Raw genomic sequence first — 288,358 nt, 5'->3', positions numbered from 1 at the left:
AGATATTGTGTGGCCTTCTTTGTAAAATACAATCTGCCATGCTTCGTTCCAAGCCCTTTTGCTTCTGCATACTTACATAGCATTTTGCATAAATTTGTTTATCAAATTAAGCTGAATATTAAAATATTTTCCAATGCTATTTTTTTGTTTGTTTGTTTCCTGAGATGGAGTTTCGCTCCTCTTGCCCAGGCTGGAGTGCAATGGCGCAATCTCAGCTCACTGCAACCTCCACCTGCCAGGTTCAAGTAATTCTCCTGTCTCAGCCTCTTGAATAGCTGGAATTACAGGCATGTGCCACCACGCCCAACTAATTTTTGTATTTTTAGTAGAGATGGGTTTTCGCCATGTTGGCCAGGCTGGTCTCAAACTTCTGATCTCAAGTGATCTGCCTGCCTCGGCCTCCCAAAGTGCTGGGATTACAGGTGTGAGCCACTGCACCCAGCCCCTATTTTCTTATAGAAAGAAAAATATTATTATCAAGTTATTTAAACATAATAATCTGATTATAGAACCAAGAGGGGGATCTAATCCCATGCATTTGATTTCCTTCTCCCAGCTTCCTCATCTTTTTTTTTTTTTTGAGACGGAGTCTCGCTTTGTAGCCCAGGCTGGAGTGCAGTGGCTTGATCTTGGCTCACTGCAACCTCCGCCTCCCGGGTCCTGGTTGAAGCAATTCTGCCTCAGCCTCCCGAGTAGCTGGGATTACAGGCACGCACCACCATGCCCAACTAATTTTTGTATTTTTAGTACAGACGGGGTTTCACTGTGTTGGCCAGGCTGGTCTTAAACTCCTAACTTCATGGTCCGAGTGCCTCAGCCTCCCAAAGTGCTGAGATTACAGGCATGAGCCACCACGCCTGGCCCAGCTTCTTCATCTTACATAGTAGAAAGACAACTGTTAGGCCGAGTGCAGTGGCTCATACCTGTAATCCCAGCACTTTGGGAGGCTGAGGTGGGCAGATCACCTGATGCCAGGAGTTCAAGACCAGCCTGGCCAACATGGTGAAACCCCATGTCTACTAAAAATACAAAAATTAGCCGGGCGTGGTGGTGGGAACCTGTAATCCCAGCTACTTAGGAGACTGAGGCAGAAGAATTGCTTGAACCTGGGAGGTGGAGGTTGCAGTGGGCTGAGATGGCACCAGTGCACTCTAGCCTGAGCGACAGAGCAAGACTCCTTCTCAAAAAAACAAAAGAAAAACAATTGTCTATATTTCAATAAAAAACAAAGAAATAGCGATGCAAACATGTTATCTAGAGCTGGTCTGTCCAACACAGTAGCCACTAACCATCTATGGTTATTGAGAACTTGAAATATGGGATGAAGAACTGAATTTTTTATTTAAATGTAATTTAGCTGAATTTAACTTAGCCTAATTTAAATTTTAAAATTGATATTCAATCCAGTTATTGGAAAAATTTAAGAATATTTGGAACAACTTGGGTATGTGAATCTACTTCTTCAATTGTAAATTTCATGAAATCTAAATATACATCAAGTATTGCCAATGAAAATTTAACATCTAACTTGAAATGTGCTCTAAGTGTAAAATACACAGCAGATTTTAAAGACTTGTACCAAAAAATGTAAAATATCTAAATGATTATATTGATTACATGCTAAAATGATAATGTTTTGGTAAATTGAGTTTTATAAAATATATTGCTAAAATTTAGTTCATATTTTCTTTTACTTTTTAATGTGGCTATTACAAATTTTTAATTATATACATGGCTTGCATTCTATTTGTATTAGACAGCTCTGATCTAGAGACAGAGAGATAAGTACCAAAATAACCATATAAAAGGTGAAGGTGGTTTTTCATAACAAAACTTCTAGTTTTGTAGTTTTATTATGAAGTAATTGACAGTTTAAACTACATGCACATATAAATTTGATAGAAAAATATGGAAAAATGGAAGGAAGGCACGCCCTCTGGTCCTAGATCTCACCACTTTGCTTAGGAAGTTACTTTGGTGGCTAACTTCCATCTGAACACGAAAATAGCATGTGCATATTTATTGATGTGTAAACTGTAAATACCTTTTCAACTCTGGAGACCTCATCTTCTCTATCAATATTTGATATCCGATTTTGCCATAAAACATTACTTTGGCTTTACTTACAGCTGGATGAGACCATAGAAATACTCCCATTTTACAGATGAGGAAGCCAAGGCTAAGATACTTTAAGAGTCTGCTCAGCCAGGTGTGGTGGCACATGTCTGTAATCCTAGCACTTTGGGAGGCCGAGGCGAGTGGATCACAAGGTCAGGAGTTCGAGACCAGCCTGGCCAACATGGTGAAACCCCATCTCTACTAAAAATACAAAAATTAGCTGAGCATGGTGGCATATGCCTGTAATCCCAGCTACTTGGGAGGCTGAGGCAGGAGAATGGCTTGAATCTGGGAGGCAGAGGTTGCAGTGAGCCAAGATCACACCACTGCACTCCATGCTGGGCAACAGAGCAAAACTCCATCTCAGAGAAAAAAAAAAAAAAAAAGAGTCTGCTCAAGGTCACATAGCTACCTAGTGACAGAACGGCGTCTTTCTCATGGTTTAGGTTAGCTAGGAAAATATGCCTATATATAAAAAACAGTGTGTGCATTATATTATTCTAAATCATTATAAATTTAATGATTATATGTTTTGGACAAAGAAGTAAAATGTTCTCCTTCAATGTTGTGGATCTCCAACTTCTATAGTCAAGAACATACACATTTCAAAATTTTTTTTTTTATTTCTAAAATCATTTCTTTTCCTCTTTTTTTTTTTTTTGGAGATCTTCTAGGGGCCTTACTCTCTCTGTGACTCCAGGCTGAGAGCAGTGGTGCGATCTCGGCTCATTGCAACCTCCACCTCCCAGATTCAAGCAATTCTCCTGCCTCAGCCTTCTGAGTAGCTGGGATTACAGGCACCTGCCACCACGCCTGGCTAATTTTTGTATTTTTAGTAGAGACAGGGTTTCACCATGTTGGCCAAGCTGGTCTTGAACTCCTGACCTCAAGTGATCCACCTACCTTGGCCTCCCAAAGTGCTGGGATTACTGGGATTGTAGGAGTGGGCCACAATGCCCGGCCCCTTTTGCTTTTTTTTTTAAACCTAAGTCACTTAAGTGGTAAGAAAGAGGATATTAATGACATGTTTATTTCACTCATATTCCTATGAAAACTAGTTGGGGAAATAAGATCTCAACCAAACTCTAGATCAAAAAACCCTACAGAAAGCAGTCTACTTTAAAAAGCCATTTTCTTTGTGAAAATTGCCTTTCTTTCATAAGCTAAGCACATATTTAAGAATACTTACCAAGTGCAAGGCACTGCATTGGATGTTACAGGAGATAAAGAGAGACTTGGTTCTCAGATCCCATTTGCTCAATGAGTTTGTAATGTAAGTACCACTAGAAGCAGAGCTATATCTTGCTATGCAGCAATTCCCGATTACATTATAAATAACTTCACATAAAAACTTTATCTTAGTCCGTTGGGGCTGCTGTAACAAAATACCATAGACTGGGTAGCTTTTAAATAACATAAATTTATTTCTTACAGTTCCAGATGCTGGGAAGTCCAAGATCAAGGTACCAGCAGATTTGGCGTCTAGTGGGAACATGCATTCTGATTTACAGATGACTGCCTTCCTGCTGTGTCTTCACATGGTGGAATGGGTGAGGGGTATCTCCCAGGTCTCTCTTATAAGTGCACTACCTCCTAATACCATCACCTTGGGGGTTAGGATTTCAACATATGAATTTTGGGAGGACACAAACATTCAACTCATAACAAATATTCCTATTAAATTGTATAAATAAATCATTTTGAGGATATAAAATTTAGATAGAAAATACATAAACACATACTGATATGATTTGGCTGTGTCCCCACCTAAATCTCAGCTTGAATTTCACTTCCCATAATCCCCACCTATCATGGGAGGGACCCAGTGGGAGGTAATTGAATCATGGGAGCAGTTACCCCCATGCTGCTATTCTCATGATAGGGAGTGAGTTCTCACAAGATTTGATGGTTTTATAAGGGGCTTTTCCCCCTGTTGTTCATTCTTCTCTCTCCTGCTGCCATGTGAAGAAGGACGTGTTTGCTTTCCCTTCCACCATGATTGTAAGTTTCTGAGGCCTCCCCAGCCCTGCAGTACTGTGAGTCAGTTAAACCTCTTTTCTTTATAAATTACCCAGTCTCAGGTATGTCTTTATTAGCAGTGTGAGAGCGGACTAATGCAGTAAATTGTTACTGGTGAAAGGAATGAGGCACATCCCCATATATCTCCCAACTTCCTGAGCCCAGCACAAACACATTCCTCCATATTTCTCTTAAACTTCAGAAAAACACCACCTAGGAAATCCCCGATAAGGACACAGCGGGAACCAATAAAAAATGCTAAATGTGCTGTAACCGAGAGAATTACCTTCTTCCCCTGTAACTTTACATATCCTGTTTACATCGGGCTATAAAAAGCAAGCACTCGCATTGTTTGGGGCCCTCTTGTATGCTGTGGAATGGAGGGACCAAGTTCGAACTTGCAGTAAAGATTCTTGCCGCTTGGCTTTGACTCTGGACTCTGGTGGTCTTCTTTGGGGAACAAACGGTCTGGGCATAACATCGGTAGACTGGGGTGCTGCTATAAGGATATCCGAAAATGTGGAAGTGACTTTGGAACTGGGTAATGGGCAGAGGTTGGAACAGCTTGGAGGGCTCATAAGAAGAAAGGAAAATGTGGGAAATTTTGGAACTTCCTAAAGACTCGGAGGGCTCAGAAGACAGGAAGATGTGGGAAAGTTTGGAACTTCCTACAGACTTGTTGAATGGCTTTGACCAAAATGCTGATAGTGATAGGGACAATGAAGTCCAGGTTGAGGTGGTCTCAAATGGAGATGAGGAACTTGTTGGGAAAAAAGGTGACTTTTGTTATGCTTTAGCAAAGAGACTGGCAGTATTTTGCCCCTGCCCTAGAGATCTGTGGAACTTTGAACTTGAGAGAAATGGTTTGGAACTGGAACTTAGGTTTGAAAGGGAAGCAGAGCATAAAAGCTTGGAAAATTTGCAGCCTGATGATGTGATAGAAAAGAAAAACACATTTTCTGAGGAGAAATTCAAGCAGGCTGCAGAAATTTGCATAAGTAACGAGGAGCCAAATGTTAATTGCCAAGACAATGGGGAAAATGTCTCCAGGTCCTGTCAGAACTCTTCAAGACAGCCCCTCCCATCACAGGCCCAACGCTTGGAAGGGAAAAATGGTTTCCTAGCCTGGGCCCAGGGTCGCCTGCTCTATGCAGCCTCAGGACACGGTGCCTTGCATCCCAGCTGCTTCAGCTCCAGCCAGGGCTAAAAGGGGCCAAGGTACAGCTCTGGTCATTGCTTCAGAGAGTGCAAGACCCAAGCCTTGGTAGCTTCCACATGGTGTTGGTCCTACAGGTGCGCAGAAAACAGGAACTGAGGTTTGGGAACCTTTGCCTATATTTCAGAGGATATATGGAAATGTCTGAATGTCCAGGCAGAAGTCTGCTGCAGGAGTGAAGTCCTCATGGAGAACCTATGTTAGGGCAGTACAGAAGGGAAAGGTGGGGTCAGAGCCCCTACACAGAGTCCCCACTGGGACACTGCCTGGTGGAGTTGTGAGATGAGGGCTACCATCCTCCACACCCCAGCATAGTAGGTCCACTGACAGCTTGCACTGTGCAACTGGAAAAGCTGCAGACACTCAATGGCAGCCCGTAAAAGCAGCCAGGAGGGGAGTTGTACCCTGCAAAGCTACAGGGGCAGAGCTGCCCAAGGCTATGGGAGCCTGCCTCTTGCATCAGCATGACCTGGATGTGAGACATGGAGTCAAAGGACATCATTTCAGAGCTTTAAAATTTGACCACCCCACTGGATTTTGGACTTGCATGGGGTCTGTAGCCCCTTTGTTTTGGCCAATTTCTCCTATCTGGAATGGGTGTATTTACCCAATGCCTGCACCCCCATTGTATCTAGGAGGTAACTAGCTTGCTTTTCATTTTACAGGCTCATAGGTGAAAGGGACTTGCCTTGTCTCAGATGAGACTTTGGACTTGGAGTTAATGCTGGAATGAGTTAAGACTTTGGGGGACTGTTGGAAGGGCATGATTGTGTTTTGGAATGTGAGGACATGAGATTTGGGAGGGGCCAGGGTGGAATGGTATGGTTTGGCTGTGTCCTGACCCAAATCTCATCTTGAATTATAGTTCCCATAATCCCCACATGTTGTGGGAGGGACCTGGTGGGAGGTAATTGAATCATGAGGGTGGTGGTTACCTGCATGCTGCTGTTCTCATGATAGTGAGTGAGGTCTCACAAGATCTGATGGTTTTATAAGGGACTTTTCCCCTTTTTGCTCATTCCTCTCTCTCATGCTGCCATGTGAAAAAGGACGTGTTTGCTTCCCCTTCTGCCATGATTGTAAATTTCCTGAGGCCTCCTGAGCCCTCCAGAACTGTAAGTCAATTAAACCTCTTTTATTTTCTTTTTTTTTTTTAGACAGAGTCTTGCTCTGTCACCCAGTCAGTGGCACAATCTTAGCTCACCACAACCTCCGCTTCCCGGGTTCAAGTGATTCTTCTGCCTCAGCCTCCCAAGTAGCTGGGACTACAGGTACACATGACCACGCCTGGCTAATTTTTGTATTTTTAGTAGAAATGGGGTTTCACCATATTGGCCAGGCTGTTCTCAAACTCCTGACCTCGTGATCCACCCACCTCAGCCTCCCAAAGTGCTGGGATTACAGGCGTGAGCCACCGTGCCTGGCCAGGAGTCATTGTTTAATAGGGACAGAGTTTCAGTTTGGGATGGTGAAAAAGTTCTGGTAATAGATGGTGATAGTTGCACAACAATGTGAATGTACTTAATACCACTGAATTGTACACATGAAAATGATTGCAATGGTAAATTTTGTTATGTACATTTCATCATAGTAATAAATAAATAAATGAATTAGTAAAATTTTTTTTAAAAAAATAAATAGGCTGGGCGCAGTGACTCATGCCTGCAATTTCAGCACTTTGGGAGGCCAAAGTGGGAGGATTCACTTGAAGTCAGAAGTTCAAAACCAGCCTGGCCAACATGGTGAAACCCCATCTCTACTAAAAATACAAAAAATTAGCATGGTGTGGTGGCGGGCACCTGTAATTCCAGCTACTTGGGAGGCTGAGACAGGAATCACTTGAACCCAGGAGGCGGAGGCTGCAGTGAGCCGAGCTCACCACTGCACTCTGGCCTGAGTGACAGAGTCAGACTCTGTCTCAAAAAATAAAATAAATAAATAAATAAATAAATAAATAAATAAATAAATAGCCAAAGAATATGTTGCTTATGTGTGTGTGTAAACTACTAACTTTAAGATGGTGGTTTATGGTCTCTGTTTTACCAAAAACCATCTTAAACATTCCCTCCAATTTTGGCAAAAATATGTGTGTGTGTAAATGTTCAGTATAAAATCTGAAAGGAAACTTACATTATCAGTACTAATTTGCCTCTGAGAAAAGCAATGGATTGGTTAGGGGAGCCCTTCACTTTTTACTCTGTAAACTCATATCGAGGGAGAGGAGGAGCAGAGATGGAGTACTGTAGCTCCAACATTTTCTTTCCTTTTTAATTTTTGAGAAAAGAAACAAAATAGCAAAGAAACAAAATATAAAGTTAAAAAGTAGAATGATATAGATATGTGGATTTTGTATGTGACAAAAAGGCATTTTAGGCATTTTTAGGTACAGTAATGGTATATGGTTTTTATTCAAAGCATCTTTATCTTTTAGAGAAACATACTAAAACATTTACAAATGAAATAATATGCCTGGGATTTGCTTCAAATTAATATAGAAGTCGGGCAGGGAGGTACAGACGAAACGAGATTGGGAATGAGTTCATAGTTGTTGGTTAGGTAATGGATATATATGGCGATTAATTATACTGTTTTCTCTACTTTCGTATGTTTGAAATCTTCCACAAAAAAAAAAGTTTCTTTTTGAGGGAAAAAATTGTAAACATGGAAAACAAAACTGTAAAATACTGGAAGTAGGCTGGACGCGGTGGCTCACACCTGTAATCTCAGCACTTTGAGAGCCTGAGGGAGGTGGATCACTTGAGGTCAGGAGTTCAAGACCAGCCTGGGCAATATAGTGAAACCTCTTCTCTACTAAAAATACAAAAATTAGCTGGCTGTGATGGCGGGCGCCTGCAATCCTAGCTACTCCTGAGGCTGAGGCAGGCGAATCGCTTAAACCTGGGAGGCAGAGGTTGCAGTGAGCCAAGATTGCACCACTGCATTTCAGCCTAGGTGACAGAGTGAAACTGTGTCTCAAAAAAAAAAAATATAATAATAATAATAATAATAATACTGGAAGTAAATAAAAAGAATGCCTTTATTTAAATCTTGGTTTTGGAAATCAAAAATCCAGAAGCTGCAAAGAAAAAAAGATTTACAGATTAAGCAACATAATTTTACATATATATGTGGCAAAAGAGACTAAAAATAAAATTGAAAAACAAGAACAACAGATTAGGAAAAAATATGTTTAAAACATACAATACACAAAAGATTAAAATGTCACTGCTATAACAGTTCCTATAGGTTATTAATTTTAAAAATCTAGAGAAAAAATGAACAAGAGATATTAACCAGCAACTCAGAAGAGAGGATATACAAATGATGAATGCATATACGATACAGCTGACCCTCTATATCCATGTCCATATCCATGGATTTCACATCTGAGATTTCATCCATACATGGATTCAATCAACCGAGAATTTAAAATATTCAGAAAAAAAACCTAACACGGTGAAACCCCGTCTCTACTAAAAATACAAAAAAAAACGAACTAGCCGGGAGTGGTGGCGGGCACCTGTAGTCCCTGCTACTCAGGAGGCTGAGGCAGGAGAATGGCGTGAACCCGGGAGGTGGAGATTGCAGTGAGCTGAGATCGCACCACTGTACTCCAGCCTGGGCGACAGAGCGAGACTCCGTCTCTAAATAAATAAATAAATAAATAAATAAATAAATAAATAAAACAATACAATAAGAAATACAATTTTTAACTAGTATATAAAAGCCATTTACATAGTATTTACATTTTATTATAAGTAATCTAAAGATGATTTGAAGGACTCAGGAGGATGTATGTAGGTTATATGCAACAAATACAGCATTTTATATATAAGGACTTACACATTCATAAATTTTGGTATCTGTGTGGGTCCTGGAACCAATTCTTCATGGATATTGAGGAATGAATTTATAAAAATAAGCTCTAGGCCAGGTGCAGTGGCTCACGCCTCTAATCCCAGCACTTTGGGAGGCCGAGGCGGGCAGATCACTTGAGGTCAGGAGTTTGAGACTATCCTGGCCAACATGATGAAACTCCATCTCTACTAAAAATACAAAAAATTAGCCAGATGTGGTGGCACATGCCTGTAATCCCAGCTACTTAGGAGGCTGAGGATGAGGTAAGAGAATGGCTTGCACAGGGGAGGCAGAGGTTGCAGTGAGTCGAAATCGTGCTACTGCACTCCAGCCTGGGTGACAGAGCAAGACTCCATCTCAAAAAATAATAATAATAAAATAAAAATAAAAATAAGCTCTAATTTAGTAATATATAATCAACAAAATGAAAATTAAAAGAATGAGGTATCATTTTCCCCCACTAAATTGGTGAAAATGGGCTGGGCACGGTGGCTCACGCCTGTAATCCCAGGACTTGGGGAGGCTGAGGCAGGTGGATTGCCTGAGTTCAGGAGCGCGAGACCACCTTGGCCAACACGGTGTAACCCAGCCTAGGCAACATGGTGAAATCCCGTCTCTACTAAAATACAAAAAATGAGCCTGGCATGGCATCTTGTGGCTGTAATCCCAGCTAGTCAGGAGGCTGAGACAGGAGAATCGTTTGAACCCGTGAGGCGGAGGTTGCAGTGAGCCGAAATTGTGCCACTGCACTCCAGCCTGGGTGACAGAGCAAGACTCCGTCTCAAAAAATAAGAAGAATAAAGTAAATTGGTGAAAATGAAAAGGATTGATAGTGTACAAGGTCAAGGAAGGTATGAAGATGTATGCTCTTACATACTTTTGGTAGAAATACCAATTGATACGGGCTTTTTGGTGAGCAATTCTAAATGATAATTAAAATATAAAGTATACATACCCTTTGACCCAGAAATTTTACATCTAGGAATCTACCACACTGGAACAGTCACACATATGTACAAAAGTACATGTGTAAGGATGTTTATTACATCATTGTTGGTAATAATAAATAACTGAAAATATCTCAAATATCAATCGAAGTGGTAATGGTTAAATAATGTACAGTACATTCATACTATGAGATACCACACAGCCTGTGAAAAAAATGAGTTCAACATGAACAGATCTCCAAGATATATTGTTAAATTCAAATAATTTTAGACTAACCTATATAGTGTGATTTTATAAATATGATACTCCTTAATTTCCTCAGCATTACCCATCCTTATACAATCTTTAAATGATTACTCATCCTTACACAAATGAATCCCTGCTACTGCTACACATCGTGGAGAATCTTGGCGCACGATCCAAAATGACTCATCCCAAAGCATGCTGCATTGAATTGCCCACACGAGAAGCTCTGTCATTAATCAATGCCTGAAAATTGAAGGGTCTATCTCTGAGACTTCTGACTTTAATATCTTTGTTCTCTCTGAACACACTCTGTTAATACATATGTATGTCTTTCTTGTCTAGCCCATTTCTCACAGGCCCACTGACATATTATTCCGGCTCTTCTGAAAGATGACTGCGTTAATTTTTTGAGGTACCAGTGCTGTCTACCATGAATTTCAGGTATGCTCCATGACCTATGTTTTACCTTAGACCATCTTTTTTTTCTTTTTCCTTCCACAGGACTGCCAAGTCCAAAACTTTAGACCATCTTAAATATTCCTTCCAATTTTAGTAAAAATGTGTGTGTGTGTGTGTGTGCAAAATGCTCAGTAAAACATCTGAAGGAAAACTCATCATATTATTATCAGCAGTTAATTGCTCCTGAGTAAAAAAATGGAATTAGTGGGAGAATGAAAGTGAGAATTTCACTTTTTACCCTATAAACTTACATATATATATATAATTTTTTATTTTTTGAGATGAAGTCTTGCTCTGTTGCCCAGGCTAGAGTGCAGTGGCACGATCTCGGCTCACTTCAAACTCTGCTTCCTGGGTTCAAGTGATTCTCCTGCCTCAGCCTCCCAAGTAGCTGGGATTATAGGCACGCACCACCACGCTCGGCTAATTTTTGTATTTTCAGTAGAGAAGGGGTTTCGCCATGTTGGCCAGGCAGGTCTTGAACTCCTGGCCTCCTGTGATCTGCCTGCCTCGGCCTCCCAGTGTGCTGGGATTACAGGCATGAGTCACTTCGACTGGCCTAAACTTCAGTATTATTAGATTAAAAATAAGCATACACTCATATAAATAAAATATACTTATAATAAAATAAGCAACCGGGCTCAGTGGCTCATGCCTGTAATCCCAGCACTTTGGGAGACCAAGGCAGATGGATCACCTGAGGTCAGGAGTTCGAGACCAGCCTGACCAACATGGTGAAACCCCATCTCTACTAAAAATACAAAAGCAGCTGGGCATGATGACGTGCACCTGCAATCCCAGCTACTTGGGAGGCTGAGGCAGAAGAATCACTTGAACCCAGGAGGTGGAGGTTGCAGTGAGCCGAGATCGCACCACTGTACTGCAGCCTGGGCAAAGCAAAGAGAGTGAAACTCTGTCTCAAAAATAAAATAAAATAGGGCGTGATGGCTCAAGCCTGTAATCCCAGCACTTTGGGAGGCCAGAGGCAGCGGGCGGATCCTGGAGTCAGGAGATCCCGAGACCATCCTGGCTAACATGGTGAAACCCCGTCTCTACTAAAAAATACAAAAAAATTAGCTGAGGCAGGTGGCGGGCACCTGTAGTCCCAAGGTCCTCGGGAGAGCTGAGGAAGGAGGGAATGGCGTAAACCGGGAGGTGGAGCTTGCAGTGAGCTGGGATCCGGCCACTGCACTCCAGCCTGGAGCTACAGAGCGAGACTCCGTCTCAAAAATAAATAAATAAATAAATAATTAATTAATTAAATAAACATACACTTACACAAATAAAATATAACATATAATATTATAGAATTGCTAGAATTTCAATTTTAGACAATTTAAAACACCTCAGGCAGTAGCGGTGGCTCAAGCCTGTAATCCCAGCAGCACTTTGGGAGGCGAGATGGGCGGATCACAAAGGTCAGGAGGTCGAGACCATCCTGGCTGACCACAGGCGAAACCCGTCTCTACTAAAAAAATACAAAACACCAGCTGGGGTGAGGTGGCGGTACCTGTAGTCCCAGCTACTTTCGGGGAGGCTGAGGCAGGAGAATGGCGTAAACCCAGGAGGTGGAACTTGCAGTGAGAGCTGAGATCTGGCCACTGCACTCCAGCCCATGGCGACAGAGCTGAACTCCGATCTCAAAAAAAACAAAACACCAAACAGGCCAGGGCAGTGGCTCGTGCCCTGTTACCCCAAGCGCTTTGGGAGGCTGGGACTGGAAGATCGCTTGAGCCAGGAGTTCAGACCAGCCTGGGCAGCATGGCAAAAACCCACATCTCTACAAAATATACAAAATTATCCGGGTGTGGCGAGGCGTGGCTCAAGCCCTGTAATCCCAGCACTTTTGGGAGGCGAGGCAGGCGGATCCGCGAGGTCAGGAATCGAGACCATCCTGGCTGACCGCGGTGAAACCCGTCTACTAAAAATCTGAACCCGGAGGCGAGTGGCCGGGGCCTGTAGTCAGCTACTTTCGGAGGCTGAGGCAGGAGAATGGCGTAGAAAGCCGAGGTGGAGCTTGCAGTGAGCGAGATCCGGCCACTGCACTCCAGCCTGGGTGACAGAGCCGAGACTCCGTGCAAAAAAAAAAATTATCGGGTGTGGTGGCATGTGCCTGTAGTCCCAGCTCTTGAGGGAGGGTGAGGTGGATGCGGCTTGAGTCTGGGAGGTGAGGCTGTGATCTGTGATTGCACCACTACACTCCAGCTTAGGTGATCCTGTCTCAAAATGAAGTAAAATAAAATCCACCAAACAACTTATCCCAGATTGTCAATAGGATTAAGACTTTGCTACTTTTGACTTCAGGCAAGTCTTCCTCTCAGAAGCCTTTGTTCTACCTCTGGACATCTCCACAGAATTGCCTATATTACTTCAGATAAATGTTGCAAGCAACAGAACATCCTGACTCAAAACGCATAAGCAATAAGGGTTTATTATCTCCCATAACAAGGAGTCTAGAGATAAGCAAGTTCTGGGGTTAGTTAATAAATAATTCCGTCAACACTGTCAAGGACACATGTTCTTCCCATCTCTCCCTTCTGCTGGCTTTGCCCTCAGGTTACCTCGCCACAGGGCTGCAGGATAGCTACCAAGATCTGGGTATCACACCCAGAAATGACATGTTCAGAGGAGGAAAGAGGGGCATCTAGTACTATTGTCTTTTTCTTAGGAACCAGGAAACCTTTCCCAGGAACTTCCAGTAGACTTCCTCTAGCATACCATTTGCCAGATGTTGGTTAGTTGCCCATTTCTAAACCAGTCGTTGGCAAGGGACTCCTGTTAAAAGTTAGACAGGAGGGAGTGAATACAGGATAGGAGCTCCACACTGTTTGCCACAATGTCCTAGGGCCTTTCAATTTCATCCTCTTCCAAATTGTACTCCTCGTTCATCTTTCATGCTGGATCTGATCTCCCTTGTGCATTTCTTATTTCAGGGAATGGTATCATTAGCTGTCCAGGCGCCCAAGTCAGAAACCAGCAAGTGATCATGATATTTCTACTTTCCCCTCCCTTCTTAATCTGTTAGAAATTTTTGTCGATTATACCTTCTTCAACACTCTTGATTTTGTCTCTTTTTTTTCTTCATCCTGCGGTTGCTGCTTTTTTGTCTAATTCCATATTATCTCCCACCAAAACCATCTTATTGGTATCTTTTTAAAACATAGTTTTCTAATTGTAAACTGTTACATGTCTATTACATATATGTGGGAAAAATCCAGAAACTATAAAGCTTCTACAATAACACTGCTCAGAGACAATGATTGTGGACATTTTTGTGTATTTCCTTCTTTGCTTTCTTCTATTCATGAATCTACATATATAGATAGATATTACTTTATTTTATAAATTGAGATTAAACTCTTTTATAGTATTTTTATTAACAAAATATTGTGAATTTTTTTGTATCCATAAACATTCTTCTGGGTTATCATTTTAAGATCTGCATTATATTTTACCATATGGAGGTGTTGTAATATAGTTAAACAAGCCCTTATTGCCGGATTAGGTTTTTTCCAATTTTTTATATCATAAATAATACTTACAATAAAGGTGTTGGTAGGTAAATCTCTTGTACACATTTGTAAGGATTTCCCTACAATAAATAAATTACCAGCAGAGAAATTGCTAGCTCAGAGCTTATGTACATTTTTCCCCATTCCTTTTTATTAAGAAATGTTTCAAGCAATCCTAACAGTCTACTGGATATTATAATAAATACCTATATACCCAACATGCAGTTTGTCAGGCCTTAACATTTTGCCATATTTGCTTTAGATCTATTTTCTTAATGAAATAAAGTATTAAGACATATTGAAACATCCTATCTAGCCCTCCCAGAGCCCATCATTCCCTAGAGGAATCATATCTGCAATTTGGTATTTCTCAGACCTATGCAGGGTTTTTAACTTTTGCTATATATAATACATGTATATGCATATGCATGCATAAACAATATATAGTACTGTTCTTCTTGTCTTTAAACTTCTTACTGCACATACTCTCCTGTGATTTGCTCTTTTTCTACAGCATTACACTTTTGAGGCTTATAGGTTTACACATGTAGCTCTAGTTCATTTATTTTCATAGCTGTTTGTGTGGTGTTCATTATATGACTATGCCATCAAATTTTAATTTTCTTCTTGGTGAACGTTTATATTGTTTCCATTTTTTCACTTCTTTTTTTTTTTTTTTTGAAACGGAGCCTTGCTCTGTCACTCAGGCTGGAGTGCAGTGCACGATCTAGGCTCACTGCAACCTTCGCCTCCTGGTTCAAGCGATTCTCCTGTCTCACCCTCCCAAGTAGGTGAAATTACAGGCGCACGCCATTACAGGTGCGTGCCGCTACTCCCGGCTATTTTTTTTTTTTTTTTTTTTTTTGTATTTTTAGTAGACGGGCTTTCACCGTGTTAGCCAGGATGGTCTCCATCTCCTGACCTTGTGATCCACCCTCCTCGGCCTCCCAAAGTGTTGAGATTACAGGTGTGAGCCACTGTGCCCGGCCCATTTTTTCACTATTATAGGCAACATTGCTATAAACATTCCTGTAAATGTCTTCTCGTGTATATGAGCAAGAGTTTCTACCTGGGGTGGAGCTGCTGGGGGATAGAGTATGTGCACTGTCAGTTTACTGGATATTGCAAATTGATAGTACCCTCCTTATTCTCCCACCAAGGCCATAAGAGTTTTTGTTGATTTATATGATCACCACATGGTTTGGCCAGTGTTGCTGTATCCCATCTCCAAATCTGACAGTGCATGAGAGTACCCATTTCTCTGAATTCTTGTCACCACCATGTATTATCAGTTTTTCAACTTTGCTAATTTTATTTTATTTTATTTGAGACAGAGTCTCACTCTGTTGCCCAGGCTGCAGTGCAGTGGTGTGATCTCAGCTCACTGCAACTGCCACCTCCCGAGTTCAAGCGTTTCTCCTGCCTCAGCCTGCAGAGTAGCTGGGATTATAGCACGGCAGGGGGAGGGGTGCCCATGCCCGACTAATTTTTGTATTTTTAGTAGAGATGGGGTTTTGCCATGTTGCCCAGGCTGGTCTCGAACTCCTGAACTTAGGTGATCAGCTTGCCTCGGCCTCCCAAGGTGATGGGATGACAGATGTGAGCCGCAGCACCCGGCCCAACTTTGTTAATTTTATTGGCAAAAAAGAAAAGGGTAGGGCCGGGCGCGGTGGCTCAAGCCTGTAATCCCAGCACTTTGGGAGGCCGAGACGGGTGGATCACGAGGTCAGGAGATCGAGACCATCCTGGCTAACACGGTGAAACCCTGTCTCTACTAAAAAATACAAAAAACTAGCCGGGCGAGGTGGCAGGCGCCTGTAGTCCCAGCTACTCGGGAGGCTGAGGCAGGAGAATGGCGTGAACCCGGGAGGCGGAGCTTGTAGTGAGCTGAGATCTGGCCACTGCACTCTAGCCTGGGCTACAGAGCGAGACTCCGTCACGATCCTTTAAACAAAAAAAAAAAAAAAAGAAAAGGGTATTTGTTGATAACGTTTAAGAACACTTGGATTCTTTCTTTTTTCTCATTACAAAATAGCACACATTATTTTAGAAAATTTGAAAATATAAGGGCTGCACGTGGTGGCTCACCCCTGTAATCCCAGCACTTTGGGAGGCCGAGGTGGGCGGATCATTTGAGGTCAGAAGTTTGAGACCAGCCTGACCAACACGGAGAAACCCCTTCTCTACTAAAAATACAAAACTGGAGGGCGGTGATGAAGCCTGCCTGTAATCCCAGCTAGCCCCGGGAGGCTAAGGCAGGAGAAATCGTTTGAACCTGGGAGAGGAGGTTGCGGTGAGCTGAGATAGTGCATTGCACTCCAGCCTATGGGTAACAAAAAGAAACTCCTTCTCAAAAAAAAAAAAAAAAAAAAAAAAAAAGAAGAAGAAAGAAAGAAAAGAAATTTGAAAATAGAGACAAGTGACAAAAAGGAGGATTCCTTTGAGATCCTACCAGTCAAATATAACACTAAATAGTATCTAGCATTCATAAAATATGTGAGGGTGACAGATATGTTAGTGCTTTATGCTTTTAATCATTTCCACAGTGTTTATACATATACTTCTTAATGTTATACAGCATAAATATATACAATTTGTCATTTGTTTTTGGTGGGTTTTGTTTTTGTTTTGGTTTGTTTGTTTGTTTGTTTTGAGATGGACTGTGTTGCCCAGGCTGAATTCAGTATAACTATCATCACTGCAACCTCCTCCAGTCAACAATTCTCCTGCCTCAACCTCCCACATGGCCTGGGATTACAGCCTAACTGCAGCCAACTGAATTTTGTATTTTTAGTGAAACAGTTTCACCATTTAACCGGGCACGGTCACCATCCCTGACATAAATTGATCGCCGATCAATCTATCCCAAATTGCTGGAGGTGTGGGGTTTTTGGTTCCAGTCGATCTTTCACCCAGGCTGGAGTGTGGTGTGATCATGGCTCATGGGAGCCTCGACCTCCTGGGCTCAAAAGCAATCCTCCCACCTGAGCGCCTCCCAAAGTAGCTGGGACCACAGGTGCATGCCACCACACTCAGTTAATTTTTTTTAAGTATTTATTTATTTATTTATTTATTTATTTATTTATTGAGGCGGAGTTTCTCTCTTGCTTGTTGCCCAGACTGGAATGCAATGGCGAGATTCCGGCTTTACGCAACATCCGCCTTCGGGTCCAAGTGATTCTCCTGCCTCAGCCTCTGGGAGTAGCTGGGATTACAGGCAGCTGCACCACCGCCCAGCTAATTTTTGTATTTTAGTAGAGACAGGGTTTCTCCATGTTGGTCAGGCTGGTCTCAGCTCCCGACCTCAGGTGATCCACCTGCCTCGGCCTCCCAAAGTGCTGGAATTACAGAAGGAGTGAGCCACCCAGCGTACTTTTAAAATGTTTTAAGCGGTGAAATATGTAATCCCAGCACTGAGGAAAGATACCCGACAGTGAGATCAGGAAGATCCGAGACCATCCTGGCTAACACAGTGAAAACCCGTCTCTACTAAAAAATACAAAATAGCACCGGTAGTGTGAGCCTGTAGTCCCAGCCAAGGCTGAGGCAGGAGAATAAAAGCGTAAACCTGGGAGGCCTAGCTTGCCAGTGAGCTGAGATCCGACCTGCAGCCTGGGCGACAGTGTGAACTCCTCTCAAAAAAAAAAAAAAAAAATGTTTTAAAGTCTTTTTTTGTAGAATGAGGGTCTCCCTGTGTTACCTACCATGCCCAGCTCAATTTGTCATTTGTCAATATAAATAAATAAAAGTCTGTCTTAATATGAATTATTCATACAGATTACGGTTAAAACCAACAATGAAAAAAACTTTAACAAATTGAATTCTTACTCCATAACTAGAGCTGCTTCAGATACCTAATATTTCCATAAATAGGATTCATAAATAGGTGTTTAATATATATGATATGTACATGTAATGACGAATACTCACACATATATATTTTGCCTTTACAAAAATGTATCTAGTTTCTTATAAACTGTTTTTTTTTTCACCTAACAAATAAGCAACAATCATTTTCTCATGTTATTTGTATTCAGGACTAGAGGGTGTTATTTAAAGACTTTCATATTCATATCCATCTGTCTCCCCACTCACCGTCCATAAACCAAGGACCAGGCTGAGCCCAGCAACAAGTCCTAGAGGAGCTGGCTTCCTGCCGGCTATATATTGTGTTGCAACTGACCCAGCCCCACATCTGAAATTCACACGAAACTCTCCCTTGCTCATTATTACTCAGGGAGGCCAACTGCCACCTCTGCCTCAGGGCCTTCTGCTGGGAAACTCCCATCTTACTTGTCTGTTGGACAGCATAACATGCAACTCCCTTTAGTTACATGGCTCTCCTGTGCCCTCACCCTATACGCCTTCAGGTGTTCTCCCTACCGGCACCCTCCAATTTAAATATATTACCTGCAACCTCAACCTCTTGCCTTAACTCTCCTCCTTTCAGGACGTCAAACTCTCCAGAGCCTGATCCATAGGAAGTTTGGTATTCCATCCTCTTATGTGGCCTAGCCCATGTGTACATTTGATTAGATGAAATATATTTGGATTTGATCGAGCTTCCATGTCAGGAAAGAGTCTGTAATAGATGTATCTCATTACTCACCTAGACTACTGCAATAGTTCTCACTCCCTCTAGTATTGCCATTCTTACCACTTCGTCCCTTCTCTCTACAAATTCATCCATATAGCTGTCAGTGAGCTTCCTAAAATTCTATTCTGATGATGCCATTTCCCTGCATAAAATACTTGTGTGTCACCAGGTGCGGTGGCTCACACGTGTAATCTCAGCACTTTGGCAGGCCAAGGTGGGTGGATCACGAGGTCAGGAGTTCAAGATCAGCCTGGCCAAGATGGTGAAACCCCGTCTCTACTAAAAATGCAAACATTAGAGCTGGGCGCGGTGGCTCACGCTTGTAATCTCAGCACTTTGGGAGGCCGAGGCGGGCGGATCACAAGGTCAGGAGATCGAGACCATCCTGGCTAACATGGTGAAACCTCATCTCTACTAAAAATACAAAAAAAAAAAATTAGCTGGGTGTGGTGGTGTGTGCCTGTAATCCCAGCTATTCAGGAGGCTGATGCAGAGAATTGCTTGAACCCGGGAGGCAGAGGTTGCAGTGAGCCAAGATCGTGTCACTGCACTCCAGGCTGGGTGACAGAGCAAGATTCCGTCTCAAAAACAAACAAGCAAACAAACAAACAAACAAACTTGTGTGTCACCTGACCTACAGGATCAAGCCTAAGTACCTGCTTAAAGGCCGTCTGGGATCTCTAGCCATCCTTCCCATGACTTCTACAGCTTCACTCTGTATACACTAGCAATTCTGAGTTGTTCTTTGTCCTTCTAACACTATTTCATACTGATATACCTTTGCATATGCTTCCCTTTCTGTCTAGAATATCCTTTCCTCTTTGTCTGACTGGAAAACTCCTTTTCATTCTTCAAAGTTCTATTCCAAAGATAGTCCTACAAACTCAAAGCACCACCTCACATACTCCTTATTAATTATTGATACAAAGAGGTCCAGGTGTGGTGGCTCACGCCTGTAATCCCAGCACTTTGAGAGGCTGAGGTGGGCGCATTACTTGAGGTCAGGAGTTCAAAACCAGCCTGATCAACATGGCAAAATCCTGTCTCTACTAAAAATTTAAAAATTAGCTGGGTGTGGTGACAGGCACCTGTAATCCCAGCTACTCAGGAGGCTGAGGTGGGAGAATTGCTTGAACCTGGGAGACAGAGTCCGCAGTGAACTGAGATCATGCCACTGCACTCCAGTCTGGGCTACAGAGTGAGACTCTGTCTCAATAAAAAATAATAATACTAATAATAAAATTATTGATACAAAAGGGAAAAATTGCATTCACATTGGAGAAGCTTAGCTAATGCCACCGTAGCCAAGCGGTCAAAATGATCATCATTCACACAGATAGTTCAACATATGCAAGTCAATAAATGTGATTCATCACATAAACAGAATTAAAAACAAAATCCATATGATCATCTCAATAGATGCAAAAAAGCATTTGATAAAATCCAGCATCCCTTTATGACAAAAACCCTCAATAAACTAGGCATAGAAAGAACATACCTCAAAATAATAAAAGCCATATATGACAGACTGACAGCCAACATCATACTGAATGAGGAAAAGTTGAAAGCATTCCCTCTGAGAAAAGGAACAAGACAAGGATGTCCACTTTCACCACTGTTATTTGCCATAGTACTGGAAGTCCTAGCCAGAGCAATCAGGCAAGAGAAAGAAATAAAGGGCATCCAAATTGGAAAAGAGAGCTGGGCACGGTGGCTCATGCCTGTAATCCCAACAGTTTGGGAGGCCGAGGCAGGTGGATCACCTTAGGTCAGAAGTTTGACACCAGCCTGGCCAACACGGTGAAACCCTGTTTCTACTAAAAATACAAAAGGCGTGGTGGTACATGCCTGTAATCCCAACTACTCAGGAGGCAAGGCTAGAGAATTGCTTGAGCCCAGGAGGTGGAGGTTGCAGTGAGTTGAGATCGTGCCACTGCACTCCAGCCTGGGCAACAAAGTGCGATTCTGTCTAAAAAAACGAAAAGAAATTGGAAAAGAGGAAGTCAAACTCTCTGTTTGCCAATGATGTGGTAGGTAGTATATCTAGAAAATCCTAAAGACTCTTCCAAAAGACTTGTAGATTTGATAAATGAATTCAGTAAAGTCTCAGGTTGCAAAATGAATGTATACAAATCAGTAACCACTGCTATACACCAACAATGACCAAGCTGAAAATCAAATCAAGAACTCAATTGCAACTGGGTACAGTGGCTCACGCCTGTAATCCCAGCATTTGGGGAGGCCGAGGCAGGCGGAACATGAGGTCAGGAGTTGGAGACCAGCCTGGCCAACATAGTGAAACCCTGTCTCTACTAAAAATACAAAAAATTAGCAGGGCGTGGTGACAGGCACCTGTAATCTCAGCTACTCGGGAGGCTGAAGCAGGAGAATCACTTGAACCCGGGAGGCGGAGGTTGCAGTGAGCCGAGATCACGCCATTGCATTCCAGACCAGGCGACAGAGCAAGACTCTGTCTTAAAAACAAAACAAAACAAAACACAAAAACCTCAATTGCTGTTACACTAGCTACAAAAAACCTAAACAACTTAGGAATATACTTACCAAAGGAGGTGAAATATCTCTACCTGGCGAACTGCAAAATACTGCTGAAAGAAATTGTAGATAACACAAACAAATGCAAATATATCCCATGCTCATGAATCAGAAGAATCAATATCATGAAAATGACCATACTGCCCAAAGCAATCTATAAATTCAATGCAATTCCTATGAAAATGCTGACATCATTTTTTCACAGAATTAGAAAAAATGATCCTAAAATTCATATAGAACCAAAAAAAAGCCCAAATAGCCAAAGCAATCAGAAGCAGAAAGAAAAAATCTAGAGGCATCACATTACCACACTTCAAATTATACTGCAAGGCTATGGTGGTACTGGTATGAAAGTAGATACATAGACCAATGGAATAGAATGGCGAATCCAGAAATAAAGCAAAATACTTACAACCAACTGATCTTTGACAAAGCATACAAAAACATAAACTGAGGAAAGGACACCCAATTCAATAAATGGTGTTGGGAAAACTGGATCCCACATGTAGAAGAATGAAACTGGATTCATTTCTCTCACCATGTACAAAAATCAACTCAAGATCGATTAAAGACTTAAATGTATGACCTGAAGCCATAAAAATTCTAGAAGAAAACCTAGGAAAACTCTTCTGGACATTGGTGTAGGCAAAGAATTCATGACTAAGACCCCAAAAGCAAATGCAACAAAACAAAAATAAACAAATGGGACATAATTAAATGTAAAAGCTTCTGCACAGCAAAAGAAACAATCAGCAGAGTAAACAGACAACTCACAGAATGGGAGAAAATATTTGCAAACTATGCATTCAACAAAGGACTAATATCCAGAATCTACAAGGAACTCAAACAAATCAGCAGGAAAAAAACAAATAATCTCATTAAAAAGTGGGCAAATGACATGAATAGATGTTTCTCAAAAGAAGATATACAAATGCTCAACAAACATGAAAAAAGGCTCAACATCACTAATCATCAGGGAAATGTAAATCAAAACCACAATAAAATGCCATCTTACCCCAGGCAGAATGGCCAGTATTAAAAAGTAAAGGCTGGGCACGGTTGCTCATGCTTGTAAGCCCAGCACTTTGGGAGGCCGAGGTGGGTGGATCACCTGAGGTTGGGAGTTCGAGACCAGCCTGGCCAACATAGTGAAACCCCATCTCTACTAGAAATACAAAAATTAGCCAGGCTTGGTGGTGCGCACCTGTAATTCCAGCTACATAGGAGGCTGAGGCATGAGAATCGCTTGAACCAAGGAGGTAGAGGTTACAGTGAGCTGAGATGGTGCCACTGCACTCCAGCCTGGGCGGCAAGAGCGAAACTCCATTTCAAAAGTAAATAAATAAATTAAATTAAGTAAATAAAATGTAATAGATGTTGGTGTGTATGTGGTAAAAAGGTAACACTGCTGGGGGAATGTAAATTAGTACAACCTTTACGGAAAGCAGTATGGAGATTCCTTAAAGAACTAAAAGTAGATCTACCATTTGATCCAGCAATCCCACTACTGTGTATCTACCCAAAGGAAAAGAAGTAATTATATCAAAAAGACATCTACACGCATATATTTATTACAGCACAATTCGCAAATGCAAAGACATGGAACAAAACTAAGTGCCCATCAACTGATACATGGATAAAGAAAATGTGATATATATACACCATGGAATACTACTCAGCTATAAAAAAGAACAAAATAATGTTTTTTACAGCAACCTGGATGGAACTGGAGAACATTATTCTAAGTGAAGTAACTCAGGAATGGAAAACCAAATATCACATGTTCTGACTTTTTTTTTTTGGAGACGGAGTCTCACTCTCTAGCCCAGGCATGATTGCAGTGGCATGATCTCGGCTTACTGCAACCTCTGCCTCCTGGGTTCAAGCGATCCTCCCAAGTTCAAGCGATCCTCCACCTCAGTCTCCCAAATAGCTGGGAGTACAAGCACGCACCACCATGCCCAGCTAAGTTTTGTATTTTTAGTACAGACAGGGTTTCGCCATGTTGGCCAAGCTGGTCTCGAACTCCTGACCTCTGGTGATCCATCCGCCTTGGCCTCCCAAAATGCTGGGATTACAGGCATGAGCCACCATGCCTGGTCACATGTCCTCATAAGTGGGAGCTAACCTATGGGTACACAAAGGCATATAGACTGGTATAATGGACATTGGAGACTCAGAATGGGGGAGGATGGGGGGGAGATATTTAAAAACTACATATTGGGAAGAATGTACGCTACTCAGGTGATGGGTGCACTAAAATTTCAGACTTGGCCATTATACAATTCATCCATGTAACCCGAAACCACTAGAACCCCTAAAGCTATTGAAAGAGAAATGAAAAAATTTCTCATCCCCATTAATGGAACAAACAAATAACGTATGCCCCCTGCTACGATGTACTGAGAATCCAACACTCTGGTGGTGTTCTTGCAAAAAATATTTCACCTGAATCTAATCCTGAGGGAACAATCAAACAAATACACTTTGAAAGATGTTCTGCAAAACCGGCCTGAACTCTTAAAAGTGCCAATGTCCAGCAAGACCAAAACAAAAGACTCCAAATTTAAACATGCTAAAGAAGCGTGATGGCTAAATGCATTGAGTGATCCTTTATGCAATCCTGAATCAAAAGAAAAAAAAACAGCTATAAATAATATTATTAAGAGACTTGGTGAAATTTGAATATGGGCTACATGTTAGATAGTAATACGGGGCCAATGCTAAATTTCCTAAGTATGGTCATTGTACTGTGGTTATGGAAGAGAATGTACTTGTTCTTTGGAGATATGTGCTGAAGGGCTAAATTGTTGCTATATCTACAAGAAACTCTCAATGTTTCAGCAAAAAGAAACAAGCAAATAAATAAACTTGTGTGTTTGTATATCAAAATAGAGAGATAAAACAAAAGTGGTGAAATGTTAACAATAGAATCACAGGTGAAGGGTAAACAGATGCTCATTGTTCTATTCTTGCAGCTTTTATGTAGGTTTGATATTTTTCAAAACACAAACTTGGACACTATAAATAATAAGTAATAAAAACAAAAAGACTTTTCCTAGTCACGTTTTCTGTTAAACCTTCCATGACATACACCTACTGCCCCTGGCCCCCCAACGCTCACCTAAAACAATGAATCATACCCTCTCTTCTAGACTCTTCCAAGGTTATCTATCTCTCTGACCAAAGTATAAGCTCTTGGGAATCAGGTCCTGTATTGTGATGGATCTACACTGCTAAGATCGTACCTGACACAGATTGGATGCTCAGTTGATCCTCTTGTTAAATTAATCAAGCTGAGTCTTGAAGCTTGGATAGAATTCAGGAAGCAGAGAGGAGTCAGGCTTCTCAAGAGAGAGAAATGGCATGAGCAAAGATAAGGAAACAGGAATGTACATTTTGTATTTGCCAAAAGCATTTGCTTTGTTTGGTCAGAACTGAGGGTTTATATAGGTGAAAATGCCTAACACAGTATATAGATTCTTAATAAAAATCTGATGAATAAATGAATGAGATTTGAAAGGCAGGCTTAGATCAGATTGGAAAGGACTTTGACTACTGAATTGAGAAATCTGAACATTAACTAATTCTTAACATCCAGGGTGTTTTCCCATCGGTGGAAAGAGAGTGTGTTCTTGGGCAAGTCCATTGCACATTTTCTTCACTAAATAACAAGGAAAATTGCCTCCATCAGTGTGCTTAAAAAAAAAAAGAGGAAAAGTAGAGACACGTGGGATCTGAAAGTGACCTGCTTCCAAACTCAAGGGGAGAAAATGTTATCTATCCAGGAAAAGCTCCATAGTGGACTTTTAAAACATCCAACATCCCTCAGACTAATAGGTGTCACAGAATATGAAGAATAAATAAATGAATCTATTTAATATGGGTCATGCTTGTCTTTGAAAATAGTGTCTGTGGCCGGGTGCGGTGGCTCATGCCTGTAATCCCTGCACTTTGGGAGGCTGAGGCAGGTGGATCACCTGAGGTCGGGAGTTTGAGACCAGCCTGGCCAACATGGTGAAACCCCGTCTCTACTAGAAATACAAAAAATTAGCTGGGCATGGTGGCGCGAGCCTGTAATCCCAGCTACTCATGAGACGGAGGCAGGAGAATGGCTTGAACCTGGGAGGCAGAGGTTGTGGTGAGCCGAAATTGCACCACTGCACTCCAGCCTGGGCAACAAGAGCAAAACCCTGTCTCAAAAAAAAAAAAAAGAAAAGAAAATAGTGTCTGAAATTATTTTGTTAATTTTTCTATAGTTTTAAAGTTTAAGAAGTATATACTTATGAAATAACTAGACACCAATACTAGTTTAGGGCCTCCACATTACTACATAGATTACAAAGCTTCTCCCTTAGCCAGGTTGAGCTGTCCCCAACAGACAGTTTTCATATTTATTTAGCATTTGTGTTCTATTTTCTTCCAGATAGATTTGTGGGGACTGACAATTTAAGTAATGCAAATTAATTTTATTATGACAACTGAGAAAAAGAAATATGTGTTGTGTTTTGAGGTTATCGTTTCCTTGACCATCATAAGCAGCGTGATATCTACTTCATCTTTGTTCATAATCACAGCACACCTTTGAACACATACCAAAATGATGATGGAATGAGAGCAAAGTATGTGAGTCAATTGGCTGCTCTGCGAAACAATTTGTTAGTTTTAGGCTATAGTTCTTTTCAATTTTCAGCCAAATTCTATAAAAATCTTAGCTGGAAGGAAATGCAAATGTCAGGTTGCATTTTAGAAATTAATTTTTGGGCTGGGTGCAGTGGCTCTTGCATGTAATCCCAGCACTTTGGGAGGCCGAGGTGGGAGGATCACCTGAGGTCAGGAGTTTGAGACCAGCCTGGCCAACATGGTGAAATCCTGTCTCTACTAAAAATACAAAAATTAGTCGGGTGTGGTGGTGTACTCTTGTAATCCCAGCTGCTTGGTCGGCTGAGGCACAAGAATCACTTGAACTCAGGAGGCAGAGGCCTGGGCCTCTCCAGCCTGGATGACAGAGCAAGCCTGTCTCAATTTTTGGCCCAATTACCATGTAGCATTAACTTGTTCCGGAATGTGTAATATTACTGGGAAGACAGCATCGGTAGTGGTCAAAGTGATTTGTAGTTCACAAAGCATGTGGGCATTCTTTTTGAAGAAAGTAAACAAAATAATTTGAACTATTGTTTCAGTCATTTGAGCTGTATGTACAAACGGACTATGACACAGCTAAATTAGTCACAACTGTCCACCACAGGCCAACTTCAAGATAAAGGGTTATATATCAGTTAGCAATGCTCCCTTACAACCAGCCCTGATGTGTTTGTAAGCAGGAAAATAATTTTATGGTTGCAATCAACAAAGAAATATCAGGCCAGTCCACCAAGCCCAGCCAAATCCCATATCTCGCTCCAGTTTTATAGAGATTAGCGTATCACATGAGCCAAATGCTGTTCCCCAACTTAGAATGTGATGTTGCTATTTTGCAGGGAAAGTGTAAGCCCTGTTCTGCAACACTGATGAAATAGAAGTATTCATAAATACTGTGTTTAATGTGGTCCAATAATTGAAACATAAAATAGATATCTTGCAACAGAACATTTTTAAAAGTCAAGAAAGATAAGAATTAGGCCTTGGAAAATAAATGACTATGAAGAAAGATAAAAATAAAACAGACTGGGGTGTCTCTGAAGACCCTGCTTAGAGGCCTTGTCCTCCTTGCGGCAAGCGGCCATTGCCATGGAAACCAGAGCCGCAGGGCTATCTGTCCGAGATTGTGACGCCCAGATGGGAGTGGTGGGAGGAGACAGGAAGAGGGTGGTGACCGATGGCCGGTCCTCTTTCTCCAACACCTAGCCTGAGACTTCACGGCGCGGCTGCAATCCTGAACTAGCTTGGTAAGGGTTGTGCCCTGAACCAGCATAGAGAGACCTCGGACCAGCCGCCTTGATGACAGCATCCGCGTCCTTTTCATCATCTCAGGGTCTCCAGCTGCCCTCCATCTACAGCTTCTCCCAAATAACCAGCAGCTTGTTTCTCAGCAATGGTGTGGCTGCCAACAACAAAATCCTTCTGTCCAGCAATCGCATCACCGCCATTGTCAATGCCTCGGTGGAAGTGGTCAACGTGTTCTTTGAGGGCATTCAGTACGTAAAGGTGCCTGTTACCGATGCTCGTGACTCTCGTCTCTGCGACTTTTTTGACCCCATTGCTGATCTTATCCACAGCGTGGATATGAGGCAGGGCCGCACGCTGCTGCACTGCGTGGCTGGAGTGAGCCGTTCCGCCTCACTGTGCCTTGCGTACCTCATGAAATACCACTCCATGTCGCTGCTGGACGCCCATACATGGACCAAGTCGCGCCGCCCCATCATCCGGCCCAACACCGGCTTTTGGGAACAGCTCATCAATTACGAATTCAAGCTGTTTAGTAACAACACCGTGCGCATGATCAACTCGCCGGTAGGTGACATCCCTGACATCTATGAGAAGGACATACTTGCAGTGATATCAATGTAAGCCATCCCGGCCAGCCCTTGACATCTGCCATCGATCTGGCACCAAGACTGAACTTGAACACTGACATTTTGTTAGTAAAGAAAACCGGTTGGTGCCTTGTTAAAGGGCAAGAAAAAAAGGGAGGGGGTTGGAGTTTTGAATGTAGTAAGCCTTACCTTAATAGAATTAAATTCACGAAATGTAAGATGGTGAAAATGTTTTTTATCTTGTGAGGTCAAGCTATTGGGGCCTGGCTGGAACCAGGGTGCGGCAAGTGATGCTCAGCTCACATAGACCTGCCAGCAGCACCCAATACATGTGGCAGGCCTGGAATTCTGAGCCCTGCCGGAGGCCGACTAACTCAGGAGTGAATCCCCTAGAATCTCACCTGGTTCTTTCCAAACCAAAGTCAAAGCCTTAGACATCTTGGCATCCCTTGCACTTCTCCCGGTAAGTGCCAACCTAGTGGATAAGTGACTTTCATTCAAGCTTTGCTCCAGGAGCTCTGGAGGAGGCTCAGGCTACTCTTGCCCGCCTTCAATCACAGTGGCCCATCTCTGGTTTTCTAGATTGAATTTATACATTAGTTAAAAAAAAAAAACAAAAAAAAACCTAGTTTTTAAAAAGACCATTCCACTCCATAAAGTTTAAAAATACTGTACTTTTTGAGTGCTATACTTGATGGCAAGGTCTCAAGGTGTCTTTGGTGATCTCCCACCAGCCTTTGTGAAAAGGGACATTAGTCCTTTTCCCAGGGCATATACTGAGAGAGAACAGGCCTGACACCAGGTCTCAGGGGTTCCTCTCATGAACCTTGGCTTAAGAAGCTGGAGCTGCTGGCCATGACCCAGCCCTGTCACCTCTAACATCTCCTTTCATTGTGACCTGGGTCCTCTCAAAGCTTCACTTTCCTCACCTGTCAAAGCAACTCTCTCCCATAGATTTGTTGTGAGGACTGGGTTCCTTAGCACAGTACCTGGCACATGAATGGTTTCATGCTTGGAGTAAAGGGCAATGATACTCTTTGACCCTGGTTTGAGGTCAGCACACTCATCCTCATAATGGCATTTCCCCCTTCTGTGCACAGTCCTTTGTTGTTTACAAAATGCTCTTCCAAAAAATCATCAAGTGTCTAAAAACAAATGGCTTAAGGTCCTTTTGGACCTTACCTTAGAATGGGCCTAGATTCGGGCATGGTGGCTGGCACCTGTAGTCCCAGCTATTCGGGAGGCTGAGGTAAGAGAAGCACTCGAGCCCGGGAGATGGAGGTTGCAGGGAGCCAAGATTGAACCATTGCACTCCAGCCTTGGGTGACAGAGTGAGACTCTGTCTCGAAAAAGAAAAAACAAAGGTGGGGGGGTGCCTAGATTTAGAGCTTTAACAGAGGTCCCATTGTGTTTAATCCATGTGCATCCAAGGGGTTGTGTAGAAGCACAAGTCCAGCTTCCCTGAAACACTTGTTTAGAGTCACTAACCGTTAGAGCCAGCACCCTGGTTTTGCTCATTACAAGGATGCATGAGGGCATTCGCTGAAGGGATGAACAAGTGACCCCCACATGTAGGCCCTGGAATCCAGGATCATTCTAATTCCCTGGATACCTGGGCTCTGGCTTGTGTTCAGTTATTCTAATCCAGAGGTTTTTAGACCAAAAAAAAAAGAGAGAGAGAGAGAGAGAGAGACAAAAGTACAACTGCTCCATTTGGAGAAGACCTGTGTGTCCAGAGCCCAGTGACATCCCAGTGTTTTTTTCTCTCCAAATCCATCAAGACACCACCACTGCCACAAAGGGAGTGCCTAGGGTACAGTATGGGGACAAGGGGGATAAAAAAGTGGATCTGCTCCAGGCAGATCCACTACTTTTACAGATGGAAAAACAGGCTCACAGAATGCAAGAGTTGGTGTGGCAGAGCCCCCACGAAACAGCCTTTCTGGCAGAGGCCCAGATGGAAAATTTCTTTTAAAGTATTTCTTAGAAGAAAATTATTTGGGGATGTGTGTGTGTGTTCATTTTTTAAAATATCTAAATTAACATACCACGAAATTACTCTTTGTGGATAAACAGTTCCATGAGTTTTAACACATGCATAGATTTAGGTAACCATCACCACAGTCCCAAAATTTCCCTTATGCTTCCCCTTTCGAATTAAACCATCAACCCACCCCAACCTCTGGCAAACACTGATCTGTTTTTCTTCCCTGTAGGTTTGCCTTATTTATTTATTTTTTTTTTTGAGACAGAGTCTTGCACTGTTGCCTGGGCTGGAGTGCAGTGGCGCAGTCTTGGTTCACTGCAACCTCCGCCTCCCGGGTTCAAGTGATTCTCCTGCCTCAGTCTCCAGAGTAGCTGGAATTACAGGCACCCGCCACCACGCCCAGCTAAGTTTTTGTATTTTTAGTAGAGACAGGGTTTCCCCATGTTGGCCAGGCTGGTCTCGAACTCCTGACCTCGTGATTCGCCTGCCTCGGCCTCATAAAGTGCTGTGATTACAGGGGTGACCCACCACGCCTGGCCAGATATGCCTTTAACTGAATGTCACATAAATGGAATCATACAGGATGTAACCTCTGGAGACTGGCTTCTTTCACTTAACATAGTGTCTTTGAGATTCACCCATGTTATACAGTTCATTGTATGCATGTACCACAGTTTGTTTTCCATCCACCTATTGAAGAATATTAGGGTTCCTAGGAACCTAATATTAGCTTCCTAGGAAATGCTGTAAGAAATACCAAAAGCTGAGTGGTTTAAAACGATAGAAATGTATCTTCTCTTATGATACAGTTATGGAGGCCAGAAGTCCTAAATCGAGATGTCAGCAGGGTTGTGCTCCTCTGAAACGTGTAGGGGAGAATCCTCCTTGAGTCTTTTGGTTTTTGTTTGTTTGTTTGTGTGTGTGTGTGTGCTTTTTTTTTTTTTTTTTTTTTGATACAGAGTCTTGCTCTGTCGCCCAGGCTGGAGTGCAGTGGCGTGATCTTGGTTCACTGCAACCTCTGCCTCCCAGGTTCAAGTGATTCTTCTGCCTCAGCCTCCCCAGTAGCTGGGATTACAGGCATGCACCATCATGCCCGGCTAATTTTTGTATTTTTAGTAGAGACGGGTTTTTACCATGTTGGCCAGGCTGGTCTCAAACTCCTGACCTCAGGTGATTCACCTGCCTCAGCCTCCCAAAATACTGGGATTACAAGCGTGAGCCACCGCACCTGGCCCTCCTTGACTCTTTCTAGTGTCTAGTGTTTGCTGACACTCCTTGGCATTCCTTAGTTTGTAGATGCATCACTCTAATCTCTGCCTCTGGAGTTACAGGGCTATCTCCCTTAGTGTGTCTTCATATCTGTCTTCCCTCTGTGCAAATCTATGTCCAAATCTTCTTTTTCTTATAAGGACACCAATCATATTAGATTAGGGACCCACTCTACTCCAGTATGAGTAATTATTAATACATCGAATGACCCTATGTCCAAATAAGGTTATATTCTGAGGTTGTGGGGGTTAGGACTTTCACATATTTTGAGGGGATACAACTCAACCCATAACAAGATTATTTCCAGTTTTGAGCAATTATGCATAAAGTACGATCACACACACACACACACACACACACAGAAGAAAAGGATCATGTCACCTGAAAAAAACTACGGTAGCAGTTTAAAAGTGCGAAATGAGTTAGAGTGAAAAATAATAATAACCACTATTTATTAAGCTATTAAATGCCTAACACAGTACTGGACACTTTACAGTGTCTCTATTCCTTCAAACAAGCCCTTCAAGGTAGTTATTGTTCCCATTGTACTAATGCATTTAAGGAATTTGCCTAAGGCAGCACATAGGTCAGGAATGAAGAAGTGACATACAGACTAGGCTCTATTTTCCTGCATTTCTTTTGAAACAAAAGTAAGTAGATTGAAAGAAGAAGTTGTTTTTTTTTTTTTTTTTTTTTTGAGACAGAGTTTCGCTCTTGTTGCCCAGGCTGGAGTGCTGTAGCGCGATCTTGGCTTACTACAACCTCCGCCTTCCAGATTCAAGTGATTCTTCTGCCTCAACCTCCAAGTAACTGGGATTACCACGCCCGGGTAATTTTTGTTTTGTTTTGAGATGGAGTCTCGCTGTGTCACCCAGACTGGACTGCAGTGGTGCAATCTCGACCCACTGCAATCTCCGCCTCCCGGGTTCAAGCGATTCTCCTGCCTCAGCCTCCCGAGTAGCTGGGACTACAGGCACGTGCCACCACGCCCGGCTAATTTTTTGTGTTTTTAGTAGAGACGGGGTTTCACCGTGTAAGCAAGGGTGGTCTCGATCTCCTGACCTCGTGATCTGCCCGCCTTAGCCTCCCAAAGTGTTGGAATTACAGGCGTGAGCCACTGTGCCCGGGCTAATTTTTGTATTTTTAATAGAGACAGGGTTTTCACCATGTTGCCCAGGCTGGTCTCAAACTCCTGAGCTCAAATGATCTGCCTACCTTGGCCTCCCAAAGTAAGTATAGGGGAGTTTTTATTATACTGACACCTGGGTCTCAATTTAAATATGGTAGGTCCAGGAAGCCACATTTTTATTTTTATTTTATTTTATTATTTTTTTTTTTTAGATGCAGATTTGCTCTTGTTGCCCAGGCTGGAGTGCAATGGCACGATCTCCACTCACTGCAACGTCCGCCTCCTGGGTTGAAGCGATTCTCCTGCCTCAGACTCCAGAGTAGCTGGGATTACAGGCATGCAGCACCACACCTGGCTACTTTTGTATTTTTAGTAGAGACAGGGTTTCTCCATGTTGGTCAGGCTGGTCTCGAACTCCTGACCTCAGGTGTTCTGCCTGCCTCTGCCTCCCAAAGTGCTAGGATTACAGGCATGAGCCACCGCACCTGAATGAAGCTGCATTTTGCACAAGCATCTCAGATGATTCTGATGAAGGCTGAGAAACTTCGACCAAGCAGTTGTTAATACTAAAAGTATTTCATAACTTCTCACCTTTGCCCTTCTTTTTTGAATTATTTATTCATATCCTTAGACATTTTATTTCCACTGAGCTCATTCTTTTGCAGAACCTAGACATTTTCCTTTCAGAGTGTAAATCTTTTATTTCTTTTCAACTGTAAAAACTGAAATATAGAATAAGGATATTTAGTTTTTCTGGTCAAATATATTTCATTTATTTTTCCCAGTTTATTGTGTGTCATTTGTCCATGGTGTGTGTTTGTGATTCAAAAGTTTAAATTTGTATGTAGTTAAATCTATGAGTCTTAAACTGTGTTTATTTTAATCTAGAATAGTGCCTCTACTCTTACTTCCCGCGACATTGTCTTTTTGATGAGTCCAGAATAATTTTGTGGTATAACATCCAGTACGCTGGATTTGTCCAATTATTTCTTGATGCTATTGTTTATCTTCTTCCTGTATTCCCTGTATTTTCTTTAAACTGGAAGCTAGGTCTAGAGGTTTGATTAGATTTGGGTTAAAAAAATTTTTTTTTTTTTGAGACAATCACCCAGCTCGAGTGCAGGGACATGATACCAGCTCACTGCAACCTCCACTTCCCGGGTTAGAGTGATTGTCATGTCTCAGCCTCCTGAGTAGCTGGAATTACAGGCATGCGCCACTAAGCCTGGCTAATTTTTGTATTTTTAGTAGAGATGGGGTTTAACCATGCTGCTCAGGCTGGTCTTGAACTCCTGACCTCAGGTGACCCGCCTGACTCGGGCTCCCGAAGTGCTGGGTTTACAGGCGTGAGTCACTGTGCCCAGCCAGATATGGGTTAAGAATTTTTTGCTAGAATATTTCAGAAGTGTTGCCATGTTACATGTGTCAGGAGGCACAGATGTCTCTTTGTCCCATTAGCAGTGATGCTAAATTTGATCATTTAGTTCAGGTGGTGACCACCAGATACCTGCCTTTAATATTAATAAGTACAGAATTCTGTGGGGTGATACTTTAGCACAGTGTGAATATCCTGTTTCTTTCAGCCAATGTTATTAGCATCCATTAATGATCCTTGCCTCAATCAATTATTACATTAGGGGACATCTAACTCTTAAATCTATCTCAACTTAATTTGGGCATATTATATAAGCTGGAAGTTATTTAATTTTGTGAAATAATTTTGAGATGTCCAACGCCATCAGAAATATTTGTGTCTGCTTTTGTTCCTTCCAGTTTGCTACATTGTCAATCTTTTCCTGTGCCAGTATCACATTCCTTAAGATTGGTGCAGCTTCATAATAGACTATTATAATTGGTGGAGAAATGATGTTCCCCCGTTATGTTTCTTTTTCAGAGGATGGGGTGCGTCTTTTGTTTGTTTTTTCTTAGATTCTTTTATTTCTCTTCTAAAAGGATCTTCTTAATAGTTGTAGGTTTACAAAAAATTCCCATTAGGATTTTGAAATTACTTTTTTTTGGTGTAGTGGTCAAGGTCAAATAAGGAAAACAGAAAACATGCTAGTCATTTAATCAGGAAATATTTACTATAAAGAACTGTTTACCAGGTATTGGCGAAGTGAAGAGGCAAAAATAGGACATACATTGTATATATTTATACATATATAAACACTTAAATAAAAGATCACCTACCCAGAATGCCTGAAACTTGATCAGTTAAGCATTAACTATATTTCTGGAGTGTGCATATCTTATTTCCAAAGGCTCATAACGTTAGAAAATTGTAAGTTAGTATACTAAAGCACAGACATGCTTATACACACATACACATACTCATTCACTTCCTTGCACTTCAATTTTTTTTTTTTTTTTTTTTTCTGAGACAGAGTCTTGCTCTGTCACCCAGGCTGAAGTGCAGTGACATGATCTCGGCTCACTGCAGCCTCCGCCACCTGGGTTCAAGCGATTCTCCTGCCCCAGCCTCCCGAGTAGCTGGGATTACAGGTGCCCACGACCATGCCTGGCTATTTTTTTTTTCTTTTTTTTTTTTTGTATTTTTAGTAGAGACAGGGTTTCACTGTGTTGGCCAGGCTGGTCCCAAACTCATGACCTCAGGTGATCTGCCCGCCTCAGCCTCCCAAAATGCTGGGATTACAGGCGTGAGTCACCGTGCCTGGCCTCACTTCAATTCTTAAAAACATTTTGTCTGCTAAAACATTTACAACATATCTGTTATGTTACCAATGAGACACCTGTGACATCCATGACTACCCAGTCTTATCCAAGCTGTTAAGGTAAAGAGGTAAAGCTATCCAATATATCCAATAAGAGCGTTGCATTTACCTGTGGATGCTTGAAAGCCCATTTCCAGCTACCTTGGTGTCTCTTTCCCACACACTCACCATTCCCCAAATAATGAGATATAGGGAGGTGGGGAAGTGACCTTTTGATCACCTTTTGGGAACTACCTGATAAGCAGGGAGAAGGCAGTGAAAATGAATCTTGGGGCAATCTTTTGGTACTTGGGTTCCTTGCTGAGTTCTCTCCATCTGGAAAGATGGATCAAGGCCTCAGTCACATAGTTGTGTTTGAAAAGTGTATTGCAATAAGATTTTCTGAATCAAGGCTCTTAAAATTATTGGAATCTGAACTTGGAATTAGCCTCTTGCCTCAACAGACTTTATAGTGAGGGAATAAAAAGAGCATGGGACCTGACCAAGTTAAGAAGGCCTCTGTGATCAATTTGGTTGAATTCTGGAGGCTGCAAGTTGAGGCAGGACTGGGGACTGTGCTAGAGACAGGGAGAGGTTGCATTCATTTGTAGCTTTACTGCACAGTGGTCAAAGAATGTGGCCTGTATAAATTTTGCTTCACAGAATTGAGATTTTCTTGTTAAGTCTCTCGAGCAGTAAAACAGATGTATTACCTATTGGTGGGATTCTAAGTTTATATATAAGTCTTAAAAAAATTCTTTTTTTTTTTTTTGAAACGGAGTTTTGCTTTTGTTGCCCAGATTGGAATGCAATGGCACCATCTTGGCTCACTGCAACCTCCACCTCCCAGGTTCAAGCGATTCTTCTGCCTCAGCCTCCTGAGTAGCTGGGATTACAGGCATGTACCACCACGCCTAGCTAACTTTTTGTATTTTTAGTAGAGATGGGATTTCTCCATGTTGGTCAGGCTGGTCTCAAACTCCCGACTCCAGGTGACCCGCCTGCCTTGGCCTCCCAAAGTGCTGGGATTACAGGCTTGAGCCACCGCGCCTGGCCAAGTTTTACAATATTTTATTATCTAAAAAATGTAAACGTTGAATAAGTAACACAATCATGATGCAACATTCAAAGGGCACGTAAGTGTATATAGAGTGAAAGACTCCTCACATCTGTTCTCTACCCAACCAGTTCCCCTCCCCAAAGGCAGCCAATATTGTCAGTTCCTCCTGTATGTTTCCATGATATTATTTTATGCATATATATGAAATTACATTTGTATATATATCTTTTACATTTTCCTTTTTTTCTTTTTTTTTTTTTTTTGAGACGGAGTCTCGTTTTGTCACCCAGGCTGCAGTGCAGCCCAGCCCGTTTTCATTTTTCAACAAGTGGTGGCATACTTCACGCTGTTCTCTACCTTGTTTCTTCTTGTTTACTAATACATGTCACAGACCATGCTAAGCCAGTACAAGAGAACATCTTCATTTTTTTTTTTTTTACAACTGCATAGTATTCCATTGTATGGAAGTATCGTAATTCATTTAATCTGTTCCTATTGGTGGACATTTAGGTTTGTTGCCAAAATTTTGCTACTACAAATAATACCCCAGTAAATAAACTTGTAGTTAAGTTTAGGTATATAAATTATTTTAGGCTGGATGCGGTGGCTCACGCCTGTAATCGCAGCACTTTGGGAGGCCGAGGCAGGCGGATCACGAGGTCAGGAGTTTGAGACCAGCCTGGCCAACATAGTGAAATCCCGTCTCTGCTAAAAACACAAAAAATTAGCTGGGCGTGGTGGCGGGCGCCTGTAATCCCAGCTACTTGGAGGCTGAGGCAGGAGAATCGCTTAAACCAGGGAGGTGGAGGTTGCAGTGAGCTGAGATTGCATCACTGCACTCTAGCCTGGATGACAGTGTGAGACTCAGTCTCAAAAAAAAAAAATTATTTTATACATGTGCAAATATATATTATTAGAAATAAAATTAGTGGATCTAATTTCATACATTTAAATTTTCATAAACATTGGCAGATTAATTCCTATGGATGTCATGAAAACCTGTCAGCAATATGTTGAAGTGCCTGTCTCCCCACAGAATCAAAAACACTGTATAATATTGCACTTTTATATCTTTGCCATTCTGACCAGTGAAAAATGGTGTCTCAGTTTACTTTTAATTTGTGTGTCTTTTATTATTAGTAAGTTCTAGCTTCTTTTCATTCCTCTAAGAATAATTTATATTTTTCTCTCTATGAATTGGCTGCTTATATCAATATTTTATTAGGTTGTTAGTCTTTTTAAAAAAATTGATTTGTAGGAAGTCTATTAGGGAAATGAGGCATTCATTTGTGATAAAAATTTCAAATATTTTCACAAATTTTTATTTATCTTTTGACTTTGCTTAGAGTGGCTTTGTCAGGCAGATTATTTATTTTCATCTAGTCAAATTTATTGTTTATTTTTATGGCTTTAGGATTTTGTGTCATTCTCAGAAAGGCTTTCTGCACTCTAAAATTATACTTTAAAAGTATCCCACAGCTGTTCAAGTACTTTTCTTTCTTTTATTATTATTATTATTTTTGTAGAGACTGGGGTTTCACCGTGTTGCTCAGGCTGGTCTTGAACTCCCGGGATCAAGGGATCCGCCTACCTCGGCCTCCCAAAGTGCTGTAATTACAGGCGTGAGCCGCTGCACCCTGCTGCTTCAAGTACTTTTTTTTTTTTTTTTTTGAGAAGGAGTCTCCCTCTGTTGCCCAGGCTGGAGTGCAGTGGTGCGATCTCGGCTCACTGCAACCTCTGCCTTCTTGTTTCAATCAATTATCCTGCCTCAGCCTCCAGAGTAGCTGGGATTACAGGCGCCCACCACCACGCCCAGCTAATTTTTGTATTTTCAGTAGAGGTGGGGGGTTTCACTATGTTGACCAGGCTAGTCTCAAACTCCTGACCTTGTGATCTCCCTGCCTTGGCCTCCCAAATTGCTGAGATTACAGGCGTGAGCCACTGCACCTGGTCTCATGTACATTTATATTTCAATTTTAACATTTAAATGTTTGATCCAGGGCTAGGTATGGTGGCTCACACCTGTAATCCCAGCACTTTGGGAGGCCAATGTCGGTGGATTATGAGGTCAGGAGTTCGAGACCAGCCTGGCCAACATGGTGAAACCCCATCTCTACTAAAACTACAAAAATTACCTGGGGGTGGTGGTGTGCGCCCGTAGTCCCAGCTACTCGGGAGGCTGAGGCAGGAGAATGGCTTGAACCCAGGAGGCAGAGGTTGCAGTGAGCTGAGATCACACCACTGCACTCCAGCCTGGGCAACAGAGCAATACTCTGTCTCAAAAGAACTAAATAACTGCATAAATAAATGTTTGATCCATTTGGAATATATTCTGGAATTTCTCTTTCAGATTGCTACCATCATTCTCATCTATTTATGTAACTTATAATTTAAAATATGTTATGTTAATATATAGTTTATATATAATCCATAATATATTGTATATAGTCTTAATAGTATTGAAATTCTTGGTATTCATATTTATCTTTTGGTTGGCTTGGTATGTCCAAGACTAAAAGTTATGTTGCTCTTTTTTTCTATTCTTTTTTTTTATTTTATGAGACAGAGTTTTGCTCACTGCAGGTTTGTCTCGGCTCACTGCAACCTCCACTTCCCAGGTTCAAGCAATTCTCCTGCCTCAGCCTCCCAAGTAGCTGGGATTACAGGCGCCTGCCACCACACCCGGCTACTTTTTTGTATTTTTAGTAGAAACAGGGTTTCACCATGTTGACCAAGCTGATCTTGAACTCCTGACCTCAGGTGATCCGCCTGCCTCGGCCTCCCAAAGTGCTGGGATTACAGGCATGAGCCACCACATCCAGCCAACTTCTCCATCCTTGAGCTTTTATTTTTATTTTCTCTCATAGTTGGAATAGATTGTAAACCATTATTTTTTTTTCAGTAAGGTGATATCTTTTGTGATCCTTTAAATCGCAGTGTTTTCTGACATTTTTACACTTGAGAAAACAACTCAGATATATATTTTGGGGTCATATATTTTTCTCTCTAAAACTCTACATATGAGAAATTGGAATCACTGACTTTTTTTATCTGGGTAATCAGATTTATTTATTTTTTCCCTGAACAATCATAGAAACTTTAATATTGTAGCTTAAAACTTTTGCCATGATGTGTCCAGCTGTGTGTCCCTTTGTATTGACTTTGCCTAAAACATGGTGGGCTCTTTCAATCAATACATTATGTTCTTCAATAAAGGAAAACTTTTAGACTGGGTACGGTGGCTCACACCTGTAATCCCAACACTTAGGGAGGCCAAGGAGGGCAGATCATGAGGTCGGGAGTTCGAGACCAGCCTGGCCAACATAGTGAAACCCCATCTCTACTAAAAATACAAAAAAAATTAGCCTAGTGTGGTGGCGGGCACCTGTAGTCCCAGCTACTCGGGAGGCTGAGGCAGGAGCATCGCTTGAACCCAGGAGGTGGAGGTTGCAGTGAGCCGAGATTGCGACACTGCACTCCATCCTGCAAAATAGAGTGAGACTCGTCTCATTAAAAAAAAAAAAAAAAAAAAAGGAAAACTTTTCTGTTTCAGTTTACTTTCATTACTTCTCTTCCATTTGCCTTCGTTCCTCTTTTAGGAACACAAATTATCCATATGTTGGTTCTCCAGATTCTCCATTCTTCTTTCTCCACAGCTATCATCTTCTCTCTCTGTTTCTCTTTGTCCCTCACATTCCATTCAATTTCCTAGCATCAGCTTTGCTCTTGACATCAAATTCAATTTTTTTTTTGGCTATATGAATATTGCTGTTTACTATCTCCAATGTGTACTTTAATTTTATTCCTACTGTTGGGAGTACTTGCTAATTTTCCTTACCCTGTCTATTTCTCATTTCATTCTGTTGAATTTTCATCTCAGTCCCCACTTCTTCCTTCCATTTACAGAAGGAAACCTTAGGACTACTAATGGGTTTCCAACATTTTTTTCTGGGCCCTAGTGAAGAAGAGTTCTCATTTCCTCTAATGTTTCTGAATGCTATGTTCTTCCCCTAGCTCTGTATTGTTTATTCTGTTTACCCTCAAATAAAACAAGGTTTCTCTTTTCTCTGTCCACAGATAAGTGAGCTGGTTACCCTTGGATCCACCATCTGCCCATGGAACTCGAGGCAGAATCACCATCTCAAGTCTGTAGCTGGAGGACACATTAATGTACATATAGTTTGATTTCACTTTTTGTACCTCTTATTTACTAATGTGATACACAACAAAATATAGTTCTCAGCACAGACTTCTCTAAGACCTTCAAGTAGTTGACCTCTTCCTAAAGTTTTGGGCAGAACCCACTACATAATTTACAGGAAAGTTACATGTAAAATGAGAATGTGGGGCCTCTTGTTAAAAAATTAAGAATTTCCAGACAGTGACAGCAAAGCATTAAACCAAGTATGGGGCCTTCTTTCATGGGGCCCTGGGTGACTGCACAGTGCAAACACTCGTGAAACCAGCCATGTATGGGGACTGTACCTCCCTAAATGTATCTCCTTCTTTTTCCTCCCAATTTCTCCCTTATTTCCTGCCCACTTATTTGATCTATCTGCCTAGATAAGCAATAGGAAATAGAGGGATTCAGGGGATGTGGAGTGGAGGCAGAGGTGGGGCTCAGTATTCTGGTGAGAAGCTTTCAAGGGTAGAGAAACTGATGTTTCTTGTTGGTTTAGACACTAAGTCTTTGAGATGGGAGACAGATTGTAGGTCATTATGGAATGGAGGTATGAGATTTAAATAAGGGGCTTTCTACCTTTTTCAGTCAGTGTCTGTTTGAGGAAATAAAGCCAAACTAAAGCATGACTGGGGTTTTCTAAATCCAGCCCTTTAGGGCCATCCGCCTCTTAATTAACACCTATTTTACCCAGATCCAAGCCTTGGGTTACCTGTTAGTTTTAGTCCTTAATGTTGTGAAATCTTGTCCTTTTTTGTTGTTATTGTTGTTTCTGTATTTGAGGGAATTTTTGTGAGAAGTTAGGCCAGGATGCATTTGGGGGCAAATAGCAATACATTATTTTGAACTGGAAGCCCCCAGGGAACCAATTAGTCGGGTGAGGGATTGGCAAACTTTTTCTGTATAGGGCCAGATGGTAAATATTTCAAGTTTTGCTGGCAGGCCAAGAGGCAGAATCAAAGATATGATGTAAGTACTTATACAACAATAGAGAAAACAAATTTCCACAAATACTTTATTGATGAAATTCAAAATCTAATAGTAGTTAATTGGTTATGATTTTTGGTAATACAGGTCTACTAGTGAGAAGAATAAAATTCTATGCTTTTGGAATACATTTTACTTAATTGAGGTTCAAAGTTAATGTTTCCTATCATCAGATCACATTGCAAATGTTCATTTGTTAATGCTAATCTGTAATAAGATTTTATATATTTCACTTTTGAAAATGTCTTCTCATGCGGCTGGGCACAGTGGCTCATGCCTGTAATCCCAGCAGTTTGGGAGGCCGAGGTGGATGGATCACCTGAGGTCAGGGGTTTGAGACCAGCCTGGCCAACATGGTGAAACCCCATCTCTACTAAAAATACAAAAATTGAACCTGGGAGGTGGAGATTGCAGTGAGCCGAGATCGTGCTACTGCACTCCAGCCTGGGCGACAGAACAAGACTCCAGTTCAAAAAAAAAAAAAAGAATTAACCTCTGTGAATAGTCTTCATGGAACAACTAAGGGGGTGGATGCCTGTAATCCCAGCTACTCGGGAGGCTGAGGCAGGAGAATCGCTTGAACCCAGGAGGCAGAGATTGCAGTGAACTGAGATTGTACCACTGCACTCCAGCCTGGGAGACAGAGCAGGAAAAAAAAAAAAAAAAAAACAAACAGAAAATGTCTTTTCACACAGAAAGACACTGCCAAACTTTGAATCGATCTATGTGCATGTGATTTTAACTGAGCATATTCATCACATGAAAGGCATTTATAGAATTCTAGTAGGTTCTTCTCTTGATATTTGCCTTTTAGTATATCATTACACTGCAGATTCATAATTTCCAATTGATGAATAGGCAGAAACTCCTCAACTGCACAGTTAAATGAATTTTGAAATATGGAAATTTCCTTTAGATTTACATTGAGGTCTGAAAAATGCTGCTTGGAACCATAGTTTGAGCTTGGAAAATATATCTGCTGCAAATTTATATAAGAATGAATAATTCACTTAAACATTTTTTTGACAATTCACTTCTTGTTTTAAATTCTGACAGCATGAAAGTGTATAAAGTGGCTTGACATTACTTGTAATTCAAGCAATGTTAGTTGTCATCAAAATGATTTTACTATGGTATAAATTTCACACGTAAGTGTTATTTTGCCTTATAACTGGTAAAATTCATGAAGACACTTTATCAAGTCTGCAGCAAAAACTAATTTCCTTTTGATAATAGTTGTACAGAGCAGCTCTTATAATTAAAACATTTTCAATCTTGGTCTTAAGCTCAAAAGAATCACAATAGAAATTTGCCACTGCTAAGACATCAAATTGCTACGTGATAGGGCAAATCTGGATATTCATTTCCACTTCTGACAAAAATTCACCAAACTGATGATGGTTAAATCCATGAGACTCAATGAAGTTATCACTGACACTACTGGTTCAATAACACATGATAGACTCAAATATTACTGCAAAGTAACTACTGATGAATAATACTATGAATAGCCACAGGGTTTAAACACCTTACATTCTCACAACCTTTGTGAATTTGTTCAAGTAAGTGTTTTTCTTCTCCATATATATTTTTACTACCATCAGTTGTAACACATCTTAGAAGATTCCACTTCATGTTGTACTGAACCAGTGCATTCTCAGCTTTTTTGAAAATATTTTCCCCCTTAGTTGTTCCATGCAGACTATTCACAGAGGTTAATTTTCTTTTCTTTCTTTCTTTTTTTTTTTTTTGAGCTGGAGTCTTGTTCTGTAACCCAGGCTGGAGTGCAGCGGCATGATCTCGGCTCACTGCAACCTCCGCCTCCCAGGTTCAAGCAATTCTCTGCCTCAGCCTTCCAAGTAGCTGGGATTACAGGTGCCTGCCCCCATACCCAGCTAATTTTTGTATTTTTAGTGGAGACGGGGTTTCACCATCTTGGCCAGGCTGGTCTTGAACTCCTGACCTCGTGATCCACCTGCCTTGCCCTCCCAAACTGCTGGGATTATAGGTGTGGGCCACTGTGCATGGCTAACGGAGGCTAATTCTTGAGTTACTTCAAACACAGCATTGATTCCTCTAATGAACAACAACCGAAATGTATCAGTAATATCTGTTAACTCATAAAGAGCCAAGGAAAACCACTCAAAGTTAATTGTCTTGTTTTTGACTATTAATGTTGCTCCCAATGTCCTCACTCTTCAAGCAGTTGTTTTCCCTGAAAGGCTAATAGCCTTCAGCTATTAGCTAAAAGCCTTCCGTTTATTTTCTCTGGACATATTTCTTTGGCCATTGTAATCAAACACAATTCAATTGAACAGCTTTTCCTGTTTTGTTTTGTTTTTTTTGAGGTGGAGTCTCGCTCTGTGGCCCAGGCTGGAGTGCAGTGGTGTGATCTCGGCTCACTGCAACCTCCGCCTCCCAGGTTAAAGCAATTCTCCTGCCTCAGTCTCCTGAGTAGCTGGGACTACAGGCACGCACCACCATGCCCAGCTAATTTTTGTATTTTTAGTAGAGACGGGGTTTCACCATGTTGGCCAGGCTGGTCTCAATCTCTTGACCTCGTGATCCACCCTCCTTGACCTCCCAAAGTGCTGGTATTACAGGCATGAGCCACCGTGCCCAGCCCTCATTTTCATTTTTTATTTTTATGAAGAAATTCTGCTGTGATGAAATATTATGTTTTAAATTCTCTAATTGTTCTCTCTGTTGCTTTTCTGTCAGTTGGGAATACTGTGATGAGTGCTTAGTTTAATAATGTTGACATATATTGTATTCTTTTAGCAAAGCTATAGTGTTATGGCATAATAAATGCTTTGCCATGAAATTTAATAACAAAATAATCCTTAAAAGCATGACATCTGAAGTCCATATTTCTCTCTTGTTTTGACATGATAGGTATGCATCGGTTATTTATTTATTTATTTATTTATTTATTTATTTATTGAGATGGAGTTTCGCTCTTGTTGCCCAGGCTGGAGTGCAGTGGCACAATCTTGGCTCACTGCAACATCTGCCTCCCAGGTTCAAGCGATTCTCCTACCTCAGCCTCCAGAGTAGCTGGGACTACAGGAATGTGCCACCACACCTGGCTAATTTTTGTATTTTTAGTAGAGGCAGGGTTTCACCATGTTGGCCAAGATGTTGTCAATCTCCTGACCTTGTGATCGGCCTGCCTCGGCCTCCCAAAGTGCTGGGATTATAGGCGTGAGCCACTGGGCCCGGCCTGCCCTGGTAATTTAAAAAAGTCTCAGCGTTGTATGTACGGCACTGGAAACACTGCCAAGTTGTAACAGTATCGCTGTGATTTGTAGGGAACTGAGCAGCAGGTCAAAATGATGTGAGTGCCATGTACACTTTCTGTTGCAACTATTCCATTCTATATTGTTGCATGAAAGCAGACATAGATAATACTTAAATAAGCATGACTGTGTTTCAATGAAACCTTTTATATGGAGACCAAAAATGGAATTTCATGTAGTTTTCATCTGAGATAAAAACGGCTATATAAAAACAGGTAGTGGGCTGGATTTGATCTATAGGGTATGGTTTTCTGACGCCTGGTCTAGCAAAAGGGTCAGGTTGCCAGCCAGCTAGCCAGTATTCATTAAACTTGATGCCAAGTGCAGAGCCCAGGTAAAAGCAAATCTGTTTACAGCAACAGCATGAACACCAATAGCAACCCTACAATTATTATTTCTCTCTCTAAAATCTTTTAATAATCCACTGTAAACTTTCGCATGATTCTTCAGCATTCCATTCTAGACTCTTCGTGGTGCTCTCTAATTTTTCAACCTCAACTCCTGATTTTTCCCTTATCCTCTTGGCCACAACCACACTCAACTTCTTGAATTTATCAGAACTCCCATATTCTTAGCCTTCTGTGTGCTTGCAGGTATGTTGCTGCCTCTGCCTGGAATGTAAACCTCCCCATACCCACTTTCCAGCTCCTACCAAGCTATCTTTTTTTTTTTTTGAGATGGAGTCTCGCTCTTGTCAACCAGGCTGGAGTGCAATGACGTGATCTTGGCTCACTGCAACCTCTGCCTCCCGGGTTCAAGTGATTCTCCTGCCTCCGCCTCCCGAGTAGCTGGCGCCTGCCACCACGCCCGGCTAATTTTTGTATTTTTTTGTATTTTATTATTTCATTATTTTGTAATTTTTTTTGTATTGTTAGTAGAAATGGGGTTTTGCCATGTTGGCCAGGCTGGTCTCAAACTCCTGACCTCAGGTGACCCACCAGCCTCGGCCTTCCAAAGTGTTGGGATTACAGGCATGAGCCACTGTGCCCGGCCTATCTTCTAATCTCTAGGATACTTCCCTGGTCCCTCTAGGCTGACAAAGATGCCTCTTCTGTGTGTTCCCACAGAAATTTGGGCATAGGTCATGGCACTCATCACTCTAGATTATTGTATAGAATTTATTTATACAACTCTCCAAGTAAGAGTAGCTTAATTACAAGGATGATGTGAATTTTGGACGTTTTCAGCTATTATTTCTTGACGTACTTTTTTTGGCTATGCCCAATTTCTCCATTTCTCCTCTCCTTCTGTGACTTGACGACGTAAGTGTTGTATCTTTTGTTACAGTGCCACAGATCCTTGAGGCTCTATTTATTTTTTCAGTATATTCTCTCTCTGTTGTTCAGATTGGGGGTGTCTCCTTTTTTTTTTTTTTTTTTTTTGAGACAGGGTCTTACTGTCACCCAGTCTGGAGTGCAATGGCCCAATCTCGGCTCGCTGCAACCTCTGCCTCCCGGGTTCAAGCAATTCTCCTGCCGCAGTCTCCTGAGTAGCTGTGATTACAGGTATGAGCCACCATGCCCAGCTAATTTTTGTATTTTTACAAAATACAAAAAATTGCAGGAGTGTGCTATCATGTGCAGCTAATTTTTGTATTTTTAGTAGAGACAGGGATTTACCATGTTGGCCAGGCTGGTCTCGATCTCCTGACCTCAGGTGATCCTTCCGCCTGGTCTCCCAAATTCCTGGGATTACAGGCGTGAGCCACCATGCCCAGCCCTTGTTAGGGGGTTTCACGATGTTGGCCAGGCTAGTCTTGAACTCCTGACCTCAGGTGATCTACCCGCCTCCGCCTCCCAAAGTGTTGAGATTACAGGCGTGAGCCACCCTGCTCAGCCAGGTATTTCCTATTGTTCTGTCTTGAGGTTCATGGATTCTTTCCTCTGTTCCCACTGTTCTGCTATTTAACCCATATGTGATGTTTATTTTGATCATTCTATTTTTTCGTTCTAAAATTTTCATTTGATTCCATGGGTGCAGTCTTTTGCCTCCATCAGCCACATGAGAATAGGCCTTGAGCCTGGAACACTTCCTTACCGAGGGATGGAGAGTTCTCACAGCCTGTAATAGACTTGTTACCTTGTGTGGGAATATCTGCCTTTGTTTTAGACTCAATGTGTGCTCCTTTGTTTCGCTTAAATGTGTGTGTCACATGGCATCTGGGCCACACCACTAGCATATCTGTCCCCTGCAGGGAGCAGATGAGATCTTCCTGCTGCAGCACAAGAGGACTGTGTTGGCTGTTGGAGGGACCTGTTGGCCAGGGGGGACTAATGTCCACTACTGAAGCCGGTCTTGCTGTGTGTCTTCTCTATGTGAGTAAAGTTATTCTACTTGGGGCTTGGCTGAATTATATATATTTTCCTTGGAGATTCTGGTACCAAGATGCAGTGGGCAGAAGTGCTTGCACATCTCCTCCTGACAATAGGCCACAGATGCCACTTGCTCAACAATTCTTCTCTGTATCATCTTTTTTTTTTTTTTTTGCTGAAACTTCCTCTTGCTCTGCTGAGGTCTTTTAGTTTTTTTGTTTGTTTTTGTTTTTGAGACAGAGTCTCACTCTGTTGTCCAGGCTGGAGTGCAGTGGCATGATCTTGGCTAACTGCAAGCTCTGCCTCCCAGGTTTAAGCAATTCTCCTGCCTTAGCCTCCCAAGTAGTAGCTGGGATTGCAGGAGTGCGCTATCATGCGCAGCTAATTTTTGTATTTTTAGTAGAGACAGGGATTTACCATGTTGGCCAGGCTGGTCTCGATATCCTGACCTCAGGTGATCCTTCCGCCTGGACTCCCAAATTGCTGGGATTACAGGCGTGAGCCACCATGCCCAGCCCTTGTTAGATAATTTAAACATGTGATTCACTTTAGTGTTTGCATCTGTTGACCTTTTCTCATTTGAAATTATCCTGGGTCTTGCTACGATGAGTAATTTTTTGATTGAAACCTGGATATTTTGGGCAGTGTTCTGAGACTCTAGTTTTTTTTTTGAGACGGAGTTTCACTCTGTTGCCCAGGCTGGAGTGCAATGGCACAATCTTGGCTCACTGCCTCACTGCAACCTCCGCCTCTGGGGTTCAAGCGATTCTCCTGCCTCAGCTTCCCAAGTAGCTGGGATTATAGGCATGCGCCACCACGCCTAGCTAAGTTTTTTTTGTATTCAGTAGAGACAGGGTTTTACCATGTTGGTCAGGCTGGTCTCCAACTCTGGGCCTCAGTTGATCCACCTGCCTTCACCTCCCAAAGTGCTGGGATTACAGGTATGAGCCACCACGCCCAGCCAGGACTCTAGATCTTTTTAAAATCTTGTATTTTAGCAGGCCTCCTCTGACATTACTCTGGTGGGGGGAAAGGGGGCACTCTCTCGTTACTGCCAGGTGTGGGTGGAAGTCCAGGTTTCCCACTCAATCTTGGTTGACAATGAGTGTAATGTCTGTTATTGCTTTGTGGGGATGGGAGTTCTGGCTCTCTGCTAGGCCTAGATTGAGGCCTCCATTCACCCTAGCTGGGCGCTGTAGGAGTCCCTCATTATTGCTCCCTACATTGCTTCCCCTCCACTGATACAATGCGGGGTGGTAGTATACCACTGGGCAGTGATGAAAGTTTTGATGACTCTGACATTAATTCAGCAGGGAGGGGTACTGACCCCTCATAACTGCTGGGTGGAAGTCCAGGCTGCCTACTGCAGTTGTGTGTGTTGGGGGGCGGGGGTGGGATGTGAGGTGCCTCATTACAGCCTGGTGAAGGTAGGAGTCCAGGCATCTCCTAGCAGTCCTAGCTCTATTCTGACAACTGAAGTTTTCATAATAACTGAAAGTCCATTTATACTTGGCTCCCTGTCTCTGCTCAAACGTAACCCTATATTTATTTCTGTCATTTTTGTGTTCTGGCTTCAGTTGGATAGTCTCTATGACAATGGTAAGTAAGTATGGGAAGAACTGGTAAATTTTTTTGAACCTATTTTTGATTGTGACATTTATGTATAGTTCTGTTGATAAGATTAGATAAACTATGACTCTGTTATGTGAGTTTTTATTATTTGTAAAGGTTATATGGCACTGACATTATAAACACACTAGATAGTCCTAAGTGCTTCAGGTTAAATATTACGTTGTTTAAAAGAAAGTCACATTATTTTCCTATAACTTAAATGGGTTCCTCCTCTAATTAGTTGATGGTACTTACATAAATATTAACATAATACTGCTACAAATTATGTACTTAGTCTGTAATCTGACTTAGCTAGATTTTATATAATTTTATAATATTGATTTATCTATACATATATTAGTCGTATTAATTTGCTAAATTCAGATTAAACTTTCCCCAGCTCCTGGTGTATTTACAATTATGAAAAAGAATCAGTACTAAATGATATAAGGATGAATTTTTTTTTTTTTTTTTTTTTTTTTGAGATGGAGTCCTGCTCCGTTGCCCAGGCTGGAGTACAATGGCGTGATCTTGGCTCACTGCAACCTATGCTTCCCATGTTCAAGCGATTCTCCTGCGTCAGCCTCCCAAGTAGCTGGGATTACAGGCATGTACCACCACGCTTGGCTAATTTTTGTATTTTTAGTAGAGACGGGGTTTCGCCATGTTGGCCAGGCTGGTCTGGAGCTAGTGACTTCAGATGATCTGCTCACCTCGGCCTCCCAAAGTGCTGGGGTTATAGGCGTGAGCCACCGTGCCCGGCTTATAAGGCCGAAGTTTAGAATAAATGAGAGATGTAGCAATACCGGGGTTATATGCCTCAATTATAAAGTACTTAGGACTGCTTATGTGTTGGGCTTATAGTGAGGTTGTGGAGGGATAAGGAGGAAGTGATGGGTAGAGTAATAATAAATTTAGAACCCAGATTGTGAAGGCAAGAGAAAATTTTGGAAATTCCAGCCTTCCTATTTTATTGAGGTTTTTGAATCTATATTATGTGTCTGGCACTTTACCTACCTTATGGCATCTAAAATAATGTTATAAAGTGGCTGTATTTTCTCTTTTTCAGAGATGAGAGAACTGAAACTCAAATTAGACTAAGTTGTTCAAGTCTGCCTAGCTATCAAGTGGTAGAGGTAGGATCTGAACCTAGATCTGTATGATTCTATGATTCATGCTCCTTTGGCTGCACTACTCTGCCTTCCAGTGGGGTTTTCAGATTCACTTTTCATGGAAATTTATTATAAAATCATTTATTGTATGTCCCTATTTCTCTCTCCAGTTAAACATCTAAACCTTATAGGCTCCATATCTATTTTATATACATTTGACAGATAACACACTATGTAACATGTGTATGATGCAAGGACTTATGTTACCATATGAAATTTGTCCCATGCTTGATGATGGAGGATAGATCTTTGCAGTTGAAATAGACATAGAGCACTGGCCTAGAGGACAGGTAACTTTCTCAAGGTCACACAGCCTGTGTAGAGCAAGGATTCGAATCCAGGTCTGCCTCACTCCAACTCCCACCCATTGCATCCACTCCTGGCTGTTCTGCTATTACATAGTAATAGCGGAAAGAAAGGTGTTGAGGAGTGGAGGGTGGGTAGCCTTTTTTTTTTTTTTTTTTTGAGACGGGATCTCGCTCTGTCCCCCAGGCTGGAGTGGAGTCGGGGTTCGCTCTTGCCCCCAGCTGGAGTGCAGTGGCACAATCTCAGCTCACTGCAAGCTCCGCCTCCCGGGTTCACACCATTCTCCTGCCCCAGACTCCTGATTAACTGGGACTACGGGCGCCCACCACCACGGCCTGCTAATTGTTTGTATTTTTAGTGGAGACGGGGTTTCACTGTGTTAACCAGGATGGTCTCGATCTCCTGACCTCGTGATCCACCCGCCTCGGCTTCCCAAAGCGCTGCTGGGATTACAGGTGTGAGCCACCACGCTCGGCTGCTTTTTTTTTTTTTTTTTTTGAGATGGGGTCTCACTCTGTCCCCCAGGCTAGAGTACAGTGGCACAATCACGGCTCATTGCAACCTCCACCTCCCGAGTTCAAGCGATTCTTCTGCCTCAGCCTCCCAAGTAGCTGGGACTACAGGCGTGTGCCACCTCGGCTGATTTTGTTTTTTGTATTTTTAGTAGGGATGGGGTTTCACTATATTGGCCAGGCTGCCCTCGAACTCCTGACCTCATGATCCACCTGCCTCGGCCTCCCAAAGTGCTGGGATTACAGGCGTGAGCCACCGAGCCCGGCCGGGATTGGGTAACTTTATAATTCTTGAAAAGGACCTGAGTCCGGAACTGCCAACTTCAGGGAGATAGTCAAATACCAGCAAAATGTCTATCTGTGTTTGTGCAAGTGTGTGTGTTTGTGTGTGTGTGTGTGTGTATGAGAGAGTGTGCGAGCGAATTAGTGGGGTCAAAATTTCCTTGGCTTTGAATGTCACCATTTGCGACCAAGTTAACAATGTATTAATTTAGACGTAGAAAAGATTTGGCCCTTTATACACACTCATTCAAGCAAAATGGAGCATCATAAAGGGAAAGGTGTTTCAGAGGAAGTAATTAAACATGAACTATAATCTATACAAAACTACAGTTTGTTCGTCTAGTTACTAGTCTCAGGGGAACAATTTAAAACTGTGCAAAATCAGTTGGGATTCCCATAGCTTCCCGCTGAATACTGGTAGGAATTACTGGGTCAGCACTGAATTGTCTTTGTCATATTTTGAAATCCAAGTTTAAATATATCATTTTTATTGGTTACAGGTGGAAAACCTATTGAAAATATACAAAACTCCGTTTATAAAGAGAATCGTCTTTACGTGTCCATTAACTTTTTCCTATCCCTGTTATGACATACAGCTTAGTAAATAAATTTGCCTTTTGAGAAGAGTAGTCGAAAGGCCTGTTCTCTTTTTTTTTTTCCACTTATACTAAAGATTAAAAGCCAGACTACAGCCTTTCCCCTGCACCTGAGAGACAGAACAAAGTGTTACTGTTGTCTAGGGGTTACAAACCTGCAGGTTTTGGGGGATAGAAAGGCTTTCCTGGGCCACCAGCTGTGATGAGGATTTAATTATGTCTTCTCTCAGGTCTGTCCACAAGCAGTCCCTACTTTTGTAAGAAGGCTCCACTGAAATCACGGCAATAGAACCCAACATTCTGCAGATCCCGCTTAACAATTTCTCATTGCTTTTTCTTGTAAGACTGTAATGAACTACTGATAAGACACAGGGTAAACACAGCACGAAAATCTGGCCCCAAAGTGCCGCCAACAGACAGACCTTTGGCGGTGGGGAGCCACGGTCGGCAAGCCAGGCCCCGCGGGCGACTCTTCATTCCCTCCGGCCTGGGGCGTATGGGCGGGGGTCAGGGGAGCCTTTCCCCCTTCACTTTCGGCGCGGGTGAGGTGGTCGGGGCTGCCAGCGCAGGTCTGGCCTAGGGCGGCACCCGGACCGCGGGGCACCGGGCCGGCAGCCGCTCCCCAAGCGCACTCCTCGCGGAGGCCATTATTTCCAGCAGTGCCAAAGTCTGAGCCTTCTTCGGAGGGCAGAGGTCGAGGGCCGTGTACCGCCTCCCGGCTACGCGACCTGTACCAGGCCCTGTGGGGTCCCGGGACCCCTGGAGCGCGCGCGGGACGGCCGGAGCCGCGGTCTGGGCACATCCCAGAGCTCCCAGGCAGGCAAAGGCCGTCCTTGGCATCTTCGCCCGCCGCTCGCGCCCGCCGCGGGCGCTGCCGGACCTCGCCCTTCCCCACCATTCCCCTCCCCCTCCAAAGCCCGCTGTGGTTCCCGAGGTGACACGGCCCGGACCCTCCATTCTCTGCCCCAGTGTATTTAACCAGCACAACCTAACAGGAAGCTCCCTCTCGGTGACAACCCTTCCCCCGACAGACGCGCCCAGCAGCCAACCACCGGCCAGAATTGGCCTGCGTCCCGCTCCCCTCTCGGTGGCGGCCTCGGTGGGCGGGGCTCGGGCAGCTAGCAAGTTAAGTGGAGCCACGGCTGACGTGAGTCAACAAAGGTCACGTGAGTCGTGCGGGGCGCGCCGATTGGTGGCGCCAGTCGGGCGGGGAGGGGGGGGTCACGGCGGCGGCGTGGGGTTCGCTGTGTGACACAATTACAACAACTTTGTGCTGGTGCCGGGGAAGTTTGTGTCTCCAACGAATCCCCCCAGTGCTCCCCAGCCCTGCGCGCTCCGGCCGTTCCCGCCGTCCCCGCCCGTGGCTGCCCCTTGCCCAACCCCGCGATGTGACCCTACAGCCGAAAGCCGCCGCTGCCGACCCGGGGGCTTCGCAGCCCCTGCCGCCGCCGCCTTCACCGCCGCCGCGTTGGGATTTTTCGTCGCCGCCGCCCGCGGCGGAGGAGGAGGCGGCGATAAAGTTGGTGTGCTGGTCCCGCGCGCAGATTGGGGGCGTCATTGCGGGCCCCGGTCCGAGGGGGGGTGTCGGCGTTGGAGTTGTGAATTCGCTGCGTTTCCATGAAATCCTGCGGAGTGTCGCTCGCTACCGCCGCCGCTGCCGCCGCCGCTTTCGGTGATGAGGAAAAGAAAATGGCGGCGGGAAAAGCGAGCGGCGAGAGCGAGGAGGCGTCCCCCAGCCTGACAGCCGAGGAGAGGGAGGCGCTCGGCGGACTGGACAGGTACGGGCCGCCGTCACTCGCCCGGTCGGCTCCGGACGGGCAGTAGCCGCCCTCCCGGGAGGCCCGAGCGCGGCTTGTCTCTGGCGGCGGCGGGGCGGGCACCTGGCTTTGGCGCTCTTCGCGCCGCCTCCGCCGGGGCCTCGGGCTCGGGCAGGGACGGGTCGGTGGCGTTCCCGGAGCGTTAACGAGTAGCCTGTGTGTCTCCCCACAGCCGCCTCTTCGGGTTCGTGAGGTTTCATGAAGATGGCGCCAGGACGAAGGCCCTACTGGGCAAGGTAAGGCAGCTGCGAGTCGGAGCGCGGACACCGTCTCCCCGGCCGGCGCCGCGCTCGCCCCGGGCCCCGCGGCCGGGTCTGCGCTCATTGTGGCCGCGGACGATGGTCGAGGGGCTTCCGGAAAACTATTTCCTGCCTCTGCTCTCCCCCCACCCACGGGTACCCAGCTTGCTCCCTTGCTAAATTGCTCTTTTCCTCTTGTAGCTGGAGGAACAGAGACGGGATCGCTTTGGGGCCGGGCTCAACTGGGTCGACAAAACTGCCTGCTATTTTACAGCTTTTTGGGGATAGGCCGATGATCTTCGAGGTGCATGTTTAGGGTCAAGGGATCGTGAATGTGTTCAGATTTCCCCCAATTCCGGACTTCACTTGCCTCTCACGGGTTTAAAAAAATTCTTTTCCTTCAAGCAGGCTGTTCGTGATGCCTACTGCTAACCAAATGTTTTAGGCTTTCTTGTGTCCCCGCTCCCAGAAGGGGGAAGTTTCACGGAGTTTAGGTCGGTGAAGAGTTTGCATTGGGCTGTTGACATGTATCTCGATCGCAATGTGTGTTACCTGAAGTTAGGTGACTTGTTTACTTTTTGGGTCTTTTTGGCATAGAAATACCGTAGTTATTTGTAAATGTGTTCTCTTCCTGGAGCCTCATTTCCTGCGTGTCTGACACGGGAGACTGGGGAGGATTCGGGGTGTAGTCTCTGTTTATTTGTGTGGAAAGTTGTTGGCACTGTCATTTAGTTAAGTAATGGCTGCTCCTATCGGCCCAAGATGGCGGGACAGGGTGGGAGGAGAAAGTGAAGGGGGGGGTTTGGGGGAGGGAGTAGAGGTAAACATGGAAATAAATAGTAGCCGTGAATAAGCCTTTCCTTCGGAGTGTGTAGCTCAGTGGTGTTTAAAAAAAAATTACCCAAGATTATTTGCATATAGAATTCTTGTACCTTTCACAAGCTTGAAAGCAGCATGCATAAGCCTGGTAAATGCTTATCAACCTGTAGCACATTTAGTTACCCATCCTTAAGCTATTGAACAAAGGCTGGAGTCTCAGTCTCTAGGCATCAATTTGTATTTCCTGACCAAAATCTGATTGCAATGATATTTGAATACTTTCTTCGTAATTGGGACCGTGAAAGTTGGAGTGTGTGCTATGGGTGTTGCATCCGTTAGACATTTTCTTTTCTAGCTGAAATCATAGCTTTGCATTTGACACCTAGCTTTATTGTTACAGTTGAGACGGAAGTTTGAAGTAAGTCCAACATTTTATTCTTAAGTTGATATTTTTGTTGTTCTGAATTTTTGTCTGTAGCTTGGTTTAGCAGAGTCATCAATTCTTTTTTATCTGTAATTACAAATTTGTTTTTATTTCCAAGTAATTATAAGGAGTTTTATTGCATATAATGATCAGAAAACTAAATGGAAATAATGCTTTTCAGTAAGCCCGGCCCCTTTGACCGATACAGAAAACTTGAATTAAACTTTGACTACATAGGTATTAATTGGCTTCATTGCAATTATTGTTGTAAAAATGAACAGTGACTAGCTCTGGAAAGATATAAGCGTCAGTAATTGTTGGTCTCCTGCCTTAAAAGTTTTTTTTCCCAATTTGAGTATTTAAAGTATTTTATTTAAAAATATTTGACTGCTGTCAAAGTTGTCATTACAAAAGATTAAACATGATTTAAATTCAAAGAGCATTATTTTGTTTTGGAGGGATTATTGCTGGTCTAACATGGATTGATAAAATTGCTTGCAAAGATAATTCACTTGGAAAAGTTTGGCCAAATCGATTGCTTTTGCTTATGGTGATGAAAAAATAAATGGAATCCGATGTTTTATGTTGAGAATGTGTAAAATGCTAGTTGATTTTATGTCTTAGAATGCTCATATTCAGGTAGATTCACGGTGAATAGTGCTTAACATTGGATTTCAGATTGTAATATTAAACTCTGCAGTTATTATGCACTAACGAGTTTAAATTTTAAAAAACTAACCATTTTCAAATATTTTTGGCAAGTTGTGCATTACTTGATGTTTGAATGCATGCTAAAAAAGAAAAACTAGTGAAGCTTCACTATGTTTGGGGGCTTCATGATACATGGGGTGATTTGATGAATGATTAAGTAGTTTGTTAAACTAAAGAAAAAAAGATCTTCATTGCTTCAGACTCAGTGCTTGTGAGGTCCTACCTGCTTAGGACAAGATTCATCAGCCTTAACATTAAAATAAAACATTCTCTGATATGTGCTTGCAACCGCATATAGTTCTTGATTGCATCTTTGTGAGTCTGAACATACCAGTGGGGTGTGTAATGTAAAGCTTGACATTATATAACTTCGCACCCTCTGTTTGAATTGGATTCTGAATGAAGTGAATGAGCTTGAGTCCTGCTGTAGGAAGTATTGAATTTTTAGTTTCATCCTTCTTTTAACAGTCCTCGAAGCAGTATTTTTTTGTGGAATGTTGAGCTATGTTGGTTTCACAATTCAGAATTCTTATTCTCTGAAAGTCTTAAGAGTTGGTTTTTCTTTACTGGGCAGGTTTAGGCTACTTTCCTGAGGGCAGATAATGGAATTGAATAACTCCCAGAATTACCTTTTTAGCTTTGATTTTTGTCCTGCCATGCCCCCCCCCCCCCGCCGCCCCCGCCCCAATTTAGTCTACATTTTGTATAACTTTTTTCCTTTCTGGCAGAAATTTAGCTATTACTACTTGTTTTCAAAAATTCTTGTTCCTATGTATATTATTGGATTTTCTTTCAAGTTTTTAAAATTCACATTTGTATGTTAAAAAAACTGTTGACCTAAAAGCTTTAGAAAGTTGAAAGCATTAAATATGAGTCTCTTACTTGCCCCTTAACATATATACGTATATATACACAAATTACGTATGTATATGTATATGCGTATACACATATGTATGTGAATATGTATATACATATGTGTATACGCATATACATATATACACATGCACACATATGTGTACACACGTATATACATATATACACATACATATGTGTACATACGCATATACGTATATACACATGCATGCATATGTAATATGCATATACACATACATGCATACATATATAATATATACATATGTAATACATGTATGTATAGTATGCACTTGTACATACGTGCATATGTAGATATGTATATGTGTACACATGCACATGTATATACATATACATATCTACATATGCACGTATATTGTATGTATATGTGTATGTGTATATGTATGCGTATGTATATATTTATACATGTGCTTTGATACATTCATGTATATATGTATATGTATACGTATGTATACATATACATATATGTATATATGTATACACATGTGTATGTATAGATATATATACATATACGTATATGTATGAGTTTGTACATATGTGTACGTATGCGTATGTGTACGTACGTACATATGTATATGTGTATTCCTTTTTCCAGGTGTGCAGATAGTTTATCCAGACCACTGATTTCTCATCGTCTCCCAAATGTGTTTGTCAGATTCAGTTATATTAGAGTCATTGAAATAATTTTTTGTTTGTAGGATGGCCATTTGATATACAATGCCTGGGGTTTTGGATTAAAAAATAAAGTAGTTAATATTATTATTTTTTGGTAATGTTTTTAAGGTTGTGAACAGCTAGAGCCTGCGTAATTAGAGTTCTTGTAATATAGCGTGATCTTGAACAGTTTGCTCTTGAATGCTGACCCTTAATCTTTTGGTAATGTAATAATTCAAGATTCTTCTTTTTAAAATTTCAGTGGAGTTATTGAAAAGTAAGCAAAATATTTTAACATAAATTAACTTGTGACTTTTTTAGTACAGTTTTGAAAACCTTTTGGGTTAATTTTTTTTTTTTAAGTAGGGTAAGGATTTGAGTTAGAGTATATAGGAATATATACCATAAATGTAGTAAGTTTAAATATAGTAGTACTATCAAGTATAGTTATAGTAATAATGCTTGGGGACTGGGGAATCTTATCTGTGTCAGGGAACTATTGCTAAAATACTTACACAGTTTTGACCAAAGTATCTTATTTTTAAGTTTTTCTTAAATACTCTTACTGGAACTTTTTTTGGTAATTCTGTTAGTAGAAAGATTATACAAAATACTTAGAAGTTATAGGTTGTATATCACTTAAAAATGTATGTGCTTTTTTCCCTAGGACATATTAGCATTAAAACAGTTGGTGTTTTAAATTTTTTTGATAATAGAAGTAGTAGTTTGAGATCCATTGAAACATATTTTCTTAAATTTGGTTTGCTGGCATGTTTAGTGGGGGAAATTATTAGGTCAGTTCTAGAGGTGGCTTTTTTAAACTGTAATATTTGGATGTTGGTTAAAAACCTTCTCATTTATGTGTGCTTTTTGTTTGCTGGTGCTTAAAGGGATACAGGTGGAGTATCCTTTATCCAAAATGCTTGGAACCAGATGTGTTTCGGATTTGGGATTTTTTTGGATTTCAGAATATTTGCAGAATACATACCAGTTGAGTATCCCTAATCCGAAAATCTGAATTCCAAAATGCTCCAATGAGCGTTTCCTTTGAGTGTCATGTTGGTACTCAGCAAGTTTTAGATTTTGGATTTTCAGATTGGGGATGCTCAACCTGTAAATTCATTTCCAGTGCCAAAGATGGCTAGTGTTTTGGTTAGAAAAGTCATGAGACCCTGTCTCAAAAAAAAAAAAAAAAAAAAAAGAAAACCCAAAAAGAAAGTAACCGTAGAAATAATGTCATGCTTTGTATTTGAAAATTATGTCTTCAATTTAATATGTTTTAAAGAGTTTTCTAGTTTGGAAGATTGTCTTCTGAACACTGGTAGTCTTAATTTTTTACGTGGACAAAGTCTTATATACTTGATATTTCCTAAAGTTTTGATATGTCCCTGGTAATAAAGGTATACTAAGATTATAGAACATGTTTGCATATTTGGGCACAAATTAGAACTGTAGCAATACATAAACAAGCACTTTTAAAGTTCTGGTTTTCTTTTTCAGTGAATAATTCTTTCTGTTGAATCAATTACAAATTGAAATAGCTAGAGAGCATTTGACTGCCACCTCTAGATACTTTTTTTGTTTTGTTTTGTTTTGTTTTGTTTTGTTTTTGAGACGGAGTCTGGCTCTGTTGCCCAGGCTGGAGTGTGGTGGCCGGATCTCAGCTCACTGCAAGCTCTGCCTCCCGCGTTTACGCCATTCTCCTGCCTCAGCCTCCCGAGTAGCTGGGACTACAGGCGCCCGCCACCTCGCCCGGCTAGTTCTTTTGTATTTTTTAGTAGAGACGGGGTTTCACCGTTTTAGCCAGGATCGTCTCGATCTCCTGACCTCGTGATCCGCCCATCTTGGCCTCCCAAAGTTCTGGGATTACAGGCTTGAGCCACCGCGCAGGGCCACTTTTTTTTTTTTTTTTTTTTTTTTAATTTGAGACACAGTCTTGCACTATCAGAGGCTGGAGCGCAGTAGAGTGATCTCGGCTCACTGCAACCTCGGCCTCCCAGGTTCAAGTGATTCTTAGGCCTCAGCCTCCCTAGTAGCTGGGATTACAGGTGCCTGCCACCACACCCGGCTAATTTTTGTGTTTTTAGTAAAGGTGGGGTTTCACCATGTTGGGCAGGCTGGTCTCAAACTCTTGACCTCATGTGATCCGCCCGCCGTGGCCTCCTAAAGTGCTGGCATTACAGGTGTGAGCCACCACACCTGGCCAGTATCTTAAGTTGTTAAGGAAAACTGCTTGAGAGATGAATTTTTGTGACTTAGGTGAAGTGATGGGTCATGCACTTTAAACCAAAATGAAAGTTCATTGCTTGGCTAGCTGCAGAGTAAGTCTTACTCTGACTTAAATTATGTAACATTTAGTTTTTGTTTACATAGTACGAATGTTCTGCATCTTTGAAAGGATTTCTGTTAAGTTTATTTTTACTTTGAAATTCATTGTGATACTTTGAACTCTTTGAAATTGATGTTAATGACTGATAACACTGCATTATTAATAATATTTTTGAAATGTGTTATCTAGAGAGCTAATTTATGTTAAGAAAACACCACCAGTTTGTCTAAGAACTGAAATGGTGGTTAGGCTGTTTAGGACTCACATGTATTATTTGTAGATTAGTTAATTAATGAAGTTTATTTAATGAGTGCGTATTTGACAGGCTTAAGTACTCATATTGAAACTTCACATATAATTTTATCAGTTTTCCACATTGGTTTGTAAATTATGACAGTAAATTAAAACAGTGTATTAATGTACACTAAGTGCACGTCTTCTATGCAGTTAGTATGAAGATAACAGATATTTCTTGCTCGTGTTGAACTTAAGTTCTTTGAGAGGGGTGAAATAAGTTTAAGGATGACTAACACAGGAACATCTTTGGGAGAAGAAAAATGTGAAATACTCTGAAAGTTTATGAGAAAGGTAAATTTAACAATTCACAAGTTAGAATGTCTTTTAAAGATGGGGATTGTTTGTTGATTGTGTTTCTTGGAGATGATATTTCTTGATTTAGATGTTAGCAAGGCATCTTATAATTTTATTTAGGAAAACATGATTTAAAAATCACATTTTAAGGCTGGATGCGGTGGCTCATACCTGTAACCCCAGCACTTTGGGAGGCCAAGGTGGGCGGATCACTTGAGGTCAGGAGTTTGAGACCAGCCTGACCAATATGGTGAAACCATGTCTCTACTAAACATACAAAAATTAGCTGGGCGTGGTGGTGGGCGCCTGTAGCCCCAGCTACTCGGGAGGCTGAGACAGGAGAATTGCTTGAACCCGGGAGGCAGAGGTTGCAGTGAGCCGAGATGGTGCAACTGCACTCCAGCCTGGGTGACAGAGTGAGACTCCGTCTCAAAAAAAAAAAAAAAAAAAAAAAAAAAACACATTTTAGCTTTTAGCAGATGTTCAAAGGATGATCTGCTGTGTGTTCTGTCCTTCTTTGATTTCATTCTGTAGTAATGTTTACCTTGTTATGAGTTCTTGAGATTCTTAAATGAGTGTTCATGGGTCAATTTAAATTCTCTGACAGTTTGGAAGGACACTCAAGAAGTACTTAATGGTCATCTTGGAGTACAAGACACTTTTGGGGTGAGAAGGAGGGGAGATTTTAAACTGTTTTATAGATTTCTATGCTGCTTTTTTTTTTTAAAAACACCGTAGACATATATTACCTTAAAAATAATACAATAAGGCCAGGCGTGGTGGCTCATGCTTATAATCCCAGCACTTTGGGAGGCCGAGGCGGGTGGATTAACTGAGGTCAGGAGTTCAAGACCGGCCTGGCCAACATGGCAAAACCCCATCCCTACTAAAAACACAAAAAATTAGCCAGGCGTGGTGGTAGGCGCCTGTAATCCCAGCTACTCGGGAGGCTGAGGCAGGAGAATTGTTTGAACCCAGGAGGCGGAGGTTGCAGTGAGCCGAGAACGCGCCACTGCACTCCAGCCTGGACAACAGAGCATGACTCCGTCTCAAAAAAAAAAAAAAAAAAAAAAACACTGATAAGTGAGTACACCAGAATGTTATATTTTGGTTGACTAAAAATGGGTTTAAACTACCATGTCTACAGTTAGAAGAGATACTTGTAAAGGTCTTGTTTCATTTTATTACAGTCTCAAGTTGGGATACTTTTGAACTTGATGGTCCTTCAGTGAGGGTAGGAGTGAATGGAGTAGAGATGTACCCAGTTAGGTCCTATTTCTTTGTGTTTTAGATGGCTTTGTGATAGTCACTGCACTCATTCTTCATTTTGATCTTCAGCATTTCATTGCTGACTTTACTTTTGGGTCTGATTTGGCACAGGCTGATACTTGGGACCTGATTAAGAACTAACTGGGCTGGGCGTGGTGGCACATGCCTGTAATCCAGTACTTTGGGAGGCCGAGGTGGGCAGATCACGAGTTCAGGAGATCGAGACTAGCCTGGCCTACATGGTGAAACCCCGTCTCTACTAAAAATACAAAAATTAGCTGAGTGTGGTGGTGCGTGCCTGTAATCCCAGCTATTCAGGAGGCTGAGGCAGGAGAATATTGCTTGAACCCAGGAAGTGGAGATTGCAGTGAGCCGAGATCGCACCACTGAACTCCAGCCTGAAGACAGAGCGAGACTCCATCTCAAAAAAAAAAAAAGACAAAACACACACACACAAAACTGTCACCTGGAAGGGTGCGAGTAATCCCTTGTTAGACAGTTTTAGGTTTCTGAGCCAATTTGTAGACTGCTTGCAACTTTCTTCTATAAGCTTTTATTGTTTTTTCTCTTACCTATTTCTTCCTTTTATTCCATCATTTGTTTACTTCTGTATATTATTAAAACTGTTGATATCATTCAATTGTGAATTGTATTCTTGTATGCTTTTTGTAATTTTCTCTGTGGTACTATTTTGTCTTTGTTTTGAGATGGAGTTTCACTCTTGTTGCCCAGGCTGCAGTGCAATGTCACAATCTCGACTCACTGCAACCTCTGCCTCCAGGGTTTGAGCGATTCTCTTGCCTCAGCCTCCCAAGTAGCTGAGATTACAGGTGTGCGTCACCACTCCCAGCTAATTTTTGTGTTATTAGTAGAGATGAGGTTTCACCGTGTTGGCCAGGCTGGTCTCCAACTCCTGACCTCAGTTGATTGCCCTGCCTCAGCCTCCCAAAGTGCTGGGATTACAAGCATGAGCCACCATGCCTGACTGAGTATTTTGTCTTTGTTAGAATAAATAGAAGATGCTGCTGCTAAGTTTATTCTCAGGAACAAAGTTGGGGTTATAGTTAAGGGTATATATAAGGTCATCTAATTCATTTTAGTTTAGAACAGTGGAAGAAATTGTTTTAGACAAAGGGTTGTTTTCAGGCTATAAATTTATTACATGTTCATTAGATTTTTCTCTTTTTGAAGAAAGTTTATTAGGAAAAATTTTCAGTGTTTTCAAAAGTATTGAAAATCAACCATCACCCAGCTTCAATAGTTTGCAACTCATGACCAGTCCTGTTTCATCTATACATATTGCCCCTCACTCATGTTATTTTGAAGCACATCTCAGCAATCAGTCACGTCATGTAATCCATAGATATTTGTTTGTTTCTGAAACATAACCATGATGCCCTTATTACATGTAAAATAATTCCTTAATCTCAAATATCTATGGACCTCGTTTTTTGCTATATGGAAGTTAAGAAATAGTTGCTTGGAAAATGAGTAGAAAACATTTAGCTGAGTATGTGATGTGAATTTTGTTTGTATTTTGATATTGTGATAGGGTTCTGTGATAGAATATTACATAATATGTGACACAAGAGGTAATTTTTCCTAAGAACTTTATGAATCGTAGTTGCATGAGTCTGGATAGTTTTTATTTTTAGGGAAAATTTGTTTTCAGGATACAGTAGTTCAATAAATATTTTAGGTTTTTGAATTTCAAATATCAGAATGAGACTACAAAAGCTTTTGCTTTGCTTGATTGATTGATGAAACATTTGTTGAGCTGCTGTGGGTGAGGGATTGTGTCAGGTTCTGGGGCAACCAATAAGACCTGGCCTCTGCCCTGCTACAGTCAGTCTGTTGGGAGAGGCTGACAGACTGAGTGATCATGTGATGTAGTAAGTGTAATAATAAAGATACATGCAAAGTGCTATGAGCTCTGAAATGATGGAGTAATTAAAACATTTAAAACTTTTTATTATGGATCATTTAAAGTATGCACAGGTGTTGAAGATAGTTTAATGAACTCCTGTTTTCAACAGTTCTCCATATTTTGGAGCAGTTTAGTTTAGTTTTTTTTTTTTTTTGAGACAGGGTCTCACTCTGTCAGCTGTCACTCAGGCTGAGTGCAGCGATGCTATCTGGGCTCACTGCAGCCTCTGCCTCCCAGACTCAAGCGATTCTCCTGTCTCAGCCACTTGAGTAGCTGGGACTATAAGCGTGAACCACTAAGCCTGGCTACTTTTTGTATTTTTTTTGTAGAGACAGGGTTTCACTATGTTGCCCAGGCTGGTCTCTAACTCCTGGGCTCAAGGTATCTGCCCACCTAAGCCTCCGTAAATCCTGGGATTACAGGCATGAGCCACTGTGCCTGCTGGAGCGGTTAGTTTTTTGAGACAGAGTCTCACTCTGTCGTCCAGGCTGGAGTGCAGTGGTGCGATCTTGGCTCGCTGCAACCTCCACCTCCCAGGTTCAAGTGATCCTCGTGCCTCAGCTTCCCGAATAGCTAGGATTACAAGCGTGCGCCACCATGCCCAGCTAATTTTTTTGATTTTTAGTAGAGATGGGGTTTCACCATGTTGGCCAGGCTGGTCTCAAACTCTTGGCCTCAGGTGATCCTCCTGTCTTTGCCTCCCAAAGTGCTGGGATTGCAGGCGTGAGCCACCACGTGTGGCCTGGAGCAGCTGGTTTTGACTGGAGAAGTGACTGAGGGAAACTGCACAAAGATTCAGCATTTAGCCTTGGTTATGAAACATGAGTAGAAATTTACCAGGCATGTAGATGTAACGAGGAAAAAGAGGGTAAAGAGTTAGAAGTATAAGCCGAGCGTGGAGGCTCACGCCTGTTGTAATCCCAGCACTTTGGGAGGCCGAGGCTGGTGAATCACCTGAGGTCGGGGGTTCGAGAACAGCCTGACCAACATGGAGAAACCCCCCTCTACTAAAAATACAAAATTAGCTGGGTGTGGTGGCGCATGCCTGTAATTCCAGCTACTTGGGAGGCTGAGGCAGGAGAATCGCTTGAACCCGGGAGGTGGAGGTTGTGGTGAGCCGAGATTGTGCCGTTGCACTCCAGGCTGGGCAACAAGAGTGAAACTCTGTCTCAAAAAAAAAAAAAAAAAAAAGAAAAATGAGTTAGAGGTATAAAGTTAAATGGTGTTTGAGGAATTGTGAATAGTCGGGTATGGGTAGAGGGTAGCGTGTTTCAGTGGGATTGGGAAAAGATAGCTGGGCATGTGAGGAGCCCCATCACTATAGGCCATAGGATGTTTTGGGGCATTGTTAAACTCAACTCTTTAATTAGGTGAAGTGACATGACCAGAAGTAGGTTTTATGGTAATAGTACTGGCCACTGTGAGAAGGATACTGTGTAAGGGAAAGGAACTTCAGTACCGATGGGTAGATAGCAATGCATGAATTTTAGGATAGAATTCTGTTACTACCACTTACTAGGTGTGTGATACTTGGGCAAGCAAGCATCTTTCAGAACCTCAGGTTTCTCACTGGTAAAGTAGAAGTAGTAATACATTTCCTGCCGACTACTGCATTTTGTGTTAGGGGAAAAAATGTAAAATGTGTGGCATTGGGCTTAGTGCATGGAAAGTGCTCAGTCTAAGATAATATCTTGGATAATGATAACATCTTGGAAAAGACGAGTTTAAGGCTGTGGTTTAGGAATAGGGGTGAGATGGAGGCAGACTTAAGAGCTCTTGAAAAAGGCCTTTTCTTGGCTTTCGTAACATCCTTGCTACTTTGACTTTGTATCTGACCACATCTCCGTCTTTGCAAGGATGCTGTGTTTTAGGTCCTCTTTATTCACCCTGTTCCCAATTTACATACATGTTTGACTGCCTACTTGACTACCTTGGTATCTTGAAGGTGTCTCAGACTGAACATATGCAAACTGAATTTATAATTGTCTTTAATATTAATTGTCTTAGTAAGTGTCATTTGCCACTACCCATGCCAGAAACCTTGGAATTGTTGTTGACATCTCTTTTTCTCAATTCCCAATCACCAGACCTCATCATTTCCACTTCTTTTTTTTTTTTTTGACACAGAGTCTCACTTTATTACCCAGGCTGAGTGCATTGGCATGATCACTGCTCACTACAGCCTGACCTCCCAGGCTCAGGTGGATCCTCCCACCTTAGCCTCCCACGTAGCTGGGACTATAGGCATGTGTCAGCACATGCGGCTAATTTTTTGGTTTTGTTTTGTTTTTGTTTTTGTTTTTTCTTTGTAGAGATGAGGTCCTGCTATGTTGCCCAGCCTGGTCTTGAATTCTGGAACACAAGTGATCTTTTGGCCTTGGCCTCCAAAATGCTGGGATTACAGGCATGAGCCATTGTGCCTGGCCTACGTTTCAAATCTCAAATCCGTTTCCCTCCATCCCCACTGCCCCCATCCTAATTGCAGCCATCTTATTGTCTTTGACTTTTGAAATGCCTTCATGCAATTTTTTGAATATAGGTATACTTGCACGTAGTACAGAACTGAAAAGTTATAGAAAGGATGGTACAGTGAAAATCACCCTCTGTGCTTGCTTTGGCAGTACACATACTAAAATTGGAACGATACAGAGAAGAGTAGTATGGCCAAATATTAAAAAACAAATTCCGGCCGGGCGTGGTGGCTCACGCCTGTGATCCCAGCACTTTGGGAGGCCGAGTTTGGGAGGCTGAGGCGGGCAGATCATGAGGTCAGGAGTTTGAGACCAACCTGGCCAACATAGTGAAACCCCGTCTCTCCTAAAAATACAAAAAAAATTAACCAGACATGGTGGCGGGTGCCTGTAGTTCTGGCTACTTGGGAGGCTGAGGCGGGAGAATCGCTTGAACCCGGGAGGCAGAGGTTGCAGTGAGCTGAGATCGCACCATTGCATTCCAGCCTCGGTGACAGAGTGAGACTCTGCCTCAAAAAAAAAAAAAAAAATTCCTACATCGTCTCTCACTTATTTAGTTCTTTTTTTCAGAGGCAGCCACTGATAAAAGTTTATTGGGTAGCTTTTCACTTTTCAAGCATATTCTGTTAGATATTTTAATCACACAAATTAGATCATAACTGTATATTGTTAAAATGCTTTGTTAATTTTACCTCTTGCTATATGAAAATACTGGTCTTTTTTTTTTGTTTTTTCTTTTTTTTTTTTTTTTTTAGATGGAGTTTCGCTTTTTTGCCCAGCTGGAGTGCAGTAGTGCAACCATGGCTCACTGCAGCCTCTGCCTCCTGGGTTCAGGAGATTCTTCCACCTCAGCCTCCTGAGTAGCTGGGACTACAGGTGCATGCCACCACTCCCGGTTAGTTTTTGTATTTTTTGGTAGAGATGGGGTTTTATCATGTTGGCCAGGCTAGTCTCAAATTCCTAACCTCAAGTGATCCACTTGCCTCGGCCTCCGAAAGTTTTGGGATTACAGACAAGAGTCACCATGCCCAGCCCAGAATATGTTTATTTTTGTTATAAAGATGAAAAATTTGGTGATAGAGCTAGGAGAGTAGTGCTTTTTTGGAGTCATTTACCCCTTGCGTGTCAATAACCCTTTAGCTACGTACATTTTATGTATGATTTCAGAAAGTATAGGGAATCTTCCTTGAAGTTCAACTATGGATATTAGTTCAATATTTTCAGTTAGTTTAGTTTACTAATTCTTGGGTAGAGGTGTAAATGATGTATGTCAGGGAGAAAGAAAAGCTTTAGAACCACTGGCTTGGTTAGACTAAAATGGCATGGATTTTGCCACATAGTTTTGTGGTGTTCCGTGACCACATCACATATTCTCTCAAAATCTCTATTAATAATAAGGATGCTAGGGGAAGACAATGTGGATTGATCCCTAGAGAACCTATGGCTTTAACTGGAAAAAGACCTGTAAGCACAGTTGTCATTAACATAGTTAATAGGCTTTAGTATTGTTTCTTCAGCCTGAGTGCTCAAAATGCTGGTTTGCTTGGGAGGGTAAATGTTATACCTAGGAAGAACAATAGATTGGAAAACTGAAGACCTGAGGCCAAGAGTTCAGGACCAGACTGAGCAATGTGGAGAGACCCCTGGTCTCTAAAAATTTTTTAAAAAGATTAGCTGGGCATGGTGGCATTCTTTTGTAGTTTCAGCTACATGGGAGAATCTCTTGAGCCCAGGAATTTAAGGCTGTGGTGAGCTGTGATTGTGCCAGTGCACTCCATCCTGGGCAACACAGTGAGACTTCGTCTCTTTAAAAAACAAACAAAAAAACTGGCTGGGCGCAGTGGCTCACCCCTGTAATCCCAGCACTTTGGGAGGCCGAGGCAGGTGGATCATGAGGTTGGGAGTTCAAGACCAGCCTGGCCAAGATGGTGAAACTTCATCTCTACTAAAAATACAAAAATTAGCTGGTCATGGTGGCGGGTGCCTGTAATCCCAGCTACTCGGGAGGCTGAGGCAGAGAATTGCTTGAACCCGGGAGGCAGAGGTTGCAGTGAGCTGAGATCGCGCCACTGTACTCCAGCCTGGGCTACAGAGCGAGACTCCATCTCAAAAAAGAAAAGAGAACTGGAGACCTGAGTTTTAGGACCTGCTGCGTACTTCAATCACTTAATTTTTATGGTTCACCAGTTTTGCCATTTCTTAAAATGAAGGGCTAGGAATTAGGAATTTCCAAAATGACTATATAGCACCAAAATTGTAGCTAGTTGTTTATTTGTATTTTTAGGGTTGACTCAATTCTTGAAGATTTTGACCTAGAAGGAGGGCACAATTAAACTTTGTTTTAGATTATAATTTTCTTTGATTTTAGCTTCAAGCTTTTAAGATCAGAAACTGAATGAATGCACATAATGAAATTGAGATTTGTATGCTTTTGTTAATCTAGATTGCATGTTTTTGTTAATATAAGATTAACCATTTCGTTAGTTTTAGACTGGGTTGAAAGTATTTCTTTAGTGTTTTGACTTCCCCAAACCACTTCTTTCTTACAGTTGGGATTGTTATTTCTTAGGTCAGATCTGATATTTAAAATTCTAGGCATAATCACTGTATATTTCTGCTTGCTAGGAACTCATGTGATGGCAAGGTTAAGTGAATTCTCAGGTATGAATTGATAAGAAATATCACATTGAATAAATATATATTAGGTACTGGGCATGTGGATATTACAAAGATGAGTAAGGATCCTTAGTTTCCCTAAGAGTAGCAAGAGTCGCTTGGCATTAGCAGAGGCGCTTTCTGATCTATTGAAAGTAAGCTTTTATTTATTTATTTATTATTTATTTATTTTTTTGGGATGGAGTCTTGCTCTGTTGCCCAGGCTGGAGTGCAGTGGCGCAATCTTGGCTCACTGCAACCTCTACCTCCCGGATTCAAGCGATTCTTTCACCTCAGCCTCCCAAGTAGCTGGAATTCCACGTGCTTGCCACCATGCCCGGCTAAATTTTGTAATTTTAGTAGAGACGGGGTTTCGCCATGTTGACCAGGCTGGCCTTGAACTCCTGACCTCAGGTGATCCACTTGCCTTGGCCTCCCAAAGTACTGGAATTACAGGCGTGAGCTACCGCACCCAGCCGAAAGTAAGCTTTTATTGTTGGGTTTTGCTGTATGAGTGTGTCTGTGTATATGATTATACTTTTATTATAAGTCTATCAGTTAAAAAGATAGATTTGGAGTTTGTAAGTTAGATTCAGAGTATAACTCATAACTCCTAAGGAAACACTTTAAAACAATTTTTTTTTTTTTTTTAAATCAGCTTTTCAAAGATGACAAATGGATAGGTAAAATTAAGTGAGTCTTCTCTCCTTGAGGTTGCCCAGGTTTGTGCATTGACGCTATTGGCCAGGATGTTGTAAACAGCATTCAGACATTCAGAGGATAACTTTTAATAGGTTATATAAATTATCTAATCCTTAAATAGTCATGATTCTATGAAAAGCGGTAAGGGGGTCCTGACTATCTGAAGGAAAGCTGGAGTCCTTAACAATCTAATATAAGTTTTTTGGCTCTTTGTCTTGTTGGACTTGGTTGTCCTTACTTACAGAAGTGGACATCACATGACAGATTGGATATCATGCATATATTTCTGTAAATGACAACACTTATCTATTATTTTAAAAATCTGACTTTTTATTTTGAGAGAATTGTAGATTTATATGCATTCGTAAGAAATAATAGAGCTAGTGTGTGCTTTACCCAGTTCCCCTAACTGTGGCATCTTGCAAAACTGTGGTACAATATTACAACCAGGATGCTGATATTGAAATATAGTCAAGGGACAGAGAAGTTCTACACCAAAAATATATGTCTTGTTCCCCTTTTATAGCCGTATCTACTTCCTTCCTTCATCTCTTCCCACCCGCTGGCAACCACTAACCCATTTATCCACAAATTCATTTGTATAATTCTGTCATTTCAGGAATGTTATATAAGTGGGATCATATGTATATATCCTTTTGGAATTCCCTTTGATCATTGAGCAGATATCCTTGGAGAGTTATCTAAGTTGTATTGTGTATCAACAGTTCCTTTTTGATGCATCACGGTTTCTTTAATCATTTACCCTTTGAAAGACATCTGAGTTATTTCCGGTTTTTGGCTGTTGTGAATAAAACTGCTATGAACATTTGTGTACAGGTTTTTGTGTGAACATAAGTTTTCTCTGGGCTACATGCCCAAGAGTACAATTGCTGGTAGTTGCATATTTAGTTTTATAAAAACCATCAAACTGTTTTCCAGAGCTGTTCTACCTACATTTCCACCAGCAATGGATCAGTGTTCCAGTTTCACTGTATCCTTGCCAGCATTTGCTGTTTTTATTTTTGATATTCTTTATAGGTGTGTAGTGATAGGTCATTACGGTTTTAATGTGTATTTCCCTAATGGCTAGTGATGTTGAACATTTTTTATTTACTTTTTTTATTTTTATTTTTATTTTTATTTTTTTGAGACAGAGTTTTGCTCTTGTTGCCCAGGCCTAGAGTGCAATGGCGCAATCTTGGCTCACTGCAACCTCCGACTCTCAGGATTAGGTGATTTTCCTGCCTCCGCCTCCCGAGTAGCTGGGATTACAGGCACCCGCCACTGCGCCTACCTAATATTTGTATTTCTAGTAGAGAGGAGGTTTCGCCATGTTGGCCAGGCTGGCTCGAACTCCTGACCTCAGGTGATCGCCTGCCTCGGCCTTCCAAAGTGCTGGGATTTACAGGCGTGAGCCACTGTGCCCGGCCTGAACATCTTTCATGTTTTTATTTTCCATCTGTATATCATCTTTGGTAAAATGCCTGTTCATGTCTTTTGCACATTTTTTAGTTGGATTTTTTTTTTTTTTACTGTTCAGTTTTGAGATTTCTTTATATTTTCTAGATTTTAGTCCTTGTTAGGTATGTGGTTGGAAGTATTTTCTCCTGCTCTATAACTTTCAATGATTTTAACAGCCTTTTGCAGAGCAAAGGTTTTTAATTTGTTGTGGTCCAATGTATTAATTTTTATTTTATGGATCTTGATGTGAAGTATAAAAACATGTTGCCTGGCCCTAGATCCCTAAGGTTTATTTTCTTTTTCTAAAAGTTTTGTAGTTTTATATTCAAGTTTTATATCAGGTGTGAGGTTGAAATTGAGCTTTGTTTTTGCCATAGATGTTCAACTGCTCCACCATTATTTGTTGTAAAGGTCATTTTTCCTCCACTGAATTGCTTTTGAATCTGTTAAAAAATAGTTGTGTATATATTTGTAGGGGTTTATTTCTGGGTTCTCTATTCTGTTTGATTTGTCTACATGCTTATTCGTCCACTAGTATCACACTATCTTGATTACTGTCATTATATAGTAGGTGTTGTTTGAAATGCTTGTTTCCCGGTGCCATAAAGAAATAGCACTTGAACATAAATTTAATTTCCTTAGCAAGGCCATTTTTATACTTTCTGCAGAAAGGATACGCTTGCTAGCAGTTTTGCCACGAGAGTACACCCACCGAACAAAGGAGACAGAGTCATTTATAACCTGACACGTCGACCCTACTGCTGTGTCCAGTTTCCATTGGCTGGAACAGGACTTCACATTTTGTATTTGTCCCAATTGGCTAGCAGCTTAGAACTTTTTAAAAGAGGCAAAGGCAGAGGAGAACAAAGGAAGGAGGACGTAACTTGTGGAATGTTGAGAAAGGTAAAAACACCTTTAAATAAGGAAGAGGAACAGGCTATGTCCTAATGCTTGCTTGGACCAGTATAAACGTGCCAGGACAAATAGGCTAACTTGTGGGAGCTAAGAACATAAAGCACATTGATTTATTTATTACGGCTAGCAGATATTTAAGAATGTTAGCGCAGGTCTTTGAATAAATTTTGCTTCTAAGAGAAGTTACTATTTATTCTTAATTAGATGGGGAGGAAAGTCTTTGAAGAGGAACCTCTAGTTTTTACAGCTTTAATACCAGGTGTAGTGATTCTCACCACTTTATTCCTCTTTGTCAAGGTCGATTTAGCTATTCTGAGGTCTCTGCCTTCTCATATAGATTTTAGAGTAAGTTTGTCTATGTCTACATAAAAGCTTGCTGGGGTTTTGAGGCCGGGTACGGTGGCTCACGCCTTTAATCCCAGCACTTTGGGAGGCTGAGGCAGGTGGATTACTTAGGGTCAGGAGTTTGAGACCAGCCTGGCTAACATAGTGAAACCCTGTCTCTACTAAAGAGAGCAATACAAAATTGGCGGACATGGTGGCTCCCCACAAATCCCAGCTTGTAGCTTGCTTTGGGAGGCAGTGGGTGGATCAACTGAGGTCAGGAGTTTGAGCAGCCTGGACAATATAAGGTGAAACGCATCTCTACTAAAAGAAATACAAAAGGTGGCTAGAGTGGTGGCATGCTGTAGTCCCAGCACTTGGGAAGGCTGAGGGCAGGAGAATGCAGAAGCGGATCTGGGGAGGCAGAGAGGTTGGAGTGAGCTGAGATCAGCCACACTCCAGCCTGGGTATTGGGAGACCGTCTCAAAAAAAACAAAACAAAAAACAAAAAAAAGTAGCGGGCGTGGTGGTGCCCATGATCCTAGCAGAGGAGGACTGAACAGGAGAATTGGTTTGTGCCCAGACCTGGGCGAGGAGGGATTTTTGCAGTGGAAGAGATCGCCCTGCACTCCACTTCCAACCTAGGCGACAAGAGACCTCTATCTCAAAATCAAAACAAAACAAAAAAACCTAGGCTTTGATAGGAATTGCATTATATCAACGTGGACATATACTTAAAAATATATATGTATATATAAAATATATATATATTATATTATATATATAATGTATATATATTTTTTGCTGTACTAAGCCTTCCAATTCATGAACATGAGTTGTCTCTTTGTTTACTTAGGTCTTCTTTGATTTGTTCCATGAGCATTTGTTTATACCTGTGTATTTTCATTTTCTTTTGAGCAATTGCAAATGATGATGCATTTTAAATGTAAATTTCCAGGTCTTTATTGTTAGTATGTAAATTTTCGTGTGTTGATTTTGTATCCCGCAACCCGAGTGAATTGATTTGTTGTGGGAGTTTTTTTTTTTTTTTTTTGAGATGGAATCTTGCTCTGTTGCCCAGGCTGGAGTGCAGTGGTGTGACCTTGGCTCACTGCAAGCTCCACCTTCCAGGTTCACGCCATTCTCCTGCCTCAGCCTCCCGAGTAGCTGGGACTACAGGTGCCCGCCATCATGCCCGGCTAGTTTTTGTATTTTTTGTTGAGATGGGGTTTCACCATGTTGACCAGGCTGGTCTCGAACTCCTGACCTCTGGTGATCCGCTCACCTTGGCCTCCCAAAGTGCTGGGATGAGCCACCCAGCCCAGCAATTTTTATTTTTTTAGGAACCAACTTTTTGTTTTATTGATTTCTTTTTTTTTATTCTACTGTTCTCCTGGTTTCAATTTTGTTGATTTCTTCTCTGATTTTTACTATTTCCTTCTTTCTGCTTGCTTTGGGTTTATTTGCTCTTTATGTTTTCTAGTTTCTTGAGCTTGGAACTTGGATTATTAATTTGAATCATTTCGTTTTCTCTGATGTAACAATTTGGTGCTTTAAATTTACATTTCAGCACTACTTTAGCTGTGTCTCACATACTTTTGTATTTGTATTTTCATTTTGATTCAGTTCTATGCTTTTTAAAATTTCTTCTTTGATCCATGGAGTAGTAGTGCGGTGTTAAGTTTCTAAGTATTTGGAGGGTTTTCTGTTGTCTTTCTATTATTGCTTGCATTTTTTTTTCTGTGTTTCTCATTCATCTGCTTTTTCTTACCTTCTTACGGGTTATCTTAATATATTTTAGGATTCCATCTTGATTTTTAATGTTTTTGAATATATTTCTTTATAGATTTCTTAGTGGTTGCTCTGGATATTGCAGTATTCATATGTAACTTACCCGTGTCTACTGGTATTGGTGTTCTACCATTTTCAGTTAAGCACAGAAACTTTGTTTCCATTTAGGTCCTTTTGCCCTCTTTACTTTAAAATAAATTTTCTTAAGTGTACTTACATTCTCTACATACATTGAACAACACATCAGATGGTGTGATAAATTTTGCTTCAACCAGCAAATATGATTTAAGAACTCTTCCTTAGTAAGCAGAACTAAAAAAAGATAAAAAGAAAAACTCATGCGTAGTATGATAGTCTGTTATATTTACTCCTATTTTACCTATTCCACAGTTCCTTTTTTCCCTGAAGTTTCAGCATTCTTTCATTATCATTTCTTTTTCTTTTTTTTTTTTTTCAGAAAGCTTCTTTAGCCGTTCTTTCAGGGTAGGTTTGCTAGCAAGAAATTCTTAGTTTTTCTGAGACTGTCTTACTTTCCTTCATTCCTGAAGTATATTTTTGCTGTATATAGAATTCATAGTGGGCAGTTATTTTCTTTCAGTACTTGACAAGTGTTGTGCTGTTTTTTTCTGTTCTTTACGGTTTGAGATGAGAAATTTGCTGTCATTTGAATTGGTGTTCCCCTATAAAATAATGTATCATTTCTCTCTGGCTGCTTTCAAGATTGTTTTGTCTTTAGTTTTCAGAAGTTTAATTGTGATGTATTGATGTGAATGTCTTTTTTATTTGGGATTTGCTCACCTTTTTGTATCTTTGTTTAGCGTGTTTCACCAAATTTGGGAAGTTTTCAGCCATTATGTCTTTGAATACTTTACAGTCCTATTTTCTCTCATCTTCTGGGACTCTGAGAGGAATCTTAGCCTTTTCGATTTTGTCCATAGGTCTCAGAGGCTTTGTTCTTTTTTTTTTTTTTTTCAGTCTGTTTTCTCTCTTGTTTAGATTGACTTAATTCTACTGATCTATTCACTGACTCTGTCATCTATCATTTCCACTCTTTTGTTGAGCTCATTCAAAGAGTTTTTATTTTAGGTTTTTTTGTTTTGTTTTATAATTTCCATTTGGTTCTTTTAAAATAACATTTGCTGAGATTTGCTTATTTGTTTTAAGAGCAGTTGCAATTGCTTGTTGAAGCATTTTGTTGACTGCTTTAAAATCTTTATTTTTGTCGGGTAATTAAAAAATCTGATTTACTTCAGTATTGTGTCTGTTGATTGTTTCTCCTCATTCATATTATGCTTTCCTGGTTTTTGGTATGGCATGTGATTTTCAGTTGTACCCTGGACAATTTGGATATCATACATATTTTGAGAAGTGTGCATCTTATTCTTTTTTTTTTTTTTAAGAGACAAGGTCTTGCTCAGTCATCCAGACTGGAGTGCAGTGATGTGATCATAGCTTGCTGTAACCTCAAACTCCTGGACTCAAGTGATTCTCCCACCTTGGCCTCCTGAGTAACTAGGACAACAGGTGTGTACCACCATGCCTGGCTAATTTTGTTTTCTTTTTTTGAGATAGGGTCTTGCTCTGTTGCCCAGGTTGGTCTTGAACTCTAGGACTCAAGTAATCCTCCTGCTTCAGCCTCTTGAGTAGCTGGAGTCACAGGTGTGCACCATGGCACCTGGCCTATTCGCACTGTAGAAAGATCGGAAGGAGACGGAGTCTCGCGCTGTGGCCCAGGCTGGAGTGCAGTGGCGCGATCTTGGCTCACTGCAAGCTCCGCCTCCTGGGTTCACGCCATTCTCCTGCCTCAGCCTCCTGAGTAGCTGGGACTACAGGCGCCCACCACCGCGCCCGGCTAATTTTTTGTATTTTTAGTAGAGATGGGGTTTCACTGTGGTCTCGATCTCCTGACCTTGTGATCCGCCCGCCTCGGCCTCCCAAAGTGCTGGGATTACAGGCGTGAGCCACCGCGCCCGGCCCTATTCTTTTTTATAGTAGGCAGTCCCCCTGTTGAGGTGTAGTGCAAGGGCTAGGTGGGTGTGTTCATTCAGCTTCTTGCTGGGTCCTGCTGACAATTACTGTGGAAAAAGTGGGGCACTAAGTCATATTGCTTTAATACAGACTGGTGGGATGAAAGTTCAATTCTTTCCTTACTCTCACATCTTCCTGACAAAAGTTGGGCACCGTTTTATGCCACCTTGTTGCCTGTGAGTAGTGGGTATAAGATGAACTTTCTGATGTAGTGGGTATAAGATGAACTTTCTGATGGGCCATGCTGCCTTAGCAAGAGAGAAGTAGGGAGGCTAACTCACACTGCACTGATGCTGCAGGGTGAAGAAAAAGCTCCTTACCTCATACCACTTCCCCTAGTTGATGCCAGGTGGGGAATGGAAGCTCAGCCCCCTCTGGGTACCACTGGCGTTTGAGAATAGCTGAAATGGTTGTCAGCTACTCTGTTTTACACTGCTTCATTTAGCCTTGATACTGGGTGAATGTGGAGGTTCAGCTCTTCACTGGTTACCACTGACACCAGGGGTTGGGGCGGGGAGTAGAAAGCTGACTGACTCTAACTCACATCTCGTTGTTCAGTCTTGTTGATGGATGGGTTCAGGTTCTTGCTGGGTCCTGTGGACACCAGGCCTGTGTGTGCAGGAGGGAGGTGGAAGTGGAGTGATGGTGAAAGGTAGTGGTGACTAACTGCCTCACACACCTTTATTAAGCCTCCTTGCTAATGGGTGGTGGTGGAAGCCTAACTTGCCCACAGACCCCACTGGCACTATCTTAAATGGGTGAGTCTGAACACCACTTGCTTTACTGGGTGGAGTATGGAAGATCAGCTCCTCTTTTAGCCTTGCCACTAACCCAACAGGGGAAATGGAAGATCAATTCCCTGTTTTGTCCTGCCAGCACAACCCTGGTAGGGGCTCCAGTCCCACAGCCTGCTTTTGCTGGGTGGAGGATGTAAGAGCACTTATCCATTCTGCCCTTCCAGTACCACCTGGTGCAAAGCACCACCTGCTTCTTCTGCTTGGTGGTGGGGGGTGTATGTTAGATTAGCTGTATGCTTGGCTCCACTGAAACTGCGGAGGGAGGGGGAAGGAGGGTGTGTGTGTGTGTGTGTTTGTTTTCCGTTGGTATTTAGCTTGAGTAAGATGGGTTTTGCCAGAAAGGTTTCTTTGGTAAGCTTACCCTTTTACCTGCTTCTTCTGCTTTGTGGTGGGGGGTGCATGTGTTTAGATTAGTTGTATGCTTGGCTCCACTGAAACTGTGGAGGGAGGGGGAGGAAGGGAGGGGGTGTGTGCGTGTGTGTGTGTGTGTGCGCGCGTGCGTGTGTGTGTGTTTTCCATTGGTATTTAGCTTGAGTAAGATGGATTTTGCCAGAAAGGTTTCTTTTGGTAAGCTTACTCTTTTACCTGCTTCTGCTTTGTGGTGGGGTGTGTGTGTGTGTTAGATTAGCTATATCCCCGGCTCCACTGAAACTGTGGAGGGTGTATGTGTGTTTTCTTTTGGTACTTAGCTGGAATAGGATGGGTTTTGCCAGAAGGGTTTCCTTTGTTAAGCTTACCCTTTTCACAGCCCTTTGACTAGGAGGAACAGGCTTTTCTTGGAATTTTTTTTTTCTCTGTGACAGCTGGTGATACTGTATTGGGGTCTTCGGAAGCAGCATCCTGTCTTGGAAATATGGGTGGCAATACAAAAACCCAGGGATCTCATTGCCTTATTACTCCTCAAATTATGAAGTCTTTAGGAAATCTGCTCCTTTCTTTCCACTTTTCAGATACTTTCTGTGCTTGTTTGTTGTATTATGTTCAAGGTTTTTTAGTTGTAAGAGGGAGGACCTGGGAAGAATGAAGCTATGGTACTCCATTTTGGTGGAACTGGAAGTCTTACAGTAATTCCAGTTTGAATTATGAAAGTTTTATCTAAAGATATTATGTCATGTGAACAAAGTAAGTCTTAAAAATCAAATTTAGGAGAATCTTAACTTGTGACAAAATCACAGCATATGATCCTCATTTTAAAGCTGTTTCCATTAGGGCTTGACCCATAACTGTTATTTCGGGGATATGGTTTAAATAACTACAAGGCTTACTTTTGAATATCAAATGCTTCCTGTTATATTCTTTAAAGGAAGTACATATTTACATGCAAAGAAAGAAACTGAAAGATAAACTGGATTATAGCAGAATGTCACTGTTATGGTTTGCCATCAAACAGCAGTTACTCTTTAGTTTCCTATGCCAAATGTACCAGTATAACATAACATTCTGCTCCTTTCTACATATTAAGGCCAGCCAAACAAAATTTTTTTCCCCAAAATTCCTAAAACACTTAAAATAGACAAAGTGATTCAGAAGTTTTTAGGAGTCTGAAGGAGAGGTGGTACATACAGATACGTGTCTGTATGAATTTCAGATGAATAAGCAAGGGAAAACTTAATGGGTAGGAGTCATTAGTCTTCCTTAGGCAGGGAATAATAATTATTTCAGCAATGTACATGTAGTAAAGTTCTACAATTTTAATTCATTCTAGCTCTAAAAATTCTATGATTTTATCCTTTTTTCTGTTCTTTTAAACTTGTTACTGTACAATTTGTAGAGACTTTTTTTTTCTGAGAAAAATCTTCCTGGAAAAAAGATTGTTAGGCTCTTTAATAATAGGGAGTTTCTCTTAAAATAAGTTTAGTCGGTCTGTTATTTAAGAAATGAGTTGGCCGGGCGTGGTGGCTCACGCTTGTAATCCTAGCACTTTGGGAATTCGAGGCGGTCGGATCACGAGGTCAGGAGTTTGAGACCAGCCTGGCCAACACAGTGAAACCCCGTCTACTAAAAATACAAAAATTAGCTGGGCGTGGTGGCAGGCGCCTGTAATCCCAGCTACTCGGGAGGCTGAGGCAGGAGAATCACCTGAACCTGGGAGGTGGAGATCGCTCTACTGTATTCCAGCCTGAGCGACAGAGCTAGACTCCGTCTCAAAAAAAAAAAAAAAAAAAAAAAAAATGAGTTATTTATTTTCTGTGTAATATGTTGTATCATGTTGTGGAGTGGTTTAGTATTCTGCATTTTTCTTTGATCCATTAGTTATTTTGGAGTGTTTAAAGCTTTTCATATATTTGTGAATTTCCCCAATTTGTTCCTGTTACTGATTTCTAATTTCACTACATTTTGGTCAGAGAGCATAGCTTTTAAAATTTTAATTCTTTTAAAATTATGGGGACGGCCGGGTGCAGTGGCTTACGCCTGTATTCCCAGCTCTTTGGGAGGCCATGGCGGGCAGATCACTTGAGGGTCAGGAGTTTGAGACCAGCTTGGCCAACATGGTGAAACCCCATTTCTACTAAAATACAAAAATTAGCCAGACATAGTGGCAGGCACCTGTAATCCCGGCTACTCGGGAGGCTGAGGCAGGAAAATTGCTTGAACCTGGGAGGCAGAGGTTGCAGTGAGCTGAGGTGACAGAGTGAGACTCCATCTCAAAAAAAAAAAAAAAGTTATGGGGACTTGTTTTAGTAACCTAACATGGTTTGTCCCGGATTGTGTTCCATGTAGACTTGAGTAGAATGTGTATTCTGCTATTGTTGCAGGGAGTGTTCTATAGGTGGCTATTAAGTCTTGTTTTATAGAGCTCTTGGAGTCTTCTATTTTCTTGTGATCTGCTGTCTGATTATTGAAAGTTAAGTGTTGAAGTCTCCAACTAATGTTGAATTGTCTGTTTTTCATCAATTCAGCTTTTACTTGTATTTTGAGTTCTGTTATGTTTATGTCTTTACCTGTTAACATATTCTTGATAAATTGATCCTTTCATCATTATAGAATATTCTGTTTCCCTAGTAACAATTTTTTTCTCAAAGTGTATTTTAAAAATTAATAATTTCTGTGACTACATAGTATATGTATATTCAAAGTTCATTTTGTATGATATTAGTATAGCTACCCAGCTCTATTTTGGTTATTGTTTGCATGGTACATATGTTCTACATCCTTTTTTAGTTTCAACCTATTTTTGTCCTTAAATCTAAAGTATGTCCTTTTTAGAAAGCAAGTAGTTGTGTTATGCCTTTAAAAAAATTCAGGCTGGGTGTGATGGCTCATGCCTGTAATCCCAGCATTTTGGGAGGCCGAGGCGGGCGGATCACCTGAGGTCAGGAGTTCAAGACCAGCCTGGCCAACGTGGCGAAACCCCCTTCTCTACTAAAAATACAAAAATTAGTCGGGTGTGGTGGCGCACACATGTAGTCCCAGCTACTACTTGGGAGGCTGAGGCAGGAGAATTGCTTGAACCTGAGAGGCGGAGATTGCAGTGGCCGAAATTGCATCACTGCACTCCAGCCTGGGCAACGGAGTGAGACTCCATCTCAAAAAAACAAAATAAATTTCATTCTGTCAATCTTTTGTCTTTTAATTGTAAGAGTGTTTAATTCATTTGCATTTTATGTGATGACTGATAAAGTAGGATTTAAATCTACCATTTTACTGTTTGTTTTCATCATATCATCATCTATTGTTCTTGTTCTGTATTCTTCCATTTCTACCTTTTTTATTGAGACAAAGTCTTGCTCTGTTGCGCAGGCTGGAGTGCGGTGGCATGATCTCAGCTCACTGCAACCTCCGCCTTCCAGGTTCAAGTGATTATCTTGCCTCAGCCTCCAGAGTAGCTGGGATTACAGGTGCACGCCACCACGCCCTGCTAATTTTTGTATTTTTAGTAGAGATGGGGTTTCACCATGTTGGTCAGGCTGGTCTCGAATTCCTGACCTCAGGTGATCCACCCGCCTCGGCCTCCCGAAGTGCTGGGTTTACAGGCGTGAGCCACCAGGCCTGGCCTCCATTTCTACCTTTTTTTGTGTTGTTTTTCAGTGTACCATTTTAATTCTGCTTTTGCTTAGTTCATTATATGTTTTTTATTTTTTGAGTGGTTGCTCTGGAAATTACAGTTGGCAACCTACAACAATCCTGTTGTGATTAATGGCAACTTTCTTTCATTAGTATACAAAAACTTTGCCCCTGTATAGCTCTCTTCACTTTCCCCTGCTTTGCAAGGGTATTGTCATATAAATTACATCTTTATGCATTATGTTCCCATCAACACAGGCACATAATGACTGCCTTATAGAGTTTCTTTTAAATCACATAGTAGATAAGTTCAACAAACAAAAAATGCGTTTACACTGTCTTTTTTTTTTGAGAGGTAGTCTCGCTGTGTCTCCCAGACTGGAGCGTAGTGACGCGATCTCGGCTCACTGCAGCCTTCACCTCCTGGGTTCAAGCAATTCTCCTGCCTCAGTCTCCCAAGTAGCTGGGATTACAGGTGTGTGCCACCACGCCTGGTTAATTTTTGTGTTTAGTGCAGATGGGATTTCACTATGTTGGCCAGGCTGGTCTCAAACTCCTGACCTCAGGTGATCCGCCTGTCAACCTCCCAAAGTACTGGGATTATAGGTGTGAGCCACCATGCCTGGCCCATTTACACTATCTTTTATATTTACCTGGTGTCTCAGTCAATTTGTTCTGCTATGACAGAATACCACAGATTGGATAATTTATAAATACTAGAATTTTATTTCTCACCGTTCTGGAGATTGGGAAGTCCAAGATCAACTGGAGATTGGGAAGTCCAAGATCAAGGCACTCCCAGATTTAGTGTCTAGTGAAGGCTAGCTTTCTGTCTCCAAGATTGCTGCATCTTTATGTGACAAAAAGCAGAAAGGGGAAGGGATGAATAGCTTTCTCAGACCTCTTTTAGGTTATTAATCCCATTCATGAGGGCTTTGCTTTCATAACTTAATCGCCTCATGAAGGCCTTACCTCTTAATACTATCACATTGGCGATTAAGTTTCAATATATGAATCTTGTAGGGACACAGTAAGATCATTGCACCTGAAAATTACTTTTACTGGTACTCTTTGTTTTTTCTTGTGAATTTTAGTTATTGTCTAGTGCCCTTTCAACCTGAATGACTGCCTTTTGTATTTTCCTAGTGATAAATTCAGTTTTTGTTTATATAGTAATGTCTTAATTCCCCCTCCATAATTAAGGATAGTTTTGCTGAATCTAGAATTCTTGGTTGACTGTTTTTTCCTTTTAACACTTTTACCACGTCGTCCCATTGCCTTCTGGCCTCCATGGTGTTTGATGAGGATCCCTTGTATGTGATGAGTCACTTCTTTCTTGTTTTCAAGATTCTGTCTTTGTCTTTTGACAGTTTGACTATAATGTGTCTCAGTGTAGAAGTCTGAGTTTAATCTATTTGGAATTCATTGAGCTTTTTGAACATGAGATTATTATTTTTTTTATTACATTTGGAAAGCTTTCAGCATTATTTCTTTAAATGTTCTTTCCCCTCTCCTTTTTCTGTGACTTCAATTTTGCATGTTTTGGTAAACTTCATGGTGTTGCACAGGTTTCTGAGGCTCTGTTCATTTTTCTTTCTTATTTTCCTTTCTGTTCCTAGACTGGATAATCCCACTTATCTCTCTTCAGGTTCCCTGATACTTCCTGCCTGCTTAAATATTCACTAGAATATTTGAGGCTGTCGAGCGTCTTTAGTGAATTCTTTATTTCAGCTATATTTTCTATTTTGTCCTATTAAAATATAATTTCTCTTTGTTGATAGTCTCTATTCTTTGATACATTGACCTTATGCTTTAGTTCTTGAGATGTATTTTACTTTTTGTAAAGATGTTTTTCATATTTTTGTTTACTTGAGGTCATGTTTATAATAGCTGACTTTTAAAGTTTTGTCTAGTAATATCATCTGAGCTTTCCCTGGGATGGTTTCTGTTGATTGCTTTTTGTTCTATGACTGGATTGTTGCATGTCTCACAATTTTTGGTTGAAAACTGGACGTTTTATTGTAATGTAGAAACTGAGAGCAGAAGGTTCCCCTTATGCAACATTGGCTTTTGTTTGTTGTAGTTGTTACTTTGTTTAGTGACTTCTCTGAATTAATTTTGTAAAGTCTGTATTCTTTGTTATGTATTACCACTGAATTCTCTCCTTGTTTATTTTAGTGAGTGACTTCCTCAATTGTCTAGGACCATTAAGTCTCCCAGTCTTTGCTGAAGGGTGTTCTGTGCAGTCAGTTGACAACATTGCCATAGCCATTATTTTGGTTGTGCAGATCCTCATGGTAAAGCAGAGGTGAGCACCTGGGACTTCTCAGATCTTTCCAGACATGCACACAGCCCCTTATCTGTGCTTGGCTTTCTTGATTCTTAGGTTTTACATATTTTTGTTGGAGCTTTTAAAACCCTTACAGACATCTCAGTCTCTTGCTTTTCCTTCTGAAGTTTTTGGTTAGTCTATTGTTTGCGTCTATTGTTATCCACTGCTTCAGCCAGCCTCTAAGCTAAACAATTGCCTGGAATTCTTTTCAACAAATGGCCTTCAAGTAAAGGGATTTCACACTGGTGAACTCTATTTGTGTGAAATACCTAGCTTTGCAAGAGGGATCTTCCAGGGAACCATTATGCAGGTGAATTTTCTGGGAATGAGGGTTTGAAGGAGCTTCAGCCTCATTGTACTCCCTCTGCTGGCTTTTCAGGCTGCTGGATTTTACCAGAAATCTATCATGCTGTTTGTTTTCAAGTCTGCTGCAGAGCTGTATGGAGAAAATGGGACTAGGGCAAATTAAAAAGCCACAAAGCTTTCTGTTTTTACTAAGATTTGGCCATTTTTCTTCACTAAACACTTCCAAGATTGCTGCAAGCCTTTGATTCGTTTCCAGAGTTATTATAAAGTTAATTCTGAAATATTTGCTCATTTTCTCATGGGAGAGGAATTGTTAGAGGTTCTTAAGCCAACATTTTTGCTGATGTCATGTTTCATTTCTTTCTAAAGGTTTTAAAATTATGATTTCACACAGATCTTTCAGTTCAAATTCATGACTACAATGTGTTGTTATCAATTTTAAATATGTCTTTTCTTCTATGTTGAAAATTTTGATTCTCAAAGACAACATAATGACTCAGTGGCTTTATCACATACTACATACATTAACAGTGTTGGAATAACAATACCAACACTAACATGAACTACAGTCATCTGCCATATAACGGTATTTTGGTCAATGATGGTAAGGTTGGTTCCGTAAGATTATAATACCATATTTTTACTGTACCTTTTCTATGTTTAGATATATGTAGACACAAATATTTACCACTATGTTACATTGGTCTGTTGTATTCAGTACAGTAACATGCTGTGCCAGATTTGTAGCCTAGGTGTGTAGTAGGATATGCCATCTAGGTTTGTGTAAGTATACTCTATTGTGTTTGCAGAGGGATGAAATTGCCTAACGTTTCATTTATTAGGATATATCCTGGTCTTAAGAGATGCATGACTATACGTGGTTTCGAATTGTAGTTTGAGGATTTTTTGTAGTTCTTTTATTTTTGTCCCTAAGATATTTTCCACTGGGACTATTTGGTTAAATTGCTGTTTTAAAGTTCTTTGAAATAATTGTTCTATGTCTGGTTATGTTATCAGCTGGCTACATAGTAAGGCTTGTTTGTTTCATTTTGCTTTAAATGGCTTTATGAAGATTGCTTTTTTTAAACTGTAATTTTATTTATAGTGTAACATTTAAAATACATACATGGTTGTAAACTATTTACATTGTTCCAGGACCAAATCTACCATCATATTCCCTCCTCAGCCATTTAAAAATAAGTTTATAACTTTTTGTTTTAAAAATTAAAGGCAAATATATATATGCACACTTGTGCCTGTGTATGTGGCTATAATTTTTTTTCCTTTCTCTTTTGCTTTGCTCAGGTAGTACAGTAGCTAACACTTCTTGGGTTTGGTCTCTACAGAGAGTCATTATTTGTACTTACCTCAGTGATAAATTTTTGCTCAAAAAGCTTTCTTGCCAAAGAAAAGTAAAATTTGATGTCCCTCAACATTTGGGCCTCCATGTAACTTTTAAACCCCATCCTCAATACTTCTCCATCTTTCTTTTTTTGGACACGGTCTCTCTCTGTAGCCCAGGCTGGAGTGCAGTGATGCGGTCATGGCTGACTGCAGCCACACTCTCCCCAGATTAAGCTATCTTCCTGCCTCAGCCTCCTGAGTAGCTGAGACTACAGGCACGCACCACGCCTGGCTAATTTTAAAAAAATTTTTAGTAAAAATGAGGTCTCAGTGTGTTGCCCAAGCTGGTCTTGAACTCCTGAGCTCAAGTAATGCTCCCACCTCAGCCTCCCAAATTGCTGAGATTATAGGTATGAGATACTGTGTATGGCCCTCCATCTTTTCTTCTTAGTTTTATTTGAAGACCTTTAAATGGCTTCCTGTTTCTTTATGAAGCTTTCCCTTAATCGTGTAGAAGTGGAACCAATTATTCTTTGTGCTTCCAGAATAATAATAATAAAAAATTCATCTTTTGCTTTTTAATTTTAGTTTTAAATATTGTGCATGTGTATATATATGTAGAGAGACTGTGTGTGTGTATACACATATATGTGTGTATATATGTGTATATACACACACATACACACACATATGTGTGTATATATGTGTATATACACACATATACACACACATATGTGTATACACACACACACACACACACACACACACAGAGAGGGAGAGAGAGAGATGGGGTTTTGCTGTGTTGCTCAGGCTGGTCTTCAACTCCTGTCCTCAAGTGAGCCCACCTCGGCCTCCCAGTATTGGGATTACCGGCGTGAGCTACTGTGGTGCTGGGCCCATCTTTTCTTGTTAGGGGCAGCATTATTGATACATACTTTGCATAAAGTACACAGTCCTAGTTTTACTTTTTAACTTCTCTTTCCACTTCCCATTCTTTAACGCTTTCTTCTCTTACTTATCATCACATTTCACGTTGCCAATGCTGACATTTCTTCATTTTTCTATTTTAGACATTTTTCTATTATGGAAGGTAACTTTTCCCCACCCATCCTCTTCTCCATACGTCCCTGCATTTCCCTCCTTGTCCATAGTGTTGTATCTTTGTGTTAAATCAACATTTAGATTATTAAGACTACGTAAATAAGTGCTGTTCACTGTGGTTACTTTTCCTTTCTATGTACTTTTTTTGAGGCATTAATTGGCTTTTTGTTACTGTTTTAATTTTCTGTGTTTTCTCTCATATGTATGTAGACCCAATATGGTCAGACACATCAGGTAATTTATCAGTTTCTTTTTTTTTTTTTGAGACAGAGCTTCGCTCTTATTGCCCAGGCTGGAGTGCAGTGGCACCATCTCGGCTCACTGCAACCTCCGCCTCCCAGGTTCAAGCAATTCTCCTGCCTCAGCCTCCCAAGTAGCTGGGATTACAGGTGTGTGCCACCATGCCCGGCTAATTATGTGTGTGTGTGTGTATATATATATATATTTTTTGAAACTGGTTCTGTCGCCCAGGCTGGAATGCAGTGGCGCAATCCCAGCTCACTGCAACCTCCTCTTCTTGCGTTCAAATGATTCTCCTGCCTCAGCTTCTTGAGTAGCATGTATTTTTTTTAGTAGAGATGAGGTTTTACCATGTTGATCAGGCTGGTCTTGAACTCCTGACCTCAAGTGATCACCCGCCTTGGCCTCCCAAAGTGCTGGGATTACAGGTGTGGGCCACTGATCCCGGCCTCCATTTATTATTATTATTATTATTATTATTATTATTATTTTTTTTTAAAATTACCTGTATCCTTCAAGGGTTACTGTTGTTGTATAGGTCACTGGGCCTGTTGGACAGCTGGCATTCTGGGACTTTCACTCTCATCCTGGGGCTGCAAGAAGCATAAGCCTGGCAGCTAGTGTTTTGATAGCCAAACTGTGGAAGTAGACTTGGGCCATTTTGCACCCTGCTCAGTGTTTCTGTTTTAATTTAACATCTCTCTCTAGAGTTAAATGTTTAATTTTTTATTGGGGTAGGGGAAAAAGTAATAGAGGAGGGACAGTTCCCTGGTAGTGTTTTCTGGAGGAGCAGGTCTAGAGGTCTAATTAGTTCTTATTCAGTTTTTTTTTCATCAGTCTTCACTTCCTGCCATCATTTCTTTCCAGGATTCTGCTGCTTGAAAGGGCTTTTGACTTGGTGGCTGAAATCTAAGACACTTGGCATTTCATGCACTTTTTGTCTTTCATAATTTATGGACCTGCTTTGTCTGTTGTTGTCTTCACTCCCTTTCTGGTCTGGTTATCTTGTTGCATAAGAAACCACCACCAATGCCACCATTTTATTATGTTCACAGGATTTGTGGGTCAGGAATTTGGAAAGGGTACAGCAGGGATGTCTTCTTTTTACTCTACATGTTTGGGGCCTCAGCTATGATGACTCGTGGCAGAGAGAGACTGAAGGATGGTTTCATCACATGTGTGGCACCTTGGCAAGGATGTCTAGAAGGGTGGGCTCAGTCAGCTGTGTTGTCAACCCAAGGGCCTGCATATGGCCTTCCCAGCATGGCTCGTTTAAGGTAGTTATATAGAAGCTCAGGGATGCAAGAGTGAGTGTGTAAGAGGACCAAGTAGAAAGCTGCATTTTCTTTTAAGTGACCCATCTTCAGAAGTCACAGTGTCATTTTTGCCTTAACCTGTTGGTCAAAGGCTACCCAGATTCTAGGAGAGGGGACAGAAACCCCATCTCTTGATGTGGGAGAGGCAAGACCACACTGCAGAAAAAGGATGTGACATGGGGGATATTGTGGCCATTTTTGGGAAGTATTGGCTATGCTTTTAGGGTTGCTGTCTTTTAATTCCTTCACTTTCATTTCAGAGATGTTGGAAGGGAACAGAGATAAACTCCATTGTTCAAATTGTCATGTTTAACCAGAAGTCCTTTGTGTGATGATTTTTGTTTTTAAGGAAACTTGAAGTGTAACATGAACACAGTTGAGTTCATATATCACAAGTGTGCTGTTCAGTGAATTATCACATAGTAAACACGTTTTGTAAATGCTACCTCAAATCAGGAAGTGGAACAGTAGTAGCACTTTGAAGCACCTCTTGCCCCTTCATAGTTATTACCTTTATCTTCCTCCTCAAGGGTAACCATTATATCAACTTCTATCATCATAGATTAATTTTGCTTATTTTTGAATTTTATATAATGGAACTGTATAATAGGTACTCTTGTGTTTGGCTGCATTTGCTCAACAATACATTTGAGATTCATCCTTCTTATTCATCCTTGTGTTTGCAAAAACAGAAACATCATTTATTTTTATTGCTAAATAGTATTCCGTCGTGCAAATACATGAATTTATGCCTTTTGCTGTTGATGTCTCCTCTAGTGGTTAAAGGTCTCTGTAGATCTTCACTCTTATTTGTATTGTTTACTTGCATGGTGGGCACTTCAATAACTTTCATTTAATAGCTTATCTTTGACTTTGCTGCCACCCTTCACCCCCCCCCACCCAAATGATTATATTTTGATTATGTCATCTATACTATATGGAGGATTATAGAGGACCTTTATTTACCTTTCTCTATTTTGAAATGTATAGTCACCTATAGATGACTATACATTTCAAAATACTAATACTGTATAGTATTAGTTATCTATACATTTCTGTAAGGTACTGTGAAATAAGAAGACAAAAAGGAAAGGTCTTTAAGCCAAAATGTATCTCACAGTCCAGTTACTGAGTTTATTTTTATTTCAGATGCTAGTCTAATAAAGGTGGCTGCTTATTTGGTTTCCTTTTCCATAGAAGATTAGAACATGTGGATTAGGAGAGAAGTTGTTGCATGCTAGTATACTGATGTCAGGTAGTATAGTAGTGAAAAAAATTAGGTGACTGTGTGAAAAGAATAAAGGAGATAAAAGCATGGCAATTTGTGGCTGTTAGGATAAATTCTTAATGGTCTTGTTTTTATTAAAATAACACAGTATAATAACCTTTTTTTTCTTAATGATTATTTCATTAAATTACACCCTTAATTTAAATCCGCAAATGGTTCAGTTGTATTTCTATACCTGTTTAAGAAGACGAGAAAACGTAAGTAGAGGTCATATTCGGGATGGTTTTAAAGTAGCCATAATGGGTCGGGCGCCGTGGCCTGCCTGTAATCCCACATTGAGTCACGAGGTCAGAGATCGAGACCATCCTGAGCGATGAAACCCCGGCCTACCAGTACAAAAATGGGCTGGCAAGGCAGGAGCGGGAGCGCCGGTCCCAGTTATTTCTTTGAGAGGAGGCAGACGAGCTGGAGTGCGCTTGCAGTGAGTTGAGACTGATTGCATCTGTGCCCATGAGATAAACCGGTTTCAAAAAAAAAAAAAAATAAAGTAGCTATAATGGAAGTTTTCAAATATCTTTTTAAGTCTACCTAATTAGAATGTCTCATTCTCTGATACAGGAATGAAGGTTACTGGCTTTTTCATAGTTCTTTTTGAGACGGAGTCTCGCTCCTGTTGCCCAGGCTGGAGTGCATTGGCGTGATCTTGGCTCACTGCAACCTCTGCCTCCCGGGTTCAGGCAATTCTCCTGCCTCAGCCTCCGAGTAGCTGGGACTGCAGGCGTGTGCCACCACGCCTGGCTAATTTTTTTGTATTTTTAGTGGAGGCAGGGTTTCGCCACGTTGGCCAGGCTGGTCTGGAACTCCTGACCTCAAATGATCCACCCGACTTGGCCTCATTTTTTTAATAAACTTTTTTTTGTTTTGTTTCGTTTCGTTTTGAGATGGAGCCTCGCTCTTGTTGCCCAGGCTGGAGTGCAATGGCGAGATCTCAGCTCACTGCAACCTCGCCTCCCGGGTTGAAGTGATTCTGCTGCCTCAGCCTCCCGAGTAGCTAGGACTACAGGCTGTGCCACCACGCCCGGTCAGTTTTTTTTGTATTTTTAGTAGACACAGGGTTTCTCCATGCTGGTCAGACTGGTCTTGAACTCCCGACCTCAGGTGATCTGCCCACCTCAGCCTCCCAAATTGCTGGGACTACAGGCATGAGCTACTGCTCCCGGCCTTTTCATAAACTTTTAAACAGTGTTTATTAGAATTTTCTTTTCCAATCATGACAGTAGGAAGAAATGCATTTTATATCATGATCCACTACACAATATATGTGTGTTTTATAGTTGGAAATCCTTTTTCCATAAAACACTACTTGGGAAAAACAGTGCTTCAGAGTGCCAAGGTAAATCTCTGTTCACTTGGATTATCTAGAATTGCATGTCATTGGAATCTAAATTAATGACCTACTGAACAGAGAGGGTTGAGCAAGACATTTGTGGAAAGGACTGTTCAGAAGAATATTTATATTAGGTCCAAAGGCCCTCAGTGAACCTGAGAGAGAATCAGCTTATTTTCCTTTTAAAATAGGTACTAAAATGTCAAGAGCAGTTGTCTTTCCTAATAGCTTCGTCTGCTTCTGATTGTCACACTGTCTCTGCACCCCTGCATATTGATTATTATATTGTAACATTTTTGCCACCTGGAGGTGAATTAATACATGATTGTGGTAAGAATAAATATACCATGTGTTATACCCAAAGCTTGCAACGTTATCTGCCGTCATTGCTTTTAAGTAAGCCTTTTAACTCTCTACACCTTACTTTTCTTATCTGTAAAATAAGGATAATAGTACAGTTGATCTTTGGACAACAAGGGTTTGAACTGCGTGGGCCCACTTATATGTAGATTTTTTTCCACATATGCCACCCCTGTAAACAGGAAAAGTAACTTCTCTTTCTGCTCTTCCTCCTCCTCCTCTTCAAAATGAAGATGATGATGATGAAGGCCTTTATGATGATCCACTTCTACTTAAGAATAGAAAATGTATTTTATCTTGCTTACGATTTTCTTAATAGTGTTTTATTTTCTCTAGCTTATTGTAAGAATACAGTATATAATACATATACCAAATATGTGTTAACTTTTTTTTTTTTTTTTTTTGAAATAGAGTTTTGCTGTTTGTTGCCCAGGCTGGAGTGCAGTGGTGTGATCTTGGCTCACTGCAACCTTCGCCTCCCGGGTTCAAGCGATTCTCCTGTCTCAGCCTCCCGAGTAGCTGGGATTATAGGCACCTGCTACCACGCCTGGCTAATTTTTTGTATTTTTGGTAGAGACAGGGTTTCACCATGTTGGCCAGGCTGGTCTTGGAACTCCTGACCTCAGGTGATCCGCCTGCCTTGGCCTCCAAAAGTTCTTCAAAGATTATAAAAAGTCACAATTTCTTAGTATAAGATTGCTATCTACTATTTGTGTGTGTGTGTGTGTGTATGTGTGTGTGTATATATATATTTATTCCATGTCAGCTGTCCTAGCTTACTCTGGCATGCCTGGACAGAACAAGGCAAGCCCCAGCCCATAGTGCATGCCATTCCTTATTTGAAGATGCTTCCTTAACTATCCCTGGGTAACTTCCTTTTCTTTCTTTGTTTTGTTCCCCTTACCCAATTAAAAAAGTTTTAAACTAGTAGCCAATCGGGTAAAGTGTAAAATGTGAGGTCCTATTTCAGCCAGTGGAAACTGGACACAGCAGTAGGGTAGATGCGTCAGGTTATAAATAACTCAGTCTCCTTTGTTCGGTGTACTCTCGTGGCTCGTGGCTGGACAGCTATTGAGTAGCACCCTTTCTGCAGAAAGTAAAGCTCGCCTTTCTGAGAGATCATTTGTTCCCGCATTAATTCTTTTTTTTGCGACACCAAAAACTTTATTCCTAACAGTAGTTATGTTTTGGGGGAGTCAAAAGTTACATGTGAATTTTCAGCTGTGCTGGGGGGGTCAGCACCCCATCCGTCTCGTTATTTAAGGATCATCTGTACTTACCTCATAGGTTTGTGTGAATTAAATGAGCTAAGGCATGTAAAGTGCACCATACTTAGCAGTCAGTAAATGTTAATAATTAACAATTCTGATAATCTACTTGGTGAACAAGAATAGGATATGTTAGAATGTTAATGCAGAAGTTTTTTATGTCTCAGGTAAGTTTTTTAGTAGATAAAGGAAATGAAGGATATGATTCCAGGAAGAGCACTGTGTCAGGAGTGAATCATAAGAAAGATGTTACTATTAGGTTGTGGATTCTAGGTGTTCTTTGGGATGTTTCTTTTTCCTATGTTCCCCAACCCTATCCCTAGACTTTGCCCCTTACTAGCTGTGAGACTGTAGATAGGCTAAACTACTCACCAAAGTACCAGTTTTTGTAAGTTATTTACTTTTAGAAAAGAACCAGATGTAATTCAAAGTTTTCTCTGTAATACCACCCTTCTTAGTTTACATCTAGTATACTTTCTTGAGTGGTTGGACAAAGTGGGTGGCATTAGCAAAGCTACCTTGGAATTGAACATAATACTGGATAGTCTTGTGAGAGTATGTCTGAAGTGAGAGCATTCGTGGCCAAAAAGTCATACAGCCACTGTCTTACACTATTTTCTTGGGTTAATTTTTGACCCATAGTGGTAAACCTAGTTATGATAGTCTGTTCTGCTACATTTACATTCTGTGTTGGTAGAAACATTTGGAACTGGCTAGGCTTGTCTAGAATCTAGACAACTGCTTTAGTCAGTTGTACATTGTGGATGTTTCCTAAGCATTGACCCTAGCTCTAAGGTTTTTTTTCTTGCCATTAGTCATCTGCTTAGTAGGAAAATTCTGTGAGTGGTGATAATACGGTGGATATGTAGAAAAATGGCTATTTATTTTAACCTTTTTTAATGTTGCTGGTCATAAGTTTATGTTGCTACTTCTCTTTAAATGAACAAGAACAGCACAAACTTTAGTTTTGGAAAATGTGGGTATTGTAGCTAAAAATGACATCCCTCTGTTCCAATGCTAGAAAAAGTGGCATTTCTCCAATTCTGAGACCTAGCCCAATTTATTGCTTGTGTTCATCACCCTCTGGTATTGTACACCAGTGGCTGGCCTTGGATCCGTATTCTCACTGTTGGAGATAAGAAATATCTGCTGTCATGAAAAAACCTTTTATCGTAGAAGAGCGGTATAGCTAATCTGCTTTGTAACAGAGTAGTACCCTCTTATCCACGGTTTCACTTTGTGTGGTTTCAGTTGACCTGTTGTTAACTGCAGTCAAAAAATATTAAATGGAAAGTTCCAGAAACTCGTAAGTTTTAGATTGCACTCTTTTCCGAGTAGCATGATGAAATCTCGCACCGTCCTGTCTAGGAGGTGAATTATCTCTTTGTTCAGCATATCTACACTGTTTACACTGCCCACCGTTAGTCTACTTAGTAGCCGTCTGAGTTATCAGATTGGCCGTGGTGGTATCAAAGTGCTTGTGTTCAAGTAACCCTTATTTGACTTAATAATGACCCCAAAACACAAGAGAAGTGATGCTGTCAATTTGGATATGACAAAGAGAAGCCATAAAGTGCTTCCTTTAAATGAATAGGAGAAAGTTCTTAATAAGGAAAGAAAAAAATCATATACTGAAGTTCATCACAAGAAGAAGGGTGAGTACAGTGCAGTGCAATATTTAGAGAGAAAGACCACATTGATACAACTTTTATCATAGTTTATTATTATAATCATTCTATTTTATTAGTTACTGTTAATCTGTTGTGCCTAGTTTGTAAGTTAAATGTTACAGGCATGTCTGTATAGGAAAAAACATAATATATATAGGGTTCTGTGCTATCTAAGGCTTTAGGCATTCACTGAGGTCTTGGAACATTTCCTCTGTGAATAAGGGGGACTGCTGTATTTTTTGATGCCCTTTTTCCCATAAAGGACTGGGGCATCTTTCATAAACATATACTTAATGTTCATTGTTGACCAGACAGGCTAGAAATACTAAGTATTCTTCTGTGGGGAGGAATACTTGTGCCCTTATGACTGCACTCTGTCAAAAGGATAGATTTCATAGTAATGTTTGAGGGAAGAAAGGAAGGAAGGAAGGAAAGAAGGATCTGTAGCAATTTACTTATCAACACTGAACTAACTTTTTGAATTAAATTTCCCCCAATGCTTTGGCTGCCTTTAGTCTTTAAAAGAGGAAAGAATGAGAAAGTTAAAGAAAAATGCAACTTTTTTCTTGCTAATGTGTGTTTCCTTAGACTGCCCATCCCTCACTGCTATATACTTTAGTAGTATACCATATTTTCTCTGTAGTGTCATGCATTTTTCTATTTTTTAAAAAATTATTTATTCTTTTATTTAGAGACAGGGTCTCACTGTCACCCAGGCTGCAGTGCAGTGGCGTGATCATGGCTCACTGCAGGCTCGACCTCCTAGGCTCAAGCAATCTTCCCACCTCAGCCTTCCTAGTAGCAGAGAATACAGGTGCACACCACCACACCTAACTAATTTTTACATTTTTTGTAGGGGCAGGGTTCCACTGTGTTGCCCAGGCTGATCTTGAACTCCTGAGCTCAAGTGATCCTCTTGCTTCAGCCTCCCCAAAGTGTTGGGATTACAGGCTCATGAGCTACAGTGCCCAGCCCATCTTTCCATTTTAAAATTTTATCTTTCCTGTATGATTGCTCTTTCTGTAAGGACACGGTCTGTCTATATACTCACTTTTTTTTTTAGACGGAGTCATGCTCTGTTGCCAGGCTAGAGTGCAATGGCCCGATCTTGGCTCACTGCAACCTCCGCCTCCCAGGTTCAAGTGATTCTCCTGCTTCAGCCTCCCGAGTAGCTGGGACTACAGGCGTGTGCCACCATGCCCAGCTAATTTTTGGATTTTTAGTAGAGATGGGGTTTCACCATGTTGGCCTGGATGGTCTCGATCTCTTGACCTCGTGATCTGTGCACCTCAGCCTCCCAAAGTGCTGGGATTACAGGCGTGAGCACTGCACTCGGCCTATACTCACTTTTGAATCTGGCATACCTACCTAGCACAATGTCTTCCACAAAATAGGTACCCAGCAAGGAACTATTGTATTGCTTGTAACTTGTATTTGAATTGTACTTTACATCTTTAAAGGAGTTTGACTCCCTAGTTGGTTAGGTATTTATGGTTTTTATGGTTCTACATTTTTTTTTTCCTCTTTTGTTATTTTTTTTTTTTGAGAGACGGAGTCTTGCTCTGTTGCGCCCAGGCTGGAGTACAGTGGCACAATCTCAGCTCACTGCAATGGCCGCCTCCCAGGTTCAAGCAGTTCTCCTGCCTCAGCCTCCCTAGTAGCTGGAATTACAGGCACACGCCACCATGCCCGGCTAATATTTGTATTTTTAGTAGAGAGAGGGTTTCACCATGTTTGCCAGGCTGGTGTCGAACCCCTGACCTCGACTGATCTGCCTGCCTTGGCCTCCCAAAGTGCTGGGACTACAGGCGTGAGCCACTGAGCCCAGCCATATTTTCTTGAGCATATTTGTGCTTTAGCACAGTAGAATTGTCTCTTTAAGTGTCACCACCCCGCAACACACACATAGTTGAGAGAGCATGAATCTTTTATCCCTTTCTGTATTTCCTCAGTCTGTCATAATATCAGATATGTTATATCTTTGTAGTAAATGTTCAAACATAGGTTAAATTCTTTTTCATTTAAAAATGATGACAAGATTGTTATATTTTGGTCTTTTTCTGATGTGAGCTGTTTGTATGAGTTGACCTTTTCTGTCCAGAAGGAATAGAAAACATTCTGGCATTATTCCTCCTGTGCTTCCTTATGTGAGATAGGCAGAAGAAATAGTATGGTATTCTTGTTTTACGTATGAAGAAACTAAGGTTCAGAGAGTGTTAAGTGGCTTTACTAAGATCTCACAGTTATCAGATGGTGGAGCTGGAACTTTAACCGAGGTTTGTTAAGTTTTATTTTTAATCTGAGTTTTAAAGCTGTTATTGGGGTTTTATTTTTAATCTGAGTTTTAAAGCTTTTAGTTTAGTTAATGTCTAGTTAAGTAAAAGTATTGTATTCTTGCAATTCTTAAAATTAAAGTTTGTTTTTAAAATTACATGTAAAGTTACATTTAAAGTTAAAGATCTTAAAGTGTGAAACCTAAAGCACAGCTGGACATATTCTTGAGTGAATGTAATGGCTTTTCTTTGTGACTTTACAGTGTCTTATACCAAGAGAAATGTAATGGTAAAAAGATTTCTTCCAGAAACTATGTTGGCTTGTTCAAACATCTCTGAATAAATTCCTTATGTGTATTTTTTCTACTACTAGAAAACAGATTTATAAATGTAATTTATAAATTAAATATAAACTGAACTAAAGCCAGTGCAAAAATTGAAAGTAACATTAATATGATGGATGATATTTCATCATAATAAATCACTTGATTAATGTTAGAGTTATGACAGCTACAAGTTTCTTTTGGCATGCCTTTACTACTATGTGCTACTTCATTCACCTATAGATTTTTTTCCATTGTAGCTCATATGAAACTCTCTTCTATTTTGCATATTATCTCTTTTGGGGAATGAACAATTTGCTACTAAAAGTGGCTTTGCTCAGGATCAGTATGGTTGTGAAGGTAAATATGGGCGTTAGTGTTGCTTGTCAGTATTTGGATATAGGGTTATCAAAATATGAGGAGAATGAGAATGCTTTATCAGGCATTTCTAAATTATAGAAATTTAAAAATTAAAAAATTTTCCGAAAATTAAAAAATTCTAGGAGAATACATGTGGACTCCAGTTTTAAAGACAGTGCTGTATATAAATCAAATCTCATTTTGAGTATATTAGTATAACAATACAGTTTTTGTGTAGTTGAAGAATTATCAGTTTGAACTAATAAACCAGAATAATTTGTAAGGAAATCAGTTGAAAGGTATCTCAGATTCCTGATTTAGCCATTTAAATGTTATTTGCATACTAGGAAACAGGCTGTATATTTAGGTGAAAGTGGGAGAGGAAATGGCCGTTTACAGGTTTATATTTTTCATGTTTACAAGTTTTACATGTTTACAAGTTTACAGTTTACATGTGTGGTTCATGATCTTTGCCATGTTGTAACTCTTAAAAACATTAAAGAGGTATGTCATGAACAGTACAAATATATGTTCTGACAGATCATAAAAAGGAAGGGAGGATTGAAGTTTTCCTAGGTGTAGTATAATTTTTAAAATAGACTTTACTTTTGCAACAGTTTCAGATTTATAGAAAAATTGAAGACAGAGCGTTCCTGCACCCAGTTTACCTTATTATCAGCATCTTATATTAGTATGATATATTTGTTACTATTAATGAACCAATATAGATACTTTATTATTAGCTTAAAGTCCATAGTTTATTTAGGTTTCCTTAGTTTTTACTGTTCCAAGATCTCATCCAGGATACTACATTACATTGAATTGTCATATCTCTAGGCTCTTCTTGGCTGACATTTTCTCAGACTTTTCCTTGTTTTCCTTAGTTTTGAGGAATACTGGTCAGGTGTATTAGATGCTCCTCTATTGGTATAGGTCTGATGTTCTGATGATGATTAGACTGGGGTTGCGTGTTTTTTGAAGGAAGATCATAGAAGTCAGGTAACAGTTTCATGTCATCAAAAATTATACTCACCCTCCTTGAGGGCTAGAATAATATTTACATTATTTGAGAGTCTTCTGAACGGTAGATTTGTCTTTTTTTCCATTTATTAAAGCACTCCTTAGCTTCATTCACAGATTTTGCTATGTTGTGTTTTCATTTACATTCATTTCAATATGTATCTTTTTTTTTTTTTTTTTTTTTTTTTTTTTTTTTGAGATGGGGTCCCGCTCTGTCGCCCAGGCTGGAGTGCAGTGGCACAATCTTGGCTCACTGCAACCTCCAGCTCCCAGGTTCAAGCAGTTCTCCTGCGTGCACCACCACACCCAACTAATTTATGTATTTTCGATAGAGATGGGGTTTCACCATGTTGACCAGGCCGGTCTCGAACTCCTGACCTCAAGTGATCCACCCACCTGGGCCTCCCAAAGTGCTGGGATTACAGGCATGAGCCACCATGCCTGGCCTAATTTGCCTTTTGATTTCTGCATTGACTGGTGGGTTTTTTTAGAAGTACGTTAGGGGATTAGTATCCAGATATTTGAGGGGATTTCCAAAATAATGTTATTCAGGGAACATACTTTGTATGATTTGAATCTTTTCAAAAACTTAAAAAAGTTGCTTTATGGTCTAGCATATGGTCTACGTTGGTGAGTATTTTCTGTGCACCTGAAAAGAATGTATATTGTCCTGCAAAAATAGCAGTTAGTTCAACTTTGGTTGATTGTATTTCTCAAGTCTTCTCTAACCTACCGATGATATATCTGCTTCTAGTCTTTAGTGCTGTCAGTTTTTGCTTAATGTATTTTCAAACTCGTTTATTAGGTAGATTGGTGTTTAGGATTATTATATCCTCTTGATGGATTGATTCATTTATAATTATAAAATGAACCTCTTTATCTCTGGTTATATTTTTTGCTCTGAAATTCACTGTAATATTAATACAGCTTCTCTAGTTTTTATTAATGCTAGCATAATGTATCTTTTTACTTTTAACATTTTTGTGTCTTTATATTTAAAGAGAATTTCTTGTAGGGAGCAAGCATATAGTTAGGTCTTGCTTTCATGTCGAAACTGATGAACTGTGCCTTTTGCTTTTTAATTTTTTTTTTTCTCTTTTTTCTTTTTTGTTTTGAGACGGAGTCTCACTCTGTCGCCAGGCTGGAGTGCAGTGGTGTGATTCAGCTCACTGTAACCTCCGCCTCCTGGTTCAAGCAATTCTTTTGCCTCAGCCTCCCCAGTAGCTGGGACTACAGGCACCCACCACCATGCTCAGCTAATTTTTGTGTTTTTAGTAGAGACAGGGTTTTGCCATGTTGGCCAGGCTGTTGTCGAACTCCTGACCTCGTGGTCCGACCGCCTCGACTTCCCAAAATGCTAGGATTACTTACAGCGTGAGCCACTGCGCCCGGCTGCTTTTTAATTTTTTCAAAAACTCTTTTATTTTGAAATAGTTGTAGCTTCATAGGAAGTTGTGAAGAAATGGACAGGGAGGTCTTGTACACTCTTTACCCAACCTTTCCCAATGTTAGCATCTTGCTTAACTACCGTACAGTATCAAGATAAGGATATTGACATTGGTAAACTTATTTAGATTTCACCCGGTATGTATGTACTTATTTGTGCGTGTTTGTATGGCTCTGTGCAATTTTATCAGGTGTAGTTTTGTGTAACTACAACTACAATCAAGATATTGAGCTGTACCATCACAAGATTCCTTTGTAATGTCCCTTTATAGCTACACCAACCCCCACAATCATCTCCCCCACCCCGTACCTAACCTCTGGGAACCACCAGTCTGATGGAATCATGTAGCATGTATTTTCTGATAGTGGCATAATCTCCTTGTTGTTCATCCAAATTACCTTGTGTATTAGTAGTCTGCTCTTATTGCTGAATTATATTCTATGGTTATGGATATACCACATTTTGTTTAACTCCTCATCCATTGAAGGACATTGGATAGCTTCCAATATTTGGCTCTTATAAACAAACTGCTCTGAATTTTCACATGGAAGTTTCTGCTTGAAAATTTTTATTTCTCTGGAATGAAGGTTAACCCAGAATCTAATTGCTGGGTTGTATGGTGAGTCCATTTTTAGTTTTGGAAGGAACCACCAAACGATCTTCCCCATTTTATATTCCTACCAGCAATGTATGAGTGACCCAGTTTCCTTGTATACTTACTGGCATTTGTTATTATCACTGTTTTTTTAATTTTAGTCATTCTGATAAGTGTATGATGATAATTCATTGTGTGTGTGTGTGTGTGTTTTTTTGAGACAGAGCCTGTTGCCCAGGCTGGAGTGCAGTGGCACAATCTTGGCTCACTGCACCTCTGCCTCCCAGGTTTAAGCAATTCTCCTGCCTCAGCCTCCTCCCCTAGTAGCTGGGATTACAAGTGTGCACCACCATGCTCGGCTAATTTTTGTGTTTTTAGTAGAGACGGGGTTTCGCTATGTTGGCCAGGCTGGTCTCGAACTCCTGACCTCAGGTGATCTACCTGCTTCAGCCTCCCAAAGTACTGGGATTATAGATGTGAGCCACCGCACCTGGCCTCATGGTGATTTTAATTTGCGCTTCTCTAATAGTGGATGAAGTTGGACGTCTTTTCTTGTGCTTATTTGCCATCTGTATATTTTCTTCAGTAAAATGTCTGTTGATGTCTTTTGTCCATTTTCTAATTTGAATTTTTTTTTTGTTTGAAACAGAGTGTTACTCTGTTTCAAACAGGCTGGAGTGCGGTGGCGTGATCTCGGCTCACTGCAACCTGTGCCTCCTGGGTTCAAGCGATTCTAATGCCTTAGCCTCCCGAGTAGCTGAGATTGCAGGCACCTGCCACCTCCTCGCCTGGCTAATTTTTGTATTTTTAGTGGAGACAGGGATTTGCCATGTTGGACAGGCTGGTCTCAAATTCCTGGCCTCAGGTGATCCACCTGCCTCAGCCTCCCAAAGTGCTGGGATTACAGGCATGAGCCACCGTGCCCAGCCTAATCTGCTCTTTATTTCATCAGTATGTTTTTTACCTCAAGATATTGTAATTTTTGTTTAGGCTGTTTTATATTTTCCCTGTCTTTAACATGTTTATGTTTTTCTTTATTTTCTTGAGCATATGAAATACAGTTTGACTAATGCTGCTATTTGTATCATTTGTGATTAATTTTCTATTGGTTGATTTTTCTCATTGTGGGTTATAGTTTCTTGATTGTTCTCATGTCTGGTAACTTTTGTCTTTGATTCCTGGTACACACTCCTATTAATCGCACCTATGTTCAGTATTCAGTATTCTGGCCGCATGCAGTGAATTTTACCTCATTGCTTTCTGTATACTATTATTTCATTTTGAGTATTTTTGAACTCTGTTCTGGGATGCAATTAAGTCACTTGGAAATAGTTTGATGCTTTTGAGGCTTGCTTTTAATTATACAAGCCTCTGGGAATAGAGCAGCCTTTAGTCTTGGGCTAATGTTGCCCAGTATGGAGGCAATATCCTTGTTAGGATTGTTTGGGATGCTACTTGTATTACAAGATTTTCCACTTTGACTTGTGGGAGCACAACTATCTTTGGTACTGTTTGAGCCATATGGATACTTCCAGTGTTTGTTTCAGGTGGTCCTGGGTGTGTGTGTGTGTGTGTGTGTGTGTGTATGTATGTATATATTTATTTATTTATTGAAACAGGGTCTTTCCCTGTTGTCTGGGCTGGAGTGTAGTGGCACGATCATGTCTCATTATAGCCTTTACCTTCCAAGCTCAAACTATCCTCCCACTTTGGCCTCCCGAATAGCTGGGACCACAGGTGTGTACCACCATGCCTGGCTGAATTTTAAAGTTTTTGTAGCTATGGGGTCTCCCTATGTTGTCCAGGCTGATCTTGAACTCTTGGCCTCAAGCGATCCTGCTGCCTTGGCCTCCCAAAGTGTTAGGATTACAGGCGTGAGCCACTGTGCCCAGCCAATAATTTATTTTAAGAATATTTTAAAATTTTTATGGGTACATAGTAGGTGTATATATGAGATACATGAGATGCTTTGATACAGGCCTACAATGTGTAATCATATCAGGGTTCTAGGGTAATTTGTTTATCTCTGCGTACTCATTGTTATTTATTTGATAATTCAAGAGCGAGCCTGTGTAGAATCTCCAGAGTGCTCTCTCTGAAGCCCCCTTCTCTCTCACTTTCTGCCTAGTGAACTCTAACTGCCTTGGCCTACCCAAATTCCCAGTTCATTTTTGCCTCTGGGAAACAGCACTTCTGCCTGCATTCCCCTACCTTTGCCTTTGTGTCGGAACTCTCTCCAGGGAGTAAGCTGGAATAGTAGTAGGGGTAACCTCATTTGTTTCTCCTCTCTAAGAGATCAGTGCCTTGTATTACTTGTATCTACTGTCTGAAAATGTTGTTTCACATATTTTGCTTGGTTTAATTTTTTTTTTTGAAACGGAATCTCGCTCTGTCGCCCAGGCTGGAGTGCAGTGGCCGGATCTCAGCTCACTGCAAGCTCCGCCTCCCGGGTTTACGCCATTCTCCTGCCTCAGCCTCCCGAGTAGCTGGGACTACAGGCGCCTGCCACCTCGCCCGGCTAGCTTTTTGTATTTTTAGTAGAGACAGGGTTTCACCGTGTTAGCCAGGATAGTCTTGATCTCCTGACCTCGTGATCCGCCCGTCTCGGCCTCCCAAAGTGCTGGGATTACAGGCTTGAGCCACCGCGCCCGGCCTGCTTGGTTTATTGGTTAATGTAACTGGGTAAATCTAGTTCCCCTTTGGCCAGAAGCAGAAAGCCTGGATGCATTTTTAGTTTTGATTTTGTGTTTATTTAAAATCTGCTTATGCAGAGTACTTCTTACAAAATAACAATTCGTAATTCATCTTTACGGTAAGAATGTCCTGTTTGCTTAAATTTGGATAGTATGTGACATAAAGTGTAATATACCATGAAAGGGAGTAAGGGATGGTATAGGAGTGAAAGGATCAAGTGCCACATAGAATAAGTGTCCCAATGCAAACACACATATTTCTAGTTTTGAGGCCACAGATTTAATTGTGGTTAATGCCTGCTTTCATTCTGGCTTTCCACCTACATTCCATGGAACACTGTTGTCCCACTATATTTTAATTGGGTTTTATAATAAACAGGGTTTCGTGGACCATATGTATTTAGGACATTTCAGAGTAAAGAAAATTAACTTTCGATTGCAGCGCTTTTCAAAATTAGTAATGTACTAATAATGAATTCTGTGAATCACCAGTGAAACAATGTAGACTTATCCAATCACTGGACTTCAGTGATCCTATTCTGAAAATTCTTTAGAGGTAGGTTGTTATTAAGTGTTTAAGGATCTCTTCCTTCCTTTCCCTTTCCCTTTCCGTTTCCCTTTCCGTTTCCCTTTCCCTTTCCCTTTCCCTTTCCCTTTCCCTTTCCCTTTTCCTTTTTTCCTTTCCTTTCCTTTCCTTTCCTTTCCTTTCCTTTCCTTTCCTTTCGTTTCCTTTCGTTTCCTTTCGTTTCCTTTCCTTCTTTTGAGGTAGGTTATTAAGTGTTTAAGGATCTTTCTTTCTTTCTTTTCTTTCTTTCTTTAGAGGTAGGTTGTTATTAAGTGTTTAAGGACCTTCCTTCCTTCCTTCCCTTCCCTTTCCTTTTCCTTTTCTTCCCTTTCCCTTTCCCTTTTCCTTTCCTTTCTTGCGACAGAGTCTCCCTCTGTTGCCCAGGCTGGAGTGCAGTGGCATGATCCCAGCTCACTGCAGCCTCCACCTCCCGGGTTCAAGCGATTCTTGTGCCTCAGTCTCCCAAGTAGCTAGGACTACAGGCTCGCATGCTACCATGCCTGGCTAATTTTTGTGTTTTTAGTAGAGACAGGGTTTGATCATGTTGGCCAAGCTGGTCTTGAACTCCTGGCTTCAAGTGATATGTTCTCCTCGACTTCTAGTATTAGTGCTGGGATTGCAGGTGTGAGCCACCACTCCCGGCCAAGGATGTTTTAATACTGTTTAAATAAGATGTATTTAATTATCATGGGTTACTTACCTAAGCAGATTCAAGAGTTCATATATTTAGTAAGCCTGCTGATTCCTCTTGATGGCTGTTTAGGCTCCTTTGAATCTTCTGTTAGTATAATCTTACATGTTATTTTATAGAATGCATACATTTATATGTAGGATGAATTCTTAGAATTGCTTGATTAAAGGAGGATGATATGTGTATCATATATATGCATGCATTTGTGTTTTTGATATTGACATTTTTTTCTCCATTGAAATGATGTCAGTTTGTAGTTATACCCCTTTGAAAGCCTCAGTTTAGAGACATATTCTCTAGTTGCCTTCTAGTATTATTCATTTGTTCTCCTACCACCTGTGTTTGAGTGTCTGCTTACCGTTCCTACCAAACTGTTTATTTCCATTTCTGCCTAGTACGTTTTGAGGCAGTTTAGAATAGTAATGGAACGTGGACTCTGGAGTTGTCTTTTTCTAATCCTTACTTGGCCAGTAATTGTGTCTCAGTTTCCCAATCTGTAAAATGAGAGAATAAATAGTTATGTTGGGCAAGGGCTGTTGTAATTAAATGAATTAATACCTATGTAGCACTTAGTGTCTAGCTTATAATAGATGCCATGTAAGTATTGTCTATTATCATTGCATTTTAAAATTCATTTACAGGGCTGCCTTCCCCACCGCCCCATATTTACTGGCCAGTAATGTTTCTTTTTCTGTGAGTTGCAGTTAGTCTTTTCTTTAAATGTTAGCAAAGTAGTACATGCCTATAGTTTAGAGTCAAAACAATCCCATAAAGCTTATAAAAAGGGAACCCTTATCTCCCTTCAGTAGAGACGCAACCTTCCTTTTTTATTTCCTGAATATTTTCAATATGTAGTTGGTTGAGTCCTTGGATGCAAAACCCATTGATATGGAGGGACAACTATATGTTAAACAATAGCAATCTGAACATCAAATGACTGAAGAACAATATAGCTGCCTGAAGTTGCAATGTTGGCAGGGGCAATCATAAAACTAGCAGGAGATTTTACTGGGTAATCTGGAGAATGAAATAGCTATAGTAGACCTTGATAAGCTCCCACATATTCATGGGTGTCTGGAGAGCTGCACATGCTCAGGAGAGAGCAGAGAGGCTTCCAGCTGTCTATTCACCTGGCTCAATGTGCGGCCTTGCTCAAGCAGAAAGTAGGAGTCAGAACTGGTTCATAAGCCACCTGAACTTTGAATGGGGTCCCAGCCAACACAGAGGGAGATGCTTTGGTAAAGGCCTTACTGGCACAATATGTTTAAACATAACCTCTTATTTATCATTAACCGGTCACCAAACTATACTGACTTAGGAGTGACTTCTAGAAAGTCAAGCTTAAAAATAAAAATTGAGGAAAAAATAAAAAACAGAAGACAACCAGAGACATAAGTAGTCATACACTATTGAGAAGACTATAGAAATAGTCCAGGCAAGTCTGTAAACAAACAGCAACCACTATAGTCTGGGAGGTGTCAGGGGTCAGAATCTCGAGTTGTTATATTATTGAAAATGTACAATTTAAATAAAAGTTTTCGAGCCATGCAAAGAAACAGACTTGAAAAAAAGGCTAGGGGACTATAAAGGAGACTAAAGTGACAAGACAATACAATGCAAAACATAATTCCTAAAATGATTCTGTATTTAAAATACAACAGCTATAAAGAACACTATGGGAGGCTGGGCGTGGTGGCTCATGTCTGTAATCCCAGCACTTTGGGAGGCTGAGGCAGGCGGATCACGAGGTCAGGAGATCGAGACCATCTTGGCAAACACGGTGAAACCTCGTCTCTACTAAAAATACAAAAAATTAGCCAGGCGTGGTAGTGGGTGCCTGTAGTCCCACCTACTTGGGAGGCTGAGGCAGGAGAATGGCATGAACCCAGGAGGCGGAGCTTGCAGTGAGCGGAGATCGAGATCCCGCCACTGCACTCCAGTCTGGGCGACAGAGCCGAGACTCTCTGTCTCAAAAAAAAAAAACAAACAAAAAACAAAAAAACAAAAACCTAAAGAACACTATGGGAGAATGAAGAAATTTTAATATAGGCTACATATTAGATAACAGTATAGTCAATGTTAAATTTCTGAAAAGTGATAACTACATTGTGGTTATTTTAGACAATGCCCTTGTTCTTAGGAAATGCGTGCTGGAGTATGTAGGTAACTTTCAAGTGAATTAGTAAAACGGAGAGAGAGAGGGAGTGTATGTACACTTGTGGCAAAATGTTAACAATTGGTGAATCTAGTGTATTACAGTTCCTTGTACTATCTTTTCAACTTTTCTGATGGCTTGATATTTTTCAGAATACAAAATTTAACTTAACAGAGATTGATAATAATGAGACGGGGGAAAGCTTTTGTTTTTTTGTTTCACATTATAGCTTTCTTCACTATTTGAGTTTTCGACGCATACGCTGCCTATTTTTTTTTTTTATGTCAGCAGCAGTTATCTGGGTGGTAGTTGGGGGGCATTTTTTGTTTACTAAGAGAAAATTAAGAAAAAGGAAGAGTGGTTAAAGGAAATTCAGCAAACCTCAAATGCACTTCTTAGTGAATACTTTCAAATACTTGTTCTGTGCTTTCAGTACTATAACTTTCAAAGTAATTTTACTATTATTATTATTATTTGAAACAGAGTGTCACTTTGTCACCCGGCTGGAGTACAGTGGCGCGAACTCGGCTCATTACAATGTCCGCCTTCCGGGTTCGAGTGATTCTCCTGCCTCAGCATCCCTAGTAGCTGGGACTACAGGCACGTGCCACCACACCCAGCTAATTTTTTGTATTTTTAGTAGAGACAGGGTTTTACCATGTTAGCCAGGATGGTCTCAATCTCTTGACCTTGTAGATCTACCCGCCTCGGCCTCCTGAAGTGCTGGGATAAGTCATTTTACTATGTTTTAAAAAGAAATGTCTAAGGGACATTTTTTTTTCTTTGAAAGGGGTTTGGGGAGATATTGTCATTGTTTTTAGTTCCTCTGTTTTGGAATTTGCTTCTCTCCGCGATTCTCAAGCAACCCCTGATTGGCTTTCTGTCACGTTAGATTAGTTTGCATTTTCTGAAGTGTTATTTAAATGGAATCATACAGTATGTATTCTTTTTGTCTGGCTTATTTCAGCATAATTTATGAGATTCAGGCATGTTGTGTGCATCAATAATTTATTCCCCTTTATTGCTAAGTAGTAATTGAGCGTATGGATATACCACGGATTATTCAGTTATTGATAGGTTGTTTTCAGTTTTTGGCTATTAAAAGAAAGCTGCTATGAACATTCTTGTATGAGTCTTTGTATGGACACGTATTTGCTTTTCTTTGGGTAAATACCTAGGAGTGGAGTGGTTGGATTGTATGGTGGGTGTATGTTTAACTGAATAAACTCCCAAACTACTTTCTAAAGTGGTTATACCATTTTAAATGCATTTCTACCAGCAGTGTATGAGAGTTCCAATTCTTCTATATTCTTACCAACATTTGGTATGATTACTTTTTTTTAGACACTTTTTTTTTTTTTTTAACCTTTTAAGCTCAGGGATACATGTACAGGATGTGTAGGTTTGTTACATGTGTCATTGGGGCTGGTTGTACAGATTATTTCATTACCCAGGTATTAACGCCTAGTATCCATTAGTTATTTTTTCTGCTTCCCTCCCTCCAATTTTAGACATCCTAATGTGTGGCATAGTAGTATCTCATCCTCATTTTGGTTTTAATTTGCATTTCCCCATGATGATGAGTGGTTTTTCATGTGTTTATCTGTCATTTGTATATCTTCTTTGGTGAGTGCCTATTCAAATATTCTGCTTACTTTATCCCCTATTTTGAGAGTTCTTTATACATTCTGGATACAAGTGCTTGATCAGATAGATGCTTTGCAAATACTTTCTTCAGTTTGTGGCTTCGCTTTCATTCTCTTAACAGTATAACTTTTTAATTTTGATAAAGTCTAATTTATCATTTTTTCTCTGATGTATTGTGCTTTTGTGTTGAAACAGAATATTAGTTTTTGTTTAGAATTCTATTTTTATAAATGTAATACTTTATTCTAAACCTCCGGTAGATGAAATATACCATTTCACAAGTGAGACAGGTAATAGGCTTCTCTAAGTAGCTATATTCAGGATTTCACTATAGGAGCTCTACCTTTTTACATATTCTATAAATTTTGGTTCATTGTCTGAAAAGGGTTGCTCTATTCAAGATATACTCTTATTAAAATGTTTTGGTTCTGTATTTGTCACAGTGCAGTTTACTACATGGTATTTTATAATTTACTCTTATTTGGAATTACATAAAATGATTTTCAGGGGTATGAAATAGTGTTAATTAAAGCGATTTTTAAAGTATTTTGGTTAAGTTGAAAGATACACACTTTTAAAAATACATATGGCTGTAGGTGTTCATCTTTTGAAGTAATCTGAAAAATTATGGATCATTATCTCTTATGTACCTGGAATTAAAACAAATGCCACAGACAAGCATGTTTAATAGATGTAATACTAAACAGAAAAGTTTCTATCCCCATACCCCCAATCTGAATAATATATGCCACCTTTACATTTGAATTTTTAATACTTTATTTTCTTATCTGAGGACTGCCCTCTCACCCCCCAACCCCTTTCATGTTTTAGCCCTTTGCCTTATAAGCAGAAGACATTTAAAAAATTTATCTTATCCAACAACCCCACTTCTGTGAATATGTTCAAAAGAATTCAAAGCAGGATCTCTATTCCACCTTTTTTCTCTTTTTTTTGGAGACAGAGTCTCACTCACTCTGTCACCCAGGCTGTTGGAGTGCAAGGCTCACTGCAACCTCCGTCTCCCGGGTCAAAGAGATTCTCCTGCCTCAGCCTCCTGAGTAGCTGGGACTACAGGCACGCACCACCACGTCTGGCTAATTTTTTGTATCTTTTTTTAGTAGAGACGGGGTTTCACCATGTTGGCCAGGCTGGTCTCAAACTCCTGACTTCAGGTGATCCGCCTGCCTCGGCCTCCCAAGGTGAGGTGCTGGGATTCCTGGCGTGAACTACGCACCCGGCCTCCAAAGCAGGATCTCAAAGAGGTATTAATGTACCTATGTCATTGTGACATTATTCAAAACAACCAAGAGATGGAAACATCCCAAATGAGCATCAACAGATGTGAAGGGATAAAGAAAACGTGGCATATATATACAATGAAATATTATGCAGCCCTTATAAGGAAATCCTGTCACGTGCTACAGCATGGATGAACCTTGAGTACAATATCCTAGATGAAATATGCCAGTCATAAAAGGATAAATACTGTATGGTTCTACTCATATGAAGCATCTAAAGTAGTCAAAAATCATAGAAACAGGAAGTAGAAAGGTAGTTGTCAAGGGCTGGTGGGAGTTGTAAGAGGGATTGGTGTTCAATGTGTATAGAATTTTACTTTTTCAAGTTGAAGTTCTAGAGATCTGTTGCATAACAATGAATATACTTACACTGCTGAATTGCACACTTAAAAATGGTTAAGATTGTAAATTTAATGTTATGGGTTTTTAAAAATCACAATTAAATGATACAATGTGTCTGAGAATCCTATTTTAAAAAAATCATCGTACTTGGTGTTTAGTTGGGGAACCTTGTAACCGAGAAATGGATGCCTGCTTGAACCTGCTGATTTGTCTTGAACTGAAGAACTTGCTTGAATATTCCTGTGATCTTTTAGATCATTGTGTTTTAGCTAGATTGCTGGTCCTGGTTGCTCTAGGTAGCTTTTTTTTTTTTTTAAAGATGGAGTCTCGCTCTGTCTTCCAGGCTAGCGTGCAGTGGTGCGATCTTGGCTCACTGTGACCTCCACCTCCCAGGTTCAAGCAATCCTCTTGCCTCAATCTCCCAAGTAGCTAAGACTACAGGAGTGTCCCACCACACCTGGCTAATTTTTGTATTTTTCGTAGAGATGGTGGGGGGTCTCACCATGTTGGCCGGGCCGGTCTTCAACTCCTGACCTCAGGTGATCTGCCCGCCTGGGGCTCCCAGAGTGCTGGGATTACAGGTTTGAGCCACCACGCCTGGCCATCTACGTAGCCTTTTGCTATTATTATTTGTGTTCCAATGATATTTAGGCATGTGGCAGGTTGCTTATATTTTTCTTATATCTTACTTGACTTTTAAGCAACATAATTCATGATAGACTATGCTTGCATTCTTTAAAAACTTTTTTCTCTTTTCAGTTTCTTTGACATACCAAGGTCTCTTGATTTTTCACTTATTTAACTGCCCTTTCTTTTTCTACCTACTTATTTCACTTAGTCCCACAGCTCTCCCCCCATTTAATTGTAAATCTTTATTAAGCCCCTTATTCACATGTCTTATCTATGTATTGTTTTTCCTAATTTTTTTTAAATTAAGAAAATGCAGGTACAGAATTTAAAAAACAAACCTGGAGTGGTTCTATGAGACTTATCGTGAAAAACAACAGTTTTTCATAGTCTAGGAGGTGCTGCCTTCAATGCATAGCTGTTACTTTTGGTATTTGCCTCCATATTTTTTTTTTTTTGAGATGGAGTTTTGCTCTTGTTGCCCAGGCCGGAGTGTAATGGTGCGATCTCAGCTCACTGCAACCTCTGCCTCCCAGGTTCAAGTGATTCTCCTGCCTTAGCCTCCCGAGTAGCTGGGATTACAGACATGCACCACCACGCCCGGCTTATTTTTGTATTTTTAGTAGAGATGGGGCTTCACCATGTTGGCCAGGCTGGTCTTGAAATCCTGACCCCATGATCTGCCCACCTCTGCCTCCCAAAGTGCTGGGATTACAGGCGTGAGCCACTGCGCCCTGCCTTGCCTCCATATATCTAGATAATGTGCTTATAATGCTGTTTCTGTGTCCTTCTCTTCCCTCGCAGTTTATGTTGCTTTTTTTGTTTGTTTGTTTTTTTGGAGACGAAGTCCGCTCTGTCGCCCAGGCTGGAGTGCAGTGGCGCGATCTCGGCTCACTGCAACTTCCGCCTCCCGGGTTTAAGCGATTCTCCTTCCTCAGCCTCCCAAGTAGCTGGGACTGACTACAGACACCTGCCACCACGCCCGGCTAATTTTTTTTTGTATTTTTAGTGAAGACAGGGTTATGCTATGTTAGGCAGACTGGTTTTGAACTTCCGACCTCATGATCTGCTCGCCTTAGCCTCCCAAAGTGCTGGATTTACAGGCGTGAGCCACTGTGCCTGGCCGATGTTTTTGTTTGTTTTTGAGACGAAGTATTGCTCTGTTGCCCAGGCTGGAGTCTAGTGATGCAGTCTCGGCTCACTGCAACCTCTGCCTTCCGGATTCAAGTGATTCTCGTGCCTCAGCCTCCCAAGTAGTTGGTACTACAGGTGCGCATCACCATGCCTGGCTAATTTTGGTAGTTTTAGTAGAGATGGGGTTTCACCATGTTTGCCAGGCTGGTCTTGAGCTCCTGGCTTCAAGTGATCCGCCCGCCTCTGCCTTCTAAAGTACTGGGATTACAGGGGTGAGCCACCGTGCCTGGCCTTTATTTTCTGTTATAAGGGATTATGTTGATATTTTAAAATCATATTTTCCTATTTCTGTATCTTTTCAGTAAAACAGCTTTAGTTAAATAATGTTTTTACCATGTTATTGATGTTTCTAGTTAGTAAGCCAAGAAATATATTAAGATGCCTGTTTACTTTAAATAATTTTCCTAATGCTAATCACCTTTTATCATTTTATTAAGTTTTCTGTAGGTTCCTATCACAAATTCTTGCCAAACAACTGTAAGAGTGCTTCTGGATATTTTTCCTTACTTTTGAAATATATAATCTATCAGTTCTGGTGAACTTCCTCTTAATCCTTCCAGGTTCCCTCTTTGCTTTATATTTGGCATGCCATCATCTTTGGGGGAATGGGGCTTCACTGTTGACTAGTGTAGAGCTCTGTTTCTTGGATGCTTTGTTTTTCTGTGTTCTTCTACCCTCTTGATTGAGAGTTTGTCTGGTTGGAAATCATTTTCCTTCAAAATTTTCAAATTACTTCTTCGTCTTCTGTGTTTGGGGTGGGCCATTTTGTATGTAATAAAGTTTTTTTTTTTTTTTTTTTTTAAACTTTCTTCCTCCTTCAGCTTTTAGGATTGTATCTATACCTGGTATTCTGAAAAATCGTGGTAATGTGCCTTGGTCTGTCTGGAAACTTTCGTTCCTCCAGGCTGGGAAATGCATGTTGGATTAAGCTTTTCATTATTTGGTGTTAACTTCATGGAAAAAAATTAGATTCTACTCTTTATTACCTATATCTGTTTGGTGAAATTACCAGTGGATAGCCTATGCCCATTAGAGGAATTTCTGATGATTTAGAATGGCAACCCTGCATGTGACTTGGGGATAGATATATGAATGAGAATTAGAGAGAGGGGGAGGTGATAGAGGCACACATGTTAGGGGTGGTGGTGTGATATGAAGCAAGTGATTATGTATATGTTAGAGTTCTAGACAAGAGTAGATCCTATATAGATGAGTCAGGAAAAGAGAATCATTTTGGCATACTAGGCTTTATAAACGTGGAGCTAAGAAAAAATGGTATGTCTAGGGAACTGTTAAAGGGAAAGCAAGGATTTTGTAAGGGTGTTTGGTAGTGTTATATCATGGAGGTCCTTGGCATTTTCTATTATTGTGGTGCAGGCCAGTAGTTTTCCATTGTTTTCCCCCGCCTCTATTAGAATATATGCAGTACTTACTTGGCCTTTTCTGGGATTATGCACAATCCTGGAAAGCCAGGTCTTTCATTTAATAAAACATTCAAGAGGGTGATGTTATAGTGAATACATACATACGTACACCTTAGTCAAAGTGATTTGTGGTATAGCATTTAAAATGTGTTCATAAAGAAATCTGAAAATTGGTTTTAGAAAGAGCTAAATACACATACTTCTAGTAAGGCTTAGGGAGCGGGCAAAAGGGGAGCATAAATGTAAAATACCAAGAATGAGAAAGGGATATATACACAGTTATAAATAGAATATTATGTACAGCCAAACTGTAATTAATTTCAGAGTCTTGGTGAAACGGGTGGGTTGTGACAACAACACAAATTGTGAATTGTGATTCATAAAATTCACAGTGGCTATGGGTACAAGTTTTCAAAAATTCTGAAAAAATCTTAAATTGTGGTATTTATTCCTTTAATTCTTCCAATAATCCTTTAGGGTAGTTGCTATAAAATCTTCCTGTTTTATAGAGCACAAAGAGATTAAGTGACTTGCTCAAGGCCAAACAACACGAAGCTAAAATTCAAAACCTAGCCAGTCAGGTTTCAGAGTCTATCCACTACACTTAGCTCTCATGGCATTAAAAAAGGCAAAGCATTTGGATACTTTGGCACTATAAATATCATTAGTAACTGCAGTTGTCCACTGGGGAACTCTGGGCTCAATAGTCATTCAGACAGGTAAGACCTGATCAGGTCGCGTTTGGCATCAGATTGACATAGAAGAATATTGCATAGGAAACAGCATGCCAGCAGAGCAATGCCTTGCTCTTGCAGGATTCCTGGGGCTTGTGTTTGGTCCATGAGTGACAGCTCAGGTATGTGAGAATGAGACTCACAAAGGTGGTTGCAGAGCTACTCTGGTGTATTAGTTTCCTGTGGCTTCTGTAACAGATAACTATAAACTGGGTGATTGAAAACACAGAAATTTATTCTTTCACAGTTGTAAAGGCTAGAAGTTCGAAATAAATGTGTTGGCAGGGCCATATTCCTGGAGGCTCAAGTGGAAAATCAGTTCCTTGCCTTTTTCCACCTTCTAGTGGCAGGTCTTAACATCACTGTCTACTTTGTGTGCCTGAAAACTCCCGCTATCTTATAAAAGGACACATACGATTGCATTTGGGGCCCACCCAGATAATGCAGGACAAGAGCCTCCTTTCAGGATCCTTATCTCAATCCCATCTTTTTACCAGATAAGGTAATATTTTTTTTTTCCGGCCTATCATACTTGGTTTAGAAACACCCTCCCTTGCCCCATCACCTCCAAATAGGAACCAGTATCTTTTTTAACAGTATTGTGGTCATACTTTCCATGTTTTCTCTGTAGAGATATGCTCAGTTAAATAGTATTCTGAGGAAATCCCAAAGCTGTGGCATCCTAGCAGATATTTATAGTTCATTTGCAGTTCTCTGACTCTGGATTTATTTCATTAATCAGGGATAATTTTCACCATAATCAGTGTTACTACTACAGGTTGAGTATCCCTTATTCGAAATGCTTGGGACCAAAAGTGTTTCGGATTTTGGAATATTTGCATATGCACAAAGAGAGATCTTGGGGATGGAACGTTAAGTCTAAACATGAAATTCATTTATGTTTTACATGCACTTTATATACATAGCCTGCAGGTAATTTTATATAAGATTTTAAATAATTTTGTTAAATGAAATTTTGGCAGTGATCCGTCATGAGGCCAGGCGTGGAATTTTCCACTTGTGGCATCATGTCATTGCTCAAAACATTTTGGACTTAGCAGCATTTTGGATTTAGGATTAGGGATGCTCAGCCTGTAACACAACTGACATACAGCCTTTATCAGGCTTTAGAAGTAAAGGATGTCAAGGACAAATTTGTCCATAGAAGAGAAGGGTTTTGTTAACCCTTCGCAAATTATTTAGGATACACTATGATTACTATAGATTGTGTTAGAACTTTTCATGATTTACTGATCCTATCCTAGGCATTGGGAGTAGTAGTGAGTTTGATGATACACTGACTTTTTTTTTTTTTTTTTAAGTGAGGGTGTGGCATTATAAAATTTATGTTTTAGATTTTGTAGATACTGAAATGATACTATAACCCTGAATAGTAGGGAGGAGATGTTTTCAATGGATTGGAGAAACATAAATTTTAAGATTTTTGGTTTGGAGCAAGTGGATTAACATGAAAGAAGGAACAGGAGAGTTATGGGCATACCTTGCTTTATTGTGCTTTGCATATATGTATATATGTAAACAAATGGAAGGTATGTGGCAGTCCTGTGTATCGCAAATCTGTTGGAACCATTTTTCCAACATCATGTGCTCACTCTGACTCTGAGTCACATTTTGGTAATTCTCACACTATTTCAAGCTTTTTCATTATTGTTATATCTATTATGATGATCTTTTATCAGTGACCTTTGATGTTACTATTGTAATTGTTTTGGGGCACCATGAACCGTGCTCATGTGCAACAGTAAACTTAATTAATAAATATGTATGTGTTCTGACTGCTCTACTGACTGGCCATTCCCTGGTCTCTCTCCCTCTCCTCTCCTATTCCCTGAGACACAGTATTGAAATTAGGCCAATGAATAACCCTGTGGTGGCCTCTGAGTATTCAAGTGAAAGAAAGAGTTGAACATTTCTCACTTTGAGATCAAAGCTAGAAATGATTAAGCTTAGTGAGGAAGGCCAAGATAGAAGCCAAGATAGGCTGAAAGCTAGGCCTCTTACACCAAACAGCCGAGTTGTGAATGCAGAGGAAACTTTGTTTGTTTTTAAAGAGACAGGGTCTCACTTTGTTGCCCAGGCTGGAGTGCAGTGGCATGATATGGTGTAAGCTGGGCCTCTTATACCAAACAGCCAAGTTGTGAATGCAAAGGAAACTTTGTTTTTGAAGAGACAGGGTCTCACTTTATTGCCCAGACTGGAGTGCAGTGGCATGATCTTGGCTCACTGCAGCCTCAAGCTCCTGGGCTCAAGCCATCTTCCTACCTCAGTCTCTCAAGTTCCAGGGATGACAGGTACCCAGCTATTTTCATTTTTGTGGAGATGGGGTCTTGCTATGTTGTCTAGGCTGGTTTCAAACTCCTGACCTCAAGCCATCCCTTTGCCTTGGCCTCACAAAGTGTTGGGATTACAGGCATGAACCACCGCACCTGACTGAAAACATTCTTGAAGGGAATTAAAAGTGCCACTCCAGTGAACACATGAAAGATAAGGAAGCAGAACAGCCTCACTGCTGACATAGTGAAGTTTGAGTGGTTTGGTGGAAAATCGAACCAGCCACAGCATTCCCTTAAGCCAAAGTCAAACCCAGAGCAAGGCTCTTAGTTCTCTTTAATTCTGTGAAGTCTGAGAGAGGTGAGGAAGCTGCAGAAGAAAAGATTGAAACTAGCAGAGGTTGGTTCATGAGGTTTAAGGAAAGAAGCTATCTCCATAATATAAAAGTGCAAGGTGAGGTAGCAAGTGCTAATGGAGAAGTATAGCAAGTTATCCAGAAGATTTAGCTAAGATCATTCATCAATGATCTACACTGCGCTAAACAGATTTTCCATCTATATGAAACAGCCTTCTATTGGAAGAAGATGCCATGTAGGACTTTGATAGCTAGAGGAAAAGTGAAGGCTTAGCTTCAAAACTTAAAGGGACAGCCTGACTCTTTTGTTAGGAGCTAATGCCGCTGGTGATTTTAGGTTGAAGCAATTGCTCATTTACCATTCAGAAAATCCTAGGGACCTTTTTGAATTATCTACTCTACCTATACTTTATAAGTGAAACAGCAAAGCCTAGATTACCGCACATCTGTTTACAGCATAGTTTACTGAATATTAGTCCACTGTTGATACCTACTGCTCAGAAAAATTCTTTTCAAAATATTACTGCTTATTGACAATGCACTTGTTTCCCAAGAGCTCTGGTGGAGTTACATAAGGAGATGAATGTTGTTTTCATGCCTGCTAGCACACCATCCATTATGCAACCCATAGATCAAGGACTAATTTTGACTTTCAAGTCTTATTATGTAAGTGATACATTTTGTAAGGCTATATGACTGCCATAGATAGTGATTCCGCTCATGGATCAGGGCAAAGTAAATAAAAAACCTTCTGGGAAGGATTCACCATTCTCAATGCCATTGAGAACACTTGTGATTCATGGGATGAGATTAAAATACCCCCATTAGCAGGAGTTTGGGAGAAGTTGATTTCAACCCTCATGGATGACTTTGAAGAGTTCTAGACTTGAGCAGAAGTAGTAAATGCAGATGTGGTAGAAATAGCAAAAGAATCAAAATTATAAGTGAAGCCTGAAGATGTGATTGAATTGCTGCCATCTCATGATAAAACTTGAATGGAGGAGTTGCTTCTTATGGATGAGCAAAGAAGGTGGTTTCTTGAGGTAGAACTCACTCCTGGTGAAGATGCTGTGAACATTGTGGAAATGACAACAAAGGGTTTAGGATATTATGTAAACTTAGTTAACAGATTAGTGGCAGGGTTTGAGAGAACTGACTCCAGTTTTGAAAGAAGTTCTACCATGAGTAATATGCTTTCAAACAGCATCACATGCTACCAAGAAACCTTTCATGAAAGGAGGAGTCAATCCATGAGGCAAACTTCATTGTTGTCCTAAGAAACTGCTACAGCCACCCTGACCTTCAGCAACCATGATCAGTTAGCAGCCACCGATATTGAGTCAGGACCCTCCATCAGCAAAAAAGATTACAACTTGCTGAAGGCTCAGATGATTTTTAAATTAGGTATATGCGTTTTCTTTGACTAAATGCTATTGCATGTGTAATAGACTGTTGAGTATTGTTAACATAACTTTTGTATGCACTGGGAAACCAGAAAATTCATGTGACTCGCTTTGTTGTGATAATTCTATTGGGGTGGTCTCCAGTTATCCCCAAAGTATGCCTATACTATCAGTTATTACTGATGTCAACAAAATTTTTTTGTTTGTTTGTTTTGAGATGGAGTCTCACTCTGTTGCCCAGGCTGGAGGGCAGTGGCATGATCTCAGCTCACTGCAAGCTCTGCTTCCTGGGTTCAAGCAATTCTAGTGCCTCAGCCTCCCTGGTAGCTGGGATTACAGGTGTGCACCACCATGCCCGGCCAATTTTTGTATTTTAAGTAGAGACGAGATTTTCACCATGTTGGCCAGGCTGATCTTGAACTCCTGACCTCAAGTGGTTCGTCCGCCTCAGCCTCCCAAAGTGCTGAGATTACAGGCATGAGCCACCATGCCTGGCTGATGTCAACACAATTATACATTATCAAAAAATTACATTCATTGATATCACCACCAATCTCATCAGAAAAAACTTTAAGTTTTGGGAAGCTGTCAAGCTCACAGTAGTGGTTGGTTGAAGTTTTCCAAAATTCTGATTTTTGCTTCATATCTCTAATTTGATCATTGGCAGTAAATATTATTTGCTTTTCTTTAAGTGATAGGCTCATTACACCCATTTTTGAGAATATATCTTCTAACTACCCAAATCTGGATAGACGTATTTTGTCATTCTTTCGAGTCAAAATGATGCTCCATGAAAAAAGAGGCCAGCTCACTTAATTAACTAATCATTGCACAAAAATGCTTTTAAGTTCCCATTCTGTTACACAGCTTATTAATACAACATGTACTCGGCAAGGTACGGTGGCTCATGGCTGTAATCCCAGCACTTTGGGAGGCCGAGGTGGGCGGATCACCTGAGGTCAGGAGTTGGAGACCAGCCTGACCAACATGGAGAAACCCCGTCTCTACTAAAAATACAAAAATTAGCCAGGCGTGGTGGCATATGCCTGTAATCCCGGCTACTCGGGAGGCTGGGGGAGGAGAATCGCTTGAATCCGGGAGGCGGAGAGGTTGCGGTAAGCTGAGATTATGCTGCTGCACTCCAGCCTGGGCAATAAGAGTGAGACTCTGTCTCAAATAAAAAAAAAATAAACAACATGTACTCAAGGGTACTCAACATGTACTCAAGACTTCATTTAATAAAATAACTTTTTTACTGTTTTGTTGAGGATATTCTTAAATGAAACTGGCATTTTCTTTAAAAAAAAAAATGAGTGGTGGTGAAGAATATCATGATTACTGTAGTGTTTAGCTCTGTTTGATTTTTGCTGAGATGCCAGCAGTTTTGCTCACCATTGCTTTTGTATCAGTTCAAATAACATCTTAATATTAATGAAAATAGTTTTGACCTAGCAGACCTCTTGAAAGGGTTTTGGAGACCCCAGTTGTCTGTGAATCATACTTTGAGAACAGCTGCCTTAGGGATTACAGCATGTATTTTTGGCTTATCAAAGTCTAGTTGGTACTTCTGCCCTTTTCCTAGGCAATACAAGATTCTTAGAGCCTTTACCCCTCCCCTCTTCCATCATTGTTGTATATATGAATTCTGTACCAGGTTTTTTTTTTTTTTTTAGACAGTCTCACTCTGTTGCCCAGGCTGGAGTGCAGTGGCACGATCTCTTGGCTCACTGCAAGCTCCGCCTCCCGGGTTCACGCCATTCTCCTGCCCCAGCCTCCTGAGTAGCTGGGACTACAGATGCCTGCCACCATGCCCAGCTAATTGTTTTTGTATTTTTAGTAGAGACGGGGTTTCACCGTGTTAGCCAGGATGATCGCCACCTCCTGACCTTGTGATCCGCCCGCCTCGGCCTCAAGTGCTGGGATTACAGGCGTGAGCCACTGTGCCTGGCAATTCTGTACCAGTTTTAAACACAAGTTATCTTTAATGTTGTTACCCATGTATTTAACACACCCCCCATCCCCGCTTTTTGCTTGCCGTTTCTTCCTGTATCACTGACCTTTTGAGATACGTCTTTTCTGCATGTGAGTCTGCTGTGTTTATATATCTGAAAATATATTCTTTTTGAGACGGAGTCTCGCTCTGGCCCAGGCTGGAGTGCAGTGGCGTGATCTCGGCTCACTGCAAGCTCCGGCTCACTGCAAGCTCCGCCTCCCTGCAAGCTCCGCCTCCCGGGTTCACGCCATTTTCCTGCCTCAGCCTCCCGAGTAGCTGGGATTGCAGGCGTGCGACACCACGCCCGGCTAATTTTTGTATTTTTAGTAGAGACGAGGTTTCACCATGTTGGCCAGGATGGTGTCCATCTCTTGACCTCGTGATGCACCTGCATTGGCCTCCCAAAGTGCTGGGATTTCAGGTGTGAGCCATCGTGCCTGGCCTTTTTTTTTTTTTTTTTTTTTTTTTAAAGAAATTGTCTTTGCACATTGTCAAAAACCAGTTGGCTGTATTTCTGAGGGTCAGTTTCTGGGTTCTCTGTCTTCTGTTGATCTGTATCTTCTGTTGATCTGTATGTTTGTCTTTTCACGAATACCATACTGCCTTGATTGTTATAGCTTACTGTATTAAGTCTTGAAATTGGGTAATATATATTCTCTGGCTTTGTTCTTTTTCATAATTGTTTTGGCTATTCTAGTTCCTTTGCCTTTCTGCTTGCTGATATATACAAAAAGGCTCACTGAGATTTTGATTATGATAGCCTTTATATGTCTCTATAAGAACATATACATAAAAATTAGGGGGGATTGATATTAACAATGAGTTTTCCACATGTAGATCCTGCACATATTTTGCTAGATTTATACCTAAGTACTCCTTTCTTCCGAGGGTCGGGGCAGATGTTACTGTAAATTTTTTTTTTTTTAATTTCAAATTCCAATTGTTCATTACTAGTATATTGGAATATAACTGACTATTGTATATTCACCATGAATATTATACTTCTCAGTTCTAGTATTTTCTTTAATTTCAACTTTTAACTTGCCACAGTCTATCTTCAAATAATATTTATACTATGTCATGTGTGGAATGGACCTTACAAGAGTATACTTCATTTCTCTCATTGTGGTCTTTTGTGTTGTCATACGTTTTACATCGGTGTGTGTTGTAAACCTCATAACACATTGTTACTATTTTTTTTACTTTAAACAGTCTCCTTTTAAAAAATAAAACACTTTCTAGTGTATAATTTACATACACCGGCATACCTTGGAGATATTGGGAGTTTGGTTTGGTTCCAGACCACTAAGAAAGCAAATATCGCAGTAAAGTGAGTCATACAATTTTTTTGATCTCTTGGTGCATATAAAAGTTATGTTTACACTATACTGTAGTCTCTTAAGTGTGTAATAACATATCTAAAAAAATGTGTATACCTTAATTGAAAAATAGTATTTTGTTGCTTAAAAATGCTGACACGTTTTTTAGCAATAAAATATTGTTAAGCACATGCTATTGGAAAACTGGCGCTGATAGACTTGCCACAAACCTTCAATTTGCAAAAATTTGCAGTAAAGTGAAATGCAGTAAAATGAGGGATGCCTGTGTGTAATTTCACTCATTTTATGTATTTGATGTGTTTAGACAAATGCATATACTATGTGATCTTTTGAGACTGGCTTCATTCACTCAGCATAATGTGTTGGAGATTGACCCATGTGTTACGTCAGTAGTTCATTCCTTTTTGTTGTTAAATAGTATTCCATCGTATGGATGTACCACAGTTTGTTTATCCATTTATTCATTGAAGGATTATTTGGGTTATTTCCAGTTTTCAGTGATTATGAATAAAACTGCTATAAATATTTATAGGTTTTGGTATGAGCATAACTTTTAACTTCTCTAGGTTATATATTTAGGAGTGGGATTACTGAGTCATGTGGTAAATGTATGTTTAACTTTCTATTTAACTGCCAATCTGTGTTCTGGAGTGATTGTAATATTTTGCATTCTCACCAGCAGTGTATAAGAGTTCCACTTGTTCTGCATCCTCATTAACACTTGGTATTGTCACTTTTTGAAAATTTTAACTATTCATATAGATAATGTAGTGGTACCTCTTTATGGTTTTAATTGATTTTTGTAGCTTTACAATAGGTCTTAAAGTTAGGACATGTGGACCAGGCACAGTGGCTCACACCTGTAATCCCAGCGCTTTGAGAGGCAGAGACAGGTGCATCACTTGAGGTCAGGAGTTCGAGACCAGCCTGGCCAACATGGTGAAACCCCATTTCTTCTAAAAATACAAAAATTAGCCAGGCGTGGTGGTGGGCGCCTGTAATTCCAGCTACTCGGGAGGCTAAGGCAGGAGGATCGGTTGAACCCCAGAGGCGGAGGTTGCAGTGAGCCGAAGTTGCACCACTACACTCCAGCCTGGGCAACCAAGCGAAACTCTGTTAGGACATGTGAATTCTCTAACCCTATCATTTTTCAAAATTGTTTTGCTTATTCTAGTTTCTTTGCTTTTCCATATACATTTTACAGTCTTCTGTATCTACAAAAAAATCCTGCGGAATTTTGATTGAAATTTCATTAAATCTGTACATCACTTGGGATACTTCTTATCTTAATGCTATTGGGTCTCCCAATTTCATGAACCACAGTATCTCTCTGCACTTATTTAGGACTATTTAGGACTTCTTTGACTCTTTTCACCAGGGCTTTGTAGTTCTTCTAGCATATACAGATTCTGCTGTACATATTTTGTTATATATTTCATATTTTTGGAGTTATTGTAAGTGATAAAAAATTTTGCTTCCAGTTGTTCATTGTTAGTTTATAGAAATGTAATTTATCTTTGTATGTTGACTTTGTAGCATATGTCCTTGCTAAACTCAGTTACTAGTTACAGGAGGGTATTTGGGGATAGATTTCTTGGGTCAGTTGTGTTTTAAGGAGATTTTAAAAATTGAGAAAAATGTCTTATAATTAATTACCCATGAGCTACTATTTCAGGTACTCTTTATTTTGTTGTATAGATCAAGATTTCCATGTGGTATAATTTTCTTTCTGCCTGAGAATTTCTTTTAACATTTCTTAGACTAGGTTTTCTGGTGATTAATTCTTTAAGCTTTTGTATATCTGAAAAAGTATACTTTCATCTTTATTTATGGAAGATATTTTTGCTGGGTATAGAATTGTAGGTTGTATGGTGCCAGTTGACATTTAGAAAAAAAAAAAATAGGATTGTAGGTTGATAGAGCCGCCTTCCCCTCCCATTTATTAACTATAAGGGTATTGTTCCATTTTATTTCAGCTTGTATTGATTTCTCCAAGAAGTTTTCCCATACATGTGCTATATAGCCTGAAAAGTTTCTTTAGGCAGTAAGCTTGGGGTAATTTTAGAGCTCACATTCATTATTTTCTGTTTACTGTCATGTGTTCTGATATTCAGTGTCTAAAATTCTTTGTTTAGTTATTTAATTGTTATATTCAGGAGTAAATTTGGTCCCTTTTACTGCATCTTGGCCTGAAGCAGAAGTCCAAAGACTTAAGAGTTTTTAATCTTATAATGCCTTATAGAGTGGAAGATTGAGATGCCAAGAATATCACTTCAGTAATTCAAATGTATGCCTTGTGTGGAGAATGTTGGGTTTAAGGTTTCTTCTGACGCTAGTGGGTTGGTATTTATTTCACTGGTTTAAAATAAAAAATTTGAATACGAGCTTAGAGATTCAAGCTACGTTGAAATGGTATTTTGGATGGTCAAATTTCATATTTTATATGAAAGTCTTTGAGTATTTAGTGTTACAAATTATGAGTAGTTATGACAGTTTTCCTTTAAATTCGGATTTTTGGCAATATATGATTTTAGAACTGGTTTTTCAGATGAGCTTTTTCAAGTTAGTGGAGCACATTGTTAAAACAGCCACTAATAATGAGAGATACTTAAATTTGCCCACTACTTTATTACCTTTACCCTTTCACTTCCTAAAGGAAAAACCTTCCTAGTCATATTGGAAAAATTTATAGCTGTGATAGACTGGAGCAGGGCTACCACCTAGTGGTTTAAATAGACATGGGCCCTTATGGAGTATCTGAATGTGTAATGCAACTATTTGTCCTTTGATCTTTTATTAATCAGTGAAGCATTTGTGTTTTGCTTTGTTATTCATTCTTGCTATTTGTGGATCACAGTGGCAGATCAGATTTTCTTTTCTTTCTTTTGAGATGAAGTCTTGCTCTGTTGCCCAGGCTGGAGTGCAGTGGCGCGATCTTGGCTCATTGCAACCTCTGCCTCCCAAGTGATTATCCTGCCTCAGTCTCCCGAGTAGCTGGGATTACAGGTGCACACCACCATGCCTGGCTAATTTTTGTATTTTTAGTAGAGATAGGGTTTCACCATGTTGACCAGGCTGGTCTTGAATTCCTGACCTCAAGTGAACTGCCCGCCTCAGTCTCCCAGAGTGTTGGGATTACAGGTTTGAGCCACTGCACCTGGCCCAGATTTTCCTCATTAGTATTTTTAGAAACAAATTTGATTTTTAGGAGTTCTTTATATATTCTAAATATGAATCCTTTGTCGCTACACGTGTTGAAAGTATATTTTCTCAGTCGTGGCTTGCCTTTATACTTATTTTTTTTTTATAAACATAAGTTCTGAGCATTGACGTAGTTGAATTAATCTATCAGCCTTTTTTTAATGACTTGTACTTTTTGTCTAATTTTAAAGAAATCCCATGCTATCCTGATGTCAGAGCCATTTTTCTGTGTTTTCTTCTTAAGGATTTATATAGTTTCACGTTAGGGCCTTTAATAGGTTTTTTTATATGTAGATACAGGAGTCCACTTTATTTTTTGTGTTTTTTTTTCTCCTGTTAGAAATAACTTGCAGGCTTGCCACCACTTTTTTGTTAGGTTATTGTTTGCCAGTTGCGTTACGATTTTCCACACATGCAAGTTCTGTTTCTGAGCGCTCTATTGCTAAATATATGTATTCATGCACCAGCTTTCTTGATTTCTGTATCTATATTGTGACTCATGGTATCTGGTACAATGCTAACTTTCTTTTATGTTTGTAGTATTTTTCTGTCTTTTTTCTTTAAATCTTTCTATGTTATATTTTAGGTGTGTCTAAATTGCATAGATCTGGATTTAAAAATTTTGTTGAAAGTCTTTTTCTTAGCATATTTGTTGTGATTAAAATATTGCATTAAATAATATTCATTTAAATATATCTACATATGGATTACCTTCTTTGCTCTGCCCTTACCCTCCATCTCCCCACCAGGTATAGTGAGCTTTTGAATATAAAGACTTTTTTTGGGGGGCGGGGGGAACTGTAGGATTTCTTTTAGGCCAGGAATGTGATAGTACTGTGTTTGATTTTGGCCTATACTTTGGATTGTTATTAGTTGAAGACTATCTATAGTTAAATTGTAATCTTTTTTTTTTTTTTTTTTTTTTTTTGAGACGGAGTCTCGCTCTGTCGCCCAGGCTGGAGTGCAGTGGCCGGATCTCAGCTCACTGCAAGCTCCGCCTCCTGGGTTCACACCATTCTCCCGCCTCAGCCTCCCGAGTAGCTGGGACCACAGGCGCCCGCCACCTCGCCCGGCTAATTTTTTGTATTTTTTAGTAGAGACGGGGTTTCACCGTGTTAGCCAGCATGGTCTCGATCTCCTGACTTCGTGATCCGCCCATCTCGGCCTCCCAAAGTGCTGGGATTACAGGCTTGAGCCACCGCGCCCGGCCAGTTAAATTGTAATCTGAAGTTTGTGTTCTACCCAGGTCAGATGAATTCAGGCTTATGGTTGTAAATCCTCAGATTATCTTTCTCTCTCTCTCTCTTTTTTTTTTTTTGATGAGTTTCGCTCTGTCGCCCGGGCTGGAGTGCAGTGGCATGATGTTGGCTCACTGCAAGCTCCACCTCCGGGGTTCACGCCGTTCTCCTGCCTCAGCCGCCTGAGTAGCTGGGGTTACAGGCGCGGGCCACCATGTCTGGTTAATTTTTTGTATTTTTAGTAGAGACGGGGTTTCACCGTGTTAACCAGGATGGTCTCGATCTCCTGACCTCATGATCCGCCCACCCCGGCCTCCTAAAGTGCTGGGATTACAGGCGTGAGCCACCGCGCCCGGCCAATACTCAGATTTTCTTTTCCACTGATTGCCATCATGGATTGGCAGTTTTCTTTGTCCTTTAAGAACAGTTTTAAAATAACATTTAAAAATTGTTTTATCATTGCATTTTAGTTTTTACTTAGATTGAATGTGTTCGCTCATTGAGGCGCTCAGTGTTCTGAGGGGGTGTCTTATTTGACTCTTAGGTGGCTTTCAGTCCTTGTGTTCTGTCCCCCAAATGAGGCCCCTAAACCCAACACTAAGATTCAACAGGCTTTCAGAATGTCATACAAAAAGTCACATTGATATTCTGTCTCCAGTTCTCTTAGTTCTGGTTCCCCTGACCGCCCCCAAAGTCCATTCTTTGTAGGACTTAAGAACTTTGAACTTAAGAACTTTGTGTTGGTTGCCTGCCATTGTGTTTTATCTGACATCTTTAGTTTTCAGCACAAGGTTTCAGTGGTTGTCCTGAAGTGGAAACCCTTTCCGACTCTTCATTTTATGGCTTACATGGAAAATTGATAGTACCAATTACTGAGAGAATTTCTTGAGGGCTCTTAAGATTGGTACGTATACAAGGGCTCTGTTTGAAAGACTTTGGCTGCCCTGGTATCCTGGCTGTTTTATGCCAGCCAATGCTCTAGTGGTTAAAAGCTCTCCCTGTCTTGCCACTCCTATTACCCATTACCAGTATATTTGTTGAAGAACTTTGGTTGTAGAATATAAATTCCAGAAACAGAGCTGTGTGTGCATGGTTAAGTTTTTTAGTTCATGAGAGAAGGGGGAAATTAAAGATCTTGACTCATACCTGGCCAGTACAACATTGCACAGGGAAGAAAAATGCAATTAGGTGCTTATTTTACAGTAGAAGAAAATATTGGTAAGTGTTTACATCGGGTCAGGTTCTGGGATTTTCTAATTCTGAACTGAACCTATGTACTGTAAAGGAAATGGTGGGTGATTTTGAGAAAATAGGGAAACTTTTACATCAAAAACTCTGTAAAGAAGTCAAAGGTAAATGCAATCTGGGAAAAAATATTCTGTAACATTATATATAGAAATCCTTCATATATAAATGGCACCTGACAGATCATTTAGGAAAAGAACTATGATGTAGTATACCGAGAACTGTGCACGATGTATGGACAAGCTGATAATTCATTAAAGAAGTAATAAACTTAGCTGGTAAATATTAGGGAAAAAGTAATGAAAAAAACTTGAAATAAGCACTGCTAGTGGAAGGTTATATTGGTTCAGCTTTGCTGGTTGGCTTATCAGAAGCTTAAATTGTGCTTTTAATTTGACTGCGAGGAACTTACCCTAATAATAGCAAAAACTTGGTTAACAGTCAGATACTCTTCAATAGAAACAAATTATAGTTTAACTGTTCAGTAAAATGCTATGCAGATGTTAATTTTGAGATCTATGTGTTTTGACATGATAAACAATATATTGAATCAAATACAAATTTTATAAAACTTTATAAAATTGCATGTAAAGATTTGTACTAGGCTGGGTGCGGTGGCTCACTTCTGTAATCCTAGCACTGTGGCAGGCCGAGGCAGCTAGATCACTTGAGTTCGGGAGTTTGGGAGACCAGCTTGTTCAACGTGGCGAAACCTTGTCTCTACAAAAAAATACAAAAATTGGCCGGGCGTGGTGGTGTGTGCCTGTAGTTCCAGCTACTTGGGTGGCTGAGGCAGTAGGATCGCTTGAGCCTGGGAGGTCCAGGCTGCAGTGAACATGATGGCGCACCTCTGCACCCTAGCCTCAGTGACAAAGTGAGACCTTTCAAAAGAGATTTTTACTCTTTGCATACATGCATAGTGAAAAGTCTGAAAGGGTATATTTGGGCCTATTAAAAAGCTTTTTTTAATTTTTTATTTTAAGGCACTTATTTTGGGGGAGGATCCTTTATCATGTTGCAGTTTCTCTAGATTTAAGGTTTTTCATATGTTCAAGAAATAAATCTAAGTGCCTACATATTAGAAGTTGTGGAATTCAAGGCATATTTTCGGTGGAGCTCATGCTCATAAACTCTATCTCTTCCACCTTTTCATGCAATCTGAAGTACTGGCTGCTTCCTTTTTATGTGCATTTATTTAAAAATGTGCGTAAGGCAAAGGAATGCATACTTTGCTACCAAAGATATTAATTTGAACTACATATTTGACCAGGGTACAGCAAGCAGAATAATGTAGTCTTTTACTTTCATAAAGATATGGTCTACATAATTTTGCTCCAGGCAGGCTTTCTTTATACATGTATCTTTGGAATTCTGAGTTAAATGTGTACAGCTTAAATGACAGGCATAATGATTACTGTAAGACTGTTTCTGTCAATCTCTAGGTAAATAATAGACCAAACCTCTAGGTAAATAATAGACCCCGTGGGAGTAGCACAAGCAAATTAAATTTAAAAATAAAGGGTTATAATGCCAACCTTTTTTTTTTATTTTGAGACGGAGTCTTGCTCTGTCACCTAGGCTGGAGTGCAGTGGTGCATCTCGCTGCAAGCTCCGCCTCCCAGGTTCAAGCGATTCTTCTGCCTCTGCCTTCGAGTAGCTGGGACTACAGGCGCGTGCCACCACGCCCTGCTAATTTTTGTATTTTTGGTAGAGACGGGGTTTCACCATATTGGCCAGGCTGGTCTCGAACTCCTGACATCGTGATCCACCTGCCTCGGCCTCCCAAAGTGCTGGGATTACAGGCGTGAGCCACCGTGCCCGGCCTCGCTAACTTTTTTATATGGAAAATCACAGGATCATTCTGAACTGAAATTATCTCTCATACTGTCCTTGGCCCCCAATTTTAAAATATACAGTTTTTTAAAGATCATTTAAGGCTTAATTTGTATTCTTAATTTGAGTAAGGAGACTTTATAATGTACTTGAATATATTCCATCTTTACAATGTTACATTTAGGATGCTACAAAAATACTTGGAAAATAACTTAGCTGTTGTGTCAATACAGCTTCTTTTTATTTAATGTATACCCTGGGTGTGAGTGTGTGTTTGTGTGTGTGTGTCTGTGTGTGTGAATATAGAATCCATTAATTCATGTGGTTGCATGCATCTAAGATAAAAGTTTTGGAGTTAGTAGTAAACCAGCAACTTGTTGACTGTTGAGACAGTACAGCTTAGTTTGCTTTGTTGCAGCTGTATTTGTCATTTCTTCGGAATATGATGAAGTTTCTCTCCAAATAATCTGATCAGTCTTTTATTCTTTAATTCATAGTACCCTCCCTTCCCCTTTTTTCCTTTTTCTCCTTTTTTTTTTCCTTTTTGCCTTTGTTAGATGCCCCGGCACTCCACAGCACCAGGTGTTATCAGTACCAGCTCACATTCCTTTCCTTATTCGGAAAGAGGACTTTCTAGCTCATTACAGACACCCCTTCCCCTTTCCTCTCCACTTTCTTTTACGTGCCCACCTTATCTAAAAAAATTCAAATGTTTAGCTAACTGGGATTAGTTTAGATTGTACAATCTGACCCCGGCCAGTGAGGAAAGGGTACAGGGGCAGGACTTGCATCAGGAATAAAGACTCTCTTGCCCCTTTGTTCAGGTGTGCTCTCATGGCGTCTGGCCAGGGAGGCACCCCTCTGTGCAGAAGTAAAATTGCTTTGCTAAGAATCCTTTGTTCGAGTGTTCAATTTCCTTAGGATTTTGAGCGTTATTCCTAACATTTGCCAAAAATATTAAAGAGAGAAAAATCAACAACACAAGGTAAACTAAGGAGTTGTCATTCCGAAGCTGCAAAAAAGTAGGATAAAGCTGTTTATCATTTTCCAGATACACACCACACTTAGTCTGAACTGGTATATTATTTTATACATATACATATGTATATCTGTAGTAGTGTTTTATTTTTCTGTCACAGGTGTCTTTTGAATATGGGAACTTAGTTTTTTTTTGGTTGGGTTACTTTTGGATGTGTTTATGTCTGGTTTTTTTTTATTTTTTGTAATAGTGATTATTGCTTTTTATAATGATTTAAAATAAAGAGGGGTGAGAACTGAGGCTAAGTCTTGGAATGGTTTCTGAGAGCTGGGAGTTGAAATTTTATATGTTGCTTTTCTGCTTGGTGTGGAGTTGGTGGGGAGGAGGAGCTAGTGTGTAGGACAGAAAGCTGATTATGGAGAGGGTCGTTTTTGCACTTGACTTTAGGTCCCTGGGCATGACCTGAGTCAACTACCTTACTGCTCAGAGGCTGTGAAGCCATACTGTTTGAATCCACCCTTTGCTAATTTGTAGCTTTGTGACCATGAACACAGGATTTACTTGGGCCTCAGTTTTCCTGTCAGTGAAGTAGGGATAATTACTGTAATAGGCCCCATTTCATAGTGATTGTGAGGATTAAAGAATAAGTATATGTAAGTTGCTTAGAATAGTGCTTGGTACATATCAAGAGCTCAAATATTAGCTATCAGCACTTTACTAAGTTGTCTAGTTTGATTTCAGTAGTGTAATTCTTGGAGAGTATTTTGCGATAGCAAAGTGTTTTAAATAGTTTATTTGAAAAAGAATGATTCTTCAGGTGCCAGTGATGGTTTCTTGAATGTGGAATGATGCTTGTTTACTCATTAGCATTCACCACATCCCATGAATGCAGAGGAGTAGGTCCAAAGAGACTGAAAAATCTAGGATTGAGACTGGCATCTGTAACTTTTATTCTACCGACTCTTTTTTTTTCTGAGACGGAGTTTTACTCTCATTGCCCAGGCTGGAGTGCAGTGGCGTGATCTCTGCTCACTGCAACCTCCGCCTCCCAGGTTCAAGCGAGTCTCCTGCCTCAGCCTCCTGAGTAGCTGGAATTACAGGTGCCCGCCACCACGCCCAGCTAATGTTTTGTATTTTTAGTAGAGGCAGGTTTTCATCATGTTGGCCTGGTTGGTCTCACCTCAGTCTCCCAAAGTGCTGGGATTATAGGCGCGAGCCACCACGCCTGGCCCCTCTACTGACTCTTTTGACAAAAGATGTGTATTAATTGAAAGTAGGAAAGAGAGAGACAGCGTAGAGTGACAAATGTATAAGTTCCTTTATCATCTCTAAAATGTTAGATATGGATGACGATTAACTGGTTTTCTTTTTTTCTTCCCTCCATCCTTTTTGTGTGTGTTAATGATTATTTCATTAGGCAGTTGTTTTGTTGTTGTTGTTGTTGGTTTTGTTTTGAGACAGGGTCTCACTCTGTTACCCAGGCTGCAGTGGCATGATCACAGCTCACCGCAGCCACCACCTCCTGGGCTCAAGTGATCCTACCACTTCAGCCTCCTGAGTAGCTGGGACCACAGATGTGTACCATCATGCCAGCATAATTTTTAAAAATGTTTTTGTAGAGTTGGGAGTCTCCCTATGTTGCCCAGGCTGGTCTCCAGTAATCCCCCCACCTCAACCTCCCAAAGTGCTGGGATTATAGGTGTGAGCCATTGCAGCCAGCTTTGTTTTTTTTTGTTTGTTTGTTTTTGTTCTTAAGCGAGGAAAGAGGGTTACACACACATCTGTCTCTTAAAGAATTCTCAACAGTCAGTCAGTTCTGGGCTGCACTGGAACTCTACTGTTCCAGGAACATGGGCTTCCATTTCCTACTCTGCCGTTCTCAGCTATGGCATCTACCTCTTAGTCCAGGAGAGTTACTGAAGTTCTTGCCATCTGGGTGATTCTACCCAAGTAGGCAGAGGAGGGGTTGAAGTGGAGCCTGTCTTTCCCTTATATTCCATTGGTCAGAATTTAATCACCAAGCCACACCTGCAAGGATGACTGGGAATCTCAGCCTTCAGTCTGTGTAAAAATGTGCCTAATTAAATTTAGGGGTTCTATTAACAAAGGGGAGGAGAAAGGATATCTGAGACACCTAGAATCTGAAGCAAGTTACAAAACAGTGTTTATAAAAATATTAGTAAGGTAGGGAAAGTATATGTGCTTACATCTGCACGATATAATCTCTCTTTTTTTTTTCTTTACAATATAATCTTGAATATGTTAGAAATTTTAAACCTTTGTTGCTCCTGGGAAAGGGAACTGGGTGGCTGGGGTCAGGACTAGGAGAGAGACTTTTTGCTATATGTGCCTTTTTGAAGTGGTGATAAATAAATTTTCAAAAATAGTAAATGAAATTAAAAAGAAAAAGTCTGCGTTTGATATATAAGTTCAGGAGTAGGTATGTCATTAAGAATCAGTAATACTTTATGCCTGTAATCCCAGCACTTTGGGAGGCCAAGGCAGGTGGATCATTTGAGACCAGCCTGGCCAGCATGGTGAAACCCCGTCTCTACAAAAAGTCCAAAAATTAGCCAGGCATAGTGGCGTGTGCATGTAGTCCCAGCCACCTGAGGGGTTTGAAGTGGGAGGATCACCTAAGCCTGGGAGATCAAGGCTGCAGTGAGCTGTGATTGTGCCACTACACTCCAGCCTGGGTGACAGAGTGAGACCTTGCCTTAAAAAAAAAAAAAAAAAAAACCACACACAGAAAAAAAAAAACCCAACAACTTAAGATTATTTTAATTGTAACTCTTCTCTCATAAAAAAAAAAAAAAGTATAATGTGTTGACGTTTCAAAAATGGTTTAGGTTCAGGTAGTTTCAATCCTTTTAAATTCCTAAGCATATTTATGGTGTTTTAAAAGCAGCCAGGCAAAGGCATTGCCCAATACCCACAAACAGGAAGAATTTCCTTCTGATTTACGACACATCTTTCTGGAAAGGATATCAAGTTTAATGATGCATACACTTTTAGGGATTTGTTGGGAACAGGTCAGAAGAATAGTAATATTATACATTAGATATTATGTCTCTTTATACATAATGTAGAGTAAGAAAACACTCTAATAACTAAGCGGGTGGTGGTGATGGTACTGGTGCAGTAGAGAAACACCTTTTCTTGATATTGTCTGGATTGCTGCAACAAATTCTTTTACTGATCTGTGTCAGAGGGAGCAGGGGTGATCTGCTGTAGTTACATAGTTTGCCACCTCTTTAGGGTGTCTGAATAACAAGCTGTTAAAAATGTAGGAAGTTAGTGGGATGAGAGTTTGATGTGGGGTTGGAGTAGAGTGGGCTTTGTGTTGGGGAACAGGGAAAGAAAAAATATGGATGTGTAGGCTGGGACTGGAGCCAAGTACTCACTGTTATAGGCAGTAGGAAATAATTGGAAGTTTAAAAGCTGGGAAGCATGACAATAAATAGCATTGCTGTAAGAGTGGGTTTTGTTTGTTTAGGGTATGAGTTCGGCTGTAGAAACAGACCAGTAAAGGAGCAACAAGTGGCAGTAATGGTGTAGTACGGGCATTCATTGGAATTTGGGGAAATAATAGGTAAAAAGAAAAAGGGGAATGGTTATGGGAGAAGTGTTAGGGAAGACTTAGCAGTAATCAATTAGATGTGTAGGCATAAAGAAGTGATTTGACTAGGTGCTGTTAATGAAAAGGAAACTTAAAGAGAGAATTTTTGAACAGTGCAAGAAACTTAATTTTCATTTGGCAAATTTAAGATGATGTTGGGATGTCCAAGTGGAAAAAGTCTGGTATGTTGTTTAGAGTTAAAAGATTTCTTCTTCCATGTCTTTCTTCTTATTCCCTTCCCCGCCACCCCCTTCTCTTGTGTAAACAGAAGTTTATAGGGCACAAAGGTGACTCTTGGGAAAGTATCTTTAGTTAAGGACCAAGATAGTAAGGTGGAGCCAAGGAAGAAAGAGGACTGAGGAAGGCAGATGGGTTAGAAAAGAGGATTGAGGAGAAAAAAATGATATAGAGGAAAATAAAGGAGACAGGAACCAGTTTACCTTCACTTTGGATACCTAGCAGCCAATAAAAGTGACCAGGATGGAGTAGGTGCTCATTGATGAGTGACTGGTATAATACTAAGTGTTTTAAATTATTCACAGGTATTATCTAGTTTAGTACCTTAAAAAAAAAAAAAAAAAAAAAAAACTAGTGCAAAATATACATAACATGCAATTTGCCATTGTAAGTAACCTTTTCAAAGGTACTGTTCAGTAGTGTTAGTCTCCGGAACTCTTTTCATCTTGTAAAACTGAAACTATACCCATTAAACAACTGGTAATATTTCAGTGATTTTAATAAAAATGTTTGAAATATTTATTCCCATTAGGTTAATATAGGGGTTTTTCTTTTTCCCTAAAATAGTCTTATTTTAAAGCTGTGTTGTCTTGAGTGGTCTTTTATTGAGAAAGTTGTAAGCTTCTAAAAACCATAATTCTTTTTTAATTTTTAATTTTCTTATTTTTTATTGTATAAATTTTACAGGGTTATACTTAGAATTATAGAGTCCAAGGATTAAAAAAAAATGCAAATCAGAATTGTATCTAAAATATGGTATCTCCTTTCTAACCCCCACTAAAATAGCTTAGTAATATATGCTTTAATTCTTTGCATTGATATGAGCCAGTGATGGCCCGTTTAATTTTTGGTGTGTTTAATTTTTCCTACTTTCTGAATGAACTGAATTAAACTTGCTTATAAATTATACTCATTCATTGGCACTACCCAGAGTGCAATTAATCTTCTCTTCTAAGTGACTGCTTTTTAAATATTTAAGTAAAGCTTCAATCCCGTTTGATTCTCCTCAGTTAAACTTAGTTAAGATAGTTTTCTTATGACAGTTTCCACATCCTTTATCAAACTTGTAGCCCTCTTTACGTTATCACCTGTTGAAATGTGGTATTCAGAACTGATAATGCTGGAGATCTGATCAGACTAGACCTTGGTGAGCTGATTATTCCTGTTGATGTGTATAATATACTTTATTAATTTGGGCCATGAATACTTTTAAAATTTCTTTCTTTTTCCTTTTCCTTTTCCTCTTCCTTTTCCTTTTCCTTCGACAGGGTCTTGCTCTGTCGTCCAGGCTGGAATGTAGTGGCGCAATCATGGCTCACTGTAGCCTCAACTTCCCAGACCCAAGTCATCTTCCCGCCTCAAGCTTCCCACGTAGCTGGGATCATAGGCATGCACCACACCATGCCTGGCTAATTTTTTTAAATTTTTATAGAGACGAGGCCTCGCTATGTTGCCCAGGCTGGTCTCAAACTCCTGGGCTCATGGACTCCTCCTGCCTTGTGCTGGGATTATAGGCGTGCTGGGATTATAGGCGTGAGCCATCATGCCTGACCAAATAACCATATTTCACGGATGATACATTGACCTGTTGTCTGCTTAAATCCCTTAATCTGTTTTAAGGAGTCTGCTGGTTGCTGGATGCTCAACCACTGTGTATGTGTATGGTTGACTTTTAAAAATTATGGGCAGGGTCGGGCGTGGTGGCTCACACCTGTAATCCCACTACTTAAGGAGGCCAAAGTGGGCGGACCACCTGAGGTCAGGAGTTCAAGACCAGCCTGGCCAACATGGTGAAACCCCATCTCTACTAAAAATGCAAAAATTAGCCGGGCATGGTGGTGGGTGCCTATTATTCCAGCTACCTGGGAGGCTGAGGCAGGAGAATTGCTTGAACGCAGGAGGCTGAGGTTGCAGTGAGCTGAGACCACGCCATTGCATTCTAGCCTGGGCAACAAGAGCGAAACTCCATCCCAAAAAATTAAAAATTAAAATTATGGGCAGGACTGCATATTTGTTTTTATTATATTCAGCCTAAAAATTTCACTTCATTTAAAACCATTGGGGTATTAAAATCTATATTTTCTCTATCATTTGTAGTCACTCAGCTACTGTAGTTAATCTTTTAAATTGGAAAAAAAAAGTTTAAATGTTGCATATATTTAACAATTCTAAAATATTGACAGTGTCCTATTTTAGCAAGGCACTGACCAAGTTCATCATAAAAGATTAATACTGCACATTAAAAAAATTAAATTAGTTACATGTCTGTGTTCACAAGCTCAAAACTTCATCTGTCAAGGTTTAGAAATAACAGGGTAATGGTAACGTTACTTTTCTGGGATAGCTGGTTTTTAAAATAATAACAGTGAAGCAGATACCACGCACAAGTTATATTGAATGTTGTGGAATATGGCACTATGATGGAAATAAAAAACACACCCAAGCTTTCTACGTAGCTGGGAGGATCTTAGTTTATTTATTTACCTTTTCAGTGTTTTTTTTTTTTTTTTTTTCCTAGTAAGGTGGTAAGGATTATGGATGTGCAATCCACCAGCGATAAACAATTAGAGGATGTAACAGTGATTTTTGTGGAGGGTATTGCTTTTATCCTCCTTGCTGCAATTTTATTATTTTTATAGGCTTTTCATTTATAAACATAAGAAATTTTGCTTTCCTAATATTTAGTATATGGATTGAATATTAAGTTGTTTTTAGGCTTTAAGAATTATCGAGGTCTATACTGTCCAGTATGGTAGCCATTAGCCACATGTTTATTTAAATTTAAATATTAAAATGAAACAATTTAAAAATTGACTTGTCCACTTGCCCTAACCATGTTTCAAAGTGCTCAGTAACCACATGTGTCTAGTGACTACTGTATTGGACAGCACAGATCATAGGGTATTTGTATCATTGCAGAAATTGCTCTGTTGATTGCTGATGCAACCACAAATGATTTTCTTTCAAATTTCTGACTATCCTTACACTAAAGGTATGGGATGAGTCCCGGGGGAAAGTGTAATCATTCTTTAATGATTTTTTTTTTGTTTGTTTGTTTGGAGACTGAGTCTAGCTCTGTCGCCCATGGTTGGAGTGCAGTGGTGCGATCTCACCTCACTGCAACCTCTGCCTCCCAGGTTCAAGCAATTCTCTTGCCTCAGCCTCCTGAGTAGCTGGGACTACAGGCGCCCACCACCATGCCCGGCTTATTTTTTTGTGTTTTTAGTAGAGACAGGGTTTCACCGTGATAGCCAGGATGGTCTCGATCTCCTGACCTCGTGATCCGCCTGCCTCAGCCTCCCAAAGTGCTGGGATTACAGGCGTAAGCCACCGCGCCTGGTCCTTTTAATGATTTTTATAAGAATAGAAATAATATAGGTTAATTATGAAAAAATCTCAAAAATATAGAAAAGTAAAATGAACAAAATACAAGGAAGATTCTGTGTGGGACAACTATATAGACTTTTTTTTGCTGTGACACAGCCCTCAGGAGATCCTGAGAACATGTGTCCCTAGACTTTCTTTTTTTAGCACCTGTTTTATATTCCAGTCCTCCTTCTCTGCAGTTGTGTATGAAGATACTGTACAGGGATGATTTTATTTGTATACATTTAAAATTTAAAAAGCAAGAAATAAAAATAATCCTATTGACTGGAGATATTTTTGCTTTATGGAAGTTTATCTGAACATCGTTCTGAATCTAAACAGTAATTATATATCTTCTGTTATCGTTAGCCTTTTGGGTAAAAATATAAAAATTTCTGTGTTTTATTCTAGATTATTGTATGAGTTAGGAGTATTGGAAATTATCTCAAGTTGTTTATTTTCCTTTAAATGTTCTTTAAAAAGTGTGTTAGATATTTGGCTATATCTGATATTAGAATTACCTCAGATACTTCGAATAAATTCATAAAGTTTCACTATGAAGTGGTAATACAGAGTTCTTGGCAACTTTCTTCTGCCTTTTTGCTCATTTTCATCTCATTTGATGTTTGGCTCTGTCAGCATCGTTGACCACCAACGTTAGTTTGGTAGGTGCATGGCAGCTTTATGGGGAAATTAAGAATTTGTGATTACCCTGAGTATATGAGTACCTGAATTTAAAATCAACCATTCTGGGTTTTACCTGATTTTATATTTCATGATGATCAGCATTATGTATAATATTAATTTTGGTGTGTTCCTTAGTTTTATGACAAGTAGAAGATAGGCAATTGATGATCAAGGCAGTGGCATGAAGGGTGATAAGAGGAAGTAAACAGTGTTGGCATCTTTTTTGTTTATATCATTAAAGACAATTTGTGTTTATATCTTGAATCCTTTTTACCATGAAAATATAGTTGCTTATAAATTTAATGTTAATCAGCCATATGAAGGTCTCAGAGGAGTAGGAAAGGTTTATAAATAACCTAAGAGTTTTAAAAAATCATACGCTCACTATTATCATGAGAACTTTATTTACAATATTCTTATTCATTTAATGTAAAATTAAGAATTCCATTGTATCCCAGTAATGTTATGTATTTCTCTGATATTATAAAGCACTATAATAAATTGTATTTTTATACTCTAACCATCTGCTAGATAAGAATTATATATGACTTAAGTAAAAAGGATTTTGAAATTTCATACCTTCAGATTATAGTAATTTCTGAGACTTCAGTGTAGCGTTCAGACTTTTTTAGTTATAGGGAAGCAGAAAGATTAGTTTTCAGTGATTATGATTTGGTACACATAGCTAAGAGCAGAATAGGAATTGAAGACAAGTTCTTTTATAAACCCTTAGGCTTTAAGGATAGTAGACTCAGCCTAGAATTCGCCTTGTTTAGAATGGATTATCCAAACTTGTTGAATATTTATTTATGTGCTTAGGATAGGTAAATGTTAGGATATAAATTTTTAAACTCTATATTAAAGGCTCTGTATTTTACAGGAGAGGAAAAATGAAGGCATTCGAAGTGAGTACTCTGTCCCACATCACATTTTCTTATCTCAACAAAGTTCTTGAAGTGGTAGTGAAAGTTTTTTATTGTGATAGAAGCTAAGCAAGTTTCTTTCTTTGTGTGTACCAAACTTGAAAGTGTTCCTGGGAGTATATCAGAGATTTGAGAATTGACACACATTCCTTACTTTAATGACTCTGGGACACATTATTAACAGAGCAATGTTATGGAGCACTGAATTGTTAATGGGAGAAATTTTGACAAAAGTATTGGGAACCTTGAGAGAATTAGAGCTTTGTTATTACCTGTGATGGTAAAGAAACAAGTACCTATTGTGTGCCGAACACTGAGATAAAGCCTTACAGAAGTTTTCTACTTTTAATCCTTTTATCAGCTCTTTGAGTGTTACTAAAATAGAGAGGATAAATTCCCCAGAATCTCCTGTAGCAAATGACAACTGGAATTTGTAGTCAGGCTCTACAACTGGGTTCTTTCCGTTGTTCATTTTCTCCTGCAGTTGTCCTGTGTTATAAAAACTAATTGATACTGTTAAAATAATGTTATTTTTTTCTTTGGGGGAGGAAATGTGAGAAGGAGAGCATATGCTTGTTTTGGAGTTAGGAAGTAAGATCAAAAATAGAGTTGGTGTGTTTGGGCAGTATATGGTAGTTTAAAACTGGTAGACGTTCTGGCAAAAAGTCAGTAAAAGCAGTTCAGTGTAAATTTTAGGTATTTTTATTACTGTAGAGTTTCTATGAGATCTCACATAATTCAATAAAGTTCTTCCCACCTGTGGGAAAGATGTATATTATTTATATTTGAGAGCATTTTTGTTTATATCAACAGGGACCACAGTAATAATTTAGACTTTCAACTTATGAATAAAATTATCAAAGTGCTCCTACATTATCTTATTTGGCAAGTATTGTTTCCATGTATAAATGGGAAAAGTACTTATGCCATAACTAGTGGCTCTTTTAATAAATACATAGGGAAGCTGTTCCTTCTATAGAATGCTGTATTGAATATGTCTAAGATAGAAGTGAAATTTTCAATATTGACTTCTTAGGTGATTGAATGGAGGCTATATGCATTATCTTGGGGAGGAAAGGTTTTTAGGGCTTTATTTTTTGCTTACATATTTGTATTTTTTTATTTCTAGGCTGTTCGCTGCTATGAATCTCTAATCTTAAAAGCTGAAGGAAAAGTGGAGTCTGATTTCTTTTGTCAATTAGGTCACTTCAACCTCTTATTGGAAGATTATCCAAAAGGTAATTTTTTTCTTGTTCATTATTGTTTGATTTATACATGTGTTGGATTGTAATTATTTGTGCTTTATCAAGAGGACTTTCCTAAGAAATTGTAAGTGCATGAGCACACTAAACAATGAGAAAGAAAAGTAGAGTAGATGGAAATGGAAAAATGTCATATGACTCCATCTAAATCATCAATAAGTTGGCTATTCAGTAAAAGTGAAAACCACCTGCATGTGCAGTGCAGTTTTGTTCTGCCTTGTGAAAATCCTTGCCCTTGAAAGGCCTTGCCATAGTAGAAAGTGACCTAGTTTGATATAGACATTTGTACATTGATGGATACTTTGGAAAGGTAAGAAAAACTCAGCATTTTTCTTTATCCTATTTAAAACATTTCCATTTTAGCTAAAAAATACTTGAACGAAAATCTGATCGTTAACTAGCCATGTTATTGTAAACATAAGTAATACAGAGAGATGATCACAGATGAGCCTTGGATAAAACTAGCTTTTAAAATTTACTTGAAATGTTTTTCCTTTAAGAAACAAGTGAGTTAAATAACTGAAAGTAGTCAGCCCCCTAAGATTTGCCCTTTTTATGATATCAAGCTGCCAACTCAGACCATTACTCAGGAAGTTAAAAGCACCCCCAAACCCTGCCCTTCCAATACCAAAGAAAAAATCCACATTAAAAGAAAATTATTATTATAGCCAAGAACATTTTAACCTTTTGATGATAGTGAACATTTTGATGTGGAGTGGATGAATGTGTTACTCCTGTTTTCAACAAGTGTGTTTAGAGGGCAAAACACCTGGCAGATAGTTTCAGGGCTAAAGCGAAGGATTGTTAGTATTTCATATTGATGTTTTATTATGCGACTTTTATGTTAGGTCAAGTGAATGTTTTCCTAATGAAAATGCAATTTTAGTCTGAGACAGGCATATTCTGTGAGGTTTTAACTTAGGCTTTTTTCTCAGCTCAGCTCTGTTATATACAACTGCATTACCTTTAAAAGATTATATATAAACATCGCTGAGTATCTGTTGTCTAATCTGTAAAAGGGGGAACGAAGTGATGGATGACACCTCATGGATTTTCAGATTATGTGACACTGGTTAGTACTTAGCGAAATGGTTTCAGTCCAACAGGGTAATGGGTGTTAATAATTACTTAATACTCCGTTAGATATTTTATCTTTCATTAAAACTGGAAACTTACTTAAAGGAAACTATTGTACCAAAAAATAGATAGAGGCATACCTGGGAGATATTGCAGGTTTGGCTTCAGACCACTGCAATTTGTTGCGAATACTGTAATAAAACCAGTCAAACAAAAATTTTTTTGTTTCCTATTACATATAAAAGTTATGTTTGCACTGTAAGTGTGCAGTAGCATTATGTCTAAAAAATGTACATACTTTAGTTAAAAAATACTTCCTTGCTAAAAAGTGCTAACAATCAACTGAACTTTCAGCAAGTTGTAATCTTTTTGCTGATGGAGGGTCTTGCTTCGTTGTTGATATCTGCTGAATGATCAGGGTGGTGGTTGCTGCAGGTTAGGGTGGCTGTGGCAGTTTGTTAAAATAAGAAAACATTGAACTTTGTTGCATCAGTGGACTCTTCCTTTTATGAAAGGTTTCTCTGTGGCATGTGATGCTGTTTGAAAGCATTTTACTCACAGTAGAGCTTCTTTCAAAACTGGAGTCAGTCCTCTCAAACCCTGCCACTGCTCTGTTAACTAAGTTTACGTAGTATTCTAAATTCGTTGTTATCATTTCCACAATGTTCACAGCACCTTTATTAGGAGTAGATTCCATTTCAAGAAACTCCTTTTGGCCAGGCACAGTGGCTCATGCCTGTAATTCCAGCATTTTGGGAGGCCAAGGCAGGAGGATTACTTGAGCCCAGGAGTTCAAGACCAGCCTGGACAACATAGTGAGACCCCGTATCTTAAAAAAAAAAAAAAAAAAATTAGCTGAGTATGATGGCATGCAACTACCCTGGAGGCTGAAGTGGGAGGAACACTTGAACCTGGGAGGTTGAGGCAATGGTGAGCTGGGATCATATCACTGCACTCCAGCCAGGGTGACAAGGTCCTCTCTCTCTCTCTCTCTCTCTCTTTCTCTCTCTCTCTCTCTCTGTCTTTCTCTTTTTTAAAGAAACTACTTTCTTTGCTCATCTATAAGAAGCAGTTTCTTATCCATTCAGGCTGCACTTCTAATTCTATTTCTTTTGCTGTTTTCCAGCACATCTGCAGTTACTTCCTCCATTGAAATCTTGAACCCCTCAAAGTCATCTATGGGGAGGGATGGGAATCAGCTTCTTCCAAACTCCTGTTAATGTCGGTATCTTGACCTCAAATGTTCTTTTTTTTTCTTTTCTTTTTTTTGAGACGGAGTTTCACTCTTCTTGCCCAGGCTGGAGTGCAATGGCGTGATCTCAGCTCACTGCAACCTCCGCCTCCTGGGTTCAAGCGATTCTCCTGCCTCAGCCTCCCAAGTAGCTGGGATTACAGGCATGCGCCACCACGCCCGGTTTTTTTTTGTATTTTTAGTAGAGATGGGGCTTCACCATGTTGGCCAGGCTGGTCTTGAAATCCTGACCTCGTGATATGCCCACCTCTGCCTCCCAAAGTGCTGGGATTACAGGTGTGAGCCACTGCGCCCAACCTTTTGACCTCAAATGTTCTTAATGGCATCAAGAATGATGAATCTGTGCCAGAAGGCTTTGAATTTACTCTACCTAGATCCATGAGATTAGTCACTATTTATGGCAGCTATATAGCCTTACAAAATATATTACTTTAATAAGACTTGAGGCCGAGTGCGGTGGCTCACGCCTGTAATCCCAGCTCTTTGGGAGGCCTAGGTAGGTGGATTACCTGAGGTCAAGAGTCGAGACCCATCTGGCTAACATGGCGAAACCCTGTTTCTAATAAAAATACAAAAATTCGCCAGATGCGGTGGCGCACGCCTGTAGTCCCAGCTACTCAGGAGGCTGAGGCAGGAGAATCACTTGAACCCAGGAAGGGGAGGTTGCAGTGAGCTGAGATCGCGCCATTGCACTCCAGCCTGGGTGACAGAGTGAGACTCCGTTTCAAAAAGTAAATAAATTTTAAAAAAAGACTTGAAAGTCAAAATTACTCCTTGATGTAGGCTGCAGAATGGATGTTGTGTTAGCAGGCATGAAAACAACATTAATCTGCTTGTACCTCTCCATCAGAGCTCTTGGGTAACTAGGTGCATTGTCAGTGAGCAATAATATTTTGAAAGGAATCCTTTTTTCTGAACAATAGTTCTCAATAATGGGCTGAAAATATTCAATCAACTGTGCTGTGAACAGATGTGCTGTCATTCAGACTTTGTTGTTCTATTTATAGAGCATAGACAGTAGATTTAGCATAATTCTTAAGGTCCCTAGGATTTTTTGAATGGTAAATGAGCAATTGCTTCAACTTAAAGGCGGCACCACCAGCATTAGTTCCTAACAACCACTGTGTTAGACTATGACTATAGCTTTATTTTTCATATATATATATATATTTATATTTATTTTATTTTATTTTGAGACAGGGTCTTGCTTTGTCACCCAGGCTGGAGTGCAGTGGCAGAAACATGGTTCACTGCAGCCCCAAACTCCTGGGCTCAAGTGATTCTCCTGCCTCAGCCTCCTGAGTAGCTGGAACTAGAGGTGTGCGCCACCACGCCTAGCTAATTTTTGTACTTTTTGTAGAGACAGAGATCTTGCTTTGTTGCCCAGGCTAGTCTTGAACTCCTGGGCTCCAGCAATCCTCCTGCCTCAGCCTCCCAAGTGTTGAGATTACAGGTGTGAGCCACCATGCGTGGCTACTTATAAAAATTTTGGTTATGAAGGTAATGAATCCAGGGAGATTCATCTTGGATATGTGTTTTCTTTTTTGGAAGGGAGGGCATGTGGCAACTAGACTGTGTTAGCAAACTAGCTGGTGTGAGTAATCTAGTAAGGTGAGAGAAGGATAATCTAAGGATTTAAGTCCTTGAAAACATGTGCTTCGTTTTGTGTTGTGTAGATGACCTGGACATAATGTGTAGGAGAAAATGGGTGCAGGGGTATGCAAATGTATTCAGTATATTTTAACATTTCAAGCTGGTGGTTTTCTGTTTCCTAGATGTGTTTTGGTATTTTTTAAAATCCTTTTTGAGGCTTTTTAAGGCATGTTTCCACTTAAAATGAATTCTTTATCTGTTTTCTTCATCGTCTTTCTGCAAGTCCAAAACTAGAATCGGTCTCTAGTAGCCCTCTCCCTTCCTCTCCAACACATACTCATACCCTCAAGATTACCTGTTTATAGAGACATTTGTTACCTTTGGCTGCTTCCTCCTCCTCTCTTTGGAACTAGTACAGGATTAGAGAACTACTAACCCTGGGCAAATAGACATTTCTTTTTAGAGAACACGTTATAAACCATAACTTCCTGGGAGTAAACCATATAGTAAACATGTAATTCTGTGAGTGAACTGCTCAGGTATATGTACATAGGAGACTTATTGGCCTTGTTTTTCTGAAGACAGCCCTGTAATTCTTTGCCCTGATTCATAGTCATCTTTTCTGTGTAAAGTTTTCTGAGCTTGTCATTTCTCTTGAGTTTAGTTCCTTTAAAAAAAAAAAAGGCTTCTATTTCTATAGTAGAAAATGGTAGAACCTCTTTTGTGTGTGTTTTGGGCTGTGGTTTTTCTTACCCTTAGTTGTCATTTTGCTCTCATCTACTTTCTGTCTTACAAGAATTCCAAAAAATAATTTTGGTCTGAAGATGGTATAATTTGGTAATCATTTATCTTTTCTGTCATTCCAGATGAATTTGATGCAGAAGGAAAAAAAGGCTTTGTAAAATATTTTCTTAGCCTTTCTGGCTGGTGATATGAATGAATAGTTTAAAAAAATATGCTGTCACTTTATTTGGTCACTTTGTTTGTAGGAATTTATTTTAAGTCTTAAAATAGTAATTAGATAGGGGATTGTGGGAAAATGGAGGCTCAATGCAGTCAGCCTATTGTTGTTATATTCCTCAGTAAGGAGTTTCCTTTATGTTCAACAGCTTGGGAAGGTGGAGGATAGAACCAGTATTGGACAGAAGGAGAAATTAAGCTGTGACAACCTTTACTAACTTCCTGGGAAGCTCTGGAGCCAGAATGGCCCTTGAGAGCTATACCAAGTTGGGCCAAGATAGCCAGGCCTTTATACTCCAATTATTCCATATTGAACATGGGCCAGCCTGAGAAGAATTGTGACCAGGGACAAGTTGGCTCTCTGCAACTCAGGCAGCTTCTGTAGAATCTCACAGATAGAGGCTTTCAGCAAGCAGGATTCCCAGCAGTTCTTTCTTGAAATGGGATGTGAGTGCTTCTTTACAGTGTCTACTATACCTCCTTTCTACTCCTAACTCTGAAACTAACCTATGAACCTCCTAAGCCAAATTGGCTGATGGGGCTCTCAGACAGTTTATAAGCCTTAAACCATGGAGATGATGCAGTGATTTCACTTCTTCGGGTTGGAGGACAACCTGAGAGATACAGAACCCTGGGCTGAAGCACAAGCGTATATATTTAGATGAATATATGTGATGGATCTTAGGAGCAGTTAATAGAAAATATGTGTAAATGTCTTTAAATATGTGGTAAATTGTAGGCGAAGAGAGTCACTGAGTTAAATGAGTTGATTAGAAAATCAGGTAGCAGCTGGGCACAATGGCTCACGCCTGTAATCCCAGCACTTTGGGAGGCCAAGGCGGGCAGATCACCTGAGGTCGGGAACTCTAGACCAGCCTGACCAACATGGAGAAATACCGTCTCTACTAAAAATACAAAATTAACAGGGCGTGGTGGTGCATGCCTGTAATCCCTGCTACTCGGGAGGCTAAGGCAGGAGAATCGCTTGAACACAGTAGGCAGAGGTTGTGGTGAGCTGAGATCGCGCCATTGCCCTCCAGCCTGGATAGTAAGAGCGAAACTCCGTCTCAAAAAATCAGGTAGCAGATTACTTCAAAGTATACAGCAAAATTATAAACAGATAGAAATTATGAGGCGAGAGACTTAAAGGATAGACAGTAAGAACTTCAGAAGTAAAAAATTAGAGGAGTGTAATAATCATTCCTGACATTAATATGAAAACCTTGAAACTCTTAAAAATTGTTTCTTTGTATTTTTTAGCTGGAAGTTTTCCCCATTATAAGTTCCCTGAAATTCTAGCCAGTGGTAGATTTTTCTTCCATTCTTCCTTCCCTCAAGTAATTGGTCATTTGTTGCATTTCTGTCACTTGGGCAAAATATGCTTTGGTTGTTTCAATTCTTAAGCAGTTACAAATGGCCAGGGCAAGTTACATGCCAAGAGCTGCCAATGTGGAGAAGCCTTAAGTTAGAGCTTTGAGAGTTTTCTTTCTCGTTTTGTCTTTTGTGGGTCGAATGACAGTACTCTATCCTGGAATATTTATAGTATAAGAACATGAAACATGTGTTTTCCAATCATAGATTTTGTTTGGCTTCTCCAGAATTGTCAAATTTTTAATCCATTTTCTGTAAGCATTCTAAAACAGGTTTTAAGCATTATATGAGGATGTCCAAATAAATGATTTCCCTCATTCTGTATTAAGGACTTTAGAAAATTCTAGTTACAGTAGACTAGGAATTTTTTTTATGGATAACCACGTTAAAGATTTCTAATCTAACGTTAGATTAGATTAGAAATCTTTAACGTGGTTGTGCTTTGGTCAAAAGAATTTTGCTAGAGAGTAAAATTTTACTAGAGAGTAGGATTGTGCTTTGGTCAAAAGGATTTTACTAGAGAGACTCTGGTGAGGTGATGGGTACTTGTATACTGCATCTTTAGAGTTTTAATGATTTTTTTTCTGATTAAGAAACAGCGTGTTAAGATTTTTCTTAAAATAAGATGCTAAGCATAATGAGGGTAGAGTATAATTGTTGATAAAATGTGTACACGAGTAGAAAGATCGCTCATGGAAAAAATGGAACAAATGCTCATGGAAGAAATGGCTGAGTTACAAATCTGTTCCTGCCATTTAGAGTATTAACTTTGTGACTTTGAATTTGAGCATTCATATTTATTTCTCAGTTCACCATGTTTTTGTATGGATGCCATGTTTCTCCCAACTGATAATTACATGGACTTCTTTTTAAAATTTTTTTGTTTTTTCTCTTTAATTTTTTATTTCTTTGGGGTTTTTTTGGTAACATCTTTTCACATCACGTGGAGTTCTTATACTTCAGTTTTATTTGCTTCAAAAGACATCATACTATCTTTTTAAAGGTTCCCTAATCCTGAAAGATAATTTTATGAAGCCAGATGATATATATAATTAATCAAATTATTGACAGTATGCCCTCCAAATTTGTGGAAATTCTGTAATATCGTTAAAAGGGCAATCTCCGGGTTTGATATGGTGACTGCACAAAATTGTCAGGGACCAAGTCTTCTGTTCAGAATGTTTTTAGGCACAAGTATTAAATACATGATTCTAGCATAAACAGTAAGGACATTTATTACCTCACATAATAGGAAGTTCATAGGTGAATTTTTCTCCAGGCATGGTTTAAAGTCTAGAAGGATCCAGTTACTTTTCAGTCTGTTCTTCTGTGGGCTTCATCCCAAGATAGTTCCCTTGTGGTGGCAGTTGGTAATATATGCTTCCTTGTTCACATGCATTAGTAGAAAGAACCTTTTTCACGTCTGCCATCTATAAATCAGTGGTGATTGGGCTGCCTGAACTCATGTGCCCATTTCTGGACTAAAACAATCACTGAGATTGCCAGGAAACCAATAACCTTTTCAAATCAATAATGGGGATTGAGAGTGTGGTTAGAAATGAATGTGAAAATATCAGCCACACCATTGACTACACAAACTCTTGCTTGACTATTTTTTTTTCTACAGCTAGTTTGATAGTTTAGTTTGTTTTTCTTTTTAGAAGATCATTAATTAATGACCTCATGCATGAAGAACTAGGAAATGGGGGATGGCTTAAAAACCAGTTCTTCACCACAACTGGCAAAATTTCTCATAGCCTAACGTCCTTCCAATGATAGGTTGGTTGACATCATCTTTATGCAAAAAAGATGAGCATTATTCATATGTAAAAGTTACTTTTTCAAATACGTGATGATGTTTTTGGGTAATGTTTCTGTAATTTGAATATATTCAGAATGTTCTTTATATGATACATATATTTTGGTGATTTACAATAAAATGAAAACATTTCATATAGAATTTTAGTAAACATTAACTTCCATTTTTGGTATATCTTCTTTTATTCAGCATCTCATATACTGTAAGGTCAGCCGAGAGAAAGGAAGAATAGACCCAAAGTCAGGCGAGTAAGTTTATTGAACCTGCCGGCTGCTCCAGCACAGACAGAGGAGGCAGCCCTGAGCTTACAAAATGAGGGGTTTATATGGGGGAGAGAGACCCTGGGGTCGTTAGTTGGTTAACTTTGCCATATATCAGCTTGTGACGTTTATGGGAACAGCTAGATGAAGGAACTTACAGGAGGGTATAGGTAAAGTTTGTTTATGCTTCTCATGACCTCCCCCTGTGTGGTCCTGGATGGTTTGTAATTGGGGTTTGCTTATTGCAGCAAGGTTTGATAAGGGAAGTCCGCTGGCTCCACTGCGGCACCTGGATAAGGGCTTAGAAATGTAAAGAGGCTTGGGGGAAGGGTGAATGGCGCAGAGAAGAGTTGCATTAAGGGGAGGGGTGGGCAGTATGGAGGAGTTTGGGGGGAGTGTCGACAGTACCAAGAAGCTTTTTTGGGGCGGTTTGTCCCCAACGTGTATAATCAGAAGATAATGTTTTATTTACTGCTTTGTTGAAGAAACAACTTGGTCACTAGTGAAGGGTAACATGCAGTATGTTGCAAAATGTTTTTTTGCTAGTTTCCGATCCTTAAATTGAGCAGTGTATTATACTTAAGTAGAATGTCTAAAAACCTATATATGGTTTAAAGACTATTAAAATTGACACCTGTCTTCCTACTCTAGAAGTTAAGAAATAGAATGGTACTGCTACCACCAGCTTGTGTTCTCTCCAATTGCATCCTCTTCCCTTCCTTTGTAGGTGTAACCTATGCCTGGCTGTGACGTTCAGTGTTCTCTTGCTTTTCTTTTTTTCTTTTCTTTTCTTTTTTCTTTTCTCTCTTTCTCTTTCTTTCTCTTTCTTCCCTTCCCTTCCTCTCTCTCTCTCTCTCTCTCTCTCTCTCTCTCTTTCTTTCTTTCTTCACTGATAAAAGTATCCCTGAACAAGGTATTGTTTATCTTTGGAAAGCTGAATAACAGGCACGAATATAGCTATGTAAGGAAGGGGCCATATTGTCACTATTAGAGGAGGCTCTTAGGAGAAGTAAAACTAAACAAGAGACTCTAGTGTTAATAGTGTGGCTTCTGGTTCCTCAACAGTTTACAAGAGCCACTTTTGGGGAAGGCAGTGTGCTGGGGCATGTGTGACTCTTGGCAAACATAATACCCATAATTAGGACATGTGACATGACCAATATGAACCAGGAAAATCTAGTCAGAAATATGATCAGAGAGAGTGGGTTATTCAGAAGTAAGTCAAATCAGGCCGGGCCTGGTGGCTCACGCCTGTAATCCCAACACTTTGGGATGCTGAGGCGGGCGGATCACTTGAGGTCAGGAGTTCAAGACCAGCCTGGCTAACATGGGGAAACCTCGCCTCTACTAAAATACAAAAATTAGCCGGGCATGGTGGCAAGCGCCTGTAATCCCAGCTGCTCAGGAGGCTGAGGCAGGAGAATTGCTTGAACCTGGGAGGCGGAGGTTGCAGTGAGCCAAGATCACGCCAGCCTGGGTAACAGAGTGAGACCCCATCTCAAAAAAAAAAAAAAAAAAAAAAAAGTAAATCAAAGCAGAACACTTAACACTTCTGGGAGCCTTCACATCATCTATTTTGTAGAACATAGAGGGGAGAATATATAAACTTTATCAGAACATGGTCAAGAAAAAGCCAAACCCAGTTAAGAATCTGGGCCAGGTTTATCTGGATACTTGGTCCTCAGGTTGAGAAGAGGTTACAATAATTTTAATGATAAGCCTCAGTGACTTGGATCTGGGGCATAGCTGCTGTCCTGGGATCACCCTTTTTCTTCATCTTGGGTATTCCCATGGCCTCTTGTATCTGTTGTGTCTCCTGCTTTCAGTAGACCATATCTTCTTCTTTCTTGGTATATACTCTCCTTTAAGGGGAGCATATTTATCAGATTTTTCTTCAGGAAAGGTATTTGGGAGATAATTTTCTTTGGAGACTTTGCGTATCTGAAAATACCTTTATTCTACCCTCTTAATAGATCATTTGACTGGATATATAATTTTAGGTTGGAAATAATTTTCCTTCAGAATTTTGAAAACATTGTTCTATTGCCTTATTTTTAGAATTATACATCTGTTGTAGGACCCTTCAAACTACCAACTCATAGCCTTCTTTTCTGGGAATTTTTTTGGAATTATTTCCTGAATTTTCTTTTTTCCTTTTATTCTTTCTTTTTGGGACTCTATTATTGATATGTTAGACCTCCAGGACACAATTTTTCTAATTTTCCGTTTTTGTCCTTTTTGTTTATTTTTTTGAGAAATTTCTTCAAATTTCATTTTAATCTTTTTATTGAATTATGCATTTCTCCTATCATACTTTAATTTACTGAATTTAATTTTTTTCTATAGCATCCTGTTTGTTCTCCTGCACACACCCCCTTTCCAACTCTCCACCTCCCTCAATGAAAACAATATTTTCGCTTATCTAAGACTAGTAAGAATTTTTTGAAATATATTTTCTCCTGCATAGTAGTCACTATTTTTTGTTTTAGGTTGTCTTTTTTTGTGTTTGTGTTAGTTTCTTCTTGGTTAGAGGCTTTCTTTAGATGTCTGATAATTCTTAGCTGTCCATATTTCATGATTGGAATAATTGAGAACTGGAGGCTCTGAGCATGTGATTGCGGATCTCTGAATATGATTTCCATGGCCTTTTGATGGAGAATCTCTGTATTTTTTCGGTCAGATTGCCTAAACAACATCAAGTGTTGAGTGAGAGAGTTGAGGGAGCCAGTTGCTTCTCAAATAGTTTTTATCCTGGTCTTCCATATCTTAGATTGTGAATTGTAAACCACAAGTTAAAAAATCCTTTTGTAGCTGATCAGAAAAATATTATTCCCCACGTTTTCATCTGGTAGTTTTATGGGCTTCTTTTTTAATCTAACTCTTTAATGTATTATTTGAATTATTTTAGTATATGATTTGAGTTACAAATTTTACTTTTTTGCTTACTTATAAATACTTGGGTGCTGGTTACATTATTAACACCCCACTGATTGAAAATGCCACCTGTTTACTGTGCTAATTCCTACATGTATCAAGTTCTCATTTGGGGCTTTCAGTTCTTTTCTATTCCATTTCTTACAACTTTATGGTAATTCCAATATCCAATTGAGCAAGTTCTCTTCATTATGTCTAATTTTTTTCTGAACTCTCTTTGCCTCTTTAATTTTATGAAAGAGTTTCTCGTAATGTTTGCAATTTGCTTCTATTGTACCATGTCTAAAATGTATAAATTGGTTCATCTCTAAACATCCCCAGCATATTAGAATGTATCTGAGCTGCTGTCACTTTTTAAGCCTGCTTCAGTGTCCATTTTACTGCCTTTGTCTTTAGGGTGTCCCTCAGTCATACCTGTACTTGTAGGATCAAATAAGTGCTTAGCCTCCTGCCCTAAGAGATTCTGATTTAATTGGTATGGGATGGGGTTTATTCGTCAGTGTTTTGTGTTTTAAGAAGGGCACTCTCTACCAATTGTAATGTACGTAATTTTCACTTTACTTTTTTATGTTCACTTCACTGAATTTTGAGGTTGACAAGAACTACTTTTAAGTTTTTCAGAACCTTTTATGCCTAAAGATGGTTTTGGTGGGTGGGTTGTCCTATTTTGTAATGTCCTATTTTGTAATTGAGGTTGAGAAAGGTAATTAGGGGGTAAGTTTTTTGTTGATTGCAGGAAAGGAAGCATCACAGAAGAAATAGTTCTTTTGCTCTTTGAGGTGGTCGAGTTGTTAGCCATTCTTGGAAGTGAGGTCTCTTGTGAGAACAAATGATCTAGCACATTCTGGAGTCGCCTTGGAAAATCTTAATCCTTTACCATTTGATTTTGATCTTTGAGGAAGGTCAAGTTGATCTAAGGGTTTAGCCTAGATGCTGTTCAACTGCAGATATGAGATTTGACCATGGTTTTACGTTCTTGAACTCCTGAGGGGGGCCCAGAATTTTAAGTTGTTTGGTTTGAACTATCACTGTCTACTGGGAGGTGGGTGTGGTGGGAATCTTGTTATAATGCTTGTTAAGTATATTATTGACTTTAAAGTGAGACATAATTATGACTCAAAATTATTTTCCTTCTTTCAGCATTATCTGCATACCAGAGGTACTACAGTTTACAGTCTGACTACTGGAAGGTTAGTGCATATTTGCATGCTGATTTCATGTTTGTGTTTTGGGCAGATTATTGCCAGTTATATTCAAAATAAATTGAACTCTTGCCTTTTTTGGTTAATTACTTAAAATATTGCTTCTAGGGGAAAGGTATTGGAAAAGGGTTGAGAGTATTATTTATGTTTGTGCCGTCTTATGTGAATCTCCTTGTATTTTATTAAGAATTAGAGGCCGGGCGCAGTGGCTCACGCCTGTAATCCCAGCACTTTGGGAGGCTGAGGCGGGTGGATCACGAGGTCAAGAGATCGAGACCATCCTGGCTGACATGGTGAAACCCCGTCTCTACTAAAAATACAAAAAAATTAGCCGGGCGTGGTGGCTGGCGCCTGTAGTCCCAGCTACTCGGGAGGCTGAGGCAGTATCAGGGCGTGAACCCGGGAGGCGGAGCTTGCAGTGAGCTGAGATCCGGCCACTGCACTCCAGCCTGGGCGACAGAGCAAGACAACGTCTCAGAAAAAAAAAAAAAAAAGAATTAGATACCTCTGACACATTTTACTGGTCAAATATAATGGAATTGTGATAAGTAAAAATCAAGCAAAACTAAACAAATAACAATAACAAAATGATTCCTTGGTTTTCTTTTCTAAAGTTGGTACCTGGGAGTAAAAGAAGGCTGAAGATGTGTATATCAAGCTAAAATGGGAAGGTGTAATGGGAAAATTATGATAAACTCTTTCTTGGTGTATTCTGTTTATAATTGGAGCTTTGAGGAGAGCTGAACCTAACTTTTTTTAGAAGACCTACCTAAATGAAAGACTGTGCATAGCAGTGAAACAATGAATCATACGCTTACTTATCTTAATTTAAGCAGTGATTAAATTAAGCATTATCTTCTACATCATGTTTACTTTTAAGTTTATTGAGCAGTGAGTTTGTTTGTTTGTTTTTTTTTTTTTAATCTGAATTGCCATTTCAGATTTTTTGTGGATTTTATTTTTCTATTGGTTAGTTTATCTTTCTTTTTGAAGTAGGTACTTATTCCAGTCTTATATAGACTGGCTTTGTCTGGGAAAGCCCTTCGATAGTCAGCCTATACAGAGATTTTGAGAACACTATGTAGAGATTTTAGATATCTATATCTATATCTATAATTTTTTTTTCCTAAGTCTTTTGAAAATATCTTCTCTAATCTCTGGCTTATGTTTTTTTAAAGCTTTATCAAAGTATAATTCACATGCTATAAAATTTGGCTGTTTTAACTATACAAATCAGTGATTTTTGGTAAATTTTCAGAGCTGTGCAGCTGATAGAGGGAGGAGGCAGACAAAGGTCTCAACAGATAGGGAAGGGTCCCTGGAGAATCACTGATCCACCCAGCCCACAAGTGTTTACACCAGATGTTTTCTGCAGATAAGGGAACCTGCACAGGGGACTTTCCTGGGCATGCCTGCAGTGGACTGGAGGTCCCCATGCACTGGGGGAACAGGGTGGAGCCACCAAGAATTTGCACCTTATACAGGGGAGGATCCTGGCCTCTTCAGCTCGCGTGCTGGGGCCCTGGTATTCAGTTTGTGAGGTGGAAACCTACTGGCAGGACCCCCTTTCTTTGCTGATAGCTTTCCTTTTGCTTAATAAATTTTGTCTTCCTCACCCTTCAGTGTGTTTGCATGCCTCATTCTTCCTGGTTGTGAGACAAAAACCCAGATTAGCTCAGCTAAGGGGCAAAAAATCCTGCGTCACAGCCATCATCACAGTCTTATTTATCTCCCTGGAATGGAACCTCATGTATATCCCCAGCCCTGGCAACCATCAGTCTACTTTCTGTCTTTTATATATTTGTCTTTTCTGGATATTTCATGTAAATGGAATCATATAATATATGGTCTTTTGTGGCTGGCTTCTTTAACTTAGCATATGTTGTCAAGGTTCATATATGTTGTAGCATGAATATTTTATTCTTTATTTCCTGATAATATAGTCACCCCTCAGTATCTGTGGGGGATTGGTTTCAGGACCCCTCATGGATACCAACATCCATGGATGCTCAAGTTCCTTATATTAAATGATAAAGTATTTGTGTATCACCTCTATGCATCATCCCGTATACTTTAAATCATTTCTAGATTACTTAAAATACCTAATAAAATGTGAATGCTGTGTAATTGATTGCTATACTGTATTGCTTTTTAGTTTGTATTATTTTTTATTATTGTATTGTTATATTTTTCCTGAATACTTTTGATCCGCAGATGCGGAACCCATGGATACAAAGGGCTCACTGTATTCCGTTGAATCAGTATACCACAGTTTGTTTATCCTTTCATCAATTGATGGGCATTTGGGTTGTTTCCACTTTTTGGCTATTGTGAATAATACTGTTGTGAACATTTGTGTACAGGTTTTTGTGTGACATAATATTTTCAGTTTTCTTGGGTAGGTACTCAGAAATGGAATTGTTGGATTATAGGGTAAATCTATGTTAAGCATTTTGAGAAATTGCCAGAACTTTTTTTCCCTATGTCTGTACCATTTTACATCCCTGCCAGTAATGGTGTGAGGGTTCCAGTTTCTCTGTATCCTACTCAACACTTGTAATTACCTACTTTTTGAGTGTACTAGTTTTTTAGTGTGCCTAGTGGGGTAGAAAATAAAGTTTTAAACTTTGATGAAGTCCAATTTATCGACTTTATAACAACTTTTTATTTCTTGTGTTTTTACTGTTGTACGTAAGAAATCTTTGCCTAACTCAAGGTCATGAAGACTTACTCCATAGTTTATTTAATCAGGTGCTTCAGTGCTTTGCTTTTACAGAGTGCTGCAGTAAATAGTCTAGTAAAAGTGTCTCTTTCTCCATATATAGTTTTTTAGAGATAAGGTCTTGCTCTGTTGCACAGGGTGGAGTGCAGTGGTGCAATCAGAGCTCACTGCGGCCTTGAATTCCTGGACTCAAATGAATCCTCCTGCCTCAGCCTCTCGAGGAGCTGGGACTGCAGGTGCACACCACCATGCTCAGCTAATTTTTAAATTTTTTTTTGCAGAGATAGAATCTCAGTATATTACCCAGGCTGGTCTCAAACTCAATTACTGGCCTCAACTAATTCTCCCACCTCAGCCTCCCAAAGTGTTGGGATTACAGGTGTGAGCCACTGCACTTGGCCTGTCTTTTAATAGTTTTGTTAGTGATTCTTTAGTATAGATTCCTTTAAAAGTGGGATCGTTGTGTTGAAGGGTATTTACTCCTTTGGGATTGAACCATTTGCATTTATTTCAACAATGTATGCAAGTGTTTGTTTCTTCTTGATCTTAGTCAAGAACCTTTTTGTCAGCAGACTTGCCAGTTTGATAGGTGAGAAATGGTATTTTATTATAATTTAAATTTACATTTTCTTAGTTGTTAGTGATATTGAACTTTTTAAAAATTGAAGTGTAAAGACTATTTGAATTTCTTTTTCTTTGAAATATTTGTTCATGTCTGTCGCCCATTTTTTTTTAGGTCATTGTTTTACTGTTTTACGTATCTATATTATATATATTAGGCATATTTATCCTTTATCTGTAATATTAGTTGAAGCTACTATTGCCCAGTTTGAGATTTGTTGTTTTGCTTTGCTTTTGTGTGTTTGTTTTTGTCTGTGCAGAAGTTTTCTATTTCTATGTAGTCAGATTGATCAGTTTTCTACATTGCCCTTATGTTTTGAATCATAGGATGGGTTTTTTTCCTCATTCCCAGGTGTTAGAGAAATTCACCCACATTTTCTTTCAGTACTTGAATGGTTTAATATTTGACATTTAAATTTCTGATCCATTTGGATTTTATCCTTGACTTATAGTGTGAACAATATTTAAGATTATCTTTTATCTTATGGCTAGTTATCCCAAAGATAAATTTTTTAAAAATTCATTTTTTCCTCTACTGATTTGAGGTGTTGCCTTAATTGTATACTAAATATTCATATGCAGTTTTGTCTGTGAATTTTGTGGCATGTTTTGTTCATGAACTAATACAAAAGTATTTTACTTAGAGAGATTTTATAATATGTTTTAATGTATGGTAGTGCTAGGGCACCCTTTCCCTACTGTTCTTGCTTCTAGGATTTTCCTGGCTGTCCTTGGTGGCTTGTTTTTTCAAATAAACTTTCTAATTAACTTGTCTAGCTTCACAAAAAATACCTGATAATTTATTTTCTGTAGCTTTTTTGAGATAAAATTTAACATTGTTTTAAGCATTTTTTGAGATATGATTTACATTATTTGAGATTTGACAACTTAAATAGTTGTATAACCATTACCATAATCAAGATACAAAACATTTCCATTATCCAAAGTGTTTCCTTGTGCCATTTTCCTACTCTTGATCTCTGGTCCCAGGCAACCACTTACCTGCTTTCATCCCTCTAGTTTTGTCTGTTCTGGAATATCATGTAATGGGGTTTAAACAGCATATATTCTTTTTGTTTTTGATAACTTTCATTTGGCATGCTTTTATTGAGATTCATCCATGTTGTATCAGTAGTGTGTTGTTTTTCATTGTTAAGTAGGATTTCATAGAATGGATATGCCACAGTTTTTCTGTTTATCAGTTGATTGGATTGTTTTCAGCTTTTGGTTATTATGAATAAAGTTCTGTGAATATTATTTGTCTTTGTGTGGACATAGGATTTCATTTGTCTTGGTATATATGATTTAGGAATGCTGAATTGCTTTGCAGTTTTAGGTGTAACTGTCAATCCTTTTCAAAGTGGTTATACCATTTCATATTCTAACCAGCAATGAATGAGATTTCAAATGTTCCAAATCTTCGTTAGCACTTGGTATTGTCAGTCTTTTTAACTTTAGCCCATCTGCCCATTCTTGTTTTTTCTTCTTTCTTATTTTCTTTCTTTCCTCCTCAGTCTTTTTAACTTTACCGTCTACCTATTCTCCTTCCCTCCCTCCCTCCCTTCCTCCTCCCTTCTTTCTTTCTTTTCTTTCTTTCTCTTCTTGCTTTCCTTCCTGTTGTTCTTCCTCATCTTCTTCTTCTTTGAGTTTTATGGGTTCTTTATATACTCTGAATAAACGCCCTTTGTCTGATACTTGTTTTGGAATTGTTAGTCTCTGGTTGTCTTTTCATTTTCTTACTAGTGTCTTTTGAAGAGCAAATGTTTATTGTTTCAATGAGGTCCATTTAATTACTTTTTTTTTTTTTTCTTTTACAGCTTGTGCTTTTTGTGCTAGGAAATCTTTGTGTATCCCAAGATCATAAAAGATTTCTCACCTTTTAAATTCTGTTTCGGCCTGCGATACATTTCAAGCTGTTTATGATGTGAGATAGTATCAGTGGTCCTCCCCTTCCCCCAAATAGCTACCCAGTTTTTCCAGCGTTATTTGTTGAAAAGACTACACTTTCAAAATCTACCATTTCCTCTTTCCTGTCCTCTTTTCTTTCCTTTTTTTTTTTTTTTTTTGAGATGGAGTCTCTCTCTGTCACCCAGGCTGGAGTGCAGTGGCACGATCTTGGCTCACTGCAACCTCAGCCTCCCCAGTAGCTGGAACTACAGGCCTGCGCCACCACGCCCGGCTAATTTTTTGTATTTTAGTAGAGACAGGGTTTCACCGTGTTGGCCAGGATGGTCTCGATCTCCTGACATCGTGATCCGCCTGCCTCTGCCTCCCAGAGTGTTGGGATTATAGGCATGAACCACTGCCCGTGCCCGGCCCCCAATTCCCTGTATTCTTTTTCAAAATTGCTTTGGTTTTTCTAGGTCTTTTGCCTTTCCATATAAAGTGCAGAAACAGTATAATCCAGTATAATTCTGCTAGGATTATATTGGAACTACATGTGCTAAGTTAGGAAGAATTTGTCTTCAGTAATATTGTATTTGCTTGTTCGTGAATATGGCGTATTTCGCCCTCTATTTAGCCTTCTTTAAGACCCTACAGCAATACTTCATAGTGTTTATCACATATGTTTTGAGGTTTTTTTTTTTTTGATGCTATTGTGATTGGAGTGGTTGTAAAATTTTATTTCCAATTGTTTTATTGCGATTATGTAGGAACATTTTTATTATTGCATACTGATCTAGTATCCTACTGTCTTACTAAATTATATTGTTTTAGTCGTGTTGCTCAAGATAGGATTTTCTAGATACATTATGCTGTCTGCAAATAAAGAAAATTTTATTTTTTGTTTTCTTATTTGTGGATGCCGATTAGTCTTTTTCTTGCCTTGTTGTACTGGCAAGGAATGGAAGGGGACATCCTTGTTTTGTTTCTTTGGGGGGAAAACATTAAATTTTTACTGTTGAATGTGATATTAGCTGTAGGGTTTTTGTAGACTAATATCGAAGATGTTCCCTTCTGTTGCTAGTTTACTTCGAGGGCTCTTCCCTCTTCCCCCTACTTCATGTTTTAATGAATGGTCTGAGGATATAGGAAAAAACTCAGTTCCTCCTATACTCTCACAACACAGAACATTTCTGTAACAAAATGTGTGTGGCTTTTCCCCTGCATACCTGGCAAGCCATCAGTTCTGCAGTGGCTGCCAGTGTCCTCTAATTCAGTTCAATTGTGACATTATCTACCTGGAGATAGTTTCAGATCCCACAGATTGAGTGCTAAGTCCCAAGTCTCACAAGACTATCCCCACTTCAGATGCCAGTGTAGGCCTCCGGAACTTTTGACTGACTGGCTATATAAATCAGGGTTCCCATGACCCACTCCTTGTTTCCATTAATTTGCCAGAGTGGCACAGACCTCAGCAAACAGTTGGGTTTACTGTTTTATTGTAACGGGTACAGATGAAGAGATGCATAAGATGAGGTCATGTGGGAAGTGGCATGGAGCCTCCATGCCCTCTCTGGGCATGCCACCCTCTAGGGACTTCTGCTTGTGCAGCTATCCAGAAGCTCTCCAAATCCTGTCCTTTTGGGTTTTTATGGAGGCATTATTACGTAGGCATGACTGATTAAATCATTGGCCACTGGTGATCAGCTTAACCTTCAATCCCTTTCCTCTACCCAGAGATTGGAGAATGGGGCTGAAAAGTCCCCACGCTCTAAACATGCTTTGCCTCTTTGCTGTGACCAGCCCTCATCTTGAAGCTACGTAGGGGGCTGCCTGCCCTGAGTTATCTCATTACATCCCCCATCCTAAAGCTACAAAGGAGGCTGCCTGCCTTGAGTTATCTTGTTAGCATACAAGAGACACTGAGGGCTGGGCATGGTAGCTCACCCAGTAATAATCCCAGCACTTTGGGAGGTATCCCAGCACTTTGGGAGTGTAATCCCCACACTTTGGAAGGCCGAGGTGGGCAGATCACCTGAGGTCAGGAGTTTGAGACCAGCCTGGCCAACGTGATGAAACCCCATCTCTACTAAAAATACAAAAATTAGTTCATCATGGTAGTGCTTGCTTGTAATCCCAGCTACTGGGGAGGCTGAGGCAGAGAATCGCTTGAACCCGGGAGGCAGAGGTTGCAGTGAGCTGAGATCATGCCACTGCACTCCAGCCTGGGCTACAGAGTCTAAAGTAAATAAAGAAACAAAACTGACCTTTTTCTTATTTTTTTTTCTACTTTAAGAAAAGAAAGAAAAGGCTTTGAATTCTGGAAGCAATGCCTATCTGAATAGAACTATTGATTAAACATTATGGTAACATGGAAGGATGGAGAACAGAGTTTCAGTTTGAAAAACTAATTGGTCTGTTGTAAGATATGCAGGATGTGTGTTTTTTTTTTTTTGTATATTGATTGATTAAAGTATTTGTGGGTACAGTTTTTAAAAATAGTGATCATTATTTTTTCATAACCCTAATTTTATAAAGGGTTTGATAGAGTTGTGCTAAAATTTAGTTTGGGACACCAAAAAAAATTGATTATTAAATTTAACATACATATTATCTATATGAATGTAAATATCAGAGGGCTTTATAATACTGCTGAAGAACATCACATAGTATTAGGTTGACGCAAAAGTGATTATGGTTTTTGCCATTACTGCAGTTACTTTTGCACCTAATATTTCAGTTTGTTGAAGAGATTAATTCACATTTTTTTGTATGCTAATTATAGATAATTCTTTTCCTTAAAACAGTTTCACTAAAAAGGTCTAAATAATACTATTTTACTGCCTGATTCAGCATATGCTTGAAAATTGTATTGTATTTCTTACCAGCCCTGAATTTGTGCTGGCCTTATTTTCCTAATTGGGCCTGATTGGTAAGGTTTTCTTCTGTATGGTCTTATTTTTTTCATAAGTATTGTACTGGTGTGGGATTATGCGTTAATGTCAGGTAGGAGAGATATGTTGAAGAGAGAATTTTTGTAATGGGAGAACTCAAGGTTCTTCTAATTCCGATTGGTTTTTTGAATTCAGAAATATATTCAGTATTTAAATATATCAGTCTGGAAGTGCTTCATAATATGAAAATATTTAGAACTTGTAGGGAAGACGGAACTCTAATTAATATTTCAACAAGTTTATTGCTTAACCTGAATTTTTTTAAAAAGCCTAAAAAACTTTTTTGCTTAGAGGAGACCAAGAGAGTGAGATCTTTTAAAGAAAAGTTAAAAATCAGTATATTTTGGAATAAGGATTAGATTCTTTGGAAATTTTACAAGTTTAGAAGCAGAACACATCTTAGAAATTATTATCTAATTCCTTTACTTTATGGACTATACATCATGCATCCCGGTGATTAAGGAAGCCCCCAAGTCAGCACAAATAGGTGGTGGATAAACTAGTGGAATCTGTGCTCATTTTCTGACTTTCCAGTGGCTTTTTCTGTTACACAGTTTAGGGTAGTCCGGCTTTTACATTTGTTGACAGGGCCTCTTTTGACAATACAGATATGAGTAAGCTAGCTCCTGCTCTCCCATGTTTCTGTGAGGAGGATACACGTAAACATAATAAGTTGTTGGTAAGTAATATATTGGAGGTGTTGAGGGCTGTGCCGGAGGCAGAAGTGCACATGCTTTGTTTAAGGGGTATGGGAAAGTCTGAGTGGGAATTAGGAAAGACTTCACAGAAAAGATGAAACTTCAGGGAAGGATTAATGGGAGTTTCCAAGATACAAGACCTGGTCAAGTTTTCCAAGAAGAGAAATGAGAGAGCAGTACATAGCAGTACGATAGGTGTTTTGGAAACTCCCACGTTCTTGGTCTAGAGCAGAGGTCCACAAACTGTTTTTTACAGGGCAAAATAGTAAATATTTTAGGCTTTATGGACCAAGAGGCAAAATCAGGTAATATATAGGTACTTAGATAATCTTTTATATAAAAATCATTTTTAGCTCCCAGGCCTTTAAAAAAGGATTCGGCTGGCAATAGTTTATAGACCACTGTCTTAGAGCCTGCCATGATTGTTGGGCGTTATAGGACTCAAACTGGGGAAAAGGAAGGCAAAGGCCAGATCATAAATGCATTTGCAACAGTTATCACTGTTTTGAAATCTTAGATTTGTCAGTATCTTGTAAAATACTGTAGTGCTGGAGATCAGATAAAGTTAAATAAAACACAATTATTTTTTAGGGGTTGGATTGGGATTGCATTGACTTTGTATTTTAAAAACAAACTGTTGCCGGGTGCAGTGGCTCATGCCTGTAATCCCAGTGCTTTGGGATGCCGAGGTGGGTGGATCACCTGAGGTCAGGAGTTCAAGACCCGCCTGGTTAACATGGTGAAACCCCGTTTCTACTAAAAATACAAAAAATTACCCCGGCGTGGTGGTGCGCTTGTAATACCAGCTACTCAGGAGACTGAGGGAGGCTGAGGCAGGAGAATTGCTTGAACCCTGGAGGCGGATGTTGCAGTGGGCCGAGATTGTGCCATTGCACTCCAGCTTGGGCAACAAGAGCGAAACTCTGTCTCAAAAAAATATATAAAATAAAAATAACAAACTGTCATCTTTTCTCAGTAAAGTTTTATAACTTCCTCACGAAGTTCTTGTGCATCTTATAAATAATGTATTTTACATCTTACACTTACATTGCTATTATACATGCCATTTTAATTTTATGTTTTATCTCTACTGGTATATAGAACTGCAGTTGACTTTTATGTGTTAAACTTACCAAGCAACTTCACTAACTTTCACTAACTTGGGTAATTTGACTATGTAACTTTGGATTTTCTCTGTAGACTGTCCTCTCTTTGTAATTAATGACAATTTTGTTTCTTCTGTTATCAATATTGTAAACATTTCAATAAAAGTGTTTGGAATGTTCTCATCTTGTATTTTCTGAAATAGCTAGATATAATCTTGTAAAAGTATTTTCCTGCATATTTGGTAAAACCAACCTGTTAAACTCTTTGGGATTAGTATATGTCTTTGTGGGAGGATTTTATACTACTGGTTTTATTATTTATCAGTTACTTTTTTAGGTTGCAAATTTCTGCTACATTTGTTTATGGTCACATATACCTATAGTTAGGTCCTTAACTAATTTCTGGAACTTAGTTGTGCCTTCTGTTTTCTTCCTTGCTTCAATCAAAGGTTTGTAAATTTTAATAGTGATTTCAAATAATACAATTTTGACATTGTTGATCATCTCTAGTTTTTTTCCTTCTTTCTTTGGGCTTATTCTCTTTTTTCTTTACACACACACACGCGCGCGCACACACACGTGCGGACACGCACACACGCTCTCACTCTCACTCTCTTTGTCTCTCTCACCTAATTTACTCTGTAATGCCTCGTACAGTCTTTTTGTCCAGACCACTGTCTAGTCCAGGACCATAGATTAAAACTGAGTATGTCCCTTAGCTGTCTTTTTTAGCATTGTCTTCCCTCCACTCTCATCCCTTTTGTGTTTTTGTTTTTGTCTCTGGCTTAAAGAGACCAGCTCAGTTGTCTTATAGTGTCCCATTTTCTGGCTTTGTTTTATTGCTTTCTTTTGGTATTGTTTAGCTCATTTCACTATCTTCTGTATTTCTTTTAATTAAGTTGATAGTTAACCATCAACTATTTGCTTTTTTGTTGTTGTTGTTGTTGTTGTTGTTTTGAGACGGAGTTTCGCTCTTGTTGCCCAGGCTGGAGTGCAGTGGCGCAATCACAGCTCACTGCAACCTGCACCTCCCGGGTTCAAGCGATTCTCCTGCCTCAGCCTGGGATTACAGGTGTGCACCACTACACCCAACGAATTTTTTCTATTTTTAGTAGAGATAGGGTTTCACCATGGCCAGGCTGGTCTTGAACTCCTGACCTCAGGTGATCTGCCCACCTCGGCCTCTCAGAGTGTTGGGAATACAGGCGTGAGCTACCGCGCCTGGCCTGGTTAGTGGTTTTTAATGCCCCATCAGGGCTTATAAAAAAAAATTTCCCCCATATATATGTATTTTCCTTCCTGGGTATATTTTAGAGTAAATTACAGATAACATGACATTTCAATCCTTAATATTCTAAATGCCTTTCTACAAAATAAGAATGTTTCGTTAAAAAGCTGTCAGATCTTTACCACGTAACAAAATTTAGCAATACTGTCTGTTTTTTTTGAGATGGAGTTTCGCTCTTGTTGCCCAGGCTGGAGTGCAATGGTGCGATCTGGGCTTACCACAACCTCTGCCTTCTGGGTTCAAGCAAGTCTCCTGCCTCAGCCTCCCAAGTAGCTGGGATTACAGGCATGCGCCACCACGCCTGGCTAATTTTGTATTTTTAGTAGAGATGGGGTTTCTCCATGTTGGTGAGACTGGTCCTGAACTCCCGACCTCAGATGATCTGCCTGCCTTGGCCTCCCAAAATGCTGAGGTTACAGGCGTGAGCCAACGCTCCTGGCCAGCAATACTGCTTTTTATTCCTTCAAAGATGCACTTTTTCTTTTTTTGAATTTAATTTATGGAATCTCGCTCTGTTTCCCAGGCTGGAGTACAGTGACTTAATCTTGGCTCACTGCAACCTCTGCCTCCCGGGTTCAAGTGATTCTCCTGCTTCAGCCTCCTGAGTAGCTGGGATTACAGGCACATGGCACCACGCCCGGCTCTTTTTTTTTTTTTTTTTTTTTTTTTTGGTAGAGATGGGGTTTCACCATGTTGGCCAGAATGGTGTCAATCTCTTGACCTTCTGATCCACCCACCTTGGCCTTCCAAAGTGCTGGGATTACAGGCATGAACCACCATGCCCGGCCCACCCTTTTTGTTTAAATCTTTGGAGCCAGGTATCTAATAATATTTTAAGTCTTCATTGGCTGAGTGGTAGTCATGATACATAGTTGTCAATGTGTATGCATACTCATCTTTGTTGTTTTTCCTCCTGGCATGATTAGATAGCTGTAGCCTATTGTTTCAGTAGAAAAGTCATTTATGGACCATCTGAGGAAAGAATGTGAGTTTTGATTGCTGACTAAAAACTTTTCATTGACAATTTCTGGTAAGGTCAAAAAAGTGATGTCTTAACTTGCAGAAATGGGGTTTGTAGATAACAGTGGAAGAATCTTCTAAGAAATGCTGTGTCACCACCATTTTTGATGTCCCAGTAGTTGATATTGTGTGGAAAAATGTGGACGAGAGTATGGTTAACAGAATTATAAAATGATTCAGAATTGGACACTAAGGATATCTTAATGAATTTTTTTCACTTAAATTTTCCTTTATGTGTGAAAAAAAAGAATGTGATAAAAATTTATCTTTACCATTAAAAATAATTGAAAATAATTTTAATTGCTTTTTTTTTTTTTTTTTTTTTTTTTTTTGGAGACAAGGTCTTACTATATTGCTCAGGCTGGTCTCGAACTCCTGGGCTCAAGTGGTCTGCCCACTTCTGCCTGCCAAAGTGCTAGGATTACAGGTGTGAGCCACTGCACCCAGCTTCTTACTGATTTTTCACTGACTCCTAGTTTTCCTGGTTAGTTTTAAAAAGTTGTTAGTGTTGTTGTAGCTCTTTTGATGCTGTTTTGAAGCTGTTTTATAGCTCTTTTAATGTCTTAAAAGCTCTCCTTGTGGATCACGAGGTCAAGAGATCGAGACCATCCGGACCAACATGGTGAAACCCCGTCTGTACTAGAAATACAAAAATTAGCTGGGCATGATGGTGCTCGCCTGTAGTCCCAGCTATTTAGGAGGCTGAGGCAGGAGAATCACTTGAACCCAGGAGGCAGAGGTTTCAGTGAGCCAAGATCACGCCACTACACTCCAGCCTGGTGACAGAGCGAGACTCCGTCTTGAAAAAAAAAAAAGAGCTCTCCTCTTTTTCTTTTGCACCTTCCCTTTGTGCATAGGATTTTTCTTCCTTTATTCATCTTTCTGCATCTGGGGATTATTGCCTTCAGCACTAGAACATTTTCAGCCACTACATCTTCAAATATTGCCTGTGTCCCATTTTATTTTTTGACTCCTTCTACAACTGATTTTAGAGATATGATAGATTTTCCACATACCCATAACCTCACTTACTTGTTCTTGGTGAATATTTGAAATATACTCTCATCAATTTGAAATATATGTGATTATTAACTGTAGTTAACCATGCTCTGCAATTGATCACTAGAACTTACTGTCTAGGTGAAACTTTGTACCCTTTGAATAGCATCTCCCCAATTCCCTTTCCCCACCCTCCCCCAGCCTCTGGTAACCACTGTTGTTCTCTTTACTTCTATGAGATAGATATTCTTTGAGTTTGACTTTTTTAGATTCCACATGTAAGTGAGGCCATGCCGTTTTGTCTTTCTGTGTCTGGCATATTTTGCTTAGCACAAGGTCCTCCAGTTTCATCTATGTTGTCACAAATGGCAGAATTTCCTTCTTTTAAAGACTGAATAGTATTTCAAGGTGTATATATACCATGTTTTATTAATCAATGTATCCTTCGATGGATACTTAGGTTGATTCTGTATCTTATCTATTATGAATAAGGCTGAAATGAATATGGGAGTATAGATGTCATAAATAAAGTTTCAGTGCTGCAAAAAAAAAAAGCACTCGAATACAAAGTTTTTAATTCTCAACAAGACAAGGTACTTCTATAGAAGGGTGCACCCTTACAGATGGAGCAATGATGAGCGCACACTTGGACAAGGGAGGGGAAAGGGTTCTTCCCTGACACACCTGGCCCCTGCTGCTGTGTCGTTCCCCTATTGGCTAGGGTTAGACTGCACAGGCTAAACTAATTCTGAGTGGCTAATTTAAAGAGAGTGACGGAGTGAGTGGTTTGGCAGGAAAAATGGTTATGACAGAGCAGGCAATTGGAATGAGTCAGGGTGGAACAGATAATCGAGAAATGTTGCTTTACGAGGAAGTGAAGTTTAAAAGTAGAAGGCAAAGAATTGAACATACTGACGTACTAATTCTTTGAAAAGAAATTTAGAACTCATATATAGATATCTCTTTGAAATTTTGATTTGTTTCTATGATTTATAGCTAGTAGTGGGACTGTTGAATCAAATGGTAGTTCTATTGTTAGTTTTTTGAGGAAATTCCAACATTTTACTAAGAAAGAATCCCCAGGGATTCAGATTTATGTGAGAAATCTTGGCTACAACTCTGTGTGGTACCTAATTTGTTTCCTAAGTCTCGGGGTATTTTATTGGCTTTCAGTGTTTGCTTACCTTTCTGTATTCTCCTTTTTTTTCAGCCTTTTTCCTTTTGCCCCCAGCTCAGCCATTCATTTATAAAGATGCTTTTAAAATATGTCATCTAATATTTTAAATAATTAATTTTGTATTAGGAGGGTTTTTCAATATGTGTACTGCTTGCCGTTGGCCTTATTTTTGGAAATTGTACTATAATTTAAGGAAATGTAAATGAAATTGTTGGGATACTAGTTAGTTATCTATTTATTTATTTGAGACGAAGTCTTGCTCAGTCTCGCCCAGGCTGGAATGCAGTGGTGTGATCTTGGCTTACTGCATCCTTTGCCTCCCATGTTCAAGCGATTTTCCTGTCTCAGCCTCCCGAGTAGCTGGTACTAAGGCCACCACCCCTGGCTAATTTTGTATTTATTTTTTAATAGCGACTGAGTTTCACCATGTTGGCCAGGGTGGTCTCGAACTCCTGACCTCAGGTGATCCACCTGCCTCAGTCTCCCAAAGTGTTGGGATTATAGCCGCGAGCCACCAGGCCTGGCCTGGCCTGTTGGGATACTTTTAAATAGTCCTTGGTGCTTTAATTATAATTGCTTCTGTTTTTGAACCAGTCATGTATCATCTCATTTAATTCCTCAAACAACCCTTTGAAATAGGTACTGCTTTCACCGTTTTACAAAGATGAAGACATTGAGGTCAGCTAACTTGTCTCATGAGTCTTTCTGAAATTTTGTTTTATTTTTATTTTTTATTTTTATTTAGAGATAGGGTCTTGCTCTGTAGCCCAGGCTGGTATGCAGTGGTACAATTGTAGCTCACTGCAGCTTTGAACTCCTGGACTCAAGCAGTCCTTTTTAGCCTCCCAAGTAGGTAGGACTACAGGCATGCCCCACCATGCTCAACTAAGTTTTAAGTTTTTTTGTAGAGAATGAGAGTCTCACTATGTTGCCCAGGCTGGTCTCAAACTCCTGGTCTCAAGCAATCCTCTCACATTGGCCTCCCAAAGCAGTGGGATTACAGGTGTGAGCCACTGTGCTCGGCCTTTCACGAATCTCATAACTAGTAAGTGACAAGGCTGTGATTCTGACTTAGGTCTCTACAGTCTTGGATCAGAATCACAGCCTTGTCACTTACTAGTTTTGAAATGACTTCTATAGTCTGATTTCATTATTGCTGTACAATACTACACATACACTTTGGAAGCAGAACTTCTGCTTCAGCGTGTTGACTTTGGGCATGATGCATATAATAAACTTTGGCCAACCTCTTCTGCTATATTATCTTAACTGTTAACGTTCTTTTAATTGTCCAGAAGGTAATTCAGATTATTATAAGGAAATGATTCTGCATAAATTGAATCAGCAAAGTATCATTCTTCTATGAAAAATGTGTAACAGTTTATTAAAGACTGTAAGATACTGATTTACTCAGCGGCAAGACTTTCTTAAATAACTTATATATGCTGGTTACTTTGCTATAGGGATCAAAGCACGACTTGGGTTCATTCTCTACCATGTATAGGCTCATATTCTAGTGGAGGAGATAAATGACATAATAGGTGTGAGTATTCATTTGGAAGTGAAATGGGAGAGGTTTCCTTGCCCCCCCTCACAGGGCGTGTGATAGAGGTGTGGCTCACTTCTTCAGTGCCCCACTGCTCAGACCTCTAGGGGAGCATACAGACTGGCAGGCTGTGGGGCTCCCACTCCACGGCAGTGTCTAGGGGTGAATGTTTACAGCTGAAGCGCCAGTGGGCATGTGTTACAGGGTGCTCTTTTAAGTTTGCTGTCTGTAGGCAGCTTGTGTTAACCAGCTCAGTTAGACCCTGTACCTTGTTGTAAGGACAGAGGGTTTCCTGTATCCCAGGTTCTTGCCTCCGTGTACTAGAAGAATTGGATCACATGTGGGCTTGGAGAATGAGTGTAAAGTTTTATTGAGTGGAAGTAGCTTTCAGCCTATGGGGTAGCCAGAGGGAGATGGCCACTTGGCGGTCCTAGCTCTTCTCCAACTGCCCTGGCCAAACTCTGCCTAGTCCCGCTGGTCAATGGCCTGCCGGTGTTCCAGCGTCTGTGTGCTCTTCCGCCTGCAGGCTCCCCTCGATGTCTTCCACCGATGTGTTCATCTCGCCATCTAGCAGTTTCTGTCTCTGCCTTGCTAGGGTCTTGGGTTTTTATAGGCCCAGGATGGGGGCGTGGTAGGAAGGCAGAGTGCCTGTCCTTACCTAGGTCTGAGGAGGTAGAGCCCTAGCCAGGGACCACATCCTCCTCTACCCAGCACTTCACTTCCCCCATTCTGTATCATTTAAAGGGACCACACTCTTCCCTTCCCAGCACTCCCATATCAGAAGCACGTATTAGAAACTATAACTCACTGTGGGTTTTTGGGAATATGTCAAATAATACTTCTGGAAGGAAGAGGTGAATGTTGCTTTTTAAAGGATAGATAGGAATTTGCCCGATTAAGGAGTGAGTCGAGGGGAAGATGGCAATGGCTTTTTTAGGCAGAGGAAGCAAACATTGTTAAAATCATAGAAATGTTTAAGGTTGTATTTTATTCACAGATCTGCATGTTATTTGTCCTGACTGAAGTGGTGGTTATGAGATTGGGAACATTTCAGCAAGAGTCATAAAATGAAGGCCCTTATAAATCAAGCTAGATTGTGGGGACTTTTCAGAGGAGTTTAAAATAGAAAGTGCATGTTTTGCACTTCCATGTTTGAGTTTTTGAAAGCTCATTGGCAGTGGTGTGGAGGTTTGAAAGAGACTGAAAGAGGAGGAAATGGAGAGAGAGCCTACAGTTTGGGGGACAAGTTAGAAAACTGTTGAAATAGGCCAAGTATGTAAAGTTGAGGTCCTAACTAACCTGGAGAAATATAGTAGGAATGGAGAAGGGGTGGATTCAAAGACTTTTAGATTGTAAAATGAACTCTGTGAATAGAAGGAACATGGTTTATTGGTGGGAAAGAGGTAAGAGAGGAAATGTAGGACTACTTTTTGGCTTGGTCAACTTGCGAGATTGTTACCACTATCTAAAATCTGCAGTACCATTAGAATTTCTTGTTCAGTGTTAAGATTCATGTACTTTCAGATATTCATGGTATATGTAACGATGGCGGTAATTATAAAGAAAGTATCTGGAAATTCATGCCTTTATAACCTTCATTTCTATACCCACCTTCCCCCTTTTTTTATTCCCCAGTAGGTTTTGTTTTGTATTTTATTTTATTTATTTTATCTATTGTATTGTATTGTATTGTATTGTATTGTATTGTATTGTATTGTATTGTATTGTATTGTATTGTATTGTATTGTATTGTATTTTTCTTTCCCAGATCCGGTAGACAGAGGTATCCAGAGGGTTAATAGCAGATTTTTTCCCCAACTGTGTATCACTGGGTTTGTGAATTATAGTCATAATACAGTAAGATTAAGACATTTGATGTTTTTGTAACATTTTGGCATGGTTTTATTTGTTAATATCCTAGCATAAAAATATAATAGTCTTCAAAGATGATTACTGGGGTATGGGATGCTTGGTGGTGGCTACAATCAAATTCTTATTCCAACCCCAAATTGGCAACATTATAACAACATAGAATGTTATTATTTAGAACCTAATTACTGTTGTTCCCCTTACCTATGAGGGATACGTTCCAAGACCCGCAGTGGATGCCTGAAACTGCAGGTAGAACTGAACCTTATTATATACATGTTTTTGTCAACAAAAAGAGTCAAACTCTGTAAAATATTTTAGCTGGGAGTGGTGGCTCATGCCTGTAATTCCAGTACTTTGGGAGGCTGACGCGGGTAGATCACATGAAGCCAGGAGTTCGAGGCCAGTCTGGCCAACATGATGAAACCCCATGTCTATTAAAAATACAAAAATTAGCCGGGCATTGTTATATATAAAGTTTCGGTGCCACAAAAGAAATAGCACCTGAATATAAAATTTTCTTTTTAATTCTCAGCAAGGCAAAGTACTTCTCTAGAAGGGTGCACCCTTACAGATAGAGCAATGGTGAGCGCACACTTGGAAAAGGGAGGGGAAGGGATTCTTATCCCTGATGCACGTGGCCGCTGCTGCTGCTGTGTCATTCCTCTATTGGCTAGGGTTAGACCACACAGGCTGAATTAATCCCGATTGGCTAAAGACAGTGATGGGGTGAGTGGTTTGGCAGGAAAAATGGTTATGACAGAGCAGGCAATGAGTCAGGGTGGAGTAGGTAATCAGAATGAGTCAGGGTAGAGCAGGTAATCGAAAAAGGTTGCTTTATGAGGAAGTTTAAAAGTAGAAGGTAAAGAATTGAACAGAAATTTAGAACTCATATCTAACAACCCCTCCCCATGTATTTCCTTACAGTTTTCTTTTTAAACTTTTTTTTTTTTTTTTAACATGTCTTGGCTTAGTTGTTTGGCTTGATTTTCCAAAAGAAGATGCTTCTCTGGATAAGGTGGAGGATAGTTAAGGGAGATTTTAATAAGTGCCGTTTTTATGAGCCTCTGCATCAACCTACAGATGCATGGTATGACACAACACCCAACAAGAATAAGTACACCCATTATGGCTGCGAGGGAAGTAAGAATTGAGGCTATTATTCCTTTCCATTTACTGAACTACTTTTCTAGCCATCCTGTAAAGGGGTCATTTACCCCTGAGTTGTTGGCTAACTCATTGGACAGAGCAGTCAGACCTTGCAGTGCCTTTGTTATACTTCCATCAGGGGTGGTGGTGTTTGTGATGAAGGTACAACGTTGAGTTTTAATCATGACACAAACTCCTCCTTTCTGCTAATATCATGTCTAAGGCTATCCTGTTTTCCCAAGCCATCTGGCTAGTTGCCCCTAATTGTTCAGCTATTCCTTTAACAGTATCTCTAATGTAGTTAATCACTGTTGGTTGTAGTAGATGTAGTTTATCCAATCTACATTTTTATTAATTGTCACCTACCAAAATATTGACTTAAATCCTGCAGCTATTTGATTTCGGGTTTTAAATTGATCTGGTATTCCCCGTGGGACTCCAATTGCATCTAAATAGACGTGAGAGTCCAAAGACCCATAAGGGGCTTCTCTCACTTTATGATGTCTTATTTTTCCTTCCTCTGGTTGATGAAGTGCCAGGGTGAAAAGGATAGCCAGTTGAAGCATAAGTGCCACTCCAGTTATTTGGCAGAGTGTCCAGTAAAGGTCCACCACAATACCACCACACATCTGCTCGGGGATGAACAAGGACTGACTGATTGATAAGCTCTTGAAAATTGAAAAGCTCTTGAAGGGATTCACTGCATCCCTTCAGGTCTCCAAGGAACGCTAAATTTCTTCCTTGTCGTGAGACACACGAAGTGAACTTAGTGTTGGGAGACAGAAGCTGGATGACCCTCGGGGGCTGACCCGCAGGGTGCTGGACTTCGGGATATAGCAGAGAGAGCTTGGCACGACTTATTACTCCAGGCTGTAGAATCCTGGAAAAGAGCTACCATGCAGCCCACACCCGGTCGACTGGAGGACCACCTTAGTGGAAAGGGGACAATCTGGGCCTCTGGCCTGTCATGCGCACAAGCACAACAGTTGCTTTTGTTTAATGTTTGGATTGAATATTTGATCCATTCTAACCAGGTATTTGCATCTTGATATCCTGTCTTAATTGCCAAAGTTCATTTTAAGTCTTTAAGTTTTATGATAGCTATCTTGGTCTGTCTAGAGGGAGGAGGAGCAATTGTTCCGTTGTGAGAGGTTTTGCAAGAAGGCTTAGAGGAAGGTGCAGGCAGTGGGGTGCTGAGAGCAGCTCGGTTGGGGAGACCCTAACCCAGCGGCGCTAGAGGAATTAAAGACACACACAGAAATATAGAGGTGTGAAGTGGGAAATCAGGGGTCTCACAGCCTTCAGAGCTGAGAGCCCCGAACAGAGATTTATCCACATATTTATTAACAGCAAACCAGTCATTAGCATTGTTTCTATAGATATTAAATTAACTAAAAGTATCCCTTATGGGAAACGAAGGGATGGGCCGAATTAAAGGAATAGGTTGGGCTAGTTAACTGCAGCAGGAGCATGGGAGCATGTCCTTAAGGCACAGATCGCTCATGCAATTGTTTGTGGCTTAAGAATGCCTTTAAGCGGGTTTCTGCCCTGGGCAGGCCAGGTGTTCCTTGCCCTCATTCCGGTAAACCCACAACCTTCCAGCGTGGGCCTTAGAGCCATTATGAACATGTTACAGTGCTGCAGAGATTTTGTTTATGGCCAGTTTTGGGGCTAGTTTATGGGCAGATTTTGGGGGGCTTGCTCCCAACAGTGGGGGATCAAAGAAATGCATTTTAAAGAATCTAATAGGGTTTGTCCCTGAAACTTCAGCCCCCATACCATAAAACCGGCTTAAAGAAGGGAGCCGGCTTAGAAAAGGGGAAGAACTTTGAGGGTTTGAGATAATAACCTGTATAGAATTACACTGATTTAGCTGACAGTTACGGGGGAGGGCTGTCCTTCTAGTAAAATGTACGGTTTTAGGAAGTTACAAAAACCTGTTGGGGCAGTCCATTCTTGTTCTTTAGTGGTCCACAGAAAGTTGGACTAACTACAGCATAAAAGCTCTACATTGGGGAACAAGACTCCTGGTTGACACTGGGGTCTTTATTGAAATCTCCCTGGATTAAATGGTCCCAATTTACTAAGGCCCAGTCTGAGGAAAGTCAGGAAGGACAGAGGTACTTTTCTGAAGTAGAGAGCTGTTTCTGACTTGGCAAGCCCCCACAGGGTATATAACAAGGCAAACATCAAATGCAGTGGTTTGAGGGGAAATTGACTTGGTTATGTTACAACTGGATGGTCAGCAATAGAGCGAGGAAAGAAGAAAGAGTAATAGAATAGATGAAAGAGAGTTAAATTTTTCTTAGCTGTGGTTCGATAGGGTTTTCCCCTGAGACTATGGCCCATGACTCTGGAGGGGGTGGTGCTTTCTTGCCTCGGGTGTGATGAGTCCATCTCCTTTCCGCTGTATGAACAGCAGTCTCGAACAGCAGTCTCGGTGGTTAGCCGCACAAGGTAGGGTCCTTCGCAGGCTGGCTTGAGTTTTCCTTCTTTTCCACCCTTTGATGAGAACGTGATCCTAAGGCTGGTGCTGCTTTACCGGAAATTCTAGGGGTGGTACCTGTGCAAAAAGACTTCTAGTTTTGAGGGAAAGGAAAGTGGAAGATAAACCAAGTATATAATTTCTTTTTTTTTTTTTTTTTTTTTTTGTGAGACGGAGTCTCGCTCTGTCCCCTAGGCTGGAGTGCAGTGGCGCGATCTCGGCTCACTGCAAGCTCTGTCTCCCGGGTTCACGCCATTCTCCTGCCTCAGCATCCGGACTAGCTGGGACTACAGGTGCCCGCCACAGCGCCTGGTTAATTTTTTGTATGTTTAGTAGAGACGGGGTTTCACCGTGGTCTCGATCTCCTGACCTTGTGATCCGCCCACCTCGGCCTCCCAAAGTGCTGGGATTACAGGCGTGAGCCACCGCGCCCGGCATAATTTCTAAGAAATTGATCTTTTGTTTTAAATGGGGACATCAGCAGTGGACTTTATAGTCCTTGGTGCCTTCTTACTGAGAAATTTACCTTAGCACGTATTTTTATTAGTTTTTAGACCAAAGAAAGCCAAACACCGTTTTATATTTGACAGTGCTTCCTGTATGATTTTTATACCAGATAGGCTAAATTTCACCTTTATATTAGTGTGTTATTAGTGTTAAACTCAATTTTAATAAAACCTTGTAGACATATTTATCCAATTTTAACGTTTGACCATAAGGTAAGATTTTTATAGACTCTTTTTAACCTTTTATAATTTTTGTTAAAGAGTAGGTTAGTGCTTTAAGAAAAACCTGTTGTGCTTTTATTTTAATGTCTGGTTCACAGAAAGACTGGATGATACCCCTTTAACTTTAGCCAATATGTTTACACACAGAATTTCCTTTACAATTAACATTTTAAAAATTGCTCAGACCTTTAAAACAAACTATATTTTCTTAACCTTTTAATGTAGGTAAAAATCCACATTCTTATGCCTCCTTTTAATCTTTTTACCAAAGGTATATTTTACTTTCCTTACACACCTTGCACATAAACTGTTTCTTCAGTAGTTTTACATTCAGGAGGCCTAATTACTTTTAAATTATATAACATTTCTTGCATAAATTCCCTTTTATAACCTTTTTTTTTCCCACGACTTTCACAGACAATTCTTCGACATGCCTCAACTTTCTGACTTGTTGCAAACATCCCTTTCTTTAAACAACCAGTTAATTTGTTTTAGGACAAGAATTTACCATATAAAATTCTTTTTATGTACATTCTTGCCCTCCCCCATCCCCCCTTTTTTTTTTCATTCTTCTCCAAAGTGAACTTCCTTTATGTCTGTAGACTAAACTGCCTAAGGCCACAAGATTAGAAGTTAGGATAATATATGTTACACTGTTAACTTTTAGCAAACTTGACTTTTGTTGAAAACCTTGTTAAGTTTGGGATTTCAGTTATCCTTTGCTATTAATAAGACCTTGTTTAGTCCAAATTAACTTAGAATTGGTATAGATGGTTCCTTCCTGGTTCTGTAAGTACTGTAAGGCTTGGCTGAATGCAAACAGCTCCCACATTTGAGCAGACTAATTATTAGGCAATTTTCCTAATTTTGCTTCTACAAGAGTTGCCCTATCAATTACTGAATACCCATTGTGTCTTTTTCCCATAGTCACCTAGGAGGAGGGAGGAGCCATCTGTCATCTGTCCTGAAGGGAGTTCCTCCGACGTCTGGTCGGACCTTTGTATAGTAATTAAGATTTAGATCCCGTGTTAGGAAACCTGCTGGGTTAAGGGAATTAGTAGTGGTTAATGTTGAATTATCCTTTCTTTTTTTCCTTTTTTTTTTTTTTTTTTTAACAGAATAGCCTCATACTTTCTTGTGTTAGCAAAGCAGTTGTCCCTACAGATTGAATGTATTTGGGCCATCCGCCGGTTACTGGGTTAAGGATTTTTGATAGGAAGGCTACAAGTTGTCTGTGGCCCCAGTGCTTTCTGGCTGCACCCTTGTTTACACTGACAGCAAGGTGGTATTGGAGTGTTACAGTGTCACGAAGAAGAAGAAATCCTTCAGTGATCAATTATAGGTTTTAAATTTACCCTGGCTTTTAAAGGAATAGGGTACACTGTTTTTTCCTTTACTACTTTTATCTCTCTCTCTCTCTCTTTCTCTCTTTGACTTTCTGTCGCTTTGACTCCCTCTTTGTCTCTTCCTCTCTCTCTTTGACTCCCTCTTTGTCTCTCTCTCTCTTCCTTTCTCTCCCTGCCTCTCTTTTTTTCTCTCTTTTCCCCCACCTCTCTCTTTCCTCTCTCTGTCTCCCGCCACCCCCCTCTCTTTCCTCTCTGCTGGTCTTTCCCTGCCTCTGCCAGCTGCTTATGCTGCTGTTCTCCCCTCTCCTTCCCCTTTTACCCTGGAGACTAAAAGTTCCTCTGAGGGGAAGACAACATTAGACTGGGGGAACAAACAGAGGAGCAAGCAGCTTCTGAATAGACTAAAAAGGTGTGATAAGCTCATGTTTAGGTCCCACCTCCATATTTATCGAGGGCTCCTGGTGAGACTCAAGATAAAAGAGACAGAGCCCCTGACCTCCCTATTCTTCCTCGAAAGTCATGAGCTGGAAGGGCTTCTTTCTCTTTTCTTAGTTCAGGACATCCTGTCTTGAAATGGCCTGTTCTTCCATATCTGTAGCACCTGTCTTGTCCTTCCTCCTTAATCCTGCTCCACCATACTCTTTAGGGGGCCTGGTAGATGAGGACCTTGGTCCTCCAGATGGAGACTGGGGTCCTTTAAAAGAGGGTTCAGACCCTTTATAGTTTCTGGTTCCCTGGAAACTCTGTCTAGAAGTACCTGGGTTTGGAGCCATCCATTGGAAGGTGGAAAACGTAAGTTTTGTCTTTTGTTTCTGTTTTTCTTTGTCTCTTTTCACTTATAGTTTCTGAGCTTCTCTGAGAAGCTCACTTAGGGGACTGTCTTCTCAATTGTCTATGTTTTGTAAGTTTTTGAAATGTCTGGCCAACTTGTAGTGACAAATTGGAGTTTCAACATTCCTTGCCCAAGGGGATCATCCAAATTGAGGCCTGCATAGTTCCTCATTTGCTCCCTTAGTCTGTCTAGGAATCTCATAGGCCTTTCATCCTTTTCCTGTTGTATATCAAATGCTTTAGAAAGATTTCGGGTTTGGGGTACTGACTCCTGAATTCCTTTTATTATTATCTCTCTTAGGTCCTGCATATTTTCCCAGCGATCTGCGTTGTTATTGTCCCACGGGGGGTCTCAGACGGGGAATGGGAACGTTTTCACCGGGAGGGTGCTCACGTTCCCAAACTACCATAGCAGCCCTACGAATCATACTGCTTTCTTCCCCTGAAAAGAGGATGCCCAAGATGGACATTAACTCTACCCAAGTGTATAACTGAGGTCCTAAGAATTGGTCAATTTGATCTGCCACTCCATAAGGGTTAGCTAGTAGTGGTTTAAGCTCCTTTTTAAAATTCTGGACTTCTGAACTCGTTAAGGGAGCATTTACAAAGCCAATGGCTCCCCTCTTTATGATACCTCTTTCAAAGGGAAGAGGGTTTGGGCTGACCTCTTAGGTATGGAGGGAAATGGGAAATTCTGAGTATCTTTTTTACATTGTTCTACCTCATGCTGGAGTCCTTTTAGAGAAGGGTCTTTAGGTTGGGAGGGAACGGGCTGGTGGGACGGTAATTCCCAAGAGTCACGGTTATAAGGAGGAGGGATAACGTGAGTAGAGAGGGAATTTGGAATGGGGGTCTGAGGCGGCAGTGGCTGGCTGAGGGGAAAGATTGGGGACACTGAGTGGGGGAAGATAGTCTAGGGGATCCCATGTGCTGGAGTCTTTAGGCATGAGAGCTGGCTCCTCTGACTTTTCATTTTGAGGTGGCAGATTGGGTTCTTCCCTATTTGTTTTTAAGGGAAAAAGGAGGGCAGGTCCATGCCTCCAACAAAGGGCATTCCTAGTTCTTCTGAGACACTGGACTTTTATCATTAACATATTGGATTAGAAACTGACACATTACATACTCATTCGACCTAAACTTTGGCCAGAAGATTGAGGGTTTGAGGATGGGTCTTTGAGTCTAAATAAAACAGCAATATTTCATCATTTGTTGCTTTTTCCTATCTTTAGTCCTTTCATTATCCTTCCAATGTTTTAGCATGAGACCTAGGGGGCTATCTGGGGAGGTAACTTTGTTACCATGTTTATCCCCCTTGCTCCCTGTCTTGCTTGGGGTATTTCTTATCTTGATGGTTTTGGGGTAAGGTTCAAGGTTCAATTTCCCTTACTGGAAATTTATCACCTTTTAGGGTGAGGCTCAATTTTCCCCACTGGAAATTTCTTGCCTTTTGGGGTGAGGCTTAATTTCCCCCACTGGATATTTCTCACCTTTTCTACTACTGGAGGTTCGTGTGAGGTTCAGTCCCCTCCAATGGGGATGTGTCGCCTCTTTTTAACCTCTAAGCCACCCCAACCAAGGAGTACTTCACCACCCCCAAGGAAATACTTTAGCAGCTTTCATGGCTTCTCCTTCCTTGGTCTGTGCACAGAGTCATCACTGTGGTATGTGAGGATCCTTTAAGCTAGGTTACTGGCCAGTCATGTCGTCCCCCCCGCCCCCACCCCCAGCCCGGGTTGCCGAGAGCTTGGATTATTCCTTGCACTGGGTGGGTTCTGATTTCTCACCCTTGAGGCCACCACAAGGGGCAGGGCGTACCTCCTCTTGAGAGAGAACCAGAGACTGTCCGGAGGGGAATGTAAGGGAATGTAATCACAGGCGAGCCCCCCAAATTGTTATACATAAAGTTTCGGTGCCACGAAAGAAATAGCACTGGAATGTAAAATGTTCTTTTTAATTCTCAGCAAGGCAAGGTACTTCTATAGAAGGGTGCGCCCTTACAGATGGAGCAATGGTGAGCGCAGACTTGGACCAGGGAGGGGAAGGGGGTTCTTATCCCTGAGGCAGGTAGCCCCTACTGCTGCGTCGTTCTCCTGTTGGCTAGGATAAACTAATTCTGATTGGCTAATTTGAAGAGCGTGCCAGGGTGAGTGGTTTGGCGGGGGAAAATGGTTATGACAGAGCAGGTAATGAGTCAGGGTGGAGCAGGTGATTGGAATGAGCCGGAGTGGAACAGGTGATTGAAATGAGTCAGGGTGGAGCAGCTAATCGAAAAAGGTTGCTTTATGAGGAAGTTAAGTTTAAAAGTAGAAGGTAAAGAATTGAACATACTGACATTGATTCTTTGAAAAGAAATTTAGAACTCGTATCTAACAGCATGGTGGCACGCACCTGTAGTCCCAGCTACTTGGGAGACTGAGGCAGGAGAATTGCTTGAACCCCAGAGGCGAAGGTTACAGTGAGCGGAGATGCACCACTGCACTCCAGCCTGGGTGACAAAGCAAGACACCCCCCCACCACAAAAAAAAAAAAAAGATCCTGAGCATTTCTTCAAAGGATTGTAACAGGAGGTGAAACTTGGCTTTGCCAGTATGATCTTAATGGCAAAGCACAATCAAAGCAGTGGCTACCAAGAGGTAGAAATTGATCCAGTCATAGTGAAAGTGGACCGATCAAGAGCACAGATCATGACAACAGTTTTTTGGGATTCTCAAGGCATTTTGCTTGTTGACTTTCCGGAGAGTCAAAGAATGATAATAATCTCTGCTTATTATGCCTATGTTCTAAGAACGCCAAAGCTTTAGCGGAAAAATGCCCAGGAATGCCTCACCATGGCAGTGCCTCTACTCAGTCCTCTCATCAAAGAAGGGCAATATTTTGAGAGTTTTCATGGGAAATGATTAGGCAGGCACCCACCTTACAGTCCTGATTTGGCTCCTTCTGGCTTCTTTTTGTTTCCTATTTTAAAAAATCTTTAAAGGACACCTTTTTTCTTCAGTAAATAATGTAAAAAAGACTGCATTGACATGGCTACATTCCCAGGACCCCTCAGTTGTTTAGGACTGGACTAAATGGTTGGTATCATTGCTTACAAACGTGTCTTGAACTTAATGGAGCTTATGTTGATAAATAATGTTTATATTTTTATTTTTTAATTTGTTTTTTTTTTTTTTTTTCCATGAACTTTTTGAAGTACCCTTGTACTGGGTGATTCGATTAGTAAATCTTCGGGCATCTACTCTATGGAAGTGCACCCTGTGCTAGGTGATAACAAGGAATACAGGCAGTGATCACTCCTGCCTTTATGGCATTTTTCTTTGATTGGATGGAGTTTAGTCAACACATAAATAACAAATATATGGTATAATAGTTAAGAGTGAGCTCTGGAGACTGACTTAGCTTCAGTTCCTATGTCTGTTACTTGGTACCTGTTTCCTTGAGTAAATTGCTTATTCTCTGATTCAGTTTCTTCATTCTATAAATGAAGCCCTCTACCACCTCACAGGGTTTTTTAGAACCTTTTGAAAGAGTTGATGTTAGATATTGCATAAAACTAAGTTTTTACTGTTACATAATAATGTCAGATGATAGAGACGTTGCAGTAAGACCAAATTTAGAGGTTGGAAAAATCACCTCTAGTTTGAGGTGGGACAGGAAGCAAAGCTTTCATGGAGAAGGTGGCATTTAAATGGATCTTGAATGATTGACAGAATTTATAGAGTGGTAGGGATTGAGTAAAATTTCCTAGAGGGAGAAGAATGAAGTTGGAAGAATGTACGGTATGTCCTGAAATCAGAAATGCTCCTTAATAAACTCATATTTCCATTCTACCCTCACCCCACCCTCTCCAGGCAGTTGCCTAAATAGATGTTAAGATGTTGCTCCCTTTCCTTTCACAACCACCCCCACCCCCACACCCCCATTGTCTTTCAAATACCGACTTTTTAGGTAGAACACTAAAAGACTCTGGATTAACTATTACCACATTTACCACATTCTGAATATCCATGCCTCCTCTCCCCCACCCTCTAGATTGCATACTTCTTGAGAGCAGGGGAAGTATATTTTATTCAGATTTGTTTGTTTAGCCCTTGAGTATTGTCCCTGGCACCTAGTAAATGCTCAGATTATTTCAGGGGGTGGGATAGTAGATGAATGATCCTGATTAAAAACAGTTTCCACTAAATTTAAAATTTAAAATTTAAACAGGAACTTTAAAAATGGATGCTGTCTGAGACCTTTGTGACTCCTGGAATTGGTGAATACTTCTGTAACATAATTTCCTCATTCAGAAAATTGGGGGTAATGAGGACTTAATGAAATTACCATATTTTTATATTTGACAATGTATTTAAGAAACAGTGTTTCTAGAAAGATACTTAGAATTCAAAGGAAATGCATGATATAATTTTAGGACAAACTTTAGCATATTTAAAAAGCAAGAAAAGTCACTCAGCTTGTTACTGGAACAGGGTCCTGATCCAAACCCCAGATTGGATCTCACGCAAGAAAGAATTTGAGGATAATCCAGAGTAAAGTGAAAGCAAGTTTATTAAGAAAGTAAAGGAATACCTGCTCAACTGACAATACTTAGTTATTTCTTGATTGTATGCTAAACAGGGGGTGAATTATTAATGAGTTTTCCAGGAAAGCAGTGGGCAATTCCGGGAACTGAGGGTTCCTCCCCTTTTTAGACCTTACAGGGCTCTGAGGTTGTCTTGGCGCTGCTAGGAGTGTCTTTTAGCATACTAATGCATTATAATTAGTGTATAATGAGCAGTGAGGATGACCAGAGGTCACTTTCGTTGCCATCTTGGTTTCGGTGGCTTTTGGCTGGCTTCTTTACTGCAACCTGTTTTTATCAGCAAGGTCTTTGTGACCTGTATCTTGTGCCAACCTCCAGTCTCATCCTGTGACTAAGAATGCCTGACTCCTGGGAATGCAGCTCAGTAGGTCACAGCCTTACTTTACCAAGCCCCTATTCAAGATGGAATTCTTCTCGTTCAAATGCCTCTGACAAGCTGTTTACATTTTGGGCTTTAAACATCATTGATTCTTTTTCTCAAATAATGAATTACAGAAGTTGTGGTATAATTACCCTAGTTCCTTCATACTTAGGGCAAGATGACTCTGAGAAATGTTCCATACTGTCTCCCAGAGATCTCCAGCAGGCTTGAGTACCAGTTACCTAGAGTCATAATTGGCTCCATAATGCATCCTTCATTGGCATACTTTCCTTTCCTGACTCACTTCTTTACTTCATTAAAGGTATTTCCTCGGATACTTCTCAAATAAACTACTTGTACAAAAAGCTTTATCTCACAGTCTTTCTTGGGAGATGCAACGCAAGGCAGCATGACAATCATTGTAATAATAGTTTAAAAATTTTGAAGTTTTAGAATTCAGAGACATTTGTAATTTGATACTGTCATGCGCGTCCCTGTGAAGAGACCACCAAACAGGCTTTGAGTGAGCAACATGGCTGTTTATTTCACCTGGGTGCAGGCGGGCTGAGTCCGAAAAGAGAGTCAGTGGAGATAAGTGTGGGGCCGTTTTATCGGATTTGGGTAGGTAAAGGAAAATTCCAGTCAAAGGGGGGTTCTCTGGCGGGCAGGAGTGGGGGTCACAAGGTGCTCAGTGGGGGAGCTTTTTGAGCTAGGATGAGCCAGGAAAAGGAATTTCACAAAATAATGTCATCGCTTAAGGCAAGGATCAGCCATTTTCACTTCTTTTGTGGTGGAATGTCATCAGTAGGGCACGGCAGGGCATTTGCACTTCTTTTGTGATTCTTCAATTACTTCAGGCCATCTGGGCATATACGTGCAAGTCGCAGGAGATGGGGTGGCTTGGCTTGGGCTCAGAGGCATGACATTCCTGCCTTATATTAATAAGAAAAATACAATAAAATAGTATTGAAGTGTTTGGGGCAGTGAAAAATTTTTTTGGGGGGTGGTATGGAGAGAGAATGGGCGATGTTTCTCAGGGCTGCTTCAAGCGCCATTAGGGACAGCGTGGGAACCTAGAGTGGGAGAGATTAAGCTGAAGGAAGATTTTGTGGTAAGGGGTGATATTGTGGGGTCGTTAGAAGAAACCTTTGTCGTATTGAATGATTGGTGATGGCCTGGATGCGGTTTTGTTTTTGTATGAATTGAAAAAGTAAACGGAAGACACAAGGTAAGAGAAGGAGAAAAAACAGGTATTGAAGGACTAAGAACTGGGAGGACCTAGGACGTCTAATTAGAGAGTACCCAAGGAGGTTCAGCATAGCCCTGCCAGCAAAGATTATTTACTTTAAGAGGGAATTTAGAGTGGCGGTTTGGGATAGCACTAGGAGATATCAGCTGTGATGGCTTGGAGTAACAGTGTAAACCGGCAGTGTAAACACGAGCCGGGCATTTATGAGTAGTTGAGAACGGTGAATAGGAGTATGACTAGACAGAAGACAGTAGGGATGAAAGTGTTTTGGGGTGCAGTCTAAGTTGGTCTGGTGTCTGGAATGAGACTGGGACCTGATAAAAAGGAGTGTCCACACAGGAGCTCAAATGGGCTGTAACCTGTAGCATTCCGAGGACAGGCCTGAATTCTGAGAAAGGAAAGTGGTAAAAGTATTGTCTAGTCCTTTTTAAGTTGGTGACTGAGCTTGGTGAAGTGTGTTTTTAAAAGACTGTTAGTCTGTTCTACCTTTCCTGAAGATTGAGGACGGTAAAGGATATAAAGGTTTCACTGAATACTAAGAGCCTGAGAAACTGCTTGGGTGATTTGACTAGTAAAGGCCGGTCCGTTATCAGACTGTATAGAGTTAGGAAGGCCAAACCGAGGAATTATGTCTGACAGAAGGGAAGAAATGACCGTGGTGGCCTTGTCAGACCGTGTGGGAAAGGCCTCTACCTATCCAGTGGAAGTGTCTACCCAGACCAAGATGTATTGTAGTTTTCTGACTCGGGGCATGTGAGTAAAGTCAATTTGCCAGTCCTGGCCGGGGCAAATCCCCGAGCTTGATGTGTAGGAAAGGGAGGGGGCCTGAACAATCCCTGAGGGATAGTAGAATAGCAGATGGAACACTGAGAAGTGATCTCCTTGAGGATAGGTATCCAGGATGGAAAGGAAATGAGAGGTTCTAAGAGATAGGCTAGCGGTTTGTAACCTAGATGGAAGAAGTTATGAAATGACGACAGAATAGAATGGGCCTCTGAGGCTGGAAGGAGATATTTTCCTTAGTCTAAGAACCATTTGCCTTGTGTGGGAAGAGATTGATAGGTGGAAGTTTCAGCGGGGGAGTAGGTGGGAGTGGCCGATGTGAAGGAGGAAAACTGCTGTGAGGGATAGAAGTTGGAACGCTAGCTGCTTTTTTAGCTAACTTATCTGCATAAGCATTGTCCTGAGCGATGGTTGGGGGAAGAAAATAGATTTTGGAAGTTACGAGAACTGTAGAGAGTTGAGCGTAGTTTGTGATTTCTAGGGCCTGTAACAGTATTAAAGCAGTGGCAGCTGCTGCGCGCAGACATAGACATGAGGGCTAGGCTAAAACAATAAGGTCAAGTTGTTTGGACAGAAAGGCTACAGGACGCAGTCCCGGCTCTTGTGTAAGAATTCTGTCCGTACTAACCATGCCTAGGAAGGAAAGGAGTTGTTGTTTTGTAGAAGGGATTGGGGTTTAGGAGATTAGCCGGACACGATCAGCAGGGAGAGCACATGTATTTTTATGAGAATTATGCCAAGATAGGTAACAGATGAGGAAAAAATTTGGGCTTGACTGAAGTAATGGGGGCTGTCTGTGAGGCCTTGCAGCAGTACAGCCCAGGTAATTTGCTGAGCCTGATGTGTGTGAGGGTCAGTCTAAGTGAAAGCAAAGAGAGGCTGGGATGAAGGGTGCAGGGGAATCGTGAAAAAAGCATCTTTAAGATCAAGAACGGAATAGTGAGTTGTGGAGGAAGATATTGAGGACAAAAGAGTTGTACGGGTTGGGCACCACAGGATGGATAGGCAAAACAATTCGGTTGATAAGGCGCAGATCTTGAACTAATCTGTAAGACTTGTCTGGTTTTTGGACAGGTAAAATGGGGAAATTGTAAGGAGAGTTTATAGGTTTTAAAAGGCCATGCTGTAGCAGGTGAGTGATAACAGGCTTTAATCCTTTTAAAGCGTGCTGTGGGATGGGATATTGGCATTGAGTGGCGTAAGGGTGATTGAGTTTTAATGGGATAGTAATGGGCATGTGATTGGTTGCCAGGGAAGGAGTAGAGATGTCCCACACTTGTGGGTTAAGGTGGGGGGATACGAGGGGAGGATGTGAAGGAGGCTTTGAACTGGGAGAACAGGTGGCAGTGAGGTGTGGCTGTAGCCTAGGAGTAGTCAGGGAAGCAGATAATTTAGTTAAAATGTCTTGACCTAATAAGGGAGCTGGGCAGGTGAGGATAACTAAAAAAGAATGTTGTCCAAATTGGCACCAGAGTTGGGGAGTTTTAAGAGGTTTAGAAGCCTGGCCATCAATACCCACAACAGTTATGGAGGCAAGGGAAACAGGCCCTTGAAAAGAAGGTAATGTGGAGTGGGTAGCCTCCGTATTGATTAAGAAGGGGACGGACTTACCCCCCACTGTAAGAGTTACCCAAAGCGTCTCTGATGGTCCAGGCGGCTTCCGAGGCGATGGGGCAGCGTCAGTCTTCAGCCGCTAACCCGAGAAGATCTGGGAAGGAGTCAGTCAGAGAGCCTTGGGCCAAAGCTCCAGGGGCTCTGGGAGGGCTGCCAGGCGAGTTGGACTGTCCGATTTCCAGTGGGGTCCCGCACAGATGGGACATGGCTTAGGAGGAATCCCGGGCTGTGGGCATTCCTTGGCCCAGTGGCCAGATTTCCGGCACTTGTAGCAAGCTCCTGGGGGAGGAGGTTCTGGAAGAACCCCTGGCAGCTGCGGTTGAGGCGTTTGGAGTTGTGTGGTGGAGATGTGACTGGGGTTTGTCTCACAGTGGAGGCAAGGAATTGCAACTCAGAAATAAATTGGTACTTGGCTGCCTCTACTCTATTGTTGTACACCTTGAAGGTGAGGTTCATTAAGTCCTGTTGTGGGGTTTGAGGGCCGGAATTTAATTTTTGGAGCTTTATTTAATGTCGGGAGCAGATTAGGTAATAAAATAAAATGCATATTAAGAATAAGACAGCCTTCTGACCTTTCAGGGTCTAGGGCTAAAAGCGTCTCAGGGTTGCAGCCATGAACTGGGCTCGGGTTTTCTTATTTGGTGAAAAAGAGCCTAAACGCTAACTGATTTGGGAGAAGTCGGATAAAGAAAAAGGAACATTAACCTTGACTATGCCTTTAGCCCTAGCCACTTTTTTAAGAGGAAATTGCTGGGCAGGTGGGGGAGGGCTAGTCGCAGAACGAAACTGTAAGCCAGACCGGGTGTGAGGAGGGGAGTGATAAAAGGATTACAGGGTAGGGGAGCGGAGTCTGAGGAAAAATTGGGACCTAGCTCGGCCTGGCGAGGAGGGGAGAGGTCAGATGGGTCTGTAGAAAGGAAGATTAGAAAGACTCAGTGATGCTTGGGGTTGGGACTGAGGGGACAGGCGGGAGGGAAAGAAGGAAGATTTGGGATGAGTTGCATTGGGAACAGAGACTAGGGAGGGACCAATGTGTAAAAGAATGCCTGGACGTCAGGCACCTCAGACCGTTTGCCTATTTTATGACAAGAATTATTTAGATCTTGTAGGATGGAAAAATCGAAAGTGCTGTTTTCTGGCTATTTGGAACTACTGTCGAGTTTGTATTGGGGTTAAGTGGCATTGTAGAAGAAAACAAGGCATTTAGGTTTTAGGTCAGGTGTGAGTTGAAGAGGTTTTCAGTTCTTGAGAACACAGGGTAAGGGAGAAGGAGGAGGAATGGAGGGTGGAAGGTTGCCCATAGTGAAGGAGGCAAGCCCAGAGAAAAGAGAGAGTAGAGACACAGAGAGGAGGAGTTTGGGGGTTCTTGCCCTCCAGAAAAGCGGGAAAGGGTTCGGGGCGCGGAAATAAGAGGTTGGGGCGCAAAAATAAGAGGTCAGGGTTCTTGCTCCTCCCCTAGAAAAGCAGAGAAGGGGTAGAAACAGGGAGAGAAGGGGTCGGGGTGCTTGCCCCTTCCCCAGAAAAGCAGAGAAGGGGTAGAGACAGGGAGAGAAGGGGGTCGGGGTGCTTGCCCCTCCCCCCAGAAAAGCAGAGAAGGGGTAGAGACAGGGAGAGAAGGGGGTCGGGGTGCTTGCCCCTCCCCCCAGAAAAGCAGAGAAAGGGTAGAGACAGGGAGAGAAGGGGGTCGGGGTGCTTGCCCCTCCCCCAGAAAAGTGGGGCTTGTCGCTGAGGCTGAAGGACCAAGGCAGGCGTCCTGCAGCGTGGTCAGACACCTCTGAAACGTGGGTGAGTAATCAGAGAGGTGTGCCTGCAATGATTAAACACCAAGGGAAGGCTGCCTTCCCCAGTCCGTGACCGGCGCCAGCGTTTTCGGTCCACGGACAAAACGTGTCTCCTTTGTCTCTACCAGAAAATGAAAGGAATTGAAATTAAGAGAAGGGAGAGATTGAAGGGTGGCGCCAAGATTGAAAGGAGAAAGAGGTTGAGGGATAGTGAGAGAGGTTGGAGAAGACAGTAAAAAAGGGGCCACTTACCCGATTTAAAATTGGTGAGATGTTCCTTGGGCTGGTTGGTCTGAGGACTAGAGGTCGTAGGTGGATCTTTCTCATGGAGCAAAGAGCAGGAGGACAGGGGATTGATCTCCCAAGGGAGGTGCCCTGATCCGAGTCAAGAATTTAGAAGATGAAATTTGTTCACACAGATCAGTATGAAAGCTTTACCTTCTTTTTTAATAGGGAAGGTTTAGTAAAATAGATTTGCTTGGTTATTGGTAAAACATATACTAGGTACTCAAACCTTTGCTGTTTTTGAAAATGAGTAGGAGCTGGGCATGGTGTCACATTTCCTTTAGTCCCAACTACTTGGGAGGCTGAGGTGGGAGGATTGCTTGAGCTCAGAAGGTTGAGGCTGCAGTGAGCTGTGATCACGGTGTGACAGAGCGAGACCTTGTCTCTTTAAAAAAAAAAAAAAAAGAGAGAGAAAGAGAAAAAAAACAGGGAGTTATATAAATATAAATTATATAAATAGCCAGTTCCTATTTGGAGTTCAGAGGTCAAAGTTAGGATAAGTGTTGACGCATGTCTGTTTCATACTGCAAAAGGAGTCAATGATATTTAAAGCACAAGATGTTCATGCCTAGGTGATGATTGGCATGATACTATTTTTCTTAAATACTAAAATTTGTTTTAGGTTTATCTTGTGCATTTACTTTGAATTATAGCTACCTTCCTGGCAGTACTAAATATAAAATTAAATCCAATTCAAGAAGCAGAAAGAACCAGGGAAAGAACGTAGATACAAGCAAGAGAGAATAGGATAACATAAGCTGAGCATTTTCATATTCCTGAAGAATCGATTTTTAATTTTAGATTTGACCATAGAATTTCTGCTAGTAAATATTCTTATTTCTGGGCTGGAATACCTCTCTAAGTTGATTGGAATTTGTACCATCTGATCACTGTTATTTTGGTATTTTAAAAATATATTGTAAATATATTGTAATTTATGATAGAGTTTTAGGACTTAAAACATCTTGGATACCATATTTTACAGTAATAACGTCATATATGTTAGATACAAGTATTTTTCCTAAAAATCTTTTTCCCTTCCTTTACAGAATGCTGCCTTTTTATATGGTCTTGGTTTGGTCTACTTCCATTATAATGCATTTCAGTGGTAAGTTGACATAAAGCCAGTAATTCAGTTGTTTTCAGTAAATGGCTTGTTTTGTTTTTGCTTGATTTTTTTGTGTGTGTGTGTGTGTGTGTGAGAGATAAATACAAAATTTGCTGTCATTAAACCTACACTTTTCAGTAATCTCTTGAAATGATTAGATTGTTCCTTGAAGGGTATTGACTCACCTTAGATTTTTAGAGTTGTATGTTTTCCTGAAAGAATCTAGTATAAGATTCTGTTGAAGAAGGCTTAGATTAGAAAGCTTTTTGGAATTTCTCAGTCATTCATTATGGACTGGTGTTCCCCAAGTTATTTGAACTGGCAAATCACTATGATCTCAGAAGTCAAGATATGTGGGTAAATGGTCTATGATGGCTAGTTTTCAGACTTCTAGACAAGATTGACCGCTTCTCCCTGCCACATACCAGATAGCACTTTCCAATATCCAGTAACTAGGCACCAACTCATAAACTCTTAGTTCTCTAGAATAGTACCACTTCAGAGTTGGAGATTAAATATAATAGTAACAATATGTAAGATTTTCTAAACTGTAAAGTGTAGTACCCTGTTATGGCCTTTGCCCCATTGTTGTTTTTCTGTTTACCAGACAATAGTATGCGCTAATGGGGGGGGAAAATATATATATATATATATATATATATATAGTTTTAGCTGAAAGATTGGTATTGTGGTCACAGCATTGCCACTTAGTTTGATCTTGAGTTAAATAACTTCTCTAGGTCTGTTTCCTCATTAGTTTATTTATTTTTATTTTATTTTATTTTATTTTATTTATTTTTTGAGACAGGGTCTCACTCTGTTGCCCAGGCGGGAGTGCAGTAGTGTGATTGCTGCTCACTGCAGTCTCAATCTACTGTGTTCAAGCAGTCCTTCCACCTTAGCCTCCCAAGTAGCTAGGACCACACAGGCACATGCCACCATGCCCAGCGAATTTGTTTTTATTTGTAGAGATAGGGCCTCCGCCTATGTTGCCCAGTCTGATCTTGAACTCCTGGCCTCAGGGCATGCTCCCACCTCCGCCTCCCAAAGTGCTGAGATTTACAGGCATGAGCCACCATGCCCGGCCTCCTCATTTGTTTAAAAAACAAAACTACATAGCAGTCACATGCCTTTCCTATAGAGTTTTGATGATCAAATGAGATACAGCACATTTTATGAAATGTAAACCCAATGTAGTTTCTTTTTTTTTTTTTTTTTTTTTGGTAGGGGGAGGGTCAGAGTCTTGCTCTGTCACTGGTATGTAGTGGCACGATCTTGGCTCACTGCAACCTCTACCTCCCGGGTTCAAGCGATTCTCCTGCCTCAGCCTCCCAAGTAGCTGGGATTACAGGTGCCCACCACCATGCCTGGCTAATGTTTTTGTATTTTTAGTAGAGACGGAGTTTTACCATGTTGGCCAGGCTGGTGTCGAACTCCTGACCTCAAGTGATCTGCCTGCCTCAGCCTCCCAAAATGCTAGGATTTACAGGTGTGAGCCACCACACCTGGCGGCATTTTTTTATTGTTAGCGTATCTGACCTTTTCAGAGTCCCTTCAGTGCTCCAGAATTTTAAGCTCCCGGGTGAATTCTGTGGGAGTCCAAAGGAAGGTGATTGAGTGTTTGGCAAAATGTTACAACTCTGTCATATATCTGTTGGGCACCCTGAATACTTATTACAGAACATTTACATATGCATTGACAATGATTTTATATGGTTTCCCTAAAGAGGAGGCTTTATACATGGATGGTTTTTCCTAGTATCTTTTTTCTTAGCTTTTGGTCTTGTTGACTTTTGATCATGTGTTGAAGCACTGCTTTGTTAGAGAATACCTGTGTGTATATAGTGTATTATAATGATTTAGATCACTGGTTTTCTTTGTAAATCTTACAAAGGTATAATTGATTTTTATGAAGAAACTTTGTAATTTTATTCTCTCTTAAACTATCCTAAATAAAGTCTCCTAACTTAATGTTCAGTGTATTGTATTTAAAACCAAAAATAGATTAAGACTTTTAAAATCTTTCCGTTTCTTTAATAGCCTACTTATAGAATTCAGAATTCTAAACTTTTAGAATTAGAAGTGGTCTTAGAGATAATTTAGTTTTTCCCCCTTAATTTTACCTTAATTTTGTAGATGGAGAAAGCAGGGGTGTGTGTGTGTCTGTCAGTCAGTATTACGTAACTGTTGAGTGGCAGAAGCAAGTTTATGCTCATATTCTCCAATCAAATATTTTATTGTACTCTGTCCCCAGGTTTTAAGATTGATAGGTGGTTATTATTTAATCAGTATTTGTCATTGTTCACTTGAGCACAATGATGTAATCTTTATGGCCAACTAGAAATAATTTTAGGTGCAACCTGAGGGGAGGAATTCTTCAGTTCTACCTCATACCAGCCAGTTTTCGCATACCTGTGGCAATTTGTAAGCCTCTCTATGTACTGGGGTTAAGAACATAAAATTAGTAGTGAGGTGAACCTGTCAATAGTTCAAATGTTGATTGCTTTAATAAGCATATGGCCATGTTAAGTTAGCAAGCTTGTAGTTGTGATTCCTTATCTACATATGATTTCTATATTTTTCAGTTGACCTAAGAAATGAAACCGAATGATACAAGGACAATGCAATGTCTATATTAATAAGTGCCCCCTGCTCTGTTGATCGTGTCCTGGTTACCATCATTTTCTCATGTCTTGAGTTTCAATTCTTATAGCTGCTTCCTAAAATGATACGTCTCACACCCTATCTTATGAATTCACTCTGGCTGTGTTTTTCTCTTGTTAATCAAATGTTCTTTCACAAATTGTGCCTCACATTTTTGCTTTAACTTGCTATTTCTTTAACAGCTATAAAATTAGAAAGTATGGAGTAGGTGCTTGGTGATAGTTTTAGAGTACAGCCTTAATTGATTGGAGCTTATTTAGGTTAAAACTATGTTTGTGTTTTATTTGTAGATACTTACTGATTACTGGGATCAGGAATTTTTTGTCACATATCAGGTTCTTTGGGATTTATTGAGAAATATTTCTAGGGATGAATATGGGTTTTTGTTTTGTATTGTCAGTATGAAGAATCTGCCTATGATGTTTCAGAGTATTGTATCTCTGGTACATTTATAATTTAAGTAAAATGTGATATTTGCTAATTGTGTCTGTTGGCATTTGATGAGGTTAAGCATTTTATGATAGTATGTGTGACCAATGTGTGTCTCAGTTGGTGACTTAAAATGTTATTGAGAGCAATTTTAGTAACTATAGTGTTATTGTTAACCTATTGTCATGTTATGCTACCTATTTTTTCTTTCAGAGTTGATTTTATTGGTTAGCCTCTAGATAGTACAATTATTTGGTCGGTTTTTCCAGTATCAGTTGCAGCCTCTTCTTAGACAGAGGAGACCATGCAACTGTTCCATCCTCACTGGACTTATGGTAACAGCTACTTTTACTCAGTAATCTGGGACCAAACTTAAAAGATGTTGAGAAGGATAAAGGAAGACATAGAAGCAGAGTGTAAAATATATGCAGCAGAGTGCTAGAAACCAGTCTTGCCATTCCTTTACATGTGCATGCATGCAAGCCCCTGCATTCACTTGTTCTTATTCATTAAGGTGGCTAATTGCTCGGGGATACCTTGAACTGAGCTTCTTGCCTTTGGAAGGAAACCTATATCCTAGGGTGAGAGTAAGTGAAATACAAAGCAAGGAAAAGTTAGACTAAAAAAAGATAGTTGGGGGAAAAAATAAAGTCAGTACAATAGAAACCATTCTTCCTAATATAGCTTATAGCCATCTCTCTAAATATATCTTCCTAAGAATCTTTATTAACTATCTCTGTCCTGTAACCTTTTTCCTTCTTCCTATTGATCAATATCAGAATGGTCTTATGGCAGCAAATGTAAGAGATACTGTGCTAGAGGCATAGGATTTTGGAAATTAAGCCCCCAAATATAATTGACAGGCTTAATAAGGAAATGTGATAATTATTACTTTGACATCAAAAAGGATTAGGAGAATGAGGTAGAAATGAATTCAGAAAGACAGAAATATTAACAAATTACTAAAGTTTTCTTTTTTCCTTTCTCTTCTTTTCTCTTTTCTTTCTTTTCTTTCCTTTTTTTTCTGAGAGTCTCAGTCTGTCACCCAGGCTGGAGTGTAGTGGCACAATCACGGCCCACTAAAGTCTCAACCTCCTGGGGCTCTAGTGATCCTTCTGCCTCAGCCTCCTGAGTAGCTTGGACTACAGGCTTGAGCCACTATGCCTGGCTAATTATTTTGTATTTTTTGTAGAGACGAGGTCTCACTGTGTTGCCCAGACTGGTCTCGAACCCCTGGGCTCAAGCAATCCTCCTGCCTTGGCCTCCCAAAGTGCTGGGATTATAGGTGTGAGCCACGGAGCCTGGTGTAAAGTTTCTGTAGGATTTATTTTCATAGCACTGTACTAGTCACAAGTGTTCTTAGGGGTGTAGGAATTTCTGCTCTCCTGTATAGTCACTGCTTTGGGTTCAGTAAAGAAAAAGAATAGTGGTTTTAATGATGTTCTTACAGCTTTTTGATGGAATGAAAGAATAATGCAGCATATACCTAATGCATGGTGATACCATTGATTCTGAGGCTTGTCTAGCATGGAGCCTGGCAAACATCTAATTGTATTTTTGAGCTGTCATGATACAAACATGCTGTTATATTTCCATTGAAATTAAGCAGTTGATGTTAACATGTTTTGAGTTTTTTATATATACTTTCATTTTGGAAAATAAGTAGCAGATTTAAGGCAGTTCTGATAAAATTACACTTAAACAGTGATACTTAGATTGCCAGATAAATTTTGGAAGGGCTTTGATTAATTAGGCTTCTGGGAAATTGTGGATAAAAACATAAATCTTGCAATAGGGTAGGGGAAAGAAAATAATCCCACTCCTGAAGTGATGAAGAGGGGCTAGAGAGGGGAAAAGAACCAGGACAGGTGATATATTAGCAATTGTCAGTGCGAATAATCCAGGGTATGATATTTCTAATTTAGCCTCACATTTAAGGTCATTTCTGATTGAACCTCAAATAATCCTTCTAGCCTACTGCTCCCCTAAATATTAATATATTCTTTGTGCCAGTCACACTGTATTAACGTTTTCCTGAAAACGTCTGAAGCATTTTTTTTTACCTGTGTGACTTTTGCCTTCTTCCATCTCCATCTTTTAAAATCTTACCTGTCTCTTGCTTCATCAAATGTTTCTAATTATTTAGAGACAACTTCTAAATTTCCTAATACATATGTATATCTGTGTTGTGTATGTATGTGTTATAACTTAATTAGAGCTAAAATATTCTTTTGTTAGTATGAAAATTTGTGGAATTAGTTGATTTATCCCTTCATACATCTCTGTGAGAAATCTCCGGTTCAGCTTATTAGCCTCAGAGAACTTAAAGTTTTAATTTATTTATTTATTTATTTATTTATTTGAGACTGAGTCTCACTCTATCGCCAGGCTGGAGTTCAGTGGTGCAGTCACAGCTCACTGCAACCTCTGCCTCCTGGGTTCAAGCTATTCTTCCGCCTCAACCTCCCGAGTAGCTGGGACTACAGGCACGCGCCACCACGCCCAGCTAATTTTTGTAGTTTTAGTAGAGATGGGGTTTTACCACGTTGGCCAGGATGGTCTCGATTTCTTGACCTCGCGATCCACCCACCTCTGCTTCCCAAAGTGCTGGGATTACGGGTGTGAGCCACCACGCCCAGCCAACTTAAAGTTTTATTATGTGTCTTTCCAAATGTACTGAAACTGTGCTAAGAATATTAAGACTATTATTTTTACTGTAGTTTTAGAGGAGGCTTTAAAAAATGACTTTGTAGAAATCTTATTAAAAATGACCATTGTGAAATATATTCAGCACATGTGTATGTTTTTTGCAAGTAGTGTTATTGAGGTTTTAGCTTTGTATCATTTTCTTTTTAAAATGGTTGACAGTGGCAAACATTAAATGATAAACACCTTGAAACTGAAAATCTATAGAAATTATTTTGATGATATAAAACTGTATTTTTCAGATTTTAAGAAAAATACCAATGATACCATGCAGAACAATGTGCATTTCTTTTGTTTCATTAGAGAATATGCTTTAAGGATTTGAAAACTGTAAACCTTTCCAGGGATTGTATCATAAACATATTTATGGTTTCTGGTAGCTATTTCTCATGTTCTAAAATTCTCTGTCAGAATTCTGAGGTTAGCATAAATTGAATGTGTTGATGATTTAGTCTAGTTTGTGCCATAGAGATCATGTTCTGGCCACCTGCATTTTGGTGAAATATGAATGCGGTAAGCTGATGACCAAAATTAGAATGTAGTCTGAGTGTTACTTATTTTCTCTACTCCCCCACTCCCTCAACTCTAACTCCGAACTCTTAACTCCAAATCCACCTTCCCTTCAACTTCCTTCTCCCCCTCCCCCAGTGTTTTTATTTCTTATTTATTTACTTATTTGTTTTTCTTGGGATGGAGAAACCTGAAGATGCACAGAGGAGAGGAGCATGGGTAAAAGTGTAGAAAAGGAAATGAATTTACATGTTCGAATAATGTGTTTTGTATTAGATGAGAAGAACTGATCAGTAAAGAAGTCCCATCAATTAACTGTAAACGTGATGGTACAAGTAAACATCTATTACATTTGAACCCTCTGCTGTATTATTTTAGGATATTAAACATAGAAGAGAAATACAGGCCTCAAGGAATACACTTGGAAAAACTGGAGACAGCACACTGATAGGTAGTGAATGAAATGATTTGATTGTAAAGTGGACCTAACTGCTGCTTTACCCTAAGCAAAAATCGTTGTTGACCAGTTTGGGTAGTGTGTCTTGACAATAATAGTGGGTTTAGAGGGGAGCAGAAGAATCAAAATATTATAGATCAGGAGAATTAGTAAGGAAAAGCAGTGAAGTCAAGAGAACCAGTATTTAAGAATTCCTGAGATAAGCCAGTTCATATCTTAGGAGGAGCAATAATAGGGCATAAGAGGAAATGGAGTTGAATAGGTACTGCTCACACATCTTGAGTGCAACATGGAGATTTTATTTATAGTATCATAATTGTTAGGCAATCACAGGAGCCACATGTTTGAGGGAATATGTACAAGCCAGAGCAGAGCAAGGGAAGTCCTTAAGGAGACTATTTCAGTAATCTAGTAATGAGATACAGAAGCAGAAGATTGGGTCTATAAGGTTTTCGATTAGAGATAAACTTTGAAAGGTCAACGAGGAGAACTTTGATTTTATATTTATAGGTTGCACCTTGTCCTGGGCACTTAATAGTCCTTAAAGAGTAAACGTAGACCCAGACGACTGTTATTTGGAACATGTGTTTTTGCTTATAGATTAATAGTGTGTGTGTTTTTTTAACCTCAGTTTGTTAACAGACATAGAGAACATGTTAAACTCATATTTCTTTGCACCTGTGTGACATTGTGAACTAAATGGAAAAGATGTCTGTGCTAAAGGCACCCATGGAGTAAGACACATCCACAAATACTATGTTTAGGGAAAAGGCTAGAAATAGAAACTGAGAGTAGGAAATATTGCACCTGAGGGCTGTTTTTGTACTGTGTTCCTTCTCCTTCTCTTGCTCACATACCCTTTGTTATACCTTTTTCGTTTCCTGAATTCTTTATTATTTCTTTCTTCTTTTCCACTTTCATTTTTTTCTTTCATATCTTTGACTCAGGCCTGCCTGGGTTTTTTATTGGCATGTGTGGACATTGTTTAGTTCTGACCCATTCCTTTAGAGAGTTTTCTGGTCATATCATAAGGTAAGGTTAAGAAGCATTATACATAATTTTATTATTATAAAATATAACATACCTATGGAAAAATGCATAAATCATCAGTGTATATCTTAACATGTTGTTATAAAATAAACATTCATGTAATCACCACCTGGGTCAAGAAATAAAATACTGCTGTCACCCCAGAAGCTTCTAAAAGCCTTTGTATACCCTTTCCCAGTCACACCATATGTTTTAATTGGCACCATTTATTGCTGCAGTTGTTCTCGTCCTAACCCTTTTGATGCCTTTTCCAAACATATGACTTGCCCCAACCCCTAAGTGTACATTGATTGCGATAAGTAGGAAGCTGCCTTTAAATGAGAATGGTGATTTACCAGTTTTTGCCTGTCAGTCCTTTAATTCGCCTCTCCTGCCTCAAAGCCTATATACATCAGATAATAAAACACACACATACCCCACCTACTTAAAAAAAATCCACTTAACAGATGGATACCCAGCTCCCCTTCAGAAGAAAGTTAAGTACTGTCATAATCAGGGTAAAGGTGTCTGATGCCAGACCTGTGTTCCACCCCTCACTGCCATCTGCAATAAACACTACCTTTTAGGACTCTTAATTTTATAGTAAACATGTACATAACCATTCACATATTTTTTGGGAAGTAAATAATGTATGAATCCATCAAAGTAAAGTTACTAAAGACATGAAGTATTATTTTGCCCTATTTTGTGGCTATGATGTTTTGATCTATTTTATACAAAAGATTGTTTTGTTTTGAAAGCATCTAAGATTCTAAATAGCCACTTTAAGGTCTGTAGGGCTAGAGATAATTGATTAAAAGTTTTGCAAAGAATATATTAGCTTGTGCTTGGAAGAAGCTTTAAATCATGTAGAAGAACCTAAAATGATACTGAATATACTGTTATATCTGATATAATGTTCAAAATTCAAAGTAGACATTTTTCTTTGTCATTATTTTAGTATTTATTTTTGAGTCGGTAATACATTCACATGGTCAAATTAAACAATATAAAAATGTATTCAATGAAAAGTGTTTCTTTCCCCAATCCCTGAACTTGTTCTATTAGTAATCAAAACCTTTTATAAAAGATACACTGTGAATTTGGGGCAAAGATGAAACTGATAGATGAAGAAAAGTGGAATGGAATAGAGAAGTAGACCTACACAAATATGGATATTTGATTTAGAACAAAGTAGCAACATAGAGTTTTGGAGTAAGGATGATCATTTCTACAAATGGTGCAGGTACTATTGGATATCAGTTTGGAAAATATGAAGACTGTCTCTTAACCTCACATAGTATAAAAGATAAGGTACAGGTGGTTTGTATGCCTAAATATGGAAGACAAAAGTGTAAAATTTTAGAAAGAAGACTTATTTTTACAGAGTAGACTAGAAACAAGATTAATCCATATCCTTAAAAACTTTCCTGTCTGCCCCACCCTGTTTTCCCCTAGGAAATTTCAGAAACAATGAAATCAGTTATTTATACTGATAATTTGATTAAACCATGAAGTACTGTCTGTTTGAATAATTTAGAGTAAATTCAACTGATCTTCCTTCCCCTTTATATCAAATTAGATTATATACATTTAATTATATAAAAGGTCCATATGCCCCTTTTCAATTTTACTTTTTTAGTATTTATTAACATCATTTTTATAAAACCGACATGTCCTTTAAAACAATATTGCATAAAACAGAAGTTTCAATGTACTACCAAGCAAGAATTCATGCACGTGTTAAAAAGTTAAGATATCTTATGTCTATATTCTTTCAGGGCAATTAAAGCATTTCAGGAGGTGCTTTATGTTGATCCCAGCTTTTGTCGAGCCAAGGAAATTCATTTACGACTTGGGCTTATGTTCAAAGTGAACACAGACTATGAGTCTAGTTTAAAGGTAGGTTGTTGGGTTTTTTCAAGATACAATGTTTAATTTTGTGGGGTTTTTTTGTTTTTGTTGTTCTTAAATATCAGAGCATTGAGAAATGTTGGAATTTATATTGGCACTTTAAAAGAAAATTTGAAAATTCAGGTGACAGAACTGTTTATCAACTGTGAAGTAAAGTTTCAAGGTACAAAGTAGTTATGCTAAGACTTCCATGGTAACATTATACAATTACACTTTTAAAAAAATAGTTTTAAACTAAGATCTGTCATCAGGAAAGGGTGAAGGTTTCAATCTGTTTGGATATGTAAATAACTCCTCTAGAAATGATTTGCCACTGTAGAGTTCAGAACCAGCTGAATGGTTCTGAATGGTTGTTTATCTGTGACCCAATCATTGACTATCTGTTTCCATGGGTCTCAGTACTTCTACCAGCAGAAGCACATCTTGTATTTAAATTAGAAAAAAGAATGTTCTCTGTAAGGCGTTTGGACTGTTGGTTTGTGAGCATAAACATTGTTGGGAAAAGATGATATGTTGTTGATTAACTTCCTATCCATGGAAATTTGATATTTCTCCAGTTTTTCATTTTTCATTGAGTTTTTTGTGCTATCTGAACCATCAATTTAGGTGTTGCTGGGCTTTTTCTGAAAATAGTGCTTTCCTGCCCAACAGAGGAATTATGTTTTGAAAGGAGTAGCAGTTCTAGGAAAAAGTTTAAGTTTTTGTGAATTTATGATTATTGTTTATAATGGTTGTTGTATTCTGAATCTCCATTGCAGACTATCTTGATTCTAATGGAGGGGTGGTTGGGGAGATAAAGAATGACATTCAAGTAGATTGTAATTTGAGCTCACTAATAAGGAACTACTGAAGGTTAAAAATAAAAAAAACTGTACTCAAGAGTGTCTAATTGTTCTAGATTTTTAAAGTAGAAAACTATTCAAGTACTGTTTCTACCTTACATGAGTTAAAAGACAATGCTTGGTGATGTGAAAGAGAGAGGGAGATACAACCAAAAACACTAAGAACAGTAGATTGCGAAGAATTTAGATCACACAGTGGTTGAAGGTAAGTGCAGTCTAGGAATAGGCTCCAGGGTAAGTGCAAGTAGTGTGGAGAAAGAGGGATGCCTGGAAGTTACCACTTTTCCTCAAGCTTAGAGTAGTAGCATTTTTGACACCATACTGTCGGACGTCAGTGGATATGAACTGGAAAATAAGTTTGTAAAGCTGTCTCACATTTTTTTGCAGTTTCTATTAGCTATCAGAGACTCTTAAAATGTCTTATAGTACAGAATAAACATTTAAGTATTTCACAATATTGTTACAACATGCTTATTATGTTGCAGAAGTGTTTTTGGTAGCAGTTTGGTAAATGTTACTTAGGAAATAGATTTGAAGGGAAAAGCAGTCAGATGTGTCCCAAATTATGGAATGTGACTATCCATGTATCAGTACAGTGATACCTTAAGTAATTCTCAAGATGCAAAATTCCATTTAAATGAAGGTGGCCATATTTAAAATCTCCTTTAATCAAGGGAAACAGTGTTTCATGGCTGATTAAAAGTGTTCTACTTATGCTTGGTGGGAACATTCCTGCATACCACTTTTATTTGTCCAGGTAGAAAGTCTAAAAAGTCAAGTCATGGTGTTTTTAGCAAAATTGCCTTAAGTGAGGGCAGCCTTCTTTTAGGGGGACTTTTACCTTTAACGAGTCCATGATATTTCTCATCCCTAGAGTGTGAAGGTTTCGTTTGATTTTTATCTCATCCTGACGTTGACTTTTTCAGCCCTCTCTCTAGTATTCCTTACCTATTTTAAGAAGAATTTGGGCATGAACATTTTTAGTCAAAGAGAAAGAGGTATTTTAGTTTATTACTAAAGTGCTTAGCATTCAGAATAAGTGAAGGTAGGAAATAGAAGGAATGATATCCCCCTTTAGGTGGTTTTCCATTTTTCTAATACTTCACCTTCATCTGGATAAATGTGGAACCTCTGATGACTTTTTCACAACATTAAGCTGTTTTCTAGCACAGTGTGTTGGTATAGATGCTTTTTAGGCTGTAACCTCAGGAACTCCAACTCAAATTTGTTAAAATAATTAAAAATATGCTCGTATGTGAAGTCTAGCCTTCAGGATTGGTTGATTCAACTGATACAAGGTTTCATCAAGGATTCATTTTCTTCTCAGTTTTGTATTGGCTTTTTCTAAAGGCTGGTTGCTCTCTTTGATATAAGATGGTTGCCAGGTGCAATCAAAGTGAAATGCATCCGTTTTCATATCTCATATAAAAAGATGTTATAGGGCAGTGGCTTAGGTGCTTAGTGTAATGCTGGCATGTAAGTGCATAGTAAACGATGATGATCATTTCATGTAGGAGAAAGATCCTGGTTGCCTATTGATCTCTTCAAAAATACTTCACCTTGCATCTTATTGCCCAGAAATAGGCCACATGGCCATTCCTAATTGATTTCTTATCAAAGGAGATGTGGTTGCTCTTAGACCAGTTATGCCTAGTCTTTGAGCAGTGTTCAAATCTGTAAGTAGTTGTTATCCAATGGAGGGACAGGTTGGGTAAAAAGGATATTTTGGTATGGGGAGTGGTGTGAACAATCTGTCCGTTACAGATCAGATCTTCTCTACCCCATTTCCTTTCCCTCCGCCCAAGTATGTATAATACTTTTTGAATGGTAAACTAGTTAAATACAGCGTATTTTCATAATAGATTCCTTTTTTTTCACCCACACATGAAATAAATTGTAGGGCCTCCTGTTTTGTTTCTGTCACTGGTGATAACTTTCTCACAAAATGTGTCTCTGAAATTCTGTGTTGGTGCCGTGTAAACAGCTCTCAGAGCAAACAAACTTGGTTTTCAAAACTTTGACCCTGCCACATATCTTTGTGACCTTGGGTAAATTTCTGACTCTTGATTTTCTCTGTGTTTGAAGAACTAGAATAATTATAGCCACCCACATGATTGATATAAAGATGAATATATGTGTGTATTTGTTTTTATTTTCATATCACTAGTTTTGGGGGAACAGGTGGTGTTTGGTTGCATGGTAAAGTTCTTTAGTGGTAATTTCTGTGACTTTGGTGCACCCATCACCTGAGCCGTGTGTACTGTACCCAATGTGCAGTCTTTTATCCCTCACCCTCTTGCCCCTCTTTCCCCTCTTCCCCCTGAGTCCCCAAAGTCCATTATCTCATTCCACGCCTTTGCATTGTCATAGTTTAGCTCCCACTTCTAAGTGAGAACATGTGATGTTTGGTTTTCCATTCCTGAGTTACTTCACTTAGAGTAATGGTCTCCAACTTCATCCAGATTGCTGCGAATGCCATTATTTCCTTCCTTTTTGGCTGAGTAGTGTTCCATGGTATATATCCACTCAGTGGTTTATGGGCATTTGGGCTGGTTCCATATTTTTGCAATTGCAAATTGTGCTGCTATAAACGTGTGTGCAAGTGTCTTCTTTATATAATAACTTCTTTTCCTCTGGATAGATATCCAGTAGTGGGATTTCTGGGTCAAATGGTAGTTCTGCTTTTAGTTCTTTAAGGAACCACCACACTGTTTTTCATAGTGGTTGTACTAGTTTACATTCCCACCAGCAGTGTAAAAGTGTTCCCTTTTCACCACATCCATGCCAACATCTGTTATGTTTTGATTTTTAAATCATGGCCATTCTTGCAGGAGTAAGGTGGTATCGCATTGTGGTTTTGATTTGCATTTCCCTGATCATTAGGGCTGTTGAGCATTTTTTCCTGTTTGTTGGCCATTTGTATATCTTCTTTTGAGAATTCTCAATTCATATCCTTTGCCCACTTTTTGATGGGATTATTTGTTTTTTTTTTTTTCTTTCTGATTTGTTTGAGTTCCTTGTAGATTCTGAATATTAGTCCTTTGTCGGATGCCTAGTTTGCGAACATTTTCTCCCACTCTATTGGTTATCTGATTACTCTGCTGATTATTTCTTTTTCGTGCAGAAGCTCTTTAGTTTAATTAGGTCCCATCTACTTACCTTTGTTTTTGTTGCATTTGCTTTTGGATTCTTGGTCATGAACTCTTTGCCTAATGTCTGGAAGAGTTTTTCTGATGTTATCTTCTAGAATTTATATCTTACAAATGAATTGTTTCAGCCCTTCTTTAGTCTCAGTTATCTATCATGTAAAACAACCGTAATTTGGGGCCAGCAGAGATACTGTTGGAGAAATAAATTTTCCTGTCTTAGAACTTAATCCTTGTATTTTTGTCCCTCTGCCCATCCTCAGAAATGCGAAGCTAATGCCCAGCAAACTTTATACTCATATGGCGTTATTTTTACGTTAAATTGACCAATAAAGATTTTATGTGTTTAGTGAGCAGTAGAGGTACCAATTCTTAATTTGTGAACTAGTTTAATATTATCTAAACCAGAGTCCATTTCAGGGTGACAGGTATTTTGTTGTTTTTCTTCTCTGCTTCAGCTAATATCCCCCCAAGCTGGGTTTGGTTGCCTAGTTAATGCCATACAGTTAATTCAGGGTTTGTTTTGTTTTTGTTTTTGTTTTTGTTTTGTTTTTGAGACAGAGTCTCACTCTGTTGCCCAGGCTGGAGTACTGTGGTGTGATCTTGGCTCACTGCAACCTCCGCCTCCCAGATTCAAGCAATTCTTCAGTCTCAGCCTCCCGAGTAGCTGGGACTACTGGCATGCACCACCATGCCCAGCTAATTTTTGTATTTTTAATAGAGACGGGATTTCACCATATTGGTCAGGCTGGTCTTGAACCTCTGACCTCAGGTAATCCGCCTGCCTCAGCCTCCCAAAGTGCTGGGATTACAGGTACAAGCCACCATGCCCAGCCTAATTCAGGATTTTTATTTCATTATCCTTTAATGATATTATTGACAGTTACTTATTTTCAGTATATATTTGAAGCAGTGTGCTACCATAACTTCAACAAAAGGATATTACTGTTGATAAATAGTTATATATAATGCCCCTAATTATATAATGCCCCTAATTTTCACATCCTGGCAGACTATTAAAATTATTTCCTTCATGTGAAGCGTAAGATACAATGACACCCTTATTCTTCAGTCATTAAATACATTTCGTTAAATACATCTATTTCATGAAGCTTATATAGGAAATTTCCCTAATGTTTACATGTTTAAATATTCCTAAAATATGTCAACTTAGAACTTTTTTGAGATTTTAAAGGTAGGCAACTAAAGAGGGTGCCTTTTTTATGGAAACCTGTAGATCATTGGCTGAGATACCAATATAAGTCCCCTTTTATAATTTGGTATTTGGGTATGGTAAGTGCTGATTGAAGGAGTTAATGTGAAAGGGATGGGAAGATGAGAATTATGAAAACAGTAAATGTTTCAAAGGAAATGGGTTGAACTCAAATGAGACTTGTGTGTTAGCTTGCCATTTTACCGGGTGTTGGTGTTTGTTAAATGAGTAGATAAATAAAATGGAAGAGGCTATAAAATGAGAAAATGCCTACTTATAGAACAGGCTGAAAAATCTGAAGAAAAGAAAAAAAGCTGGTTTGATTCATCATCACTTAACAGAATTTTTTTCTATACAGACACTGCAGTTTTTTCCAGATGGCTCAGTTCACCAATTCATTCAGTATGTTTCCCATCTTATTATACTCGACATGAAACTTCTGAGTGAAGTAGCAGTTCCACTGTCTTTGTACCATACTCTTCTTTAGGAACTACTTCATTTCCAGGTGTCTTATTTGATCTTCTACCCTGTATAAACTCAGGAATTTTACTGTAATTTTTTTGATGCCAAGATATTTAGGCAGAAGGAATACATGAAGACATGATCATCTATATGTACCTCCTTTTAGAAACCACTTTTGAAATCTGAAATGCCTCCTGTCTTTTATTATTTTATTCATGTAGAATGCACAGATCATTTGTTTCATATAATTAAAATATTGTGGGCTGGGCACAGTGGCTCACGTCTGTAATCCCAGCACTTTGAGAGGCCGAGGCGGGTGGGTCACCTGAGGTCAGGAGTTGGTGAACAGCCTGACCAATATGGAGAAACCCTGTCTCTACTGAAAGAAGAAAAAAAAAAAAAATTTAGCCGGGCGTGGTGGTGCGCCTGTAGTCTATGGGCAACATAGTGAGACATACATACACACACACACACACACACACACACGCAACATAGTGTGAGACACACACACACACACACCTGCACCATCTCTTAAAGAAAAAAGAAAGTTGCTATTATTTCTCCGTACTTGCTCTGCCCTATTTCCTTTATGATGCTCAATAGCTCTCACCTCTTTCAACTGGCATTTTGAAAATTTTAATCTTGAGTGGTTTGATTTGAGAGAAAGAATGGAGGAAGGCATCTCACTCATATGACTCAGTTTTCTTAGGGGATTAGAAAAGTCCTATCCTCTCCCCACCCCCTAACAGCTTGGAATAATTGGTGGTAGTTATAAAACTGTAAGATTTGGTGTTTATCCTGAGATTTGGCTTAGAACATGGGACCAGGAAGGGAAAGAAATTCTTCAAGAAAGGATCTGCATAGTGTTGGCTTAATCATGGAAGCTGCATTTGTAGAATCTTCATAGATTTCATAGGAATTGGTTGGGATATAAAAATGGTGAGGCCTAATCATTATTTTTTGGTACTTTTTTGGTACTTTTTTTTTTTTTGAGACGGAGTTCACTCTTGTTGCCCAGGCTGGAGTGCAATGGTACGATCTCAGCTCACTGCAACCTCTGCCTCCCGGGTTCAAGCGATTCTCCTCTCTCAGCCTCCTGAGTAGCTGGGATTACAGGAGCATGCCACTACAGCCGGCTGATTTTTGTATTTTTAGTAGAGACGGGGTTTCATCGTATTGGTCAGGCTGGTCTTGAACTCCTGATCTCAGGTGATCCGCCTGCCTTGGCCTCCCAAAGTGCTGATTGCGCCCCCGCCCAAAGTGCTGGGATTACAGGCGTGAGCCACCACGCCTGGCCTGTACTTTTTATTTAATGGTTTTCTTACTGGAGTAACAGCAACAGCAACATCACTAAGTTTGGAGCCAAATCCACAAATTAATATCATTTTTCTTTGCTACCATATTTAACATTTAAAATGCTTCACTGAAGCAATTCTTAATACATACTGTTTTTGGATAAACCACCAGGCAGATACCAAAAAATATTAGCATACTATTCTGGTTGTCTTAAGAAAAGAAGAACATTCTTTTTTAGTATTAGTTACACTGTGTATTTCTTCCTTCGGTATAACTGTTGGTTCTTTATACATAAAATTCATATAGTCAGATTTTGCTTGGCTTTTTATGGTTAGCAGTAGATTGGATTATGATTGAGGAAACTGCAAGCCAGTTTATTTTCTTTGATTTAAATCTTCCTTTTCCTTTTAGTCATTGACAGTACAACTCAGTTTCACCTGAGTGTAACATCACTGTTCCTTTTGGCAGAGGATGGTCATTGCTGTTTATTTTGTTTTCTATTTTTTCTCACTTGTAGAAAAAAATCATTCTTTCCCTGTTCTTTTCTCTTTCTACTACTCATCAGCTTGTACTTTACCAATTTCCTAGATAATAGTTTCTGATATGAGGCAACCTCCTAATTTATTTTTCTGGCCACTTAATAATGCTTTCTCTATTTCTGTCTGCCTGCCCAATTTTGTTTTTCTGTTTGATATTATTTCTGCCCTGAGTTCTATAGCATGCCTTCAAGTGTGAATTAGTAAAAGCAGCCAAAATACTTCAATACCTGCAAAATACTTGTTTGAAAAATACATGACTGCTCATATATGTGCAGTAGCACCATTCTTTCTCTTTGAAACTGAGGAGTTAAGGTGATTCCAGGTTCCCTGTGTTACAATTTTCTCTCTTCTAGTATATTTTTAACTACAGAAGTCATTTCTAATTAAAAAGCGATTTCTAGTGCTATCTTATAACAACTTAAGGGCGTTACAGATATTTGGTCTTCAAAGGCAGCTTTGTGTAGCAGTCACTGTATTGTCACATTTAAAAAAAGGTTGTTTGGCTGGGCACAGTGGCTCATGCCTGTAATCCCAGCACTTTGGGAGGCCAAGGCGGGTGGATCGCCTGAGTTCAGCAGTTTGAGACTTGCTTGGCCAACATGATGAAACCCCATCTCTACTAAAAATATAAAAAATTAGCCAGCATGGTGGCGGGTGTCTGTAATCCCAGCTACTTGGGAGGCTGAGGCAGGAGAAATCGCTTGACTTGGGAGGCGGAGGTTAAAGTGAGCCAAGATCGAGCCATTGCCCTCAGCCTGGGCAACAAGAGCAAAACTCCATCTAATAAATAAATACATACATACATATATAATTTAGCCGAGCGTGCTGACGTGTGTTGGTTTTCCCAGCTACTCTGGAGGCAGAGACACGAGTCACTTGAACTGGGGAGGTCGAGGTTGCGCCACTGCACTGCAGCCTGGGCGAGAGAGTGAGATTGTCTCAAAAAAAAAAAAAAAAAAGGTTGTGTTTTAAAAGGATATTCTGCAGTGCAAATTTTTGCAATATCCCCCTTTATAAACTATGTATCATGTTCACCTTGTATTAGTAATTTGTGTACATACAGTCTCACTCTAATATGAATACAAATTGCTTACTGGATAGAAATACCTTGGAAATTAAGTTGGCTTATATTCTGATCATTTGGTGTACATAGATTAGATGCAAACTAGGACCAGTTTTTAAAAATTTCTAGTCAGTTGCATACCTATACTTTTATAAAGTATGATAGAAATGAAGAGTTGGAAGACTAGGTAGGATACAGCTGCAGGAAGAAAGATGAGCAAGAGCTGTAAGATAAATGGTTGCTCTTAGGATGGATGGGGGCAAGGTAATCAATGTATCCTAGAGATCTTAAAGAGATTTATTAACTGACTTGATGTGGGAAGAGATTCCCCATTTACGGGCTCAGACCACTTTACTGTGTTAAAAAGTAGGGGATAAATAAAGTAGCAGCCGGTTTTGGGTTTAGGAGGTGAAAAGGCGCTGAATGGAGATAAGTCATTTGGGAGTAAATTGATTTGGAGGTACCTGAGGAGTATCAGATATTCATGTACACAGATAGAAATCTGGAGCCAAAAAGAAGAGCTGGAACTAAGATTTTGAACATCTTCAGTATGCAGTGTGTATTGTCTTGCTTTTTTGTTGTTGTTGTTGTTAAATTTTTAGAAGAGACCGGCTGGTAAACTTCAAAAAAGAAGCCTCTTTTTTGAGTGAAGATCGTTAGGATTTGTTAGCTATTAGCAAGTTATTGGTATGCAGTAGATTCCCTCCTGGAAACAGTTGTAATAACCTTGTATTACAAAGAAAATCAGAACTGAGTTTTGAGGGCTTTGGGAGAATCTCAGTCAGATCATCTTGACCAGGAACATGGCTCACAAGCCCCACCAAAACTTAACCATTTTCAGTTCTGTATCTCATTTTAGAGACCACATTTTTAAACTAAGTACCATGACATCCTAAGGCATTTCCCTATTCTTACCCATAGACTATTCATTTTAGGAATCAAGTTTGTTGGTTTCAAATTATACTTTTATTTTATTTTGTAATATTAATTTTATTTTTTTGAGATGAAATCTCACTGTGTTGCCCATGCTGGAGTGCAGTGGCGCGATCTTGGGTCACTGCAACCTTGGCTTCCTGGTTCAAGCGATTCTCATGCCTCAGCCACCTGGGGTGTGTGCCACCACACTCTGCTAATTTTTGTATTTTTAGTAGAGACTGGGTTTTGCCATGTTGGCCTGGCTGGTCTCAAACTTTTGGCCTCAAGTGATCTGCCCGCCTTGGCCTCCTGAAGTGCTGAGATTATAGGTGTGAGCCACCATGCCCCACCCTAAATTCATAATTTTAGAAATGTGGCAATCTGTAACAATGAATAAGAAAAAAATGATTTATCTTTGACATGCAACAGTACCTGGCACACCTTTCCTTTTCTCACTTAAATGGTCATTATAACCCTGTTTTATAATGCTCTGTAAAAATAACTTCAGTGGTTTCCTCAGCCTGAAGCAACTCATTTCTTACTTTCCTCCTCTATATCTTGTTGGATTCTCTTATGGAGTTGTCTTTTCTGTGTATTCTCAGAGCAGGTTAAAATTTTAAAAATCCTATTAAGGCATTAATTTCAGTGAACATTGTATTCTGTAGGTGAATAGCCATAGAGGCATGCCTGGCATAAGATAAAAGCTGGTAAAAGCTGGTTGCCAGCGTGTCAGTCCTAAAATGCCATGTGTCTACCTTAATTGGAAATAGACAGCAGTATCAACTATACATACCTTGTTTATGTAGTCTGAAATAAAGGTTTCTGGGGCAAGCACATAATTTAAAAACTTCAAAATAGAGTAGTGTGGTTTAACTCTGTATATTAGAATAACTTGTATAAGCTTTTTTCTGGTTTGCAGGTTGTTGCCAACAACCCACTGAATCAGAACATTCTAGATTGGTACTGGAATCCAAACATTGCTCCAAATTAATTACTTATAACTAAATACATAATTTGTCAATTGCAAAAAGTTATCCCGTTGCTTGTTTTCGGGATTGGGAATACAGTTGAAGGGTTCTACAAGTGAAAAGATTCATGAGATAACCAGACTATATACACCTAGAAATAAAACAATTTAAAGGGAAATAAAGTCTTGAAACTCAAGTTTTATGTGTTAATTACATGAATATAGATTTCTCCCCCCCAATAGAAATAAAGTTCGTTGGCTGTATTAGGCAAAATACTCTAACATTATTTTGAAATATTGAACACGTTGAAGGCTTTTAAAACAAAAGGTGACTTTGGTGATAAAGATGTCAACAGAAATGGTAATGAATCAAACCTTGCGTTAAATTGGACCAGAAGTGCTCCATAAAAAGGAAATCTCTATAACATTAAAAAAAAAAAAAAAGTCATAAGTAAATCTTCTTGCTTGGAAACTAATTTTCTGTAGACTGCTTTCCGCCTTCAGGTTTGTATATAGTCTTTGAACTGCAGAGGCCTCTTCTGCATAATAATTATTTCACACAGCAGTAGCCAGTTTCAGCACTGCAGTGTTTCAGTGAGAGGCACAGATGTTTCCTAGCTGCCTCTGTTGGTTGCAGGGAAGGGTGCTGGATATTTTACCATGATATTTTCAGGTTTGTGGGCTGGTTATCATAATTGATAGTCCTTTATACTGGTGTATATGTTAATAGGTACATTTATTTTGCATCTGGTTTAGGTCCTGGAAATGAGGCTTTGTGGTCATGTTATCCCCACCCCGGTTCTTCATCTCTCTTAAGAGTGCTGAATGGTGTATCAGTGTTTTTCTTTATGTAGAATGGTGTTAGTTTCTTATGAACACTTAGTAATTATTCTGTAAGTTCTTTCATTCTCATAGTGGATGTTTTTGAATGTGTATTCATTTGTGGGGTTTTTTTGTTTTTGTTTTTTGAAACAGATTCTCGTTTTTTCCCCCACAGGCGCCCGCCACTATGCCGGCTAATTTTTGTATTTTTAGTAGAGATGGGGTTTTACCATGTTGGCCAGGCTGGTCTCGAACTCCTAACCTTAGGTGATCTGCCTGCCTCGGCCTCCCAAAGTGCTGGGATTACAAGCGTGAGCTACTGTGCCCAACCAATGTGTATTCTCTTGCTGAGTAATTTTCCTATGTTTGGAAATGTTTGGTATTTCATAGTGTTGTGAGTTTGAAATAGTGCATCAGTAACTTAATTGCTGATTTTAAGATTGTTTAATAATTACACAAAGCATGGTCAAGAAATACTCCTGCCAGGTTTCATTGCAGAATCTTGAATTACTGATAGATGAAATGTAGGCTAGGCTATTTGAATTCTACATCTCTATTCTTCCTTGTGGGGTTTCAGCGAAATAGTAAAACTAAAATATTGCCATATTGAGGCTGTTTCTTCTCATTTCAGTTTGTATCCTTTGATGGCTCAGTTAGGAATCTATCTAAATATTAATTTATGCTTACAGGACAAGTTAGACTTAGAGATGTAGTACAGTCTGAAAATGTGTGACTACTCTTCTGCTCTTTTTGTCTAGAGGAAGGCAATTGATTATAAAGCATGCTTTGCTTTCATAGTACTCAAACGTTTTAAAATAGTCTGTTTTCTATTGCTGTGGTAGCACACTAAACGGATGTTTGAAGACGTAGTCTGCTTAGTAGGCCAAGGGAAAATAAAAGCAGTTTTCAAAGTGTTCAAATGTTAGATTTTTTTCATTCAGTCAACCATGGCAAATGATTTTTCACTTTTGTTTTGTTGACCATTGCATCCCTAGTGTCTGCATTGTCCTTAGGGCATTATAGGCTCTTGATAAATACTTGTTAGATAAATTAAACATTTAACATTTAAGGGTCACAGTCATTTGTTAGTAATTTACCCATTCAGAAGATGTAATCAGCTTTAAGTTTTAAGAATACAACAAGTGTTGGCTGGCCTAATTATGCATGCACATCAGAGACTTTTTTTTTTTTTTTTTTGAGATGGAATCTCTGTCGCCCAGGTTGGAGTGGAGTAGCACGCTCTCGGCTCACTGCAATCTCCGCCTCCCGGGTTCAAGGAATTCTCCTGCCTCAGCCTCCTGAGCAGCTGGGACTACAGGCGCTCACCACCATGAACGGCTAATTTTTTATTTTTAGTAGGGATGGGGTTTCAGCATATTGGTCAGGCTGGTCTTGAACTCCTGACCTCAGGTGATCCACCCACCTCGGCCTCCCAAAGTGCTGGGATTACAGGCGTGAGCCACCGTGCCTGGCCAAGAGACATTCTTGAATGAATACATTAATAATAGCCAGTGCTCATACCAAATGATGTTTTCTAATTTTTCCTTCCTTGTGACTTTTGGGTAGCCAACATCAGTAACTCTTTAGATTTTTGGATTGTAGATAGGAATGAATTTATTGTGGTCATTTTTTTAATGCTTTCCACTTTGTTGATTACTTTTAATGCTAAAAATTTGTAGAGGCTCAGAAAATTTGAATATACATTTGTAGAAATGTTATTTAGAAGAGTTTAAAGAGATTTACTCATCTTTAACTTAGATTTTATACCAACTCTGTTACTTGTTTGTCTTAATTTATCTACCTTGTTTAATGTTGATACACTAGATATTAAATGTCACCCAGTGTTCTTGATAATATGCATTCCTAAAAATTAGTGTTATGCATTGATGTTAATGTGCTTATATGATATTATTACAAGTGGATACTATATTAGTGGTTTATTGTTGACTGGAAAATTTTACAAATTCTATACATATATTGTCACATTGTAAAAGGACGGTTATATTTGGTAGATGAACTTGGACACAGGCTATTTTAAAAGGCACTTAAATACAGTGATTATTGAAAGATCAGTAAAGAGGGAAAGTTTTACCCTCTATGACAATTCTCATAGTAATTTTTTTGTTTCAGAAGTCCATGTCTCATTTTGAGATAAGCAGTGGTGTTCTGACAATACCATCAGACTTCTACTTGGATTTTTAAAACTAATGATATGTTCTCTATTTAAACTGTTGTATAACACTTCCTGTTTACTTGATTTAAAACTCTTCACCTTTTTCATATAAATAAAAGTATAGATAGGATAACTTGATAAAATTAATTCTTCTTCAAATTCTCTATTCTCAGCTTTCTCAAGAAAATAACCCCACAGCATGTCAGTTGTCAGCAGTAAATGTTCAAAGTATTTCTAGTTAGTAGGCTAGTGTATTTTATTTGCACAGCATGTATTTATTATTATTTTAGACCTTACATACCTGAAAAGTATCTTAAGATGCTTTTATGTGACTCTAAATTGAGTGCATTAACTTTCTCACTCTCCTCTTGCAGCATTTTCAGTTAGCTTTGGTTGACTGTAATCCCTGCACTTTGTCCAATGCTGAAAGTAAGTATTATTCAGTACTGTAGTTTTCTACATGTATTCAGATCACTTCATGGCAAATAAAAATAATGTTAGTGATAAATTCTGTGCAATTTTTTCTTTTAGAATTGTTTAATGTAACTGTATTGGTTGCCATGGCTACTTACACAAATGGAACCTGCAAGACCAGATATTGTGAACAGCCTGTGTCTAAAATAGATAGGCCAGTGAAGTGAGTTGTTGAATTAAAAGTATCTTCACTAATGAACAAGATTGATTTTTTTCTGTTGTGTATTATATTGTAGATGACTTGGTAGGATTAAAAACAGATTTTGCTGGTCTTTGGGGAAACATCTGAGTATATAAAGATTCTTATCTGATAGCTTACTGATTCCTACTGTGTGGGATAAAAATTACTGGTAATTATGAAGACATTTGTGACTTTTATGATAGTTTTATGTATCATTTAGAAAGTTTGAGTTGACATTTTTCAATTAATTAGAAAAGAATGCATTTATGAAGCATGTTCTAACGAAGTATTTTTTTCTAAACAATTATTTTCTACTTCTATGTAAGTGTCTTTTCAAAAGCAGACTGGGTTGATTATATGTTTATCGATATGCATTTAGGTGTATTTACTTAATATACGCTAGAGTATCCAGTAAAAAGGTTTAAAAATATTCACTGATGCTGAATTTCTTAAAAAACCTCTTACTTGAAAAATAAATTATTATTATTATTATTGTTTTGAGACAGAGTCTCGCTTTGTCGCCCAGGCTGGAGTGCAGTGGCGTGATTTCAGCTCACTGCAAGCTCCAACTCCCCGGGGTTCACACCATTCTCTTGCCTCAGCCTCCCATGTAGCTGGACTACAGGCGCTTGCCACCACACCCAGCGAATTTTTTGTATTTTTAGTAGACACGGGGTTTCACCGTGTTAGCCAGGAGAGTCTCGGTCTCCTGACCTCGTGATCCGCCCACCTCGACCTCCCAAAGTTCTGGGATTACAGGCGTGAGCCACCGCACCCGGCCGAAAAATAAAATTTTTAATTGGTATAAGAAAAATCGAGCAATTAATGACAGTTTCAGTCCTACAAAGGATTCGTGTTTTAAAAAGTCAGTATTTTGCTTTAAGTTACTTTTTTGTTTTTGTTTTTTGTTTCATTTTGAGACGGGGTCTTTCTCTGCCACTTATGCTGGAATGCAGTGGTGCCAGAGTAGCTCAACTGCAGCCACGAACTCCTGCACTCAAGTGATCTTCCTGCCTTAGCCTCCTGTAAATCACTTAAAAGAGTATAGAGAGATATTAGTGAAAAGTAGTCTTAGTCTTTAGAAATGCCCTAGGAATTTGTTGAATCAGCAAAAACCCTGTAGAATTTTCAGTATAACATGGATTTAGAAATAGTATGGATTAAATCATCATTTAAGCCAGATGAATTACGTCATACTTTTACTAAAGGTAATTTCCTGTGAAAATTCAAAGGATTTTTATTTTCTTAAATGAAATTCAGGATCCGATACTGATTAGGGTGTTTGTAGAATAAATGGTAGAAAAATAACATGCAGCAATATTTTATAGTTTCTAAGATAAGGTTCGATTTGAACAAATTGAGTCATTGGTTTAGTAATTTATAAAGTTTCAATTTATACGTTTTTCTTAATTATATATCCAGGTTGTATAAACCATCTAGAATATATAGATGCTTAAAATTCTTTTCAAATTAGTTTATAAGAAAACAACTGATTATCCTTTAATTCATTATGGTCTGGTACCTAAAAGGTAACTTTGGTAAGTCAGTTGAATGATAATTTTTTAGGGATGTCACATAAATATCAAACTAAATATTTTGGTAAATCCTCGTTTTATTCTACTCTGTTTAAATCTCAGTTGTAGATCATTACTCTTGAGAGAAAAATGTCTGCATAGGTAGGATGAGTGCCACATGGCAGAAAACTGCTGAATTTGAAACAGTTTGAACCATCATGAGTGCTACAAGGTGGTTGATCACTCAAATGGGAGAGCATGTTTTCTATTTAGAGACTTTAGGCTATTACAGTTTAGTTGATTTGGATAGTTTACTTTAGACAGTCTACTTGATTACTTGATAACTATGATAATGCCTGATGTCACAATAAATGTAGAGTACCTACTTTGAGCCAGTGTTACTCTTCAACACCAGGCTCCTTATTGTCTTTGTAAAACTTATTTCTCTTTGAATTTTTTATGTCATCACTGATTTGTACTTTGGTTTTAATATTTTTTAATTAAATATTGATTTTACTCTTGTTTGACTTGGGATTCAGGTTTTAAATACTGTGTTTTGAAATGTATAGATTATAAAGGTTTTCTCTATTTGCTTAATGTTGCCATTTTGAACTTTGTAAAACATATTCACTTGCTATAGATTTAATGCTAATTTTAATAATTACATTGACAGAAATTTCATTTGATAATGACCAACAATGAATACATGTGGTTTCTTATCATGATTATGTTCTTTCGTGTGTTTGTTTGTATGGTCTATTTTAGTAAAAGCAAATAAAAGTTATGTTTTTCTATTACTTAAATCTATATAGTGTAGACTGTGATAATGTTTGATGTTTTGTTATTCTTACTTAATTTGCCCCAAATTCTGCTGTACTATTACTGATTTTTTATTTTGCCTCATCCTTTGCAGTTCAATTTCACATTGCCCACTTATATGAAACCCAGGTAAGTATTTTAACTTACTCTATTTAAAACAAAAGCAAACAAAAATCATCACTCCTATCATGCTTTACTGAAATCAGAAATGTACAGATAATTTAATGGAGTTCTGGGCATTACTTCTTAGGTAAATTTTGTATTTTATACTCATTAAATGTGATCAAGATGCTGCTTAGTAAAACAGTTATTCCAAGGAGTGTTTGCTGTGTACAAATAAATTCCATTTAATATTTTCCTTTAAACTTGATCCATTTGCGGCTGGGCGCGGTAGCTCACGCCTGTAATCACACTGCTTCAGGAAGCCGAGGCGGGCAGATCACTTGAGGCCAGGAGTTTGAGACCAGCCTGGCCAACATGATGAAACCTCATCTTTACTAAAAATATAAAAAGTTAGCGGGGCATGGTGGCAAGTGCCAGTAATCCCAGCTACTTGGGAGGCTGAGACACAAGAATTGCTTCAACCTGGGAGATGGAGGTTGCAGCAAGCTGAGATCTTGCCACTGCACTCCAGCCTGGGCAACAGAGTGAGACTCTGTCTCAAGAAAAAAAGAAACAACTGAACTTGATGTAGATCATTTGCAAGCTCAAATGGCTATATTTAAGATTTATCTTATTCTTGATGCCAAATACCTTGCTTTTCAGAATGTTTATAGATGGTTGTTGTAATGCATTGTTTTTTAAAAAAATTCTTTTGCTTTTTCTTAAGACTGAAGTAACTCTTCTATGTGTCATTATTGGAAAAGCATCAAGAGTCACCTCCGGATGTCCTTGCCATTAATTTCAAGGCTCCTTTACTTTAAAAAACTTTTAAATTTTAGAACATCTTGGTTTTGTGTGTGTTGATTAATATACAGTCAAGACTGATACATCTTGATTTTGCTTAGTTGTATGATAAAAGTATAACACATTCGGTGGGGGGTGTTGGAGGCAAGGGGAGGGAGAGCATTAGGACAAACATCTAATGCATGTGGGAAAAACCTAGATGATGGGGTTGATAGGTGTAGCAAAGCACCATGGTACATGTGTGTATACCTATGTAACAAAGCTGCACAGTCTGCACATGTATCCCAGAGCTTAAAGTAAAATAAATAAAAATATAACACATTCATTTTAGGCAGTGGTATGGAAAATCAGGAATAAATTTGTATGAGACTCAAAATTAGGTCATTATAGTTTACATAAATTTTTTTATTTTATTTTTTATTTTTTATTTTTTTGAGACGAAGTCTTGCTCTGTCACCCAGGCTGGAGTGTAGTGGCGTGATCTTGGCTCACTGGAACCTCCACCTCCCAGGTCCAAGCAGTTCTCCTGCCTCAGCCTCCCAAGTATCTGGGATTACAGGCGCCCACCACCACGCCCAGCTAATTTTGTGTATTTTTAGTAGAGACGGGGTTTCACCATGTTGGCCAGGCTGGTCTTGAACTCCCGACCTCAGGTGATCCACCTGCCTCGGCCTCCCAAAGTGCTGGGATTACAGGCGTGAGCCACCGCGCCCAGCCGACATAAATTTTTTACAGCTTTTTAGGAAACAAATACTGTTGTTGTTTTTTTTAATGCCTACATAAATTATAAGGTCTGTTTTGATGTTTTGGCCCAAGTATTACAATAAGGCATATATGTGCCATGCAGAGTTCATACCCACCAGATACAAGATCCTGCTACATCCCATTATTTATATTGTTATAGGATGTAATCAGATAGTTTGAGATCATTTATGTTGGTGGTTCCCAGACCCAGCTCTGTGGCAGAATTATCTGGGAAGCTTTATAAATCAGAGCTGTCATGGGGAGCTTTAAAAAATTAGCATCAGATTTCTGGGTACCTCAACCCCCGCAACCCCCCTTTGCCTCCCCATCCCCCCTCTGCCCCCCATCCCCCCTCTGCCCCATACTCTAGTTTTTCTAGTTCTCTCTGAGATCACTGGTCTGTCGTTAGCTAAAGAAGCAGAAGTTTTTTTAACCTTTATTTTTAACGAGTATTTTTGCTGGAGATGGAATTCTGTTTATCTGACTGCTTTGAAATTCACAATACATTGTCTTTTGGCTCTCATTGTTTCTGATGTGAAGTTGTCTGTTGGTCTTACTGTTTAATCCCGTGAAGGTAGTGTGGGCACAGGGCCCTCCTCCCGTTGATTCATTTGATAAATTTTAATACTGATTCAGATTAAACAAAACAAAAGAATAAACTCATGGCAAACAGTACATAATTGTTAGGTGACAGGAGGATGACACTGTAAACATATGAAAGGATTTAAAAAACCCTACTCCAGTGATTATAATATGAATTTTCATTTTCAAGTGAAAAATTAAGAGAAGCAAGATGGCCTGCTTACCTACATATTAAAAGTTAGTTTTTATATAGTTCCACCAGTTTTTACCAGTGGACCCTATTTATGAATATGGATTTAGGAAATTTAAGTGACATGTATTTAATGGCTACTGCTGGGCAAAAAATAGTTCAAGGGAAGTTTCTCTACTTCTCTACATAGGAAGAAGTCTTCCCCACTAATAAATGAAGAAGTATCATTTCATAATCCCCGAGGGCCCTCTCCCCACATTACCTTCACAGGATTAAATCCTAAGATCATAATTAAGACTAAAGTTATGGAATACCACTTTACCTAGAATTGTGTTAAAGAAATGTTAGCAAGTACAACGGGTTTGTGGTATTGAGCTTATAATGTTTGGAAGCAAAAACGTCTTGGCCGAGTGCAGTGGCTCATGCCTGTAATCCCAGCACTTTGGGAGGTGAAGGTGGGTGGATCACTTGAGCTCAAGAGTTTGAGACCAGTCTGGGCAACATGGTGAAATCCCATCTCTACCAAAAATGCAAAACTTAGTGGGATGTGGTAGTGCACGCCTGTAGTCCCAGCTGCTTGGGAGACTGAGGTGGAAGGATCTCGTGAGCCTGGGAGGTGGAGGTTGCAGTGATCTGAGATCTCACCACTGTGCTCCAGCCTGGGTGACAAAGCGATACCCCATCTCAAACAAAAAGGAAAAACAAAAGAGGTCTTTTGTAGGATTAAAAAAATATATTATTAAATTTAGTAATAGGCATTTGGGTTTAATTTTAATGAGATCTCATCCCCTAACCCTGTATTTTTATCTTTTATGGTCTTATAGACAAGCTGTTAATATTTTATTAGATTAAAAAATAGATTGGCCAGGTGTGGTGGCTCACACCTGTAATCCCAGCGTTTTGGGAGGCCGAGGCAGGTGGATCACTTGAAGCCCAGAGTTCAAGACTAGCCTGGGGAACATGACGAAACCCTGTTTCTACTAAAAATAAAAAATTAGCTGAGTGTGGTAGCATGTGTCTGTAATCCCAGCTACTTGGGTGGCTGAGGCAGGAGAATCGCTTGAACCTGGGGAGGCGGAGGTTGCAGTGAGCCGAGGTGGCACCACTGCACGCCAGCCTGGATGACAGAGTGAGACTGTTTAAAGGAAGAAAAAAAAATGATTCTCATAGGTTTCTATGTATATTGTCATACCATCTATAAATAAAGATAACTTTGCTTCTCTGTACATGTGCCTCACAATGATGTTTTGATTAACAAAGGATCACATATATGATGGTGGTCCCATAGGATTATAATAGTGTATTTTTACTGTACTTTTTCTGTTTTTTTTAACTGTACCTTTTCTATGTTTACATACTTACCATTGTATTGTAATTGTCTTTAGTATTCTGTATTGTAACATGCTGTACAGGTTTGTAGCCAGAAGCAAGAGGCTATACCGTATAGCTTAGATGTGTAGTAGGCAATGCCATCTAGGTTTGTGTAAGTATACTCTGATGTTTGCACAACGATGAAATTGTTAAGTGATGCATGACTGTATAATGTCATATCTCCAAATATATTGTCAATTATTCTTGAACATTTATATTGATGAATTAATTTACCTTCCCTGTTTTATTAGCTGGGACCTCCAGATCATTTTTTTCTACAGTAATAATAGTATTAACTGGGCTTCTTTTCTTTTTCTTGAGTTTAGTGAAATAATTTGAGCAGTTCACCATCTTAATTCTTATAGCCTTTAAAGTTTCAAGATAGAGGATTTCTCCCTTTCCATTCTGTTACTAAAATGTTAGTTATTTTTGAATAGATAATCCAAAATGAAAAGTTTTGAAAGAATACACAGTGAAGTATCCTCTTCCTTCCACTTCCCCAGGCATCTACTCCGCTCCCTAAAGCCATCAGTGTTACCAGTGGTTTTTAAATCCTTCCAGAGAAACTCAGTGTATATATAAGCAAGTCCACATATGTTTGCATGTATATTTCTTGTATTTAATTTTATTCAAATGATAGCCAATAATGTATGTTCTCTTCTGACCTTGCTTTAAATTTTAACTTAATATTGTGTCTTGGAAATCATTCCATATCAGTATGTGTAGAGCTGCATCATATCCCTTTACATATAGATGTACTGTTAACTAATTTACTCCTCTTTGAGGAATAATTACAAATAATGTTGTTTTGAATAACACTGTTTATAATGTTTCATTTTTAACACTTTTCTGTCAAGCATTAATATATTAACAAAACACTATAGACTTATCTTTGTTATTATACTATATAGCAAAATAATATATAGATAAGTGCTATAATACTTATCTATATTAGACGTCTATAATATAGATAAGTATTTTACACGAATCCAAGAACTCTAAATAAAGAAAAAAATTCCAGCTGATACATAGGTATGTGATAAATATGTAGGGTTTATTTCATGAATACATAGGATTTTACCATTTTAACCAATTTTAAGTGTACAACTCACTGGCATTAAGTAAATTTGTATTGTTGTGCAGCTGTCACCACCATTCATCACTAAAACTATTTCATCATCTCAAAGTATCCATTAGGTAATAATTCCCCGTTACCACCTTCACTGGGCTCCTAGCAACCACTATTCTACTTTCTGTCTTTGTGAGTTGACCACTCTAGGTATCTCATAAAAGTGGAATCTGCCAGGTGTGGTGTCTCATGCCTGTAATCCCGACACTTTGTGAGGCCGCGGGGTGGATCATTTGAGGCCACGAGTTCAAGACCAGGCTGGCCAACATGGTGAAACTCCGCTTGTACTAAAAATACAAAAATTAGCCGGGCATGGTGGCAAGCGCCTGTAGTCCCAGCTACTCGGGATACTGAGGCAGGAGAATCGCTTGAACCCAGGAGGTGGAGGTTGCAGTGAGCCAAGATCCCGCCACTGCATTCCAGCCTGGGTGACAGAGCAAGACTGTGTCTCAAGGAAAAAAAAAAAAGTGGAATCATACAATATTTGTGCTTCTGCATCTGACTTATTTCACTTAGCATAATGTCTGTATCGTTTGTATATGTTGTAGCCTGTGTCAGAATTCCATTCCTTTTTAAGACTGAATAATATTCCATTATATGGATACACCACATTTTGTTTATCCATTTCATCTGTTGATGGACACTTGGTTTGCTTCCAGTTTTTGTCTGTTGTGAATAGTGCTGCTTGACTATGGGTGTGTATATAAGTTGTTAGAGTTCTTGCTTTCAGTTTTTTTTGCAATATACCCAGAAGTGGAATTGCTGGATCATGTGGTAATTCTATGTTTAATTTTTTGAGAAACAGTCATACCGTTTTTCCTTTGTGTTTTGAAGCAAGTATTATATCCGAACCTAATAAAAGACAGTATAATAAGAGAATCAATATACAGATTGGTATGATGAATATTGGTGTAAAAATGCTAATACAATATTAGCAAACAATACCTTATCTCATTAAAAAAACAACAATATACTATGACCAAGTGTCATTCATTTCAGGAATGCAAGGTTGACTGAATCTTAGGAAATCTATTGATATTGCAATAATAGAGCTAAAGGTGAAGTCAAATCATTATCACCATAGATTCTGAAAAAATCTTTGATAAATTCAATACCCATTTCTAATAAAAACACTCTTATACATAGGAATTGCAGGTTACTTTCTTATCATGATAAAATACATATGCTTTAGTTTCAAAGTCAGAATTTTACTTAAGGCAAAATTCTAGAGACCTTTTTACTAGAATCAGGAGCAAGGTGAAGATACCTACTATTTCCATTAGTCCTCGGTATTATACTATAGGTATTAGCCAGTGTAGTTAGATAAGAGAGAGCAGTAAGTTATAGGCACAAATTTACATACAGAATTAATAAGCTTCAACAACAGTAGTCAGAACATAACAGGAAAAAATTATATTTAGCGTGTTCAGCAAAGTATATTAAATACTTAGGAATAAACTTAAGAGAGGGACTGTGACTCAGCGGTATAAAGATGTTGATTCTCCTTAGTGTAACAGAAACATCAATACAAAAATACCAACAAACTTTTGTTAGGAGTTAGCTAAGTTGATATGGGAAAACATGCAAAAATTGCTAGGATAAAACAGGGGTGGGAGGATTGTATGGGATATACTAACCCAATAAAACCTGTATAATTAAAAATGTGGTACTGGCATGTGAATAGACAGATCAGCGAAATATCCTAGAAAGCCCAGGAGTAGACCCAAGTACATGTAGAAACTGAGTATATGATAAAGGTATTGTTCTTAAATTCTTAGGGCCTGTAATGTCCATCCCATAAATATAATGTTCTTGACTCTTCCTTTTGTAAATCTATTCTGGCAGTCTCTTTTATTGTTGGTGGTGGTGGTGGTGGTGGTTTGGAGTGTCTAGTTCATTTATACTTAATTTGATTATTGATATGGTTGGATAAAGTTAGCTGTCATCCCTATTGTATCCTTTGTATTGTATTGTTTTGCTCTGGTTGCTTTTAAAAGATCTTTCTCTTTATATTTGGTTTTCAAAAATTTGACTTCAATGTGCTCAGATTTTTTTTCTTTATAATTATACTAATAGTATTTTAAGTCTGGGGTTTGATATATTTTATCAGTTTTGGAAAATTCTCAGCCATTGATTTGTCAAATATTTTTTCTGCTCCACCGTTTTTCTCTTCTTGGACTCCAATTACATGTATGGTAGACTATATGCTATTGCCTCAAACATCTTAGATGCCTTCTTTTTTTTTTTTTTTTTTTTAACTTTTAACTTTTGTATGTATGTGTGTGTGTTTTTTTTTTCCACTTCAGTCTGTATGCTTTCTAGTGACATGTTTTCAAATGCACTGATTTCTTTTTTTTTTTTTAATATACTTTCCAATCTGCTATTCAGTCCATATAGTGATTTTCTTTTTTAAATATCAGATTAACATTTTTTAGTTCTGGAATTTCCTTTTGTTTCTCTTTCTGGAGTATGATTTTTTGTACATTAATTCATTAGGATTATGTTTTTCTTTTTGTCAACATTGTTCAAATATCTGCCTTTTTTTGCGGGGGGGACAGTATCTGGCTCTGTTGCCCAGGCTGGAGTGCAGTGGTATAATTTCGACTCAACACAACCTCTGCCTCCCAGGTTCAAGCGATTCTTGTGCCTCAGCCTTCCGAGTAGCTGGGACTACAGGCACGTGCCACCACACCCAGCCTAAATATCTGCTCTAAAATTATCTACAGGGCTAGGCGCGGTGGCTGTTGCCTGTAATTCCAGCACTTTGAGAGGCCAAGGCTGGCGGATCACCTAAGGTCAGGAGTTCGAGACCAGCCTGGACAACATGGCGAGACCCCCATCTCTACTAAAAATACAAAAAATTAGCCGGACGTGGTGGCACGCCTGTAATCCTAGCTGCTTGGGAGACTGAGGCAGGAGAATTGCTTGAACCCAGGAGGCAGAGATTGCGGTGAGCCAAGATTGTGCCACTGCACTCCAGCCTGGGCGACACAGTGAGAGTGCGTCTCAAAAAAATAAAAATAAAAAACTACAAATTTCACCATCTGAGTAATTTCACAGTTGGTTTTCATTTTCTTTTCTTTTGAATATAGGTAAAATTTTCCTAATCTTCATAAATTTAATATTTTTTATCCTGCATATCATGAATAATACATTGTAGAGATTGACTATATTTTTCTGAAGATTGATATATTTTTGCTTCATTAGCCAGTCAATTCGCACTCTAAACTTTGTCACCTTTGTAATGGCAGCAACTGAAATCTCTTTCTAGTTCTTTTAGGCTGCTCATTATCTGTTCTGTTTATGCATAATTCAGCAGTTAGAGCTTTGGGCAGAGTTTTATGTGTGGAATTTGGTGTTTCCACTCTGTCTCCTGACTGGGATTTCTCCCCTTGCTTCCAACTCTTATGGTAGCCTCAAAATCTGTCCTATGATTCTTCAGGGTAGTAAGTCTGCCATTTCTATTTGAGTTCTAGCCAGCCAAGTACCAGTTGAAGCCTGCCTTCAGGTGAAAATCCAAGAAAAAGGGGGTTACTCATCTAGTGCCATTTCCTTCCTTTAAGTGTGAACTTTTCCTTTGGTTTTGCCTGATTTTGGTTTCTCTCCAGTGCCATCTGGTAGTTGACTTTTATATTTTATCCAGAATGTGAAGCTGTGTGTGGAATGCCACTCCAAATATTGTCAGAGGCAAAACTTCTACTCAACACTATTAAAGATAAATTCATGTTACTTTTTTACACATCATTTATAATTCCTATTTAATGTTCTATAAGCATCCATCATATTTTGTTTCCACTTGTCTAGTGGCGTAAACTTAGATTGCCCCCCAACTTCTCCATATTGCAAGCAGTACTGTTCAGAACATTACCTGTGGAAAGGTTTCCTTGGCATACATATTCCAAGAGTAAGATTGCTGAATTGTAGGATATTTGTATTCCTAATTTTTTGAGTAAATCCCCTTCCACCAAGACATGAGTGTTCTCCTTTACTCACATCCCTACAATACTTGGAATTACTCAAATTTATGTTTTCCAGTCTTAAAGGTAGAAGATGTTATGTCATTTAAACTTGTATGTTCTGATTTCTAGAGGAGTATAGTTTTTTACATTTTTTTTCACCTTTTATGTGTTGGGTTACTTACGTCCATTGCCTGTTTTTCTGCCTATGCTTTTTGAGTCAGATCTTTGCTCTTCTTTATGATTTGTGTTTTTTTGATCATGTCCAATAAATTATCTCCCATCTCAAGGAAATGTTCTCCTACATTTTCTTCTCTTAACTTTATACTTTTACCTTTCATATTCAGGTCTTTAATGCAGTTGCTGGTTTTAGTTTTATATGGTATGAGGTAGAAATCTAACTTCATATTTCCAAATATGATGCTACCATTTTTTCAAGTATGTCATTGTTTTTATTACAGTGCTGGGAGGTATATTTTAACATTTGTTAAGATAATTCAGGAAGGTGGTTTTCCTAAAATTTACGTCGGATCACATTACTTGAAATCATTCAGTGGTTCTCCATTGTTTTAGGATACAGTCAGTAGTCTTTAAATAGATTAGGGAGGTCTTTGTGAAGTAATCTTTGCATTTTCTGTCCAGCCTGCTAGTACTCTAAACTTAATATGTGCTCGTTTTTCCTCTGAGAAGTATTATAATGTTACAGCACAATATGCTTAATTTGTTTTTTCTGTATATATTTTTCACTACTATGTAGTCTTAGCAGTTCCTGTTATGTATTAGGTGTTTAACAAATATTTATCAGTTGAAGGAATTGAATAACTTGACCCTTATCCTTGGCCTAACTATTTAATTAACTTTTTTAGACCAGATGAGTGTTCGGGGGGAACCAGTTTAGCTGATAAGTAAAAGTTGATTTAATAACTCCGGATTGCTTGGCACGCTGGCTCACACCTGTAATCCCAACACTTTGGGAAGCCAAGGCGGGCGAATCACCTGAGGTTGGGAAACATGGAGAAACCCCGTCTCTACTAAAAATACAAAAGTAGCCGGGCGTGGTGGCGCATGCCTGTAATCCCAGCTACTCGGGAGGCTGAAGCAGGAGAATTCACTTGAACCCGGGAGGCGGAGGTTGCAGTGAGCTCAGATTGTGCCATTGCACTCCAACCTGGGCAGCAAGAGCGACACTCCGTCTCAAAAAAACAAACGGAAAAACCCCTGATCATCTCAATGGACAGTTCTCTCAAATCTTCCTTATGTTAGTGGTGTGTGTGTGTGTGTGTGTGTAGTTCCTTAATTGTTTCCATCATTAGGATAACCCTGTAGGTAGCAAGATTGGATGTTAGCTCTTGTTTTATTGCTTCAGTTGTTTATTGATGTTGATTCATAGTTTAAGTGACTTGCCTGAGGTTCATACAGCTAGTTTTGTATTTCTACCTACTTTTTTAAAAAAAAAAATTTGTTTGCTCAGGCAGTTATATACTGGTAATGATATGAATAAAAGCCACTTCAATCCATTGTTCTGCCAAGTATGTTTTACAGGTAATATTTATGAGCCTTTCTTTTGTTAGTTTTTTCCTTTTGTTTTGGGGGAGTTGTCTTAAGGTTTATAACTGTAGCAATAAACAGTTTTAGTTATATCAGTACTCTTGAGAACTGTGGCTAAATGGTTTCATTTAGACATTTGCCTGTGAAATCCTAAGTCTTGCAAACATTGTTAGGCTGTAACTATCAGAGTTTTGATGTCTTTAAAATTATATTCGTTATAAATATTTTTAAAGGATATTTTATATACACCAGAAACTGTATCTTTAAAACTTAGATTTTTAATTACTTTTGTACTTCTTTAGATTTTGTCTACAGCATTTTTTATATGTGCTTTATTTATTTATTTATTTAGACACGGAGCCTCGCTTTGTTGCCCAGGCTGGAGTGCAGTGGTGCAATCTCTGCTCACCGCAACCTCCGCCTCCCGGGTTCAAGCGATTCTCCTGCCTCAGCTTCCCGAGTAGCTGGGACTGCATGTGCCTGCCACCATGCCTGGGTAATTTTTGTATTTTTAGTAGAGACGTGGTTTCACTATGTTGGCCAGGCTGGTCTTGAACTCCTGACCTCGTGATTCGCCTGCCTAGGCCTCCCAAAGTGTTGGGATTACAGGCGTGAGCCACCGCGCCCGGCCTGACATGTGCTCTATTTATTGAGTTGCTTGGGAGCTCAGTGTTTCTAGGCGGACAGATTATGCACTTGGAGGTAGAATACGTCTCTTGATTCATTAATGTTATTAAATAAAATTGAGACTACTTATGTTATTAAATTTGAGATGATGATATTGGCATTTGGAAAATTCTTAAGTCGTATTTTAGTGATACTTTGTTATAGTGAATGTCAGTTTTACTGGTGTTAGGTACTCTGGAACAAGGCTTATTACTCAGCTGTCTAATGTTAAACATTCAATAATGAAATCACTTTTTTCTTTTAGTTTTTAAAAATATGCTAAAACATCAGTATTGTATAATTCTTAATATATGAAGTAGTTCTTTAAAGATTATGTTAATTTTTCTCCAAATCTCTTTTTCTGCTCTTTAGAGGAAATATCATTCTGCAAAAGAAGCTTATGAACAACTTTTGCAGACAGAGAATCTTTCTGCACAAGTAAAAGCAACTGTCTTACAACAGTTAGGTATGTAATAGTATACATTTAGTGTATTATAAATGCTTCTCTTTATGTTTTTTACATGTTGAGTATGGCAAATATGTGGCTCATATATTCTGTTCTTTTGCTCAGAGTTGATAAAATTATTCTGAACCCAGCATATTTCTATTCTCTGCCTAGCATTGTCCTTCCCACAGTCTGTCTCAGTATAATTCTTTAGTATAGCTGGTCCTTTTAAATTATCAAAATTACTCCCTAGTATTTAACCCAAGGAGGATTCAATACTTTCTTTGTGCCAGATATATGCTTAAGCACTTAATGAAGTTGTGATTTATCTAATGTCACTCAATGGTTGGTGAGCTTGCTTTCATAGCTTTATCAGTTACAATGACTATAAAACAATTTATCTAAAAACTGTAGAGCGTCTAACACTGTGAGCATGCAGTTCTATTCTAATGTGTAACATGAGGGAATCTGTTCGTTTGGATGTCATGTGTAGCTATCACCAAAAAGATAGTGAAAGAACTCCCCAGCCTTTAATTTTGTTGCTTAATTATTGAGTCATGTTTCTTGTTTGTATTTGATATTTGGGTTGTTTTTTCAGTTTTGTTTTTGGTCTGGGAATTCTTAATTTTTAGCCAACATTGTAGCAATATGAATGTTTTCATAATGTAACTTTTTTATATAGTTTTAAAGTCACTTAAGCTTAGATTTTATCATTTATCTTTAGATAATATATATAAAAATTTAATAATTATAAATCACTGAATAAAAACAAATATTTTGACACTTTTATAACTCTTAAAAGTATAGACAACTCGAGTAAAATCCTAATGGATAAAATTACAGACAAAACTCAGGCTTTATTATGAAGGCAATATTTGTTTTTTCATTTATCAAATACTTTATAGTTTGTTTGCTTATTTATTTTAGACAGAGTCTCGCTCTGTCTCCCAGGCTGGAATATAGTGTCGTGATCATAACTCACTGCAGCCTGAAACTCCTCAGGTCAGGTGATCCTCCCACCTCAGCCTCCCGAGTAGCTAGGGCTACAGGCGCATGCCACCACGCCTGGCTGATTTAAAAATTTCTTTTGTAAAGACAAGGTCTCTCTCTGTGTTGCCCAGGGTGGTCTCAAACTCCTGGCATCAAGTGGTCCTTCTGCCTCAGCCTCCCCAAATTCTAGGATTACAGGTGTGAGCCACTGTGCCTGGCTTATAGTTCTTATCTTATATAGGATGTGAATATATGTAGCCAGGGCCAGTGAGGTAGGATTGTGTGTATATTTTTTAATCTGAACTATCATTGATTCTATAGCCTTATATTTATTCCTTGGAAATAAACATTTTGTTAATGGAATGTCTTGAAGATTCTTAATTGGCCCAGTGCTATGGCTCACGCCTGTAATCCCAGCACTTTGGGAGGCCGTGGTGGGTGAATCACATGGTCAGGAGATCAAGACCATCCTGGCCAACATGGTGAAACCCTGTCTCTACTAAAACTACAAAAATTAGCTTAGCGTGGTGGCACGCGCCTATAGTCCCAGCTACTCAGGAGGCTGAGGCAGGAGAATTGCTTGAATCCGGGAGGCGGAGGTTGCAGTGAGCCAAGATCATGCCACTGTACTCTAGCCTGGCAAAAGAGCGAGACTCTGTCTCAAAAAAAAAAAAAAAGCCCATTATTTTTTTTATATGGAATAGTAAATAAGACTTAACATCTTTATATTCTTTGTTTCATAACTTGAAATTTTTTCAGATATCAAAATTAGAAAAGTCTGATTTATAATCTGTTGTATCAGTACTAAAAATTGTTTTAATTTCTCTTGAATGAAAGCTCTTCATAGCTTTTACTACCTTACTGTGAGAAACTGACTTTCTTAACGGCCGGAATTGGCAGTTCTAAATTTTGGAAATATGTACTACAAACTAAATTAATAAATTGACAGAAAAGAATACTTTTTTGGTTTATTTTCTACTTGGTATTCTTAAACATAGAAGAACAATTAAGTCATTTACGTAAATATTTTCAAGTCATTTACGTAAATATTTTTAAATCATTTACTGTAGGTTGGATGCATCACACTGTAGATCTCCTGGGAGATAAAGCCACCAAGGAAAGCTATGCTATTCAGTATCTCCAAAAGTCCTTGGAAGCAGATCCTAATTCTGGCCAGTCCTGGTATTTCCTCGGAAGGTGAGACTTACAAGACATTTATGTTTGCTTTTGTCTATTCCAGCTAAGAGATTTTAATTACAATCTAAAATGTTAGTTTACATATCTAACCTGATCAGTGTATTTTCTCTTCTGAGTACATTATTACCAAGATTCCGGGAAGTTAAACAATAAAATAAAGTTTCCAAATGTGTTTTTTTCATAGCATAATTTTTGGTCTGGCAGGACATTTCTTATTTTGGTTATTGGATTTTTATTTGATTTGAGTTATTGCTAGTTTTAAAAAAGTCTTATCTGATAGTAACTTTTAATGAAGTATTTAAATGCCTTTCCTTCAGATTTCCAGTATTTTTTCTATATGTCTGTTTTATAAAACAGGATTAATTTCTCATCTGCCTGTTGACTATTGGTAGTCAGTGGAACCTTAATAATTTATAATTTTGATTAATATTTACCTTAGAATTGACATAATTATAGTAAATCTCAAATCACAGTTATACTTGAAGTCTTACAGTGAGAAAGTGTATCAGATTTGTTGGAATGGAGAAGTGTCATGTAACGAAAATCGTTTTCTGCAAGTCTATAACCATTTCTCCATACTGTTTATCCATTGAATGTCTGAATTATGCTTAGTGATGATCTGAACTATACCTCATGCATGAGTATCTGATAGATTATAGTTTTAGACTATCATCAGATTGTATTTTGATTCCTAATCACTTTTCGCTTTCATGATATGGTGAAAAGATCATACTAGGAGCCAAGACACTTGGATTCAAGTCCTGATTCAGCTACTGTTTGTGGAATTGTGCATGGTTTAGTTAAACCTCTTAAAGCCTCAATTTTTGTTTAACGTATTAGAGAATTGTATTAGATCGGTGGTCCTCAGGGGCAGGCTGTTTTGCCACTCCTACCCCAGCCAAGGACTTTTCACAACGTTTAGATACATTTATTTCTTTCATCACAGCTGTGGGGTGTGCTACTTTCGTATAGTGGGTAGAGACTAGGGATGCTGCTCAACATCCTACAATGCACAGGACAGTCCTCTACAGCAAAGAACTGGGTGGCCCCAAATGTCAGTAATGCTGTAGTTGAGAAACCCTGGGTTAGATGATCTGTTAGATACCTTCCTGCTTTAAAGGTTCCAATTTTATGACTTCTTTTGAAATTATTGTGTTTTAACTTTAAGTTTTCTGTTACTTTTTACATAGAATACCTAATTGTAAGTAAATTTGCCATATAATCACATTAAATTTTCATTGTATGGCTTCAGTTTTCCTTTAAGGAAAGTATGCTTGTATGAGACAAAGTAATATTAATATGGTTCCTTCTCTAAAAATATTTGATTACTCATACTATGCTTAGAAGAAGGTTAAGGAAAATTTTTTTAAAAAACATTTCATTAATTCATTATTAACATACAATAAGAGTTGACTGGAAAGGTACCTATTTTTTGGTGAGGATTTCCTAATCCCTCCCCAGGCTTGTAAAAGAGCCTAATTTGGGTTGCTTCTAAATAAAGCTGGAGGGTCCAAACTTTTGTGTTTCTCTTCTACAGGAGCAGAAACTGGATTTTATTATTTTTGTATCTTTTTACCTGACAAAGTGGCTATTCGATAAATGGATGAAATGAACTAACTAAACTCCATTTGCTTTTGGAGCTAGCACTATTACTATTAGTGTTGTGGAGTGTGAGGCTTCATGTAGTGATTGTAAAGGAGGTCTGAAACTGGGAAACAGTGGGTGCCTGTCTCTTGTTTTCAGGTTTATGTATGAAAATTTCTTTTAGCGTAGATTAAAAGGAATGTATACTGGAAAGTATTTTCCTTCTGACCTAAGATGGTTTAATATAGTAGTGTAGATGTCTTTTTAGTATAGGTTTTTAAATTTAAATTCTAGTTGTATAAAATTATAATGAGCCATGTGTAGAATTAACTATCATAGTCATGCTGTAATTTTTAACTTCAATGAGCAGTATTTCATCATCAGTATTTCAGTGGGCAGTATTTTATCATTTTTTTTTCCAGTTAACTAATTTTACATTGTAAAACATTACGATGCTTTTAATTTAATCTTTTTGGGTAATTTTTTGGGTAAAATTTTCCAAATATACAATATACTTTTCCTGACTAAATAAATAAAGGATACTTATCACAATTTATCTTGGTTTCGGGTTCAAGGTTATCATTTTAGACATATTATTTTCCATCTGTAATAATAAAATTCTAAATCCTTTAGACTTTTCTTATTCTCTTTTACTGCTTTCTAATGTGTTGTTTCTAATCTGTTTCTTATGAGAAAGATATTATGAATGAATTATGTTTTAGATGTTTTTAAAGTTCCAAATGAAGACCTCAGTTGTCAGTAAGAAATTTTGGGGTTTGATGACCCTAATATTTTTGAGGCTTTCTATTACTTAACCTCTGCCTTCAAGTCTGTGTTGAAGATGGACTTTGCTTGTCATTTGGCACTTGTATATCGAAGTAAAATTGTAATGTGATATTCTGTTATGCTAGCACCAATCATTGACTGTGTTATCACAGAACTGTAGAATATTACAACTGGGAAGGACCAGGGAGGTCACCTGGTTAACCTTGTAAATCCTGTCACTTCAAAGATTTAGAAAGTGGGTTCATAATCACAGATAATTAGTATGATAGCAGGATTAGACCCTAGGTTCACCCTGGGCTTTTTTAATTACACAAGACTGTCTCAGAGGAACCTACTTTTATTAGAGGAAAAGTGGTTGATGGTTGGACATCTGTATCTGGGCACATTGGTTTCCTACTTCGATTTTGTAGGAATGGAATGTTAAAACATTGGTTTTGGGAAGAACTGCTTATTTCTCCCAGCAGTTAGGCAGATTTGTCTATAAATCTGAGATGGCTTTGATTTCACAACAACTATAAAACAGCATGTTTTCTACTATCTGTTAAGCATTCCCTTTCACGCTGGTGTCTGTTCCTGTTTGGCATTACTGCTGATCTCTTCTTATGAATTTTTCCTTCATAAAACAGTTTGTAGATGCTCTCTGAAACTGCCTTCTCAATCATGGACATTTCTTATACCTTTCAAACCACAAGATTAGTGATTCGTTAGGCTTTTACATCTCCCTTGTAGGTGTCCTATGTTTTTACAGCCTCTCTTCCATATGGATGAATTCCAAATCTAGATTTCAACACTTAAAGGTATCTTAAACTCCAGGACTACATCTCCTATTCTTTACTTAACATTTCCCATTTTAATGTCCTCACATCATGTCAAAGTCAGCATATTTCAAACTATATTCACCATATTCTTCCCCAAACCAGCTCCTTCTCCTTTAACTTTTGCCAAAAGATCACCATTTTTTAAAATCAAGGTTAACTACTAAGTTACAACCCCCACCCTGTGAACATCTAATCAATCAATCACAAAGTCTTTACCAATCTGTTGGTTTCTTGTTTCTCTCATCTTTTTTTCTTGCCGCTTTCAGTACTTTAACTCCAATTTTGGCCTGTTCCCAACCAGTGAATGTAGCCACCCTCTATTTTTACTGTCTATAACTTATTTTCCTTTCAGTCTGCCCTCCGTATTGTTAGAAAATTAATATTCCTATAAAGTGCTTTCAATGTACTGCTCTCCTTGTTAGAAAAGCAAACTTTAGGGTAATCTTTGGCTGGATTTAAAATTCTCTACTGTTTTGTGTCTGTGCTTTCTTGTATATACGTTAGGTTTTGCTCATGCTGTTCAAACCCATTTAAAATGCCTTTTCTCATCTTCTCTGCCTGAATCAGTGGTTCCCAGAATTTTAGGTTACATAAATCAGTACAATTTCAAAGAATAATTATGAGAATAGAAATATGGTGTTTGGGCAAGTAAAGACATGGACATTTTTTTTGCAATTTACTGTCAGCCAATAATATCCAAAATAAGAGCATTACAGCATAAATATTAATTCGTTTATTGGAAAAATTATGTATGTATGTGTGTGTTGTCTTTCCAATTTGTTTGCTTGGCAAACGTGCCATATACTGGTTGGCAATTAGGAATCACTAAATAATATGCATCTTTACATATTCAAATCCCTTACTCTTACTCTTCCCTTTTTTGGGGGGGCCTTTCCTGAAACTTGCAGTATATGATGGTCTTTTCTTATCCTAAATTCTCAGGCCAATTATTGCCTATACTGGCCATTTGCTATGGTATCATGACATTTTTAATGTATCTTCAGTCCTCAACTAAATTGTAAGCTTCATGAAAATAGGGACTGGGTTTTTGTTTTTTTCTTTTTCCTTTAGTGCCAAGAATAAGAAGATAATTTCAGTATTTATAATTTCAGCCATTATCCATGTATTCATGTATATTCACATTAAGAAAATGACAGTCCTTGAATCATTAATCTTACCTTGCTTACTTTACTAGTCATAAAATATTATACTTTATATATTATTTTTACTTTTTACTTTATACTATTTTTGATACTTAGTTTGAGATTAACTGTGTCTTACATGTGCATTTTTTTTTATGAATTAAAGAATTATTGCCCTCAGTGTTGTTACTTGGGAAAGGAAAATTGAAATCTGATACAGCAAATCTTACCAACGTATAGTGTTTTTGTTTTTAACTCTGTATTTTGATGGTATAGGGAACTAGAGGTCAGCTATATAAGAAGAGTGGCTTGTGTGTGTGTGTGTGCACGCATGCATGCAGCTCTCAGTATTATAATATTGAAGTGATATGTCCCCTAATCATTGTAATAGAGTTCATTAATGCAGCATGCTTTTTAGTACCTATAAGACAGACTATAATATGGTTTGCTGGAGGGCTAATTATAATATTCATTATAGTTACCAAGTATATATACACACACACACATAAATATATTAGCTTATTAGGGTTTTTAAAAAATTTGCTGTGATATATAGTCTATCCTTTCAGCCGATTAATTTGTTTCAGTATTAATGGAATTCTTTTGATTTTTTTTTTTTCCCCCTCCCTTCTCAGGTGCTATTCAAGTATTGGGAAAGTTCAGGATGCCTTTATATCTTACAGGCAGTCTATTGATAAATCAGAAGCAAGTGCAGATACATGGTGTTCAATAGGGTAAGACTTTGTATAAAAATAGTAGTAATTTAATTGATATACAAAGATGGTTACATCACATATATTATACTTCATAGTTTAAATCATTATAAAACCAAGCAGTTTTCTGAGTTGACTTATTTTTTCTTAATTTCTCTTTCCAGTGTGCTATATCAGCAGCAAAATCAGCCCATGGATGCTTTACAGGCCTATATTTGTGCTGTACAATTGGACCATGGCCATGCTGCAGCCTGGATGGACCTAGGCACTCTGTATGAATCCTGCAACCAGCCTCAGGATGCTATTAAATGCTACTTAAATGCAACTAGAAGCAAAAGTTGTAGTAATACCTCTGCACTTGCAGCACGAATTAAGTATTTACAGGTAAAATTTTTAAATAGCACTTTTTTAAAGCCACATATTTCCCCAGAACACTCAGGCAGAAGGAGGGTGGCTGGAAAGTTTGTCTAGTTGTGTTTTGATGTCTATAATCTGTTTCCATATTTTGTAAACATACCATAGCTTGTAATATTATTTTACTTTTCATTTTAAGTAAGATATGCAGTATTTTAAAAGATGCTCTTTTGCACATTTACTCTGTTGATGCATATTAATTTACATAATTTTTTTCTATGTACTGTCTACATTTTTAAGTTGTCATAGCATTTTAGAGAAAACACAAACAGTCTTTCACTCTTGCTTGGAGTTTCATGAGAAGACAGCTATGAGAACTCTGAAAACAGAGCTCAAGCTTTGTTTTGATTCTCACAAAGGTTTATATTCCGGTTACCCTCTTTATATTTAGTGTCTTCTAAAGCCCCAAATTTAGAATCTATTTTCTTTTAAAAAACAATTAGCTATAGCATTTAGGAAGATTTAGTGGACTTGCTCTTACTCAAGTAGGCTTGTGTTAAATTTGCTTTTTACATAATTTTTCCTAGGCTCAGTTGTGTAACCTTCCACAAGGTAGTCTACAGAATAAAACTAAATTACTTCCTAGTATTGAGGAGGCGTGGAGCCTACCAATTCCCGCAGAGCTTACCTCCAGGCAGGGTGCCATGAACACAGCACAGCAGGTGAGAAGTTGGGTTATGTTCTGCAGGTGCCCAGCTTTAAGGGTTCTTTTCAATTCTCTAGTGGTCAAGCTTAATTTACTAAGCACAGGAGGCTTTTAGTAATGAAAAGCCTTTTGATTTAATTGCAAAGGGAATCTAGATCAAAATAAAATTCCCTCTAATATGGGAAGAGATTTTGGGGTACCAACTTAGAACCTTTGTGCATTTTCATGATTTTGAAGGAGATTTCTTAAAATAATGCTACAGTGGTTTGTTTAATTTTTAAGGCAAGTTTTTGAAAGGAAGGTACACATTATTCCATTGATGAATCATTTAATTTTGATTTTCAATCATTGCAATCAGCGATGTCCACATAGCTTTGAAAAGTATGCAGCTTGTAAAGTTTTATAATTTGAAGGAATGAATTAAGAATATATAGAACCCTATTTTTGTCTTCCTTCTGTGATTCTTAGGCATGTAAACCTCATCATCCAAATACTGAACCTGTATTAGGCCTCAGTCAAACACCAATTTCACAGCAATCCTTGCCACTACACATGATTCCTTCTAGCCAAGTAGATGACCTGTCCAGTCCTGCCAAGAGGAAAAGAACATCTAGTCCAACAAAGGTATATGTTTTAGAGAAATAGAAAATCCCAGTCAAAAAAGAAGCTTCAGCTGCCCTGAAATTGTGCAGTTTGAACATTTCCTGTCCTTTATTTTAAATTTGTGGACATCAAAGAGTGAAAGGTTTGAGTTTTTCCATCCCAAACCCTTAGTATCATATTAAATATAGAAAGTAGGGATAAATTTGCATTCATCAAATCATTTTATTCATCTCCCTGCCGTTAAGATCTCAGCACACTTTTCATCATCACTTTTTACTGACATTGAAATAAATTTAATGTTGGATCTAGTGGACAGTGTGGTATTTAGGCTAGCTGTTTGGGCCATAGTTTGAGGGTGGGCCTTTTTGGGTGGCTTATTAAATAGTCAGTAATTTTTAAATGTATGATTTCTAAGTGTAATATGCATGTAAAATTATTTTTTAAAGAATTTAATGTTATAACATCTTTTTAACATGTAAATATTCCAATTCATAGTCATTTGGCCTCCTCTAACCATTATTATTAACTGTAGATTTAACCAAATATTCTTTAATTTTTTTTAAATCGATTTTCCTCAGAATACTTCTGACAATTGGAGTGGTGGACATGCTGTGTCACATCCTCCAGCACAGCAACAAGCTCATTCATGGTGTTTGACACCACAGAAATTACAGGTATGTAAGATGATTTTGACAAATTGTTTTTTCTATTAAAAAGGAGTTGAGGTAGCAAACTTTAAGTTCTTAAAGTATTATTTTTATTTTTATTTTTATTTTTTTTGAGATAGAGTCTTGCTCTGTTACCCAGACTGGAGTACAGTGGCACGATTCGGCTCACTGCAACCTCCGCGTCCTGTGTTAAAGTCATTCTTGTGCCTCAGCCTCCAGAGTAGCTGGGATTGCAGGCACGCGACATCACACCCAGCTAATTTTTGTATTTTTGGTAGAGACTGGGTTTCGCCATGTTGGCCAGACTGGTCTTAAACTCCTGACCTCAAGTGATCCACCTACCTCAGCCTCCCAAAGTGCTGGGATTACAGGTGTGAGCTACTGCACCCAGCCCTAAGTATTAATTCTTATAAGTTAAATGGCAGTACATTCAATTAATATGCACAAAAGTAAAATGAGCCTGCATTTACCAGAATAATGGAGATCATTCATTCTTGTTTTTAATCTCTTTTTTTTTTTAAAAAACAGGACATGGTTTATACTGCATAAAATATAAATATAGGGTATATAGGGTAAAGTTTTCTTCTAACTTTGGCCCCTACCCACTCAAAATGCAGCTGGTATTACTAATTTCTTATCTGTCATTCCAGAGGTATGTTATTTATGTACAAGGAAATATACATCCCCCTCTTTCTCACATGTATTATTATTTTTCTTCTTTTTTACACAAACGATAGGATTCTTATTTGCTGTTAACAATGTATTTTACAGACTTTTCCATGTCAATATGTGAAGAGCTTCCTTGTTCTTTTATGGTTACATCATATTTCTTTATATAGATGTAACACCTTTATTTAAGCAGATCACTAAATTTTGGACATTCAGATTGTCTTCAGACTTTGCTTATTCCAGACAGCGCTGCTTTTAGCATACTTGTCAATATATTTTTAAGCTTCAAGAGCTTTCTGTTTGAATACCTAAGAATACTGTATGGATGAGTAAAATTTCATGCCCATCTAGTACAAAGAACTCATAGTAAATCTTGTTCATATGAATGCTTAGTTCATTCTTACATTTCTCAAGCTTATTAAAGGACTTCGTCTTGTATGACTGTTGGTCAGAAGACAGTATGTTTGACCAGATAGTGGTTCTGAGTTTAGTCATTTCAGGGAAAGGTTGCTTAGAATAGTGATCTTATTTCCTAAATATATCTTTGACTATATTCTCTTTTTGTTCTTCTTCTAGCACTTGGAACAGCTCCGCGCAAATAGAAATAATTTAAATCCAGCACAGAAACTGATGCTGGAACAGCTGGAAAGTCAGTTTGTCTTAATGCAACAACACCAAGTGTGTATAGCATATTTTTCCCTAAAATTTGTTAGCATTTTGAGTATTTTTATTGACTCTAATGTCATTTTAGAGCATGTTTATGTTCACTTTTACTTTCTACTAGTGTTTGACAGAATTTAGTAATCTCTGTATCTTAAAATACGGGTAATTGACAGAGATTTTTAGACAAAAGCAACTGTAAGTTTAATTTTGAACACAATACTTTGTATTGTATTTATTTACATGATATTTCACATGTATTCTAAGGATTTGTTTACATTATTTAGTACTGAGGCAAGGTTTTTAGGGCTTATTTAGTTTACAGGATCTGGCATGGATGTAACAGAATGAAATTTTGAGATGTCCCCACTTTTGTGATTGAGAGAAGGACCTATAAGTTCTGGGTCGTTTTCTATAATTTTCAGCTGCTTCCTTTTGTCATTACTAATGGGATTTTTTTTTTTTTTTGAAACAGATTTCTGCTTTTTCAAGGAAGTTTATTTTAAAATGAACAAATATAATTTCTTGTTTTTAAAGTATGTGTTTCTCAACTTAGAGAAATTAAGCGTTTGGGTAAAATCACACGTTCCCTAATTATACATCTTCATATTCTGTTCCCTATAGATTCTCTCCCCTATGGATTACACAACCAGCATTTACTTTTCCTTTGTTTTTTGACAGATGAGACCAACAGGAGTTGCACAGGTACGATCTACTGGAATTCCTAACGGGCCAACAGCTGACTCATCACTGCCTACAAACTCAGTCTCTGGCCAGCAGCCACAGCTTGCTCTGACCAGAGTGCCTAGCGTCTCTCAGCCTGGAGTTCGTCCTGCCTGCCCTGGGCAGCCTTTAGCCAATGGACCCTTTTCTGCAGGCCATGTTCCCTGTAGCACATCAAGAACGCTGGGAAGTACAGACACTATTTTGATAGGCAATAATCATATAACAGGAAGTGGAAGTAATGGAAACGTGCCTTACCTGCAGCGAAACGCACTCACTCTACCTCATAACCGCACAAACCTGACCAGCAGCGCAGAGGAGCCGTGGAAAAACCAACTATCTAACTCCACTCAGGTAATAGGAGAACTAGCTTCCTTGTTGGCTTTTCACATAATTGTTTTTACTGGGGTTTGAGAGAAGAAGAAAGAAGTGTTTGGGGAACTGGTTTTATAAGAATTTTGTGGCACTATGATGTTATTACTACATTGTGATTCATATGTACATACATGAGTATATCTTCGTTCCCTTTGTACCGTCTCTACTGACACAGATAACCTAGCAAATTTACAAAGGAAGAAAATAGATCATATAAATCACCCAAAATGCACCGTTAATTTACAGTGGCATCATAAGCACATTTATGTAATATTACTTAGTTCATTTCTGCATAAATTGCCTACTTAAGATCAGGCACTACACTAGGTGTTAGGTATTTGCTTTAGTGGGAGAAAAAGACCAGTGAAGAAGTATTTACCATAATGACTGTGAAGTGTGACTTTGGTGGGAAAGTTCTATCAGAGTACCTAGGAGAGCACATAACCAAGATGTTAGAGTCTTCCAGAAACTAGAGTTTAGGGGAGGAGAGGGCTGGTGAAGTGTGCCTAGAAGATAGGCTATGAAGAGGGGAGGGTGAAATAAGAGGCTGAAGGAGAGGCCAAATTTATCTTGAAGGCAAAGTTGATCCACTAAAGTTTCTGAAACAGAGTAATGAATTGCATGAACATTATTTTTGTCAAGGAAATGGGTCATACTTTATTCAACGTTAGCACATTCGTTAGACATTTAATTTCTAAGTTTTTACTTCTGAATGTTTATGTGCATAGTATTTCCCATATTTTGGATTGTTTCCATGATACAGGTACTTGCTGAGGTGAAACTGAAGGGCAAAAGAGTAAGCTTTAAGAAAATGCTCTCAATACATACAGCCAAATTGCTTGTACTTTTATTAATCTATGAGAAATATTTGACTTAAAAAGGGAAATATTTGGCTGATTGTTGGTTAGTCTTATATTATTGATAAAACTGAAATAAGTTCTTTCTCTAAGATTTTTAAGTTTATTCTTGAAGTAATATCCTTGGTGGGACCCTGATCTAAAGTGATTAGTACTTTATTCATTCTTAGAGAAATACTGAGTACCTACTAGGTTCATGTCATACTCAAGGCTCTGGGAATACATCAGTAAAGAAAATATACTGAGATGTCTTACTTGGTGTAGGTAAATCGACAATAAACAAATAAGCAATACATATATAATGTTAGATGATGGTTGTGATTAGTGCTATGGAAAAAAGCACTAACAGAAAGGGAACAGCAGAACTAGAGATTGGTGGTAGGAGAGTTGCAGTTAGAAGGACAGGGAAGGCTTCTCTGAAAGATAACATTTGGATGAGAGTTACAGGAGTGAGCCTTGAAGCTATTTGTGATAAGATTGTTCCAGGTTTAGGGAGCAGCATGGATCAACGGACCCTAAGATAGGATTGTGATGTACACATTTGAAGAGAATCAAGGTGGCAAGCATGGCAGAACAGGACAGGCAAGGGGTGAGAAGAGAGAGAAATGTGCTCCAGCTGGAAACAGGATGGCTAAATCATGATCAGCCTTGTAAGGATACTGGATTTTATTCTGAGTATCCAGGAAACTGTGGGGGGATTTTGAGCAGAGGAGTGATGTGATCTAACTTTGTTTTTGACTAGGTCCTCTTTGGTACTCTGTGGATAGACTGAAAGAGGCAAAAATAGAAATGGTGTGACCAATTTAGAGATTATAGCTGTAATCCAGGTTAAAAGTTGATGGTGGCTCCCAGAGTGGTAGTAGTAGATTGTGGTCAGCTTCTGGGTATATTTGGAAGGTACAGCAACAGGATTAGCTGATACAGAGTGATGTGTGAGAAAGGAGTCCCAGCTGGCCTGACCAACTAGAAAGATGGATGAAACTGGATAGTATCACCCATCAGTGAGAATAGATTGAGAAAAGAACTCAAGATTGAGCCTTAGGGCATTCCAGTGTGTTAGGCTAGGGAATTGAAGAACTAGCATAGAAGAATGGAAGAGATTGACCTGTGATATAGTAGGAGATCAAAGACAATGCAAGTGATACCCTGGAAGCCAAATGAAGAAAGTCTTTCAAGGAGGAGGACATGATCAAATAATGCTCATAGGTCATATAAAGTGAGGACTGAAAATTGACCATCTGAGATATTTGCTGACATTATTGGAGTAAGGAAACTACAGGTTACAGGCAAAATTTACCCCACAACCTGTGTTTTTTTACAACCCGTGAGCTAAGAATGATTTTTATATTTTTGAAGGGTTGTAAAAAAAGGATAATGTATGATACTGGATGACCCACAAAGCCTAAAATGTTTGCTATCTGATCCTTTACAGAAAAGATATGCTGACCTTTGGATAAGGGCAATTTCAGTGGATTGTTGGGGTGCAAAAGCCTAATTGTAGTTTGCTTCAAGATAATATAAAATCGGCAGAGAAAAACTGAAGTATAGACAGTTCCAGCACACATGCTTATAGTTGTTTGGGCTACACACTGCACAGTGCCAAGGCTTCTATTTCCATATACTGTGACATAAAAGGGTAGAATAACAACCGGGTATAGCTGACAGGGAAAGTGGGATTAGGAGTTGTTGTCTTGTTATTGTTTTAAATTTAAAATGAGAGAATAACAGTAAAAGTCAATGGGAAAGATTCAGTAGAGAGGGAGAAAATGGCAAAGGAGAAAGGGGAATTGTTAGAATAGGTGAGAGGATGGGATTTGGGGGGTTCATTGTCTTTAAATATTAAACAGTTGTTAAAAGGATAACATGAGATTTTTGTTAAAATGCCTATCATAGTTCTAAGGTATAACTGGCAGTTAATAAATGAAAGCCTTTGTTAGGATTATAAAGTATAGTTCTATTTTCTTTTCTCTCACATCTACTACTTTGGCTCACTTAGTTGCTGAAGTTTTCAATAAATACTCTCTTAACCCTATTTTGGAAATGTGATATTCTTTAAAAATGTAATTTGTAATTCTAATAAAAAGAAACTCCTCAGTTGGCAGGCCGCGAGGCCTCTGTAAGTTACCATACTAAGTAGCAGGGAGCCCCAGCCTTTGCTTCACACGCCCTTCAAAGCCATTATCTGTAGGAACTTTACAATTTAAGTAATGAGGTTGAGAAAGTTGTCTAGAAAATGGTGTTGAACTGATTCCAGGTCAAAAGTTTCCCAAATGAAGTTTCTGCATATCACTATAGCTGGGGAGCCTCTGTCTCTGCTATTGATATATGGAATTGATATCATAGACTCTAAATGAAGAGGCCTTTTTGATAACTGTCTTATAAAAACCTATTTGAATAATTTTTGAAATTGTAATGAAAACTAGACAATTGATAGACCTATATGGTATATCTACCTTTTAGCTTTTGATAAGGGAGGAATTTACATTACAGTTTGGAATGGGTTTATTCAGATTGCTTTTGGTAACAAGGGTATAATTTAAGATATGAAAGTAAAATTATATTAAGTGTAGGTGATTATTCAGCAAGTACTCTAAAGAATTTGTAGCTTAAAATACCTTGATTTGCAGATAGAGAAGATGTAATAAAATAGTTACTTTGTCACATGTCTGCATATTGTAATCAGTGTATTTGTTAAATAATTAGCCTCTGAATTAAATATTTTACATTTGATGAAATTTTAACTCACCTACCCAGACTTTGTTGGATAATATTTTAAATATTGATATGATTATAATGTGCAGTATTTTTACTTTATGAGAAATTGTCATGTAACTTACAAATTTCAACCTTCCTTTATTATGATTGAACTTTGTTACTTATTAAATCATTTACAACTAATTGCAGTCCTTTACACACTCATTGGTGTGTATCAACTTTTTTTTTTTATTTTTGAGATGGAGCCTGGCTCTGTCGCCCAGGCTGGAGTGCAATGGTGCGATCTTGGCTCACTACAACCTCCGCCTCCTAGGTTCAAGTGATTCTCCTGCCTCAGCCTCCTGAGTAGCTGGGATTACAGGAGCCCACCACCATGCCCGGCTGATTTTTGTATTTTGGTAGAGACAGGGCTTCACCATTTTGACCAGGCTGGTCTTGAATTCCTGACTTCAGGTGATCTGCCCGCCCTGGCCTCCCGGTGTGCTGGGATTACAGGTGTGAGCCACTGCACCCGGCCAATGTGTATTAACTTTTAATATATCTAGTTTTTTTAGTTAGATAAGCCTATTGAGTAAAAGCATTAGTTTACAATTTTCAGCTTCAGAAACTGATTTTAGGAGCATGCTAGCTGATTTTAACTGTATGATTAAATGTACCTTTTAGTATATAAATACCTTGTCATCAGCTATAGTTTTATTCCTTTATAGCTTATTACTGACAAAATTCTCTAACCTTGTTGCTGAAGTAATCTCAACTCCAAATGTAAACTCTTGTTTTATGATTCCAATGTTACTTTAATCAGTGTTGCTGAAAAATTGGCTGTCTTATTTAATCATTTTGTCAGTAAAATGAAATGAAAATATTCTTCTTAAAGAGATTTCTCTGTGACACCAGAGGCAAATTTCAGGTAAAAATTATACATCTTAGTTCCAGTTGTCATATTTTCATTCTATTAAATGCCCTAAGTGATCTTCCTCTAGTCTTAAAACTTCTGTTAACTGTTAGTATACTGCCCCCTCAGATTGCTTTAACAGTAGCAGTGTATTTTTCTAAGTTTTCAAATTAATGAAAATGAAAATTAATGATGAAAAATGAAGTTTATCTCAAAGTCATTAGTGGAGACTTAAAATATCTTTTTCACCCCTTTTTTAAAAAGAATTAAAGAATGACAAGGTCCTGCTCTGTCACCCAGGCTGGAGTGCAGCTCACTGCTGGCTCAAACTCCTGGGCTCAAGAGATCCTCCCACCTTGGCCTCATGTGTAGCTGGACTACAGGCACACTTGTCAACATACCTAGTTTGTCTGCCTACTTTCCTTCCCCTCTCTCCCCTCTCTCCCCTCTCTCTCTCCTCTCTCCTCTCTCTCCTCTCTCCTCTCTCCTCTCTCCTCTCTCTTCTCTCCTCTTTTTCTTTTTCTTTTTCTTTTTGTTTTTATTTTGTGGAGAGGGAGTCTCATTGTGTTGCCCAGCCTGGTCTTGAACTCCTGGCCTCAAGCGATCCTCCTGCCTCGGCCTTCCAAAGTGCTGGGATTACAGACATAAGCCACTGCACCAAGCCTATCTAGTCTTCTAAATATGTGTGGATGGATAGATGGGGAAACTTTAGGTATTTTTTGAAATATTTTCATAGATTTAATAGTTCTCCCTTAATTTTGAGGATAGCTACTTTAACAGTAGAATTTGAATTACAGAAGATTATATTTTTAATGATAATTTTAAAAACTTCATGAACTCACTTTCTATATTAATCTTTTAACAGATCACAGACCAGCGAGAATTGGTTTATGTTGATCCATGGTCATGGCTTTTCGTTATTAATAATGATATATGTCTATCCATGTCTGATTTAGATGAAAATATGTATATTGGAACTTAAAATTTGTAATGCTTCATCTGAAGTAGTTTATTCTACACTAATAATGGAGTCATTTTAGATAGGAAGGAAAATTTCTCTAAAGATGTTAAATACTGACTAGCTAAGTTACAGATACTTTTTGATAACTTTAGGACTTGGGTCAAATTATCTTATATAGTTAGATATTTATTTTTAGTGGCTTTTCTCTTTAATGTTTTAAATTCTGTACATTCTCAATTTGCTTAATATTAGATTTAAACTATTTTTCTTTCTTTTTAGGGGCTTCACAAAGGTCAGAGTTCACATTCGGCAGGTCCTAATGGTGAACGACCTCTCTCTTCCACTGGGCCTTCCCAGCATCTCCAGGCAGCTGGCTCTGGTATTCAGAATCAGAATGGACATCCCACCCTGCCTAGCAATTCAGTAACACAGGGGGCTGCTCTCAATCACCTCTCCTCTCACACTGCTACCTCAGGTGGACAACAAGGCATTACCTTAACCAAAGAGAGCAAGCCTTCAGGAAACATATTGACGGTGCCTGAAACAAGCAGGCACGCTGGAGAGACACCTAACAGCACTGCCAGTGTCGAGGGACTTCCTAATCATGTCCATCAGATGACGGCAGATGCTGTTTGCAGTCCTAGCCATGGAGATTCTAAGTCACCAGGTTTACTAAGTTCAGACAATCCTCAGCTCTCTGCCTTGTTGATGGGAAAAGCCAATAACAATGTGGGTACTGGAACCTGTGACAAAGTCAATAACATCCACCCAGCTGTTCATACAAAGACTGATAACTCTGTTGCCTCTTCACCATCTTCAGCCATTTCCACAGCAACACCTTCTCCAAAATCCACTGAGCAGACAACCACAAATAGTGTTACCAGCCTTAACAGCCCTCACAGTGGGCTACACACAATTAATGGAGAAGGGATGGAAGAATCTCAGAGCCCCATGAAAACAGATCTGCTTCTGGTTAACCACAAACCTAGTCCACAGATCATACCATCAATGTCTGTGTCCATATACCCCAGCTCAGCAGAAGTTCTGAAGGCATGCAGGTTAGTGTGGGAAAGTTCATCAAAGTGAAAATGTTTGACTACTAGCATGATCAGAATGCTGAAATTTGGATCTTTTAAGATATAGGAAGTAAGCAAAAGATGGGGTAGTCATTCATCTGAAATAAGAGTTTGACAGAAGCTTTGTTATGCTTAGATGTTGTGGTCAAATCAGATGGGAGAAGTATTCCTGTAAATTGCTTATTCTGAGTGGGTGTGTCTGGTTGTGCTATTACTGCCCTCTACCGGTTACTAGGGTTGTCAGCTTCAAGGTGATTGACTTCACTTTGGGGATTTAAACAAGAGAATGGGTTAAATTTTATTTGGTCAAATACAGCAAGGCTGGAAAATCCTTTTTTTTTTTTTTTTTTTTTTTTTTTGATCAGAGCCTATTAAATGTTAGGCTAGGAATGGACCCCGTCAGTTATCAAGGCTAGTCTTTGCTTACAATTGAGAAAACTGGACTGTTTCATTTGAATCTAGAAGAGGTTATAAAATAGGCAGAAGAGGAAGGAAGAGGTCAGGGGCAATGGGCAATGGAGAGACACGACAGACCGTCAGCCATTCTGGAAGGAGCCAGACATATTCTGCTAGTCTAGGAAGGGCAGGGCCTCAGAAATTTACGAAGAAATGAACCTCTTCTGTCCCACAAAAGAAGAATCAAAGGATCAGGCAGCACCATCTTTCTCTGATATTTGGAGGACATATAGATTCTTACTGGCTTTTTCATTGTATATAGCACATACATAATTTTTCTTATTTACTTGTAATTGTTGTCCTCTATAAGTGACTAAATCTTGAATGAAACTTAGTTAACATACCTGGAACAAACAAGAAATAATTCTGTAATATTTTCTGATACATTAAATTTTAAGTTTGAGCAGGCATATAGTAGATTTTAAAAAGATCTTTTTTTGGTTCTAGATTGTCATGATATATAGAAAATAACCATTCTATAAATAGAAAATATAAACATTAGCTCTAGTTTGGCTGCATTGACCATTTAATATAGCTTTTACATTTTAAAGTTCAAAACAATTCTTATTTATAGCCATATAAACCTCTTCCTGCAGGTGCTAGTGCTTATATGTCTTATTTATTGTTATCTAAAAGTGTGATTATCTTTTCTGTTGTTCAGATTATTTTATTAGAAGGTATCCTGGGTCTACCGTTAAATGTCACTCACAAGTGATTGAGGTGAAATTAAATTTTATTATTTATATGTAAGTTTGTTGCTTGGGAGGGATATAGGGTAGGAGCAGTGGAGTATGGGGAAAAAATTTCAATTAATTAATTTAAATTTATCACTTTAATTGTGACGCTAGAACTTTACTGTAAATTACACTCTAGTTATTTTTCTTTAAAGAGTTCGAGCATTTAAAATACCTTTTGGTCTGTGTTTTCTTTTCTTCCCTTTTTTTTTTTTTTTAAAGACAGAGTTTCGCTCTTGTTGCCCAGGCTGGAGTGCAGTGGCACGATTTCGACTTACCGCACCCTCTGCCTCCCGAGTTCAAATGATTCTCCGGCCTCAACCTCCTGAGTAGCTGGGTCGGATTATAGGCGTGCACCACGACACCTGGCTAATTTTGTATTTTTTAGTAGAGACGGGGTTTCTTCATGTTGGTCAGGCTGGTCTGGAACTCCTGACCTCAGGTGTTCCACCTGCCTCTGCCTCCCAGAGTGCTGGGATTACAGGTGTGAGCCACCACGTCCGGCTGGTCTGTGTTTTATTTTCCATTAGTTTCTATTTCTGTTAGTTTCTATTTTATTATTTCTATTTTATTATTTATTATTTATTATTTCTATTTTATTATTTCCTGTCAAACTTTAACTATTTAGCTGTTATTCTGACATAGACTAGAGCAGAAATTACATCCTTTTTTATATATTTTTTTTTCTTTATTGGGTACACATTGTTGGCAGCATTTTCCTTAGTGACCTACAACATGGTGATTACTGTAATTAATCTTAACTGTGTTACACGATTTTTTAATGTCAGTAACTTAAAAGTGCATTGGATGATCTCTAAATGAAATTATTCTAAAGCATGTAGTGAGGTTCTTGAGTTCCTAAAATTTGTTTCTTTAGAAATTTTTATATTGTAGGTTTTTATATTAGTGTTTTTTAGAAGTTACGCTATCATTCACTTCAACTCTGGGCCTACACAAAATAGGGAGTGTTCAGATTAAATGCTAAACTTGGCTCTCCTTAGACACAGTGCCTTGATTCACTGCCAGTTTGGCTGTCTTCTACCTGCTCCTCACTCATCTGCTGGGGCCTCTGTCCTGTTTCCTAGGTACTGCTGCTCTCACTACTGGAGCAGGGGCTTTCTCTCTCATCCACTCTCTGTAGACTCAGGACAGTTCCTAGAAAATGGGAAAGATTTGGAGGTCCAAAACTAACATCATGAACTGTATGGGACCTAAGGAGGAATATTGTCAGAAAGAGTTCCACGGAGCTATGTTCTGTTCCCCAAGTTACAAACTGTGTATAGTAGCAGTTTTCATAAGTTGTGTATTAATAAAGCTTTGTGCTATAGGTGCTTAGTTGATCGTGTTTCTTTTTTTTTTTTTTCTCACTCTGTCACCCAGGCTGGAGTACGGTGGCACAGTCTCAGCTCACTGCAAGCTCCTCCTCCCGGTTTCACGCCATTCTCCTCCCTCAGCCTCCCAAGTATCTGGGACTACAGGCGTGTGCCACCACACCCAACTAATTTTTTTGAATTTTTTTAGTAGAGATGGGGTTTCACCGTGTTAGCCAGGATGGTCTTCATCTCCTGACCTTGTGATCCACCTGCCTCAAAGTGCAGGGATTACAGGTGTGAGCCACTGCGCCCAGTTGATTGTGTTTCTTAATGTATTAAAGATTATAATCTTCCATCTCATTTTCCAGGCATATACGAACATTTATTTCAGGGTATTTAAGTACTTTTTTTAGTTTTATTTTCAGCTTTTAACTCGAAAAGGCAATTTTGCCTTATTATGGAGACTTAATTTTATATATATATATATATATCTTGTAAACAGCTAGATTCATCAAAACACTGTAGATCCCTGAGGTTACTGGGTTATTCCAGTAAATCCAGGACTCAATTACTGAAGAGACAAAAAAGTGCTCTGATAAGTTGGAGATAAAAATCTTTTGAGGCATAGAGAAAAAGGTAAGATGGCAAATGATAGGTGTCATGTTGTTTGCCATTTCTGTGTTCTCTTGATGGTGGCCTGTGCTGGGCAGGAGTCCAGAACTCAAGGGGAAAGTAACACAGATACAAGAGACTTGACGTCTCTGGTCTAGGAGCTTCCTAACAAAGGATAACTAAAGTGTAGATGGGTTTATCACAGAGCACATTTTCACCATTTCTCTACCTACCAAATGATATGGGTAAATTTGATAAGTTTAAGCCAATATTTTAAATAATTGGGCAACAATTAATATCCCCCTACTCTGACTTTTCTCAGAGAGATTTTAAAAACTGAAAGAAAAGGATTTAAGATGGGATAATCTCTAAATCCATTGCAAAACCTGCTTTTTATTATTATTATTATTTTATTATTATTATACTTTAAGTTCTAGGGTACATGTGCACAGCATGCAGGCTTGTTACATAATATACATGTGCCATGTTGGTTTGCTGCACCCATCAACCTGTCATTTGCATTAGGTATTTCTCCCAATGCTTTCCCTCCCCCTGCTCCCCACCCCACAACAGGTTCCAGTGTGTAGTGTTCCCCACCCTGTGTCCAAGTGTTCTCATTGTTCAATTCCCAGCGATCCCATTACTGGGAGTATACCCAAAGGATTATAAATCATGCTATTATAAAGACACATGCACACGTATGCTTATTGCGGCACTATTCACCATAGCAAGACTTGGAACCAACCCAAATGTCCATCAATGATAGACTGGATTAAGAAAATGTGGCACATATACACCATGGAATACTATGCAGCCATAAAAAGGATGAGTTCATGTCCTTTGTAGGGACATGGATGCAGCTGGAAACCATCATTCTCAGTACCATGCTGTTTTGGTCCAAAATCTGCTTCTTTCTTCAACTCCTTTCTCCACTTTGGATTTTTATATGGAAGTTTTATTACTTGGCTTGAGGTGTTCTAAACAGTGTTGGACATTTACACATTCAGAAGATAAAGTCTATTCCTGTTATCCACAGCCCTGCCCTTTGCATTGGGATTGGTCAATATATTTTAAGTGGAAATAGCTTATATTTACTATGCAGAGCACTATATATGTCATCAGTTCCTTCAGGGAAATTCCTGTGTGTTTGAAACTTGACCTTAATAGGCAGGTAGTCAGCGTTTCAAACACAGTAAGAAATGTCTAGGTATGACTTGTATGCACTATTGGGTACCCCTTTATTTCCGTATGTGTAGTTAGTTTTTAAAGTGCTGGTTATTTTTTAATCTGATTCTTGTTTAGTTTATCTTAATGTTGCAGTGGTCAGTGGTATACATTAAAAGGCAGTTATAATACTTTTTCTTCTTGCATGTCTAAAATTGTAATTGCAACATTCAATTGATTGAATTATCAGCTCCCTGAAAGTACTAGTCATGCCCCGCTTTTTTCTTTTCTATTTTAAAATATTGGCAACAACATTTTCCATTGTTTTACTTTCTCGTTTCTCTTTTTTGTTACGGAACTATAGAAATGATAGAGACAGAATTCTACTAATCTGTCAAACCTTGTTTTCTAGTCTCATCTCTGAGTGTCCAGTATGTTGTAGAAGCTTACATTTTGGTGCCACATTTAATTAGTTTGAGACGCTCTTTGATAGCACAGTTTTAATACGTGGTTCATATATTTCAATTTCTTCAAAATAGTAACCATTTACTATACAGTAGTATATCCATCTCCTTTCCTAAAAGACAGATTTTCTGTATTCTGAGTCATATTTTGCTTATATTCGATAGAGTGGCAGATATACAATTCAGCATGAAAACTATTATTTATGTAGATATTGCAACTGTTTTGTCTTGCATTGGTTTAATGATAATACTTGAATTGTTTCTTTCCCAGTCTCACCAAAAATTCTCTACATGTTAAAAGCAAAAATTTGATGGAGTTTATAAATTGGTACTAATTTTATACCCAAATCTAAAGGCTTAAGTGTATATCTGTCTTTAAATGTACAAGGCACATGTGCTTTGTGGAGAGAGATTGAAAACTAGTTTTGGACAGAAAATTTATTCAACCTTTAATTGTTAGCTGAAAGTAAAATTTCAGTTTAATAATATTTTCATATATTTTCATTTAAAAGTCAATTATTTTAAACGTAAATCATTCCTTTGAGGCCTGCCATGAACTTTTTTTTGTTTTTACTTGGAGTTGTAGTTGAAAAAATTAAGAAAGTAACACCTATGGTGCTATTTAGTATAACATCTTAAAAATCTATGGCAGTGAAAGTTTAAGGCCTAGTTTTCATTAGTACCAACCAAAACAGGCTAATTGGTAACACTTTGTTCAGTGTAGCAAGATAAGGAAAATAAATTCAACCTGTTTTATTCTGCAATTTGTGATGAAAGTAGCTAATTCCTTCTTAAGTAAAGTTACTGAGTTTTTTGACTTCCCAGAATAATTGAAAATTTCAAATTATTACCTGAAATTTAATATGTTAAGAGTACTTGATATTTTAATGCATTTATTGCTTTCGAATTTGTAATAATTCGGTGAGGTAAGTTAGTTAACCTGGAGTGGTTTGAAAGCTCAAAATTATTTCTTGTTGATTTTCTAAGTTTGGTAGAAATGTTGGAAATGTCTTTCTTGCTTGCACTAAAAGAATTATTTTTAGGGAATAATTCTACCCTATCTTAAGAATTTATAATTTTAACAGAGTGATACCTTCATCAACCTAAATAACAGTAAGTAATAATTATATACAATGTCAGAGAGTAGATAGCAATTATATGCCTTGTTTAAAAAGAAATACTATAATTTGCTGTATAAATTACTAGATTGGCATCTTGCTGAATTTTATTAGTCAAGGAGTTGCACAGGAAATTTTTTTCTGATTTGAGTAAAAGGAAAAAAATCTCAGGTTTGAGAGTTGTTACAAAGATATTCTGATTATAATTGCTAAGATAAGACATAGGAAAAGAGACATTCTGTTTTTTACTATTATCTAGAACTTTTTTGGTCAAGTTAATATTTTAACATTGATGGAAAAGAATGTGATGGTAGAGAGGAAATTGTAGCTCATGTTTGTTGTTTAGGTGAAGAAAATAAATTGGAAAATTACGAACAAAATAAGGAATGTCATCAATAATTTATATGTTGTGATATCTTTTATTTTCCTTCAGTGGAGGATATATAGGCATCAAGTCTTTGCTGAAATTAACAATCATTCTTAGTGTTTTTCCTGATGGATCTACATCCCACATCTCATGGACTTGTGCAAATGCCTAGTAATTTAATTAGGACTTAATTCAGGATTCTTTTTTTTTTTTTTTTTCTGTTTTCCAAGTAAATGTACAACTGATTTATTTATCCCTTCTTCTTCTTCTTCTTCTTTTTTTTTTTAAGGAATCTAGGTAAAAATGGCTTATCTAACAGTAGCATTTTGTTGGATAAATGTCCACCTCCAAGACCACCATCTTCACCATACCCTCCCTTGCCAAAGGACAAGTTGAATCCACCTACACCTAGTATTTACGTGAGTCTGAATTGACTGACTGGAAATAAAACAGTGTTTGCAACTACCTGTCTTTCATAAAATCTTTCTTTAAATTTATATGGATGCCCTTTAGGAAACATTACGATAATTGGCAACAGATTAAGTATTTTTTTGGGGGGGAAAGATACATTCAAAAAGATTTTGTAATAGCATTTTTAAAAGACCTTCTCAGCTATTAACTGTGATGATATTAGAATCATGAGAAATATTTTTTATTGCTCTAATTTTGAGCAGTATTAGGAAAAAGCTACCTAAAAGTGTAACGTTTTTTGGGTAAACTGGGTTTTAAATCTGCATTCTACTTAGTTATGTGGACCTTAACATTCATTCTGTTTTATACATCTGCCCCCCAAAAAAGATACTACCTTCAAAATAAGTGAGAACGTAAGTGTGATAGTAGATATATGTCACTAAAAAATTTAATAGGCTATTTAAAACTAGATACTAGTTTTACTTTATAGAAATATAGGAATCTGATATAGGAAGTTGTTAAGAGTTCAGTCAAAGCAATTCCTATTTCTGTTTCTTCCAAATAGATCTTCCTACCCTATTTCCTTTCACTTTCCTGCTTCTATCCCAAATCAAAGTTTTTTGTAAGTATAAAGTTAGGGTAGTATGTGTATAATGATCTTGCATCTGTAAAATGGTACTGGAGTTTGTTTTATAGATTTAACCCCTTTGCCCTCTAGAGGCCAAATATTATCATATTAATTCTTCCTCCAACCAGTCATTGTTTATCCCTTACTATGTAAGGGAAGCACTGGGATAGACATGTAAAAAAAACTTGTAATGTGAGCTCTGAAGAGAAAAAAAAATGCAAAATTAAGTTTTTATCTTTCATGGGTCCTCTTCAGTCTGCTTTCTTTGATAATATGTTTAGGCACAATTTTTTCTTCTTTTCCTCTCTTTTATTGTGATTTTTAAAAAAACACATAGCATAAAATTTACCATCTTACCCATTTCTGAGTGTGCAGTTCAGTACTGTTAAGCATATTCACATTGTTGTCCAACCAATCTCCAGAACTTTCTCATCTTGACAAACTGGAACTACACACTGAACAACTCCCCATTTCTCCCTCCTCCAAGCCCCTGGCAACTACCATTCTACTTTCAGTTTCTATAAATTTGACTATTCTAGATACCTCATGTAAGTGGAACCATACAATATTTGTCTTTTTTGTGACTGGCTTATTTCACTTAACATAATGTCCTCAAGGTTCATCCATGTTGCAGCATGTGTCAGGATTGTCTTTTCATTTTAAAACTGAATAATGTTTGAAACACTTTGATTTTAAAGTTTAATTTCAGTTTCATTTCTCCTACATATTTTTGTCATGATAAAATGGACAGGAGAAATGTATGTGGTTACTATCTAATTTAAACTAGAATCAAAAGTCATAGTGATAAGGTACTGTCAAATAGAAATAGCACCCCATAAAATGCATTATTTAAATTGTGAAAAATAATATTAATTTGGAGCATAATATTTAAATAAAAGCTCTGTTTTCCTGAGATCTAACCACATATTTTAATTTTACAGTTGGAAAATAAACGTGATGCTTTCTTTCCTCCATTACATCAATTTTGTACAAATCCGAACAACCCTGTTACAGTAATACGTGGCCTTGCTGGAGCTCTTAAGTTAGGTAAGCCTTAAATAAAAAAAGGAAAAAGTTTGTCTATTTCTTTCGCTGTCTTTTAACTTTTCAAGCACTGGCAGAAACTTTTTTTTTTTTTTTTGGTATTTTAATTTTTTTTAGTACTAAGAATGAGAGAGAGTGTGTGTGTATATCACTTCTTTAATCCATGATGTGAATATATTGTTGGTGATACTGGTTACTGGCAATTCTGTGGTGGTTTTTAAATTTAGCTATTATTTGGGTCCATTTACATAATTGTGATTTAGGTTAATAGAAAAAAATTGATTATAAAATGTAGGTGAAATTTGATGCTACTAATAAATACTGTAGTCCCATAAGTATTTCCTGGTATCTGCAGAAATTAAATAAATAAATGAAATTTCAGTCCTTGCACACTTAATTCTTTCTCGGATGGGATGACATAGCAGTTATATTCAAGGCTTCAGCTAATGGTTCTGCAAACTTGGCACATAGCTCAGGTTGTGCAGAGGCCCTAGTTTTTTATGGGAACTGGATACAGTGCCATAAAATGCTTTACCTTCTTCCTTTAAAAAAAAATACAAGCACTTAAAATATTATCCCAAATATAATTTTCATTTTTTAACTACATTTATGTATTCATGAAGACCTGGGACTTTTCTCTACTAAAACTTTGGTGGAAGCTAACAATGAACATATGGTAGAAGTGAGGACACAGTTGTTGCAGCCAGCAGATGAAAACTGGGATCCCACTGGAACAAAGAAAATCTGGCATTGTGAAAGTAATAGATCTCATACTACAATTGCTAAATATGCACAGTACCAGGCCTCCTCATTCCAGGAATCATTGAGAGTAAGTATTTGTATCCTAAAGATTATTTTAGGACTTTAAAGATGATTTTACTTTGGAGTTTTGAAAGGACACATTACTTTTATATGCATCTCATCATTTTATGTTACATAAAATACTTTGTAAGTGCTATCCAGTTTTCTTGTAGGTAGGTAGGTATGTATGTATGTATGTATGTATGTATTTTGAGACGGAGTCTCCCTCTGTCGCCCAGGCTAGAGTGCAATGGCACGATCTTGGCTCACTGCAACCTCTACCTCCCAGGTTCAAGCGATTCTTCTGCCTCAGACTCCCGAGTAGCTGGGATTACAGGCACGTGCCACCACGCCCAACTAACTTTTTTGCATTTTCAGTAGAAACTGGGTTTCACCATGTTGGCCAGGCTGCTCTCGAACTCCTGACCTCAAGTGATTGGCCTACCTCAGCCTCTCCCAAACTGCTGGGATTACAGGTGTGAGCCACCACACCCACCCTTGGTTTGCTTTTAGTAAAGTCTAAACAAACCCATGGGTTCATGAAGTAAATATCATCATGGGGAAATAGAATTACTGTCTAGTGAAATATGTCCTTCATTTCTGGGATACTTTTTTTAGAGCAGGGTTTCTTAACTTCCGTAGTATTGACATTTTGGACTGGATAATTCTTTATTGTGGGGGGACTGTCTTGCACCTTGCAGGGTATTTATTAGCATCTCTGGCTTCTCAAAAATATCTCCAGACATGTCAAATATCCCCTGAAGGGCACATTCGCTCCTGGTTGAGAACCACTAATTTAGAGGATAAACTAAGTCTTAGGTTTATTTTATGCTTGCAAAATCCCGTCTTGTCTTCCCTTTTTTTTCTTCTGCCAGATTAGTGTTATCTCATAGACAACTCCTGCAGGAAACATTAGTGTTCTTCTTACCAATCTTAGGCTGTAAGAGAAAACTGAAGGAGGAAATTAAAAAAACAAAAATATAAAACTCAGAGGGTTATTATTATTAAAAGACCCATATAGCCCTTTCAGCACTGAAGCATTACAAAAATCCTCTAGCACTATAATGAGAACTTTGTGAATTCTCCTACAAAGTGAACATAATACATCCAAATAAATGAGTTTATTAAATGTATTACTCAAATACTTGTCTGCACTAAGTTGTTTGTTCTTCACATATCCTACCACTGATAGTATGTGGCTGAAAGTCTTTAATTTGTGATTCATTAGATTTGCTTGTTGTCTCTGTTTAAAATTCTGCTAACTCATACTTTAAATCAAGATAGCATTTCTACCTGTAAATTATATTTGTCTTCCTTTCCCACTTGCCGCTCCCTATATACTACAAAGAAATTCATCCAGTAAAAACTATCCTGTGATTTTACTGAGTTCCAGTGAATTCGTTGTCCATATAAATCTGTAGTTCAAACTTTCAAAAGGCTTCAAGTACCTGCTAATATTATAGTCAGGATAGAATAAGTAGTAAGAAGGAGTCAAAGATCATCAAAGGAAAATTTGGAGGAAGAGTTGAAAAGCAAAGATAGTAAGAGGCAGTCTATTTAAATGGGGAGAGTTCCATAACCAAAGAAAGCATGGGGGTTTTTTGTTGTTTTTTTGAGACGAAGTTTCGCTCTTGTTGCCCAGGCTGAAGTGCAATGGCATGATCTTGGTTCACTGCAACCTCTGCCTCCCGGATTCAAGCAATTCTCCTGCCTCAGCCTCCCGAGTAGCTGGGATTACAGGCATTTGCCACCACATGCAGCTAATTTTGTATTTTTAGTAGAGACGGTGTTTCTCCATGTTGATCAGGGTGGTTTCGAACTCCCAACCTCAGGTGATCTGCCCACCTTGGCTTCCCAAAGTGCTGGGATTGCAGGCGTGAGCCACCGTGCCCGGCCAGCATGGGGTTTTTTAGTATGCTTTAAGACATGGACCATTACATGTGAAAAGTTTGACAAATGTTCAGACACTATACATTTAAAGGAATGGAAGCCAAAGGTCAGAAGTACTGCTAACTTAGAAATCATAAAACAGTGTTAACAGATACCATGTCCGTGACTCAGGAGTTGTAAATAAAAGTAATATTTGCATTGAAAAATACCTATATTTATCCAGCACTTGAATTACCAATGTTAGAAACATTTTGTCATTTGTGTATAATTCTTTGTGGAATAAATACTCCCTGGAAGAACTTTTCCTTTGTTCATAATCAAGAATAAAAAGTATCTTACCTTCTACTCTTACACATATATAGTTGTGTACACATGCACACACCTCTGCTAGCTTATATCATTTATAATCAAGATTGGGATGTCCTAGGCCTTTCAGCTTTACTCAAGTTTTCTCTCCTCTTGAAAATGGGGCAAGTATGAGAATCTGTAATATAACGTTGTGGCTAGTGGAGGAAGTTGGATACCATGCCGGTGAGATTCGACTTTTCTTGGGTATTTATTTATTTAATGTGGTGTTTGAAGAAATTTTCATGTGTAAGAGGCCTATAGAAACTTAGTTTGAAGGCCAGGTGTGATGATTCACGCCTGTAATCCCAGCACTTTGGGAGGCTGAGGCCAGTAGACAGCTTGAGCGCAGGAGTTTGATACTAGCCTGGGCAACATGGCAAAACCCCGTCTCTACCAAAAATACAAAAATCACCTGGGCATGGTCATCCGCACCTATAGTCCCAGCTACTCAGGAGGCTGAGGCAGGAGAATCGTTTGAGCCCAGGAGGAGGAGGTTGCAGTGAGCCGGGATCACACACTGCACTCCAGCCTGGGCAACAGGAGTCAAACCCTGTCTCAAAATATTAAAAACATGAAACTTAGTTTCAAAACACAAATAATACTATTCAATCTAGATATGAATTTTTTTTTTTCAGTTGTATGGTGGAAAGGATTGCCAGTTGTACAACACTAAACTAGAATGCTTTTTGCTTAATCTATAGGAAGAAAATGAAAAAAGAAGTCATCATAAAGACCACTCAGATAGTGAATCTACATCGTCAGATAAGTAAGTCATTTTTAATGTCCACTTAGTATTTCTTTTTAAAAGGCGTGTTTCTAATCCTGTGTCTCTTTTTTAAGTTCTGGGAGGAGGAGGAAAGGACCCTTTAAAACCATAAAGTTTGGGACCAATATTGACCTATCTGATGACAAAAAGTAAGTCCTTATAGTAATATTTCTGTGAACTGATGCAAAGAGTTATCCTGTGCTAGACTGGGAATTCTCTACAATTTCCTCTTCTGTTTCATTTATTTTCTTTTGTTTTTAAGTTGACATGAATTTAAGCTAAACTTTTTCTGCTATATTTTACAATTGAAATTTAAAATTTTTTTTTTTTTTTTTCCCAAAAGTAGAGATGGAGTCTCACTGTGTTGCCCAGGCTTGTGTTGAACTCCTGGGCTCAAGAGATCCTTCCACCTCAGCCTTCCAAAGTGTTGGGGTTACAGTTGTGAGCCACTGCACCTTGCCAGATTTTTTTTTTTCCCTAAAACTTTTCTGTAGTTTTTCATCAAGACTCTGACTATATGCTAATTACGTAATCACAAAATTATATTTTTAATTATATGAAATAGTTACATGAAAATGTATTTATAAAATATAATTGTACAACTGTTAGTATTTTTTCTTTTATTTACTTGGTCAATAATTTTTATGCCTATTTTTGTTGGGAAGTATTCTTTGGAAAAATTGAAAAATTTAAGTTTTTTCCTATGGAAAAGTAAAATATTTATAGACCTAATTGTTTTTCTAATTGGAACCCAAGAGTTTTGAAGAAATGGTAAACTTCCACAGATACTTGTAGCAGAGTTTCACTTTTGATGTGTTATTTTATTGCAGGTGGAAGTTGCAGCTACATGAGCTGACTAAACTTCCTGCTTTTGTGCGTGTGGTATCAGCAGGAAATCTTCTAAGCCATGTTGGTCATACCATACTGGGCATGAACACAGTTCAACTATACATGAAAGTTCCAGGGAGCAGAACACCAGGTAATTTGTATGAACTAGCATACCTTGTTAAAATTGAAAACAAAATCAAAATATGAAACATGCAAAGACAGCCAGGATCTTGTCATTTATAATGAATAAAACTGAAAGAGTTGTTCCTGTTGTAATGTTAGACTTTTTAACTGGGCTCAGATTAAGATTTTTCCCCTTTTCATTATCTTTTTTTAGTGTAATAGCCCAGAAACAGTATAACAATTTAATCTGGAAAGGGGTCATTGGAGCACCACTGGGAAATAAGTTCTTTTGGCCTGAAGACTCTCTTGTCAGTCCCATCTGTTGCAGAGAGTGATGGGGTGCAGTGTTTTTTAATTTTTCTTTTAACCCAAGTAACAATAAAAAGTATGTTTTATATGTAACCAAATGCACATGTATGTATACAGCAGCAGTTTTATCGAACAGTATGTTTTCCAGTCTATTCCATTCTGTTTCATTTAAAAACTAAAGTGTAGGTTGCAGTTTTCTAAGTGGATCACAACTCACAGTTTAAAAATAACTTCATGATGTGGAGACATTACTAGACTCATTCTAATAACTAGTCTAGACTTTGCCACTAATTAGGCTTGTCACTTTTGACAAGTTACATTTCTTCTTTAGGTCTTTTTCTTCATTTGTAAAGTGAATTACATTGTTTTTAGACTTAAATTTTCTATCCAATACTGAAGTACTATCTTCTTTGTGCTCCTTTGCATTAACATGAAATTTCACAGGGTGATATTCAAAATATTTAACAGTTGCTACAATCCCAGCACTGATCAGTTAGAAGAGATACTGTTGATAACCAGTTCAACTGTACCAATGTACTGTGGGCTGCAGGTCTCCCTCAGGTGCTTCTCTTTGCTACTTGATGCAGCCATGGTTTGAAAACCAGACTGCTTCCTTCTTTGTTCACATTCTCACTGAGTCATGCTTAAGAATTGTTTGAAAATAGGGTTATGCTTGCTTCTGGGTAAAATGGGTCAGTGGTTCCCCATCCCGGCTGCTGATTTGATTCTCCTGGTCCTTTGTTTCTTTTTCTTTTCTTTTCTTTTTTTTTTTTTTGTTAAGAGACAGGGTCTTGGTATGTCACCCAGGCTGGAGTGCAGTGATGTGATCATAGCTCACTGTAATCTTGTTTAACTCCTGGGCTCAAGCAATTCTCCTGCCTCAGCCTCCCAAGTAGCTAGGACTACAAGTGCATGCCACCATGCCTGGCTAATTGTTTCGAGGTTCACATAATGACTTCAAGTTATCCTTCCCTCTGGACCTCCCAAAGTGCTGGGATTATAGGCTTGAGTCACCACACCTGGTAGCTTTTAAAAAAATATGTAATTAATCTCTAGGATTCAGATCCATGCATGTGGGTGGGTGGGTTGGTTATTAACTGAGGTCCCCAGAGGATTCTAATATACAGCCAGGATTAGAACTATTGGTTATAATTGTTATCCTCAGACCATTAGAAGCCCAGTTCTGTCCTATTTTATCCATAGTCAGGTAAAGTGCAAAGAGTTCTGGAATACATGATGGAAGAACTATATTCTGCTCTGTACTCTATCATTGGACACTGATATAAATGTTGGGCAAAAAACATTATTTTGAGTACCTTGTTATGGGGTAAACGCTGTTCCTGGAGATTAGTTCATAAGGAAAGAAATGGTAATGATATCTATAATAGCTAATATTTATTGTTTACTGTATACAGATGGTCCCTGAGTTGAAATGGTGTAACTTACCACTTTTGGACTTTATGGTGGGTTTATCAGAGTATTAAATGCATTTTGAACTCAAGGTATTTTTCAGCTTACTGTGGGTTTATCAGGATGTAGTCCCATCTGTAAGTCGAGGAACATCTGTATTAGGCACTGTTTTATGCATTCATTAGTTTATCAATCTTCAAAACAGCCCAACAATTTATAGAGATTATTATTATCTGTTCTTACATACAGGGAAACTGAGTCAGAATGGTTTACCAGCTTGCCCAGGTTCATGTAATGACTAAGCCAAGGAGCCTGGCTCCAGAGCCTAATCTCTTAACCATGATTATACTGCCTATCATAGAAGCTCTTACTGAGTATGTTAGGAGTTGACATAAAAATGCTACAGTGATGAACAACTAAATACTACTATAGTGTTCTCTGTTGAGCATTTGTAAGGTTTTGTTTCCAAAGACCCATTTTTCTATAAACTTATAGTGTGAAGATTAATTTTTTTTCTGTATAAGTACCATGTGCTAACCGATTGCGCCACTGGAGCTCCAATTTTTTTTCTTTTCACATTTCAGGTCATCAAGAAAATAACAACTTCTGTTCAGTTAACATAAATATTGGCCCAGGTGACTGTGAATGGTTTGTTGTTCCTGAAGGTTACTGGGGTGTTCTGAATGACTTCTGTGAAAAGTAGGTTTCCAAAGTAAATTTTCTTAAAACACGTACTAGAAAGCAGTAATTGTAAAGGACAACTTACCAAGCTGGATATCCTAATGGATACATTGCCAGTATTCACTTACCATTCAGCAAAGAATTCATTTTAAATTATTTGATTCCAAACCTTATATTTTGTGAAATTGGAAATACTTTAAGAAAGATGCCATGAAACAACTTCATGCAATAGTAGTACCCATGAATTTAAGAAGATAGAAAAGTTGAGTTATTAGTTAATTTTTAAAATGCATACTTATTCATTTGAAAGGTGTGTATTCCAAGAAAAATTGTTTTGTTATAAATGGTTTTAGGAAGTAGAAGGAATTCTTTATTGAGCACCTGTACAGGCTGTGAATAACTCAAGCTTGACCATAATACCCTTTGCCATATCATGATATAAATTCTTTTTAAACTGACAACTTTTTCTAGGAAGAAATTTTATAAAATGTATTATTACTTTATTTTTTATTTTTAAATAGAGATGGGGTTTCACCATGTTGCCTAGGCTGCTCTTGAACTCCTGAGCTCAGGCGATCGACCTGCCTGGGCCTCCTACAGTGCTGGATTACAGGCATGATCCACCACATCAGCCCAGATTTTGTTTTCTCTAGCTGAAAGAATTGGATAGTTCCTTTCCTTAAGATCTCAGAAATAGCTTTTATTTCTGTATCTTGCGTTAAAAAGTACCTTGGAATTTTTTTTTTTTTTTTAGTTGGTTTCAATTTGATCATTTGTCTAAATAGAACCTTATTCTCTTTCTTCTTTTCTAGAAAGTACTTTATTATATAAGGACCTGATATTTTCATTTAGTAATAACATTAGAAAATTAGCATAGGATGAAAATATACATTATATACACATTTGGTGTTATGCCCCACGCCAATTAAAGGGGGGGAAAAAAACCCACAGGAAACATTTACATATGAGATGACTTTGAAAACTAATTATACACGTATTCCACATACTAACTTCTTTATGTTTATTTTTCCTTTTTTGAGATGGAGTCTTGCCGTGTTGCCCAGGCTGTAGTGCAATGGCACAATCTCAGCTTACTGCAACATCCACCTCCCAGGTTCAAGCAATTCTCCTGCCTCAGCCTCCTGAGTAGCTGGGATTACAGGGGTGTGCCACCATGCCCTGCTAATTTGTGTATTTTTACTAGAGACAAGGTTTCACCATATTGGCCAGGCTGGTCTTGAACTCCTGACCTCGTGATCCACCCACCTTGGCCTCCCAAAGTGCTGGGATTACAGGCGTGAGCCACCACGCCCAGCCCCATACTAACTTCTAATTTCTTACTTTGGTTTAAGAATCTTTGCTTAAATATTTGGATTTAGTAAGAAGTGCATTGTAGTTAAAAAACAAAAAAAGATACTAATCCACAGTTTACTTACATAAAAGCAAGGGATAATTACCTTATATTGTCTTCACTATTCATATACTGGTTTCTTTCAGTGTAAGAAAGCCAAAGATAGGGAGTTTTAAAGCTTCTAATGTACTGATGAAATAGCCTGATCTACTTTAATCTGTACTTTTTATGTGGACCAGCAGTCCAGTAGCAGCAGAGAAAGAACATTGTTATATAGAAAATCTCCATTGTGCTATAGAAAGATTTTTATTTCTTGAACTTTGAGTTAATACTATATTGTTGCAGCTATAATACAGGAATCCTTATTCATTGTTTCTGAGTAGCGACTGGCTATTTTTAGGGTGTAGTTTTTTTTCCTATCTAAATGGAGAGGTGTCTTGGGAAAAAAAAGATAATTAGGATAAGCAGATGACATCCAAAAAGCTTGAGCTTAGGGATAATAAAAATATCAAGTTAGGAGGAAGGGTTAGGTAAATTTAATAACTCAGTTGTGAAAGTAGTACTTGCTTCTTCAGCGTTTCACTGTAATTTTGTTTCACATAAAGATTGTTGCTTTTGTTAGTGACTATATACTGTATCTGTAGTTTATTTTATGGCTTTAAGTAATACCTGTCTTGAAATAACCATTCTTTTGAATATATGATTAAAACGATGCATACTTTTTGGTAAGTTTAATTTTTGGGGGGGGGTTCTATTTGGGATTACTTGCTTGCTTTTGGATAAAAGGTTTTCTCTAATTTTGTAATGACAATACATGGGTGAAATAAGGCTAAGATTTGTGTTTATAGCCATTTTTTGCTTTATAGGCAACTTTTTCTGGACTGTATCTACTTGGCCTTGTCACACACAATAAGCCCATCCTTATCTCTTTGCAGTTAGGCTACCATTTTCACTCTAATCTAAACTTTTGAGAGTAGCCTTGCATTTTTCAAGAGAGAAAAAGAGAGACTAAGGTTCTTTCTAGATCATAGTTTGGCAATTTATTTTCCATAAAGGACCAGATAATATTTTCGGCTTTGCAGATCATACGCTGTCTGTCACAACTGTGTCATTGTAACAGGCACAGTCAGAGATAGTACGTAAGTGAATGGACATAGCTGTATTCTGATAAGTTTTATTTATAGAAACAGGCAGTGGTCTGAATTTGGCTCATGGACCATAGTTTGCCAACCCTTGATCTAGATAAAAAATTAAATTTAAACCAGTAAAAACAATTGTATACTTTCTCATGTGCTATAGCACAAGATAAATAAAGTAAGATTATTTCTTAGATCTTACGGAAAGGAACATTTTTACTGTGTAAGTTTTTCTTTCCCCAAAATATGAAATTTGAAGTAGTTAATTCAATTTTATAAAGTTCTTTTATGGGAAAAGTGACTATGTGGTTTAAAAAGTACTTCATATCATGATGGAGAATAAGAAGCCAGATATTAAAATAAAAGCTTAATAATATGATCTATGGAATGTTTCCAAAGTATATTGGTAGTAGTGGTCATGATTATTTGTGCACATGCATGATTGTTTGTTTTTGATAGTTGTTTTGAACTGCGTAGTTTTAATCAGCTAATCATCAAAACTATGTGGAGTCTGACATCCAGTCTCCTTTTCCTCAGAAATTAAGGGAAGTTCCTGGTACTTGTATTGCCACAGTGTTCCTGTTTATGGATTTAAATGACTTGATGTCAACTCTACCTTCCATTTACCTTTTAGGGGTTTCTAGGTGCTCCAGGCAGAAGGCTTCAGTCAAAAATAGTCTTTGTTGATATGAAATTAAAAATTAACGTATGTGTTACTTGAAAGTAGCTTTGGATTTCATTTGGATCTTTGAAAAATCAATTTAAGATAGTAATACTGGGCCGGTTCACTTACTACAGGTATTATAATGCCTGTAATCCCAGCACTTTGGGAGGCCAAAGCAGGCGGATCTCCTGAGGTCAGGAGTTCGAGACCAGCTTGGCCAACCTGGTGAAACCCCGTCTCTACTGAAAATACAAAATTAGCCAGGCGTGGTGGCAGGCACCTGTAATTCCAGTTACTCCGGAGGCTGAGGCAGGAGAATTGCTTGAGCTCGGGAGGCGGAGCTTACAGTGAGCCTAGATGGAGCCACTGGACTCCCACCCAAGCAACAGAGCAAGACTTGGTCTCAAAAAAAAAAAAAAAAAATGCTAACACTGATCTTTAGTAATTTAGTACTCAACCATAATTACACACTCTTTATATACATACAGCAGATCTTTTTGGACAAGCAGTTACGTTTCAATAAAATGAACAAGTGTTCATTAAAAAAATTTTTGATGTTTTCTTCCAGTCTTACTAGGAGCTTCTTAATATAGTTGATCCATTTACATTATTTTTTTCTTATTTCAGAAATAATTTGAATTTCCTAATGGGTTCTTGGTGGCCCAACCTTGAAGATCTTTATGAAGCAAATGTTCCAGTGTATAGGTTTATTCAGCGACCTGGAGATTTGGTCTGGATAAATGCAGGCACTGTTCATTGGGTTCAGGCTATTGGCTGGTGCAACAACATTGCTTGGAATGTTGGTCCACTTACAGGTATTATAAAGAATATGCTTAAAAAAAAGTTAATTTATATAGGATTATATCCAATAGGTCTGTTCCTTTTTTCTTGAAATATAACTTACTAAAAGTTGTAAGAAGAATGTCTCCTTGCATAGAATTGCAATTTGTAGTACAATAAATTAAATTCAAGTTAACAAATGGAAATCTAAGAGCATAGCTATTAGCAAAAAACAGGTTTATGGCTTTAATATACATGAAGGGTATAATAATAATTTTTAGAGTGCTTGGTTTTATTTTATTTAAAAAAAAAACCCTTATGAGAGAAAACAAAGTAGAAAATTTATTCTTTCACATTAAAAAAAATCTAGTATTTCATATGAATAGATCTGTAATGTCAAAATCTGTTTGAATTACGTCTGCCTTCAGGCAGTACTCACTTAAGGTTAAGAATGTGGAGTTTAGAGCCAAAAAGACCTGGATTAGGACCAGGATCTGGCTCTTGTAACTCTGGGCAAGTTATTTAACCTCTCTGGTCCTCGATTTCTTCATCTGTATAATGGAAGTAATGAAATTAATAAGGTGATGGTGAAGAGTAAATGAGATAATGGGTAAAAATAAAAATAACACAATGCTTGGCATATAGTCATAGGAAGTGCTCTTTATATGATTGCTAATATTATTACTACTGTAATTATCATAAAGCATAATTATTTTTATAGTGTTTTGAGGTTTTTCAGAATTGATGTTGAAGATATCACCTGAGCAGGTGATAATGGTTATCTTCATATCTTTTGGTACTTTGGGTTGCTTTATAACTGTTTTTTTTTTCCTAGCCTGCCAGTATAAATTGGCAGTGGAACGGTACGAATGGAACAAATTGCAAAGTGTGAAGTCAATAGTACCCATGGTTCATCTTTCCTGGAATATGGCACGAAATATCAAGGTCTCAGATCCAAAGCTTTTTGAAATGATTAAGTAAGTCTTTTCTAAAACTGCTGTAGTCCCTCTCTTTTTGGGGAGTGTTAACTATTAAGGTTTTTTTCTCCCTTAGAATTATGTTGACATCAAAGCAAAGTGGTCCAGAAGTCTAACAGAATGTAATATGAGAATCCACATGTTAAAAACATTTTTCCCTTGCAACTAGCCCACTATGGTACAGAAAGGAAAAAAAGACACATATGATTATAAATCAGTAGAGTCACAAACCTGTGCTTCTTTCCCATTTCCCTCTGAACCACCTGATATCCCAGGATAACTTTAGTTTTAATATTGAAAATCTACCATTAGTAACTTGAGGGGAAAATGGCATCACAGAATATTTGTTGTCACAGACAAATTAGCAGTTAATATAGGGATTTGACTAAAATGCTAATTTTTAAATTTTTAATTAAATCATCTATCTTTTAAAGTGTCTCTTTTCTGAGCTACTTAAAAAAATTTAGGGGCCGGGCGTGGTGGCTCAAGCCTGTAATCCCAGCACTTTGGGAGGCTGAGACGGGCGGATCACGAGGTCAGGAGATCGAGACCATCCTGGCTAACATGGTGAAACCCCATCTCCACTAAAAAATACAAAAAACTAGCCGGGCAAGGTGGCAGGAGAAGGGCGTAAACCCGGGAGGCGGAGCTTGCAGTGAGCTGAGATCTGGCCACTGCACTCCAGCCTGGGCGACAGAGCGAGACTCCGTCTCAAAAAAAAAAAAAAAAAAAAATTTAGTGTAAGTTATGTAAATTCTTATCTAGGACCCTAGTTTGAATACCAGTAAGCTTCACATTTGTTTTCACAGTTTCTATCTTAGCCATTTTGTAAATCTATTTAGAGGTACTATTTTCAAACAGTGCTATATAGCAGTGTTTCCCTAAACTATGTTTTCCACTACTAGCTCTGTCCCCAAAAGATGGGAAATTCTGGCTATGGACATATGGGAAATGATAGAGTAAAGTTCAGCAAGTGGACAAGTCCTTTATTTTTATTTATTTTTTGTAAAATATTTTAGATACTGTACATGTTAATGTAATTTGTGAATGAGGGAGAAGAGTTACAGTGTACAGTATTCCCCAAACTTATTTGACCAGTATCTTTTGAAGAATTAGTTTTCTCAAAAGCTCATTTTGGAATACACTGCTTTATATTCATTGATTAAATAAGTTTGTCTTAGTCTTTGTTAAAACAGTGTTTACATTAAGTATTTCTCCTGCAGATAATTTGGTCAGCATGTGTTGTTTTCAAAATGCTGTCTTTTGAAAGTAATCCTGGTTTGTTAAAATGATTTCAAATCTAGATCCAAACTTTTATTTAAACAAAAGTTGTGTGGCCAAGGCAACATGCTTATGAATTATTTTATGACAGTCTTTTCTCAGTTGCACCATTTTATCTAGTTATAGGTAATAGGGTAGGGGAGACAAAAAGGACCAAAAACCAAATTACAGCAAGTAATATACAAATTCTTTAAAACATTGGATCTTGCGTACCATACTTTCCATAAATATAATTTATAGTGGGGCGGGGAATTGTCTCTCCATTTATCCTGTTATACATCAGAATGGTACTTTTCCCTGAATAGCAAGTTCAGTGTTATTTTTTGAAACAAAAGTGATGTAAAGTCACTAAAGGTGTTTAGAAAGTTGGAGGTAGTCATAAACTAGATGCTAAGTCAGATCACTTAAAAGTAGTTCAATATAGAAGCCATTTATCTAACAGCTATATAGACTGAAAGTAACTCATTACATTATGAGTAGATTAGGATTTTATAATTGGAAAGGATTTTAAGGTCACTTAATCAGCTCCTACTTAATATAGTAATCTTATCTATATTCATAATTTGTGATCATCCAGTGACTTAAACATTATTTTCACCTCACTATAATTCTTGCAAGTTGTTTACAGAATAACCTAAAGTCTACCTGTCATTTGGTCCCGATTTCCTGAGTATATTTAGGATTTATGCAGAATAAATCCCATTCAACAAATGTTTGAAAACTAACTCTATGCCAGACACTGTTCTAGGCACTGATGATAGACATACCAATGTTTAAGATGAAATTCCTGTCCTCTGGAGACTTAAATTCTAGTAGGACAAGAAAGAAACCCCCAGTATAATTTATTTCTATGAATAATATAAAATACAGTAATATTTGGGAGGAGGGAAGGTCAGAGTGCTTCTTTTGCTTAACGGGTCTGAGAATGTGAGTTTTCTGCTTAGCCCTGAATAATGAGGTGAAATCAACTACCCAGAGATCTATGGGTAGAACCTTTCATATACAGAGAACAGATGAAGGCTAAATTGGGAATAACTTTGGCATGTTTATGGGACAAAAAGGTCAGGGTGACTATAGCTGAATGAGAGGAAGAGTGATGGCGATAAACTTAACTAAGCAAGCAGGAACGAGATCGTACATGGGCTTTCTGGACATGGTAAGAAGTTTGTATATTAATTATAGGTGTTACAGCTTGCCATAGAGGATTTTAAGCAGGAAAGGAATAGGTTTCACTTTAAATTTAGAAAATGGATCTAGTGGCTGGGCGCAGTGGCTCATGCCTATAATCCTAGCACTTTGGGGGGCTGAGGTAAGCCAGATCACTTGAGTTCGGGAGTTTTACCAGCCTGGCCAACTTGGTGAAACCCCGTCTCTACTAAAAATACAAAAATTAGCCAGGCATGGTGACGGGTGCCTGTAATCCCAGCTACTCTGGAGGCTGAGGCAGCGGGGGTGGTGGGGCGCTCCACTTCACTCCAGTCTGGGTGAAAGAGCGAGACTTGTCTCAAGAAAAAAAAAGAAAAAAAGAAAATGGATCTAGTTGCTTTGTGTGGAATGGGTTCCAAGGGGTAAGCTTAGAAGTAGGGAGGACAAATTAGGAGGCAATTGTAACAGTACAGACCAACCTGGACAGAGATTTCCCTGTAAAAATAGAGAGAGGGGTCAAACTAGGGAGTCTTGTGGAGCTAAAGCTCATAGAACTTGCTCATAAATTAGGTGGTTGGGTGAGAGGGAGAAAGGAACCAAGGATAACTTATCCATAGTCTTCTTGTTGTCTGATTGTCATTAATTTAAACATTAGTCACCTCTGTCATCTTTTCCATTCCCTACCCCACCCTCAATATTCTTGTTATCCTTTGAGACTCCTTCCAGTTTATCATTGTTCCTCTCAATACTTAAAATGTTGAGGTCAGACATACAAAATTTGGGTGTTTTTCCACTTATAATTTATAGTGATACTGTTTATTTCTTTTTTTTTTTTAACCTAGATGCACTTACATTCTTATCTATACTCCATTTTGCCCTATACTACAAAATGTCTAATCATTTAAATCTTGATTGTATTCCTCGTGATATTAACAGTTCTCCTCCCAGCTTGAGTACCTATTGACGCACCAGTTGAAAATGTTAACCACAAGTCTAGACCCCTAGGCCTTGCTTTATAAGCCTCCCTTTTTGAAATAATTGTCATTGAGCCATTGCCAAAAATGTACTTTTCAGCAGCCAACGTGGCTCCCTTTCTTTGATTTAATGAGTCTTTGCTTATTGTATACAAGGCTCTAGGCTAGGCTCTTAGGGTTTATAAATACATGGTATAGGTCCTTTCTTAGTGCAATTAAATAAAATAGATTGAAAGAAATTTGGTGATAGATCCACTGATGTTTCCAGCCCAAGGAGTCAGAGAGGTTTTTTTAAAAAAACTGTATTCTGGGGAAGAATGTATTTTGTGTGATGGGTGAAAATGAGGAGGCAGGGAGAAGAGAAAGGAATAGCACTTAAGCCAGCTTAAAACCAGACTCTTGCACCATCAGAAAGATGCCCCAGTTCATCCATAAAATAGCCTACATAGCATATCTCCTTAAGTCCAGCACAGTTAAATGTTTTCGTCCAGTGAAGGAGTAAATCCCTTTTCTTCACTTGAGCTCCAGGCAAATAGTTGGCTTATGTAGAGAGGCCATGTTGTATGAATAACTCTAGTCTTCAACCACTAAAGTCATGCTCAACATGGTAATTCTGAAAGGCTCAGAGGAACTCTGGAGAAGAATAGCAAATGTATACTCCAACTCATGTTCTCTTCCTCCTGTTGTCATTCTCTCCCCTATACCTCCCTTTTTTGCCCTCCCTCCTGATTACCCTCCCTGCTGTGCATTTGCGTGAGCTTAAATGTATATACGATACAACTGCTATATGTTTATTGACAATAATTGGTGGTATGTTTTGGCTTGAGCGCAATGTGTGATGAGTAGTAGAGTAAGATATAGTTGTAAAAGTTGGTTAGAAGCCGATTATGCTTTGTGTACTAAACTTAAGACTTTCTTCTGTTGGAGAGCTCTTGGTGGGTTTTTAATTAATATGATCTAATTTAGGTTTCATAAAGGTGTTTCTAGCTATTAAATAGAGCAAACTTTTGGATAGTAAGAGAAAGGAGTGAATCAGAGATTCTTTGGCTTTTAAGTCTGGATACTTAGATGGTTTAGTAATATTGCTAGTTAATAAATCGGGCTTAGCACTTAGCCAAGCACTGAGCAAAGTGCTTCCCAGACTGTACTCACTTATTTCTCACAGCATCCCAAGGTCATTCAATTGACTAGAGGTAGAGCCAAGATTTAAACCCCTATCTGTCTGTGAAAGTGCTTGAGTGAATCTATGGCACATGACTTCATTTGGGGACAAGTTTGGGGAGCCAGTTAAAGAGTTGGATAGAGCTATTTAGAAGAAGCTGACTAGGGAGTCATCTACCTAGGAATTTGTGACTGTCTTGAGAGGAAAAGGAAAGAAAAAGTTGGGGGTAGCACTTTGTGGGGGATATGCCTGTTTAAGAAAAAGAAATAGGTGAGCTAGATAACAGGAGAGCATGGAGACTGAATTGTTGCAGAAATAGAGAAGGAGGTCTTTTTCCACAAGCACAGTTTTGCCGTGTAATTGTTATATCCACATCATTGTTCTGGTCTTCAAATCTAGTAGTTCCTGCCAAAAAATGAAGTGGTGTTGGTTTTTTCTGGTTTGTGAGCTGTGCCAGTTCTTAATAAATGGTTCTCCCTTGCCATTCCTTCCCTCTGCTTTGAGTTATTTTCTTCATCTCCTGTTCACTCTGCCACCCACAGCAGTTTGGCTTTCTACCCTTGGTAAGCCCAACACTTCTCTTGTTGAGGTCACCAGTGACCAACTGTTGTATATCTGCAAAGGCACTAATGTACACTTTCTTCAGAAATCTACCTTTTTAAGCCTGGCATGTGAATGCCTCAAATCTGATTCCCACTTGCCTTGTCAGCCATTTCTCCCACTGCTGCCTTTAAATGTGTGCTTGAATTGTTTTCTATTTATTAATATTTTTACCACTCCATTTGCTATTTTAAGCCATCTTTAATATGAACTGCAATTTTTACATCTCCCCCTTTTTTTCCTTTGAATCATCTTTTAATAAAGCATTAATTCTGTATATGTTGAACATACGAATTATAGGCTATATTAAAAGAAAAAATATCAGCTAAATGTAAGAAATGAAATGGAAAAGATACACAAACATAGTCTTCTTCCTTAACTCTCCCCCTGAATTGTTATTTTTAATTCTTAAATACTGTGATTCTACAGTGTGTAATTTTTAGGCTTTCATAGTTAAGTGGTAAGCCCGCTCAACCAAAAAGAATGTAAGCAAAATTCTCCTTGTGCCTTCTCATCTGCTCGCTCCCTCAGCTCTACCCAGTTCTTTTTATTCAGTAAATGTTTATTGTGTACTGCATTGTTACCCAGGTTTGTGCTAGGTGAAAGGGATTTGATCACTTCTCAGACTGCTCAAAGTGAATTGAGAAACCGTCAAACCATTAAAACATGTGATCTTTAATGATAGAGATATTGGTAAGAAACCATGGTGGGGCAGCATAGAGGAAGGCTCTTCTGAAAGAGTGGAAGGTTCAGTAAAGGCTTCATTGGAAGTACTACAGCTTCACAGTCTCTTATTGTAAATCCTTTAGGCCAGATGTGTTTTGGAGCTAAGCAAAACCACAATGAGATACCATCTCACACCAGTCAGAATTACTATTATTAAAAAGTTAAAAAATAACAGGTGCTGGCAAGGATGTGGAGAAAAAGGAGCACTTACACTGTTGGTGGGATTGTAAATTAGTTCAACCATTGTGGAAAGCAGTGTGGTGATTCCTCAAAGAGCCAAAAGCAGAACTACCATTCAACTCAGCAATCCCATTACTGAGTATATAACCAAAGGAATATAAATTATTCTGTCATAAAGACACATGCACACATATATTAATTGCAGCACTATTCACAATAGCAAAGACATGGAATCAACCTAAATGCTCATCAGTGGTAGACTGCATAAAGAAAATGTGGTATATAAGTGGGAGCTAACTTATGAGGCCACATGGACGCATAGAGGGGAACAGCAGACACTAGGACCAGTTGGAGTGTGGAGGGTGGGAGGAGAGAAAGGAAAAATAACTAATGGATACTAGACTTAATACCTGTGTGACGAAATAATCGTACAACAAACCCCCATGACACAAGCTTACCTATAACAGACCACGTGTACCCCTGAACTTAAAAGTTTAAAAGAAAATAATGTTTTTTAGATTTAGAAAAGGTTATTGAGTACATTTATAATATATTGTACCTTCCCAGCAGGATCTGTTGCAGTATCCTGGGATCAAACATATTAATATTTCAGCACTAAAACATAGAAATAGTCACTATAATGAGCTCAGTGAATACTATAAGTAGCCCCAGGTCAAATTTCAGCACCACTTGAGTTTATGCAAGATTTATGAAAATTTTGTGGGATTATAATAAGGGATTATGAACCTGTATTTGCACTGGGTTATTTAATAATGGGAAATGGTGTTTTCTTCTGTTGTCACCTCCTGACTCCTCATTATCGTTTTGAGAATGAATCCCCTGTAGTTCTTTAAGCAAGTCAATATCACTCTTGCTTTTTCTCTACACTTTTCCATTCAAGTCTGGTCTTTAAGGACCCTGTGATTCCATAAAGTTCTGTTTATCTGAGTAAGTCATTTAGTAAATCTCTTTGAATTTCTACAACCTAGCCATTTTGCTAAAATACATTAATCATATTCTGCTTCACATTCTTCCAGATATTTCCTGTGTTGACCTAAGTCCAAAGAATATATATTATCTTGATTACTTCTTTCATTTGATAATGTAGTGAACTCGACTTAAAAGTTCACAGCCTAACTCCGTAGGAAAATTTAAGTGGCAGCTCAGTGCATAACTTTCTCTTTTGACTTCATTTAACTGTTAAATGAAATAACTTTTCTCTGCAAATGAACTTAATTTTAATTTCTCCTTTAGACCAAACTTTTAAGTGTCTTTCCCTGGTTTATGCCATACTTGTGTGTTCATGTTAGCTGAAGATAGATTTAAACTTTCGTTGCTAAAAATTTCATTTAGGCTTCACATTGGCAGTGACTGCCAATGAGACGTCTTTATCATTTTTAATATTTTAAATAATGGTCAAATTTGCATGTTGGATCACTTGGTAGCAAGATGAAGCATTAAATGGAAGGCAGAAGATTTAGAGGCATAAATTAGAAGGTAATTGCTCCAGTTCAGACAAAAGGAGAGACAAAGATTAGAGGGTAAAATAGACTACACTTGACGATTGATTGGTGGTAGAGTTGAGGGAGAAATCTGTATTGCTGGACTTTGGCTTGGGCCAGACAGTGGAACATTTGTGCTTGTTGATGAAATTGGGGATAAAGAAGAAATGAGTTGGGTGTAGAGAATGATGGTTATCAACTTGACTAGCTTTAGACATGCAGAACTTGAATTGATCCTACAAGATTTAAGTTGAAATTTCTATTAAATAGCAACTAGATGGATGTATGGTTCTATTGCTTAGAAAAGGAGTCTGAGATAATACATTTGTAGCCCTCAGCTGGCTGATAGGCAGTCACTGCTAAGGTATTAGCTGTTGAGTTTTCCGAACCATTCGCTATTTTTAAGGTAGAGCAGTGCCTATACAAAGAAATGAATAAAGGAAAACTTTAAGATCAAGGGTACTGATCTCCTTTAATTCAATCAACTATGACAGTTTTTCTAGGTTAATATATCTAGTCTCCTTTAAAATATATAAAATTTACGTGTGTAACACATCGCTGTACTCCTCCCCAACTTGTTTATACTTTTTCCTCCAACTTTTACTTTGAAATTTCTTAAACGTACAAAAAAAAGTTGAAATATAGTACAACAAATACTTGTGTAACTTCATTTGGATTCATCAGTTAAGTTTTTGCCACGTTTATTCAGCAGTCTCTGTATACGCATACATGCTTGCACGCACTTTTTCATATGAGCTATATGAAAAAGTAATTTGCAGACATCATGACATACCACTTCAAATACTTCATCCTGCGTCTTAAGAATAAGCTTATTCTCCTACATACCTGTAACATGATTTACCATATTTAGGAAACATGAAATTCTGTAGTATGAGTTAATACACAGTCCACATTTAGATTTCCCCAACTATCCAAAAATGTCTTTTTTTTTTTTTTAAGTGCTTGCCTCTGCTCACTCTACCACCCTTATCCATATTGAATTAAGGTTCACATTTAATTGAGTATGTAGTCATTGTGTCTTCTTTAGTCTCTTTTAAACCTGTGAAAGTCTTTTTTTAATGACATTTTCTTTTTGAAGACAGCATACCTTTGTGTTGTGCGGAGTTCTACATTCTGGATTTGTTTTCTCATAATTGTATTTGGGGTAAATTTTTGACAAAAACAACTAATGATGTTTACTTTTGTTTAACTCCTGCCTCACTCCAGCATAACTATGTCAGAGATATTTTCCTTAGTGGGTCCTGAGTAAATTAAGTTTTACTAAAAAGGCAATTTGAAAACTTAAAACTAGGGGTGAGGAGATTATTGTTACTTTTTAACCCATCTTTGTCATAGTATATGATTTTTATCCTGTGGTTTTAATTTTACAACTGGTAGATTAAGATTTAAAAGAAACCCTCGCCAGGCGCAGTGGCTCACGCCTGTAATCCCAACACTTTGGGAGGCCAAGTCGGGCAGATCACAAGGTCAAGAGATCGAGACCATCCCGGCTAAAATGGTGAAACCCATCTCTATTAAAACTACAAAAAATTAGCTGGGTGTGGTGGCACACACCTGTAGTCCCAGCTACTTGGAAGGCTGAGGCAGGAGAATCACTTGAACTCGGGAATTGGAGGTTGCAGTGAGCCAAGATTGAGCCACTGCACTCTAGTCTGGGTGATGGAGCGAGACTCTGTCTCAAAAAAAAAAAACCCACAAAAACCATCACTCTGCAAATTCACGATTCCCGTTTTAAGATATTTGAGATACAATACTTTGGCCTATATTTTATTTTTCTCTTTGTACAATACTAAGACTCTTTACGTCATTTTCGTAAGACTCATACATTCCTTGTTTTGCCTTCTGAAGTATTTTTTTTAACAGGACATTTGAAAGGAATCAAGTGTTAGTGCAGGAGATGAGCTCTGCAGACTGTTGGTACTGATGAGATTTCCCTGTAGATAACAGGCTTTCAGAATAAATAGACTTACAGGTGCAGTTCATAAAGCCGACCCCCAACAAATATGCTATAAGTTGTTACAGTCATGTTGGACCGTTGTCAAGCTAGTGCAATGGTAGTATGTTTCCAATACATTGGAAATGTTGGTTTGTTCACCAGCAACTTTGTGACTTCCACTTAAATCACCACGATAAGTAGTTTAGTAAATTTTAAAATATGTCAAAAACAGAATGCCAAGGAGTGCATTTTCCTCTGAAAAGTTTAATGTTAGGAAGTCTTAGATTTAGGAGGAGCATATCAAATAGTACGCTGAGGAGTAGAAAGTTAATTTTCAAGATACACATTCACTTGTCTTACCCCCTGTAATCTGCCAGACAATAACACATTCTAAAAATATTAATAACATATAAGCCAATGGTTGAAAATAAGTTCTCTTAAATTTCAACAGTGCCGAGCTCATTGAAAACCACTCCCCACAAACTTAATTTCTTGTCATATTATTTTGTCATTCTTTTGACCATCTTATAAAGCACTGTTTTATATTTTTTCTTTTTCTTTCTTTTTCTGTTTCTTTTTTTTAATTAAAAAAATAAAGACAGGGTCACCCTATGTTGCCCAGGCTGGTCTCAGACTCCTGGGCTCAAGGGATCCTCCTGCCTCAGCTTCCCAAAGTTCTAGGATTAACAGGCATGAGCCACCATGCCTGGCCAATATTTCAGTTTTTAAATGTGCCATCTTATATGCACAATATTAATGTTTTATGTGCTTTCTCTGTGCCTTTTGTGTATATATGATCACTATGTGTTCATTATTTGCCCATCCTTTTTTATTTTCCTAAGTCTTAGAGTCTACACTATTTAATATCCCAGTAAAATATTACAGGAAGGGCAGCATCGTGTAGTTTTCTGGAATCTAATCTGCCTTCATATCTTAGCTTCTTCATTTACTGGCTGGGGGATTGGGGACAAATTACTAAACCTATTAGTCTTTATTTCCTCTTTGGAAAAATGGGGATAATACTGTCTTTCTAAAATAACTTCTATGACTGTTATGTGAGTCTTAGCATAGGGTAAGCATTCAGCAAATGGTAGTTGTTGTAATTATTACTATTTTATAGAAACCCCAATTACCTTCTTTTTTTTAGTTAATATTCTTGGACCTAGTGTAGTGGTTCTCAAATGTGGACAGTTTTTCCTCCCCCTGCTTTCCTTTCCCAGGGGACATATGCCAACATCATGGCTTGAGTGGGAGAGATGCTACTAGGTTTTTTGAGTAGAGATTAGGAATGCTGCTGTTAAATATCCTGCAGTGCACAGGACAGCTCCCCATAACAAAGAATTACCCAGCTATAAATACCAATAGTGCTGAGATTGAAAAACCCTTATCTAATGGAATCCAGACTAAACACCTTTTGAATAACCTTGTTTCATTTTCTTTTTGGTGTGTTAACTATTATACTTTGAGTTGGCATTCATCATACAATTTTTTCAAATTAAATAACTTTAGTAATTATATGATTATTTTAATACAGTTTAGGAATTTGACATGTCATGTTCAAATAATTAACATTTGTTGAGCATTAACTGCCAGGCACAAGTCTAAGTATTTTATATAACATATGTAATCCTTATAACAGCACTGTAAGTTAAATATTTTTTCAGCTGAGGAAACTGAGGCACAGAAAGAAGTGTGCAGCTGGAATTTGAACCCAGAGAGTCTAGGTATAGAGTCTGCTCTTGCCCACTCTACAGCTCTTTCTATGGTCTCTTAAAGGCTCTAACCCTAAAAACGCAGTGATTTGTGAGGTTGATATTTTACCAGTGTCTCTTGAAAAATACACTACAAATCTGAGACACTGGTTTTAATTTTGACACTTACGGAGTAAGAGATTTGTGCTGGTTCTCTTACTTGCTGATCACAGGAATCACCTGGAACTCTTATTAAAATAGGTTTTCAGAGCTCTATGCCAAGAACTTCGGGAACCTTTTTCATGGTGACCTAGTGAATCTTATCAGACAAGTTAGGTCTTTTTTAGAACTAAGAATTTTTTTGCTCCCTTTTCTTTCACATACATTATAGGTTATTACCTTACCTACCTACATAAAATATACTTTATCACAAACACAGAATTCCAAAATGTAAAAGCAAACTCATAAGTATTAACTCTCCTTTGATTCCCTTATTTAAATGGATAAATATGGTATTATAGTGTTATACAACTTTTTATTCCACACCCATTTGACCTAATAATGGAACAAGATTTTTCCAACAGTGTGCATAGATAATGGTATAGCCATAAAGACCAGTCCATAGTTAGCATTGATCCTACTGCTGTAGTCCTGGCAGTATTCTGATACTCTGTTGGGTTTGATATATAATGCTTTTTGATAACACTGACCAAACAAAATCTAAAAATTCTAAAACTGCATTCTCATGGTTAATATATATCTGCTTTCATGCTTTTTTTTTTCCATCTAGGAGCTTAAAGTTCTTAAGATACGCATTTTATCATTGACTGAGACCTTGATTTTCAGCCATGTGGTTGGTGTAAATAAAACTGTTAGATGCCTTATTGACATTCATATACCCACTGTTGTCCTAGGACAACACAACCCTGGAGTGACAGGTGGCAAGAGAGTTTTCAGAGCTCATATGTTGGCTTGCTTTTCCTACATGGCTCTTTCAGTAAGGCAGACTGGGCAGAGCAAGGCACCTCTTGGTGTTCGTTAATTTGTTATCTACTTCTCAGTGGCTGAGACTGTTACCATAAAGCATTTAAAAGTGCAATACCAAGTTAATCCATATTTCATCTATCTCCACATTGATATTTGTTTGGTAACTTACTTTGGAAACTGAGTCACATTGCCATTAGAATGTCAGAGTAACCCCCAGTGTTGTCTTAACTTTGATGTAATATAATATTACAGCTTCATTCCTATTATTTCCTGCCCCAGAAACTTCATGCGAAGATTAAAATCTTGTAAGAACAGTTGTTTGTTCCCTAAAGAAGCCCCCATACTACCTTATTGTGGCATTCTTTCTGTTCAGAATGTGCCTTCCCGCACCTCTTTGTCCTGTTCATAAATAAATTGATTCAGAAATTTCAACTTCTGTATGAAAACTTCTGTGATTCTCTACTTCCCCTCACCTGAAGATGATCTCTCTCCTTTTAGTATCCATAGCATGCTATGTTTATTTTTTGCCTAATGTCCTCATGTATTGATTTACGAATATACTGTGCATTAATTGCCCATAAGTAAGGCTTTTGATAATATGTCTACATATTATTTTATTCAGTTCTCTTGTTCTAATATTGCAAGTGTATTTTCATTCTATTCCCTGTGTGAAGTTGTTCTCTAAAATTCTATCGCTCTTTAAGTTTCATCTTTGCAGATCACTTTTTGGTTGGATTAGATTCTAGTATATAACCTCAAATATGCCAAGCTCTCAATCAGCCTCTTCCTTATGGTTTTCTTCCATTCTGGAACTTCCTTTGTCCCCTGCCTTTTTGTGTAGTCTTTCATCCAAATAGCTAAAAACAGAGATTGGGTCCTGAAGCCAATACTGATCCTTAAACGTCAAAGGATTTCTTGCTTTTCTAGCTGCTGAAATCATTTTTGATCTTGTTTCTAAAGTGCATGTATGCAAAATAGCATTTTCCATCTTGTATGTGTTTACAACTTCTGCAAATGATTTATTCTTTCGTTTTTAGCAAATTGAATTCTTTTTTTTTTTTTTTTTTGAGATGGAGTTTCACTCTTGTTGCCCAGGCTGGAGTGCAATGGTGCGATCTCGTCTCACCACAGCCTCCATCTCCCGGATTCAAGCAATTATTCTGCCTCAGCCTCCCCAGTAGCTGGAATTACAGGCATATGCCACCATGCCTGGCTAATTTTGTATGTTTAGTAGAGACGGGGATTCTCCATGTTGGTCAGCCTGGTCTCAAACTCCCAACCTCAGGTGATCCACCCGCCTCGGCCTCCCAAAGTGCTGGGATTACAGGCACAAGCCACCACGCCCAGCCCGCAAATTGAATTATTAATTACCATAAGGTAAACTTACAGAAATTTAGCAAAACTAAAATTAAGAGGAAATGAGAATCCTGATTGTTTAGCTTTTATTTTTTAGCTCTTTAATGTACTTAAATGTTGTCTTTGTATAAAATCAGTCTGGGGCTAGTCAAAGCAGAACAGGTTATTGTTAAGTCTTAAATATTATATCTGTTTCTTTACTAGGATCCTTTCCCTAAATCACTTTACTTTCTATTTTTCCCTATCCTTAAGTTGAATCACATTCTTTCTTTTTAGGACTTGCTCATTACTGTGGACTCCATAAGAGCCTCTCTCTCTCTAAATTCTCCTTCTGTTCCAACTGCTGCCTTTTGAAAATGGGAAGGAAAAAAAATTTTCAGTGTTAAAAAAGTAAAGGCAAGGAGAAATCACAATTTTGTTATTCATCCTCAGATAAGATTAATAGAACTGTCAGTTTTCTAAGTTTTTGGTATCACACAAAATATAAAATATAAATTCTGGAGCAGAATTTATTCCAGAAGCAGACTGACTACTTAAGGCTTAGTATTTACTCTTAGCAGCCTTATCTCAGACCCCTTGTTACTTGCAGGAAATCAATATAATGCCTTTTTAAAGATGAAACTGCCAAACTAACAATACATTGTAAACTACAGTCTAAGTGCCAAAGTAGTCAGTGGCATTGAAGATGAAAATTTATCTGCTGAGTAACAAGTAGCCTGATACTCTATAGAATCAAGGCTGTGTGTTTGGAAAAACTGTGCTTCCTGAGCCCAAGAATCTCATCTTCACAAGAAGCGGAGTGGGTGAGAATAAGATGTGAAAAGAGACGAAAAAGAAGGGTACAGTGTGAGATAGTAAGGGGAAGCTTGAAATTTTCTTTTAAAAACTCATAGCTCAACCACTTAAATAGCTTTATGACATTAGACAAACTTAACTTCTCTGCACTCCCTTTTCCCCATTTGCAAGATAGAGATAACCTTTCTCCACATGGTGGTTAGGAGGCTTACTTGGCATAATGTATATGAAATAGCAAATACATGGCTCCTCTCTGGTTCTTATTTTTTATTTACTTTTATTATATTATTTTTGTTTGGCCATGTGGAAGGACAGTTGAGTTTGAAGTCTTCCAATGGTATCTGCATTTTTCTATAAGAGATCTTATTTTGAAGCCCTACTTGGAAAACTTGTTCAGTAAAATCTGTACCTTTAGAAGTGAATTGTATGGGACATGGGGAGGGAAGAAGAGAGGAGCAGGTGCTGTTCAAGAGCTAGAGACAGAGTCTGAATTATATTCTGTCTTTGCCGTGATCTAAATTTTTACTTGCTACCTTCCCTGGTGCCCTGTACAGGCACGCATGTACACATCGATAGCTGTCCTAACCTTGACACGCAACCACAGGCTAAAGCAGGGGTCCCCAACCCCTGGGCTGCAGACCAGTATCAGTCCATGGCCTGTTAGGAACTGAGCTGCACAGCAGGAGGTGAGCAGCAGGCAAGCTGGCATTACTGCTTGAACTCCACCTCCTTTCAGATCAGTGGTGTTATTAGATTCTCAAAGGAGCAGGAACACTATTGTGAACTGCACATGCAAGGGATCTGGGTTCCTTGCTCCTTATGAGAAGCTAATGCCTGATGATCTGAGGTGGAACAGTTTCATCCCAAAACCATTCCCCCCGCCCCTCCCCCTAGGTCTGTGGAAAAACTAATCTTCCACGAAACCGATCTCTGGTGCCAAAAAGGTTGGGGACCGCTGGTCTAAAGCAATGTTTAAGTTAAATATGCAAGAATTGTTGAAGCCAAGCTGAGAGTGCAGTCTTTAAATATGATACTTAAGGAATTGGCCTACAACTATGAAATCAATATTGTTTTATACTTATTAAATAAGCTAACAGGTTTTACAGATGTTTTTAGTTATTCCCCGCCTCCCCAACCACTGCTGGGTTAATATACATGGGTTTGGATACATAACAATATTTTAACATAGTAACTTATAAAATAACAAAGAAATATAAAATAAGGTAAATTAAATATTTTAGTACTTATAATTTGAATTTTAGTTGTATATTGATTAAGCTACTATATGCTAGGCACTGCCCTAGGTGGTGAGTAGATAAGTAGATAGCAGGAATGCAATAGATAAGACCTTTGCTTTCAAGACAACACTCAGTTGCTAAACCCATTTCCTTTTCTTTAGGATATTTTCATTGTCTCCGAATTTTAGAGCTGAAAAGTGCCTTAGAGATCATCTAGTTCAACCTCTCCGTTCAAATGGAGAACCTGAGCCACTAAGATTCACAGGAGAGTAAGATAATTGAGCAAACAACTCCAAGTAATGACAGAAAACTATAGGAGAATCAGTACAAATTGTGAGAATTTACTATGTTGTTAGCTTCCTAAGTATGAGTTTAGAAAAGGTATAAGAAAAGTTAAATTGTGTTTATATGAATGGATTCCACTGTTACCTTCAAGATAAAATGAAGACATACTTTTTTCTTTAGTATTTATAGTTAAATGAATATCGTATCCTGTAGTGACTAAATTCATAAATATTTTTTCTGCTTATGGACTTGAGTTTCAAAAGCAGCTGTACAGATGATGCTGTTAATGAGTGTTTAGGTAGTGTTGATTTAAAAAAAATAATGTGCCTTCCTGCCTTATTAGAATCATAGAAGTTCATATCTGGAATTCACACCCCTTATTTCAAGGATGAGGAAATTGACTCCCAGAGAGGTTAACTGACTTGCCCAAATAAGAGCCAAAATTAGCAACTCACATTTAAGCAGGAAGTCAGTTTTTATGTACTAAGACCATTATATTTTGATATCCAGATATCAATTTTCTCAACTTTAAATGTTTTAATATGGTCTTCATCAGGCCTGAGCATTGTCATTTTAAAACCTGAGAGTATTTGATAAATTGAAATAAAAATTATGAAGTCATAGACATTAGAATCAAGTCTCTTGGCATTATTTCTAGTTGGTATATCTTTTATGCTAAAAATATTCAATATTCAGTTGCTGGTCACAAATAATTTCTCCCCCACAATAGGTATTGTCTTCTAAGGACTCTGAAGCAATGTCAGACATTGAGGGAAGCTCTTATTGCTGCAGGAAAAGAGATTATATGGCATGGGCGGACAAAAGAAGAACCAGCTCATTACTGTAGCATTTGTGAAGTAAGTAATTGTTCTTATCCACAGTTGTTTTATAAAGCCTCTTCCCTCTCCACTTTTGATTTCTCTTTATTTTTAAAAAACTTTTTTATACTTTTGTGTAATCCAGTTTATAGTAATTAATATTGTATTCAATTTTGTTACTTAGCCATTATATTAAAATTCAGTGTGATAATAACAATATTTCACTGCGAATTAACCTCAAAAGTATCTACTACATAGTCATTTTTGTGGTAGATCTTCAACAGATGATAATCAGCAAATTTAGTCTGAGATTTTAAACTAGGAACAATCGATGTACACAGATGCCAATAAACTGAATGTTTGGTATAACTCTAGGCAGATCGATTATCAGTCCTCTCTGGTGCAATTCACAATACATTTGTCAATATTGTGTGGCCAAGGCTTGCAAGAGGTGTAGGAACAAAGATGTGGCGCCTGCTATGAAGGAGCTTAAATTCTACTTGGAGCAGAGAGATTATAAACAACTAATTGTAATGTACATGAGACTATGATGAATGTGAAGTTGGACTTAATGATAACACTGAGGGGGAAAATGACCTGATTTTTTTCTTCTAGTATTGGCATAAGAATTCACAAAAGTATTAGCATTTGAGTCCATCCTTGAAAAAAGAGTATGATATCAGTAGGCTAAAAAAGTGATGAGAATCGGAAGTAGACTGTCATGGGCTATAGGAACAAGAAGAGAACGGGGAAATGGAAAGGTTTTAGAAAAGGTTGAATGTGTTCCAATTTGGCTGGAACACAGACTGTGCAAATTCCACTCGTAAGTCTAGGTGGCATGTAATTTGTAGCACATCTTGAATGGTTTTAAGGAATTTGATAATCCACGGTCACTGAAGCCATTAAAAGGTTTTGAGCAAGCAACTAAGGGTGAGATATGTGTTTCAGGGAGAAAAGTGGTTGGAAAGGACAGTGGTATATAAGCTATTGCAGTGGTCTTAAGAGTTGTTATTTTAAGGCCTAGACTAGAACCTGGCAATGGGAATATTAAAGAAGGGAAAGAATTAAAAAATATTTAGAGGGTAAAATCAGTGAGACACCTCATTAAATGGCAGAAGTAGAAGGACAAGTTGAATGCTCACCAATTTTCTAGCTCAGGTCACTAGGTTTGTATTGTTGCCTGTTGACAGTAATGGATAACATGGTGAACTCTAGGATTGTCGTTTACTGTTAAAAGAAGACATGAGATCGTAAGAGTTTTCTGTCATTGAAGAAATTTAAGGATAAGCCAAAGACAGGTTGTTGATGGTTCATTTCAAACCTTGAAATTCTGTAATTCTAACATCAACCTGTATTTGAAATGATTGAATCCATTGATTTTTTTTTTTTTTTTTAATGTTGTATGACCTGACCAAAGTAAGTCATTAGGAGATCAGATAGATTCCAGTTAAATGCGATGTTCCTTATCCTACCTGAACCCTAGCAACTCATCAATCTTTCTGTATAAGACAGAGGTATTATTTCTAAAATCATGCTATACTCATGAATACATAAAAATGATCACTTACATCTGATTGTATGCTAATGTTTTAGATTTAAAAATAGGTTGACCTTTATCAAACTTTTGAACTGGGTTCAATGACATGAGTATGTCATTCCCTTTGATTATTCCCCTAAATATGCATTACTACCCATGTCTTTCGATTTGGTGCAAAATAAACCTGGTCTGTTAAAGATTCTCAAACACAGCCATGTTTTTCTTACCACCTACTCTTAACCAGAGATCACTGTCCACAATTTCATTCAAGTAGAATTCCATGATTATACTAAAGCAGTACAGTGAATACCACCATCTCTATTGAATACGTTTTTCTCTTGTATAAAACAGGTGGAGGTTTTTGATTTGCTTTTTGTCACTAATGAGAGTAATTCACGAAAGACCTACATAGTACATTGCCAAGATTGTGCACGAAAAACAAGCGGAAACCTGGAAAACTTTGTGGTGCTAGAACAGTACAAAATGGAGGACCTGATGCAAGTCTATGACCAATTTACATTAGTAAGTCAAATCAACATGTGAGTACATAGTTAGCTGGGTTATGAAGCAGCAGTGTTTGTTCTGCCACCTGATAAGTAGGAGGTAATGAAATATTTTAAATTTCCCTTTGGCTCATTACATATTGCATGAGGGTGTATTCATATCATTCCCCCCTCCATTTCCATGTATTTATTCCTATAAAATTGGCATATATCATTTTCAGTTTTCTTCCTAGGTAAGACCAGCCTAAATAATTTTACAACAATTACATTTAAAAATCTTCACGTGCTTTAGATGGAACACTATCATATCCTTTATGTCATTTTATCTCAGTTGATAAGTTGATAAAATGTTTGTGTACGTAGGTTATTAGAGCCCACAAAATGAATCAGTAAATGTGCTTTTAAATATACTTCTGCTTTTAGAGCTAATTGTATTTGTTTAAAATTTTGTCCTTGCCAGAAGTATTAACCTCATGGGAATATTTAATGGAGCTTAACTTCCTGGTATGTTATATAACCTTATGAAATTCAAGTATACTTATAAATTGCACACAGTTTTTAATTTCAGACAGCAGATGCTTGGGGGAAGCATTTTACTTTAGCAGATCAATAGCTTTATGAATAGAAACAGAGATAATTTATGAATTGTTGATTTTCTCCAGTACTTGTCTCCCACACATATGTGATCAGAAACTAACTTTTTGAAATTTAGTTTCTGATATTTTCACTTGAATAGTCTTCAAGATTGCTTGAAGAAGAAAATTATCTGGAATATGTTGAAGAAAATATATTACCTAGCTGAGATAGATTCTGAAGACAGTCACTAGTGAAATTGTAACTTGTTAAATTATTTTTCAAGAAGCCCCCCTTTTTTTAAGCAATCTTAAGAAACGGTAAACTTAATAACATTCCAAGAGTTTTTGACTAATTGGTGAAGAAATATAGAAAATTGCAAGTACACTGAGTAGGATAATGGTCTTAGACTCTTAGGAAAATTGGCTGAATCGGAGATAGTAAGGTAGGTTGTACTTTTATGTTGTGTAGCAGGCTGGTGAACTTTTTGAGAGTTATTTCCCCTAACTTCATAAGCAGACTATATGTTTGTAGCCATGAGCTATTAACAATTTGTATATCAAAATAACCTACCTTACTTTTATTTTCAGGCTCCTCCATTACCATCCGCCTCATCTTGATATTGTTCCATGGACATTAAATGAGACCTTTTCTGCTATTCAGGAAATAACCCAGTTCTGCACCACTGGTTTTTGTAGCTATCTCGTAAGGCTGCTGGCTGAAAACTGTGTCTATGCAACCTTCCAAGTGCGGAGTGTCAACCAGCTGGACGGGAGAGAGTACTGCTCCTACTCCAGGACTCTCACAAAGCTGATCAGCTGTACTTCACAAAAAAATAATAATTTCCATGTTTTGTATATATCTGACAAAACTGGCAACATCTTACAGACTACTGACTTGAAGACAACCTCTTTTATATTTCTCTATTTCTGGGCTGATGAATTTGTTTTCATCTGTCTTTTCCCCCTTCAGAATTTTCCTTGGAAAAAAAATACTAGCCTAGCTGGTCATTTCTTTGTAAGGTAGTTAGCAATTTTAAGTCTTTCTTTGGTCAACTTTTTTTTAATGTGAAAAGTTAGGTAAGACACTTTTTTACTGCTTTTATGTTTTTCTGTCTTGTTTTGAGACCATAATGGTTACACTTTTGGTTCCTAAATAAAACATTAAAAAAATTAACAGCCAAGTCACAAAGGTAATGGATTGCACATAGACTAAGGAATAAACTTCAGATTTGTGATTTTTGTTTCTAATCTTGATGTAAATTTACACTATTTATAAATACATATTTATTGCTTGAAAATATTTGTGAATGGAATGCTGTTATTTTTTCCAGATTTACCTGCCATTGAAATTTTAAGGAGTTCTGTAATTTCAAACACTACTCCTATTACATTTTCTATGTGTAAATAAAACTGCTTAGCATTGTACAGAAACTTTTATTAAAATTGTTTAATGTTTAAAGAGTTTTCTATTGTTTGAGTTTTAAAAAGACTTTATGTACAGTGCCCAGTTTTTGTTCATTTTTGAAATCTGATTATATATATTTTATATATACTTATGTATGTATATATAATATATATAGAAATCTGGATATATATGTATAAATATTTAGAACTTAAATTTTTCTCGTTTTAAGTTTCACATCTATGGTAGATTTTTGAGGTGTCTACTGTAAAGTATTGCTTACAAAAAGTATGATTATTTTTAAAGAAATATATATGGTATGTATCCTCAAGACCTAAAATGTCAGACTGGTTTATTGTTAAGTTGCAATTACTGCAATGACAGACCAATAAACAATTGCTGCCAAAATGTAGTATAATAGTAGAAAACAAATAGTGATTGAACTTAAGATTTTAAAAGGAATGTTATATGGGCTTGACAAATCCTGTACATGACTTAGTAACATTTTATATGGAAAAGGGGATTCAGGATGAAGGGCTCTATTTTAGAATGAAAATAAATTAAGAGACTTATTTTTTAATGTTAGGCAATTTTGAAATCTCATGCTTTTTTGCTTGCATGACATGATTTGGGGGAGGAGTGCTGCAAATTCCCCATCACTAGTAAAATATAGCAATCTATATTAGTGTTCACAAGTCACTGCTAATTAATGATAGTATTTCATTTTGTAATAACAGCACCTTGCATTTGTACCTCCATTTTCTGAAGCATTTGACACATACTCTCATTTAATCATATTGTTCTTTGTATGAATTTTCCAGGAAGCATTAGTGAAGAAGCATAGAGAATAGAGAATGCTGTAAATCAAGATTATATATATATGGCTAAAGAGAGCTTATTCTGTTTCTAGTGAAATGCCCTGCTGATTGCATTAATCACATACTCTTTCAGATTTGGAGTATGTTGTCCTCTTAGAAACAGTTTGAAGGTTGAAAGCATGGAGATACTTTTTTCGACTAGTTAATAATTTGGTAAATATTGGCTGTCTACTAGAAGTAATCATCTCTTAATTATAATTTCAGAAGGAAAGAATTCCAAATCTATTTTAATTATGGAGCAAGAATGCTTGTCTAAATGCTATTCAGGACATTTAATCACTAATATTTTTAAGTGGTTTTCTCGTAAAATCTCCTATCCAAAGGTTATTGAGAATAACTCAAGACGAACATTTTTGCAAACGAAAATTGCAAGCCAACCATCAAGAAGCAAAGATTATAAGAATGCTGAACCACTACCTAAATGTTTCTTAACCTGTTCTAGTTTATCTTACTGACACTGTCTTATTTTCTATGATTTTAAGATAGTTTATTGCCAAGATTAATTTATCTGACATTTAAGAGAATAAGTTATCTGACATTTAGATAAATTATCTGACATTTAAGAGAAATTTAGTATAATTCATATTTGGATTCTATGTCAAGAATAATACTTATTCAGGAACCTAGTCTTTGGGTAGAGGATTGGGAGTAAAAATCAAACACATCAACATTACTCTGAAATACAATTAGATAATTGAAATCACAAACTGCTTTTTTATCTTCAATTGAACATCCTTTATAATTGCATTTTTAAGATTTTAGAAGACAGAATAATTTTTTTTTCTTTTTACTATTTGTATAGGCAAGTCCCATTAAGGCACACTCTAGGTGCCTTAATAATGAAACAAGTTTACATCCTAATACACACGTTTTTAGAGAAAAAAGCTAATCACACAGTGCATAGAAAAAGTAGATGTGATCCAGAAAGTGGGAGCTAAATCGTACTTTTCCCATTGCCACCAGTTAAATAGGAACGCAAGAACTTAACAATCAGTATAGCAATTGAACTTAATAGGTTAAATCAGTTTAAAACATTTGGCTTTTGTATTTTGTCTTTTTTGGGGGGAGGGGGAAGGGGAGGGTTGGGCAGGGTCTCACCCAGGCTGGAGTGCACTGGCACAAACACAACTCACTGCAGCCTCAACCTCCTGGGCTCAAGCCATTCTCCCACCTCAGCCGCCCGAGTAGCTGGGACCACAGATACATGCCACCGCACCTGGCTAATTTTTGTATTTTTTGTAGTGATTGTTGTTATGTTACCCAATCTGGTCTTGAACTCCTGAGCTCAAGTCTTCCTCTCGGCCTCACAAAGTGCTGGGATTGCAGAGGCTTTTGTATTTTGAAATAAGGTCTAAGTAACTTTCCCAAAGTAGTAAATTGACAGGTTCTTCAAAATGCTAGTAATTGGTCAATTGAAATTTGAGATCACATAATATTAACGAGTTTAGCTCAAATGAAGTGTCTGCTTCTCAAAGAGAACCTGGTTATGAAATTTTTAAGTTATCGTTGTATGGATTTTTATATATATATATATATATATATATGGAGTCTCACTCTGTCACCAGGCTGGTGTGCAGTGGTGCAGTCTCAGCTCACTGCAACCGCCACCTCCCAGGTTCAAGTAATTCTCCTGCCCCAGCCTCCTGAGTAGCTGGGGCTACAGGCGCATGCCACCATGCCCAGCTAATTTTTGTATGTTTAGTAGAGATGGGGTTTCACCATGTTGGCCAGGATGGTCTCAATCTCTTGACCTCCTGATCTGCCTGCCTTGGCCTCCCAAAGTGCTGGGATTACAGGTGTGAACCACCACGCCTGGCCGTATGGATTTTTATTTAGCCAATATTCATTTAGCATTCCCTGAAAACCAAATATGAATAAGATATTATCCCTGCCTTCTCTCCATATACACATCTAAGATGGAAGATTTAAGTATGTTATGCAGAACCTGGAAGAGGTAAAAGATGGGTAGTATTGGGGTTTGCTTTGCAGCAGGGGTTACATCATCACACCTTACAGAGCAAGATCTGGGAACTTCTAGTAGTTTGACCTAAAGGGTGGTGTGTTAAAAGACAACTGGAAAGGTAGGAAGGACCCAAAGTTGGAAAGTTTCCTTGGCTGAGTGATGTTTAGACTTTACCCTGTAGTTAATATGGAACCAGCCACTGGATTTAAGCAAAAGAAGACCAATGAATTTGCAGTAGTCTTCCTACCTGTTTCAACAGATTCTATCTACCTACATTGCTGCCAGGATAGTTCTAAAGCATAGAAATTCACGGGAACAGATGATTGGCGCTTGAACTTAGGATATGGTGAAGATTAAGGGCACAAATTTGAAAGAAGTCCACAAACTCATTAGATGTCTTCCACATGGATGAGGGTGCTTCTAACTGGAATAGGAAATAGAGAAGTGGAGTTCTGGAGGCAGAAGATAATGAACTGCCTGTAGGACATCTAATTTGCTTAGATATTAGCAGTTGGATGTGCTAGTCTGGAATTGGGATTGGCCTGGACCAGAAGTATGTATCTGGCTGTTCGTTGAGGTGCTGCTTAAAGCCCGTAAGATCATATAGGATCAAGTGAGGAGAAAAGTGGACCAAATACTTGCTAATAAACAGCACATAAGGGGCAGACAGACTGCAAAGAAGGAAGCTTAAACGAGCCACGGTGGTGGTAGACAAGCTAGATCTTTTGAAAAAACCACAGCATGCTGCAATGAGGACTAAAGGGATTCCATTGAATTTCCAACAGTTGGTAACATTTGCCAGAGATCCTTCAGTGGAGCAACAACCTGGTTGTCATGGATGGGAAAAGGTACTGAATTTGAGAGTGACAGGTCAGTTTGGTCTTCTCAGGAGCCCCAGATACGAAATTATGTTGGTCTTTGGTAATCTCACCCGTTTTAGACATTGTGTAGCATCATCCTAAAATGCTTTACAGAGTAATAGCTTTGTAAATACACCTTGAAGCAACCCGTGTGATGTTTTACTTGAACAGGGAAAAGAAAATGAGAGTGACATTTTTTAGTGTCGCCTAAAGATACCTACCATTTACTGAGAATCTGTGCAAAGCACAGTGCTAAGTATTTTATTACATTCTATTTAATCCTTACAATGACTTAAGTACTGTTTTATTCCCATCATTACAGATTAAGTAAATTGAGGCGAAGAGAGATTGTGTAAGTTGCTGAAGGTTTCATGGTTATTAAGTGGTAAAGCCAGGATTCTAACTCTAGCAATCCAACTCTAGAGCAACTACTATTCTACCTCTGTAGAGAAATAGGAATTTCTGAGTGCTTACTCCACAGTGATGTTTGGAAGAAACTTCATTTTGAGTCTTTCTTTAACAAGATTAAGATATCTTTAAACTTGTATAATTAAGATGACCATATCTTTTAGAGTCCAAACCAGGACCCCTTTGAGATTGAAAG

At 38.8% G+C, this 288,358-nt stretch overlaps 2 protein-coding genes across 26 annotated transcripts; both read left to right on the top strand.

Annotated features, from left to right (window-relative positions):
* Window positions 1-27,337: 27,337 nt before the first annotated feature.
* On the top strand, window positions 27,338-28,220 carry DUSP21 (dual specificity phosphatase 21). The gene has a single exon (XM_003917611.5). The coding sequence runs from the start codon at window positions 27,467-27,469 to the stop codon at window positions 28,034-28,036; it is 570 nt and encodes a 189-aa protein (XP_003917660.1). The 5' UTR covers window positions 27,338-27,466; the 3' UTR covers window positions 28,037-28,220.
* Window positions 28,221-52,661: 24,441 nt separating this feature from the next.
* Window positions 52,662-284,461, top strand: KDM6A (lysine demethylase 6A). Of its 25 annotated transcripts, XM_017953888.3 has the most exons (31): window positions 52,662-53,193; window positions 53,405-53,468; window positions 138,016-138,124; window positions 150,555-150,604; window positions 186,744-186,802; window positions 196,379-196,499; window positions 210,324-210,378; window positions 213,032-213,066; window positions 224,402-224,495; window positions 226,535-226,661; window positions 231,627-231,725; window positions 231,869-232,088; window positions 232,646-232,780; window positions 233,233-233,388; window positions 233,946-234,041; window positions 235,281-235,382; window positions 236,046-236,441; window positions 242,167-242,945; window positions 249,481-249,610; window positions 251,172-251,277; window positions 251,898-252,103; window positions 255,015-255,079; window positions 255,154-255,228; window positions 255,910-256,058; window positions 258,334-258,448; window positions 262,209-262,396; window positions 263,197-263,338; window positions 279,095-279,202; window positions 279,949-280,075; window positions 281,925-282,095; window positions 283,240-284,461. In XM_017953888.3, the coding sequence occupies exons 1-31, from the start codon at window positions 53,033-53,035 to the stop codon at window positions 283,267-283,269; spliced, it is 4,470 nt and encodes a 1,489-aa protein (XP_017809377.2). In that variant the 5' UTR covers window positions 52,662-53,032; the 3' UTR covers window positions 283,270-284,461. The 25 variants fall into 25 exon arrangements, 23 of the variants coding, with proteins under 23 accessions (XP_017809377.2, XP_017809379.2, XP_017809380.2 ...); XM_017953890.3 differs by lacking the exon at window positions 232,646-232,780; XM_017953891.3 differs by lacking the exon at window positions 233,233-233,388.
* Window positions 284,462-288,358: the final 3,897 nt, after the last annotated feature.

This window comes from Papio anubis, chromosome X (genome assembly GCF_008728515.1).
Source record: "Papio anubis isolate 15944 chromosome X, Panubis1.0, whole genome shotgun sequence".
In the NCBI taxonomy this organism is placed as follows: Eukaryota; Metazoa; Chordata; class Mammalia; order Primates; family Cercopithecidae; genus Papio; species Papio anubis.
The sequence above is the reverse complement of the archived record's forward strand: the minus strand, read 5'-3'. Positions and strand labels throughout refer to the sequence as shown.

Excerpts from the sequence above, each read along its gene's own strand:
- DUSP21 (XM_003917611.5), top strand. The coding sequence starts at position 27,467 with ATGACAGCATCCGCGTCCTTTTCATCATCTCAGGGTCTCCAGCTGCCC.
- KDM6A (XM_017953888.3), top strand. The coding sequence starts at position 53,033 with ATGAAATCCTGCGGAGTGTCGCTCGCTACCGCCGCCGCTGCCGCCGCC. Across the intron at positions 231,726-231,868 it reads GATACATGGTGTTCAATAGG|TGTGCTATATCAGCAGCAAA; the intron begins GTAAGACTTTGT and ends TTCTCTTTCCAG. Across the intron at positions 258,449-262,208 it reads CTGAATGACTTCTGTGAAAA|AAATAATTTGAATTTCCTAA; the intron begins GTAGGTTTCCAA and ends TTCTTATTTCAG.